At 37.4% G+C, this 288,358-nt stretch overlaps 8 protein-coding genes and 1 long non-coding RNA gene across 13 annotated transcripts in view; 4 read left to right on the top strand and 5 right to left on the bottom strand.

Annotated features, from left to right (window-relative positions):
* Positions 1-27,014: 27,014 nt before the first annotated feature.
* RabX1 (RAS oncogene family member RabX1) lies at positions 27,015-41,729 on the bottom strand. 2 transcript variants are annotated; one of them, XM_073957362.1, is made up of 3 exons: positions 41,035-41,729; positions 28,448-28,575; positions 27,015-28,376 (listed from the first exon to the last, which is right to left on the bottom strand). In XM_073957362.1, the coding sequence occupies exons 1-3, from the start codon at positions 41,075-41,077 to the stop codon at positions 27,777-27,779; spliced, it is 771 nt and encodes a 256-aa protein (XP_073813463.1). In that variant the 5' UTR covers positions 41,078-41,729; the 3' UTR covers positions 27,015-27,776. The 2 variants fall into 2 exon arrangements, with proteins under 2 accessions (XP_073813463.1, XP_073813461.1); XM_073957360.1 differs by lacking the exon at positions 41,035-41,729 and adding an exon at positions 33,633-34,835.
* Positions 41,730-45,597: 3,868 nt separating this feature from the next.
* On the bottom strand, positions 45,598-49,249 carry Spn55B (Serpin 55B). The gene is made up of 2 exons (XM_073957359.1): positions 47,770-49,249; positions 45,598-46,105 (listed from the first exon to the last, which is right to left on the bottom strand). Exons 1-2 carry the CDS (start codon positions 48,625-48,627, stop codon positions 45,830-45,832), a joined length of 1,134 nt encoding a protein of 377 aa, XP_073813460.1. The 5' UTR covers positions 48,628-49,249; the 3' UTR covers positions 45,598-45,829.
* Positions 49,250-62,033: 12,784 nt separating this feature from the next.
* Positions 62,034-89,275, top strand: LOC141406299 (uncharacterized). The gene is made up of 11 exons (XM_073991552.1): positions 62,034-62,301; positions 62,368-63,535; positions 71,074-71,358; positions 74,841-75,101; positions 75,825-76,085; positions 77,260-77,406; positions 78,133-78,375; positions 81,902-82,156; positions 83,232-83,243; positions 85,761-86,633; positions 89,004-89,275. The coding sequence occupies exons 2-11, from the start codon at positions 62,675-62,677 to the stop codon at positions 89,268-89,270; spliced, it is 3,465 nt and encodes a 1,154-aa protein (XP_073847653.1). The 5' UTR covers positions 62,034-62,301; positions 62,368-62,674; the 3' UTR covers positions 89,271-89,275.
* Positions 71,409-74,955, bottom strand: LOC141404889 (uncharacterized). The gene is made up of 2 exons (XR_012413107.1): positions 74,816-74,955; positions 71,409-72,502 (listed from the first exon to the last, which is right to left on the bottom strand). It is a non-coding gene; the product is annotated as an uncharacterized lncRNA (long non-coding RNA).
* Positions 89,276-103,627: 14,352 nt separating the features above from the next.
* Positions 103,628-105,505, top strand: LOC141404887 (serine protease inhibitor 42Dd-like). Its single transcript, XM_073988709.1, has 2 exons — positions 103,628-104,662; positions 105,092-105,505. The coding sequence occupies exons 1-2, from the start codon at positions 103,802-103,804 to the stop codon at positions 105,359-105,361; spliced, it is 1,131 nt and encodes a 376-aa protein (XP_073844810.1). The 5' UTR covers positions 103,628-103,801; the 3' UTR covers positions 105,362-105,505.
* A 6,630-nt stretch (positions 105,506-112,135) lies between these two features.
* Positions 112,136-113,851, top strand: LOC141404888 (retinol dehydrogenase 13-like). The gene is made up of 6 exons (XM_073988710.1): positions 112,136-112,365; positions 112,431-112,596; positions 112,655-112,752; positions 112,812-112,968; positions 113,039-113,207; positions 113,412-113,851. Exons 1-6 carry the CDS (start codon positions 112,277-112,279, stop codon positions 113,717-113,719), a joined length of 987 nt encoding a protein of 328 aa, XP_073844811.1. The 5' UTR covers positions 112,136-112,276; the 3' UTR covers positions 113,720-113,851.
* Positions 113,852-114,768: 917 nt separating this feature from the next.
* Gar1 (Gar1 ribonucleoprotein) lies at positions 114,769-115,908 on the bottom strand. Its single transcript, XM_073988631.1, has one exon. The coding sequence runs from the start codon at positions 115,758-115,760 to the stop codon at positions 115,047-115,049; it is 714 nt and encodes a 237-aa protein (XP_073844732.1). The 5' UTR covers positions 115,761-115,908; the 3' UTR covers positions 114,769-115,046.
* An 11,640-nt stretch (positions 115,909-127,548) lies between these two features.
* egl (Egl_like_exo domain-containing protein) lies at positions 127,549-254,765 on the top strand. Of its 2 annotated transcripts, none has more exons than XM_073954884.1 (10): positions 127,549-128,243; positions 151,392-151,927; positions 231,456-231,701; positions 231,784-233,354; positions 245,481-245,728; positions 245,800-245,997; positions 246,222-246,320; positions 246,399-246,648; positions 246,717-246,796; positions 253,649-254,765. In XM_073954884.1, the coding sequence occupies exons 2-10, from the start codon at positions 151,762-151,764 to the stop codon at positions 253,872-253,874; spliced, it is 3,084 nt and encodes a 1,027-aa protein (XP_073810985.1). In that variant the 5' UTR covers positions 127,549-128,243; positions 151,392-151,761; the 3' UTR covers positions 253,875-254,765. The 2 variants fall into 2 exon arrangements, with proteins under 2 accessions (XP_073810985.1, XP_073810986.1); XM_073954885.1 differs by lacking the exon at positions 127,549-128,243 and adding an exon at positions 141,793-142,152.
* A 14,236-nt stretch (positions 254,766-269,001) lies between these two features.
* Positions 269,002-288,358, bottom strand: part of Sesn (Sestrin) — a 177,846-nt gene continuing 158,489 nt past the window's right edge. For all 3 annotated transcript variants that reach the window (XM_073957441.1, XM_073957443.1, XM_073957440.1), the window contains 6 exons: positions 277,953-278,135; positions 275,307-275,871; positions 270,630-270,930; positions 270,386-270,569; positions 270,215-270,325; positions 269,002-269,177 (listed from right to left, as the gene is read on the bottom strand). In XM_073957441.1, the coding sequence (XP_073813542.1) occupies positions 269,091-269,177; positions 270,215-270,325; positions 270,386-270,569; positions 270,630-270,930; positions 275,307-275,871; positions 277,953-278,135 (1,431 nt within the window). In that variant the 3' untranslated portion in view covers positions 269,002-269,090. The remainder of the gene's footprint in view (positions 269,178-270,214; positions 270,326-270,385; positions 270,570-270,629; positions 270,931-275,306; positions 275,872-277,952; positions 278,136-288,358) is intronic.

Here is a 288,358-nt window from a genome sequence, read left to right as displayed (position 1 = left end):
TTGCGGCGAATGAATGAATGTAACAGAAAAATATAAATAAAAATTCGTCGATGGCTGAAAGAGCCGAAAAAGAGAATGAAGAAAACAAGCGCGAGCATGAAATATTACCAAATAAATAATGAATAACATTTGTGGTACATACAGTGTTGTGCAGATTGAATCACGTTTGTCACGTCGTCGTCGTCATACTGTCGAATACAGATGGGGAGCATTTCTCGGTACACAGTGATTTTGAAAGCTCTGCTGTTAGAGAGGTAATAAACTTATAACAATAGTCACGACAACATTAAACACTACATTAAATTCCAAGACACAGAACTATAGTGGGTTGTTATTTAGATTCATTGCACATGGGACATTAGATTTCCTAGGAAACTGTGAATTAATAGCTTTTCTTTGGAAGACTATTTGAATGCTGCATAAAAGGTAATAAAATACTTCGTGCAAAATGTTGTATTAGTCATAAAATTAGGATGGCCCATATGGTACTGCAAAATCTTAATTTGGAACTATAGCTTGCTTAAAGGGGCCTGCAGGAGACCTTCAATAAACCGAATAGGTCAATTATATACAGAACATATAATTGACCTATGAAATTTCTTCTATAATACAAATCCTCTTTTTAAACTTCCAGTCATTTTATTAGTAGAAGCCTTCGAATGATATTCCGCCTCTAAAAGATAGAATGTAGGTCTTTTAGAGACGGAATATCATTCGAAGGCTTCTACTAACTAAATGACTCCTCCAAAATCTTCTATGTGCAGAACCCTGCAGAAATTCTATCATTCATAGAATATCCGCAGAAGATTTTCTATATACCGAATGCGATCTTTTAGAAATCTTATATAGCCTTTTTTATCTAGAAGGCATTCGAAAGACCTACCGAAAGTCATCTGTAAGAAAACCATCTTTACAGAACTATTCCCATTCTCTTATCAGAAGTCCCGCTATAGGTCTTCTACGGGTCTCTTATAGAGGTAAGACTTTCCAAATGATTTCATAGAATTCGTTTAGGCTTCCTACAGGTCTTCCTAAGAAAGAACAACTCCATATAGCAGGGTTATTACTAGTCTTCAAAAGATAAAATAAGGCCTTCTAAAGACAAAAACCTCGTGCAGTTCTTTTCTAGATGAAATAACATCTAAAGGTCTTATTGTAAAGAAGATCTCCTACAGGATGGAAGACCTTTTACAGGCCTGCTTTAGTTGAACGACCTGAAAGGTCTTCTATAAAAAACAAGCCTCCTACAGCTATCGTCTAGGTGAAGAACGTCCTACAGATCTTTCCTAAATAGAATATCCTACAGATCTTCCATATATGGGAAGGCACCCATAACTCTTCTATAGATTTGAAGTCCTCCTACACAACTTTTATTGATGGAACACCTCCATCTATAGATGGAAGACCTCCTAAAGTTCTTCCATACATGGTAGTCATTGTAAAGGTCCTTGCAACAGAAGGAAAACCTCCGGCAGTTCTTTAGTGGATGGAAGAGCATCTGCAGATCTTCTATAGATGGAAAACCTCCAGCATGTCTTCTATAGATGAAATCCATTTTGCAGGTTTTCTTAGGATGAAAGAATTTCTTTAGATGGTCTATCTATACAAGACCTGTATTCTATATATAGTCTCTCTATATTGAAGACCCCCTAAAGGCTTTCTTATGATAAAATACCTCCTATAGGCATTTTATTGATGACTTATATACACGAAAGACCCTCTACTAGTTTTCTATAGATGGAAGAGTTCTGCAGGTTTTCTTATACAGGACCTCTCTATATTGAAGACCCTCTTAAGGCTTTTAAATGACAAAAGATATCCTATAGGCCTTCTGGTGATGAAAGACCTCTTACAGGACTTCTACTGATCTTCTATAGAAGGAAGACCTCCTACAGGTCTTCTATAAATGGAAGACCCCCTGCAGGTTTTCTCTGCATGAAAGAACTCCTATAGGTTTCCCATAGATGGAAAAGCTTCTACAGGACTTCTATAGATGAAGGACCTCTGCAGATCTTCTATAATTTGGAGACTTCCTATAGATCTTCTATAGAGGGAAGACTTCTTACAGGTCTTATATAGATATTGTAGAAAGATCTCTACAGACCTCCTACAGGGCTTCTATAGATGAACAACCTTCACCAAGTCTTCTGTAGATGGAAGACCTACACAGGTCACCTATAGATAGAAGATCTTCTACAGGTCTTCTATAGAATGAAGACCTTTTGCAGGTCTTCTGAAGATGGTACAACCTCTGCAGGTCTTCTATAGAAGGAAGCCCTTCTGCAGGTCTTCTATAGATTGAGGACTTTCTGAAAGTTTTATATGTTTGGATGACATTCTGCAGGTCTTCTATAGATGGAAGACCTTCTAGAGGTTTTCTATAGAATGAAGACATTATGCAGGTCTTATGTAGATAAAAGAACTTCTGCAGGTATTCTATAGATGGAACATCCACTATATGCCTTTTTTAGATGAGAGACCTCCTGCAGGTCTTCTGTAGGTGGAAGACCTTCAGCAGGATTTTTAGAGATGGAAGACCATCTGCAGGTCTTCTATAGATGGAAGACCTTTTTCAGGTCTTCTATAGATTGAAGCCCTTCTGAAAGTCTTCTATGTTTGGAAGACCTTCTTGACCTTCTAGAGGTTTTCAATAGAATGAAGACCTTCTGCAGGTCTTCTGTAGATGGAAGAACTGCTGCAGGTCTTCCATAGATGGAAGACCTTCTAGAGGTATTCCATAGAATGAAGACCTTCTGCAGGTCTTCTGTAGATGAAAGAACTTCTACTGGTATGTTATAGATGGAACACTCACTATAGTTCTTTTATAGATTGAAGTCCTTCAGCAGGTCTTCTATAGATGGAAGACTTCTAAAGGTTTTCTATAGAACGAAGACCTTATGCAGGTCTTCTGTAGATGGAAAAACTTCCACATGTCTTCTGTGGATGGAAGACCTTCTGCAGGTTTTTTATAGTCGGAAGAACTTCTGCAGGTCTTCTGTAGATGGAAGACCTTCTGCAGGTCTTTTATAGATTGAACACCTTCTGAAAGTATTCTATGTTTGGAAGACCTTCCCCAGGTCTTTTATAGACCTTCTTGAGATTTTCTATAGAATAAAAACTTTCTGCAGGCCTTCTTAAGATGGAAGAACTTCTGCAGGTCTTCTATAGATGGAAGACCCTCTATAGGTCTCTTATAGATGAAAGAATTTCTATAGATGGAAAAGCTTCTACAGGTCTTGTATAGATAGGAGACCTCGTGAAGGTCCTCTCTATATTGAAGATCCCCTAAAGGCGTTCTAATGATAAAATACCTCTTACAGGCTTTTTATTGATGACTTCAATAGATGAAAGAACCCCTACTAGTTTTCTGCATGTCTTCTATAATAGGAAACCCCCTGCAGGTTTTCTCTGTAGATGAAAGAACTTCTGCAGGTCTTCTATAGATGGAAGACCGGCTATAGGTCTTTTACAGATGAGAGGCCTTCTGCAGGTCTTCTATAGATGGAAGACCTTTTTCAGGACTTCTACAGATTTAAGTCCTTCTGAAAGTATTCTATGTTTGGAAGACCTTCTTGACCTTCTAGAGGTTTTCTTTACAATGTAGGCCTTCTGCAGGTCTTCTGTATTTGGAAGACCTTCTGCAGGTCTTCTATAGATGGAAGACCTTCTGCAGGTCTTCCAAAGATTGAAGACCTTCTGAAAGCCTTCTATGTTTGGAAGACCTTCTGCAGGTTCTAGAGGTTTTCTATAGAATGAAGACATTCTGACGATATTCTGTGGATGGAAGACCTTCTGCAGTTTTTTAGAGATGGAAGACCATATGCAAGTCTTCTATAGATGGAAGATTTTTTAAGGTCTTCCATAGATTAAAGTCTTTCTGAAAGTATTCTATGTTTGGAAGTCCTTCTGCAGGTCTTCTATAGATGGAAGACCTTCTAAAGGTTTTCTATAGAACGAAGACCTTCTTCAGGTCTTCTGTAGATGGAGGAACTTCTACATGTCTTCTGTGGATGGAAGACCTTCTGCAGGGTTTTTATAGTCGGAAGAACGTCTGCAGGTCTTCTATAGGTGGAAGACCTTCTGCCGGTCTTTTATATATTGAACACATTCTGAAAGTATTCTATGTTTGGAAGACCTTCCCCAGGTCTTCTATAGACCTTCTAGAGATTTTCTATAGAATAAAAACCTTCTGCAGGCCTTCTATAGATGGAAGACCCTCTACAGGTCTTTTATAGACGAAACAATTTCTATAGATGTAAAAGCTTCTACAGGTCTTGTATAGATAGGAGTCCTCGTAAAGGTCCTCTCTATATTGAAGATCCCCTAAAGGCGTTCTAATGATAAGAGACTTCCTACATGCCTTTCATTAATTACTTCTATAGATGAAAGAACCCCTACTAGTTTTCTGCATGTCTTCTATAAATGGAAAACCCCCTGCAGGTTTTCTCTGTAGATGAAAGAACTTCTGCGGGTCTTCTATAGATGGAAGACCCGCTATAGGTCTTTTACATATGAGAGGCCTTCTGCTAGTCTTCTGTAGATGGAAGATCTTCTGCATGTTTTTTATATATGGCAGACCATCTGCAGGTCTTCTATAGATGGAAGTCCTTTCTCAGGACTTCTTGGCCTTCTAGAGGTTTTCTTTAGAATTTAGGCCTTCTGCAGGTCTTCTATAGATGGAAGACCTTTTTCAGGACTTCTATAGATTTAAGTCCTTCTGAAAGTCTTCTATGTTTGGAAGACCTTCTTGACCTTCTAGAGGTTTTCTTTAGAATGTAGGCCTTCTGCAGGTCTTCTATAGATGGAAGACCTTCTGCTGGTCTTCTATAGATGGAAGAGCTTCTGCAGGACTTCCATAGGTTGAAGACCTTCTGAAAGGCTTCTATGTTTGGAAGACCTTCTGCAGGTCTTCTATAGATGGAAGAACTTCTAGAGGTTTTGTGAAACGTCCTACTGGTCTTCCATAGATAAAAAAAGTCCTTATAGGTCTGTTATAGATGAAAGATCTTCTATAGATGAAAGACCTACTATAGGCCTTCTATGATTGCAAGGCCTTCGACAGGTCTACTTTAAATGGAAGACTTCTTACATGACTTTTATAGATGAAAGCCCTCTGTAGATGGAGGAACGCTACAGGTCTTCTATAGATGGAAGACCTCCACAGTTTTCCATTTTAGATGTTCTGAAAAAGGTATACCTCCTACAGGTCTTTTCTATATGGAAGAAAACCTTTTAAAGGTATACTCTAGGTGTATACCTGCAACAGGTCTTCTATAGATCGAATACTTTATACAGGTCTTCTATAGATGAAAGATCTCCTTAATATCCTCTAATATTGATGGAATTCCCCTTAAAGGTCTTCTTTATATAGTAGTCCTCCTACATGTATTTTATAGATGGAAGAACTCTTACAGGTCTGCTATAGATGAAATACATACTTCTATATTTGAAAGCCCTCTTTCAGGTTTTCTATAGATGGAGGGCCGTACATGAAACAACGCCAACGGGTATTCCATAGATGAAAAACCTCTTGCAAATCTTCTCTAGATGAAAAACCTTCCACAGTCCTTTTACATGTGGAAGACCTCTTTCGTTAGGTTAAAATCCTTCTACAGGCCTTCTGTCAACGAAATACTTCTTTCATGACTTCTATAAACGAAAGACCTCATACAAGCATTTAATTGATGAGACCTACTGGTCTTCTATCTGTTACAGACAATCTATAGTTTGCAAACCTCCGTCACGTGTTCTCTAGATGAAAAAACTCCCAAAGGTCTTCTGTAGGTGATATACCACCTTCCAATTTCTATATTAATGATATTCTATAGAAAGAATACCATCTAAAGATGCTCAATTGTAAAGATTGTCTCCTCCTGATAGCCTTCTGTTCAATGGAGATATCCTAAAAATATTTTATAGAAAAAGTTTCTTAAAGGTCTTTCGCAGTTTGAAGACGTCTTCAAAGGTTTTCACAGAAATGATGCCTCCCGTGGGTCTGCTATAAGGCAGAAGACCTTCAATTATAAGTCCCAATTAGATCAAATATGTAGAAAGCATCTTTAGCTCTTCTAAAAAGACCTCCTAAAAGTCTTCCATAGGAAGAAGATCTACTAAATGCCTTGTTTGAAATAAATAGCTTATAAAGTTTTTCTATGAGAAGAGGTCTTTCGGAAGAAGAACTCTTTCTTTTAAGGAACTTTTTTAGGTTTTAATGATAGAAGACATCATAAATTCTTATTTAGAAAAGGGAGAAGTCCCCTTAAAGTCTACTATTGAAAAAAGGCTTCATAAAGTTTTAAAATAAAACAACGTCCACAGGTTCGTACATAGGTAGAAAAGGTTCTTTAGGTCTTCTAGAGACAAAAGACATCCTTAAGGTATTGATTTGATAAAAAAAATGCCTACAGAGCTACCTTAATGCCTTCCAACATAGGTGGAAGACCTCCGAATGGTAACTTTTAGATAATGAAAATAACTTTTAGCTATAAAAGACCTGTAAAACATCTACTGTTTACTGTCTGTCCACAAAATTTTTGAATTAAATTAGAAAAAGTATATATTCAAAATCTGCTCTTTCTTTTTATTAGCCTAATTAAAGTCGAAGCCATCCTTATATATATATATCAGGAATATTGTCAATTATTTCATATTCCATTTCAGAAAAAAAGGATAATTTTTTTTCGCGCTACATCAACGATTTTTGATATATACGTTAAGAAAAAAATTCCCACAACGAATCTGGTCGCGAGCCAATTTTTGGTTGTTGCGGACAAAAGTTATGGCGCTTTTATTTCGCTTTCTAAGAAAGAAAATATTATAAAAACGCTAATTATTTTAATGAGCACAATTGTTACAAAAAAGCTCTCTCGAAGTGACATCAACGAGTAGATTGCATAATAGCTGCAAAATGTTACACAGAATTCGCGGAATGTACATAAAATTGATAAATTATTGAATATAAGTCAACATTTTTCAAAACGAAGGCCCATTTAGTGGTCATAAAATTACATAAAAAATTTTTGTGGATCAAAACTTCACGGCGAATCAAATGAGACTACAATCATACAGATTGGTGTTATAGTTTCGATGTTACAGCCAAAATAAGCACATATTTTGGTAAAAAAAAATAATTTTTTGTTTAAAAAAATATTTTTTCACATGCATTATGTAGTAGAAAATATTGTAAAAGTCTATAGGAATACTTCCTTCATTTTGCTTGAATCTCCCAATAAAATAGACGGATTTTGCTTTATTGACATTCGTATTAAAGCTTTCCCGTTAGGGAAGGTAATTGGGTTGAAGAGGATATATCTCGAAGCTTCTGAAATGGAAATAGAGGTCAAATAACCCATTTTAATTTATATGGATTTTAAAATACGTGTAAATCGCGTAATTATCAAAATCATTTTGTCCGCATGTGATTTTCATGTACAGCAAGACCATATCTTTTAATCTGTAAATATTTTTCGAAATTTAATTTGGAAGCTAAGATGTAGCATCGGCTGCATCTTAGCACTAAAAAACCTATCAAATATCGCTAATTTGCGCAAAGTGCATACAATTTTTGTCCGCATCCGATTTCAGTGTCCACCATGTAAATATACATCAATATATATCTATTTGAAGGCCATCTATCAAGAACCGTGAATGTAGCATCACACACTATTTTTTGGGATAAAATGAATGTATGTAGCTTCCATATCAGTGAAATTTTCAAATTTCTGTTTCCGCTAAAACGAAGATGCTGCACTAGTTTTTTCATTGCAGTGGAAACGATCCGCAGAAAACGCGATAAAATGCGCGATATTTTCAAAAACAATTTTAGGTGATTTTTCTACTTTGGAATTTCTCGTAACTCGCGTTTTATAAGATGGATTTTCACGGGGAATGATTTATTAGATCCGAAACGCAAAAAACCAAAATGTGCAATGGAGTACGAGGTATTCCAATGACAATTGCAAAAATTAGGCCCGAAAAATATGATTTTTAGAAAAATGTTCGCACAAAATTTCCGCATTTGAATGCAGATTTCTATGAAGATGTGCAGACTACATTCACAATATACGTATCAAATAACTCAGAATCGCAAGTACTACAATCCTATATATGATTTTTTGAAAAACCTGTTTGCGGAATGAAATTAGAAGAAAATTTCAAAAAACACTGTAATTCTGGCTTCAAAATGTCAGCATCATTTAATGGTAGAAGCAGTTCAAATTTTGAAAAGTAATACATTAGTGAGATGAACTTAGCACAGCATATTTTCATTGTTACCATTCGGAGTTTCGTTGCAGCATTGTTGTGAAATGTTTTTTTTAGTTCGCAAGAATCACAGGGTAAACGCAAAGCAATGGTGAAGGACAGTGGTAACTACATTGGTAAGAGGATATATATATATATATATATATATATATATATATATATATATATATATATATATATATATAACGCAAAGCAATGGTGAAGGACAGTGGTAACTACATTGGTAAGAGGATATATATATATATATATATATATATATATATATATATATATATATATCCTCTTACCAATGTAGTTACCACTGTCCTTCACCATTGCTTTGCGTTTACCCTGTGATTCTTGCGAACTAAATAAAACATTTCACAACAATGCTGCAACGAAACTCCGAATGGTAACAATGAAAATATGCTGTGCTAAGTTCCGCCCATTATTTCCTGCAAATAGCCAACCAACCGAAATTTGAAATTTATGTGACCCACATAATAGAAATTTACAGCAAAGATTTTCTGTACCATTTAATAAGAATGTAGTAACAAGGCAAATTTATAGTCATGCAAATCATTGAATATGGACACCAGCATGTTGTTAGTGTGCGGGTGCGTATGATTGTTGTCGTAACGTACGCGACAAGAGGCTTCACCGATGACATCTAGATTTTTCTAGTATGATTCTGTAATCACTTAAAGAAATAATTAAAGTTTTTGTTATGGTAGCAACTTAAATATGTTCGTTCGGATATCTCTTTCAAGTATCCCGTTCCTTTGTGCACAGATTCAAAAATTCTGCAACTTGGACTAGTTGCGTCCATAAAGAATCAGGAGAGAGGTGAGTGGATTAAGCTGGACAGTTAAACAAATGCAGCATGTCGTGCGGTCACAATTCACATGGCAGGCAGACATGTGTGGGATATCATGCTGTCAATTCAGCCCCAATATGAATAGAGGAGGTTGCATCATCCGCATTTTAGCTGAGCTTAAACCGCTCGCATTTGTCTTGGTAGCTGGCGTTTTTCTGCAGTGATGAATGGAGAATGGTCTGCGAGTACGGTATTCACAACGTACCATTGTTCTGCCTGTGCAAGTACATCAATGCGAATGCTATTTACGCCTGCATGATAGATGCGTTGATCTAGAGGTTGACGCTTGTACCTTTATACTTCTTTCTCTAGGTCATAAATAGCTCTCCTGACGTGCCAGGATGCCTATCCTGAATATTGTACTGTGGTACTATATCGACCACATCTTGTTGTGCTCATGCACAGGTAAAATTTTCGCCTACTCATGAAGGTAGTCCACGACAGTCATGAGGAGGTACCCTGCTACGGTTTAAATATTCTTCCACGGAGTAGCGCTAATATCTGTATGCTACACGGGCGCCACAGACCAGCTTATTACTTTATAAGATTTCAACAAGGTTTCTTTTATGCCGACCAACTACTTGAGAACCTTGTGCCTACTTCTGATCTTGTAGCAAATAGCTGTGATTTACACGGAGGACTTAAGCATGATATCGAACACCAATATCTTGGGGTAGATGGTGGTCGGAATCAGGACACCATTGTTCAAGGGGAGCCTCATTTCAACTGTAAATGGGGTGAACAGTGTGACAGTGGATTTAGCGATGTATATTTTTATATACCAAAGATGGAAGAACTGTACTAAGTCCGCTATACATATGTATATAATATGTATTCTATTTCGGGGTGCTTTATTAATTGTCGGTTAAAATAACACGCAAACCTTTTCAGAACTGCCACGGTCAAGCCGTTGAAAGTAACAGCCTTTCTATCATCCTTCTTTCCCGGATTTCGCTCTATCCTCTTTCAATGTAGCATTGCTTCGTCGGCGATGAATCCGACGCCAATATCGTATAGACATCCGCATATATTATGATCTCTTTGCCGTATGGATGGTGTGGAATTTTAGAGAGGTAGGGGATAAATAGTTCCGCATATATTTCTCCGCCTTGGGAAACTCCCTATATTTTTTGACTTATTATTTCTGAATTCCACAAACGATTGGCGTCCTGACTGACGACACAAATTCGTGGTTTCAAACACAACTGCAGTAAAGTATTAGCTGTGTCCTTGAACAGCTTGCATTGAGGATACGTCAACAGCCACCATGATCGACCTGTTCTGGTTCAATCCTCGATTGTTATGTGTTCATATGGCGTGTCTGTCGGTGTGGTGAGGTGCATTTGCCGAAATCCATGCTGACTGTGGGCAACTGGGCGACTGCTTCTCATTATGGGGAGAAGTAAACATAGGGTTAAAATCGATTCAAAATTGTTGTTGTCAACATAAGCGCAGGCATGCTCAATCTTTAATATTTCGACCACAAACGTGCTAACTTTGACAACGGTACGTCGTCAAATTTGGAACCCGTAGGCAATATCTCGTTCAAATTGACAACGGCGTTCTCATTCTTCTCTTCTTCTAGAAGACGGAAGGTCTTCTTGTAGAAGGCCAAAAAGTGTTCTTATAGAAGGCCAAATTGTCTTCTTATAGAAGACCGAAAGGTCTTCTTATAGAAACTGTTCTTATAGAAGAACGAATAGTCTTTTTACAGAAGATCCAAAAGGTCTTCTTAAGAAGGCTGAAAGGTCTTCTTATAGAAACTATTCTTATAAAAGAACGAATAGACTTTTTATACGAGACCAAAAGGTCTTCCTTTAGAAGACCGAAAGGTCTTCTTATAGAAACTCTTTTTATAGAAGAACGAGTAGTCGTTTTACAGAAGACCGAAAGGTCTTCTTATAGAAGGCCGAAAGGTCTTCTTGTAGAAGGCCGGAAAGTCTTCTTATAGAAGGCCGAAAGGTCTTCTTATAGAAGGCCGGAAGGTATTCTTATAGAAGACCGAAAGGTCTTCTTATAGAAGGCCGAAAAGTTTTCTTATAGAAGACCAAACGTGCTTCTTATAGAAGACCGAACAGTCTTCTTACAGAAGACCGAACAATCCTCTTCTTGAAGACGAAAGGACTTCTTATAGAAGGCTGAAAGGTTTTCTTATAGAAGATCAAAGTTCTTGTTATAAAAGACGGAAAGGTCATCTTACAGAAGACCGAACAGACTTCTTACAGAAGACCGAACAATCTTCTTCTTAAAGACGAAAGGTCTTCTTATAGAAGAACGAAAGGTTTTCTTATAGAAGACCAAACGTTCTTCTTATAGAATCCTGAAAGATCTTCTTATAGAAGACAGAGAATCCTTCTTATAGAATACCGAAAGGTCTCCTTATAGAATACCGAAAGGTCTTCTTATAGTAGCCCGAAAGGTCTTCTTACAGAAGACCGAAATGTCTTCTTATAGAAGACCGAAATGTCTTCTTATAGAGGACTGAAAGGTCTTCTTATAGAAGAGCGAAAGGTCTACTTATACAAGAGCAAAAGGTCTTCTTATGAAGAGCGAATGGTCTTCTTATAAAAGAGCGAAATGTCTTCTTATAGAAGACCGAAATGTCTTGTTATAGGAGACTGAAATGTCTTCTTATAGAAGATCAACAGGCCTTCATATAGAAGACCGAAAGGTTTTCTTATACAGGACCAAAAGATCTTCTTATAGAAGCCCGAAAGGTCTTCTTATGGAAGGACGAAAGGTCTTCTTATAGAAGGCCGAAAGGTCTTCTTATAGGAGACCGAAAAGTCTTCTTATAGAAACCCTTCTTATAGAATAACCAATAGTCTTTTTATAGAAGACCAAAAGGTCTTCTTATACAGGAAAGGTTTAGAAGGCCGAAAGGTCTTCCTATAGAAACCCTTCTTATAGAAAAACGAATAGTCTTTTTATAGAAGTCCAAAAGGTCTTCTTATAGAAGAAAGGTCTTCTTATAGAAACCCTTCTTATAGCAGAACGAATAGTCTTATTACAGAAGACAGAACAGTCTTCTTCCTGAAGACGAAAGGCCTCCTTTAAAAGGCCGAAAGGTTTTCTTATTGAAGTCCAAAAGTTCTTCTTATAGAAGACCGAAAGATTCTTCTTATAGAACACCGAAATGTCTTCTTATATAGAAGGACGAAAGGTCTTCTCACAGAAGACAGAAAATCCGAAGGTCTTCTTATAGAAGACCGAAAGGTCTTCTTATAGCAATTCTTCTTATAGAAAACCGAACAGTCTTCTTCTTGAAGACGAAAGGCCTTCTTACAAAAGGCCGAAAGGATTTCTTATAGACGTCCTTTCAAAAGTTCTTCTTATAGAAGACCGAAAGGTCTACTTATAGAAGAACGAACAGTCTTCTTCTTGAAGACAAAAGGCCCTCTTATAAAAGGCCGAAAGGTTTTCTTATAGACGTCCAAAAGTTCTGCTTATAGAAGCCCGAAAGGTCTTCTTATAGAAGGCCGAAAGGTCTTCTTATAGAAGACCGAAAAGTCTTCTTATAGAAGACCGAAAAGTCTTCTTATAGAAGGCCGAAAAGTCTACTTATAGAAGGCCGAACGGTCTTCTTCTAGAATACCGAAATGTCTTTTTACAGAAGGTCGAAAGGTCTTCTTATAGAATACCGAAATGTCTTCTTATAGAAGCCCGAAAGGTCTTCTTATAGAATACCGAAATGTCTTCTTATGGAAGCCCGAAAGGTATTCTTATAGAATACCGAAAGGTCTTCTTATGGAAGACCGGAAGGTCTTCTTATAGAAGGCCGAGATGTCTTCTTATAGAAGGCCGAAAGGTCTTCTTATGGAAGGATGAAAGGTCTTCTTATAGAAATTCTTCTTGTAGAAGACCGAAAGGTCTTCTTATAGAAGACCGAAAGGTCTTCTTATAGAAGACCGAAAAGTCTTCTTATAGAAGACCGAAAGGTCTTCTGATAGAAGACCAAAAGGTCTTCTGATAGAAGACCAAAAGGTCTTCTTATAGAAGAACGAAAGGTCTCCTTATAGAAGGCCGAGCGGTCTTCTTATAGAAGAACGAAAGGTTTTCTTATAGAAGACCGAACAATCTTCTTATACAAGACGAAAGGTCTTCTTATACAAGACCGATAGGTCTTCTCATAGAAGAAAGGTCTTCTTATAGAATAGCGAAAAGTCTTCTTCTGGAAGACCGAAATGTCTTCTTATAGAAAACCGAACAGTCTTCTTATAGAAGACTGAACAGTCTTCTTATAGAACACTGATAGGCCTTTTTATAGATGACCGAAAGGTCTTCTTATAGAAGACCGAAAAGTCTTCTTATAGAAGACCGAAAGGTCTTCTGATAGAAGACCAAAAGGTCTTCTTATAGAAGAACGAAAGGTCTCCTTATAGAAGACCGAGCGGTCTTCTTATAGAAGAACGAAAGGTTTTCTTATAGAAGACCGAACAATCTTCTTATACAAGACGAAAGGTCTTCTTATACAAGACCGATAGGTCTTCTCATAGAAGAAAGGTCTTCTTATAGAATAGCGAAAAGTCTTCTTCTGGAAGACCGAAATGTCTTCTTATAGAAAACCGAACAGTCTTCTTATAGAAGACTGAACAGTCTTCTTATAGAACACTGATAGGCCTTTTTATAGAAGAACGAAAGGTCTTCTTATAGAAGACCGAACAATCTTCTTATTCAAGACGAAATGTCTTCTTATAGAAGACCGATAGGTCTTCTCATAGAAGAAAGGTCTTCTTATAGAAGACCTAAAGGTCTTCTTATAGAATAGCGAAAAGTCTTCTTATAGAAGACCGAAATGTATTCTTGTAGAAAACCGAACGGTCTTCTTATAGAAGACCGAACAATCTTCCTATACAGCACGAAAGGTCTTCTTATAGAACACCGAAAGGTCTTCTTATAGAAGAACGAAAGGTATTTTATAGAAGAGCGAATGATCTTTTTATAGAAGACCAGAAGATATTTTTATAGAAGACCGAAAGGTCTTCTTATAGAGGACTGAAAGGTCTTCTTATAGAAGAGCGAAAGGTTTTCTTATAGAAGAGCGAAAGGTTTTCTTATAGAAGAGCGAAAGGTCTTCTTATAGAAGAGCGAATGGTCTCCTTATAGAGGACCGAAAGATCTTCTTATAGAAGACCGAAAAGTCTTCTTATAGAAGCCCGAAAGGTCTTCTTATAGAAGAAAAAAAGGTCTTCTTATAGAAGAACGAATAGTCTTCTTAAAGAAGACCGAAATGTCTTTTTAAAGATGGCCGAAAAAGTCTTCTTATAGAAAATCGATTAGTCTTCTTATAGAAGACAAAATAGCCTTCTTATAGGAAACTTATAGAAGACCGAATAGTCATCTTATAGAAGGGCGAATAGTCCTCTTATAGAACACCAAAAGGCCTTCTTATAGAAGGACGAATATCCCTCTTATTGAAGACCAATAGGTCTTCTTATGGAAGATCAGAAGTATTTCTTATAGAAGACCAAAAGGTCTTCTTATAGAACACCAAGATGTCTTCTTATGGAAGACCCAGAAGGACATCGGAAAGTCTTACTATAGATGACCAGAAAGTTCAGAAGTAAATCTTCTTACAGAAGTCCGGAAGTCCGAAGACCAGAAAAAGTCTTCTTATAAAACATCAGAATGTATTTTGTAGGCGACCCGGAAGTCTTCTTATAGAAGGCCAAAATGTCTTCTAATAGAAAATCGAATTGTCCTCTTACAGAGCACGATAATTTGTTCATATATGTAGATGACCAAATATTGTCGAAGTATTTAATTTTTCCTCTATCCGTAACTTTTAAACATTATTCAGAGCTTCCGCATTTTTTCCAGGTATGCTTGGTGTTTTATTTTATTCGCATTGTCTAACAAACAACACCCCTTCCCACCCTCCACCTATAACACCGTTACCTATACAATATTTAAGCCATACAATTATGTCGACATTATAAACCAAAATAACAACACAAAGAAACATTTTCACATCACACAAAAGTAAAATTCTTGTCCAGCCGGAAATACAACAGGAAAAAACGAGAACCAAGCCTCTTCCCTACCCACACCAAGCATAGCAAGAAACAAAACAATGATGTGGCATGTTTAAGGATTAGTAACCATAAATCTAATTTATGGCTATTGAATGGAGAGAAGGTTAAACGGCCAAACGTAGTTACTTAGCCAAGTGAGGATACTTTGTGAGCAACCAACACTCCCCACAGTCAGCAGCAGAGTACAAGATAAGCACAACGAAGACATAAGTGGAAAAACTTTGTGTGTGTGTGCGTGTAAGAGTGCTGACATTGTTACATTCCTTTATGAAGGCTGGCTAAACAATGCTGGTTGCGTAAATATTCCAATATTCTCTTCCGGCGGGGTTCAAAGGCCAGAATATTTCCCAATATTTTATTATGCCACCAGCAATAAGCAGACCCTTGTGATATGATAAGCAAACAATGGGGCAACCGAAAAGTGTTGACGAGCATGTGAAACACCCAAAACCATAGACATTTTTTGGGAATATCTTTCCATGCCAACACAATACCGTCCCTCGACATTTGGCCCACAAAAATATTAAACGAAGTATTTTGGTGTTTTTTGTTGTCTAGACTTCCTCCCTGCCACCCTGCAAAGTGGATTTGTTTCACATTTTTCTCTAACGGAAGTGCAATCATTTCTCCTGTCTGTTGGCTTCCTGTTTGGTGGTTTTGTTTCCTGTTTCTTTTTTCGGTTTCTGTTTCTTCATTCGATATCAAGAAATATGGCAATGCTTATCGTCGATAAATCTACAACAGAAGACTGGATAGAAGATACCAAATAACTTACAAATGTTCCGTTTGCTGCTTCTTCTACTTCTACTTCTAGTTTTTTTGTATTCCATGATAAATTATTATTGTTTTTGCTTCAACACTTTAGCTGATATTCAATAAGGAAATAAACAATTGGCAGAGGGTTGCTTGCCTGGATATGGTTATGGATTACCGTATTATGGCTAAATCAATTTTCATTTCAATGGACTGACTGACTATTCATTCGTTTGCCTATTTTGGTCTTTTATTGAAATCAATTTTTCAAAAAGGAGTGCTTCGAGTCTTTTGTTTCCTTCAATTAGAGAGAAGAAAATAAATGCAAAATTTATATCCCATAAATCAGGATGCGTAGATACTCCTTACAAGTGATTTACGGCGAAATTCGAGATAGAAAACAATTAAAAGCCAGTAAAGAAATTAATAAAACTAGAACGAGGATACAGTTAAGCAAAGCCCCTTTTCAACAGGAAAACATGGCGACAAAGACGTTATTTTATAAGAAAACCTTCTGGTCTTCTATTTGAAGACCCACAAACAAGACAAACATGTTTTCTATAAAGGACGTGGTCGTCCGTAAAAAGACCTTCCTGTCTTCTATTGTAAGACATGGTGGTCTTGGTCTCATACAAGAAGACCGTGTGATTCTCTATAAGAGTGAAGACCTTCTGGTCCTCTAGATCGTCTTGTTTTTTATAGGGAGACCTCCTGATTTTATATGGGAAGACCTTCCAGTTTTCTGTGGGAAGAACTTCTAGTCTTATACGGGGAACATTTTTGACTTCTATGAGAAGGCCTTCTATGGTAAGAACTTCTGGTCCTCTATGGAAAGGTCTTCCTGTCTTCTATGGAAAGAGCGTTTTGTCTTTTATGGGGAGACCTTCTGGGATACTTTTAGATCTTCTATGGGAAGACCTTATAGTTGTCTATGAGAAAACCTCTTGGCCTTCTTTGGTAAGACCTTCTGATCTTCTATGCGAAGACCTTCTGGTCTTCTATAAGAAAACTTTCTGGTCTTCTATGGAAAGCTCTTTTGGTTTTCTATGGGAAGATCTTCTTGTCTTCTATGGGAAGACCTTCTACTCTTCTATGGAAGGCCTTTCTGATCCTCAATGTAGAGAATGGTCTCCTATGGAAAAACCTTTTTGTCTTTTATGGAAAGACATCCGGGTCTTCTATGAAAAGATCTTCTTGTCTTCAATGCGGAGACCTTCTGAACTTCTATGGAAAGATCTCCTGGACTTCTATGGTCTTCTATGGAAATACCTCCTGGTCATCTATGGAAAGACCTTCTGGCCTTCTATGGGAAGACATTCTGGTATTATATGGGAAGACTTTCTGGTCTTCTATAAAAAATACTTCATAGTCTTCTATGGGAACATCCCCTGGTATTCTATGTGGAGACTTTCTGGTCTTCTATGAAAATACCTCCTGCTCTTCTACGGGGAGACCATCGGGTCTTCTATGGGGAGAAATTCTGGTCTTCCATAAGAAAACATTCTGGCCTTCTATGGAAAGACCTCCTGGTTTTCTATGGAAAGAAATTCTTATCTTCTATGAGAATAACCTTCTGGTCTTCAATGGGGAGACCTTCTGGTCTTATATTGAAAGACGTACTGGTCTTTTTTGGAAGACCTTTTGCTCTTCTATAGGAAAATGTTCTGGTCTTCTATGAGAAGACATTTTGTTTTCTATGGGAAGACCTTCCGGTCTTCTATGGGAAGATCTTCCGGTCTTCTATGGGAAGACCTTCTGGTCTTCTATAAGAAGATTTTCTGGTCTTCTATAAGAAGATTTTCTGGTCTTTTATGAGAAGACCTTCTGGTCTTTTATGGGAAGACTTTCTGGTATTCTATAAGAAGACCTTCTGGTCTTCTATCGGAAGACCTTCCTGTCTTCTTTGGGAAGACCTTCTGGTCTTCTTTAAGAACACCTTCTGTTCTTCTATGAGAAGACCTTCTGGTCTTCTATGGGAAGACCTTCTGGTCTTCTATGGGAAGATCTTCCGGTCGTCTAGGGGAGGGCCATCCGGTCTTCTATGGAAAGACCTTCTTGTCTTCTATAAGAAGATTTTCTGGTCTTTTATGGGAAGACCTTCTGGTCTTTTATGGGAAGACTTTCTGGTCTTCTATGAGAAGGTCTTCTGGTCTTCTATGGAAGATCATCTGGTCTTTTACGGGAAGACTTTCAGGTCTTCTATAAGAAGACTTTCTGGTCTTCTATGTGAAGGCCTTCTTGTCTTCTATTGGAAGACCTTCCGGACGTCTATGGGAAGACCTTCCGGTCTTCTATAGGAAGACCATCTGGTCTTCTACGGGAAAACCTTCTGGTCTTCTATGGAAGGCCTTCGGGTCATCTATAGGAAGACCTTCCTATACCTTCCTTCCTTTCCGGTCAACTATGGGAAGACCTTCCGATCTTCTATGGGAAGACCTTCCGATCTTCTATGGGAAGAACTTCCGGTCTTCTATGGGAAGAACTTCTGGTCTTCTATGGGAAGACCTCCGGTCCTCTATGGAAAGACCTTCTGGTCTTCTATGGGAAGACCTCCGGTCCTCTACGGAAAGACCTTCCGGTCTTCTATGGGAAGACCTTCTTGTCTTCTATGGGAAGATCATCTGGTCTTTTATGGGAAGAATTTCTGGTCTTCTATGAGAAGACCTTCTGGTATTCTATGGGAAGATCTTCTGGTCTTCTATAGTCTTTTACGGGAAGACTTTCTGGTCTTCTATAAGAAGACTTTCTGGTCTTCTATGAGAAGGCCTTCTTGTCTTCTATTGGAAGACCTTCGGGTCCTCTATAGGAAGACCTTCCGGTCTTCTATAGGAAGACCATCTGGTCTTCTACGGGAAGACCTTCTGGTCTTCTATAGAAAGACCTTCTGGTCTTCTATGGGAGGACCTTCGGGTCATCTATAGGAAGACCTTCCGGTCTTCTATAGGAAGACCTTCCGGTCATCTATGGGAAGACCTTCCCATCTTCTATGGGAAGACCTTCCCATCTTCTATGGGAAGACCTTCCCATCTTCTATGGGAAGACCTTCTGGTCTTCTACGGGAAGACCTCCCGTCCTCTATGGAAAGACCTTCTGGTCTTCTATGGGAAGACCTCCGGTCCTCTATGGAAAGACCTTCCGGTCTTCTATGGAAAGACCTTCTTGTCTTCTATAAGATGATTTTCTGGTCTTTTATGGGAAGACTTTCTGGTCTTCTATGAGAAGATCTTCTGGTCTTCTATGGGAAGACCTTCCGGTACTCTATGGGAAGACCTTCCGGTGTTCTATAGGAAGATAATCTGGACTTTTACGGGAAGACTTTTTGTTCTTCTATACGAAGACTTTCTGGTCTTCTATGAGAAGGCCTTCTTGTCTTCTATTGGAAGACCTTCCGGTCGTCTATGGGAAGACCTCCAGTCCTCTATGGTAAGCCCTTCCGGTCTTCTATGGGAAGACTTTCTTGTCTTCTATAAGAAGATTTTCTGGTCTTTTATGGGAAGACCTTCTGGTCTTTTATGGGAAGACTTTCTGGTCTTCTATGGGAAGATCTTCTGGTCTTCTATAGGAAGATTTTCTGGTCTTTGATGAGAAGACCATCTGGTATTCTATGGGAAGACCTTCCGGTCCTCTATGGGAAGACCTTCCTGTCCTCTATGGGAAGACCTTCTGGTCTTCTATGGGAAGACCTTCCGGTCTTCTATGGGAAGACCTTCTGGTCTTCTATGGGAAGACCTTCGGGTCATCTATAGGAAGACCTTCCGGTCTTCTATAGGAAGACTTTCTGGTCTTCTATGAGAAGGCCTTCTTGTCTTCTATTAGAAGACCTTCCGGTCGTCTATTGGAAGACCTTCCGGTCTTCTATAGGAAGACCATCTGGTCTTCTACGGGAAGACCTTCTGGTCTTCTATAGGAATACCTTCTGGTCTTCTATGGGAAGACCTTCGGGTCATCTATAGGAAGACCTTCCGGTCTTCTATAGGAAGACTTTCCGGTCATCTATGGGAAGACCTTCCGATCTTCTATGGGAAGACCTTCCGGTCTTCTATGGGAAGACTTTCTGGTCTTCTATGGGAAGACCTCCGGTCCTCTATGGAAAGACCTTCCGGTCTTCTATGGGAAGACTTTCTGGTCTTCTATGGGAAGACCTACGGTCCTCTATGGAAAGACCTTCCGGTCTTCTATGGGAAGACCTTCTGGTCTTCTATGGGAAGACCTTCTGGTCTTCTATGAGAAGATCTTCTGGTCTTTTATGGGAAGAATTTCTGGTCTTCTATGGGAAGATCTTCTGGTCTTCTATAGGAAGATTTTCTGGTCTTTGATGAGAAGACCATCTGGTATTCTATGGGAAGACCTTCCGGTCCTCTATGGGAAGACCTTCCGGTCCTCTATGGGAAGACCTTCCTGTCCTCTATGGGAAGACCTTCTGGTCTTCTATGGGAAGACCTTCCGGTCTTCTATGGGAAGACCTTCTGGTCTTCTATGGGAAGACCTTCCGGACTTCTATAGGAAGACCATCTGGTCTTCTATGGGAAGACCTTCCAGTTCTCTATGGGAAGACCTTCCGGACTTCTATAGGAAGACCATCTGGTCTTCTATGGGAAGATTTTCTGGTCTTCTATGAGAAGGCCATCTGGTATTCTATGGGAAGACCTTCTGGTCCTCTATGGGAAGACCTTCTGGTCTTTTATGGGAAAACCTTCTGGTCTTCTTTAAGAAGTCCTTCTGGTCTTTTATGGGAGGACCTTCTGGTCTTTTATGGGAAGATCTTCTTCTATAAGAAGACCATTTGGTCTTTTATGGGAGGACCTTCTGGTCTTTTATGGGAAGACTTTCTGTTCTTCTATGAGAAGACCTTCTGGTCTTCTATGAGAAGGCCATCTGGTATTCTATGGGAAGACCTTCTGGTCCTCTATGGGAAGACCTTCCGGTCTTCAATAGGAAGACCATCTTGTCTTCTACGGGAAGACCTTCTGGTCTTCTATGGGAAGACCTTCCTGTCCTCTATGGGAAGACCTTCCTGTCCTCTATGGGAAGACCTTCCGGACTTCTATAGGAAGACCATCTGGTCTTCTATGGGTAGATTTTCTGGTCTTCTATGAGAAGACCTTCTGGTCTTCTATTAGAAGTCCTTCTGGTCTTCGATGGGAGGACCTTCTGCTCTTTTATGGGAAGATCTTCTTCTATAAGAAGACCATCTGGTCTTCTATGGGAGGACCTTCTGGTCTTTTATGGGAAGACCTTACGGTCTTCTATGGGAAGACATTGCGGTCTTCTGTGGTAAGACCATCTGGTCTTCTATAAAAAGACCTTCCGGTCCTCTGTGGGAAGACCTTCCGGTCGCTATATAGGAAAACCTTCTGGTCTTCTATAAGAAGTCCTTCTGGTCTTTTATGGGAAGAAATTCTTCTACAAAAAGACCTTCTGGTCTTCTAGCGGAAAGCCTTCCGGTCTTCTATGGGAAGACCTTCTGGTCTTCTATTGGAAGACCTTCTGGTCTTCTATGGGAAGACCTTCTGGTTTCTATGGGAAGACCTTCCGGTCTTCTATGGGAAGACCTTCCGGTCCTCTATGGGAAGACCTTCCGGTCCTCTATGGGAAGACCTTACGGTCTTCTATGGGAAGACATTGCGGTCTTCTGTGGGAAGACCATCTGGTCTTCTATAAAAAGACCTTCCTGTCCTCTGTGGGAAGACCTTCCGGTCGCTATATAGGAAAACCTTCTGGTCTTCTATAAGAAGTCCTTCTTCTACAAAAAGACCTTCTGGTCTTCTATGGGAAGACCTTCTGGTCTTCTATTGGAAGACCTTCTGGTCTTCTATGGGAAGGCCTTCTGGTTTCTATGGGAAAACCTTCTGGTCTTCTATGGGAAGACCTTCTTCTATAAGAAGACCTTCTGATCTTTTATGGGAGGACCTTCTGGTCTTTTATGGGAAGATCTTCTGGTCTTTTATGGGAAGACTTTCTAGTCTTCTATGGGATGACCTTCTGGTCTCCTCGAAGAAAACCTTCTGGTCTTCTGTAAGAAGACCTTCTGGTATTCTATGGGAAGACCTTTTGGTCTTCTATGGTAAAACCTTCTGGTCTTCTATAAGAACATTTTCTTGTCGTCTATAGAAAGACCTCCTGATTTTTAATGGGAAGACCATCTGGTCTTCAATGGAAAGATCTATTGGTCTTCTATGGGGAAATTTTCTGGTCGTCTATGGGAAGAACTTCTATTTGTCTATGAGGAGACCTCTTGGTCTTCTTTGGTAGGACCTTCAGTTCTTCGATGGCGAGACCTCCTGGTCATCTGTCGGTATTCTATGGAGAGACTTTCTGGTCTTCTATGGAAAGACCTTCTGGTCTTTTATAAGAAGACTTCTTGGCCTTCAATGGGAGACCCCCTGGTCTTCTATGGAAAGTCCTCCTGGTCTTCTATGGGGAGATCTTCTGCTCTTTTATGGAAAGATCTTCTGCTCTTCTATGGAAGACCTTCCTGTCTTCTATGGAGAGACCTTCTGGTCTTCCGTGGGGAAACGTTCTGGTCATCTATGAAAAGAACTCCTGGTCTTTCTATCGAAAGTCTTTCTTCTATAAGAATATATCTTGGTCTTCTATAGGAAGATTTATTGGTGTTCTGTGTATAGACCGACTGGAAATCTTGCCACGGTCTTTTGACATCACCTCAGCCATGAATGGCTACATTTCAAGGATTTCTCTGGTCTGACCTTCGTGCGGGTTATGTTACTTTGTGCTGCGACAACCTCACCCCCACTGAACCTTCGCCATTGTTTTCCTATTGTGAAACTGTATCGCAATGTATCCAACAGCAGTACTAGCCGTAAACAACAACGTCGAATATTTCTACTCTAGTTCCTGATAATGTGACATTCCTGTTGTTAATCTGTGATGGATTTTATCAGTCGGATAAGGATAATGTTAGCGGCGATTCCGAATACGAACAACGCCAGCTGCTCGCAGACTTGGGATTGATACAACGAACTGCACTTGGAACGTACGAGAAGTAGAGACAGATGATTTGGAATTCAATTACACCAGTCTGTCTATACCTTTTTCAGATTTAATTTAAATTATTTTAATTGTAATTCGAGAATTCCATTTGTATTTAAAATTATTCCATTTGTAATTCGAATTATTCCATTTGTAATTCGCCTTTAATGCCTCGACACATAAGAAGCATGGCATTCTTGCTGAAGTCATATCTGATAAAAGACTAAAGACCAAGTTTGACCTAATAAAAAGATTTCAGAATCACATTTGAATTAAGTCGAACTTGGTCTTTAGTTTTTTATCAGATATGACTGCAGCAAGAATGTCATGCAGGCCTTAAAGGCCTCGACACATAATCGGCAGGCTTTCTAGCGGAAGTAATTTCTGGTAAAAGACTAAAGACCAAGTTCGACCTAATTCAAATGTGGTTCTGACATTTGTTTATTCCTTTCCCAGAAATGACTTAAGCCGTTTATGTGTAGAGGCTTTTAGGCAAACGATGATATGATGAAAATGTTCCTCGTCGAAAATGTTTTAGACCCAAAATTATGTTTGGACCCCAAATTATGTTTGGCAAAATTCGTTTCAGACAATTTTGAATCGATTTGGCATTCTCCGTCCGTTGTTCTTGCTGCAACAGTGTTTACCCCCAGTTTTTGTAAAAATTTTTATTCTTCTCACACGAATTGTCAAATTTTGTAGATCGATTTACTCGCTTTAGCGCAAATGTAGAGCGCTGATTTTTAAATGAGGAATCCTTAATGATATATGGTACGGGTATACGAAAAATTAGATGTGTATGTCATCTGGGGGCTGAGCTATGAATGCCTAAATTATTACGAATATAGACGAACGAACAAAAATAAGTTACAAAAACTGGGGGTTATTATAAATTTATTTATTTTATTTTATTTATTTCATTCATGTAATAAAAGGCCTATAAGACCATATAAAATATTATACAGCTTACAAATCCAATCCTGAGCGTATACAATTTTCTATTACAAATAAAATTTAATTCATTAATACAACAAAAAATACTAAGTACGAATGTATGTTTGTATGTTCATTCTTCTGTTCAATCTGGCTCTGGGTCTATCTCCAGTTCCAGGAAAGTGGGTGCTTCGATGGGATGTAACCACAGATCCACTGGAGTTAGATAAGTAGGTCTGGCGAACCAGTTGAAAAGGTGTTTTGTGTCGTTCGGCGAGGTCGATTTCCGCCCAATAAGAATTTCGGCGACTGCAATACCCCAAGCAAAAACTACTGTGGTTTGTCGTGGCAGCTGACGCTGCTCAGCTGCGATAGATGGGGGATGTACTCCGAGGACTTTACTCACACCATATTTGCTTATGGCCTTAGCAACTGCGTCCATATGAATACTATTTAAACCTGCTTGATATGCCTGTTGATCTAGGGTTTCTCTCATATATTGTTGGACCTTTCTCTCTAGAGTAGGAATATACTTCCTGATATGCCTGAATGTGTCGGTCCTAGCCAGCAGATGGTGATTGGGATGGTTCTCACGGTAACACCCAAGCAAGTACTGCAACGAAAGCATCTCATTGTGTTGCTTTACTGGAAGAATCTTTGCCTCCTCATGTAGATGGTCCACTGAAGACTTGAGGAGGCAACCTGTTGCTGTTCTCAGGGCGACATTCTGACAGGTTTGAATCTTTTTCCAATTCGTGACCAAACTGGCGCCGCATAGCTTACCACAGACCGACCTATCTCGTTATATGTGGTCAACAAGGTTTCTTTATCTGCACCCCAAGTGCTGCCGGCTAGGGACATGAGGACCTTGTTCCGATTTTTCAGTTTGTCGCTGATTGGAGTGGTGTGCGCACACGACTTGAAAGTAGTGTCGAATGTGACCGCTAAAATTTTGGGTCAGTTTGTGGTCGGAATTCTGCTACCGTCGACCACGAAATTCAATTCTCTTCCAAACTGCGCTGAATTCCACACATATAGTTGACTATCCAACGTCTCAAGCTTGGCCGGAGGGTTGTCTGCTCGATGTCATCAAACAGCGTGGAGTGCCTGACTGTATCAAAGGCTTTTGATAAGCCAAACGTCACCATCACTGTTCTATCACACGGCGCTTGAGTCATTGACAAATATATGTGGAGATGGCGCGCAGCGTTGTTGTCGTGCTGTGCTGCTTACGGAATCCATGCTCGTGATCGGCAACTTGATAGCTATTTCTGAAACTGGGGAGGACTAAGGCCCCAAGGGTCTTTGCTACGGGCGACAAAAGCGAAATCGGCCTGTACGATTCACTTTCCTTGCCGGGCTTCCTAGTGGAACCATCCTGTCCATTTTCCAGACTTCGGGAACAATGAGGGTGGATAGCGACAAGTTGAGAACTTTAATGAGATACTCCACTCCCGGGTCATCCAGCTGCTTCAGCATTACCATGGAGATTCCATCGGGGCCCAACGCTTTGGATGATTTAGCGTTCCTGATGGCTTTGGCAACATCATCCATTGTAAACTGTGGTGGTTCCTCCTCTGCAGGAAGAGATCTGATGCGTCGTAATACTCTTCTCTTCGCCCTGTCACTCTCGGGGTGCTCGACAAACTGTCGATTGAAATAACTTGCGCACCTCTTCGGGTCTTTCACCGTAACGTCGCCAAACGTGACTGAGGTCCAATCTTCCCTTCTTCCAGGGTTCGAAAGTGACTTAACCGTTGCCCACAATTCACCTATACCGGCTCCAATGTTGCAACTCTTCAGATGATTTAACCACTTGTTCCGATTATGTTCGCCGACCAGCCTATTAACTTCCAGTGTCAGCTCCCTGACTCTGGGGTCATTGGGGTTGGTTCGACGAAGCTCTTCACGCTAATTTGCTAATACCGTTGTTGTTGTAGCAGCATAAAAACCTACATATAACCGTAGGGTTGATGCTGGGTTGGCAGCCGCTGGCCGAATCACTATGGTTCCGGGTCAATCCTGTACGAAAGAATTCGCTGCCGTGGGATTGTGCCTCTTCTGGCAAGTTTGGTCTTACTAAAAAATAAACTTGTATCCTGTTTCGGTTAGGTCTATTGAAGTCAAGAGGATACACCATATTGCGGTTCGCAGATCAATATTCCGGAAGTATCGTTGCACCTTCAAAGGGTATCGTATTTTAAGTGAAACCTGTAGGCCTATTTTGTAAATTTTAACAACTATCGATATTGTTTAAATTTCTTTTGTTTTTGTAACAACAATAAAACAAACAAATGAAATTGTTGTAAAATAAACAATGTGTAAAGTTGTTAAAAAGTTTTAGAATAGGCCCCCTGTAGGCCTATTCTGTAAATTTTAACAACCATCGATATTGTTCAAATTTCTTTTGTTATTGTAACAAAAACAAAAAACGAAATTGTTGTAAACTAAACAATGAGTAAAGTTGTTAAAAATTTCAGAATAGGCCCTGTTTAGGTGAGGGAGGGGAAATCCATAGGTTTCTTCGATAACTCAGGATTACCGTATGTTGAGCAGTGGAGGGAGAAAAGAATAAGAGAAATAAAAACAACCAGTATCAATTCTTAATATAAATATGATTGCTGTTTATTTGTAGATGATTTCTTTTCTTACAACAAATTAGATTACCTTTTGTAATCGGTGGTAGTGGCGACAGAGGCCTTTTTGTAATAACGCGTAGACGTTATTCTTCAACAAATGACTAATGACAAGTGAACGCAGAGGTTCTGAGTGATCGCAGAGGATCCCATGTCATATACTACTACAATTACAATTATTCCAGTGAGAGCAAAGTGTAACAAGGCGAGCAAACCGACAACAACCGATGCCCAGCGGCGATCCGCACACTACGGTATCCGCAGAGGGAATTGTAGAGGAGATGCCAGTGCGCCAATCAGCATCCGTGATTGATCGAGCAGGGGAAGTTGTGGGACAAAGTATCTAACTTATACAGGCCCCCTGTGTAGGAATTCTGTAACTTTTATCGATTCAAAAGTTGTTAAAATTTCTTTTGTTTTTGTAACAATTACAAAACAAACAAATGAAATTGTTGTAAAAAAAAACAATGAGTAAAGTTGTTAAAAAGTTACAGAATAGGCCTACTGAATTAAAATAAATTTACTTGCCGACAATAAATTCCACAATAATTGGATTTTTAAAAGATTTTATTAAACGAAAATAAAATATCTTCTGTTCTTTCTTTTTTGTATTTTTTTTTTTCTTTTGTAGACACGTGAATATTTTTTTTTAATAAAATAAAATGGCCTTTTTTGAATAATAATTATATAATAATATTGTTAATAAAAAAATAACATAACCTTTGAGATATGGAAATATGAATAGAAAAATGGGGCATATCAAATGATTTCAAATCATTTCATGATTACAAAGTAATGAAACTATGACCTATAAATATTCAGAATTTCCAATAGAAAAAATATAAATGAGAATAATCTAACAACATTGGTTTTGAGTAGATCTAAGTTTTGTACATATCTACTTATTTTATACGAAATTCTGAGTTAAATGACAAATGGGATAGTATTAAAACTAAAAAATTTAATTTTCAGTTCAGTTACGAAATTAAAATACATCATAGCATTTTAAAATAAAATTCGTTGGGTATTTTGTTGTTGTTTTTCTTTTCTTTTTGGTCAAAAGCATCAATGGTTCGTACATAGATACATACATAGGTATGTTTGTATGTGTATTGTAGTAAATAGTAGAGGCATTAACTCTATATCGGAAATTGTAAATACATTTTTGGATACGGATTTGTTGTTGCTTATTAAATAATATCCTTTGTTTTTTTTTTCTTTTTGTAATATTTTTGCTTGGTTTCATTAAATCACAATTTGTTTTCATTATTTAGATGTGTGTCGACACCTTACACCTCTCTTTGTCTTTGTCTAGCAACACCAATTGACTGGTTCCACCTCACCCAATGCTATGTGCTCTATACTCCATGAAGGTGTCTCTAGTCGCCCTTGATCTGTTGTCTTAACATCTTCACCATCGACTGGTATACCCATGGGTATTGATGGCAAGTGGATTATTGAACCATTTGTCAAGGCTTGGGTGGAATAACTAAAGGCGGTATTATTATTGGTATAGGTGGATATTGAATCGGATGAATCGAATTGACGCAATGAACGACATTTGCCTTCACGCGCCAACCGAACCAAACCCAAGGCCGTACTAAGAAATACTTGTTCCAAGCCTTGATCTGTCTCTGCCGATGTTTCAAAATATGTTGCCCCAATTGAATTGGCAAACAGCAATGCCTCCTCGCGTGACACCACCCTTTCAGCCTGTAAATCCAGCTTATTACCAACCAAAGTTAAAATCAATGGATCTTGGATGTTTCGATGTAGTTCATGGATCCATGTTTTGATTTCTTTAAATGTACTATATTGTGAGAGATCGAATACTAATATGGCAGCATTGGCATTGCGATAGTACATTGGAGCAACAGCCTTGAAACGTTCCTGGCCAGCAGTGTCCCAAATCTAAAGAAGAATGAAAAGAGAATAAATGTAAATTATTTGGATTATTTAAAAGGCCACACAGGACTACTTACTTGTAATTTCACTTTAGCATCTTCCAATGAAACCTTGCAGGTAAAAAATGATGCTGCACTTGCATGCTGGATATCTTTGTGTAATGCATTTTTAATGTATTTCGTTACCAAACATGATTTGCCAACACCTGAAATATGAAAATGAGGGGGTTAAAAATTGTATAGAAGAGAAAATTGGGATATGGCCTTTCATAGCCTTCTTAGAAGACAATGTCTTATTTAAAAAATATAAACCGAATTGTTAGAACGGAATTTCAACACAATTGAGGAAGTAAAATAATGTTTATAACAGCTTCTGACATTTGGGAAGCTTCGTATAATCATTCACATGAAATATGAATACGTTGAGAAGTGTAAACATTGTTTGCTTGCTGATGACTTATTTCAAAACCAAACACAAACAACTGACGGTAGCAGACAAGGTATGAATACTGATTAAAATTACGTAAACTGCAATAACAGTAGATAGGAAATGGGAGATGTTTGCGACCTATCAACAAGCAAGCTACATGGGAATAATAGCTTCTATTTGTACACAAAGTTGTCAATAAAAACAATTAGAACAGTTTGAAACAAGTAAAACTAAATAAGTCAGTAAAATCTCTAAAATAGAAACAGCTTTGCCGACAACTAGGTATCCTTAATCTCATGGTTCATCGATCATCATAAATGTTTGTTGGGTGTTCAGCTGTTAAAGTAACTTTTGAATATCTCCCAAAGATGTCTTTTGCAGCTAGAAGGCCTCTCAAAAGGCGCTTCTGATAAGAGAAGATCTGCAAAAGGGAACTAACACAGATATTTTTAGGCATTTTTCGAAAGTGCACTTCTAGATGGAAGACCTCCGGCCTTTTAAAGTTAGGAGTCCTCCTAATAGATAATTTATAAATAGTAGATCTCATAGAGAAGATTTCTACAAATGGTATATCTCCTAAAGGGTCTTCTACTGATAAAAGATCTCCTAAAGGGTCTCCTACATAACGAAAAACTCGTTAAAGAACAACCTACGAAAGGGTATTCTACATACAATACCTCCTAAAGAGCAGTTCCACAGATAGAATACCACTGAACCGGGTTCTTTACACATAGAACTCCTCGGAAAGGGTTCTTCTACATATAGAAAACCTGGGAAAGGGTATTCCCTCCTAAAGGGACTTCCAAAAAAAGCCTCAGAAAGGAGACTACTATGGATACAAGACCTCTTAAAGGGAACTTTAAACTAAAGAACTTCGAAAGGGGTCTTCTACAGACAGAAGACCTCTCAAAACGGGCTTCTGTTAATAAAAGATCTCCAAAGGGGGGCTAACATAGTTAGAAACTTTTTCGAAAATGTACTTCTGGATAGAAGAACTCCTATAAGGGGTCTTCTATAGTTACAAGTCCATAATAGATTATTTATAATTAGAAGACCTCTTAGAAAAGATTTCAACAAATGGTATACCTGCTAAAGGGTATTCTACCGATGAAAGATCTCATAAAGGGTCTCCTACAGAATAAAAACCTTTTTAAAGTCTTCTGTAGAGAAATGTCCTCCGAAAGGGTCGTCTACAGACAGAAGACCTCTCAAAAGGGACCTCTGTTAATAGAAGATCTGAAAATGTGGACTAACGTAGGACACTTTTAGATAGGAGACCTCTCAAAAGGGGCTTTGTTTGTTTGTTTGTTTGTTTATTCATTCCATTCTTTAATACTAAAGCCTCCAAGGCCAAAAAATAGTATTAACAATATATCCTTATACTCAATATCACTAAATAATCCACAATGTTACTTTATATAATTGGCTCCCCAGCCATAACTACCAAGAAGAGAAAAAAAATATTCGATGCAATAAATGGCCATAAGCAACAAGCAGTATAGAATGACAAATATACAGAGTAATATAAGTGACTCCCAGTACGCATTAGCATTGACTGGTACATAGGGCATGTAAACGCATACTAACAAAGGAAAAAAAAAACAGTCACATTTAATTTGCATAGCAAACAAGCCCACAAGTATAAAAAAGGTAGCAAGTGCACTAGGAAAATGAAATTAAAATCATCATATGCAGTAATAGCAGTCTCAAATCCAATATTTAGGGTCGAGATCCAAAATAGGTCAACAGTTTCAAGCGGAACGCATTATTAGACTGTGAGAATACTCTAAGTTCTATTGGTAAATAATTCCACAATCTGGCCACACGTACTAAAAATGAATTCTCAAATGTAGAATTATTTATTAAAGGAATAGATATCTGTATATTCCTCCACAATAAACCAAAACGAAACATGTTTTTCAGTGAAACAGGTACACCATTCCTTATTATTCTATAATAGGCGCACAACAACTTAGTGGACACAAACTGATCTAAAGTAACTCCAAGAAAGCTCTTAACATGGTCAGAAATATTGTCACGAGTCCTTAAGCCGTAGACAAAGCGTACAATACGTTTAACTGCACGCTCTAATACCAATGCATTACGTTCTGACATACCAGAAAAAACTTCCAGACCATAGTTAACATGAGGCATTAATAGTACGTAAGCTAACCTATATTTAACCCATGAAGGAAGGTATATATTAGTGGCATACAATTTCCGAATTATGCCAACAACTTTTCTGTGCACATAGTCAACATGATATTCAAAGGCAAGCTTTTCGTCTACAAAAATGCCCAATATTTTATGGCAAGATACAAAGCTGATCAAATTTCCGCCCAGAGCAATGTTTAAGTCGTACGACTGACTACCAAATCGTATTGCTTTCGTCTTAACTGGGTTGATCACCAACGAGTTCTCTAAAGACCATAGTCTAAAACGATCAAGACTATGATTTATTGCAGTTTCAAAAGCTATTGAAGACATTCCATTTCTAGCAAAAACTAAGAAAACATCATCTGCAAATAAAAGCGGCTTGCAATTTACATCAGAGCACCATACAGCAAGGCTATTAACATAGAGGATAAACAGCAGAGGACCCAAGACAGACCCCTGCGGAACACCATTCGTAAGTAAAAGTGTCCCAGAATACTGACCGTTATAAGAGACAAATTGTGTTCTGCCACATAAGTAAGAAACGATAAGATTGCAAGCAGAAATAGAATAATTGAACTCATTCCTGAGCTTCCCAACCAATACAGAATGTGAAATCGAATCAAATGCCTTAGTAAGATCCAAAGACACAACTACAGTATCACTGTTAACGTTCAAATTTCCCCTAACGAGATCAGTCATATATAGTAACAAGCCGGTCGTACTATGGTTCTTACGGAAGGCAAATTGGCCATCATATATATATCTACTAACATAAGATAACATCTGGTCTCTCATAATATGCTCACACACTTTTGATAATACAGGGAGAATGGAAATTGGTCTAAGATCATCAGCACAATTCACAACATTACCTTTAGGTATTGGAACAACACGAGCGCTCTTCCAAAGTTGCGGAAACACCGAAGATGTGAGAATAGAATTAACCAAATCCAAGATACAATCAGAAATATAAGGAAAAATTATTTTTAAAAAATCCACTGATATTCCATCGACACCAATGGATTTGGACTTGATTTTACTTAATGCAACAGCAACATCCTCAATACCCACACATCGAAAAGAAAATTCGCCATCACGTTCAGCTAAATCCATGAAATTAAAAGCACTAACACGCGAGTCATTATAGACAAATGATGCATTGAGAACATCAACATTAATGTTAGCAACAACATCATCTCCACCAACAAAGCCTGACCCTCTCAAAAAACGCCATAAAGCAGTTGGACCCATTACATTAAATTTCCTACTATAGTATCTCCTACGTTCGCGCCGGATGACAGATTTCGCCTTATTACGGTATCTACAAAATGTTTTCCAATTCTCACTACTCTTATTGAACAGATAAGATCTAAAAGCTAAGTCACGAAGTGAACAAGCTAAAGTAATAGAATTAGCATTAATCCAATTATCATTAGGATAAATTCTTCTACGCACTACAGGAACAGATTCAAACAAACGCATAATAAGAGAGGAGAGAATGGAACACTTAGCATCAACATCAACAGCATACAGAAGGCTAAAATCAAAAGCTGATATATAAGTATAAAAACGATGCCAATTAATATTTCTGTAGTCTCGATATTCGACAAACTCAACTGATGTATCAACACTGATGTTTAGTGACGCAAAGATAAGCGAATGATCAGAAATTGAAGGGCATATCACCTGATCAGAGAAATAAACCATAGATAAGTTACTAAGTAATATAAAATCAATTAATGAAGTAGAACCATGTTGTACATCAAAGTGTGTGGGTTTGGAGTTGTGAGAAATACAAAGATTAAGTCGAAAGCATACAGTACGAACAGACAAGGCTTTATGTATGTCAAACATATTGCAATTGAAATCTCCCATTACCACTACGTTGCTATATCTCAAAAAGAGTTCAGTATGAAGATCTTCAAACATAACAAGATCGCCAGGAGGAGGCAAATATACCACTCCAAATAGAACCTTAGAATCGCCAGAGAAGAACTCAACAAACAGTGACTCACACTTACCCAAAACAGAAGTTTTAAATACTACCTTATACCTGATGCTACTCGAAATGTAAATGCCTACGCCACCACCCCTACAGTACCTGCGATCATTTCGTACAAATTTATACCCAGGTATATCAATAGCACGATTTGATGTATCAGTTTTAAGCCACGTCTCAGAAAGTGCTAGTACATTTATAGAAGAACCAGAAAGAATAGATTTGAGTTCATTAAACTTTGTAGAATGTGTTGATGGCCTGATGCTACGGCAATTTAAATGAGCAATATTTAATTTACTATTACATGAGCTTAAAACAGACTTAATGTACAAATTGTTGCTAATAACTGGCCCCATATTCGCATCAGAAAACATCAAAAGCATTAAACATAGTTATAGAGGGGAACCAAAAATAAGAAAGTAACAAAAAATTAACATCTAACATTTTACAATGTATTAAAATTTATATCAATAACCAACTTTAAAGCAGCTGATCAAAAAAAAGAATGAGATCAAATTTACAAAAATAAAAAATTCAGTCTATATCAAACAATCTCTGGCAGGATTAATATGCAAAGTTAATCTAAGAAAAAAAAAAAAAAATAGCAAACTAACTACGCATACTATACATGACAGACTAATTATTATTTGCTTCAGCATCACGAAGAAGTGACTCACATTGGGCAGCATCAATAGTTTCATATCTGCCATCCGGAAACAGCAACCAGGCCTTTAGATGATCCAAATTCAAAATTTTAAATTTCTTCACTACATTTAAGCGAAGGAGTTTCTTGCAAACAAAATTGAGATGCGATGCAGCCGGCGAATAATGATCATTCAGGTAGACACGGTTATTTAAGCCCTCACCTTGATCACCCAACAAATCCGATACCTTGAGATTTCGGGTTTTGAAGTATTCCTTCATCAAGTTGTCACGTTTGGAAACTTTATTAAATTTAACCAGAATTTGTTTTTTCCGATTGATATAACAAACTTGGTTAATATCAAGACTGGTAATTGGTATATTATAAAAAGAACCCAATGCAATAACTGGCGCCTCTAGATCACTTAAACCAGCAGGCAAACCTCCAACCAGAATATCAGAACGATTTAATCTCTTATGCAAAATATTGTCTTCACTCTCCAAAGAAGCAAATTTAGCTGCACTGGATACTTCAATACGGTTAACTTTATCATTGCACTCCTTAATCTCGGATCTCATCTCAGCCACACATGAGCTCAATTCACCTTTAATTTCATCTAACACTTTCCTCATGGAATCTTGTTGTGTCTGGTAGTTATTAACGAAACTATCTAGTTTCTCATTCAAGCTGTTTATCTTCGCTAAAACACCATCATTATTGCTACCACCCTCGTTGATTATTGGCTCACAACTGGAACAGATGTATGCAAAAGATTTCACTGCTTTCAAAACACTAAGGTGTTTGTCATCAATACCAACACAGGAACCATGTAACCAGAGACAACAAACTTTGCATCGAACACCGCCTTTGGTTTTAGTAAAACCCTCATTGCAGACTTTACATTTCACATTTTTTTCTGCCGGCATATTAAAATGTCAAGAAAACAGCAACAACAGCAAATAAAGATGGAGAAAGGCAACAGCAAATTCAGCAAAAAACAACAACAGCAGCAGCAACAGCACACAAGTACCACTCCGTAATTTATTCCGTCTCGATTTAGTGCAAAAAAAAGTAATTTTAAATGAAATTCATATAATCCAAATGAATTTTATTATCAGCAACTTATAGGCACCAGAGATATTTGTTGAAACAAGCGTAAAAAAGCAAAATAAACAAAGCGATCAGCTGCGATAAAAAATACACGTCTACTCAGACATAGGGTTCTATAGTTCTCTATAGGCTTCTGTTAATAGAAGATCTCAAAAAGTGGACTAACATAGAACACTTTCAGTTAGAAGATCTTCGATAGGGGTCTTCTATAGATAGAAAACTTCCGAAAGGGGTTCTTCCATAGGTAGAAGACATCCGAAAGGGGTATTCTATAGGTAGAAGAAATCCGAAAGTGGTCTTCTATAGATAGAAGACCTCCGAAAGGGGCCTCTAACATTTAAAGTACCTTCTAAATGGACTTCTACAGATAGAAGACCTCCAAAAGGAGTATTCTATAGATAGAATACCTCGGATAAAGGGGTTTTCTATGGATGGAAACCTCCTAAATGGATATATACAGATAGAAGGCCTCCGAAAGAGGATTTCTATAGATAGAAGACTTCCGAAAGGGGTCTTCTATAGGTAGAAGACATCCGAAAGGGGTATTCTATAGGTAGAAGAAATCCGAAAGTGGTCTTCTATAGGTAGAAGCAATCCGAAAGTGGTCTTCTATAGATAGAAGACCTCCGGAAGGGGCCTTTTACATTTAAAGGACCTTCTAAATGGACGTCTACAGATAGAAGACCTCCAAAAGGAGTATTCTATAGATAGAATACCTCGTATAAAGGGGTTTTCTATGGATGGAAACCTCCTAAATGGATATATACAGATAGAAGGCCTCCGAAAGAGGATTTCTATAGATAGAAGACTTCCGAAAGGAGTCTTCTATAGGTGGAAGACATCCGAAAGGGGTATTCTATAGGTACACAGTCTTACATAAGTATACGTACGCCCCATAAATCTCGGGTTTTAGAAAAAGTAATGATATTTATGAAATTCGAAGAACACAGGTTTATTTCGTCTCACTAATAAACAATATTTAATACAACAAAAGTATATTCCATAATATAAATAACGGTAAAATTTACAAAAACCAAAAAATGATACTTACAAAAGTATACATACGCCCCAAGGTAATATGAGTATTATCGTAAAATTTATGGAATTAGCAGTAAAATTAATACATTTTATTGTTTTGGCGAATGTGTCTGGGTGTCCGAGATATATTTTAGAGAAAAAAAATAATTTTTGGGTGTTAAGTGCCGTTATTTAATGCCAATCTTCTTGTATAGCTCGTTAAAGCGGACCCTTGCTGATTTCTTTCCGTTTTAGGCATTTGAGTATACAAAAGCCACAATATTAGTGTCAGATTATAGATTTTGAGATCCTAGAAAGCTTTTTAGTTGACCTTGTGCATAACACACCCTCCTGGGTGTCGATAAATTCACATTTTTCCTAGGATATCTCAGGAAGTTAATAGTTTCCTCGGAATTCTTGGCTCAAATTACAGAAGACCTTGAATTGTGTTTTAATATGGTGTTATATAATCCTTGGACACCAATTGAATCAGAAATGTGAAATATTCTGTTAAAAACCTGCTTCCAAAGCATCAAAATATAATCACTACCAAAAAGCATGAAATTTACACTGTGAACAACGTAGTTTTCGTATTATAACCATTACCGTCAATATAGGGTCGGAAAGTATCGGATAATTGTACATTTCTGATTCAATTGGTGTCCAAGGATTATATAACGCCATGTTAAAACACAATTCAAGGTCTTCTGTATGTAATTTGAGCCAAGAATTCCGAGGAAACTATTAACTTCCTGAGATATCCTAGGAAAAATGTGAATTTATCGACACCCAGGAGGGTGTGTTATGCACAAGGTCAACTAAAAAGCTTTCTAGGATCTCAAAATCTATAATCTGACACTAATATTGTGGCTTTTGTATACTCAAATGCCTAAAACGGAAAGAAATCAGCAAGGGTCCGCTTTAACGAGCTATACAAGAAGATTGGCATTAAATAACGGCACTTAACACCCAAAAATTATTTTTTTTCTCTAAAATATATCTCGGACACCCAGACACATTCGCCAAAACAATAAAATGTATAAATTTTGCTGCTAATTCTATAAATTTTACGATAATACCCATATTTCCTTGGGGCGTATGTATACTTTTGTAAGTATCATTTTTTGGTTTTTGTAAAATTTACCGTTATTTATATTATGGAATATACTTTTTTTGTATTAAATATTGTTTATTAGTGAGGCGAAATAAACCTGTGTACTTGGAATTTCATAAATATCATTACTTTTTCTAAAACCCGAGAATTATGGGGCGTACGTATACTTATGTAAGACTGTGTAGAAGAAATCCGAAAGTGGTCTTCTATAGAGAGAAGGCCTCCGAAAGGGACCTTTTACATTTAAAGGACCTTCTAAATGGGCTTCTACAGATAGAAGACCTCCAAAAGGAGTATTCTATAGATAGAATACCTCGGATAAAGGGGTTTTCTATGGATGGAAACCTCCTAAATGGATATATACAGATAGAAGGCCTCCGAAAGAGGATTTCTATAGATAGAAGACTTCCGAAAGGGGTCTTCTATAGGTAGAAGACATCCGAGAGGGTTATTCTATAAGTAGAAGAAATCCAAAAGTGGTCTTCTATAAATAGAAGACCTCCGGAAGGGATCTTTTATGAGTAGAATACCTCCGAAAGGGTTATTCTATAGATAGACCTCCGAAAGGGGTCTTTTATAGATAGAAGACCTCCGAAAGGGGCCTTTTACATTTAAATGACCTTCTAAATGGACTTCTACAGATAGAAGACCTCCAAAAGGACTATTCTATAGATAGAATAGCTCATATAAAGGGGTTTTCTATGGATGGAAACCTCCTAAATGGATATCTACAGATAGAAGGCCTCCGAGAGAGGATTTCTATAGATAGAAGACTTCCGAAAGGGGTCTTCTATAGGTAGAAGACATCCGAAAGGGGTATTCTATAGGTAGAAGAAATCCGAAAGTGGTCTTCTATAGGTAGAAGCAATCCGAAAGTGGTCTTCTATAGATAGAAGACCTCCGAAAGGGGCCTTTTACATTTAAAGGACCTTCTAAATGGACGTCTACAGATAGAAGACCTCCAAAAGGAGTATTCTATAGATAGAATACCTCGGATAAAGGGGTTTTCTATGGATGGAAACCTCCTAAATGGATATATACAGATAGAAGGCCTCCGAAAGAGGATTTCTATAGATAGAAGACTTCCGAAAGGGGTCTTCTATAGGTGGAAGACATCCGAAAGGGGTATTCTATAGGTAGAAGAAATCCGAAAGTGGTCTTCTATAGATAGAAGACCTCCGAAAGGGGCCTTTTACATTTAAAGGACCTTCTAAATGGACTTCTACAGATAGAAGACCTCCAAAAGGAGTATTCTATAGATAGAATACCTCGGATAAAGGGGTTTTCTATGGATGGAAACCTCCTAAATGGATATATACAGATAGAAGGCCTCCGAAAGAGGATTTCTATAGATAGAAGACTTCCGAAAGGGGTCTTCTATAGGTAGAAGACATCCGAGAGGGTTATTCTATAGGTAGAAGAAATCCGAAAGTGGTCTTCTATAGGTAGAAGCAATCCGAAAGTGGTCTTCTATAGATAGAAGACCTCCGGAAGGGGCCTTTTACATTTAAAGGACCTTCTAAATGGACGTCTACAGATAGAAGACCTCCAAAAGGAGTATTCTATAGATAGAATACCTCGTATAAAGGGGTTTTCTATGGATGGAAACCTCCTAAATGGATATATACAGATAGAAGGCCTCCGAAAGAGGATTCCTATAGATAGAAGACTTCCGAAAGGGGTCTTCTATAGGTGGAAGACATCCGAAAGGGGTATTCTATAGGAAGAAGAAATCCGAAAGTGGTCTTCTATAAATAGAAGACCTCCGGAAGGGATCTTTTATGAGTAAAATACCTCCGAAAGGTTTATTCTATAGATAGAACTCCGAAAGGGGTCTTTTATAGATAGAAGACCTCCGAAAGGGGCCTTTTACATTTAAATGACCTTCTAAATGGACTTCTACAGATAGAAGACCTCCAAAAGGAGTATTCTATAGATAGAATACCTCGGATAAAGGGGTTTTCTATAGACGAAAACCTTCTAAATGGACTTCTACAGATAGAAGGCCTCCGAAAGAGGATTTCTATTGATAAAAAACTCCGAAACGGTCGTCTACGGACAGAAGTCCTCCCAAAAAAGGTCTTCTGTTAATAAAAGATCTCAAAATGTGGACTAACAAAGGACACTTTCAGATAGAAGACCTCTCAAAAAGGGCCTTCTGTTAATAGAAGATCTCAAAAAGTGGTCTAACATAGACCACTTTCAGATAGAAGACCTTCGATAGGGGTCGTCTATAAATAGATCTCCGAAAGGAGTTTTCTTTAAAAAGAAGTCCTACGGAAGGCGTCTTTTATGAGTAGAATACCTCCGAAAGGGTTATTCTATAGATAGACCTCCGAAAGGGGTCTTCCATAGATAGAAGACCTCCGAAGGGGGCCTTTTACATTTAAAGGACCTTCTAAATGGACTTCTACAGATAGAAAAACTGCAAAAGGAGTATTCTATAGTTAGAATACCTCGGATAGAGGGGTTTTCTATAGATAGAAACCTCCTAAATGGACATCTACAGATAGAAGGCCTCCGAAAGAGGATTTCTATGGATAATGAACTCCCAAAGTGTCTACAGACAGAAGACCTCTTAAAAGGGACTTTTCTTAATAAAAAATCTCAAAATGTGGACTAACAAAGGACACTTTCAGATAGAATTTTGAAAGACACTTTCAGATAGACCATCGAAAGTGGTCTATTATAAATAAAAGACCTCCGAAAGGGATCTTCTATAGATAGAAGACCTTCGAAAGGTGTCTTCTATAGGGAGAAGACATTCGAATATGGTCTTAGGCCTCCGAAGGTGAAAGGTGTCCTTTATAGATAGAAAAACTCCAAAAGGGGTCTTTTTACATATAGAATATCTCCGAAAGGTCCTTTTGCATTTAGAAGACCTCCTAAATGGTCTTCTACAGATGGAAGACCTCCAAAAGGAGTATTCTATAGATAGAAGACCTCGGATAAAGGAGTTATCTATAGTTAGAATACCTCCTAAATGGAGTTCTACAGTTAGAAGGCCTCCGAGAGATGATTTCTATGGATGAAGAGCTCCGAAAGGGTCGTCTACAGACAGAAGACCTCTCAAAAGGGACTGTTAAAGGAAGATCTCATAAAGTGGATCAACATAGGGCATTTTTAAATAGAAAACCTCTCAAAAGGGCATGATAACCATCGTAATACATACATACATATCGTCACCATAAATGCCCGAAGACGCAACCCACAAATCCAAAACTTTACAGGAGAAGCAAAAAATCTTATAAAATGAAAACCTGTTTTATAGAATATCAATCTTATAAGGGCGAATAATTGGAGTATTATCAATCCTGTGCGAATAGGAATATGTAGTGAAACCAAAACCGCTTAAGCGCTTGGTTTTGGGATCCTCCATTACAACAAAATCTGCAATGTTATCCCATTTTCCGAAATGCCATTTCTTGAATAGGATTGTTATTTTTGAACGTAGAAACTTGAAATTTTGCCAGAGGATGTATTTTAGCTTTATGTATTGGATGCCATCAAAAAACGAATTTCGATTTTTATGTGGGTTACGTCTTCCGGCATTTGTGGTGACGATATATACATTGAACTTGAATCCTGCCATTTTCATCACTTTTGAAGTAAAAAAATATTTCAATACGATCAATTTCTTACATAGTTGCTAAAGTGTAGTGGATTACAAACTATTTATCAAATATTGTAGTTATTGAATAGTTGTACGACCTTCGTCGAGTCGTGACCATGGAAATTAAAAGCCAAAAGAAATAGCAAAAAATTCTACTTATGACGTTTTCAGCAAACATAAAATATTTGTCTCAAAAAAGAAAAAAACATGGAGTGTTTTTCCCCTTTCCAAAGGAATTAAATCTAGAAGTGTTTTTTTCCAAGGTCGTTATTTTATGTCTACAGTGCATACAGCATATGGCTCGCGCTTTTGTAAAAACATTTCTTTTTAGCAACGACCTTATCGATTTTTTTTCTTCATGTTTATTTCTTGTGTACAATTTGTTTAAAATAAATCAAATCCACGACAACAACAACAACAATGTTATAAAACGAATAAAGATCAACCAATTGCCCATATAATTATTGAATAATAAAATTTGTATGAATGGGAGGGAAATACATCATTAAATTAATATTAATCAAGCAGACTCTCGGTCTGACATCTTAGCCGCCGGTACTGTAATGTTATCTCGTTTCTTACCTCTCGATCCCAAAATCACAACTTTGCCTTCAATTCCTCTCATAATGATGATTTTAGCTGTTATAAAGCAACGTAAGCACCAAGAAGTGCGAGGGTAGCTGCTTTTATCAATGGATGATTAGGAGGAGTTCCTTGAACTATTTGTTGTTGCTGTTCTTGTTCACGTACTAGTTTATCAAAGCAAAGCGATGTCTTTTGTATTAATTGAATAATTCAATAATAGGCCACTCCACTCGACTAAGTTCTTATCTATTTTATTTATTGTTTACAAATTGAATGATTGCAGAAAAAAAGAACGAACTTCTTTGTTATTGTTTTCCTTTCTAAGAATTGTATGGAATTTGAGAATTGCAATTGAATTGAAAATACGATGACAACGTTCATAAACTATTTCACAAATTTCGTTTCGCCTTTTTTCACTAAACAAGTGACTTTGGGGTTTTCTTTCGTCTTCGCAACATTGTGTTTAAATTATTTTATTATTCTAAAATGATTGATTAATTCCAAAGTCTTTCTGCGTGTTTTTGTTTTTTTTTTTTTTTTCTTCTTTTGCAAACCGAACTCGTTTAAAGTCGTTCCAAACGTCAACGTTGTTCAGTTGGTAGGTTCACTGAAGAAAGCCACTGAAACTGAACTGGTTAATTTTGCTGAATCCAATCGGCTGTTGTTTTGAATGGTTCTACCTTCATGACATCATCGTTTTTGCTAAAGGCATTGCCATCATTGTAAAACAGGGTGCTACAAAAATAACATATGAAGATGGCATCTAAAACAAATGTTGCCAGAGTGAAAATATAATAAGTGGAAATGCAATTGAAATCAAAGTAAAAGTAGTGAAAAACGCAAAAGTATGAATGAAAAGTAAGGATAACATTTAGCAACACTGTTGATATCGGTAGGACTTAGCGACAACTTTATTTTGGTTGCTAACTTATAGTACGGTTACATTAGAGTTTTTTTTTGCCGAGTTAACCCACTTCATGAGGATTTTTTGACGTTTGCGCTATTCAATTGACATTTAAAACCCAAATCCGCTGGGTTAATCCGGTTAAGTGTAACCGGGGTATTAACGACGAACTTCGTTAGTTAACGAAATTATAAACTTTTTTATTTTACCTATTTTTGTCGGTAAACAAATGGTCCATGGAACAGACCATGGTAGAAAAAATATAAGGTAAATACAACTCGACAACAACCACAAAGGAATTTGTTATACCCTACACCACTATGTGGGGAGGGTATTATAAGTTGGTTTTGGCAAAAAAGTTTGTAACGCATCGAAATAATGGTCGTAGACCCATACTTATACATATATACCAAAATGAATGTCTCGACGAGCTGAGTCGATCTGGCTATGTATGTCCGTCCGTCAGACCGTCCGTCCGTCTGTCCATCTAAACCTTGTAATCACGCTACAGGTCGCAATTTTGATCGGATCGTCACGAAATTTTGGACGCTGATGGGGGTCCCGGAGGGGAAGAAGCCTATTGATTTTGGTGATGGTCGGATAATATTTAGGGGTCGGAAAGGGCAAAAAACGTAGGTGGATAAAAAGACAACATTTTTTTTCCAAAGCGAATATCTCAGCTTCTGTATTGGGTATACCAAAAGAAAAAACCTGACAATGATAGTAGAAAATATCGCCTTTCTAATGATGTAAAGTGGGTGCTCGTAGGTGATCAAACAACGAAGATATCACAATCGTAGCAAATAAAACCCCAATTTCCATTTTTGCGATTTTAATTATTTTGACGAATATCACAGCTTTGGTTGAAAACTTTCCAAAAGCAGAGCCTGACTATGTAAGTAGAAGATCCCGTCTTTACAATAATGCAAACTAGGTCGGCGTAGGTAACCAAATAACGGAGATATCGCAATAGTCGGAAATACATCCCATTTTTCTATTGTTTTGGAAATCACGCTACAGGTCGCAATTTTGATCGGATCGTCACGAAATTTTGGTGGTTAATGGGAGTCCCACAGAGGAAGAAGCCTACTGATTTTAATAATGGTCGGATAATATTCAGGGTTCGGAATGGGCAAAAACTTATTTGGAGAAAAAGTCTACGTTTTATTTCAAAGCCAATATCTCTGTTTCTTTAAGAGGTATATCAAAAGTAAAACCTGGCAAGGAAAGTAGAAAGTATCACCTTTACAACGTTGTAAAGTAGGTTGTCGTAGGTGGTCAAATAACAGAGATATGGCAATAGTCGATAATGCATCCCATTTTCCGATTTTTTAGTAATCACGCTACAAGTCGCAATTTTGATCGGATCGTCACGAAATTTTGGGAGTTAAAGGGGGTCCCACAGAGGAAGAAGCCTACTGATTTTAATGATGGTCGGATAATATTCAGGGGTCGGAATGGGCAAAAACTTATTTGGAGAAAGGGTCTACGTTTTCTTTCAAAGCCAATATCTCTGTTTCTTTAAGAGGCAAGGAAAGTAGAAAATATCACCTCTACAACGATGTAAAGTAGGTTGTCGTAACTGCTCAAACAACAGAGATATCGCAATACTCGGTAATACATCCCATTTTCCGATTTTTTTGTAATCACGCTACAGATCGCAATTTTGATCGGATCGTCACGAATTTTTGGGAGTTGCCACAGAGGAAGAAGCCTATTTAGTTTGGTGATGGGCAAACCGAGATATTGCAAAATTCAGTAATATGCTGTTTATATTAGAGCTTTTTGCAGGGTTAACCTACTTTATGAGGATTTGTTTGAAATATAAGCAATGGAATTGACATTTAAAACCCAGTCGGTTTGTTAAATCCAGTTATATATAAACGGGGTTTAATATACCCAATTTTTCCATTTTTTATAATCACGCTAGAAGTTGGAATTTTGATCGGATAGTGACGAAATTTTTGGGGATAGATGGTGGCCCCACATAGGGAGAAACCTATTGATTTTTGTGATAGTCTGATAATTTTTAGGGGTCGGAATGGGGAAAATCTCATTTGGAGACAAATTCTAAGTTTTATTCTTTGTGAATATATCGGCTTCTAGTATGGGTATTCCAACGGCAAAGCCTGTCAATGGAAGAAGAAAATATTACCTTTACAGTGGTGTAAAGCAGATTGGCGAAGGTGGTCAAACAAGGGAGATACCACAATAGTCGGTAATGCATCCAATTCTTCCATTTTTTGCAATGAAGCTACAGGTCGTAATTTTGATCGGATGGTTGCTTATGGGGGGTCCCAGAGAGAAAGAGGCATATTATGTTTGGTGGTAGTCGGATTATATTTCCTAAAAGAAATGTTTACCAGTGAAAACTTAAGCACAGGGGTAGTGGTGTAGGGTATCACATGGTCGGCCCCGTCCCGACTATAACCTTTGCTCACTTGTTTTTGTTTGTAACGTTACTGTCACCGGTACATGTAAACAAAATAAGGAAGTGTCTATAAATTATTGGAATTCAAAAAACTAGTAATTTTTCACATTTGATAGAATATTTTGGTAAACATGAATGAAAATTCGTTACATTTTCAATTTGAATGTTTCCATATCATTCCACAAAATGCATAATTTCTCGCAGAAAGTAGAATTCTTGAAAATATGTTTTATTGAAAAAGGAGATGCTGGTTCAATCTTTTGTTTTTGAAATCAAAGAAAATGTTTATTAGGGCTTTATTTTTTTTTCAAAATAAACAAAATACCTCACAAACGTTGTAACGCCTCTATAAACGGTGCTTTATTGTGCGGCACGTCGTTCGGACTCGGAGGAGGTTACATATCGTAGATATGAAGTCTTTCTGGGAAATAGTTTTTTTTCCGGAATAATATATTTTTTCGTCAAAAAATATATATCCCTTATGTGCATCGAAATAAAAATAAATACATATGTATGTATATAAAATGTCGTATGGAATTTGACACTAACGTTACAACCCAGTTCAGTCAGTGTGTCTTGCTGTTACCTTTTATTGTTCTACCCTGGGAACAGACATAAAAAATACGTTAGAGAATCCCACTACTATGTACTTCATATATGCTCTTTTCCAGAACCTACTACTTTTACTACGATAACATATTTTCCTTTATGTTATCGAAAAAATATAAAAAATTAGTAGATTCTTGCTCCTCCTCAGAAGGAAGAGATCTAACACTTCTCTTCGCCCTGTCATTTTGTCAAATTTATCAAATCAGAGTTGTATTTGCAGTTTCTAAACTAGCTTTCAGACATCTTTTGGGTGCTTAACAAATTGTCGATTAAGATAACTTGCTCACCTCTTCGTATCATTCACCAAAGGTGACTTACATAGAGACTTTGCCGGAGATAACTTTAGCTTATGTTCCCGGGTTTAGGTTTTTATGGAAAGAAAAATTGGCCACGCACCCTTTTACGCCCACTTTATCAAAAATGTTATATCTACAAAACTACTGAATCAATTTTTCTGAATTTTACAGGGCATGTACAGGGATGAACCTCGGTGAAAATACAGCAACGCGGACTGCTAGTTAATAATATAATTGCTTTTCGATATCTGTAACAAAAGTTCATCATATGGAGACTTTGAAAACAACCGTTTTCAATAAATTATATTCACACCTTCATATTTTGAGAGACAATGATAAAAGCATTTCTTTTATTTTTTTATATTACTAATAAATTACTAAACAAATACAATATACAAAAAAACAACGGTAATAACTACTAAAGATTAACTACACATAAATATTTACATTAGAAATAAAACAATTTTATAATTGCACAACAAAAGAACAATAATAAAATATCCCTTCGAATATTTTATGTCATGGACGAATGCCTCTAACTTATAAGCTGAATTATTCTTCAGCTGGAGCATTAACAAAGGCACCAGCAAACAAAATATTTTTCTTATTCCAAATCCAATAGAAGAAAGGACGATCGGCAACAAATTGTAATGGCATCATCATCATGCGGGTCATCATAATCATACCAGTGGCGGCGGCAGCTTCTGAGCCTTCTTCATTGACTTCAATGGAAGCCTTGTGGAATACCTTGGAAATACTTAAACCTTCGGGATTTTCCAAAATGTTGCTGAAATCGGCATCATCACTGAAGGCCTTATTAATGCCCATCTGAAAAAAATACAAAATGATGTCATTTTAATATTGGATTGTTATCGGCGGTAAAAAAATTAATATGTTGTTGCTGCCTGTCAATGCTAAAAATTTAAGTCTAAACTTTAAATTGTAGGACTTGATTGTGTTATCTTGTGGTTAACAGAAGATAATGTTATAATCATATCGCTGTGCTACTATATTTTGGTGTTCCAAATTGGCTACCATTTCTTGACTTCACTCTTGTGAAAGTTTTCTTTCAAAGAGAGAGGTGGATTGATAAGATATTGAAACTATTTATAGAGACCTTATGCAAACTGATATCATTTCTTGCAATATGATTTTGCGTTCCTAGACGTTTTGTAGAACCTTCCATGCACAGAGTTATCACATCTCAGAGACACCCATACAACGAAATGTTTGTTCGAACTGTAGCATTTGCCTATTTATTACCTGATGATGATTCAAAAAACTAAGAAGTTAATATTATAGTGCCACTGTGGTGCAATGGTCATAAGATAACCGCACTTTGGTATTTAACTTATCTATCAAATAAGAATAATCTATGTATGTATATCAGAGAGGTCAAAATATGTTGGAGTTATATTCATAGTTACAAAGATTAGTCCAACCTTGTCCAGATTTACATTAGGCTATTTTCCTTGAGACAATTATTAATTTTTAGATGAGAGGTTGTGTTAAGAGATAAAGTGTTCCCATAAGCCTCGTCCCTTTCTCTAACAGTCTGAGAAATTCCACTATTGGCCAATAAGAATTTGGACTATGTTCTAATAAATTCATAGCTAATTTAATCTTAAAGAGAGAGTGAGAAAACTCACGGGGAATTTACGTTCACAATAACCCCATATATGTTTTGTTTTCATTTTTCGTTAGGAAACAGTTCCATAACCTCTTAACAATGTTTCATTACTCTTCTGTCAATTGACCTCAATTGAAAAAAAGCTTAAAAGAAAATTAACAACTCCTCCGGAAACAAAGCATTAACTACCACGCCATAGCAACCTATTCTTTCCATAGCTACACAGTTTTTCCTTATGTTACCATAAATGACCGACCTTAATTATGCCTGACCCATAGCAACATTCAAATGCATAGTACACATTAGGTCTATTCGAAAACTTTGTACAAATTTGTACAAAATGCTTGTTCAGTAAAAGATAACTGAGAAGTGCTTGCAAGAATTTGAAAGAACTTTTAATTGTGAAGTTATGGAACACACCTATTGCCTCACTTAAACACTTAGATAACACACCCGCCGCCATAAAATATAATTGCTCCACAAACATTCCAGGCGGGACATATTTTAATTTTTGGCTTAAGATGAGCTGAAGCATTAAGCTCGGATCGGGACCAAATTTTTTCCACAGGTACGTCTCGTTACCCTGATCACAAATATATATAACATTTATTGCGGCAGTCCATACTTCCCGAGATATGGGCCTCCGAAGTTCCCAAAATTCCCTTGTTAAATGTCGGCCACTTAGGGAAAATTTTTAGTTTAAAAGAAAATGTTGTTCCCGTTCCCTAGATTGGCTCCTGTCCATAGGAGAAAGTCTTAAATCCCCGGCCGAAGGCCGGCTATATAGGAAAAATTATAATTTTATCCGAGCTTAATGCTTCAACTCAACTTGCTCCTATTTTTTCACATTTCAAACACTCACCTCTTTCAATATGTCGGACAATTCAATGGAATAGTCAACCTTGAATTTAGGGAATTTCACCACAACTTCTTCGGTATTCATTTTTTCAGCCAAATCAACGAGATTAACTTCCTTCAGTTTCTCAGCCAAATCCTTAAGACCTTCACGTTCTTGGGGCAACATTACAAACATGCTCAAATCAGAATCCTTATAGGGCATTTCCAAAGCTGTGCAATTGTATTCTTCAAAATAGCCATAACCGAATTTTTCCTTTTGATTCATATAGTTGACCTTGACAGCTTCTTCTTCGGCAATCCAGAAATCATCTTCTTCAGTTTGACTTTCATCGAATTTCTTTTCCCATTCACCCTTGAAATGCATGGCATTCAAAAGTACCAAACGTGTGGTCTCATCCAAACAGTCGGGTGTAATTAAATTTGTGATTTTACCCTCTGTTTTCTCTTCTACCCAGGTGTTGATTTTCTCGGCAGCAGCTTCATTTTCAGCAAAGTTAACCGAATCAGCCTCAGCATGATAGTGTTCCTTGGTGGCAGCAGCATAATCTTCTTTAATTTCTTGTCCTTCTTGAACATAGATTTTATTGGCAATCTTCAACAATTCACTGTCCTTGTATTTTTCCAAAACGAATTGGAAAGTTTCAGCAACCTCGGGAGGGAAATTTGAAACATATTTCATGGCGGTGGCAATTTCATCGGCTGTCTCTTCCTTGGCACCGGCAAAGGCCAAAGCCAAACAGGTCTGCACAGAGAAGGGTGATACAATAATGTTTTCCTTGGTGGTGGCAGCTTGGAGCTTTTCGAAAAGTTCAACAGTGAATTGGGCACCGCCACGAGCGAATTGTAAATTGAAATCGAACATTTTTGTTTAAACGGGTTTTTACTTCTTCCGAATTTGAACTTGAATACAACTTTCCTTGACTAAAGTCAGTTATGGAATGGCCAATAAATATTATTTAACTTATAGCAAAAGTGAGTCTTCAGTTTAACGTCTCTGTGTGATTTGTTGGTGTGAATTCCAAAAACATGATAACAAATGTGTTTTCATATGGTGGTACTTGCGTCATGACTCATTCAAATGGTTTGTTTATCTTTATTTTGGCGGTACAAAAACAACAACTAGACATGGTTTTTAGAATACTCATGAAATGTTGTGCTCCCCACATTCATGTTGGGGAGAATTATTTGGGGAGCTCTCTCTATTAAATATAGGGGCTATTAATATTTTCATGTCGATGAGAATAGGCTCCCTCCTTCTCCTTTTGGTGGAATAATATTTTGGGACTCATTACAATTATTTGTTTATCTTTATTTCTGTTGTACAAAAACAAGTTTGTCCCCCCTTTATGTTGGGAGCTCCAAATTTGTTCATGTCCTCTCTACTCTCTGACATTTGGGGAAAGTACCGGCGTATCTCTTGATGTTTTGTTTTCTCAATACAATTTATTGAGAAAACACATAAAAATACCTACTTCAATTTACTAAAAAGTTGATATCTTATACCCTAGACAGACGGCAGTCTTAATTTGCATTAACAGCCTTAATTCAAATTAATTTGAACATTATCCCCTTTCTTAATGCACAAAATCAAAGGAAATTTAAAATGAATTAAGCAATTTCAATATGGCAATGCTGTTGAAAATCAATTGTCTTTTGTCAAATTTCCATGTTTAAGCAAATAAAAAGGGAAAGCAAATCAGCAATTTTCGCGTTTCTTCAAAATAAGTAGTGGTCTTTCGCGAGTAGAATAGCAACTAATCGTTTTTCACGCCTTTTAACAAATCTCTTTTTCAAATTTTTATTTTCACAAAAAATGCCATTACCCAACATACCAATTCTATCGAAAATTATATCTTCCTCAAATGTTTTTTAAAGTTTTGCAATATTTTTATAATATTAAAAAGACTCAAACATTTCGCGAATAAATTAAATTTTTTTTGCTTCATCGTGGTGAAAAGATCAAAGGTAGAAAGTGTATTTGTTTCGCATATTTTGGCGAACTTTTGTAAAGCTTTATGAAATGGTCTGCTGGGTACAAAGAAACAACACAAACAGCTGTTTCATAAATGCAGATACTATCGTCTGTCAGGGTGAAAAATTAATTCAAATTAGGACATTTTTAATGCAAATTAACTCTGCCGTCTGTCTAGGGTATTATCTGTAGAAAATCTAAATGTAGAAAATAAATTTGAAATTTTAGTTTAAAATTATAATTACTATTAGGTATTACTTGTAAAAAATACAAAATTTTGCTTAAAAAATTCCAACGTATAGTTTTGCTCTCTTTCTGCCCTTTTGCCTTTTGATTTAGAAGCAATAAAAAAAATAGTTCAATTTATCAAAAAATTGACATAATCTTATCTTTAGTAAAGGAATTTGCCATTTCAGATTAAAATGATGACAATCGCCATAATCAATGGTCATTTAAGCATAAAATTAATCATTTACAGTTATGAATAATATTTCAAAATAGATTTGACGCAAAAAAGTACCTTAATACTTATTGCACATGTACCTATATAATATGGGGTTCCAAAGTAGTTTTTTATTGAGGGGTTATCCCTAGTTGTGCAGACCAAAAAACATATTTTTTCATGTTTTTTTTTTTTAAAGAAACTATCAATATTTTTAAGTATTACTTTCTTTCATCTTGAAGAGCACATCTTGTACTACTTTTGGATTTTTCATTGAAAAATAACCCTACGAAACCTTTTGTTATAAAAACGTTTTGCGGTGCCAACGAATGCTCGATTTAACCTAAAGCCGATCTTCGTTTATTTTTGTGGGCGTTTTAAAAACCTAATCATTTTGGCTTTAAAAGAAATATAATTTAAACAAGTAAAAACGGTGTTAAGTTCGGCCGGGCCGAACTTGTTATACCCTCCACTAGTGTTGGGCAATCTCGTTCATTAAGCGGATCGATCTTTTTCATTCCGTTCACCAAAAAGATCCGGGTCGTTCACTTCGTTCGTTGACTCTTTTTCATTCAATGGTGGTGGTTTTCTGAAGGTGGTGGTGGTGATTTTGAATATGGACTAAAGAAGCAAAAAGAACCAGAGAAGCTAAAATAACGAGATGAACGATATGATCTACTGAACGACATGAGGTACTGAACGATATGACCTATTGAACGATATCAGCTAACTGAATCATTGATTGTGTGAGTTTGTTTGTATGCAGAAAAATGGTGTTGGTATTCTGAACGTGGTGGTGGTTTTGAATATGAACGAAAGAAGCTAAAAGAACGAGATAAAAGATATGATTTACTGAACGATATGAGCTAACTGAATCATTGATTGTTATGTGTGTGCAAATTTGTGATGCTTGCGCTAACGCAGCTTGTGTAAGTAGATTTTGTGTGTAAAGGTAATTATGGTGGCTCTGCTGCTAATTTTGTAAGCAGCAATGTCTTGGCCATCAGGGATCTAAATGAACGACATAAACGAATGTGCTGGATATGGATCCGCTCGGTATTTTCACGGAATCGTTCCTTGGAATCGGTTCGTTCAAGAACGACACAACTCTACCCTCCACCACAAGTTGTATTGAAGTAAAATAGAATGAATAGTTTCCTTTCGTGTATGACTTAGTCCATATTTACATTAGGCAATTTTCCTTGCGGCAATTGTTAGTTTGTAGGTGAGAGAGGGTGTTGAGAGGCAAAGGGTTACCATATGCCTTACCCCTCTCCATCAAACTGACAATTGCCGCAAGGAAAATTGCCTAATGTAAATATGGACTTTAAACCAAATTTCGGCAATTTCGGTAAAACAATGTGGAGCACGTCGATCTATACCGACAAATTTCTGACAGAAAGTTTTTAGACTCAAAGAAGACTAAATACCAAATATTTCGGTAAGAGAATGTGGCTAAAACAAAAAAAAAAAATACCGCAAATGAAGAAGAACGCTTCTATGGGGATATAGGAAGACCTGGACCTATACTGATAATACTGTTCTGGAATATTTTATAACCTCTTGGAAGACTAAATAATGAATTTCAGTCATTTCGGTGGGATATTGATCAAACGTGGACCTATACCGACGGATTTTATACGGGAATGGGGGCAATATGAAGGCGTGGACCTGTACAGACATATACCTGGGGAACAGTTTTATATCACCATTTCGGTGGAATATTCAGGCCACAACGTTCAAAATACCGAAAATCGGGAGGTACCGTTCTATGGGGCTATATGAAGGCGTGGACCTATACCGACAAATGTAAAGGGGAAGATTGAGTACTCCCAACGAAGTTTCAATACCAAATTTCAGCTATTTTGGGGTAATATTTAGGCCACAACCTTTAAAATACCTCAAATCGGGAGGTACAGTTCTATGGGGGCTACATGAAGTCGTGGAACTATACCGACAAATTTAGAGGGAGAAGTTTTATAGTCCCAAAAAAAAGGTTATATAACAAATTTCAGCCATTTCGGTGGAATATTGATGCCACAACCTTCAAAATACCGCAAATCGGGAGGTATCGTTCTATGGGGGCTGAATGTAGGCGTGGACCGATACCGACAAAATTCTGGGAGAAAATTGTATACCCACCACGAAGACTAAGTACCAAATTTCAGCTATTTCGGTGTGATAATCAAACTAAAACCTTCAAAATACCGAAAATCAGGAGGTACCGTTCTATGGGTGCTATATGAATGCGTGGACTTATACCAACAAATTTCAGGTGGAAAGTTCTATACACCCAACAATAACTAAATACCAAATTTCAGCCATTTTAGTGGGATAATGAAGCTAAAACCTCCAAAATACCGAATATCGGGAAGTACCGTTCTATGGGGGCTATATAAATGCCTATACTTATACCAACAAATTTCTGGTGGAAAGTTTTATACACCCAACGATAACTAAATACCAAATTTCAGCCATTTTGGATAGGACAATGAAGCTAAAACATTAAAAATACCGAAAATCGGGAGGTCCGTTCTATGGGGGTTATATCAAAACGTGGACCGATATTTCCCATTTTCAATACCAACCATCCTGCAAGTAATAAAAACTTCTCTACCAAATATTTACTCTCTATCTTTAAAATTGCGAGCTGTATCTTGATTTCAACAGACAGACAGACAGACAGACGGAAATGGTTAAATCGACATAGAATTTTATGCTGATCAATAACATATATACTTTATAGGGTCTCCGACGAATATTTCGATGTGTTACCAACGGAATGACAAATTTAATTATACCCTCCATATGGTGGAGGGTATAAAAATCGATTTTTAAAAAATTGTGATCTGTCAAAGTTGAACGTTTTTGTCTAAAAATCGGACAAAAAATTAAAAAGAAAAACCTGTCTCGCTTAAAGGCAAGATTTTTATGTATTTAATACGCTCACCAAAATATATGCAAATCGGTCCATTTGTTTTCGAGCTATGGTTGGCACCGACTTCAAAAATGTAATTTCGAGAAAAACGTGTTTTAAGTTGCACCTCTACACACAAAACACAAAGGGTCCCAGCAAAATGTTCGATGCCAAAGATGACATTCAATCATGGGTGCAAGTGATCTAGCATGTCATCTTTTTAGCATCTTCATCGATGAATTTTATATGAGCGTGGACCCCAAAAGATGACGTTCTTTTCTGGATCCTAAGCATGTCATTTTAACCAATGCGTTGACATGTCATTTCTACCAATGCTTCCCATGCTTTGACATGTCATTTTAACCAATGCTTTGGCATGTCATTTTCACCAACCCCTTGGCATGAAATTTTCATGTCTTGTTTGGAAAATGGAAATGCTGTATTGAAATATGGTTTTCATGAAAAACAAAACTCTTTATTAATTCAAACGAATTCATGAAATAACTACAATTAATTTATCAGTTTAGTTTTTCAAAAGTTTACATCCAAAATTGCAATGTAATCACCACCGCTGCAACGCAAAATATTACTTCCTCCGTTCTCCGCAACTGATATTCTTTCATCTTACAAAAGGTTTTTTCAATTATCTTCCCATCACCAGTTCAGATTTCGACATGGACTCCAAATGCACTCCTTTAAGTATTTTTTATTTCGTAAATTACTTTTATTTTATAATTTTGTTATTTTTTAACAACATTTTGGTAATTTATACTCTTTTGTTTAGTGACGGAAATATGTAGGGATCTACAACCCGGCTTGCTTTAGGGATCTCTAAGAACAAAATGTAACGAACGGAGAGGAGAGACTTTTTATGGAAAATACCATTTATGCCATGATGAAATTATAAGGTGGCGTAAAACGACCAGCTGATTGGTTTCAATCTGTCAATTTTGTTGTTATTGTGAATAATTTGTATGAAAACGTAAACAAACATTTTGACATATTGAAGAATTTTCGGCCAAAATAGAGTTGTTGTTGTGCTACTTACGTGACCTTATAAATAGATCTTGATTTATGCTTAATTAATTTATTTTTAATTGTTTCTTTCCAAAAGTAGTTTCTTCTTTATTTTCAGATTCTTGTTCCTTTTCGTTTCGTTTCAAATTCCAAGAAGCGAGATTTGATTGATTTCATTCTATGTCAGATTTAGAACAGACAAGGGAACTTTTAAAATAGCAATGTGTGCAGTCCGATTCTATTTTTAGCTCGATGGTTGGGACTTCATATAATACCAACTGTTTAGAAGTTTTAGTTGTTTGATATGCAGGAAATTTAAGACAACATCACGACGACAGTTCTAACAACTTTGGTCTGTTCCAGAAACTGCAAGAATATACTTTTTTTTACTACGATAACAATTTTTCCTTTATGTTATCGGAAAAAATAGTAAAAATTAGTAGATTTTTGCAGTACTGGAACATACCAAAATGAAAATAAACAGGTGTGTAATAAAAACACAAACATCATCTCTATTGGAGCGATGGAATGGGTACAAATGCTGATGAAAAGATCGGATCTTTCACGACTTCCTTTGCATTGGTTCAAAACCAATGAAAAGATCGGATCTTTCACGACTTCCTTTGAACCAATGCAAAAGATGACATGAAATCACGTCATCGCAAAGAACCCATTCCGTCAAATTTTGCTGGGGTCGCGTTCACTTTGAACGGTCATATCTCAGCCAATTTTGCTCCGATCGATCTGAAATTTTTGCGGCATACATATACTACCTGTGCTTCCATGGTAGAACAAACTAGATAAAGTAAATACTACAACAAATTCAACTCAACAAAAACCACATTGAAATTTGTTTTTGTTTGTAATGTTAGTGTCATCGGTAAATGTAAACAAAATAAGGAAATGTCTAATCAAATATTTTTCAAAAAACAAAAAATTTTTAGTATATCGAACGAACTTGAATCGTCTTAAGGCCTCGTCATATAAGATGATTTCTGGCTTAATTCATTAAGTTGTATGTTCTTCTGGCTTTATGTCAAAAGTCAAAGCATACGAAAATCGTGTTTCAGCACACATTCAGCCGCGTAGGGTTGCCGCATATCTACGCGGTTGAATGTGTGCTGAAACACGATTTTCGTATGCTTTGGCTTTTGACTTACAGTCAGTTTATGTATGTCGATAATAGTACGTTTATATATAACCGGATTTAACAAACCCACTGGGTTTCAAATGTCAATTCCTTTGTGTATACGTCAAATAAATCCTCATTCAGAAGGTTAACCCTGCAAAAGGCTATAATATAAACATGGCCTAAGAAAATGAATTCGTAAGAAACACTGAAATTTGTTTTTTGTTTTGAAGCAAAAGCAAAGGAAATAATATTTCCAAAACTAAAGTTTGGGTGTGTTTCATGAGCACACATTTTCGTTTCGAAATACATAAACAGGCCATTGAGAACATGCAACTTAATGAATTAAGCCAGAATTCCTCTAATGTGACGAGGCCTTTAGCGAAACAGGCCATTAAAATTAATTTATGCTATGTTTACATTTAAGAAATCCACTTGATTTCAACTGTCAATTCCATTGCTCAAACGTCAAATGAAATCCAATAGATTTCAGATGAGTTTTCATTTGACGTATACACAATGGAATTGACAGATGAAATCGAGTGGATTTCGTAAATGTAAACATAGTATTACTTGGTGTTGGCAGGAGTTTTTAGAGCTTTTGATCATTATCCAGGAAGTATGGACAGTACAATGTTTTGTACATTTCCGTTTTCTGAATGCATCGGATTTCAGGGGTGAATGGCAATAGAAATTCGATCCATAAAAATTAATCAAATGAAGTCCAGCTTATGTGTAAACAAAGTGAATTCCGTTTTGGCTATATACCAAAATATGAAAGTGAGCCTTTGGAAATACTCTATACTCGGCTTTAAGTATATTTGTTTTGTTGCCCACCAAAGGAGCTTTACGACCAGGAGACATACATGTGGCCACGAAATTCATTATATCGATGTAAATAGGATCAAAAGGAGTGTATGTGATAAAATTTTAAAACGATCATCGAACAGGTCTTAAACTGAACATAGTTGATGGCAGGGGTTTTTAGAGCTTTTGGAAGGAAGTGAGTATGGAATTACAAAAAATTCTACCTTGGTAGAAGGAGTCGCGAAGACAACCTGCAGCAAAAAAAAAAAACAAACGATTCGAATCATGTCTTTTTGTGAAAATTGTGGTCCCAGGGAGTGAACCGATATAGTGCATATTCGAAACTAATTTAATATGTTTGCAAGAAATGTTACTATGTTAAAAGTTTAGACCAAAACGGTTACTCCCTTCGTACCATTTCAGCGAATATTTTTGAACTTTTGTGGGGATGGTGAATAAAAATTAGGATCCAGTTGATCTATTCGAGAGTTATAGTGCACAACAATCGTTTATAACTCCATATTATTTGAAAGTGATTTCGTCCAAACACTCTTGGAGTCTATTCTGACGATTATCATTATTTCGATACCCTTGTTAGACTATAGGCTGCCGGGGGTACGAAAATAAAATGCAATTTGCTCACATACTATTCACACATAAACTCTAAAATGTACGATGCAGGAAGAACAACAGTATGCCAACATTTGTTTTGACTTTTTTTTAAATAAACAAAACTAATTTCAGTGCTAACAGGAAAACTTTGTATTCAATTACTAATTAGAGCAATTTTGTATTTTCTTTGGTACAGATTAGCTATTTGTATGGAAGTGTGAAATGACATTTGAAAGTTTTTTGTGAAATGTTTGATTATTAAGAGGCGTAAATCATTGATGGGTATTGCATTTTTAAATTTAACAAATTGACATAAGATAAACAATTGTTTGCAACAAATAAAAACGAATACGTAATGATATATATGCCATTTTAAGGCGTTGGAGAAACTAACTTTTTATACCTTCGACCATAGGATGGGGGTATATTAAGTTTGTCACTCCGTTTGTAACTACTCGAAATAATCATTGTAGACCCCACAAACTATATACAGTTGAAACTCGATTATCCGTGAATCGATTATCCGGGAACCTCCATTATCCGGGATAAATAAGAAATGTTGGTCTTTTTTCCATTTCCTATATTTTTCGTTATAAACTTTATTATCCGGGAATAAAAGCTCAATTTCCAATAAATTTAATTACGCAAACAAAAGATAATCAAAAGAAAACTGGAAATTCTCCCATATTACACAAAAATGGTATTACAAAAACCATGGGACAAAGTAAATTCAGATGAATCTGAAGATGGTATTATGTATCCTTCTAAAATTTTGTAGATTACCTTTAACAAAAATTACTGTCTCTATTATTACACTGTGCAACATTTTTGAGCCAATCGCGTGCAAACAACTTCTGTTCAGAATTTTATGAAAGTAGAGGACCAATAGGCAAAAACCATATTTGGGTTTTGTTTTCTTAGATCGGGTTCGGTTTTTATGGCTTCATCTAAACATGGTTAAAAATCGAATTTTTAAAACAAATCGGGGCTGTATCTCTGAAACCAATACGAATCTTGTTTTGACATCTGCAGCAAACTTGTAGATAAGAGCAAGAAGAGAATATTTGGAGGAATAGTGAACTCGAAAAACTGCATTTATTGCCTCAAATTTTATAATATATCTAAAAATTCTATAATTTGTGTATATTTCGCGTGTATCTCCCAAAATGTTAAATTTTTCTTAATGTTACCTTTTGGGAAAATATTCTTTGGAATGTAATACACAACTCTTCAGAACATTATATTGTTGTAAAATGCCTCTTTCGCCTTGTTTATAGCAAATTTTTCAACAACAATTTGGTAAATATTTCAATTACTCATTGAAATCCCCAACATGAGAATAAACAGCCCGTGTGAACATTGTTTGAAATAAGTTTTGTAAAAGGTATGTTATGAAATACCCCTTAAACAACGTGAAATAACAATTTTAGAGTTTCAGAATATTCTGAAGAATTGATGGTCACATTATTTGAAAAACTTTTACAATGGTTACTTGTTTCAACTTCCAACAGTTCAGTTGTTACTGACCAGAATTTCAGAATTTATGTAAACTTTTCTATATTTTAACGAGTTTGATGAGCTAGATGCAGCTTTTCCTTGTTCATCTGTTTGACACATAAGTTCTACTACTTTAGGGCTACAATATGCTGAAGACTGCAAAGCAAAATTCTTATTAGTTTCGGAGATAAGGATCCGATCACTCTAAAAAAGGCTCAGTTTAGGTCGGTTTATATGAGGCCATAAAATCTAAACCCGATCTAAGAACACAAAACCCAATTAAGGTTTTTGTAGTCTCAATATGTACTTTCAGAAAATGTCCATTAGAAGTTGTTTGCATTTCCAGTGTTGCACAGTGTTATTGTACAATACTATGCCATTATTACTTAAAAATATGTTCAAAAACTGCATAAAAACATTGCCTCCATTATCCGTGAAAATCGATTATCCGTAATGCCTCCGGTCCCGACCATCACGAATAATCGAGGTCCGACTGTATATTCTTGATCAGCGTGCAATTCTACATCGATATAGCCATGTCCGTCCGTCTGTCCGTCTGTGGAAATCAATCTAGCGTCCGAACGGATTGACGTAGGTGGATGAAATTTTGGGAAAATCTATTATTTGTACGTAGGACTTTTGGTATTGAAAGCGGGCTATGTAGGTCCACGCTTTCGTATAGCCCCCATACAAAATGACGCGTGACGCGTCGTCGTTTTAAGGAATTTTTAAGATATTTGTCCCATTTTACCACCGAATTGGCTATAATTTGGTATTTTGTGTCTCCAGAGGCCAAAAAACATTCCTACCAAAGTTGATTTATATAGGTCCACGTTTTGGTATTACCCCCATATAGCGCCCCATATAAAGTACGCGTCATTTTAATATATTTTGAATGTATTAGTCCCATTTGACGACAGAATCGGTTGTAACGTAGTATTTTGTGTTTCCAGAGGCTAAGAAATATTTCTTCCACAAAATGTTTATATAGGTCCACGTTTCGATATAGTCCCCATAGGACGATATCTCCCGATTTTCGGTATTTTGAAGGTTTTGCCCTCATTATCACACCGAGATGGCTGAAATTTGGTATTTAGTCTTCGTTGGGGGTATAGAACTTTCCCCCAGAAATTTGTAGGTATAGGTCCACGCCATCATATAGCCCCGATAGAACGGTACCTTCCGATTTTCGGTATTTTAAAGGTTGTGGCCACATTAATCCACCGAAATGGCTGAAATTTGTGGTGGAGGGTATAAAAAGTTCGGCCCGACCGAACTTAACGCTTATCCTACTTGTTTAGTCTACGGACTTCATGAATTCCTGCATACATAATTATACCCTTCACCATATGGAGGGTATAATTAAATTTGTCATTCCGTTTGTAACACATCGAAATATTCGTCGGAGACCCTATAAAGTATATATATTATTGATCAGCATAAAATTCTATGTCGATTTGACCAGGTCCGTCTGTCCGTCCGTCCGTCTGTCTGTTGAAATCAAGATACAGCTCGCAATTTTAAAGATAGAGAGTCAAAATTTGGTACAGAAGTTTTTATTACTTGCAGAATGGTTGGTATTGAAAATGGGATATATCAGTCCACGTTTTGATATAGCCCCCATAGAACGGTACCTCCCGATTTTCGGTACTTTTAAAGGTTTTAGCTTCATTATCCTACCAAAATGGCTGAAATTTGGTACGTAGTCTTCTTTAGGGATATAAAACTTTCCCTCAGAATTTTGTCGGTATCGGTCCACACCTTCATATAGCCCCCATAGAACAGTACCTCCGGATTTTCGGTATTTTTAAGGTTTTAGCTTCATTATCCTACCAAAAGGACGTAGGTTGGTACGTAGTCTTCTTTAGGGGTATAAAACTTTCCCGCAGAATTTTGTCGGTATCGGTCCACACCTTCATATAGCCCCCATAGAACGGTACCTCCCGATTTTCGGTATTTTGAAGGTTTTAGCTTCATTATCCTACCAAAATGGCTGAAATTTGGTACGTAGTCTTCTTTAGGAGTAAAAAAACTTTCCCCCAGAATTTTGTCGGTATCGGTCCACACCTTTATATAGCCCCCATAGAACGGTACCTCCCGATTTTCGGTGTTTTGAAGGTTTTAGCTTCATTATCACACCTAAATGGTTGAAATTTGGTACTTAGTCTACGTTGGTGGTAGAAAACTTTCCCCCAGAACTTTGTCGGTATCGGTCCATGCCTTCATATAGTTCCCATAGAACGGTACCTCCCGATTTTCGGTATTTTGAACGTTGTGGCCTCAATATTCCACCGAAATGGCTGAAATTTGGTATTTAATCTTCTTTGGGGGTACTCAAACTTCCTCTTTAAAATTGTCGGTATAGGTCCACGCCTTCATATAGCCCCCATGGAAAGGTACCTCCCAATTTTTCGTATTTTGAAGGTTGTGTCTTCAATTTTCCACCAAAATGGCTGAAATTTGGTATTTAGTCTTCAATGTGATATAAAACTGTTCGCCAGAAAAATGTCTGTACAGGTCCATGCTTTCATATTGCCCCATTTCTGACTAAAATTCGTCGGTATAGGACCACGTTTCGATATAGCCCCCATAGAACGATACCTCCCGATTTTCGTAATACTGAAGATTGTGACGACAATATCCAACCGAAATGGCTGAAATTCGTTATTTCGTCTTCCAAGAGTTATAAAATATTCCAGAAGAGTATTATAAGTATAGGTCCACGTCTTCCTATATCCCCATAGAAGCGTACTTCTTGATTTTCGGTATTTTTTAAGTTTTAGCCACATTCTCTTACCGAAATATAGGAAATTTGGTATTTAGTCTTCTTTGAACCTAAAAATTTTCCGTCGGAAATTTGTCGGTATAGATCGACGTTTTGAAAAAGCCCCCATAGAATGGTGCCTCACGGTGCCACGTCTTCCTATATCCCCATAGAAGCGTACTTCTTGATTTTCGGTATTTTTTATGCTTTAGCCACATTCTCTTACCGAAATATAGGAAATTTGGTATTTAGTCTTCTTTGAGCCTAAAAATTTTCCGTCGGAAATTTGTCGGTATAGATCGACGTTTTGAAAAAGCCCCCTATAGAATGGTGCCTCACATTGTTTTACCGAAATTGCAGAAATTTAGTATTAAGTCTTCTTCATACACAAAAGGAATTAATTATTCCATTTTACTTCAATACAACTTGTGGTGGAGGGTATAACAAGTTCGGCACGGCCGAACTTAACGCCGTTCTTACTTGTTTTTTTTTCTAATTTTGTCTAAGGGAAGTGTCATCAATACAAGTCATGGCCCAGATATATAAGGAAGGGATGTGCAATGCTCTGGTTTATTGTATGCACGGAATCTATTATGATCACTTGAATGAGGGATTTGTTACTGTTGGCAATAGGTATGACTATGTGTATTTGATTTCACCTTTTACTCCTTTAAGTAGTGGTACCACACTGTCTATTTCGGGAACAATGAGGGAATCGACATGGAGACTATGTTAGGGTGCAAATCTTTGAATGAATTTGATTAAATGACATGTATATATGTACATATACATATGTACATATATGTTTCCATAAGAAATTATTTTCTAATTCTGTTTTTATTCCATTTCTTAATAAACCCCGGCGTTTTCAATTATTTATGTTCATAAGTATATGTACATACATATGTATATTTATTTTCAAGTATTAGTGCAATTCATAGAAATCGACAATGGTTGCGAGAGCAACAAGTTACCTCTCACAGAAACCAAAATGTCAATTATAAACAATAAAGCCGGCCGAAAAAAACAAAAATTGTTGGCTAACCAACCAATGTCAAAACAACCAACAACAACCAACTGAGCAACTGAGTGTAGGAATGTCGATTGGGACAAGATAATCTGCTACAAAAAAAATATATGTACATAGCTAGTAGCTAGGTATTAGCTACTAAATGTAGCTTGTTTGTGGAACTTCACAGACCCGTATCTCGGGAAGTATGGACTTCCCCCTCCATAAAAATGATGCACTGTCAGGGAGAAAAGAACTACCATTGAAAACAAATTTTAACTCAATCAGAACTTATCGAGTAAACTCAACTTAAATCAAAAATGCCCAAATTCCGAGATGGACATCTCTAAAACTGAGAGTTTTAATTTAGGTGTGTATGTATGTATGTTATGCGATTATAAATGTGTAAAAATACAGATACTTATTTATATTGCAGATTGAATCATCATCAATCCAACGACCACAATAGCTGAAATTCATCATTTGCAATTGTTGTTTCTTAGAAGTGAGGCGAGTATTAAAAACAAACAATTTAGCCATTGTAGTACCAACAGAATTTTGGCTTCAGCATTCCATAAGAGACAGTGTTGGAAGAGCGTACGTTATTTATCCGCGGAACTTTCTTCGAAATTTGTGAATTTTGTTTTCAAGTTTTGCGTGACATCATTTTTTTGCATATTTACCAACTGCAAAAGAACAAAGAAATATTAAAAAATTCAATAAATATCAAAATTTCATCAATAATGTCTGATAACAATTTGAAATTTGCTCGCGGTGGAGCTGAATTAACAGTTGAACTGCTGGATAAACTGCAAGCTGCCACAAATAAGGAAAATGTTTTAATTTCCCCACTATCCATACAAACATGTATGGCCTTGGCATTTACTGGAGCCAAGGGTGAGACGGCCAATGAAATAGCCAAAGTTATGAAATTTGTTTCCACTTCCCCTGAAGAAGTTGCCGAGACATTCCACAATGTTTTGACCAATTACGAAGGTAGTAAATTGGTGAAAATGGCCAATAAAGTATATGTCCAAGAGGGTTGTGGCATTAAACCAGAATATGCTGCCATAACCAAGGAAAAATATTACGCCGCTGCTGAGTCTATTAATTTTGCTGAAAATGTAGCTGCTGCCACAAAAATAAACAATTGGGTGGAGGAAAAAACTGCTGGTAAAATCGGTGATCTAATTCCAGCCGAAGCCTTAGATTCCGATACCCGTTTGATACTACTCAATGCATTGCATTTCAAGGGTGAATGGCAAGAGAAATTCGATCCAGCCGATACCAGTGAAGAGGATTTCTGGCTAAATGAAACTGAATCGACTAAAGTCCAGCTTATGCGTAAATCAGGAGAATTCCGTTTTGGCTATATACCAGACTATGAATGTGAAGCTTTGGAAATACCCTATAAAGATTCGGATTTAAGTATGTTTGTTTTGTTGCCCTTTAAACGTGATGGTCTCCAAGCTATGGCTGACAAATTAAAGGGTGCTAATTTGTTGGATTTGGATCAACAATTGAGAACAGTAAATGATATGATTGTAAAATTTCCCAAATTTAAAATTGAATATTCCGTGGAGTTGTCGAAAGTAATGCAAGAGGTAAGTGTAATGTTTTTCTTTTTTCATTATGGGTGAGGGGTAGAAGATATTAATGTACATAAATATGTATTACTGTTGACTAAAAAACCTACATAACGTCATGTTTTGCATTATCTTATCAATCAGCATTACTCACACCTACTACGGGTATGATTTAATTTTTGGTTTTGGGTATTCATGGTTTTTTTTCCTAATATGTATGTCTCCATGTATTTTTGTTGTATTGTACAATTGTTATTTAAAGCACCTGTTAGGCATATACAAAGTGTGGTTTGTTTGTGAATTGTCTCAAATGTGGGCATTGAGAAAGGTCATTGGAAAAGCCACCATAAAATTATTAATGCTTTTCAGACAAGTGAGTCAATTGATATATGATGGTATTCTATTGACGTTTGCCTGTCTTAGATTGTTTTTATTGATGTCGTGCCACCGGTATTAGTTTTTGTTTTGTTATAATGCCTCACTCAGAGAGTTCTTTGTGCATTTTCTGAAAATATATTCAGGGCATGATAAAAAATATTTGAAAATGCGTGAAAATTAATTTTAACAAGTAAAAAGACGTTAAGTTCGGCAGGGACGAACTTTTTATACCCTCCACCATAAAATAGTTTTAATTATAATGGAAAAATTAGGGTCCTTTCAAAATTTTAGGTGGAAGAAATTTCGACAATGGATAGAATCCTACTGCCTCCCACTATTACTTAAATTACATTGTGAACACAAATGTTGGGGCAGAGATAATTCCTTTTGGAGATGAAAGCCCTTGGTGTGTTTATATTAAAAACCCCGAAGGACAGATGCGCCGTGAGTCGAACTTCCGCGTTATGGCGTGATGAAGTTTTTGCAAGAGACCCTGTTAGCCATCATAAATTAGCATTATATCTTTGTTTGTTGTTTTTGTAGAGCACTTAAGCAACAATGAACAAAGATATAACGCTAATTCCTAATGGCCCACAGGGTCTCTAATAAAAATTTCATCACGCCATAGCGCGCAAGTTCGACCCACGGCGCATCTGTCCTTCGGGGTTTTTAATATACACACACCAAGGGCTTTCTTCCCCAAGAGGAATTTTCCGTGCCCCAGACTTTTACCTCCATTTTGTTGCACAGTGTTATCTAATCGAATCTAAAAAAATGTGTCCAGCTAAGTGAAAGGTACCACTAACGGGGCTATATCAAAGAGTCAACATATATTTAAATTTTTTGGCGGAAAAGTTTTATAGCTGCAGGGAACTTCAAGAGTCAAATTGAGGGTAGTTTCATCAAAACAATGTAGACCCTCAAAAATGGACCAATGTTGACGAATTTTAGTGAAGAAATTTCGTGACCATTGAAAATTCCCGAAAATCGGGAGGTACAGTTATATGGGGGGATATACCAAAACATGAACCTATATTAACGATTATTTTTGAATAGACAAAATTCTAGAAAAAAATCTAAAAATACCGATCATTACAGCTAGTTCGGTTAAAAATTGCAGCTAAAATTCTCAAAATACCGAAAATCGGGAGATACCGTTATAAGGGGGCTATACCAAAAAAATGAACCTATGTGGACGATGTTTCGTTGGAGATGTTTTATGGCCACTGAGAACTTCAAATGTCAAATTACAGCTATTTCGGTAAAAAAACTGTAGCTAAAATTCTCAAAATACCGAAAATCGGGAAATACCGTTATATGGGGGCTATACCAAAACATGGACCTATGTTTAAGAAATTTCGTGGAAATGCTTCGTGACCACTGAGAACCTCAAATGTCAAATTACAGCTAGTTCGGTTAAAAATTGTAACTAAAATGCTCAAAATACCGAAAATCGGGAGGTACGGTTATAAGGGGGCCATACCGAAAAATGGACCTATGTTGACGATGTTTGGTGGAAATGTTTCATGACCACTGAGAACCTCAAATGTCAAATTGCAGATAGTTCGGTTACAAATTGTTGCTAAAATTCTCAAAATACCGAAAATCGGGAGGTACCGTTATATGGGGGCTATACCAAAACATGGACCTATGTTGACGATGTTTGGTGGAGATATTTCATGGCCACTGAGAACCTCAAAAGGCAAATTACAGCTAGTTCGGTTAAAATTTGTAGCTAAAATTCTCAAAATACCAAAAATCGGGAGGTACCGATATATGGGGGCTATACCAAAACATGGCCCTATGTTGACGATGTTTCGTGGAGATGTTTCATGACCACTGAGAACCTCAAATGTCCAATTGCAGATAGTTCGGTAAAAAATTGTAACTAAAATGCTAAAAATACCGAAAATCGGGAGGTACGGTTATAAGGGGGCCATACCACAACATGGACCTATGTTGACGATGTTTGGTGGAGATGTTTCATGACCACTGAGAACCTCAAATGTCAAATTGCAGATAGTTCGGTTACAAATTGTGGCTATAATTCTCAAAATACCGAAAATCGGGAGGTACCGTTATATGGGGGCCATACGAAAACATGGACCTATGTTGACGATGTTTCGTGGAGATGTTTCATGACCACTGAGAACCTTAAACGTCAAATTGCAGATAGTTCGGTTAAAAATTGTGGCTAAAATTCTCAAAATACCGAAAATCGGGAGGTACCGTTATATGGGAATTATACCAAAAAATGGACCTATTCCCATATCCTTTGGGATATAAGTTTGTTGATCACTAGGAACCCTAAGTGCCAAATTATAGCAAATTATAGCTAATGTGGCGAATAACGTCAAAATACCTCAAATCCGGAGGTACCGTTATATGGGGGCTATACCAAAGAGTGAACCGATGTAGCCCATCTTCGAACTTGACCTGCCTATGGAAAAAAGACCCTCAAGTGCAAAATTTCAGCACTCTATCTCAATTATTGCGGACGCTAGAGTGATTACAACAGACGGACAGACGGACAGACGGACAGGGCTAGATCGTTTTAGAATTTTATCCTGATCAAGAATATATATACTTTATAGGGTCGCAAATGATTACTTCGATGTGTTACAAATGGAATGACAAACTTAATAAAAAGGTTGGCAAAAGAATTTTTGAAAGTTTCCGTTGCAATTTTATTGACGTTGGTGGATAGTTATCATAGACAGTAGGCCTAATTATTCCTCTGACAGAACCAATCAGAACGGCATACACGAATCGAATCCAGAATGCTTCGTCCGTGAACACCACTTTATTATCGAGGGAAGAAGGGAGAATACAATTATATAAAAAACTAGACTTAAGTCCCAATTTACATTAGGCAATTGTCAGTTTGTAGGTGAGAGAGGGTGCTGAGAGGCAAAGGGTTACCATATGCATCACCTCTCTCTCCTACAAAATGACAATTGCCGCAAGTAAACTCGCCCAATGTAAATTGGGACTAACTGTTCGAGGGGTTTATAATAGGGTGTCCCTATATATTGGGACATTTTCAGGATACGTATTAAATAGGAAAAATAATACCTTGTACCCAAGATCACATGGATTATCCGCTATTAAAATTAAAGACGATCCCAGATGTGGCCTTAAAATGAAAAAAAAAAAAACAAGTAAAAGTGTCAGTCGGCTTTGCCGACAAATAGATACCCTCAGCCAATGTGAAGCGAAACTTTCACTTCCGGACAGATCGAATGTATTTAAGGTCTCTTTAGAATTTTGTGGCCCTTTTTGGACATTTGAACTTGCCGACAAAAATGTGGATTAGGAACTGCACTAAGACACAAATCTTGAAATTTTGTAGGGCAGGTACCCTTAGGGAGGACCGATATGGGCCATTTTGCCCAAATTGGTTGCCCCATTCAAGTGATATCGTCCTAGCATTTTAGTGACATTTTTTAAATATTGGGGAGAAGTACCGAAAGTTGTGGTATGGCCCATGAAAGTTTGGATATAATATGACGAAGACCAAATGTTGGACCAAATCGGTTGAACAATTCGAGAGTTGTCGTGCTCTCCGATCGCCACATATGGTGACATAGGGGTTTTTTACACCTTTCGGGCTGTCTTCCCAAGAAATATGGACTTGCCCCTGAAAAAACTTTAACCGTCGTAATGGAGGTAGCGAATGCAAATCGCTTCAACAAAAATCAAAGTGATTCGAGAGCAGGTCTTAAAGTGAACTTATCCGAAATTTTGTGTGAGAGGTACCAGAAGGAGTAGACAAATATAGTCCATATTCGAACCTGATCTATATCTGGTAGATATATTAGGATGTGCAAAGTATGGATTTCATCGGTCACTCCCTTCAAGAGTTATCGTCCGCAAAAATTTTCCGAACAAGTTTTGTGGGGGAGGTTCCTGAAGGAGTGGACCGATATAGATCATCGTCGAATTTAAACTATGTTTTGATAAAATATTACGAAGGCCAAATTTTGGACCGAATCGACAGATCCGTTGGAGGGTTATTTTGCGCTCCAACCACTACACAAGCTGTCATAGGGGCTTTTTGCACCTTTCCGGCCATTTTCTCAGGAAGTATGGACTTGCACCTGCTGAAACTTGTACCCTCGTATGGGGGGAAGTGAATACAATTTGTTGCAACAAAAATCAAAGCGATCCGAGAGCAAGTCCTAAACTGAACTTATCCGAAATTTTGTGTGGGAGGTACCCGAAGCAGTGGATCGATTAAGTCCATATTGGAACCTCAACTTGGTCTGGTAGAAATTTCACGATGTGCAAAGTATGGACCAAATCGGTTACTTCCTTCAAGAGTTATCGTGCCCACAAATTTTCCGAACATTTTGGAACTTTTGTGGGGGAGGTACGTGAAGGAGTGGACCTATATGGCCCATCTTCGAACTTAAATCAAATCTGGACAAAATATTTCGATACCCAAAATTTGAACCGAATCGACTGATCCGTTCGAGAGTTATCGTGCGCACCAGCCAGCCAGACCAACAGACAGACAGACGGACGGACATTGCTAGATCTATTAAAAATTGTCTGAAACGGATATCGTACAAACATACTTGGGGTCTAAAACCATTATTTCGATGAGGCACATTTTGCCCATATGAAAGTGTATATACCCTCGTTAGCATAAATGCTGAGGGTATAATGATGTCACTGTAATCAGGACTACAAGGAGTACCTTTGATTAAAATCTTAGAACGATACTGCATTGAAGCGACAAATTTAACTATTTGAAGATATACTCGAAATTTTTAGTCTGATCTAGTGCATCGTTTAACTGAAATGTTACAATGTGCAAAAGTTGTACCGGCCAATTTTAGTTCTTCTTTACGATAGTTATCGTTCCAACCAGCCGTTTTAGTTGATAACATTTGAATTTTTCGAGCTTATGGGCTATTATGTCAGGAAGCATGGAATTGCCCTCCAAAAAATAATACTGGTGTAGTCAATGCCACAAGAGTTACCTTCGGTAAAGATTTCAAACCAATCCACGAAATATCCCGTAACTACGCCTAAGTGAAGTTTTGTGAAGAATGAAGACGATTTTTTTTCCGACATAAACCTTCTTGGAATTACTTTCCAAAATTGATGGGGCTGAATTATTAGAAATTAGTTTAAATTAAAGCCCTGTTCCTTTACGTGCAAGAATCTTCAAGTTTTACCACTTTTTACTCGAAAAGCGTTACTTTACTTCAGACACCATACAATTCATATGGGAGCAGTTGACAACTTTTACTACTTTTGCCGGTTTTACCATTTTTAAAAGTAAAGGAACAGGCCAAAAAGAACATTTCAAAGAATTGGTGAAAATGTCATTGGATTGGACCATTTTCATTGTACTTTGCTAGGTTTTACCGGTATAGAACTTCTTCTCGAACACTTTTCTATGCTGAAATCTAACCAACAACCTTAACAGTTTTGTGTCTAGTTGTGACAATGTTTAAAACATAACACTGTGTGTAATTTTTTGTGTCATGGAAAATTAACCACATACTGACACCACAGCGTAATGGAAGACGGAAAATAAGAAGACACGTGTCTCGGCCTTTTTCCCTGTTACTTCGAATTTCGCGGTTATGGACCCCCAAAAACCTGAGGCCTTGATGTCAAAAAGGACCCTTTTGTCAGGCTCATATCTTCTAAACCGCTAAGAATTTTGGTTTACTCGTGGAGGCAAAGTTGTAGCTCTCATCTTAAAGAATAATAATTGTAAAGACATAAAATCCATTCAACCTTATCTTCATGGTCAAAATCGTTAAGTTCAAGTTTCCGTTATAATTTTTTCTCAGATTTTGGCCTACAGATATCAAACCGATCAAAATTGTATCAAACAACCAACTACAATGTACCTTAGATCTCAATAAACAACTTTCTAGAACATACGAACCCTGTAGAAATGGTTCTTAAAGGTCAAAATAGCAAAACAAATGCAATTTTTATTTTATTTTTTCCGGTTTCTGCTCCATAGAAATTAAACCATTCAAAATTCAAGAAAACATTTAACCACAATAATGTAGCGAATATATCAGTATACAACTTTGTGGAACATCAGAGCCCACTACGAACTGTTCTTAAAGGTCAAAATAGCAAAAAAAACTTTAGAAAATATTCGATTTTTATACTTTTTTCTCCGATTCTGCTCCATAGATACCGAACCGTTCAAAATTCAAGAATACAAGCAACTACAAAAATGTACCTAAGATCTCAGTTAACAACTAGAACATATGAACATTCTAGGAGCGGCCCTTTAAGCTAAAAATTCCATTAGTTTTACCCATTCTTTCCTGGTCAGGTCCGTAAATAACAAACCTTTCAAATTTTCTAGAGTGTTGAACAGTTTGTTGTTTCCAGACCTGAGCATTAACCATAATATAATTGTTAATGAATTTTGAACATGAAGGACCGTTCCTAGAATGTTCATATGTTCTAGGAAGTTGTTAACTGACATCTTAGGTAAATTTTTGTAGTTCTTTTTATTCTTGAATTTTGCACGGTTCGGTATCTATGGACCAGAATCGGAGAAAAAAGTATATAAAAGTAAAGTATAAAGCTCTGATGTCCCACAAAGTTGTATACTGATATATTCGCTACATTATTGTGGTTGAATGTTTTCTTGAATTTTGAATGGTTTAATTTCTATGGAGCAGAAACCGAAAAAAGAAAATAAAAATTGCATTTGTTTTGCTATTTTGACCTTTAAGAACCATTTCTACAGGGTTCGTATGTTCTAGAAAGTTGTTTATTGAGATCTAAGGTACATTTTTGTAGTTGGTTGTTTGATTCAATTTTGATCGGTTTGATATCTGTAGGCCAAAATCTGAGAAAAAATTATAACGGAAACTTTAACTTAACGATTTTGACCTTGAAGATAAGGTTGAATGGATTTTATGTCTTCACAATTATTATTCTTTAAGATGAGAGCTACAACTTTGCCTCCCCGAGTAAACCAAAATTCTTAGCGGTTTAGAAGATATGAGCCTGACAAAATGGTCCTTTTTGACATCAAGGCCTCAGGTCTTTGGGGGCCCATAACCGCGAAATTCGTGTCAGAATGTGGTTAATTTTTTTCGTGTCGCACAGTGTAATCAAAGAAAAACTGAAGTAAAAACTTCAATTGTAAACCTTCTCTTACGTTACGTTTTCACCTCTTCCAGATGGGAATTAAAACTGCATTCGGTGCAGCTGATTTAAGTAATCTCTTAGAATCATCACAGGGTGTTAATGTTTCCGAAATTTTCCATAAAACTTGCATTGAGGTTAATGAAGAAGGATGTGAAGCTGCTGCAGCTACAGGTTTTGTTGGAACATTCTGTTGTTTGCCACCACAGTTTAAGGCCGATCATCCATTTATGTATTTCATATGGAATAAGAAAAATATATTCTTTGCTGGAGCTTTTGTTGAACCACCAAATCAAGCTTTGAATGTTAAGAAAGAAAATAATTAAAATTGATCAAAAAAATATGTATGTATGTATGTAATCGCAAGTATTAGTGATAAAAAAGTATTTATTTATTTATTTCATTACTTTGCAATCGAAGCCATATGGTTAATTCAATGGCCAATTCAGATATACTTACAAAGATTCCACCTTACTTCATAGCTACTCTATAAATAAAATATTAAACATTATGTCTGTTCCAGAACCTGCAAGAAGCTACTATTTTTTACAACGATAACATTTTTTCCTTTATGTTATCGAAAAAAATGGTAAAAATTAGTAGATTCTTGCAGTTCTGGAACAGACCAATTATTGTTCCTACAAACTATACCTAAAAAAGTTAAAAAATAATTGCATTGATTTTAAGTTGCCTCCTTTAATGTTTATAAACAAAATATATAAATGTTTCTAATAAAGAATTACTAGTTTTTTAAAGAAGTTTTGGTCTGTTCGAGTATCACTTTTCCCGTAAAATGTGGTAAAACTTGGAGATTCATCCACGTAAAGGAACAGTGATTTTACTTGTACTCAATGGGCAGAAAAACCAAATAATTTTCATTTAAACTCATTCCAAAGACTGAGTGAAAGCCCAGATTGCTATAATGAACTCATGATAATGCTATTCCAAAGTATTGCTTAGAATTTCATTCCAAAGAATCATTGAAAGTGTGCATCAATGTAGTGTTGAAAGAATGGGTGCTCAACTAAATGAATGGCGTTCCAAGTAACTTTTATCGCTGATTAGAATTCATTTTTTATGATCAACGATTTTGATGGATATAGTAGATTAGACATAGCTTAGCAATGGACCGTTGCCATTATAAGTAGGTCTCATTAGGATAAGGAACGTACCAAGGTGGCTTTCAATTGAAATATCTAATAAGGAAATTTCAAATCTTTAATTGTATCCAATCATGGTTTTTCCATCGTTTTCCAGGCGGAAATTAAAACCGCATTAGGTGTAGCTGATTTGAGCAATCTCTTAGGTCAATGAAGGAGGATGTGAAGCTGCTGCAGCTACAGTTTTAAAGCCAACATGACATCGTATGCCCCCACAGTTTGTGACCGATCGTCCATTCATATATTTTATATGGAATAAGAATATGCTGTTTGCTGGAACTTTTGTTAAACCACCATGTCAAGTCTAGAATGTTAAGAAAGAAAATAATTAAAATTTACAAAAATATGATTAATCTCAGGTATTAGTTATAAAAAAAAGTATTTGACTCGTACTAATTGGTGAAAATGTATTGCATTGGGCCACTTTCATTGTACTTTGCTAGGTTTCAACGGTGATAGAACTTCTTCTCGATCACTTTTCTCTGCTGAAATCTAACCAACAACCTTGACAGTGCTAGTGACCTTAGTTTTGTGTCAAGTTGTGACAATAGCGGTATTCACTCATTGTGGTAGATTTACAACTCTTGTGTGAAGTGTGAATGTCTTTTTTGTGAATATAGTAAAAAAATCAAAGCATCTTAACGTCTTCGTAAAAAATGTTTTTTTCTTGGCCTCCATTCTTTTATTCTTTTTATTTTTCCTATTTTTCTACCAAAAAAAAACAAAACTCCGACATAAATAAAACTCACTACAAAGTGACGACACAACAATCAGCTGTTCTTACCCTTGTTAAAGTACAATGGAATGTTTACAATACAAAGACATAAATACAACAAGATAAGACATTTTTTTGCTATCATTCTTCAGTGAATGGCTTTTGAATTTAACATATGGTCTGTTTCTTTAAGGGTTGTTTACACCATCTATCAATGTCGTATGAGATGTCAAATTTTCTACCTGTGAATGTTGTACACATAGTGTGACCACTATGAAAATTTTCATCTATCAAAATGATTTGGCAACTCATATGTAAATTTTTCATTTAGGGAGCGCTCTATTTGATACGACATTCTCGTATGTAAACATAAATTTATCAGCTGTTTTCTGGCATTCTCAAAAAAATTGAAAAACAATATCTTTTAAAAAAGAAAATGGAAAGTTATGTATATTTAAGTATTTAGAAAAGTAAATAAAGGGTGTTTATAATGTTATTTTCAGATCGATTGGTCGAAAGGAGCAGTGTTGGAAATTATTGCTTTGTGGCAAAACATGAATGCCTCTTTAACCCCAAAAACCTATTCTACCACAACAAACATGCTAGATATTCATTTTCCTTCAACCAAAATTAAAAATTTGCGCAAATTTGTAACTCAACAATAAATGTAAACAATGACAAAAACAGCTGTTTTTATATTTATAGGTTATGTCATGCGAAAATAACACTTGTAGGTATGAACGCACAAATTGAAAGTTGTATGGATGACGTCAATTTTGACAAGCATAGAGAATGTCGAATGGGTGAAAGAAATGACAGCTCATATGACATTGATAGATGGTGTAAACAGCCCTTTACTTTTGAAAGTGGTAAAACCAGCAAAAGTGGCAAAAGTTGTAATCTGCTTCCATATGAATTGTATGGTGTCTGAAGTAAAGGAACGCTTTTCGAGTAAAAAGTTGTAAAACTTGAAGATTCTTGCACGTAAAGGAACAGAACTATAATGTTATATCACGATATGGTGATATACCATTTTTTTCTTTTATACATTTTTACGTATTTAACCGAATTTACCGATCCAATTGACATAGAATTATTCTTGAATAGATCCTTAAATTCATAAATTTCGTTTCTGATACCATTACATGAAATGTTCATCCTTGGTTGCGATTTTGAATTAACTGCAACCTGTTAAGGGTAATGTTTCTATACAAAGTTTCGTAAACATTTTTTTGTTGCATGCATTTTGTCCAGTCCATGGTACAATTAGAAAGGTAGATGCCTCAGCCCAGCTGATCGAATCTAAAACGTCAAAAAACTGGGAATTCGCCATGAAAAATCAAAACAAAAAACCATATGATTCGATAAGAAAGAGATAGCATGTCTACACTTTATAGACAAACACAAGCGATAAAAAGAGACAGCAAGAGACAATTTGGCGAAAATTTTGACAGTTTACATTACAAAAAAAGTTGCTTTGTTGTAGCAATTCGCCGATGCATCTACCTTTCTAATTGTACCATGGTCCAGTATTAGTTGTATTAATAGGGGTGTCTTTTTACTTACTAAATGTTGCTGAAACATTTTTTTCAGCAACTTTTCCTTTATACAACTGTCAAAATCTGCAACATTAGTAATAATAATTACAAATTATCACGTAAAAAGACACAGCTTATGTCTTTGTACAATACTTTTAGGTCGAGTAAATTAACAACCCTGTGGTAAATTAAACTTTCATGTATTTTGTTGTTGTGGTATTGTAAACACTTATAGATCTACAATATTAACAAGATGTACAATATCTACAATGCCACTTTACCAACATGAGTGAATACCGCTAATGTTTAAAACATAATCAAAGAAAAACTCAAGTAAAAACTTCAATTGTAAACCTTCACTTACGTTACATTTTCCCCTCTTTTTCCAGATGGGAATTAAGACCGCATTCGTTGCAGCTGATTTAAGTAACCTCTTAGAATCATCACAGGGTGTTAATGTTTCCGAAATTTTCCATAAAACTTGCATTGAGGTTAATGAAGAAGGATGTAAAGCTGCTGCAGCTACAGGTTTAGTTGCAACATTCCGTTGTATGCCACCACAGTTTGAGGCCGATCATCCATTCATGTATTTCATATGGAATAAGAAGAATATATTCTTTGCTGGAGCTTTTGTTAAACCACCAAATCAAGTCTAGAATGTTAAGAAAGAAAATTATTAAAATTGATAAAAAAATATGTATGTATTTATGTAGTAATCTCAGGTATTAGTGATAAAAAAGTATTTGTTAATTTGTATAAACAAAATATATAAAAGTTTTTAATAAACAATAACTAGATTTTTTTAATGAAGCTGATAACATGTTTGGTCTGTTCAAGGGAACACTTTTCGTGTAATATGAGGTAAAACCTAAAAATTCTTGCACGTAAAGGAACAGAGCTTTTACTTGTACTCAATGGGCAGAAAAACTAAACGAAAATTTCACTCATACCTTGAAATGACTTTGGAAATGCATCTTCATGAGTTCATTTGAACTCATTCCAAAGATTGAATGAAAGCCCCAGATCTTATGCTATAAGGAATACATGAAAATGCTATTCCAAAGAATTGATTACAATTGCATTCCAAAGAATCGTTGAAAGTGTGCATCAGTCTAGTGCTGAAAGAATGGGTGCTCAACTAAATGAATGGTGTTTCAAGTAATATTTATCGATGATTAGAATTCATTTTCTATGATCAACGATGATGATGGCTATAGTAGATTAGACATAGCTTGCCATGGACCATTGCCATTATTAGTAGGGCTCATTAGGACAGGGAACGCATCTTCGTGGCTTCCAACTGAAAAATCTAAGTAAGGAAATTTAAAATCTTTAATTGTATCTCAATCATGGTTTTTTCCCTCTATTTCCAGATGGGAATTAAAACCGCATTCGGGGCAGCTGATTTAAGTAATATCTTAGAATCATCAGAGGGTGTTTATGTTTCCGAAATTTTCCATAAAACTTGCATTGAGGTCAATGAAGAAGGATGTGAAGCTGCTGCAGCTACAGCTTTGAAGCCAACATGCCATCGTATGCCCCCACAGTTTGTGGGCGATCGTCCATTCATATATTTTATATGGAATAAGAAGAATATGCTCTTTGCTGGAGTTTTTGTTAAACCACCATGTCAAGTGTAGAATGTTAAGAAAGAAAATAATTAAAATTTACAAAAATATGATTAATCTCAGGTATCTCAGGTATTAGTGATAAAAAAGCATTTTACTTGTATTAATTTATATAAAGGAAATACATATATGCGCATATGTTTTTTATAAAAACAATTATTTTTTTAATAATAGATGGGTTTAAAACCACATGGAATTTTCTCCAATGTTTTTAGACATATTCACCAAATCTTTAGAACTGAGTTCGTTGCAAATCATTGCAAATATTGTTAAAAATTCCAACGAACTCATGAAAATGTCATTCCAATGAATCGGCGAAAGTATGTATCACGCAACTGTAGAAAGAAAGTGTGCCCAACTAAATGAATGGCGTTCCAAGTAATCTTATTGATGATTGTAATTAATTTTTATGATCAAGAATTAGACATAGTTCAGCCTAGGATCATTAGTTGTGTTTCTTTACTTGACTGAGGTTACCATTTTTAACCCTCAAAACGTTCCTTAACCCCAAAAGTGGTAAAACTAGTAGCAATTTTTAAGAGAAAAAAAAATAAAAATGTCGTTCTCTTTTACCACGGGCTACCTGACAAATTTCTTCGGGTAAAAGTGGTTGAACTGATTTTTCGACATTTGTTTGACGATTATTTGGCAATGATGAAAAAATTAACAAATGGTCTGTTCCTTTACTTTAAAAAATGGTAACAGTGGCAAAAAATGGTAAAAGTGGTGAACTGGTCTCATATAAATTGTATGCTTGTTGAAGTAAACGAACGCTTTGCAGGTTAAAAATTGTAAGAAATTGTGACCTCAGGCAGGTAAAGGAACAGAGCTAAAAACAAAACAAAGAAGCGAACGCTGACAAAACAAAATTAACAAACCGTGGAATAACAAGAAGAACATTGTTTTTTTTTCGTTTCTTTTTGACGTTATTACCAGATCTACCATTTTCCTGTTCCTTTACTTTTGTGGTAAAACTGGTCATGAGAGGGCATTTTTGAGAGTTTTCTCTTTTACCACTTCTACCATTAAAAAAGTAAAGGAACAAAGCTATTGTTATTAGCCAACTAAATACGCTTTATAGGTATTTAGTTGGCTTCCCATTGGAAAAATCTAATTAAAGAAATAGTAGAATCTTCAATTGTAACCCTTCACTCATGTTACGTTTACCCTCTTGTTCCAGATGGGAATTAAAGCCGCATTCGGTGTAGCTGATTTGAGCAACATCTTAGAATTATCGCAGGGTGTTAATGTTTCCGAAATTTTCCACAAAACTTGCATTGAGGTAAATGAAGAAGGATGTGAAGCTGCTGCAGCTACAGGTTTAAAGGCAAGATTCCTTTGTATGCCCCCACAATTTGTGGCCGTTCGTCCATTTATGTATTTTATATGGAATAAGAAGAATATACTCTTTGCTGGAGCCTTTGTAAACCCACCAAGCCAAGCTTAAAATTTTAAAAACAAAAAAAATTGAAAGCTACGAAAATATGGACAATCTCAGGGATTAACAATAAAAAAAAATGTTTCGTTTGTAATAATTGTTATTGTTATTTTGTAATAAAAACTTTGTTTATCAATAAAGCTGAAAACACTTTTTATGGACTTTAAAGGGCGGAAAACCCAAATGAAATTTTCACCGATTTTTTGCAAGACATCTCCATAAATTCTTGGGGACTGCATATTCATGAGTGGATAAGAAATCACTCTAAAGACTGGGTGAATACACCACATCATTTGGCAAATCTTCAAATGAACACATGAAAATCTTATTCTAAAAAATCGGTGAAAGTATGTATGAATCACGCTAGTGTTCAATGAATGGTGTTTCACCTAAATGAACGGCGTTCCATCCAAGTAGCTTCCATCGATGATTGGAATTATTTTTGTATGATCAGTGATTTTCCTGCGTATAGATTATACATAGACAAGGGAAGTATGCCACCTTAATAGGTTCCATGTCCATCTTGATGTTCCATCCGTAAAAACTCTAATTAAAGAAATTGAAAATCTTTATCTGTAACCCCTGACTTACTTTACGTTTTCCCTTTTGTTGCAGATGGGAATTAAAACTGCATTCGGTGCAGCCGATTTAAGTAATCTCTTAGAATCATCACAGGATGTTTATCTCTCCAACATTTTTCACAAAACTAGCATTGAGGTTAATGAAGAAGGATGCGAAGCTGTTGCAGCTACGGGGTTATCGTGGACAGCCCGTTGTGCACCACCACAATTTTTGGCCAAACGTCCATTCATGTATTTCATTTGGAATAAGAAAAATATACTCTTTGCAGGAGCTTTTGTTAAACCACCAAATAAAGCTTAGATTGAAAAGAAAATTGGTGTTATTTAAAGCATTTAAAAATATATGTAAATAATCTCAGGTATTAGTAATATAAATGCTGTATGTAAATGCATTTGAATTTTAAAATACATAGACAAAAAAAATATATTGTTTATATAAATAAATTGTGTGTTTTAATCAACATGAAGCAATTTAGAAATTATAAGTTACTTTAATCAGCATTATTGACATTAATTAGTATGAGTGTCCTGTTCACAACAATAGGCAAGAGAGTTGGGTAGTGTTCTTGAAGAAATGAAACTTAGGTGAGTTTAAACTTTGGCTATATAAACTGAATTTAGAATAGATTTCCAAATGCTCCAAATATCTTATACTGCTTATTCAATTTGAAATGTCATATTCCACTTGATTTTTCAAGAATCTGCCATTCCCGCTCCGCGTTAAAATTAATTTGTCTCGATATCATATACCTTTTTAACGTGAGCTTCATCATTCATCTTTATAACATTACATAGCCAGCGGAATCGTTGGAAATTAATACGTTTAACTACATTATATATCGACTGTAGGTGCATACCCAGCAAACCAAATGTCGGATGTCAGAAAAGTCTGAACAATTTCGGAAACAAAATCGTTCAGATTTCGTTCCGATTTCTAAATAATTTTTCGGAGGAGAAATTGTTCAGATTTTGTACCGATTTCGTTCAGATATCGAAGCGAATGTCGAAATTCAAATTCCCTTCCGAATTTCCACAGAATTTTTTTTAGATTTCGTTCGGAAATCGGACCGAAATCAATCCTATTTCGCTCCGACATTTCGTTCCGAAATAATGTCAACCACTTCATACAACTTTGTTAAGATATCCTTACGATTTCGGACGTAGCGTCCGAATTTTTTCCCGATTTAGTTACGATATCGGTACGATTGGTTTGTTGGGTAGTTAGTGCAGTTCACAATACATATACATTCATTCTCCTTTCATTAATTTTACCTTAAAAAGTTATCGTTGTATTTTATCTCCCCGCGTTTACGTATTTCTTTCCAGATGGGAGTTAATACGGCCTTTAGCCATTCCAGTGATTTGACAAACATTTTAACATCATCGGAATGTCTTAAAATTTCAAAAATCTTTCATAAAACCTCCATTCAAGTGAATGAAGAAGGTACTGAGGCGGATGCTGCTACTGCAATGAAACCCGTGCCGTATTGTGTACCACGACAATTTATTGCCACTCGCCCATTCTATTATTTCATTTGGAATAAAAAGAATATCTTATTTGCCGGAGCATTTGTGAAACCTTCAAGTGATTTAATGAAAACTACATGAAAAACTTTTTACAGTAACAACATTCCCTTTAGAGAGAACGTAAACAATTATGTAAATACATATGTTTCTGCATACATTTTTTAAATTTGTAATAAAAAATATGTTTTTTTAACAGCAAACCATAAATTCTTATTTTGAGGTTATATTTACACGGAAATAAAAACACTAGCAGAAAGTTTGAAGTAAAAAAGATTTTTGGAGATTAATTGATTGCTAGTTAAATGACCACCAATGACACCGGTGCCACCGTTGTGCAATGGTATGCCCACCCGCCTTGCACGCAGAAGGTCGTGGGTTCGATTCCCCGGGCAGGCAACATTAAATTTCCAACGGTGGCAAAATACCCCTCACACGGTGCTCTTGAAATAATTTTAAATGGAAGGTGCTTACACCTGGGAAGTTTTTGCGGATTCTGAAACTACAATGTTCATAGAAGAGAAAAATTAAAAAAAAAACAAGAAAAAAATCGCTGGAGCGCTTTTTAAATAAATCGCGATTTAAGTTGACATTTTTAGGGGTTGTTTAGGTTTTCACGATTTTGCTCAGAAACCGCAAGTCCTATCAAAATGGTTTTAAAGAAAATGTTGTAGCTATGAAATTTCTCTACAAGATCGACCTTAATGGTATTTTCGTAGTTTTTACCATTTTTGAGATATAGAAGTTCAAATTGGGACAATGCACTGACTGTATCGCCCCCTTATAAAACAATGTCATGAAGGGTGCGCTTTAACTAACTTTTGATGAAAACCGCTTCCACAAGGAAAGTTTTTTGAATTCTGAAAGAGAAGATGAGAAAAATTCAAACACAAGAAAAAATCGCGGTCAAAATTCACATTTTTAGGTGTTTTTTAGGTTTACACGATTTTCCTTGGAAACCGCAAGTCCAATCGGAATGGAGCTAAATAAAATGTTGTAGCTGTGAAAATTCTCTAGACGATTGATGTTTATCGTTTGTTCCCAGCCTGTACCATTTTTGAGATAAAGAAGCTCAGTTTACATTTTTAGGTTTTTTTGTTAGGGTTTCGCCATTTTGCTTGAATACGGTAAGTCTTATGGATATGGAACCTGAGAAAATCTTATACTTGTGAAAATTCTCTACAAGACTGGCTTAAATAACTTATCATAAGTTGTAACATTTTTTTTAGATATATAAGTTTAAGTTAGGAATTTGCAGTCATGACATTGTTTTATAAGGGGGCGATACAGAATTTAATTGAATTTGAATTGTCCCAATTTGAACTTCTATATCTCAAAAACGGTAAAACCGACGAGAATTCCATACAGGTCAATCTTGTAGATAATTTTCATATCTACAACATTTTCTTTAGTCCCATTTTGATACTACTTGCGGTTTCTAAGCAAAATCGTGAAAACCTAAACAACCCCTAAAAGTGCCAACTTAAATCGCGATTTTAATAAAAAAGCGCTCGGGCGATTTTTTTTTTGTTTTTTGATTTTTCTCATCTATAAAGATTGTAGTTTCAGAATCCGCAAAAACTTCCGAGGTGTAAGCACCTTCCATTTAAAATTGTTTCAAGAGCACCGTGCTCAGTAATGTTGGAGACATTTCCTGAGTATTTCACCCATGTAAAACTTCTCTACAAGTGGTGTCGTAAGGCACGCCGTTCGGACTCGGCGATAAACAGTAGGTCCCATATCATTGAGCGAATATGATTCGGGGTGCACTCATTTATATGAGAGAAGTCTCCCTTGTCCCGCCTGGGATGTTTGTGGAACAATTATTATTATATTAGTTAAATGACATATCATAAGGAATGCCAGAGTCTAAGGGCCTATTTCGAAATACATAACCCAGGGGTTACTCAAATTCTGTCGTCGTAGTCTTTATAATTTGTAATTTAACAAGGCTGGCATATGAACCATTGTTTATGTCTCGTCCTCCAGAATTACATTAACTAATTTTAATTGAAGTAAAAAGTGTCCATCAAACCCACATCTCCCTTTCGACAAAAAATTGGAACAAGTAAAATTGCCTTATGTAAATTGGGACATACTCTACAGATACAAAAGCATGCTGCAAAGTATCCGTAGTTAGTTTTTTAAATATTTATTTTATTTCCTAATAATATATACAATACAATACACATCCCTTTAACTACACCCTCATTTGTAAAATCACTTTTTTTTTTCAAATTAAAAACCAACTGTATACATAATAACATTTTATCTTTCAGATGGGAATCTCTAAAGCATTTAATGACTCTGCGGACTTGTCCAATATTTTGGATTCAACACAAGCTGTAAAAGTTTCAGAAATATTTCACAAAACCTGTATCGAGGTCAATGAAGAAGGAACGGAAGCAGCTGCCGCCACTGCCATGAAAATTATGCTTTGCTGTATGCCCATGGAATTTTGTGCCAACAGACCCTTCTTTTACTTTATATGGAACAAGACGAATATTTTATTTGCTGGAGCTCTTATAAATCCTGTTTGAATAAATATTTTTTTAGATTAAGTTAAAAAAACGGTTTTTTAGTTTTACTCATAGTATATCTTGCAGGTTCTGGAACACATCTAACAGGGCCAGTATTTGGTTCGAGCCCTCCAGACGCTACATATGGTGCCATAGGGGTTTTTTACCACATTCGGTCTGTTTTCTCAAGAAGTATGGACTTTCCCAGGAAAAAACTTTCTGTCGTAATTGAGGCAGCGAATGCAAGTTACTTCGACAAAAATCAAAGTGGTTCGAGAGCAGAGTGGGAGGTACCCGAAGGAGTGGACAAATATAGTCCATATTCGAACCTGATCTATATCCCGTAGATATTTTAGAGCGTGTAAAGTATGGACCAAATCCCATCAACAGTTATCGTGCGCACTATTTTTCCGAACATGTTTGAACTTTTGTGGGGGAGGTACCCGAAGGAGTGGACCTATTCTATAGAAGCCTCCTACGGAGGTCTTCTATTCTATAGAAGCCTCCTACGGGGGTCTTTTATTCTATAGAAGCCTCCTACGGAGGTCTTCTGTTCTATAGAAGCCTCCTACGGAGGTCTTCTATTCTGAAGAAGCCTCCTACGGAGCTCTTCTATTCTATAGAAGCCTCCTACGGAGGTCTTCTATTCTGAAGAAGCCTCCTACGGAGCTCTTCTATTCTATAGAAGCCTCCTACGGAGGTCTTCTATTCTACAGGAGCCTCCTACGGAGGTCTTCTATTCTATAGAAGCCTCCTACGGAGGTCTTCTATTCTATAGAAGCCTCCTACGGAGGTCTTCTATTCTATAGAAGCCTCCTACGGAGGTCTTCTATTCTATAGAAGCCTCCTACGGAGGTCTTCTATTCTATAGAAGCCTCCTACGGAGGTCTTCTATTCTATAGAAGCCTCTTACGGAGGTCTTCTATTCTATAGAAGCCTCCTACGGAGGTCTTCTATTCTATAGAAGCCTCCTACGGAGGTCTTCTATTCTATAGAAGCCTCCTACGGAGGTCTTCTATTCTATAGAGAAGCCTCCTACGGAGGTTTTCTATTCTATTGAAGCCTCCTACGGAGGTCTTCTATTCTATAGAAGCTTCCTACGGAGGTCTTCTATTCTGAAGAAGCTTCCTACGGAGGTCTTCTATTCTATAGAAGCCTCCTACGGAGGTCTTCTATTCTATGGAAGCCTCCTACGGAACTCTTCTATTCTATGGAAGCCTCCTACGGAGGTCTTCTATTCTATGGAAGCCTCCTACGGAGGTCTTCTATTCTATAGAGAAGCCTCCTACGGAGGTCTTCTATTCTATAGAGAAGCCTCCTACGGAGGTCTTCTATTCTATGGAAGCCTCCTACGGAGGTCTTCTATTCTATAGAGAAGCCTCCTACGGAGGTCTTCTATTCTATGGAAGCCCCCTACGGAACTCTTCTATTCTATAGAAGCCCCCTACGGAACTCTTCTATTCTATAGAAGCCTCCTACGGAGCTCTTCTATGGAAGCCTCCTACGGAGCTCTTCTATTCTATGGAAGCCTCCTACGGAGGTCTTCTATTCTATGGAAGCCTCCTAAGGAGCTCTTCTATTCTATGGAAGCCTCCTAAGGAGCTCTTCTATTCTATGGAAGCCTCGTACGGAGGTCTTCTATTCTATAGAGATGCCTCCTACGGAGGTCTTCTATCCTATAGAGAAGCCTCCTACGGAGGTCTTCTATTCTATAGAGAAGCCTCCTACGGAGGTCTTCTATTCTATAGAGAAGCCTCCTACGGAGGTCTTCTATTCTATAGAAGCCACCTACGGAGGTCTTTTATTCTATAGAAGTCTCCTACGGAGGTCTTTTATTCTATAGAAGCCTCCTACGGAGGTCTTCTATTCTACAGAAGTCTCCTACGGAGGTCTTCTATTCTATAGAAGCCTCCTACGGAGGTCTTCTATTCTATAGAAGTCTCCTACGGAGGTCTTTTATTCTACAGAAGTCTCCTACGGAGGTCTTCTATCCTATAGAATCCTACTATGGAGAGAATTATGAGTATAGGTCCGCGGGCTCCTATATTCCCCATAGAAGCGTACTTCGGAAATTTGGTATTTAGTCTTCGTTGAATCTAAAAACTTTCCGCCAGAAATTTGTAGGTTTTAATATAGCCCCCATGGAACGGTACTTCCCGAATTTCGGTATTTTGAAGGTTAGCCACATTGTTTTACCGAACATGCTGAAATTTGGTATTTAGTATTCTTGATAAACGATAGGAAACTAATTGTTCCATTTTACTTTAATACAACTCGTGGTGGAGGGTATAACAAGTTCGGCCTGGCCGAACTTAACGCCGTTCTTACTGGTTTCCATATTTATGACCAAAGAGGGATTCGATTCGGCGAGAATATTCCATAATTAAGTGATCCTAGCAGTTTTCAACGTTTCAAAATATTGATTTTGAAAGATTTTCAGTTTTTAAAATTATTTTCCGTGCGAAAAATTCCGTTATCAGACAGAATCGCAGGGACTATCTTCGATGAAGATTGCAAAACAATCCTCGAACAGCCAAAAGTGCAATAAAGCAAATATTTTGAACTTTCGTAAGGGCAAATATTTTGAATTTCGTAAACAAAGATGTTGTCCCATATACACTTTCTAGGATCTTGATGTACGTGTGGAAGATATGCAAAGTTTCGACCAAAAGGATACTCAATCGCGCTCATTACAAATTTCAGTTGGTTTCTGCAGGGGTTTTAGAATTTTTGGGTCATTATCACATCATTTGGGACAAAATGATCCTAGACATGTTCTTTAACTGCACTTTTTGCGATAAATTTGAAATGTTGTGGGGAAGATACCTGAAAGGTTTGAGTATTATCGTGCGCACCAGCCAGCTAGAGAGACGGGCGGATAGAGCTTAACCGACTCCAAATTGTTTGAAACTAATTTAATCTAAACAACTGGAGGTCCAAACCATTATTTTTGACATAGTTCCGTTCGAAGGTTATCGTGCGCACCAGCCAACTAGAGAGATGGACGGATAGGGTTAAACTGTGTCCATATTGTTTGAAACTGATTTCATCCTTAGTATTGGGGGACCAAAGCCATTATTTCGTTGAGGCACATTTTTGATTGTATATTAGTGCATATTAGTATGCGCTCCACATTAGTCATAGTTTGAAATCTACAAAAAAAAATTACAAACATTATATAGGTGGATCAATTTGGTTCCACCGTTTTAGACAAATTTAAAAATCGGCATCGGAAACCCTTATAATGAGATATTTTTGTATCTTACATTGCGAGAACATATTTGAACACAAACAACAACAAAATACCCACTGTAGATAGTGCTTTTACAATGTCGTTGCGCATATTAAATCATAAATCCACCAACAATAGCCCGGCTTCAGCATCCCACAATTCTGTCTCATATTGTATCATCAACAGAGTACTGTTTGGGCATTCGAATTTGTACTCTGTTAGGAGAAAGTCACTTATTGTCCTTTGTTGGCCAAAAGTTGTCTGTGTGTTTACCGATAAAAAGTGACATCATTTTGTTAATCTTTGAAAACTTATTAGCTGAGCTGTACATACAAAACAAATATTATTTTTCAATAATTAATAAATTAAATTATTAAATTATTTGAGCTTGAGGTCGTAATGTCTGATAATAATTTGAAATTTGTACGCTTTGGTGCTGAATTAACAATTGAGCTGCTGGATAAACTCCAAGCAGCCACAAATAAGGAAAATGTTTTAATTTCCCCATTATCCATACAAACATGTATGGCCTTGGCATTTACTGGAGCCAAGGGTGAGACGGCCAATGAAATAGCCAAAGTTATGAAATTTGTTTCCACTTCTCCCGAAGAAGTTGCCGAGACATTCCACAATGTTTTAACCAATTACGAAGGTAGTAAATTGGTGAAAATGGCCAATAAAGTCTATGTCCAAGAGGGTTGTGGGATTAAACCGGAATATGCTGCCATAACCAAGGAAAAATATTACGCTGCTGCTGAGTCTGTTAATTTTGGCGAAAATGCTGCAGCTACCAAGCAAATAAACAAATGGGTGGAGGAAAAAACTGCTGGTAAAATCGCTGATCTTATCCCAGACGATGCCTTAGATTCCGATACCCGTTTAATACTCTTAAATGCATTGCATTTCAAGGGTGAATGGCAAGAGAAATTCGATCCAGCCGATACCCCTGAAGATGATTTCTGGTTAAATGAAAATGAATCGACTAAAGTCCAGTTTATGCGTAAGCAAGGTGAATTTCGTTGTGGCTATTTGTCTGACTATAATTGTAAAGCTTTGGAGTTGCGCTACAAAGATTCGGATTTAAGTATGTTTGTTTTGTTGCCCATAAAACGTGATGGTCTCCAAATGTTGACTGATAAATTAAAGGGTGTTAATCTTTTGGATTTGGATCAACAGTTAGGAACTGTGGATAATTTAATTGTCAAATTACCCAAATTAACAATTGAATATTCTATTGAATTGTCGAATACAATGAAAGAGGTAAGTAGTGTCCATGATGAAGGAGAAGAAGAACAAGTAAAAAGTATCAGTCGGCTTTACCGACAGAGATGTACCTTCAGCATGTGGGAATTGAAACGTCCATCTATTGACAATACCGAATCTAAGGTTTACATTTTGTAGCACTTTTTGAAATTTGCCGACAAAAAATTATATTTTGAACCTTTGAACCTCAAATGTGTTGCGGAGGAAGGGACCGACATAGTCCATTTTGAAAGTGGATCTTATTTTGGTATTCATTCCTTTTGATAGATTTTGTGCTCACCAGTCATTTCAGTTGGTCACCGTATAAGTTGGAGGTTTTGGGCCACGATGTCAGGAAGCATGGACTTGCCCACGAAAAACATAAAATCGCTTAAACAGGACCACAAAGAGTATCATCGATATAATTTTCCAAACATGTTGAACTTTTGTGGGGGAGGTACCCTAAGGAGAAGACCGACTTCTGAAGTAAAACTACATTTTGACAAAATATTAATAGATCAAGGGTTTGGACGGTTGCTCCGTTCAGCAGATATAGCGCGTACTATTTTAGTGACATTTTTTAACATTTGGGGTGGGGGAGGAACCGGAAAGTGCGCAACGACAGCACCAATCTTCAAACTTAAACTTATAGTTTGGACTAAATATTACGAAGCCCAAATTTTAGACGGAAACGGCTGATCTGTTCGAGAGTTATCGTACGCACAGTGCCATAGAGATTTTTACAGCATTCGGGCTATTTTCTCAGGAAGTGTGGACTTGCCCTTGAAAAAAACTTACACCGTCGTCATGGGCGCAGCGAATACAAGTTGTTACAACAAAGATAGAAGCGATTCGAAAGCAGGCCTTAAAATGCATTTTTCCGAAATTTTGTGTGGGAGGTACCTGAAGGAGTTGACATTTATAGTCCATATTCAAGCCAGCTCGATGTCTCGTAGAAATATTACGATCTGCACAGTATTTACAAAACCAAATCCGTTACTGCCTTCAAGGGTTATCGTGGGCAAAATTTTCCGAATATTTCCGAACGTTTGTGGGAGAGGTACCTAACGGAATGGCCGGATATGGCTCATCTTCGGACTTAAACTAAGTTTAGACAAAATATCACGATGGCCAAATTTTAGACCGAATCGTCAGATCCGTTCGAGAGTTATCGTGAGATCCAACCACTACACATTGTGTCATAGCGGATTTTTACAACTTTCAGGCTATTTTCGCTAGAAGTATGGACTTGCCCCTGATAAAAATTGTACCTTCGTAATGTGGGCAGCGAATACATGTTGCTACAACAAAAATAAAAACGATCCGAGAGCAGGTCCTGAACTGAACTTTTCCGAAATTTTGTATGGCAGGTACCCGAAGGAGTGGACCGTTTGAGTCCATATTTGAATCTCATCTATGAGTGGTAGAAATTTCACGATGTGCAAAGTATGGACCAAATCGATTACTCCCTTCAAGACTTATCGTGCGCACAAATTTTCCGAAAATTTTCGAACTTTTGTGAGGGAGGTACCTAAAGGAGTGGACCGAAATGACCCATCTTCGAACTTAAACTAAGTTTGGACAAAATATTACGAAACCCAAATTTTGGACCAAATCGGCTCATCCGTCCGAGAGTTATCGTGGCTCCAGCCGGACAGACGGACGGACATGGCTCCAAATTGTCTGAAACACATTTCGTCCAAACATATTTGGGGTCTAAAACCATTATTTCGATGAGGCGCATTTTGCCCGTATGAAAGTGTATATACCCTCGTTAGCATAAATGCTGAGGGTATAAAAAGAGGAACTATACTAATATGACCATCTTCGAACTTGGTCTGCCTATGGAAAATATATACTCGGGTGCTTCCCATAGCAAAAAGAGTATATTGCCATTAAAAATAAAATCAATTTGTCTTCATCGAATGGTTCCAAAAATGTTAAAAGTCCTCGTCAATTGCTATCTTCGATTACTCTATCAGGACAATCATGAATATTTCCCTCGGAATTTTTGCGCCCGCAAATAATAATTAAAACAAAAGGAATTCTTTAAAAATCTACATTTTAAAACGCGAAAAACTTCTAGAATCACCTAATTATGGAATATTTTAGCCTAATCAACAAAAATATTCCCTTTTTGGACATAAATGCGGAAATTTTGAAATTGGGGAAAGGGAACAAATTCCGCACGGAATGATTGCCCTGTATTATTCTTTAAAAATCAATGTTCTTTAAAAACAAAATCCAGATTTATCGTCCCTATTATTTCCTCCTTATAATCTTTAAATCCCATGAATATTTTTCCCATATCCCATGAATATTTTTCCCTTTTCAGCGCAGATATTTCAAATCTCATCCTATTAATTTCTTCATTATATATCTTTTCAGCTTGGTGTCGAGAAGGCCTTCAGTCAATCAGCCGATATAAGTAACATATTAGAAACATCCGAAACTCTGCAAATTTCTGAGATTTTTCATAAAACATCGATTGTTATTAATGAGGAAGGCTCTGAAGCAGCGGCTGCCACAGCAGTCAAAGCTTTAAAATACAGTATGCCACCACAATTTATTGCCGACCATTCGTTCTATTATTTCATTTGGAATAAGAAGAATATTTTATTTGCTGGGACCTGTGTTAATCCTAAATCAAAGTAAATCGAATCGAGTCAATTAACATTCTAAATACCTATACATATGTACGCTGATTGAAATAATGACAATATGTTATAATATATGCTTAGTAGCAGAATCGAAAAGTTTTGCATTTTTTACAATATTTTGAAAAGATGTGTTTTAATAAAGCTTTTTAGAAACTCTTGCAATGAAAATCCCATTTCGGCAAACTTTATTGGACATAATAATTCAGTAATTTCTGGTTACCTGCATCATTCATACCTGCATTTTGGCGTTTCCTGTCAAAAAAAAATCATTTTTTAGCAACTATTCTCTAGATTCCTTTCAATATATTATGTTTAAGTGCACATTCAATAGCTGCATTTTGGGCATAGCTGCATCAACATTTTGGTGCGTTTACGTTAATTTGGATGTAGAATTTGTATATAGCTGCACAAGAACAAAAATTAAAAATTTGTTGCGAACTCAAAACAAGAACATAATTCGACCACTCTGATTTTGTATTGGCAAGAAGTGTGCCAAACAAATGCAGCACAAGAAAAGAGAATGCAAAGTAAAAAATATAACGTTTTCTCTCGCGAACATGAAATGACTCTAACTCAGGGATGGAAAAATTCAGTACAATAGTACTTTTTGCAGTACCATTTCACTATATAAAAGTACCGAAGTACCCCCGCGGCCAATTAAGTACCATTTCACATACTCTAGTCTAGAAAAAGTTTATGTGGAACTAAAAATACAAATTTCACACTTAAACTTGCTTCAGATTATGTACTTATACGATGATTAAGTGCATTATCTCGATTTATTTGACAAATATTGTATGAAAATCATAACTTTAATCCTGCATTTGCTAAACCAAGCATAGTCTAAAAGGGGGATGTATGTACCTTCATATTGGTGATATACCAAAATATGAACCTTCGTGGAGCTCTTCCACCCATTGAGAATCCGTGATATGAAGTTACATTTCAAAGACTTCGCATCGAGCGGTATCGTAGTACCTTCCAATCTGAGAACCAGCAATACCACTTTTATAAGGGCTATATTAGTGCTGGCGAACTATCGATAATCAGACTATCGTTTTTATTACTGACGTAAAACAAAGAATACATTGATCACAAAAACATTTTTTTACTTTCTTTCGTGACCGAGTCCAAAAAAATGTTTTTTTTTAATAATTAGTTTAGAGCATGGTATAAGTAAAGAGGTAGATTTAAATGAAAAAAATCTATAGAACCCTTGTTTTTCTTGAATTCCTAAAACTTCAAAATAAAAGCAACAAGTGGGTTTGTTTACAATGCATTTTTGAGCATTTTATAAAAAAACGCGAAAAATGAATGAAGAGTTAAGTTTTCTCCACATAATCGAGTTGTGAATATGATAAACTGATTGTTTCAATGCAAATCTCACCAATTTCTTCCATACAAATGGTCTAGAAACAATTTTAAAAAATCATTGAATTCGATTGTTTTTAAAATTGTTTGGCATATTATTCAAACGCCACACACACATACACAGTTTGTTTATATTGTTTTGAAGTTTTAGGCATACTCGAATGAAAAAAATTAAATTGACATGAAGCTTTGGCTAACCTTTCTTATTAAACCATGGTTTAGAGTTCAATATAAACAAGGATAGTCGGACTATCGATAGCTTGACAGCTCTAGGTTATATTAAAACGTGCATTTATACCCACAATTCTCTATAGCAATTTTATATCCATATCGAATACAAAATAACTAATTTCACTCATTTCGATGGGATAATGAGGCTAAACTCTTTAAAATACCGAAAATCGTGTGGTACAGTTCTACGGGCGTCTATATCAGAACGTGGACCTGCACTGACAAATCCTTCGAGTAATTGAAGCTTCTGTACCAAAGTCCATATTTACATTAGGCAATTTTCCTTGCGGCAACTGTCAGTTTGATGGAGAGAGGGGTGGGGCATATGGTAACCCTTTGCCTCTCAAAACCCTCTCTCACCTACAAACTGACAATTGCCGCAAAAAAAATTGCCTAATGTAAATATGGACAAATATAAAAGCTCTATCTTAAATATCCCGAGCTTTATCTGTATTTCAACTGACGCACGGATATGGTTAAATACTTTATAGGTTTTCTGACAAATATTTCGGTGTGTTACAAACGAAATGACAAAGTGCAAGTTAATTATACAATAACATATAACTTGATTTAATAAATCCACTGAATTTCAAATGTCAATGCCATTACTCATAAAGAAAGTTAACCCGAAAAAACTCTAATGTAAACATGGCGTAATTCCCGTGTGAGGTTAGCTAGATCGTCTATCGGGACCATCCCATTGGCGAAATAAAATACCTGGGGGTAACCAAAATCTAGCTTAAGCAGTGGCAGCTGGCTCCTTAATATCTTTGGATGGCGGAGGTTGAGTCAACCGGTACGGCAATAATCGAGGTACAATCGGCGCACAGAAAACTAATAAGCGGCGATTGTACAGCGAAAAGCGGATGTCTGTTTTGGATCAAGCGATTCGCTATACAAATGTGTTTACCTTAAAGGCGGGATGGTGTCTTTAGTTGGCAGCCCCAACACCATCAACGATTAACGAAACAACTACAAGAGAAAATGATCATCCCAACCTGATGACGAATATTGGAATACGAACACGGCTACGAATAGGACAATGGAACGTCAGGACGCTACGAGAAACGTCAGCTAGAGGCCCAAATCAAAAAATTTAACATCGACATTCTGGGTATAAGCGAAATGAGATGGTGTGGAAAAAGTGACCTCATATCAGGAAATGGAAATATTGTGCTGTATAGTGGAAAAGACAAAAGAGCGGAAAGCGGAGTGGGATTCATAATTTCAAAACACCTACGGAAGACACTTGCTGAATGGAATGCTGTATCGGACAGAATCATAACAGAGCGGTTCTATACCAGTATCAAAAAATATCTAACTATCATACAATGTTATGCCCCCACAGAGGATATAGAAAAACGATGAGTTATATGAGCAACTATATGCAACCTTACGCAAAACACCAAACCGCGACATAATGATGCTAACAGGGGACTTCAACGTAAAAATTGGCACTGATAACCACAACCTCTCACACATAATGGGTAAACATGGAATGGGTTCAAAAAATAGCAATGGAGATCGTTTCATTGAAACGTGTCAGACTTTTGATTTAGTCATTGATGGATCAATATTTCCACATAAGACAATCCACAAATATACCTGGACATCACCTAACGGGAATACGCTTATATATATATACGCAATAAGGATCAAATTAAAGAAAATATACCAAGCTGGCTCAACAGAAGGCATCAGGCGCCTGGATCTCCAATCACTCAGAGATGATACAAAGAGAAGAATAGTTGATCAAAAGATAAAAGAAATTATTTTAAAAATATAGCCAATGATGCAGGAGCAAACAACATGAGGGAATTGCATAAACTTATCGGGCGACTAAGTAATCAAAATAGATATTGTGATCACATTGTGAAAGATAAAAACGACCAACCCTTCACCCAAGTTGAGGAACAAACGCACCGATGGAAACAACACTATGAGTTTATAAGCAACGTAAACGAAGATAATCTATCGAACCCAGAACCGTTAATGGAGCACCACATAAACATTTTAATATCCACAGAAACACCAAATCCGAACGAATTAAAACAAGCCATTTTAAGACTGAAAAGAAACAAGGCACCAGGTGAAGATGGAATCCCACCAGAACTCCTACAAGCTAATCCAGCAACTTCAGCAGAGATGTTATATCCCCATATTCGAAACGCATGGATAAACGAGCTACCCAACTCGTGGAACAAAGGCCTTATAATTATACTGCCCAAGAAAAATGACCTATCTGAATGTGACAACTAGAGAGGTATCACACTACTCAACACCATTTACAAAATAATGGCAATCATATTAAACGATATCGAAAAAACGCTCAGAGACGAACAAGCCGGATTTCGCCCCCATAGAAGCTGCCTGGACCAAACAAACACTCTACGAATAATTATTGAACAGACGCTAGAATGGAGAACACCTCTTTATTTAGATTTCGTAGACTTATAAGAAGGTCTGAAATATGGAACGCACTAAAAGTGAAAGGCGTGCCTATGAAATTAATAAAAATAATCCAAGGCCTATACAATAATGCAGAAACTTGCGTTCTACACAGAGGCAGAAAACACAGAGGCCAATGCAGGGGTTAAACAAGGATGCCCTCTCTCACCTCTCTTATTTGCAGTAGTTCTCGATGAAATTATGATTAAAATATGCGAAAAGAAACGTGGCATTCAACAATCGCCTTGAAGACCTGGACTTCGCGGACATTGATAAAACAGAGGCAATGCGAATAAACACCACCAGCGACAACGCATTTAATATCAAAAACAAACCTTAAAATATGTAGACAATTTTTGCTACCTCGGGGTTACTATGTCATCAGAAAATGGTGTAGAAAAGGATGTTGACAATAGACTTAAGAAAGCTAGATCCGAATTCGGAAAACTCAGCAAAACTTGGCGATCAAAACAAATATCGTATAAAACAAAACTGTGTTTGTTTAATGCATGTGTGAAATCCACATTGCTTTACGGAAGCGAAACTTGGCCCGTAACAAACGCCATAACACAAAAACTCCAGGTATTCGTCAACAAATGACTCCGGATAATAAGCAAAATATTTTGGCCCAACAAAATCTCAAACCCTGAAGAACCAATCGCTCGGCAGATTGCAAGGAGAAAATGGAAATGGATAGGACATACGTTGCGAAAAGCACACAATAGCATTTCCAGGATGGCTTTAGAATGGAACCCACAAGGAAGGTGACGCCCTGGCCGCCCAAAAATTACATGGAGCAGAACCATACTCAATGAGATGAAGAAAGCAAACACAACTTTAGATGATATCAAAATATTATGTAACGATAGAATACGTTGGAACAATCTTGTAGAAGCCCTATGTTCCCAAGAGGAATAATAAAGGAAAAAAATCCATTGTTTGGGTTAACGAGCAACCCAACAAGCGAGAGGAACAGGAATAAAGAAAGTAGGATAATTTTTCCCGAAGAAACTAGATTTAGGTAAATCTAGTGCATAATTCACTGTCCAAGTTCATAAACGTATGAGCAATGTCATGCAAGCGAAGTATGACATCACTCATACGCATTTTTTCATACAAACGATCCGATCGATTGGAAATAAATAGTAAACTAGATCTTTCAATTGAACTAGATTGCCCCAACTATACACGAAACAAGTAAACAAAGAATCAGTCGACAGTTAAATGCCCTCAGCCTATGGTAAATTTTTAGTCATAGACCTAAAGTTCCGCTGAGAGACCCACCAATTCAACACAGTCTGCATATCATCTTATATTTCAGAAGTACCATTAGCTTGGAACATTCGGGTCATTATCGAGAGAAGTACCGAGAATAAAATTATATAATTGTAACAAAAACCCAAAGACTACTAAAAACTTAAGTGCTAGTTGTGTGTAAACAATTTCAATGTTGTAATCACTACCACAACGACTGCTCGCTATTGAAATTTCAACACGCTCCCGACATATGGCTTTAAATTGGATTAAAATTGTTCGAAGGAGGCACCGGATGGACCGAAGTATTCCTTTTTATACCCTCAGCATTTAAGCTAACAAGGGTATATCACGAATATTGTCAATTATTTCATATTCCATTTCAGAAAAAAGGATAATTTTTTTCCCGCTACATCAACGATTTTTGATATGTAGGTTAAGAAAAAAATTCCCAGTACGAATCTGGTCGCGAGCCAATTCTTGGTTGTTGCGGACTAAAGTTATGGCGCTTTTATTTCACTTTTTAAGAAAAAAATATTATAAAAACGCTAATTGTTTTAATGAGCACCATTGTTACAAAAAAGTTCTGTCGATGTGACTTCAGCGATTAGATTGCATAATACCTGCAAAATATTACACAGAATTCGCGGAATGTACATAAAATTGATAAATTAATGAATATAAGTAAACTTTTTTCAAAATTGAGGCCCACCTAGTGGTCATAAAATTAACTAAAAATTTGCTGTGGATCAAAACTTCACGGCGAATCAAATGAGACTACAATCGTACAGATTGGTGCTATAGTTTTGATGTTACAGCCAAAATAAGCACATATTTTGGTCAAAAAAATAATTTTTTGTTTGAAAAAATATTTTTTCACATGCATTATGTAGTAGAAAATATTGTAAAAATTTATAGCAATTCTTCCTTCATTTTGCTTAAATCTCCCAATAAAATAGACGGATTTTGCTTTATTAACATTCATATTAAAGCTTTCCCATTAGGAAAGGTAATTGGGTTTATGAGGATATATCTCAAAGCTTCTGAAATGGAAATAGAGGTCAAACAACCCATTTTAATTTATATGCATTTTAAAATACGTGTAAATCGCGTAATTGTCAAAATCATTTTTTCCGCATGTGATTTTCATGTACAGCAAGACCATATCTATTAAGTTATATATATTTTTCGAAATATAAGTTGGACTCTTAGATGTATCATCGGCTGCATCTTAGCATTAAAAAGCCTACAAAACATCGCTAATTTGCCCAGAGTGCATACAATTTTTGTCCGCATCCGATTTCAGTGTCCACCATGAAAATCTACATCAATATATATATATGTTTGAAGGCGATCAATCAAGAACCGTGGATGTAGCATCACAAACTATTTTTTGGGATAAAATGAATGTAGGTTCCTTATCAGTGAAGTTTTCAAATCTCTGTTTCCGCTAAAACGAAGATACTGCACTAGTTTTTTCATTGCAGTGGAAACGATCCGCAGAAATCGCGATAAAATACGCGATATTTTCAAAAAAAAATTTAGGTGATTTTTCTACTTTGGAATTTCTCGTAACTCGCGTTTTAGTAGATGGATTTTCACGAGGAATAATTTATTGGATCCGGAACGTAAAAAACTAAAATGTGCATTCAAGTACGAAGAAATCGAATCCCAATTGTAAAAAAAAAATGTTCGCACAAAATTTCCGGATTTGGATGCAGATTTCTATGAAACTGTGCAGACAACATTCACAATATACGTATCAAATAACTCAGAATCGCAAGTACTACAATCCTATATCTGATTTTTTGAAAAACCTGTTTGCGGAATGAAATTAAACAAAAATTTCAAAAAACACTGTAAATCTGGCTTCAAAATGTCAGCATCATTTAATGGTAGAAGCAGTAACAATTTTGAAAAGTAATACATTAGTGAGATAATCCTTATTTAGTTTGCTTCTACTTTTGCTTTGACAGGAAAATCGAGAGAAGTGTGGTTTTCCCACAAATCGAGAGAAAACAAAAAAAGACATGTTGGCTTCAACCCATGGTTTAATAAGAAAGGTTAGCCAAAGCTTCATGTCAATTTAATTTTTTTCATTCGAGTATGCCTAAAACTTCAAAACAATATAAACAAACTGTGTATGTGTGTGTGGCGTTTGAATAATATGCCAAACAATTTTAAAAACAATCGAATTCAATGATTTTTTAAAATTGTTTCTAGACCATTTGTATGGAAGAAATTGGTGAGATTTGCATTGAAACAATCAGTTTATCATATTCACAACTCGATTATGTGGAGAAAACTTAACTCTTCATTCATTTTTCGCGTTTTTTTATAAAATGCTCAAAAATGCATTGTAAACAAACCCACTTGTTGCTTTTATTTTGAAGTTTTAGGAATTCAAGAAAAACAAGGGTTCTATAGATTTTTTTCATTTAAATCTACCTCTTTACTTATACCATGCTTCAACCCATTTTTACCCATTTTTTAACATAAATATATCCACAGCTTCCATGCAAATTATCTTTTAAGGCCAATATTTTTTGCCACGTCCAAAAACATTTCATTTTATCCAAATATATTTACTTTGTATAATATACAATCACAAGTCACGTGTTCTGAAAGGGTAAACCTTGGCTTCAGCTATGTTAAATTTTCAAAAATATTGGTGATATACACTTTCATACGGGCAAAATGTGCCTCATCGAAATAATGGTTTTAGACCCCAAGTATGTTCGGACGAAATCTGTTTCAGACAATTTGGAGTCGATTTAGCAATGTCCGTCCGTCTGTCTGGCTGGTGCCCACGATAACTCTCGAACGGATCAACTGATTCGAACCAAGTTTTGGGTATCGTAATATTTTGCCTAAACCTAGTATAAGTTCGAAGATGGGCCAGATCGGTCCACTCCTTCGAGTACCTCCCTCACAAAAGTTCGAAAATGTTCGGAAGATTTGTGCGCACGATAACATTTGAAGGGAGTAACCGATTTGGTCCATATTTCGAACACCGTGAAATTTCTATCAGACTTAGATGAAGTTCCAAAATGGACTCAATCGGTCAACTCCTTCGACTACCTCCCACACAAAATTTCGGAAAAGTTCAATTTAGGACCAGTACTCGAATCGCTTTGATTTTTGTTGTAACAACTTGTATTCACTGCCCCTATACGACGGTACAAGTTTCATCAGGGGCAAAACCATACTTCCTGACAAAATAGCACCGTGTGTAGTTGTTGGAGCGCAAGATAACCCTCAAACGGATCTGTCGATTTGGCCTTCGTAATATTTTGTCCAAACTTAGTTTAAGTTTGTGGTAACGGGGTAACCGATATTATATTTTCCGTGGACAAGTTCATGCTTCCTGGCATACTGGTCCAAATGTTATTCGATGACCCACTGAAATGACTAGTGGGTGCGATCCACTTTCATAATGGACTATATCGGTCCATTCCTTCAAGTACCTCATCCGCAACACTTTTGAACTTTAATCCTAATCCGCATTTTTGTCTGTAAGTTCAAATGTTCAAAATGGCCATAAAATTCTGAAAAGACCCAAAAAGTTTCAATTACATAGACTGAATTCAAAGGAAATCATTCGAATTACAAATGGAATAATTCGAATTACAAATGGAATAATTCTTATTTCAAATGCAATAATTCAGTTTACAAATGAAATAATTCGAATTAAAAATGAAAAAAATGGAACTATAATCGAAATAATTCAAATTTCAAATGGAATAATTCGAATTACAAAGGAAAAAAATTAACTACAATCGGAATAATTCAAATTTCAAATGGAATAATTCGAATTACAAATGGAATATTTCAAATTACAAATGGAATTCTCGAATTAAAATTAAATAATTCGAATTACATATGAAAAAGGTGCAGTCCATACCGGAACTTGATTTAATTTTGGGAGTGATTCGTTTCGATTGTTGCCGTGCCAACCTGTCAATTTAGTTGGTCGCCGTACGATTTTTATACCCTCCACCATAGTATGGAGGGTATATTAAGTTTGTTTTTCTGTTTGTAACACATCGAACTAATCATTTGCGACCATATAAAGTATACAGTGCTGCTCAAAACATTTGCAACTCAGATGCCTATATCACATTCAGCCTATTTTTAGGGACATTTTGAGTTTTGAAATATGATTGTTTTTGTTACTTGATTTTTTATTGACCATATTTTCAAGATTTAAAAAGGATTATTCAGTTATGAACACTTTTGTTTCAAAAATGTGTGAAATATCGGAGGAACACATGTTTTTGCCTGCTCAAAACATTTGCAACTCCGTGTTACGAATATTTATTAGTTTTTTTACGAGATTTTTTGTATTGATTGGCATCAAATTGTTTTTAATCAGAAGAAGGGGGCAAAAAGCTTTCATGAGGAGTACATTTTATCCCACATATGTTTACTTCTGATAGACAAGCATGCCGAAAACAAGACATGTCTATTTTTTTAAGAAAAACTTAAATTATGACCAGAAATTTTTATCAACGCTTTGCTAAAATGGTCATTTTTGAAAATTGTGGATCCAACGAGGTCCAAAAATAAACATATAAACATCACAATATCTAAAACAGATCTGTATACCGCGTAAAAAGAACTAAAATCGCCATAAGATGGGAAGGAGATGCGAGGACAACAACATCTACTGCAGGGGATGATCAAATAATTATACGAATTATTAAGCAGATCTCTCAGAGGTCATCAACAGATGTTAAAAAAGACTTGACACCGATAAAGCTATACAAACACCTCCGATACATACAAAGGATACCGGTATACCAAAATAGGCAAATTTTGGGAAAACAGTAATTTCCAGGAAAAATGGAATTTTTCATAGAAATTATGCAAAAAATGTGTGGTTATGTTTTTGGGGTAGGTCAACCGAGTACTTCTCTTCGATTTAAATCAATATTTAAGTTATATGACTTGAAAAAATTGATCACCAGAACGAAGGACAATACAATTTGTCCCCGTATACGAACAAGTTGACCCAGAATGTCAAATTGCCCTGGAGGAATTTTTATGAACAGAAATGGTACAGGATGCATGAGGTCGAGATATTTAACAGATCCAAGAACTAACCGGAAAGATAGCATGTCAAAATCGCACCATGTACACTCTAGAAGTGTCGTATAACAGGATGTTTTGACATAATACCGCTTCTAAACGTATATATAACCACGTAAAACTAGTAATTTTTTGCAAATATGCTTAAGTTCTTATCGGACCCGCTCACCTTATGTAATCTAAATTCATATAGGAGGTCCCGGGACTCTAATCTGGACTCTAGACTATTAAATATCGAATAAAACATTGGTATTTAACAATTATCCTTAGAGCACAGGATTCCAAAGGATATATTAATTTATTTAGTTAACTGGTTTACTTTACGATGTCTCCAGATAATAAATAAAATGTTTAATTCACAATATATTATCAAAACAAAAATAATTTCTTCAGATGTTGAATCAAATTTTCTCAGTTGCAAATGTTTTGAGCAGAACCACAAGTGAGTTCGAGCATTGCTTTGTATATTTTTTTTGGAAAATAAGTGCAATTTTTGCAAATTAATTTTTAAATCTTTAAAAAGGATAAAATAAAAATCAATCTACAAAAGTATTTGCATTTCAAATCCGAAAACTACCTCAGAACTACATAAAATATGAACTAGTCATTCCAGTTGCAAATGTTTTGAGCAGCACTGTATATGTATATTCTTGATCAGTATAAAATTCTAAGACGATCTAGCCATGTCCGGCTGTTGTAATCACTCTAGCGTTCGCAATAATTGAGCTAGAGCGCTATATTTTTGCACCCGAGTGTCTTTTTTCCATAGGCAGGTTCGAAGTTGGGCTATATCGGACCACTACCTGTAATTTGAGAGTTAAGGTTCCTAGTAATCACAAAACATCTCCAACTAAAACTGTTAACATAGGTCCATATTTTGGTATTGCCCCCATATAACGGTACCTCCAGATTTTTGGTGTTTTGAGGATTTTAGCTACAATTTTTCACCGAACAACCTGTAATTTGACAGTTGAGGTTCCTAGTGATAACAAAATATCACCTTCAAGAACTGTGAACAGAGGTCTACGTTTTGGAATAGCCCCCATATAACGTTGCCTCCCGAACCAAAAACTGTCAATATATGTCCATGTTTTGGTATAGCCCCCATGGAACGGTACCTCCCGATTTTCGGTATTTTGAAGATTTTAGCTACAAGTTTCGACCGAACTATTTGTAAGTCGAAATTTGAGGTTCCCAGTGGTCACACAACATCTCAACCAAAAACTGTCAGCATAGGTCCATGTTTTTGTATAGCCACCCCCCCCCCCCCCCCCCCCCCTTTTTAAATTGTCAGCGTACGTCCATGTTTTGGTATAGCCCCCATATAACGGTGCCTCCCAATTTTCGGTATTTTTGACCCAACTATCTGTAATTCGAAAAACTGTCCACATAGATACATGTGTTGGTAGAGCCCCCATATAACGGTATTTGCCGATTTTCAGTTTTTTTGGATTTTAGCTACAATTTTTGATCCAAGTATCTGCAATTCGATATTTGAGTTTCCCAGTGGTCACAAAACTTCTCCACCAAAAACATAGCTCCATACTTCGATTTAGCCCCATATAAGGTTCCCGACCGATTGAATACATTTTTTATGATTTTTTTACCTTATTTAGGTATAAGTGGTCACGGAATATCTCATCTTAAAATTGTGGACAGGAAAGAAAATAATTATTCCGTTTTACTTCAGAATATTTTATGGTGGAGGGTATAAACTCGTTTTTATTTGTTTAATTTCCATTTCATGGAATTTCCCACGAAAATGTATCGCTGTAATCAAAATCACAAGTACTACCTTCGATGATTGCAGAACAATTCTAGAAAATCCCTCAAACTGCACTTAAGCGAAAATTTTCAACTTTTGTAAGGGAGGAATCGGCAGGAGGTGTCCGATATAGACTATCTTCGAACTTGATTTAAGTTAGAGACAAATATCTGTAAAGGTCACTCCTTTTGATAGTTATCGTACCCACCAAACAATTTAGTTGGTCAGCGCAGTGCTTTTTAGAGCTTTCGGTTCATTGTATCAGAATAATGGGACTTGTAACCGAACAACATTATATCGTTAAATCAGAATCACAAAGATTTCCTTGAAAATTTCAAACCGATACTCCAACAGCTCGTAAAGTCCACTTAAGCGAAAGTTTTTAACTTTTATGGGGGGAGGTACCCTAAGTATTTGTTTAACATAGTCTATCTTCGAACTTGATAAAAGTATGAGATGTTAGTCCTTTGATAGCTCTCCTGCCCAACAGTCATTTTAGTTGGTCGCCGTATGATTTTTTAGAGCTTTTGGGTCTTTAAACATGGTCTTGCCCCCGAAAAAAACATTATATCGACGAAAATGCTAAAACAATCCTCGAACAGATCTTAAAATGGCACTTCCGTGAAAATTTTGATCCTTGTGAGAGAGGTGCCCGAATGTTTTATCCGATATAGACCATTTCGGAATTTAATGTACGTTTGAAAGAAATTTTACAATGTGCAACCTTTAGGTCAAATCGTGTAAACAATTCGCAATTAATCGTGTTTATCGCTCATATTTAGTTAGTGATTTCACAGCTTTTAGGTCACTATCGTCTCTTGCAAAAAATTTTGAAATTTTATTCGAACATTATAGCCTAGGCAGACGGCATAAAAAAATTAATTCTAATTAAGGAATTGTTAATGCAAATTAAATCTGTCATCAGTCCATGTCTGAAAGAATTAAATCGATGTGTTTTTATCCAATCGGTCAATTCATTCGAAAGTTTAGTATGAGCTATTTTTAACTTTTGTAGGGAAGGTACCCAAAGGATCTAAAGTTGAACAAAATATTACGAGGTGCAAAGTTTAGACCAAATTGGTTGACGAGCGATGGACGGACTCCACCAAATCGACTAGAAATTGTCTGAAACGCGTATCCTAAACCATTATTTCGACAAGGCACATTTTGTCGTATCAAAGTGTATAGTGTACAGGGTGTTTTTTTAAGCCCGATAGAACTTGAAATTGTAAAAATAACACAACATAAACCAGTGACTTCACGTAGCCCCACAGGAAATAATTGAGAGGTGTCAAATCGCACGACCTTGGAGGCCAATTGACAGGTCCACTTCTCGAAATCAACTTATCGCCAAATTTTGATTTCAATAAGTCGATGGTTGCGTTCGCCGTATGGCACGTAGCGCCATCCTGTTGAAACCACATCTCCTCCGGATCAATGTCATCCATATTTTCAAACAAAAAATCATTGATCATGGTGCGGTAACGATCTCCATTGACCGTAACGCGAGCTCCGGCCTCATTTTTGAAGCATCATCGGACCCACCAGCGTGAAAACCGCACCATACGGTGCATTTTTCTGGATGTAATGGAGTCTGTAGGGTCTCTTGTGGATTGGTCTCACTCCATATGCGGCAATTTTGCTTATTAACAAACCCGTTAAGCCAAAAATGCGCTTGTTCAGATGGACGATTATGTACGCCATACAAATGACGAAGTCGTCTATAAGTTGCGCGAATCGACGACTGAATTTCAAAGTAAATTTGGATAATTTCGTAGCGTTGTTCAAGCGTGAGTCTATTCATGATGATTTGTCAGAGTATACTGAAACAAATAAAAAAAGTTTCATCAAAATTTAATTTTTTGTGTTACTTTTTACAATTTAAAGTTCTATCTATCTAGCTTAAAAAACACCCTTTATGTACATATATCAAAGTGGTTATAACAATTCCATAGAGGTTATAACAATTCCCCAAAAGATCCACATCGTCACACCTAAGTTTAGATGAGATATTGTATCTAATATCGCAAAACATAGAAACATGCATACATATACAAATGCTCTGATATATAGATACTTACAAACATACTTATATTGTGCATCCAACGGCCACAGCTGATTCCTAACCTCTCACACTTCTGGGTGACAGAGAGGAGAGCATGGAAGAACTAACTTTGATAATTCTGTGAAAATAACAAAATGTTTGTTTTGGCATTCCAATCTGCGCTGTGTTAGGAGAAAGTTATTTATACATTGTTAGCCGGTTGTTGTTCTTTTTTTCTTATTTTACGTGACATCATTTTTGAATCTTTGAAAACTTAATAGCAATACAAACAATTATTTGTATCGATTCTACTTAAATAATAATGATGGATAATAATTTGAAATTTACCCGCGGTGGTGCTGAATTAACAATTGAACTGCTGGATAAACTCCAAGCTGCCACAAATACAAAGAATGTTTTAATTTCTCCATTATCCATACAAACATGTATGGCCTTGGCATTTACTGGAGCCAATGGTGATACCGCCAATGAAATAGCCAAAGTTATGAAATTTGTTTCCAACTCTCCCGAGGAAGTTGCCGATACATTCCACAATGTTTTAACCGATTACGAAGATAGTAAATTGGTAAAAATTGCCAATAAGATCTATATTCAAGAAGGTCATGCTATTAAACCAAAATATGCTGCCATAACAAAGGAAAAATTTAATGCCGCCGCTGAGAACATTAATTTTGCTGAAAATGTAGTTGCTGCTAAAAATATCAACAATTGGGTGGAGGAAAAAACTGCTGGTAAAATTAGTGATCTAATACCTGAATATGCCTTAGATTCCGATACTCGTTTGGTGCTTTTAAATGCTTTGCATTTCAAGGGTGAATGGGAGGAAAAGTTCGACCCAACTCACACTAATGAAGATGATTTCTGGCTAAATGAAAATGAATCAACTAAAGTTCAACTTATGCGTAAACAAGGAAAATTTCGTTTTGGCTATTTAAGAGACTATGATTGTGAAGCTTTGGAGATGCTGTACCAAGATTCGGATCTAAGTATGTTCGTTTTGTTGCCAAATAAACGTAATGGTCTTAGCGCTGTTGCAGATAAATTGAAAGGTGTTAATCTCTTGGATTTGGATCAACAATTAAGAACTGTGGAAAATTTAATTGTTAAATTTCCCAAATTTAAAATTGAATATTCCGCTGAATTGTCGAACGTCATGAAAGAGGTAAGTTTTAGTAATGATGAAGTAAAGATGCTGCAACTGTAAAGATGTTGGGCTGACCTTTTCACATGAGCGCATTGCATCGAAGATTAGAACTTAAACGTCTGTGTACACCGATAAATGCATTTTGTATAGTTATATCTTTAAAATTGATGCACATTTAGTCATTCTTACAATACGACCTATCCATCTGAACTATGTCGGGCCAGTCCTACGATAATCTCTCCAAAAAGTCCCTATATGCAGTTTAAGAGCTGCTTTCCATTGACAAACTGTCAAAACTACCGACAAAACATGACACCCAAAACTGGAGAAGTAAAGTAAAAGATCTGCGCGTTTGGAAATATATTCTTTGTTCGGTTTATACAGACATTAAACTGCTCCTTTAAGTCCTGTAAAAAATATTTAATATTATTTTACATATTCTTTCAGATGGGAATAATAGCAGCTTTTGGTGATGCTGATTTAAGTAATTTGTTAGAACCATCAAAAGGTATCTCTGTCTCCAAAATTTTCCACAAAACATTTATTGAAGTTAATGAAGAAGGATGTGAAGCAGCTGCAGCCACGGGATTTGTATGCCGTAAACGATGCATGCCTCCACAATTCACAGCTAATTCGCCTTTCTTTTATTTCATTTGGAATAAGAAGAATATTCTTTTCGCAGGTGCTTTTGTAACACCACCAAAAGTAGCCGGTTAATTAAGGGGTTGATAATTTCATACCTATAATAGAAATGTGATTAATCTCAGGTATTAACTATATGTTTTGTACATGTATATAATGTATGTATGTAAATCAATTTGTTATTATTAAATGTTCTGTAATAAATGAAGTGAAATTATATACATATCATGTTTATTTGTAATTGAAGGGGTGTATGTAAGGCTTACTAGACGAGGGTCCTAAAATATAATAGTGATCAATCCTAATATGATCGTCCACATCATTGCAGGCTGTTATTTTATAACCTCACCCTTAGGCTTCATATCTACGAGCAAAATGTACCTGTGTTTGGACGAAATCTGTTTTAAACAATTTGGAGTCGATTTAGTCATGCCCGTCGATAACTCTCGAACGGATCAACCGATTCGCTTCGTAATATTTTGTCCAAACCTAGTTTAGTACGAAAATGGGCCATATCGGTCCACTCTTCCGATACTTCCACCACAAAAGTTCAAAACTTTTCAATAAAATGGTGTCCACTAAAACTCTCCATACTTTGTACATCGTAATATTTCTACCAGGCATAGGTAAGGTTCGAATATGGGCGACGGAAACGTTTTTTTCTGGAGCAAGTCCCTACTTCCTGAGAAAATGGCGCGAAAACTTTAAAAAAACACTATGGCTATCTTATGTAGTGGCTGGTGCCCATGACAGATTTTGAGACGAGTAATCGGTTGTTCCAAACTATGCATATCGTAATATTTCTGCAAATCTTAGACATAATTCGAAGATGGTACTCATCGAACACTGGAGGCAGCTACCCACCAAAGTAGAAATATATTCGTTCAAATGGTAAATCTCCCAATATTTTGTCCGAACTTAGTTTTAGTTCGAAGATGGATGGGTCATATCCGTTACTCCTCATCTTTTTAAGTTTGTGTGTTAAAGTGCAGCTTAGGGACTGTTCGAGAATCCTTTGAACATTTTTACCTTATGGTCCTGTTTACAGCGATATTATGTTTTTCGTGAGTAAGTCTACGCTATCGCGGTTACAACCCATCGAAGCACCCACATTCCTACAACTGGACCAAGAGCCAGTTTAAGTAGAAGAATGGGAGCAAGTTGAGTTTAAGCATTAAGTTCGGATAAAATTATAATTTTTTCTATATAGACGGCCTTCGGCCGGGGATTTAAGACTTTCTGCTATGGACAGATGCAAATCTATGGCACGGGAACAAAACATCTTTTAAATTGAAAACTTTTCTCTAAGTAGCCGACATTTAACAAGGGAATTTTCGGAACTTCGTAGGCCCATATCTGGGGAAGTATGGACTTCCGCAATAAATTTTATATACAGTTAGGCAAGAAATGTATTGCAAAAACCAAAATTGTAGAAAATTTCATATTAATTGTTCTTTTATGGCAACAAATTATGTAAAAACTATACGGCTTTTTGTGCAAATCTCTTGCTATAGGTCCTTACAACAATAATCCGTCAAAATATGCAAAGGTTATTTGCGATTTATAACAAATACGGTCAAAAATAAGAATTAACTACTATTTGGGGGTGACAATAAAAGTATTGCAAAAATTGCAAGATCGATGGTTTCTTCGAGAATTACCAAAGGTGTGTTCCTTAATGAGTTGTCTATCCCATTTGGACATTCATTGGAGCATTAATGAGCTTAGTTAAACCAAAAATTAAGGCTCGGTATGTTCCACTCTAAGGATACTGGTTCCCCAATTTTTAGTAAATCTTGATCCTTCGTTGGAGGATGTTTTTGGAGTTTTTTGTTAAATTGGACCCAAACATTTTATGAGGGTTGATATCAGGATGTTGGCCCGATGTACTTAAGAGTTTTGTGTTGTTATATTACATCGGAAATTTACACAAATAAGATTAACATGTCATGATCTGGTCTTTGGAATGGTGGTAGTTGACTTTGTATGAGCTTTCGGGATCGATTTTTCTGACTTTCAGACTAATGACTATTAAATATTTCTTAATGATATCAGTGGGGATGTCTTCCTAATCATTATTATATCCGTGAACCCAATTTGGCATACTATTTTCCATGTAAAGAATATAGTACCCAAATATTCGATATTCCAGCTTCTCCAGTAGCGGTTTAATTTCCATATTTGATGGGTTTTATTGGATTTGGCGCAAATTTTTGCATTTATTATGATAGCAGAGGATAATATCTATCTACTTAGTAAAAATTAAATCATATCAATACCATTGAGAGACGAAATAGTGCTCTGTCGTAGGTCGTTTCAAAATACTACACTAGTGTCAATTTTTTCCATATACTTTCCAGAGGTATTTCGATGTTCTCAAAGCCAAAATCGGACTGTTTTGCATTCTTCCATTATCCTACAATACATATTGAGTCAAATATTCATTCTTGGCATACTTGCCTGTGGCCGATTCGTCATTGTTTATTGTTAATATGGTCCCATGCATTTTTTACCTGTCTGAATACCCTCCATGACCGCATTTTTTATCACTGAACTTTATTGCATTCAATACTGTTAGTCTATTTTTAGCCACAAAAGTCATAAAAATGCATAATGACCGCAAAAAATTGCAAAAATTTTATAGTTTTATAGTACTGATTTTCCCGTTGCAATACTTTTATTGTCACCCCCAAGTAGTAGTTAATTCTTATTTTTGACCGTATTTGTTATAAATCGCAAATAACCTTTGCATATTTTGACGGATGATTGTTGTAAGGACCTATAGCAAGAGATTTGCACAAAAAACCGTATAGTTTTCACATAATTTGTTGCCATAAACGAACAATTGATATGAAATTTTCTACAATTTTGGTTTTTGCAATACATTTCTTGCCTAACTGTATATTTGTGATCAGGGTAACGAGATCTACCTGTGGAAAAAGTTTGGTCCCGATCCGAACTTAATGCTTAAACTCATTTTAAGCCGAATAATGATCTTACAAAATATCATATGCTGTTACAATAACAACATCCAGTGTCTTAGAACCAATTAACTTTTACAATATCTAGAAATTTCGCTTGTAAGGCGTTACCGGCCTGTTACAACTTATATGAGTACCTGAAATCAAGCTCCTTTGCAAATAATTCGGCACAGTGTCATCTTATCCATCTGCATTTGTTCCTTTTCCAAGTATTGCGCAAGTAGTCTTCCTATGAGAGGTAATCACTCCCTGTACCTGTACAAAACAAAACGCGACTCGTCCTACGTTTTCACTACCATGTATTCTTTCAATTAGGATATTCAATGGTTTAATATTGATTTGTCTGTTTCGAATATTTCGTTGATCACTTTGGTTTTGGATCTTCACACAATACACTCTTGTCTCTTCATAGTTGGCCACATACCTTGTTTGTATAAAATTCCTGAACTTAATTTATTAATTTAACACAAACGAAACTTTTCTCCTTCTGAAAAGGTTTTTTTCGTAAAATTCGTAAAATTAAACCGCGTAAAACAAAGAACACCCATTGATTAAAACAATTGAACGAATCACCCTGTTTAGTCATGCTACTTTATGCGAGACTCACCCTGTTCTTTGTTCCGAAAACACTAGCTTTGTTCCTTTGTCCCGGTCATGGCACAATAATACAGGTACAGCGGCAAAAACAGCTGGTTATCACACTAGTTGTCAAAATTCATTATTGTCAATAAAAACACATACAAAATGTAAACAAGCAATTCACGATAATACATTATTGTGACCAAATTTGACGTTTGGTATGATTTGATGTAACACCTTCTTATTCCACCATGGTCCCGGTCCACACTAACGTGAATTTCATTAAAAAGTTTCATGAAATTAGGTGTTCTTAAATCGAATTCCCCACTACACCAATTTTATGATTTTACTCTACTATGGAGGTCGATCTAGAGACACGTAATTTCATGCAATTTTTTCAATGAAATCACTCTAGTGTGGACCGGGACTTACGTTAAAGTTTCTTCAAGTTTTACCATTTTTAACTCGGAAAGCGTTCCTTAACCCCAAAAAGTAGTAAAACAGGAAGCAATTTTTAAGAGAGTGAGAGACGACAGAGAGCCAAAATGGCTTTCTCTTTTACCTCTTTCTGCTCGACAAATTTCGTTGTGTAAAAATTGGAAAATCTGTCAAACTGCAGCTTTGACATTTATTTGACAATTAAGGCAAAAGGAAAAAAGAAGACTATGCGATTTGTCAAAGCAAAATACCTAAAAAGAAATAAAATAAAATACCTAAAAAGAAAAAAATGTAAACCAGTGAAATAAAAAACAGTGAAATTTATTTTGTTTGTTATTTTTTTCACGCAGCCATGTTCGTTTTTTGACATTGCTGCCAATTCTACTATTTTTCCGTTTCTTTACTTTTGTGCAAAACTTGTTACGTGAGAACAATTTTCACAGTTTTCTGAGAGAAGAGAGAACTTCTCCCTTTTGCTACTTTTACTACCCAGCAAAAAAAGTTTGGACGTAGTGCAATGCAGAGTTATGATTTCAATACATCTTCCGATGCAGTCCACACGGAGTTATGAAAATGCACTCCGCTCGATACATTTTGGAAGCACTCGCTTAGAGATCCCCAGCCAAGCCAGTCAATTTTTTGATCCCTACAGTCGCAGTCTTTTTTCTGAACACAAGAAAGAGTGTTAAAGTTCTAAGAATTTTTTTATAAAAAATAAAGAAATACAAACTAAATTTGTGAACATTGCTGTAATTCACGAGACGCAAATTATTTTTGAAGTGGAGTTGGAGTTTTTTGGAAATCTGAATTGAAGTAGGAGGAAAAATGAAAAACCATTTAGATGATGAAGCATATCAATTTCAATGTCATTAAAAGCAGAGTAGAGGAAGTAAACTTATACTTAGTTTACATTTGCAACTTTTTCGTGATTTCGCTGGCTTTTCGCGATTTCGCGCGAAATCCAGCAAAATTTTTCATGATTTGGCATACAAAAATGAAATCATCTCAATTCGTGATTTCAACGAAATCAACATCGAAATCACAGTACACATGATATACAACCTTGCTTTTGTCTAGAAAAGTACCAAAAGTTGCAACACATTTTACGTATCACAATAAACAAGGTAGATGTGCGAATTGCTGCAACAAAAAATGTTAGTATCAAAATTTGTAAACAAAGTGAAAAAATACTAAATTACTTTGTTACAATGCTATTTTTCATTGTGTTCCCGTACTTTTTTAATGATAATATTAGAAAAAAGAGCGAATTGTCAAAAATTGCTTCCCCATACAAATTGCTTAAAAATACGGGAACGGAAAAATAACGGAAATTGCAAAAACTCCAGCAGAAATGTCAAAATCAATGTATCAGCTATAATATTAGATACCAATGAACATATGAACATGCTTGCTGCTAGTTTCTACTAGGCCAAAATTTTATGGCAGAAAACATGAGAAGAGGGTGTTATCCGCGCTATTTTTGTTTAAAGAGAAGTGCAAGTCTTGCTAGATTTCGGAGTACGTGAACGCATTTTAAGCACTAAACGGGAAAACTACTGCAAGTACTAATATTTTGCAGGTTCTGAGCACAATTTTTATCTATCAAACGGCCTGTTCCCGTACTTTATAAAGTGGTAAAAGTTGTAAAAGTCGTAAACGATTTTCATATAAATTTTGTGTAAGGGAACAAAAATGTGTAAAAGTGGTAAAAATTGTAAAAACTTTTTAGTTCTGGAACAGAGCTAAAATTTATTATAACGAAGTCTCAACGATAAAATCATTTTTTGATATTTACATTTGTTAGTACTATATACAATTAATACGATATATAGATCATTTTACGATAATTTTCCAAATAAAGTTTTAAAGTTCTATATTGTCGTATATTGTTGATGCTTAATTCAATTTACAACAACTTGTTTTGAAAATTCATGTTCGATCAGCTGCGCATATGCATCTACCTTGATCATTGTGATATGTTTGAAATCAACAAAAAAATAAGTGTAAACACCGGGGTGTATTTCAGGATTTCGTGAAATCCAGTGGATTTTGGAGCGCAAGTATAAACTTGGCATTAGTTACGATCAAATTTAATGGAGAGTTTTTATAATTTGTGTTAATTTAATAAAGTTAATTTTCTTGTTTTACACGAATAAGCAATGTATTTTATTTATTTTGGAATATTTGCAATGGCTTGCATTTTATAACATCTTTAGACATCAAAGGCTGTGATTTGGATCGAAAATGGAGTGCATCCTAGCTGTGTGCCGTGGAAGCAAAATGGAATGCATCCTAGCTGCGCACTCTCTTGTAAAATTCGTAGGTGAATCCGCGGATGCAGTTAAATCACTAGAACAATTGCTGCTGGAGTACAGCAATTGTTCTAGTGATTTAACTGCATCCGCGGATGCAAACTTTTTGCTGGGTATTAAAAAAGTTAAGGAACAAAGCTACTTTGTATCAAAATACTTTGCATTAGGTCTGTACGATAACTCAAAAGTTTGTACAAACTTTTACAAAATGCTGTTCGATAACAAACTTGTTCTCAATTTCAATTAGTTAATTTTTTTTTGTTCCTAAATAAATTTGCTATTAATTTTAATATCTTTGTGTGTTCCACTTAAAAGGAAAATATTTATCTATCTTATATCTTTCCGGAAAGACGACACATATTCCCAAGATTCTTAACAATATAATAAAGTCCTAAGAACTTTTTTATATATATTAAATAATTTGTAATTTTGGATGGACTGTATGTAGTATCTCTTATAGGGAAATTGAGAGTTCTGTCATCCCTTCTTAATCACACACTCCACTACTATCAGCTGTTACAGGGTGACACACATAAACAACTATTTAATAAACTTTTCATTTGTCATCACCTGTTATCAACATAATCATTAATTTAGTTAAAATATTGTAAATTAAAACATTGTAAGTTAAAAAACACAAAGGCTACATTTGTATATATTACATTTGTGTTCCTGTAGTCATGGAAGGTTTATTTAAATTCCTAAAAAGCCGTCCTGTATTTTGGACTAGTGTTGCCGGAACCACCATAGGAGTAGCATGTTTTGTTAAGTAAGAAGTTAGTTTTGTGATAATACTGAATTACTTAATTAAATTACTTATTTGCCTGTCCTCAGAGATTTAATGCAAGGTGGAAAATATACAAAACCCACAAAGGCGGATGGAAAAGTTGTTATTGTCACCGGTTCCAATACAGGTATTGGTAAAGAGACAGTGCGTGAACTGGCCAAGAGGGGTGCAACAGTTTATATGGCCTGCAGAGATATGAAGAAATGTGAAGAGGTGCGTTATTGTTGTTTAAAAAGTTGCTTTAAATTATTTTTTTATTTTGTTCTTAAAGGCTCGAGAGGAAATTGTATTAGAAACCCGCAACAAATATGTTTACTGTCGTGAATGTGATTTGGCTTCCTTGGAATCAATTAGGAAATTTGCTGAAACGTAAGTAATTTCAAGTAATTAGGAGAATTTTTTTAAATTGCAATTAATGTTCTTTGTAGTTTCAAAGCCGAACAAAAACGCTTAGATATTTTAATTAATAATGCCGGTGTAATGCGTTGTCCCCGCTCTCTAACGAAGGAAGGCTTTGAGCTGCAATTGGGTGTCAATCATATGGGCCACTTTCTGTTAACGAATTTGTTATTAGATGAGCTTAAGGTGTGGGAATTAATGAACTTAAAATTAATTGAAATAGGCGTGCAATTATTTGTGATTTGTTTGTTTTCAGAAAGCAGCTCCCAGCCGTATTGTTGTACTTTCCAGTGTGGCTCACACTAGAGGTGAAATTAATGTTGGCGATTTAAATAGTGAAAAATCATATGATGAAGGCAAAGCATACAATCAAAGTAAATTGGCAAATGTTTTGTTTACACGAGAATTGGGAAGGAGGCTTGAAGGTATGTAGGGTGTAATACTTTCTCAAAAGCAAGCAACTATTTTTTTTAGTATTTTTTCATAAGGGAAGTCCTTAAATTCTTGCCGGAAAGTGATTGGTTTTAATACTTCCATAACCCAGACCCTAAATTAAACTTGTTCCTACAACATTTAAGAAAATAACAGGACTTTTTTAAACATACTCACTTATCTTTTTTGTCCTTTAGGTACCGGTGTCACGGTTAATGCCCTCCATCCCGGCGTTGTTGACACAGAACTCTTCCGTCACATGGGCTTCTTTAATTCATTCTTTGCCAGTTTGATATTCAAACCGTTGTCATGGCCTTTCCTTAAGTCGCCGAAAAATGGTGCCCAAACAACATTGTATGCTGCACTTGATGAAGATTTAGCCACGGTAAGTGGTAAATACTTTAGCGATTGTGCCATCAAAGATGTGGCACCACAAGCTAAAGATGATGCTTTAGCCAAATGGCTATGGGCTGTTAGCGAAAAATGGACAAGATTGACAAAATAAAGTGTTGACACAATTTTATTGTTAAAATTGTTTTAAATTTTCCCTGAAAATGCTTAGCATTTAACAGAAAAGAAATTGCTATTTATTTTTTTAAATTTAAATAAAAAAGACTACTTAAATTAAATTAAAAAACCAACATGTAGTTTCAGTTGTGAAAGGGAGAGAGAGAGAAGAAAAAAGTAAGAACAAGTGTTATTAAGGGTTTCCTTGTAAAGTCCGTACTTTCCGAGATATGGGTATTGAAAGTTTTTCCGTAAATAACCTCCTGTGAACAGGTGATATTCAAGACTAATATCGTGGGAAGCATGAACTTTCCAATGCAAAATATATGTATATCATTGTGATCAGCGTACCAGGTATACCTATGACCAATGAAGCATTAGAATCATGTTCGACGGCTTTAGACCTAAAAAACACCATTGTGGAATAATAGTAAACGCTCGTGCAGAGTTTCGTCGTACCAGCCCCAGCGACTGCAGAATGAAAAACTGAACAATGGAATTCAACAAGTTGGACGTTGAGAATATGAGAAAAAAGTGATTTTATTGTAACCGGAACTAATAAATTCTGGCGATGGGTTAAGTCACTGTCGAACCCTGGAAGGATGATGACTGGTGACGTTTGGCGACGTCTCTTTGACGTTTAAATTTCGACAATTTGTCGAGCAGGCCTTAGTGAAATATTTTTTTTTTCGCCCGAGATGAAACGAGGACAGTTTACGAGGCAGGACACTTACGGAATTGTGGAATGAAACAAAAATGAACCTTACTAAAGAATTCTAAAGGGCAGAGTGGTCCCGCTACTGGAACCAGCAAAGGTGAATCATAAAAACCAGTTGAGACCTTCCTGCTCATAATTCGCAGAACAGTAAAACAATACCACTACACGCCCTTTCCTTATATACATACAAGTCGAGGACTTGACCCATCTTAATTTGGGATAATTTCGACAATTTATCTGTATGCATGCAAACTGCATCTCAATTGTTTAATCAATTTGAAATTTTCTGTTTAGCCCCCCCTTCCCATTACTGAAACAGAACACAAGTATTTTTTGTTTTGTAAAAAACATGGAAGTCAACCAGGTTTTATTAACACTTTTTGTAATGTTGTAATTAAGTTTAGCATTTTATGATAAATCCATTTAAAAAAAGTAACTTCTCATTGTAAAAATACAAATTTTACAATTTACTTATGTTTAAAAAACGGTATTGAATATGTTAAAAATGCTCTCGCTCTAACATAATCTTAAAACTAAAGTTTGTGTTTTTTCTCTAACAACTACCACAATATGTAGTCACTTAAAATTAAATTAGTCTCTCTCTGGTTTACCAGCGTCCACGGCCGCCACCACCGCCTCCTCGGCCTCCGCCTCCTCTACCACCACCGCCTCGATTGAAGCCACCGCCGCCTCCTCGGCCGCCACCACCACGACCTCCAAAACCACCACCGCCTCCACGGCCGCCACCACCACCACGTCCACCGAAACCTCCGCGACCACCACCTCTACCTCCACCAACACCACCGGCAGGTCCCTTCTTCTTAGCACCTTTAGGCTGTGGGGGTTTGGGCAAAAATCTCGCAATAGGCAACAGTTTTGAAGGATCAATAAACAACTTTTGGTTTGGCTTAAAACTGCTGGCATTCATGTTTTCCGATAACTTTACCGAAACGGAATAGTCCTTAACGGTACCGAAAATTTCATCAATTTTACCAATTTGTTCCTTGTTTTCCAAAAAGATGGGGGCATTGAAATAAGGCACATCATCAATTTCTACTTTGCACACCAAATCATCTTCACACTTGTAGGCAAAGTGGCCAAGGGGAATAACACGATCTGGCGGTCCTTGATTGAAGTTGTTGCGATCGCGGCCACCAAAACCTCCGCCACGTCCACCACCGCCACCTCCACGACCAAATCCACCGCCTCCTCCACGTCCACCGCCACCACCACCACGGCCAAATCCACCGCCTCCTCCACCACCACGACCAAAACCACCGCCTCCTCCACGACCACGTCCACCGCCGCCACCAAAGCCCATTTTTTAAAGTAGTTTTTTGTAGAAAATGGAGTTAATTTCACAAAATATCACAATTTTTATTGATATTTTGAAAGTGCACGTTTTTGTTTACAAGAACTCCTCAAAAAGAAAAACCACGAGGTTTTACGTCAGTTGGACGGAGCCAAACTAAAAAAATTTACGGCGGGGCTGTCAACAAGTCGTTCGCTTCGCCTGTTTGGTTTTTTGTACGCCGTATATTGTATGTCAGAGTTTCTCAAACGGGTGAAGGAATGTATTTCGTAGCACAGAAACTTTAACGCTGAGAAACAATCAACGTTTGTGTTTTACGTCATTTCTAGTAAATGAATAAAAAATAAAGAACAAATCAAACTTGGCTGAACTTTGTATTTTATTCTTCTACGAGAAATTATGCTACACTTTACTCAAACGTTGAAATCCATGTAAACCTTGTAAGTAAACAGGTAGATCTAGATGAAAACAATTTATAGAACCCTAGTTTTTTCCTGAATTCACAAAACTTCCATGGCCCAATTACAGGTCCTCCAGCAAGCGGATTAAAACAAAAATTTTAAATGTCAAGATTCATAAACAGAGGCGAACAAATGTTTTGAGCCGAATTTGGCATAAATTGAATACTCTACCAGCTGAAAAATCTGAAATGTTTACCACAGGTAGATCTTTACGTCCTGATTACAAAAATATAAAGTTTGTTGGGGGAGTACTTCCCGAGATATGGGTCCCTGAAAATCCGAAAATTCCCTTGTTAGGGTAAGAAAAAATTTAAATTAAAAAATGTTGTTTTCGTGCCCTAAATTGGCCCCGGTCCATACGAGAAAGTCTTAAATTCCCGTCCGAAGGCAGGATAATTAGAAAAAACTTACAATTTAAAACAAATTTTGAGATTTTTTCGTCTGCTGGTAGAAAACTCAATTTGTTCCCCGATTTTTTTTTCTGTCAATTCAGGTAGATACATACAAAACATTTTCCGAGAACACATTCTGTCGCAGCGGAAACAAAATTTTCGCCTTTGTTTATGAATTTTGACATTTCAAGTCTGTTTTTTTGTTTGAATTCGCTTGAGAGTAGACTTTTATAATTGGGCCATGATTTGAATTTTTCGGCATCATGCCGAACAGTGTAAAAACGGCCTAAACGACATAAAACTTTACCCAAACGTTGGATGTGTTTTCAGCTTCAGTTAGGTAGATGCCTCAGCCCAGCTGATCGAATCTAAACGTCAAAAAACTAGGAATTTCCATGAAAAACCAAAACAAAAACCATATGATTTGGTACTTAAGAGAAAGCATGTGTTCACTTTATAGACAAACACAAGCCATAAAAAGAGACAGGAAAAAACCATTTGACGAAAATGTTGACATTTTACATTACAACAGAGTAGCTTTGTTGTAGGAATACGTCGATGCAGCTACATAAAACTGAAAATGCATCCAACGTTTGGGTAAAGTTTTGTGGCATTTTGGCCGAAATTGAAATTAATTTGAAATATATGCTGGCAAACATATCAACCCTGGACTGTTGTTTTTTGTAGTTTTTTCCAACACAAAACTTTACCTAAGCATTGGATGTGTTTTCAGCTTAAGTAATTGTACCATGAACAACAGGGATGCCAACTGTTCGGAGGTAAACATCGCTACAGATAATGGGTGTATTTTACATATGTGCTGTCACTTTGCATTTTGTATATAAAAATTGACAACTCATATGTAAAATACATACCGTGTAAAGTACCCACAAGTTGTTTTTAAGGCCTGCGTACATAAGCTGCCTTGCCTGCTTACCTTGCTTACTTCTGATAAAAGAATAAAAAAGAAAAGGGCAACCCAGTTCGAAATTTCCTCGGCCTTCTTTATTCTTTTATTTTTATTATGTCAAAAATGAAGCAGGAAAGCAAGGCAATCAGGCAGAGCAGCTTATGTACGCAGGCCTTTAGATATTAATTGCTTTACTTCATGGTATAAGTAAAGAGGTACATTTAAATGAAAAAAATCTATAAAACCCTTGTTTTTCCTGAATTCCTAAAACATCAAAGTTGGTAAACACAAAGAAACAAGTGGGTTTGTTTACAATGCCAATTTTGAGCATTTTATAAAAAACACGAAAAATGAATGAAGGGCCAAGCTTTCTCCACATAATCGAGTTTCGGATATGATAAAATGTTTGTTTCAATGATAAGCTGACAAATTTCTTCCATACAAATGTTCTAAAAACTATTTTAAAAACCATTGAATTCGATTGCTTTTAAAATTGTTTGGCATATTATTCAAAGTCCCTGTTTATACAGGGAAAGTTGATGGGAAAGAAAATTGAGTTTATGGGCGAGGGAGCAGAGAGGAATAAGAGGGGGTACACACACCTCTGTACTGGCAAATTCTGTTTTGTTTCGTTTTTCTTCGTATACAACCTGAAGTTGGCTGCAGATTTGGTTTTGCATTTTCTTTCATTTTATTTTCTCTGTCGAGAAACAAACAACAGCGGGGACAGTTGGAAAAAACATTTGGAGGAAAAACTATTTTTTTAAGCAAAAACAAATCGAAATAATTGGAAATATCAAAATTAAAATGCAATTCAAGGGTTCCTTTAAAAATTAATTGTTTATCACACACGTCCATTTTTACTTTTCATTACAATTTTGCCTTGGCTTTGTTTTTGAACGGCGCAATGAGAAAATGAGTGTGAAGAAGAATAAGAAAAATTATAAAATTGACACAAACATGATTTCCGTGTCTAAACAACAAGGAAATTTTAAAAGAAATTGAGAAGAAAAATTTTCTTTCCAGTTTGATTGTCTAAACACGGTCTTATTAAACCATGCTTTACTTGCTTTTAGCTTACTAAATAGAAAGGTGTTAACGCACAGCAAAAGAAAAATGAACGAAACGTAAGAAACAACCAACAAGAGAAAGAAATTTGAGACGTGTTTAAATACGGGTTTTGTTGGCGTTTGATATATATTTTTTGTATTTATTTTTCTATCAAATTAGAATTGCAATTTCTTTGATAACAAATAATTTTAGACGCTTTTTATTTCGTTTAATATTTGTAAAATTAATTCCAAAATAAGAAAAAGCCACGAAACGAACCTTTCAATAGGAAACGTCGCGCAACAACTGATTTCTGCGGCGAATTCCAGTTAGAAACGCCGTCTTTGTTATTTTTTCATAACGGCGTTGAAAGAAAATTCCTCCTCAGCAATCACAACTGAGATGTACGGCGAATTGAAATGCCACTCTGCGTTCATGGCAAAATCAACAACAGCATGATACAATTAAGCTGAAAACACATCCAACGTTTGAGTAAAGTTTTGTGTTGGGTGTTGAGAAAAAAAAAACAACAACAACAAAGGGGCGACGGCGACACCAAAGTCCAGCGTTGATATAATTGCCGGCATATATTTCAAATGAATTTGAATCATGGCCCAATTATAAAGTTTCTCTCTCAAAAACATCTGATTTCGATTTGAACTGTAAAAATTCATATTTGTCATTTTAATACGCCTTGAATCATGTAACAGATAGAGAAATGTCAAACTGTAGAGAGACAGGTAGATGCATCGCGAAAAAAACAAAAAACTCTATTATTGTACACTTAAAATTTCAACATTTTTTGTGTTTTTAATTTACAAAAACTTATTCTGGCAGTTCAAGATCGATCAGCTTGAATTATACAACTCTGTTTTTTGCAACATGTTGCTAGAAAATACAAAAAGTTGCAAACTGGCACAAGAAACAAGGTAGATGCATCGGTGAATTGATACAGCAAAATTTAAAAATGTCAACATTTTAAACAAGCCGAAAAACTAAATTTGCTTTGATATACAAAGTTGATTCATGGCCCAATTATAAATGTCCTCTCTCAAAAACAAATGATTTTGATTTGAGCTGTCAAAATTCATATTTGTCATTTGAATTCGCTGTGAGGTAGAGAAATGTCAAACTGTAGAGGAACAGGTAGATGTATATCGAAAAAAGAAAACAAATCCACTTTATGTTGTACACGTAAAATGCCAACATTTTTTGTGTTTTGTATTAGAATTTAATTTACAATAACTTATTTTGGCAGTTAAAGATCGATCAGCTGGTATTTTCTGTTACGCCAAACAAAAATAACTGCGTCAACAACTTTTTCTCGGAAAATGTTATATATGCATCTACCTTAATTGACAATAAAGAAATTCGCCTCAAACATATTCCGTGTCGGCGAAAACAAATTTTTCGCCTTTGTTTATGAATTTTGACATTTCAAATCGTTGTTATTGTTTGAATTCGCTTGAGAGAGGACCTGTATAATTGGGCCATGAGTTGATTTTAATCTACCAGGACTAAAGCTGAAAACACATACAACGTTTGGGTAAAGTTTTGTGTCGTTTTGGCCGTTTTTACACTGTTGGGCATGATGCCGATAAACCAAGGCACATAGACATGGTAGAACAAATACAAGGTAAAGTTAATACTACAACAAATACAACTCGAACAACAACCACAAAGGAATTTGTTTTTGTTTGTAACGTTACTGCCAGTTGTATTTGTAAACAAAACAAGGAAATGTCTATAAATTATTGGAATTTAAAAAACTAATAATTTTTCACATTTGGTTGAATATTTTGGAAAACATGAATGAAAATTCGTTACATTTTCAATTTTTATGGTTCCACATCATTCCACTAAATGCATAAATTCTCGCAGAATGTAGAATTCTTGCAGAAAAGTTTGGGGTCGCTGGAAATTCATAGAAAAAGGAGAAGCTGTTTCAATGTTTTGTTTTAGAAATCAAAGAAGCACATGTTTATTAGGGCTTTATTTTTTTTAAATTTTAATAAAATACCTCACATATTAACAAACGTTGTATCGCCTCTACAAGCGGTGATTTACTGCGCGGCTTATCGTTCGAACTTGGAGGAGGTTACATATCATTGATATGAAGAAGTCTTACTGGGAAATGGTTTTTTCCGAATGATATATTTGTTTTTTCTCAAAAAATATATGTCCCTAATGTACATCGAAATAGAAATGAATGTATAAAATGTCATATGAAATTTGACACTAATGCTAAGTTTACATTTACGAAATCCACTCGATTTCAACTGTCAATTCCATAGCTCAAACGTCAAATGAAATCTCATCTGGATTTCATTTGACGTTTAACCTATTGATTTGACAGTAGAAATCGAGTGGATTTCGTAAATGTAAACCAAGCATAACACTACAACCCAGTTCAGTCAGCTGGGTATTGCTGCTACCTTTTCTTGTTCTACCATGGCACATAGAGAAGGTAGCCGATTCGGCGAATTGCTGCCACAAAGCAGCTTTTGCCGTAACATAAGGTGTGTTCGTTTACTCAACAATTTGTACAAGTTCAGTAACTTCTTGTAATCGGCTAAGGTCTTTTTCATCGAACTGTAGAGTAAACGAATAACATCCAGTAACAATTTGTACAAATTTTGAGTAAACGAACACACATATAATATGTCAACATTTGTAAAGAAAATCAATTCGCCTTGGCTCTTAAATTTGCAGCGAATTTGCTTCGACCAATCAAAACAAGATGTTTGTTTACATATCAAAATTACTACAATTTGTTTTGACATTTCATGTTCAATCAGCTGGCGTGAGTCGGCTACCTTATACCCTAGACAGACAACAGCGTTAATTTGCATTAACTGCCTTAATTCAAATTAATTCGTGCATTATCCACATTCTTAATGCACAAAATCAAAGGAAATTTAAACTGAATTTAGCAATTTCAATATGGCAATGCTGTTGAAAATCAATTGTCTTTTGACAAATTTCCATGTTTAAGAAAATAAAAACGGAAAGCAAATCAGGAATTTACGGGTTTTTCAAAATAAGTAGTGGTCTTTCGCGAGTAGAATAACAGCTAATCGTTTTCCACGCCTTCTAACAAATCTCTTTTTAAAATTGTTATTTTCACAAAAAATGTCATTACCAACCATACCAATTCTATCGAAAGTTATATCTTCTTCAAACATTTTTTTTAAGTTTTGCAATATTTTTATAATATTAAAAAGACTCAAAAATATCGCGAATAAATTGAATTTATTTTTGCTTCATCGTGGTGAAAAGGTCAATGGTAGAAAGTGTATTTGTTTCGCATATTTCGGCGAACTTTTGTAAAGCTTTATGAAATGGTCTGCTGGGTACAAACAAACAACACAAACAGCTGTTTCATAAATGCAGAAACTATCGTCTGTCAGGGTGAAAAATTAATTCAAATTAGGACATTTTTAATGCAAATTAACTCTGCCGTCTGTCTAGGGTACTATCCAATGTGCTTGCAGATAAACGCTGGAATTTGGTATCTGCGTCGCCCTGTTGTTGTTGTTTTTTTTTTTCGATGCCCAACACAAAACTTTACTCAATCCTTGTATGTGTTTTCAGCTTTAAATTTACTATGTCTAATAAAATAATTCTTTATTTACTAATTTGTTAGCACTAGTAGGGCTAATGTATTTACCCAAATACGTTGAGTCCAAAATCAAATTTAAAACACAAAATCTGCGACCGAAACTTACTTAAATGTTTTCATTCGTAAAACAAATAATTTCCCTTTGCAGTGAATTGTATTTCATGTGTTATTGGGGTTTTGTTTTTTAAAATACAAAACACACACACATACAAATAATAACGTTCCATCAAAGTTAAATTTTTTCAACTTACAAAAAGTATATGCTCGACGTATTTCGGTAGTTCTCATAAGAATACATGTGTTCTTTTTTCACCACACACGCCCTGGGTTTACGGACGGAAAAAATATATATATCTAAGTATATATATTTAAATATATATATTTAAGTAAATTAAATTGAATTTATTATTTTTAACTCAGGTTTTTTGTCTTGAGATACGTTTATTTGGCCATTGAGGCTTTGTATCATGTATGAATTTTGAAATAAATAAATAAATAGGTATGGGCCTGAGAGTTTAATTTACCTTATGCTTGTTTTACATTCGGCGTCTTTTCGTGATTTCGAAGGCGTTTCGTGATTTCGCGCGGAATCAAGCAAAAATTATCATGATTTCGCATACAAAAATGATATCATCTCATTTCGTGATTTCAGCGAAATCAACATCGAAATCACAGTACACATGATATACAACCCTGTTTGTGACTGAAAAAGTACCAAAAGTTGCAACACTTTTCACGTATCACAATAAACAAGGTAGATGGTCAATTGCTGCAACAAAAAATTTTAGAATCAAAATTTTTAAACAATGCGAAAAAAATATTAGATTACTTTGTTACAGTGCTATTTTTCATTGCGTTCTCGTACTTTTTTAATGGTAATGTTAGAAAAAAGAGCGAAATGTCTAAAATTGCTTCCCCATACAAATTTCTTAAAAAATACGGGAACGAAAAAATGACGGAAATTGCAAAAACTGCAGCAAATCAACGTATCAGCTATCGTATTTAGATGATAATGAACATGTTGCTAGTTTCTACTATGCCAAAATTGTATCTCAGAAAACAGGAGAGTAGGGTGTTATTCGGCGCTATTTTTGCTTAAAGAGAAGTGTAAGTCTTGCTAGACTTCGGAGTACGGGAACGGGTTCTATACACAATTAATACGATATATAGATAGTTTTACGATAATTTTCGAAATAAAGTTGTAAAGTTCTATATTGTATATTTTTGATGACTAATTCAATTTGCAACAACTTGTTTTGAAAATTCATGTTCGATCAGCTGCGCGTATGCATCTAACTTGATCATTGTGATATGTATGAAATCAACAAAAAAATAAGTGTAAACACCGGGATGTATTTCAGGATTTCGTGAAATCCAGTGGATTTTAGAGCGCAAGTGTAAACTTGGCATTAACTTATTTTAGCAGTTATAGTTCGATCAGCTGACATTTTCTGTTATGTAAAACAAAAATAACTACGTTAACCACTTTTCCTCGGAAAAAGTTTTGTATGTATCTACCTGAATTGGCAGTAAAGAAATTCCCCTCAAAAACATTCCGTCTCAGCGAAAACAATATTTTTGCCTCTGTTCTTTGTTTTCTTCGGATTCGCTTGGTAGAGGACCTGTAATTGGGCCATGAACCCGATATTTTATTTTCTGTGTAAAAGCTCATTTAGACCATGTTTATATTATAGCCCTTATGCAGGGTTAACCTCCACAATGAGGATTTATTTGACGTATACGCAAAGGAATTGTCATTTGAAACCCAGTGGGTTTGTTAAATCCGGTTGTATATAAACGTACTATTAGACTAGCCGTAAATTCTCAACTGGATTTAATAAATCCAGTACAAATCTCATTGAATTTAGATATACATTTGGAGGATTTAAATGGCAGTCAGCTGATTTTTTTCGTAGCACAATTACCAAGGTAAATGCATTAGCCCAACTGATCGAATTTGAAACGTCAAAAGAAATTGTTGTAAATTGAATTCTTCTCATAAACATACGGCAAATTACAAATTTATTGTTTAATACTTAATTATGCTACTAGTGTTAACTAATGAGCAAATAAAGAATTATTTTATTAGACATAGTAAATTTAAAGCTGAAAACACATACAAGGTTTGAGTAAAGTTTTGTGTTGGGCATCGAAAAAAAAAACAACAACAACAGGGCGACGCCGATACCAAATTCCAGCGTTTATCTGCAAGCACATTGGATAGTACCCTAGACAGACGGCAGAGTTAATTTGCATTAAAAATGTCCTAATTTGAATTAATTTTTCACCCTGACAGACGATAGTTTCTGCATTTATGAAACAGCTGTTTGTGTTGTTTGTTTGTACCCAGCAGACCATTTCATAAAGCTTTACAAAAGTTCGCCGAAATATGCGAAACAAATACACTTTCTACCATTGACCTTTTCACCACGATGAAGCAAAAATAAATTCAATTTATTCGCGATATTTTTGAGTCTTTTTAATATTATAAAAATATTGCAAAACTTAAAAAAAATGTTTGAAGAAGATATAACTTTCGATAGAATTGGTATGGTTGGTAATGACATTTTTTGTGAAAATAACAATTTTAAAAAGAGATTTGTTAGAAGGCGTGGAAAACGATTAGCTGTTATTCTACTCGCGAAAGACCACTACTTATTTTGAAAAACCCGTAAATTCCTGATTTGCTTTCCGTTTTTATTTTCTTAAACATGGAAATTTGTCAAAAGACAATTGATTTTCAACAGCATTGCCATATTGAAATTGCTAAATTCAGTTTAAATTTCCTTTGATTTTGTGCATTAAGAATGTGGATAATGCACGAATTAATTTGAATTAAGGCAGTTAATGCAAATTAACGCTGTTGTCTGTCTAGGGTATAAGGTAGCCGACTCACGCCAGCTGATTGAACATGAAATGTCAAAACAAATTGTAGTAATTTTGATATGTAAACAAACATCTTGTTTTGATTGGTCGAAGCAAATTCGCTGCAAATTTAAGAGCCAAGGCGAATTGATTTTCTTTACAAATGTTGACATATTATATGTGTGTTCGTTTACTCAAAATTTGTACAAATTGTTACTGGATGTTATTCGTTTACTCTACAGTTCGATGAAAAAGACCTTAGCCGATTACAAGAAGTTACTGAACTTGTACAAATTGTTGAGTAAACGAACACACCTTATGTTACGGCAAAAGCTGCTTTGTGGCAGCAATTCGCCGAATCGGCTACCTTCTCTATGTGCCATGGTAGAACAAGAAAAGGTAGCAGCAATACCCAGCTGACTGAACTGGGTTGTAGTGTTATGCTTGGTTTACATTTACGAAATCCACTCGATTTCTACTGTCAAATCAATAGGTTAAACGTCAAATGAAATCCAGATGAGATTTCATTTGACGTTTGAGCTATGGAATTGACAGTTGAAATCGAGTGGATTTCGTAAATGTAAACTTAGCATTAGTGTCAAATTTCATATGACATTTTATACATTCATTTCTATTTCGATGTACATTAGGGACATATATTTTTTGAGAAAAAACAAATATATCATTCGGAAAAAACCATTTCCCAGTAAGACTTCTTCATATCAATGATATGTAACCTCCTCCAAGTTCGAACGATAAGCCGCGCAGTAAATCACCGCTTGTAGAGGCGATACAACGTTTGTTAATATGTGAGGTATTTTATTAAAATTTAAAAAAAATAAAGCCCTAATAAACATGTGCTTCTTTGATTTCTAAAACAAAACATTGAAACAGCTTCTCCTTTTTCTATGAATTTCCAGCGACCCCAAACTTTTCTGCAAGAATTCTACATTCTGCGAGAATTTATGCATTTAGTGGAATGATGTGGAACCATAAAAATTGAAAATGTAACGAATTTTCATTCATGTTTTCCAAAATATTCAACCAAATGTGAAAAATTATTAGTTTTTTAAATTCCAATAATTTATAGACATTTCCTTGTTTTGTTTACAAATACAACTGGCAGTAACGTTACAAACAAAAACAAATTCCTTTGTGGTTGTTGTTCGAGTTGTATTTGTTGTAGTATTAACTTTACCTTGTATTTGTTCTACCATGTCTATGTGCCTTGGTTTATCGGCATCATGCCCAACAGTGTAAAAACGGCCAAAACGACACAAAACTTTACCCAAACGTTGTATGTGTTTTCAGCTTTAGTCCTGGTAGATTAAAATCAACTCATGGCCCAATTATACAGGTCCTCTCTCAAGCGAATTCAAACAATAACAACGATTTGAAATGTCAAAATTCATAAACAAAGGCGAAAAATTTGTTTTCGCCGACACGGAATATGTTTGAGGCGAATTTCTTTATTGTCAATTAAGGTAGATGCATATATAACATTTTCCGAGAAAAAGTTGTTGACGCAGTTATTTTTGTTTGGCGTAACAGAAAATACCAGCTGATCGATCTTTAACTGCCAAAATAAGTTATTGTAAATTAAATTCTAATACAAAACACAAAAAATGTTGGCATTTTACGTGTACAACATAAAGTGGATTTGTTTTCTTTTTTCGATATACATCTACCTGTTCCTCTACAGTTTGACATTTCTCTACCTCACAGCGAATTCAAATGACAAATATGAATTTTGACAGCTCAAATCAAAATCATTTGTTTTTGAGAGAGGACATTTATAATTGGGCCATGAATCAACTTTGTATATCAAAGCAAATTTAGTTTTTCGGCTTGTTTAAAATGTTGACATTTTTAAATTTTGCTGTATCAATTCACCGATGCATCTACCTTGTTTCTTGTGCCAGTTTGCAACTTTTTGTATTTTCTAGCAACATGTTGCAAAAAACAGAGTTGTATAATTCAAGCTGATCGATCTTGAACTGCCAGAATAAGTTTTTGTAAATTAAAAACACAAAAAATGTTGAAATTTTAAGTGTACAATAATAGAGTTTTTTGTTTTTTTCGCGATGCATCTACCTGTCTCTCTACAGTTTGACATTTCTCTATCTGTTACATGATTCAAGGCGTATTAAAATGACAAATATGAATTTTTACAGTTCAAATCGAAATCAGATGTTTTTGAGAGAGAAACTTTATAATTGGGCCATGATTCAAATTCATTTGAAATATATGCCGGCAATTATATCAACGCTGGACTTTGGTGTCGCCGTCGCCCCTTTGTTGTTGTTGTTTTTTTTTTCTCAACACCCAACACAAAACTTTACTCAAACGTTGGATGTGTTTTCAGCTTAATTGTATCATGCTGTTGTTGATTTTGCCATGAACGCAGAGTGGCATTTCAATTCGCCGTACATCTCAGTTGTGATTGCTGAGGAGGAATTTTCTTTCAACGCCGTTATGAAAAAATAACAAAGACGGCGTTTCTAACTGGAATTCGCCGCAGAAATCAGTTGTTGCGCGACGTTTCCTATTGAAAGGTTCGTTTCGTGGCTTTTTCTTATTTTGGAATTAATTTTACAAATATTAAACGAAATAAAAAGCGTCTAAAATTATTTGTTATCAAAGAAATTGCAATTCTAATTTGATAGAAAAATAAATACAAAAAATATATATCAAACGCCAACAAAACCCGTATTTAAACACGTCTCAAATTTCTTTCTCTTGTTGGTTGTTTCTTACGTTTCGTTCATTTTTCTTTTGCTGTGCGTTAACACCTTTCTATTTAGTAAGCTAAAAGCAAGTAAAGCAATTAATATCTAAAACGACGTAGTAGTTGTTGTTTTTCAAGTGATTTGCATTGTAAATTAAAACGATCTTCATAATCATATGTGGCCTTATAAATTGTTTGCATACCGATTTTCAATGATTTTGAAATACAAATATAAGAAACAGTGTTAAGTGTTTTACATACTTTTTTGCAAATGATCATCGTAAAGTGATAATAAAAGTGCGCTTTTTTCGTCTTGCAATCCCTTTCACGAGGATCTGTATCGTGTTGTTGTATATGTTCCCTCCTGCGAATAAACGAAAGAAAAGTTTTTGAAAAACCTTTGACAAATTATCATCACCACAAGTGCCTTTTTCTCTGTGGATTACATAAAAAACAAAAACAAGGTAGGTAAATAAAAGCAAAACAATAACAACAAAGAAAATAAGTGTCAGCCTCTACTGGCTAATTCATATGCTCCACATCATTAAGATTGTTGGTCGGCGCTTTAAGCTATACGTAAAAAAATGTTAACGAACGACCAACCAACCAATATGACTAAAACCGAACGTTGGAACAGAATGAAATGTCTAAAAGTGAGTTTCATATTCTTAGCCCCACAGGTGAGAAGAGAGTTAGTAAAAGAAGCAGCAAAAAGCAAACTGAACAAGCCAAACAGTACAAAGAAGAAGAACGCGTAATGCCACTCAGTATTTGCTTAGTAATTGGGCTGTGTTTTAATTATCGTAACCTATATTGTTTGCTAGCATTTATCATCTACTTATCTGTAGTTTTTTTGTTGTGTTTATGTATTTTTTAGTTTCATTATTTTTCTCTTAGTTTATTTTTTGCACAAAAGAACAGAAAAAACATGATATTATTTATTTTCTCATTTGTTTGTTATTTCTGTTGTATTCTTTCTCATTCTTCTTGGCCCCAAGTTTGATGGCTTGTATGGGTGTGTGTTTGCATTGCATTGGTGAGTTTTGTTTTTGTTTTCACTTTGGATGACTCTCGTTGTAGGCAAAACAGTGATGCCAATTTTGTGATTTATTGATGTAGTGACAAAAAGTGAGTATTTTTGCGTTTTAAATTAGATATTGTTGATTTCTATAACGATATCGAGATATGAATTTAACGTTCGTGAGAAGTCCATATCCCTAAGCATGTGTTTTGAATTCGTTTAGGGTCACCTCTCGGATCAATTTGCGACTTTTATCATAGGTAGTCCGGTGGAAGTTCACACCTCCCGGGTAGGCAAAATCGAATACTGGAAATAAAAAATACGTGTGGGATAGGCCAAAAACGCATGTTACGTTTTAGTCAGGAGTATATTCGAAAAATAATATAGAAATAAAATTTCGAGAAGAATTTGTAAGTAAAAACCAAAAGTTAAGTAATAATGTTGACTTACGCCCTGGCGTCAATGTAAAATGTAAGAAGTTAATAATAACGTATAGCGATCAATGTGGTGGCCAAAACCGTAAAATAAGAATGAACACTATTTGCACATACATGGTCAATAATTCGATCTTCTCAGTGGAACAGATAGACTACAAATTTTTAGTGTCTGGCCATTCATTCCTATCATGCGATCAAGATTTTGATCTCATTGAAAAAGAAAACATTTTTACGTCTGATGATTGGATCGTGTAATCCTCACGGCAAAAGTGAACCATTTCACTTGGTAAAGATGACGACAGATGAAATAAAAAGCATATCCTCAATTGAGAAACTAGTATCAAACAGAAAAATCTCCAAAGACAAGACTTCAAAAGTTGAATGGCTTAAGATTCAGTGTCTTCGATTCCAAAATGCGAAGCCATTTATAATTTAATACAAATATTCAAATTACATAAATGTTTTATTTCAAGAAGTTGATATTTCAAAAAGGAACTCCAGCAAATACGTAAATTTTGAATTGGAACCGCTTCATCCGGGAGGAAGATTCACTGAAGCTACAGAGTTTAAGTATTTACAGGAACTCGAAGAGTTCATACCTTCTATAAATCATGTATTATATAATAATTTAAAAACAAATTCGAAGAATCCAGGAAGAAGACCAATAATTATTATTATGTATCAATTAAAACGCTCACAGTTATTTTTAGGCAAAGGCAAAAGTCAACGGGAAATTGCAAAAACCATTGGCAGATCGCAAAATTTTCTTTTCAACGCATTAAAAGAAACAAGTGGGAAAAGCGTTATGTTCGGTCGGGCCGAACTTTTTATAGCCTCCACCACAAATTTAAGCCATTTCGGTGGATTAATGTGGCCACAACCTTCAAAATACCCAAAATCGGAAGTTACCGTTCTATGGGGGCTATATGATGGCGCGGACCTATACCTACAAATTTCTGGGGGGAATTTTTTTCCCCCAACGAAGACTAAAAACCAAATTTCAGCCATCTCGGTGTGATAAGGAGGCCAAAAGCTTCAAAATACCGAAAATCGGGAGATATCGTCCTATGGGGGCTACATCAAAACGTGGACCTATATAAACATTTTATGGTAGAAATGTTTCTTAGCCTCTGGAAACACAAAATACAATGTTGCAACCGATTTTGTTGTCGAATGGGACTAATACATTCAAAATATATTAAAATGACGCGTACTTTATATGGGGCGTTATATGGGGGCTACACCAAAAGGTGGACCTATATAAACCAACTTTGGTAGGAATGTTTTTTGGCCTCTGGAGACACAAAATACCAAATTACAACCAATTCGGTGGTAAAATGGGACAAATATCTTAAAAATTCCTTAAACCGAAGACGCGTCACGCGTTATTTTGTATGGGGGCTATACGAAAGCGTTGACCTACATAGCCCGCTTTCAATACCAAAAGTCCTACGTACAAATAATAGATTTTCCCAAAATTTCATCCACCTACGTCAATCCGTTCGGACGCTAGAGTGATTTCCACAGACGGACAGACGGACGGACATTGCTATATCGATGTAGAATTGCACGCTGATCAAGAATATATATAGTTTGTGGAGTCTACAATGATTATTTCGAGTAGTTACAAACGTAGTGACGAAACTTAATATACCCCATCCTATGGTGGAGGGTATAAAAAGTAATAATTTCTCGCGAGGAAGAACGCGAAAAACTACAGCTACAGATGATAACCACATCAAGTTATTGTCAACTCGGGACCCATTTCAATCTGCCGCAAAAATTAGTAGAGAGCTAAGGCTTGAAATTTCAGCGAGGACGGTTAGACGACGGCTGGTGGAAAAACATTTGTTGGGAAGATCGTCCAGGAAAGTCCCATTATTAACCAAGAGACATCGGAAAAATCGTATTGATTTCGCCAAATCTCACAAAAGTTGGCAAGGACCAATATCTGGGAAAAATGGCGAAATATCTTATGGTCAGATGAATCCAAAATTAATTTGATTGGTAGTGACGGTAAATAATGGGTTAGACGTCCACAAAACAAAGAATTTGTTCCCGCTACCCCACAAAAACTGTCAAGCATGGTGGAGAAAATATTATGGTATGGGCATGTTTTTCATGGCATGGTGTTGGACCAATATATTGCATAAAGGAAAATATGGTCAAAAGTGTGTACTGCCATATCCTAAATAATGTAATGCTGTCTTACGCCAAATGGGAAATGCCGATGAAATGGGTTTTTCAACAAGACAATAACCCGAAACATACTTCGGGCATTGTCAAAAATGGTTTAAAGACAACGGCATTGATATAATGACATGACCAGAACAATCGCCGGATTTAAATCCGATTGAAGTCTTGTGGAGAATAGTCAAAGAGAAAATTGGACCCCAAAAACCACGAAATAAAAATGAATTGTGGGAAAAAGTTCAAGATGCTTATATCAAAGGACACCTGCAGGGCATTAATGGAGTCAATGCCAAGGAGATGCAACTTATGCAACAATACTTACGCAATATAATGTAAATACTTCAAATAATTGGAGTTATTTTCAGTATTAAATTTTTTTAATATGACCTTGTTTTTGTCCGCTCGAATTTAAAGGACTTCACATATATTGCGCTTTTTGTGTTATGGTAAGCAAATAACGATAATTTTTTCTTAAAAAAATACTACCCAGTATTAAAGAATAATTTTTTTTTTTGTATTTTGTTTGAAATAGAGGGAGCTGACCCAATTTTTTTGTCCGTAACTGTATGCGTGGACGAAATCCATTTCAGATAATGTGGTGCCGATTTGGCCGAGGCCGTCAGTCGGTCAGTCTGACTGGTGTTGCCTTATAACTCACGGACGAATCAACCGAATTGATTAAAGCTTTAACACTCGTAATATTAATTCTATTTTTCCACGAAAAAATGCAATATAAGAACGTGTATTCGGAATTAGATCTCTTCCTATCGAAGATGGACCACCACCACAATTTACAATAGATGATCTTGCGAATGCCGAGTAGCTATGAAATAAATAAAATATATATTGCTTATTAACATTATTCAAAAATTGTTACAAATAATACTTTTTTCTATGAGTAGGCAATATATCCGAGTAGCTATGAAATATAGTAATTTATAATTTTGTCTTTTCAAAATAGTCTGGCTTAATCCCATTGTTGTTGTTTTAATATTTTAAAACAGGTAATTTATTAGTGGAATTTTATTATTAATTTATAAGTTTGAATTAATTTTTTAAAATCATTTATATTACTTATTAAAATTATTAAAATAGACGTAATTACATAATTATATTTTCGAGTAGCTCAGGTGGGTTCTTTGTAATTATCTTTTAATTGGCCATAGAACTTACTCATTTACTCAAAAGCCCTCGGCACATACGGTCCGTTTAGTGACACGTTGGGACACGCGTTGTCCCAAAACAGTTAAATTATGTTTAACATTAATGCGTCAGCCATGTTGTTGTTTTTCAAAAAAACTTGGCATCACTTACACTTTTTTCATGTGGTTGTTGTAACGCAACGCACAACGCACCGTATGTGCCGATCGCTAAAGAGTGACACATCACCAAAAATCAAGTTTCGAGGAAAAACGCGTATTAAGTTGGCGATTGAAATTCGACTTTCCAACTTGAAAATATTATAACACAAAAAATAAAATAACTACTTGCACCATATTTTGCAAACATCTAGCTACGCCTCAGTGCTAAATCTCTGTACAAGATCAAACATGATTTAAAGTGTTTTAGTGCTTCATAAACTCAAAAAAACTTTTTTGTTGACTTATGCCACACTTGTAGTAAATCAGCTGTAACTCGTTGAGTTTTAGAGATATAGGCGTGAAAATTTAATACAAGATGAAGAAATCGTAGAAAAAATAGAATAGAATAAAAACACTGTCACAACAACAAATTGCTTTTTCCATATTATATTATTTTTCTTCTGAAAATACGTTTTTTTTTTTCAACTCTTCAAGGAAGTAACCGATTTGGTCCATAGCACATCGTGAAATTTGTACCAGACTTAGATGAGGTTTCAATATGGACCCAATCGGTCCACTACTTCGCGTACCTCCCACACAATTTCGGAGAAGCTCAGTTTAGGACCTCCTCTCGAATCGCTTTGATTTTTGTTGTAGCAGCTTCTATTCACTGCGCCCCCCCCCCATACAATGGTATAAGTTTCATCAGGGGCAAGTCCATACTTCCTGAGAAAATAGCCTGAAACGTACAAAAAAACTCCTATGACACCGTGTGTAGTGGTTGGAACGCAAGATAACTTTCGAACGTATCTGCCGATGCCGTCCAAAAGGTGGGCTTCGTAATATTTTGTGCAAACTTAATTTAAGTTTGAAGATAAGCCATATCGATCCACTCCTTCAGGTACCTTCCCCACAAAAGTTCAAAAATGTTGGGAGAAATTGTGCGCACGATAACTCTTGAGGGGTAGTGACCGATTTGGTCCATACTTTACACATCCTAATATATCTACCAGATGTAGATCTGGTTCGAATATGGACTATATTTGTCCACACCTTCGGGTACCTCCCACAGAAAATATTGGATAAATTCACTTAAAGACCTGCTCTCGAATCACTTTGATTTTTGCTGAAGCAACTTGCATTCGGTGCCTCAATTATGACAGTAAAAGTTTTTTCAGGGGCAAGTACATACTTCTTGAGAAAACAGCCGGAAAGTTGTAAAAAAACCTCTATGGTACCATATGCAGTGGCTGGAGAGCTCGAACCGAATACTGTGTTCGTTCACACTTTGGATATTGTAATATTTCTTCGAATATTAGATGAAATTCGAAGGTGGTGCTTATAGGTCCACTCCTTCCGGTACCTCCCCCACATAAGTTCGAAAATATTCGCTAAAATGGTACGCGCGATTTTTCATAGACGTAGCAACCGATTTGGTCCAAACTTTGGATCATTAAAAATTGTCGAAACTTCAGTTGTGTTCAAATTTGGGCCCTATCTGTTCAATCCTTGTGGTGCCACGCACACAAATGTTCAACATTTGTGGCCACGCACACAAATGTTCAACATTTTTGTGTGGTAAAAGGTCTGTTCGAGGATCCTTTGAACATTTTTACCGAAGGGTTTCCTAGCGGCCCTGTTTACAGCGATATTGTGTTTTTCGTAGGCTATTGTGATAAAAATAGCCCTACCTATCGATATCCCCGCAAATTTTTGAGCTTTAATCCTATCCATACTTTTGTCGGTCGCCCAACATTTTGAAAACCACCCTAAATCCATAATTTTTTGGGAAAAAGTATTTCAGTCCACATAGGCTGAGGGTATATCTCTGTCGGCAAAGCCGACTGATACTTTTTTTACTTGTTTCTACTGAAAATACGTTATTTCACTCTATTTTTCCACGCGCAATAGTTATCACCAATGTCCAGTTGAAGACTTTAAAATAATAGCGATTTTTTATATTTGTAGTGTTGGCCACACTCTCGCCAAACAAGTCATCGTTTGCAAGTCAACGTTCACCCCCACCCCCTCGCAATATAACATAACATCATAAGGAGCAAAATAATAAATAAATTATTGTCGTCACTGCTGCTCTCTCCGAATAGATTAGGAGACTAATGAATGTTTGTTGTTTGCTCCTTCGCATATTTTTGTGACATTTGTTTACGTTTGGTTGGTGGTAAAGAAAGTTTAACAAATTGACACTGTCAAAAAACGAGTCATTGTCTTCCAATGACAGCAGAGCTAGACATCAACTGTTTTCGTGGCAACAAAATACACGGATTATCGTCCGTTTTAAAATTTAAATACAAGTCTTTCTTTGCAATATTAAAACACATATTTTTTGGGCATAACTGGTCTAGGATGTGTTTACTTGTTGTGCCGCACCATGTCTATTTCACTACCATGTCCTATCTCATATAACAAAATTACATCGTGTAAATCAAACCCGTTCGTTGGGGTTGATATGGTTACGAAGTTTTTCGGCAAATCACACACACGCGACCCGAACGCAAAGTAAGAGAGCAAATGTTTTGATTTTTTTACTTCAGTCTTGTACTGAATGTCATGCAAGCAGGTTGATGCCGCTTTATTTGTTTTTTTTTTTGGGTACACTGAAAAGATTTTGCAGTTGTACAGCAAATATGTGGAGGGAAGAATTTGAAAATAATTTTTTGTTTTGTATTAATATTTTTAATGACGCAGAATGCCTCGTCTGCAATGCATCAATAAAAAATGTATGTATGCTTAGAAAGTCTTAAAAAATCATTTTTATATACAATTTGTTTTTTCTCTCAAAAAAATTAACATATGAAGAAAAATACTTTTCAAATTATGAAGTTATTTATATTATTTTTAATTTAAGTCATACAAAGCGAACGCGCCAACAATATATTTTTCATTTCACACTCAATATGAAAATCATCACCCTGTTCTGTCAGTGTAATTTTACCCACACATAAACAATTTAAGCGCTCGCTCTTCTTGGTCGGCTATGGTGTAAATGGAGAACAACAAATTTATTGTCGTCGTCGGTTCTCTCATATGTTATTGACGAGCTAAGGTATGTTCACATTTGTTTACATTTTACTTCGTGTTTGGTAGACAAAAGTGAAGCCACCGATCGTAATTTTAACAATGACTGAAGTAGAAAATTCTTTTTATTTCTCCCCCCTCCTTGTGAGTAGACAATTTTTAATAAATTAATTCTATTTTAGGAACAGCAAAGACATTTTCCACAAAACGAAATGAATAAATATCCTTTTATGATGTTTGTTTGTGGTAGTGTGGTGCTGATGGGTGGGAGTCTTTTTTATGTTTGATGAAGATTTGACACGCAATTTGATGTGTGGCTAAATGTTTTTATTTCGTTTTCATGTGTAGGGAGCGGAGGAGAGTCGACTTAGGTATTAAATCAGAATATGAAATCTGATGAGAAGAATTAAAAGATAATTTTTGTGGAAATTAAACAACAGGATTTACATGTACGACATTATCAGGGTTATTGTGATCTATTTGATAGATTGATGTACCTATATTTAATGTAAAATGAACACTGATAATTTATGTGATATATGAGTGTTATAGTACGTTTAGACTATGGTGGATTTAGCAAATCCAGTCGATTTAATTTTGGCATTCTCATACAATATATGCCAAATAAATCGAGATAATGTACTTAAACATGTTATAAGTGTATAGTCTAACAGGCGTTTTAATGTAAACTTAGATTATAACAAGTTTACATCACGATATGTTTACACTAGAGCGTGTTACCGTTTTAACCTCCTTTATGAGAATTTATTGGACGTTTTTCAATGATCAAATTTATTAAACGGAGACTAGGTTCTCAAGTCAAATTATTAAAAAAATCCATACTACAGGTGATGTACCTACACTACACCTAAATTATACAATATTTACATATTGTTTGCCTCATTTTGTACTTCATAATTTAAACCTAACAACAAGAATGGTGCCATATTGATATAAGTATAAAGGCGGTAACCAAGCATACCAACTGCAAAGGGAGGAGGAATTACGCCAGCTTTTGACCAATGCCATTTAAATTGTTGTTGTGTTCGTTTTCATATTCATCGTATTCACTTGAATTCTAAACGTTCTCAACGCGACCACACTGCCTCGACGATATGTGTGTCACATTTTTACCTGTCCAAGAACTCTGATTCATGCATGTCTTATTCGCCACACATTTCCCCCTTACAGTCCCCCCAAAAGCATTCTTCTATAGACATTAGCCGGTTGCTTGGATGACTGGCTGGCTATTAGTTAGACAATCTGCCTGCTGCTTGTCTTTTATTTTGTAGTGGCCGCAATTTTTCACACGCAAAACACTGAAAAAAACACAAACAAATCAAAACATTAAACACAGAGAATGAAAAAAAGACAGGCAATAGATATGAACCACATGCCAACGAAACACAAACGAAGAAGAGGAATTTCAGAAAAAACATTTTGCAACAGAAGAAAATCCCATGTTAATGCCTCAAATCCCCATTTCTTATCTATGAGGTTTATTAAATTATCTGTTTTACGTTTTCTGTTCTTCTTGTTTCTTTTGCAAATTGTTTTACAAAATATTTTCTGCAAGCAAGTGCTGCTGTTGGTTACCTCTGCTGATGTTGGTTGCCATAAACTGTAAACTATGAAAACTTTCACATTTGTTGTATTGACAGACAGCGAGCGCAACAAAGCGTATGGGGTAATTGAAAGAATTGAAGAAGAAAAAAAAAAATACTACGACGGCGACGGCATAAAGTGACTAAATGTTAGACTATGCAGGCTAGGCTAGTCTGTCTACCTTGTGCTATTTTTGGCGCCCTTTGACGGTGCCGGCAAGTGGCAATATCAGGTGCTTAGCAGGCCCAGCCTTTTAGACACGCACACACAAACACACACGAGCTCACTAAGCCGGTCGGTAACGGGTGGGAATATTTATGGACTGTGCAGAAAAATATTTTAGCAAAAGGGTGTTTCAAATGGACTTACAATGAATATGGACTTAAGGATGATATTTTTATATTCTAGAAATTCGAGACCTTTCGATGATCCACGGAAAGAAAGAAAGAAAGGGTGCTTTTATAGACCCTTTCGGAAGGAAAGGATGCTTCTATATAGGATGCTTCGGAAAGAAAGAATGCTCTTCGCAAAGAAAGGGTCCGTCTATAGACCCTATCGCAAAGAAAACGTTCTTCTATATAACCTTTCGCAAAGAAAGGGTGCTTCTAAAGACCCTTGCGCAAAGAAAGAGTGCTTCTATAGACCCTTTCAGAACGAAAGAGTGCTTCTATAGATCCTTTCGGAAAGAAAGGGTGCTTCTATAGAACCTTTCGAAAAGAAAGGGTGCTTCTATAAACCCTTTTCCGAAAGAAAGGTGCTTCTATAGACCCCTTTCCGAAAGAAAAGGGGGTTCTATATACCCTTTTGGAAAGAAAGGTTGCTTCTATAGACACTATTGAAAAGAAAGGGTGCTTCTATTGACCCTTTTGGAAAGAATGGGTGCTTCTATAGACCCTTTTGGAAAGAAAGGGTGCTTCTATAGACCCTTTTGGAAAGAAAAGATGCTTCTATAGACCCTTTTGGAAATAAAGGGTGCTTCTATAGACCCTTTTGAAAATAAAGGGTGCTTCTATAGACCCTTTTGGAAAGAAATTGTGCTTCTATATAGACCCTTTCGGAAAGAAATTGTGCTTCTATAGACCCTTTCGGAAAGAAATTGTGCTTCTATAGACCCTTTCGGAAAGAAATTGTGCTTCTATAGGCCCTTTCGGAAAGAAATTGTGCTTCTATAGACCCTTTCGGAAAGAAATTGTTCTTCTATAGACCCTTTCGGAAAGAAATTGTGCTTCTATAGACCCTTTCGGAAAGAAATTGTGCTTCTATAGACCCTTTCGGAAAGAAATTGTGCTTCTATAGACCCTTTCGGAAAGAAATGCTGGTTTTATAGACCCCTTCGGAGGGAAAGGGTGCCTCTGTTGACCCTTTCGGGAAGAAAGGTTGGTTCTGTAGAGCCTTTCGGGAAGAAAGGTTGGTGCTGTAGAGCCTTTCGGAAAGAAAGGGTGCATTTTTAGACACTATCGAAGAGAATGTCTGCTTCTATATAACCTTTCGGAAAGAAAGGGTGCTTCTATAGACCTTTTTGAAAGAAAGGTGCTTCTATAAACCCTTTTGGAAAGAAAGGGTGCTTCTATAGACCCTTTTGGAAAGAAAGGGTGCTTCTATCGACCCTTTCGGAAAGAAAGGGTGCTTCTATAGACCCTTTTGGAAAGAAAGGGTGCTTCTATAGACCCATTTGGAAAGAAAGGGTGCTTCTATAGACCCTTTTGGAAAGAAGGGGTGCTTCTATAGACCCTTTTGGAAAGAAAGGGTGCTTCTATAGACCCTTTTGGAAAGGAAGGGTGTTTCTATAGACCCTTTTGGAAAGACAGGGTGCTTCTATAGACCCTTTCCGAAAGAAAGGGTGCTTTTATAGACCCTTTCCGAAAGAAAGGGTGCTTTTATAGACCCTTTCCGAAAGAAAGGTTGCTTTTATAGACCCTTTCCGAAAGAAAGGGTGCTTTTATAAAGCCTTTCCGAAAGAAAGGGTGCTTTTATAAACCCTTTCCGAAAGAAAGGGTGCTTTTATAGACCCTTTCCGAAAGAAAGGGTGCTTTTATAGACCCTTTCCGAAAGAAAGGGTGCTTTTATAGACCCTTTCGGAAAGAAATGACGCTTCTATAGACACTTTCGGAAAGAAAGGGGTTTCTATAGACCCTTTCGGACAGAAAGGGTGCTTCTATAGACCCTTTTGCAAAGAAAAGGGTGCTTCTATTGACCATTTCGGAAAGAAAGTGCGCTTCTATAGATCCTTTCGGAAAGAAAGGGTGCTTCTATAGACCCTTTTGGAAAGAAAGGGTGCTTCTATAGACCCTTTTGGAAAGAAAGGGTGCTTCTATAGACCCTTTTGGAAAGAAAGGGTGCTTTTATAGACCCTTTTGGAAAGAAAGGGTGCTTCTATAGACCCTTTTGGAAAGAAAGGGTGCTTCTATAGACCCTTTTGGAAAGAAAGGGTGCTTCTATAGACCCTTTTGGAAAGAAAGGGTGCTTCTATAGACCCTTTTGGAAAGAAAGGGTGCTTCTATAGACCCTTTTGGAAAGAAAGGGTGCATCTATAGACCCTTTTGGAAAGAAAGGGTGCTTCTATAGACCCTTTTGGAAAGAAAGGGTGCTTCTATAGACCCTTTTGGAAAGAAAGGGTGCTTCTATAGACCCTTTTGGAAAGAAAGGGTGCTTCTATAGACCCTTTTGGAAAGAAAGGGTGCTTCTATAGACCCTTTTGGAAAGAAAGGGTGCTTCTATAGACCCTTTTGGAAAGAAAGGGTGCTTCTATAGACCCTTTTGGAAAGAAAGGGTGCTTCTATAGACCCTTTTGGAAAGAAAGGGTGCTTCTATAGACCCTTTTGGAAAGAAAGGGTGCTTCTATAGACCCTTTTGGAAAGAAAGGGTGCTTCTATAGACCCTTTTGGAAAGAAAGGGTGCTTCTATAGACAATTTTGGAAAGAAAGGGTGCTTCTATAGACCCTTTCGGAAAGAAAGGGTGCTTCTATAGACCCTTTTGGAAAGAAAGGGTGCTTCTATAGACAATTTTGGAAAGAAAGGGTGCTTCTATAGAAACTATTGGAAAGAAAGGGTGCTTCTATAGACCCTTTTGGAAAGATAGGTTGTTTCTATAGACCCTTTCGGAAAGAGAGGGTGCTTCTATAGACCCTTTCGGAAAGAAAGGGTGATTCTATAGACCCTTTTGGAAAGAGAGGGTGATTCTATAGACCCTTTTGGAAAGAGAGGGTGCTTCTATAGACCCTTTCGGAAAGAAAGGGTGATTCTATAGACTCTTTTGGAAAGAAAGGGTGCTTCTATAGACCCTTTTGGAAAGATAGGTTGTTTCTATAGACCCTTTCGGAAAGAGAGGGTGCTTCTATAGACCCCTTCGGAAAGAAAGGGTGATTCTATAGACCCTTTTGGAAAGATAGGGTGCTCCTAAAGACCCTTTTGGAAAGAAAGGGTGCTTCTAAAGACCCTTTCTGAAAGAAATGTTGCTTCTATAGACCCTTTCGGAAAGAAAGGGTGCTTAGACCCTTTCGGAATGAAAGGGTGCTTCTAGAGACCCTTTTCCGAAGGAAAAAGTGCTTCTTTAGATCCTGTCGGAAAGAAAGGGTGCTTCTTTAGACCATTTCGGAAAGAAAGGGTGCTTCTATAGACCCTTTCGGAATGAAAGGGTACTTCTATAAAGCTTTTCGGAAAGAAAGGGTGTTCTATAAACCCTTTCAGAAAGAAATGGTGCTTCTATAGACCCTTTTCCGAAAGAAAAATGCTTCTATAGACCATTTTCCGAAAGAAAAATGCTTCTATAGACCCTTTCGGAAAGAATGGGGGCTCCCATAGACCCTTTTGGAAAGAAAGTATGCTTCTACTTTTCCACGGTATTCTATAGTAAGAAAAGCTTTCCATGGTATTCTGTATTTAGAAAATCTTCCCACGGTCTTCTATCTTTAGAAGACTTTCTCACCGTCTTCTATAATTAGAAGACCTGCTCGCGGTCTTCTATAATTAGAAGATTTTCCCACGGTCTTTCATTCATAGAAGACCTTCCCACGGTCTTCTATTTTAGAAGACGTTCCCGCGGTCTTCTATAATTAGAAGACCTTCCCATGGAGTTCTATAACTAAAAGATGGTCTATTACAGTTAGAATACAATCTCACGGTTTTTTACAATAAGAAGAGCTTCCGACGCTCTGCTAATCAGCTGGTGCATACTTCCAATCAGCTTGTTACCCAATGCTCTGCTGGCCCATCAACTTCTGTTACCATAAAAAGACACAAACGCCGGCAAAATAATCAATGAGACGTTACACCGCTTCAGTTGTATGCGGCGAATTGACTAAAGAGAGATGGTGCTTGATGGGGTGATGGGGGATGGGTGCAAGAGGCCAAAGTAAACAACTGTCAGATAACAGCTGATAACTCAAGCGCAGAATCACAACATTCCAACACTGCTATTGTTGCTTTCTAAACAAAAAAATGTGAAGCAAAGGAATGTTTGTTGTTGCCAGCAAACAGTTCAGTACAATTTCGACTTTCGTATCCTTAACAAGGATAAATAAAAAGCGGTAAAGACGCGTAACAAATATCAAAAACGCAATCATTTACATGCGTGTTAACTTGGTTTCAACGTAACTCACTCTAAATAACGGTCATATCACGTTTGAATTGTTTATTAAAACGAACGAAGAAAAAAAAACAAAATAAATACAAATAAGTGGACAAAACAACGAATCGGGATGTTCGTTCTACTCTACTCTGCTAATGACGAAGTTTATTCAAGTTGAAGTTGTGTTTTCTTCTGTCTTTAGTTTTCATTACGGTAAAAGTTTTGTTAAATTATTTACGATAAGTAGAAACGAAGAAACAGAAGAAATGCTAAAAGAAGTAAAAAAATGTAACAAACGTGCCTAGAAATCATAGACCGACGTCTACCTCCTGCTTGGTCTTTGGCTGAGCGGTGCTAAGTCGATGATCCGTTGTCATGTGTTTTTGTTGTTTTCTTTTTCTTGTTTTTATTATTATTGTTGTGGCTAATTCATGAGACAGTGCAATAAAAGATGACCACCATCAACGCCACCTTTACCCCCTAAAAATATACAAAACTAAATTTGAATACGGAACTAACAGACGGACAGGACAGTTGGTCTTATTTAGAATCCGTGTTTACATGACTAATGCCAGAAAAAATAAACAATGGTATTTTAATAATTTACACGGGCTATGACATGTTGTTTGACAAAAACAATTTTTTTTTTGTTTTTGCTTAATTTTGGAAATAGTTTGTGATTTTTCCTATTCTATGTAAGATAGTTCTATGGCTTTCTTCGGTAATGTGCACGATTGAAAGACTTCTATGAGAAATCAGATGTCGTACCAGAGTTTTGTCAGACTTTCGTAGTGGCTTCTGAACATTGAAAAGTTAATAAAATATTTTTATGTGAGTCTTATAAGACTTTCATACTGATTTCGGAACGTTAAGTGACATAGGAGCGACATTTCAAACCTAGAAAAATTTTTTCTAGTTGAAAATGTTGCTTTTTTAGGCGAAGATCATTTCGCCGGCTTTCCTTTTTTAGATGCATTATTGATCATTAAGCTCGATTTCCAACGAGAAATTAATTAAATTTTTTTTTCTATTTTTCAATGAGAATTTTCTGCCATCTCAAACACTGCTGTATGCCCATCTATGAGAAACATTTCTATAGAAAAATTATCGCCTGACTTTCATACAGCAAATTCGGATGGCAAATGTGGGTGAATCCGTTAAAAATCAGAGAATCGGGGGTGCCTATAATAAGGAATATATCAAAACCGGGGCTTCTGTTGAAAATTTTTTGCATAGAGGTATTTTATTCATTCAGAGCAAAGTTATAGTTATATCGTTTACCAATTAAGAACGAAGTTAAATTCGGCCCGGCCGAACTTTTTATTCCCTCCACTACGAATTGTATTGAAGTAAAACTGAACAATTCGTTTCCTTTCGTTTATGTGGGAGGTACCGGATGGAGTGGACAAATATAGTCCATATTTAAACCTGATCTATATCTGGTAGATATATTAGGATGTGTAAAGTATGGACCAAATCCTTCACTTCCATCAAGAGTTATCGTGCGCACAATTTTTCCGAACATTTCTAAACTTTTGTGGGGGAGGTACCTGAAGGAATGGGCCGATATGACTTATCTTCGAATCTTAACTATGTTTGGACAAAATATTACGAATGCCAAATTTTGAAATGAATCGGCAGATCCGTTCGAGAGTTATCTTGCGCTCCAACCACCTCACACGGTGTCATAGGGGTTTTTTTTGCAACTTTCAGGCTATTTTCTCAGGAAGTGTGGACTTGCCCCTGATGAAACTTGTACCGTCATATGGAGGGCAGTGAATACAAGTTGCTAAAATAAAAATCAAAGCGATTCGATAGATGGCCCTAAACTGAACTTTTCCAAAATTTTGTGTGGGAGGTACCCGAAGGGGTGAACCGATTGAGTCCATATTGAAACCTTATCTTAGTACACATTTCACGATGGGCAGTGTATGGACCAAATCGGTAACTCATTTCAAGAGTTATCGTGCGCACAAATTTTCCGAACATTTTCTAACTTTTGTGGGGGAGGTACTGGAAGGAGTGGACCGATATAGCCCATCTTCGAACTTAAACTAAGTTTGGGCAAAATATTACGAAAGCCAAAATTTGAACCGAATCGATTGATCCGTTCGAGAGTTATCGTGCGCTCCAGCCAGCCAGACAGACGGACGGACATTGCTCAATCGACTCCAAATTGACTGAAACGAATTTCGTCCAAACATACATGGGGTCTAAAACCATTATTTCGATGAGGCACATTTTGCCCTCGTTAGCATAAATGCTGAGGGTATAAAAATTGGCTAACTTTCAAAATACCGAAAACTTGGAGGTACAGTTCTTTGGGAGCAATATGAAGGCATAAACCTCTACCTACAAATTTCAGGTGGAAACTTTTGCACCCCCCAACGAAGACCTGTACCCACACATTTGGGGGGGAAGTTTTATACCACCAACGAAGACTAAGTACCAAATTTCACCCATTTCGGTGGAAAATTGAAGCCGCAACTTTCAAAATACCGAAAATCGGGAGGTACAGTTCTGTGCGTGCTATAGGAAGGCGTGGGCCTATACCGACAAATTTCTGGGGAAAAGTTTTGTACCCCCAACGAAGACTAAGTACCAAATTTCAGCCATTTCGGTGTGATAATGAAGCTAAAACAACCTTCAAAATACCGAAAATCGGGAGGTACAGTTTAATGGGGCCAATATGAAGGCGTAAACCTATACCTACAAATTTCAGGTGGAAAGTTTTGCACCCCAAACGAAGACTAAATACCAAGTTTCAGCCATTTCAATGGATTATTGTGGCCATAACCTTCAAAATACCGAAAATCGGGAGGTACAGTTTTATGGGGCCAATATGAAGACGTGGACTACATCGACAAATATTAAGGGGGAAAATTTAATACCCCTAATGAAGAATAAATACTAAATTTCAGCCAGTTCGGTGGAATATTGAAGACACAACATTCAAAATACCGAAAATCAGAAGGTGCACTTCTATGGGGTCATTCTATATGCAGAAGACGCGTTAATGGCCTTCTATAGACAGAATATTTTTTAAAGGTTTTCCAACGGGTTTCTATAGACAGAGAAGCTTCCAACGGTTTTCAATAGACGGAAGACCTTCCGAGGGCCATCTATAGGAAGAAGACCTACCAACGGCCTTTTTCGGATCTTCCATCGATAGAAACCTTCCAAACGCCTTCTTCGGACATGGGACCTTCCAACGGTTTTCAATAGACAGAAGACCTTGCAACTCTCTTCTGTAGACTTCTGTTCCTCCAAAAATCTTCTATTAATAGAAATGTGCGTGAAGATAAAATCGATTTTAACTAGCGGAGACAAAAACCATAAATACCACCACCACATTTAGCCAAGACACATTCTCTCACGTATAACAGATTTAGAACAGTTTTAAAACAGTTCTAAAAACGATTTTGACAAAATATAAAATCGATTTTGACAAAATCGTTTTTTAAGAATATGTGTTTTAGACCTTTTCAGGATCTAAAAAGATATGAGCACACGGAAAATTGACAAAATTGAAAAAAAAAAACGGAAAGTTAACAAAAGATTCTGTAGGACTTTTTATTGAAAACCTTCATACATGTGGGTGGACCTATTGAGGGCCCTCCTAGGCGAAATTTATGCCGCGTACCTACAGATGGCGAGTACAGCTAATTAGGCCATTGGGTCGACTATAAGAAAATACAAATTTGATTACAGGTTGATTGTATAAATTTTGAAATATCGACATTTTATGAAAAACCTTCATATATTTGGGTGGACCTATAAAGGGCCCCCCTAGGCGAAATTTATGCCGCGTACCTACAGACTGCGAGTGCAGCTAATTAGGCCATTGGGTCGACTATAAGAAAATACAAATTTGATTACAAGTTGATTGTATAAATTTTGAAATATCGACATTTTATGAAAAACCTTCATACATGTGGGTGGACCTATTGAGGGCCCTCCTAGGCGAAATTTATGCCGCGTACCTACAGACTGCGAGTGCAGCTAATTAGGCCATTGGGTCGACTATAAGAAAATACAAATTTGATTACAAGTTGATTGTATAAATTTTGAAATATCGACATTTTATGAAAAACCTTCATACATGTGGGTGGACCTATAAAGGGCCCCCTAGGCGAAATTTATGCCGCGTACCTACAGACTGCGAGTGCAGCTAATTAGGCCATTGGGTCGACTATAAGAAAATACAAATTTGATTACAGGTTGATTGTATAAATTTTGAAATATCGACATTTTATGAAAAACCTTCATATATTTGGGTGGACCTATAAAGGGCCCCCCTAGGCGAAATTTATGCCGCGTACCTACAGACTGCGAGTGCAGCTAATTAAAAAAAGGTAAACTAAAAAAGTTCGTTTTTAGCTAAAGTAATTGCATTTTGTGCGGAAGGTTTTTTTACAATTTCGAAAAAGTAAAAAACGCAATTCTTATTATTTTTGCCTGCCCTACATGCTATTTCCACAGATTTTTGATATTCGAAAAAAAAATGAAAAAATGACTAACCCTAGTGTATACTACCCCTGAACGAAGACAAAAACAAAGAAACAACGAAACATGCTAATACTCGTAGTACGCGTTTAATTCGCAATTACTATGAACTTGTTGTGGCTGAGTGGGCTGGGGGCTTCGCATTACAATCCAGGGGCCTGGGGTTCAAATCTCGGTGAAGTTATGTTTCGTATTTTTTCAGTTAGTTATTTTTTATTTTATGTTTTTATGAAAAAACATCAGTAAAATATATTTTTTAAAAATGTCAGTTTTTCTCAAATCGTTTGCAAAGAAATGCATTGTGTCAGGATTCTAACGGTACCTTCTGTATACGCGTATCATTTTTTGATCCTGGACTATAGCCCACAACATCCTTGAAAATAAATTTTTTCTCAAAAAAATAAATTTTTCTCAAATTTTCTACAATGAAATGCTTAGGCCATTCGCAATCTGTAGGTACGCGGCATAAATTTCGCCTAGGGGGCCCTTTATAGGTCCACCCACATATATGAAGGTTTTTCATAAAATGTCGATATTTCAAAATTTATACAATCAACCTGTAATCAAATTTGTATTTTCTTATAGTCGACCCAATGGCCTAATTAGCTGCACTCGCAGTCTGTAGGTACGCGGCATAAATTTCGCCTAGGGGGGGCCCTTTATAGGTCCACCCAAATATATGAAGGTTTTTCATAAAATGTCGATATTTCAAAATTTATACAATCAACCTGTAATCAAATTTGTATTTTCTTATAGTCGACCCAATGGCCTAATTAGCTGTACTCGCCATCTGTAGGTACGCGGCATAAATTTCGCCTAGGAGGGCCCTCAATAGGTCCACCCACATGTATGAAGGTTTTCAATAAAAAGTCCTACAGAATCTTTTTTTAACTTTCCGTTTTTTTTTTCAATTTTGTCAATTTTCCGTGTGCTCATATCTTTTTAGATCCTGAAAAGGTCTAAAACACATATTCTTAAAAAACGATTTTGTCAAAATCGATTTTATATTTTGTCAAAATCGTTTTTAGAACTGTTTTAAAACTGTTCTAAATCTGTTATACGTGAGAGAATGTGTCTTGGCTAAATGTGGTGGTGGTATTTATGGTTTTTGTCTCCGCTAGTTAAAATCGATTTTATCTTCACGCACATTTAATAGAAGACCCTCCAGTTACAGTCTTCTGCCAATAGGAGACCATGCAATGGTATGATATTGTTCGAAGCCTTTCAAAGGGTCTTCTGCAGAAGACTTTTTAAGGGTCTTATATGCGCGGAAGCTTGTTGCCAAGCGGCTAGCTTGCAGCCGTCTCAAAGTGTGTCCAGGTTATTGATTGTCTGGATGAGGGATCCTTTGATTTCCCCATCATGAAAATTTATATCCTTGACGTCGTTGGTAGATTGATGCCCTTCCAAAGCCGGTCTTGTTGTCCGTCACATCGTCAAAGGTTTTTCATCTTTCACTAGCCAATGATCCTTACAGATCCTACCTTCATAAACAGACTTATCAATGACAGACACTAGAAAGAAATTTAATGCAATCATCCGCGTAGGTTTAATTGACTTCCGTGCCTTCTTAGGTGAAAGAGATTTTGTCCCTGACTACCTTTGCCGGTCATCATAAGTTGAGGTCCCTGCTCTGTTTTGGAAAAAGTCACCTTCGAAAAGGAATTCGAGTAATCGACTGACGGATGGATCAACGTCCTTTTTGCAACTGACTGTGTATCCTTAGAAGATCGCATCCTGTTCACATTCCCTTGTAGTGAATTGGTTACGAACGACTTCCATGTTCATGGTCTATCATTGGCTACTTGTTTCTTTCGCCAACTCCATCTTTTCCAGAAGGGCTGGACTTGTTAGCTGCCTGCGGCCATGCAGTGACCTTGGTAGGTACAGGCAGTACAGCTATCGTCATTTCCGATTGGTTCATATTGCCCGACCCTACCAAAGACACCACTAGTGTTCGCAAAAGATTCAAGAAACTTGAAGTTACTGGGTTTTTGTATACTTCTGGAACCGGTGTGGTCAGCTCAGTCTTTGGGCTGGTGTCCACAACCGCATCACAGGATGGAATCCATGAGGTTATTAGGAAATATTTCTCAACTTGAGGATATTTCCTTTTAAAACTCTCTGTGAATCGAAGTTTTGGTCAAATCTCAAGGAATTCCGCCTCCCAAACATTATCAAATTTGTTGCAGTAATGCACTGCTCTTCTATAGGCATGTTTATTTATCCTTCCATTCCCTGGCAGTGCTACTTTTAGTGGGTGTGGGAATCGAAGTGGGTGGGAATCGAAGTTTTAGTCAAATCTCAAGGAATTCCGCCTCCCAAACATTATCAGGTGTCCAGTCAACAAATTTGTTGCAGTAATGCACTGCTCTTCTATAGGCGTACTTATCCTTCCATTCCCTGGCAGTGCTACTTTTAGTGGGTGGGGGTTAGGGAAATTGGTTCAGCCCCGCTTCGACAACCTCATCCACTAGAGTATGGGCCCATTGCTACGACAAATGCTTTATACCCTAAGTAAGTTGCACGCTGGCTGCCTAGGTTGGTACTCCCTGGAGCAATTAAGGATGACAGGATACGTCCTTGTTCGATTCATATGGAGTAAACGTGGTGTCCACCTCTTCGGCATATAGGAGAATTTTTTTGTCAGGTCTTTTCCGCAGGTCTCTTATGCTCTTCTATTGACATTCCACATTACCTTCTACAGATCTTTTATAGACTGTATACCTTCTATAGGTATGTGGACTGACAAGTCTGCTATGGACTGAAAACCTTCTAGATGCCTTCTTAGGACTGACAGGACAAGTATTTTATGGACTGAAGACATTCCACACGTCTTCTGTGGAATGAAGAATTTCTTAAGTTTTTCTATTGATTGAGAACCTTCTACAGGTCTTCTATGGATTGAATACCTCTACGGATTGAAGACCATTTATAGGTCTTCTAATGACAAAAAACCTTCTACAGGTCTTCTAAGGACTAAAAGACTTTTAGAGACCTTCTATGGTCTAAATACCTTCTACTTGTCTTCTATGGCCTAAATACCTTCTACAGGTCTTCTATGGATAGAATACCTTTTACATATATTCTAAGACATTTCACAGGCCTTCTATTGACTGAAGACCTTGCAGATCTTTTATGAATATAAGGCCTTTGACAGGTATTCTGTGGATTGACAAGTCTTCAATGGACTGCAACCCTTTACAAGTATTCTAAGGATTAAAAACCTTTTACAGATCTTCTATGGACTGAAGACTTCTGTGGACTGATAAGTCTTCTGTGGACTAAAAACCCTCCATACAGGTCTTCTAAGGACTGAAACCCTTTACAAGTATTCTAAGGATTAAAAGCCTTTTACAGATCTTCTATGGTCGGAATACCTTCTACAGATCTTCTGTGGACTGATAACTCTACTATGGACTAAAAACTCTCTATACAGGTCTTCTAAGAACTGTAGAACTTTTACAGGTATTTTATGGACTGAAGACATTCCACAAGTCTTCTATGTAATGAAGACCTTCTAATGTTCTTCTATTGACAGGTTTTCTATGGATTGAAGACATTTTACGAGGTTTCTGAAGACTACTGACCTTCTACAGATCATCTAATGACTTAAAGGCTTCTACAGGTCTTCTAATCACTAAGAATCTTTTACAGATCTTCTATGGTCTGAATACTTTTTACAGGTCTTCTATGTATAGAAGATCTTTTAGCGGTCTTCTATGAACTGAGCCGTCTCTGGTCTTCTATGGATATAAGACCTTTTATAGGTCAAGTCCTCTAGGGCTGCAAAGCTTCTACAACCCTTCTAAGGACTAAAGGTCTTTTAAAGGTCTTATATGATCGGGATACCTTCTAGATTTCTTCTATATATAGAAGATCTTTTACATATCTGAATACCTGGTATTCTATGGATAGAAGACCTTTTACGGAGCTTCTATGGATGGAATACCTTCTACAGGTCTTCTAAGGACTGAAGATATTCCACAAGTCTTTCTATGGATTAAATGCCTTCTAAAGTTCTTGTATCGAATGCGAACTTTTTACAGATTGAAGTCTTTTTACAGGTCTTCTCAGGACAACTGACCTCCTAGAGGTCTTTTAATAACTAAAAGCCTTCTAGATATGGATAGAAGGCTTACTTCGGGTTTTTTTATGGATGGAAGACCACGTTCATTGTCCGAGTGAAATTGTTCCCCCCCCAGAAATTGTGTCCGTTTTTGCAACGAGAGCTACATTTTCCGAGGTCATAGTTATAGTCGTCATCCGTACTACTTTTTCTTGTTTTTGTTTTTATTTTCATTTAGTATCTTATCATCGATGAACTGGAACTGCGGACAGTCATTTTATAGCTCTGCACTGCCATGACAGGAACTTAGCAAGGATGTTTTCTTATAATACTGTTGATATCCTACTATGGGTTCGTAGTAGTATATCAACAGTATTAGCCGAACGGCACGTGTTCGCTCAACACCCCGTCATTAGGGGATCTCTAATTGGTTGCAGATTACTATCTCGAAAACATTTGGTTTAGCCACAAGGAATGAAGAGAAATGTGACCGCATCGTGTTAAGATAGTCCTACCTAGCAGAGGCATAACTAAGGCTTCATACAGATCATAACTAAGGCCATGTTTACATTATAGCCTTTTGCAGGGTTCACCTTCTGAATGAGGATTCGTTTGATGTATAAGCAAAGGAATTGACATTTGAAACCCAGTGGGTTTGTTAAATCCGGTTATATATAAACGTACTATAAAACTTAGATAAAATACTTGATGTCCTCTCTTGGTGATATCAAATATCAGTCGTTTAATGGCTTTTGTTATTGTTTTCGAATACGTCACATAATATTGCATAATTTTCGAAACAAAATATTATTTAAAAAATATTTATTTCACTTAATTAATTTGATAATTTGTTGTTATTTTTCACATATATTTCCAGATAAAATAGCTTATTAAAACGTCAGAGTTTCCCCCGCAACTGCCTTAAAAGAAATCAAATCAAAAAGACACTACCACCGCCAACAACAAAATTATCAAAAATATAAAATAATAAAACGCGAGCTTCCTATATTTTTTATCAACCACTTGTAAATTTAACAAAAAATTCAACAAAAAACACCAACAACAACAATTTCGACAAATCACAATTACAATAATATTTTCAAGGGTTGTGCTAAATAACTACTAAATTACACAAATAAATTACAATAATAATAGCAACAACAAAAACTACAAACGAAATTAAAAAAACAGAATTTTGAAAAGGAAACCGCAACAGCAGTAGTCGCAACAACAACAACAGGAACAATATGGAGTCCATGGAATATGAAATGGCACGCAACATGACGTTGCTGTTCTTTTTGGAACGTTTATTGGATAAGGGAGAGCCACGCACCGTTCATGATTTGTCATGTCAATTTGGCAACAAGGAATTCACGAAGGAGATGCGTCAAATTGCCGGTGGATCACAATCAGGTGAGTGGGAATTGAAAACAATCTAAACATATGAAAGAAAAATCATATTGGAATACATAATATTAAGATACTTTTTCAATCACTGATTTTAAATATAAGTCGAAACATAAGGCCACGGTTTAAAAAATATATTGTAAAACTTTGAAAAAAAAATATTTTTCTGTAAAAGTACTTAGACGTGAGTTCTCCAATTTGGAATACCACGTCTAAAAATTATATCTTGCCATCGCACATTTGCCCTTTCCCTTGTATATATAGCAGAAATATATTCTTATATGGTTGCGTTAACCATACTATTTTTGTAAGGATCATTTGGAGTGATACCCATTGTATGTATATATAAACTTTTTCCATTCACATCATTTGTTGCAAGCAGACTATGGCAACAATGGTTGATATGTATTTCTTTATTTCCTGAATTCCCGGAATTTCCATTTGAAAAAAAAACTTCCAGCCATGCAACCCAAACAACCACCCGCCTCTACCACATAGGTGAACGATCTATGATGACAGATGTAATGTGAAGATCAAGACATCACGCTGTATTGTTGACATAACAGCTAAAACAATAACATTTTTTACCAGCATCACCTTGCATTTTCCTACTAAAGCATTCCCGTCACCCACTATCACCCTCCAACACCCAAGAGAACAGCACTTCCTTCAAATTTCATCTCAATTTCATGACATGCATGAAATTGTAAACCACATTTTTAGTTGCCACAACTACGGCAACAGTCACAACAAAAACATTGTTGCTGCTTTTCTGTCACTTTACTAACTGGCTGAGTTATTGCCACCAGACCGTGTACATGTATTAGGGTGGACGGGAAACCAAAACATCTGCAGGTTTTCTATGGCCTTCTAAGGATATACAAGTTTTTACAAATCTTCTATGAAAAGGGCCTTAGGAAGCACCCTTTCGTTTGGAAAGGGCCTTACGAAGCACCCTTTCGTTTGGAAAGGGCCTTACGAAGCACCCTTTCGTTTGGAAAGGTTTTTACGAAGTACCCTTTCGTTTGGAAAGAGTCTTAGGAAGCACCTTTCCTTTGGAAAGTGTCGTACGAAGCAAACTTTCATTTGGAAAAGGTCTTAAGAAGCAACCTTTCCTTTGGGAAGGGTCTTACGAAGCAACCTTTCCTTTGGGAAGGGTCTTACGAAGCAGGCTTTCCTTTGGAAAGGGTCTTACGAAGAAGCCTTTGCTTTGCAAAGGGTCTTACGAAGAAGCATTTGCTTTGCAAAGGGTCTTACGAAGACGCCTTTTCTTTGCAAATGGTCTTACGAAGAAGTCTTTGCATTGCAAAGGGTCTTACGAAGCACCCTTTCCTTTAGAAAGTGTCTTACGAAGCAAACTTTCATTTGGAAAGGGTCTTACGAAGCAACCATTCCTTTCGGAAGGGTCTTAGGAAGCAACCATTCCTTTCGGAAGGGTATTAGGAAGCAACCATTCCTTTCGGAAGGGTCTTAGGAAGCAACCATTCCTTTGGAAAGGGTCTTAGGAAGCACCCTTTCCTTTGGAAAAGGTCTTAGGAAGCACCCTTTCCTTTGGAAAGGGTCTTACGAAGCACACTTTCCTTGGAATAGGTCATGTGAAGCACCCTTTGCTTTGGAAAGGGTCTTACGAAGCACCCTTTCCTTTGGAAAGGGTCTTACGAAGCACCCTTTCCTTTGGAAAGGGTCTTACGAAGCACCCTTTCCTTTGGAAAGGGTCTTACGAAGCACCCTTTTGTTTGGAAAGGGTTTTACGAAGCACCCTTTTGTTTGGAAAGGGTCTTACGAAGCACCCTTTCGTTTGGAAAGGGTCTTACGAAGCACCCTTTTGTTTGGAAAGGGTCTTACGAAGCACCCTTTTGTTTGGAAAGGGTCTTACGAAGCACCCTTTCGTTTGGAAAGGGTCTTACGAAGCACCTTTTTGTTTGGAAAGGGTCTTACGAAGCACCCTTTTGTTTGGAAAGGGTCTTACGAAGCACCCTTTCGTTTGGAAAGGGTCTTACGAAGCACCCTTTCGTTTGGAAAGGGTCTTAGGTAGCACCCTTTCCTTTGGAAAGGGTCATAGGAAGCACCCTTTCCTTTGGAAAAGGTCTTACGAAGCACACTTTCCTTGGAATAGGTCACGTGAAGCACCCTTTGCTTTGGAAAGGGTCTTACGAAGCACCCTTTCCTTTGGAAAGGGTCTTAGGAAGCACCCTTTGGAAATGGTCTTAGGAAGCGCCCTTTGGAAAGAGTCTTAAGAAGCAACCTTTCCTTTGGAAAGAGTCTTAAGAAGCAACCTTTCCTTTGGAAAGGGTCTTAGGAAACACCCTTTCCTTTGGAAAGAGTCTTACGAAGCATCCTTTCCTTTGGAAAGGGTCTTACGAAGCACCCTTTTGTTTGGAAAGGGTCTTACGAAGCACCCTTTTGTTTGGAAAGGGTCTTACGAAGCACCCTTTCGTTTGGAAAGGGTCTTACGAAGCACCCTTTTGTTTGGAAAGGGTCTTACGAAGCACCCTTTCGTTTGGAAAGGGTCTTACGAAGCACCCTTTCGTTTGGAAAGGGTCTTACGAAGCACCCTTTCGTTTGGAAAGGGTCTTAGGTAGCACCCTTTCCTTTGGAAAGGGTCTTAGGAAGCACCCTTTTGTTTGGAAAGGGTCTTACGAAGCACCCTTTCGTTTGGAAAGGGTCTTAGGAAGCACCCTTTCCTTTGGAAAGGGTCTTAGGAAGCATCCTTTCCTTTGGAAAGGGTCTTACGAAGCACCCTTTTGTTTGGAAAGGGTCTTACGAAGCACCCTTTTGTTTGGAAAGGGTCTTACGAAGCACCCTTTCGTTTGGAAAGGGTCTTACGAAGCACCCTTTTGTTTGGAAAGGGTCTTAGGAAGCATCCTTTCCTTTGGAAAGGGTCTTAGGAAGCATCCTTTCCTTTGGAAAGGGTCTTAGGAAGCACCCTCTCCTTTGGAAAGGGTCTTAGGAAGCATCATTTCCTTTGGAAAGGGTCTTAGGAAGCAACCTTTCCTTTGGAAAGAGTCTTAAGAAGCAACCTTTCCTTTGGAAAGGGTCTTAGGAAACACCCTTTCCTTTGGAAAGAGTCTTACGAAGCATCCTTTCCTTTGGAAAGGGTCTTACGAAGCACCCTTTTGTTTGGAAAGGGTCTTACGAAGCACCCTTTCGTTTGGAAAGGGTCTTACGAAGCACCCTTTTGTTTGGAAAGGGTCTTACGAAGCACCCTTTCGTTTGGAAAGGGTCTTACGAAGCACCCTTTCGTTTGGAAAGGGTCTTACGAAGCACCCTTTCCTTTGGAAAGGGTCTTAGGAAGCATCCTTTCCTTTGGAAAGGGTCTTAGGAAGCATCCTTTCCTTTGGAAAGGGTCTTAGGAAGCACCCTTTCCTTTGGAAAGGGTCTTAGGAAGCATCCTTTCCTTTGGAAAGGGTCTTACGAAGCACCCTTTCGTTTGGAAAGGGTCTTACGAAGCACCCTTTTGTTTGGAAAGGGTCTTACGAAGCACCCTTTCGTTTGGAAAGGGTCTTACGAAGCACCCTTTCGTTTGGAAAGGGTTTTACGAAGCACCCTTTTGTTTGGAAAGGGTCTTAGGAAGCACCCTTTCCTTTGGAAAGGGTCTTAGGAAGCACCCTTTCCTTTGGAAAGGGTTTTAGGAAGCATCCTTTCCTTTGGAAAGGGTCTTAGGAAGCATCCTTTCCTTTGGAAAGGGTCTTAGGAAGCACCCTTTCCTTTGGAAAGGGTCTTAGGAAGCATCATTTCCTTTGGAAAGGGTCTTAGGAAGCGCCCTTTCCTTTGGAAAGGGTCTTAGGAAGCACCCTTTCCTTTGGAAAAGGTCTTAGGAAGCACCCTTTCCTTTGGAAAGGCTCTTACGAAGCACCATTTCCTTTGGAAAGGGTCTTACAAAGCCCCCTTTTGTTTGGAAAGGGTCTTACGAAGCACCCTTTTGTTTGGAAAGGGTCTTACGAAGCACCCTTTTGTTTGGAAAGGGTCTTACGAAGCACCCTTTTGTTTGGAAAGGGTCTTACGAAGCACCCTTTCGTTTGGAAAGGGTCTTACGAAGCACCCTTTCGTTTGGAAAGGGTCTTAGGTAGCACCCTTTCCTTTGGAAAGTGTCTTACGAAGCACCCTTTCGTTTGGAAAGGGTCTTAGGAAGCATCCTTTCCTTAAGAAAGGGTCTTACGAAGCACCCTTTTCTTTGGAAAGGGTCTTACGAAGCACCATTTCCAAAGGAAAGGGTCTTAGGAAGCGCCCTTTGGAAAGAGTCTTAAGAAGCAACCTTTCCTTTGGAAAGGGTCTTAGGAAACACCCTTTCCTTTGGAAAGAGTCTTAGGAAGCATCCTTTCCTTAGGAAAGAGTCTTAGGAAGCATCCTTTCCTTAGGAAAGGGTCTTACGAAGCACCCTTTCCTTTAGAAAGGGTCTTATCAAGCTCCCTTTTCTTTGGAAAGGGTCTTACGAAGCACCCTTTCCTTTAGAAAGGGTCTTAGGAAGCACCCTTTCCTTTGGAAAGGGTCTTAGGAAGCACCCTTTCCTTTGGGAAGGTTCTAAGAAGCAACCTTTTCTTTGGAAAGGGTCTTATGAAGTATTCTTTCTATTGGAAAGGGTCTTAGGTAGGGAGCCCCTTCCTTTTGAAAGGGTCTTGCGATGAACCCTTCTTTTGTCTTACCAAGCACCCTTTCCTTTGTAAGGGGTCTTACGAAGCAACCTTTCCTTAGAAGGGGTCTTATGAAGCACCCTTTCTATTGGAAAGGGTCTTACCAAGAACCCTTCTATTGGAAACTGTCTTACGAAGCACCCATTCATTTGGAAAGGCTTTCCTTTGAAAATTGTCATACGATGCACCCTTTAGTTTGAAAGGGTCTTAGTACCCCTTCCTTTGGAAATGGTAGCACCTTTTCCTTTGGAAAGTGTCTTAAGAAGCACCCTTTCCGTTGGAAAGGGTTTTACGGATATTAGATTTTCTTTAATTCGGCTATAGATAGAATACATTCTACGGGTATTCTATAGATAGATGACCCTTCTACTAGTCGTTTATGGATACAGGTCTTCTATGGGTAGAAGACCTTCGACGCAAAACTTTGTTCAAGCCTGCTATGAGTTGAGAACCTTCTACAGGTCCTCCTATGGATAGAAAGCCTTTTACAAGTCTTCTTTGGAAAGGAGACCTTATTTTGGTCTTCTATGAACTGAAAAACTTTTGCAGGTTTTCCAGGGACGGAAGGTTTTCATGTCTTCCTTCTACAGATCATCTGCATATAATAGCCCTTCCAAAGTATTTTGATCATGCTCTTGCGTAAAACCCTAATATCCTCCATGTCCATGTAGTCACATAACATTCACTCACTCGTTGCTTGACTCTGCATTTTTTTTTGATTTCTATTGAAATGTTTGTCATTGTGCAGGTGTGATATGTCATTGCCTTTCATTTTGTACGACATTGTGTTTGGTTGTTGTTGCTACCACTTGGAGATTATGTACAAACTATGCTATTTACGGGACGTGAGGCAAAGAAGGCATCCAACTCTAATGCAACATTTAATGTAGCACTCGACAAAGGTCGCCAGTTGTCAAGTGGCGGCAGCAGCATGTTGCACACATGTACACACATATACATCGTAATCATTAACATTGCTCTCAGGGCTTGTGGACAGACATACTCCGAATAAAACAAACTATTTTATTCTTATTTTGATGGTAGCAACAACAACTAATAATGTTGATGTCGTCGTTGTTGTTTACAATTGATTTGTTTCCACGAATTCCCAAACAAACCAGAAACCAATACATGGTGTGCCACCAAACAAGTCATTCATCCAAACATTCATCCATCTAGCCAGCCAGCCACCCAGCCACCCAGCCATCGAAGTCTTAATTTATTCATCCCAGTTGCTGTTGATGTCGTTGTTAGTTGTTACTTCTCTTGGGTATTGCTTTGTTTACTACATCCGAGTCGGTGTGTTAACTCCCAGCAGCAAAACAATTCCACATGTTGCATGCCATAAAATGGGAAGACACATAAATCCGCCGCAGTCTTCTGTTGGTATTTCCTGTATTTGCTGATACCCAATCTACATAAATGACGATTTTTTCTATAGATCTGTTCAGTGCATTGTGTCTGTCCATGTGTATTGTGTAGCCATGACATCGTCACCGTCATCAATACTTTGAATGCTTTAGGTTTTTCTTTTTTTTTGATTCTTCATGGAAATTGTTAAAGAGACGTCTCCGATTTTTGCACGCAGCCAATATCAAAAATGCCAATAATTTTCTTCTTGTTTTTTTTTGCAATTCAAAGTAAAAGTAGGTGACAGATTCCGGGCAGATTTTGTTTTTGTTTTGTCTATATGTCTCCGTTACAAATGTTGGATTTTTATTATTAAGAATTGGGTTGATGGATATTTATAGGCATGAAGGAAATTAAGATAGATCTCTGTTAAGTATATTCTTTTGAGCTTATGGGTGGGTAAGAAGGGAGGAAGGGAGCTTCTTTACTTCCGCTCTCTCCTAAAAGCTAAAAAAATGTCATATGCTATTTTCAATGTCTGGCACAAGAATATAAAATGTGATATGTTAAACTGAAAACATCTCAAGTGTCTATAACAAAATATGATCCGGGCATTATGTCCAGAGATATGTTTCGTAGACATGATAACTTTCCATAGCATATCAAGGGATAAAGCAATTCGGGTTTCGACCTGACAACAGACGCGATTTATATTCTGCGCTTTGGAACGACCACAAAACAGGATTACACATACCACATAGTCGTTGGTTAGAACACCGCCTTTGTCAGCCCTTTGATGATACAACGGCGTACAATGGCATGACTAAAAAATATATATATAAAGGAGGCCACAACAACTAAAAGGGAATATTTTTACTCGACCGGATGGGAGTCCTTATAAACAACCAGAAGGGATACTTTATAGACCACCTTACCTGGGGTAGTCTTTATAAATTACCAGAAGAGATTATTTATAGCAACGTAGGGGAGACTTTATAGGCGACCCAAAAAAAGTCTTTATAGAAGGAAGACTTTATAGACGACCTGGAGGGGGACTTTATATGCGACCAGAAGGGAGTCTATCAAATTGGGGAAGTCTTCCTAGATGATTAGTAGAAAATCGTTATATACGACCAGAAGGGGGACTTTATAGGCAACCAGAATGAAGTCTTTATAGACGACCAGAAGGAAGTCTTTATATGCGACCAGAAGGGAGACTTTATAGGCCAACACAAGGAAGTATTTATAGACGGGCTTGAGGGAGTCTTTATAGACCAATAGAATGGAGACGATATAGACGGCCGGAAGGAAGTCCATACCGACGACTAAGATACCAGAAAAGAGACTTCATAGGCAACCAGAAGAAAATCATCTTAAGACCTTTCGAAAGGAAATAATACTTCTTCTTAAGACCCTTTCCAAAGGAAATGGTGTTTCTTCTTATGACCCTTTCCAAGGAAAGGGTGCTTCTTAAGACCCTTTCCAAAGGAAACGGTGTCTCTTCTTACGACCCTTTCCAAGGAAAGACCCTTAAGACCCTTTCCAAGGAAAGGGTGCTTCTTAAGACGCTTTTCAAAGGAAACGGTGTCTCTTCTTACGACCCTTTCCAAGGAAAGACCCTTAAGACCCTTTCCAAGGAAAGGGTGCTTCTTTAGACCCTTTCCAAAGAAAGGGTGCTTCCTAAGGCCCTTTCCAAAGGAAACGGTGTCTCTTCTTACGACCCTTTCCAAGGAAAGACCCTTAAGACCCTTTCCAAGGAAATGGTGCTTCTTTAGACCCTTTCCAAAGAAAGGGTGCTTCTTAAGGCCCTTTCAAAGGAAAGGGTGCTTCTTAAGACTCTTTCCAAGGAAAGGGTGCTTTGTAAGACCCATTACCAAGGAAAGGGTGCTTTGTAAGACCCATTACCAAGGAAGGGGTGCTTTGTAAGACCCATTACCAAGGAAAGGGTGCTTTGTAAGACCCATTACCAAGGAAAGGGTGCTTTGTAAGACCCATTACCAAGGAAAGGGTGCTTTGTAAGACCCATTACCAAGGAAAGGGTGCTTTGTAAGACCCATTACCAAGGAAAGGGTGCTTTGTAAGACCCATTACCAAGGTAAGGGTGCTTTGTAAGACCCATTACCAAGGAAAGGGTGCTTGCTAAGACTCATTACCAAGGAAAGGGTGCTTTCTAAGACCCATTACCAAGGAAAGGGTGCTTTCTAAGACCCATTACCAAGGAAGGGGTGCTTTGTAAGACCCATTACCAAGGAAAGGGTGCTTTCTAAGACCCATTACCAAGGAAGGGGTGCTTTGTAAGACCCATTACCAAGGAAAGGGTGCTTTCTAAGACCCATTACCAAGGAAAGGGTGCTTTCTAAGACCCATTACCAAGGAAAGGGTGCTTTGTAAGTCCCTTTCCAAGGAAAGGGTGCTTAGTAAGACCCTTTTCAAGGAAAGGATGCTTAGTAAGACCCTTTCCAAGGAAAGGGTGCTTAGTAAGACCCTTTCCAAGGAAAGGGTGCTTTGTAAGACCCTTTCCAATTAAAGGGTGCTTAGTAAGACCCTTTCCAATTAAAGGGTGCTTAGTAAGACCCTTTCCAAGGAAAGGGTGCTTAGTAAGACCCTTTCCAAGGAAAGGGTGCTTTGTAAGACCCATTACCAAGGAAAGGGTGCTTTGTAAGACCCTTTCCAAGGAAAGGGTGCTTAGTAAGACCCTTTCCAAGGAAAGGATGCTTAGTAAGACCCTTTCCAAGGAAAGGATGTTTAGTAAGACCCTTTCCAAGGAAAGGGTGCTTAGTAAGACCCTTTCCAAGGAAAGGATGCTTAGTAAGACCCTTTCCAAGGAAAGGATGTTTAGTAAGACCCTTTCCAAGGAAAGGGTGCTTAGTAAGACCCTTTCCAAGGAAAGGGTGCTTTGTAAGACCCTTTCCAATTAAAGGGTGCTTAGTAAGACCCTTTCCAAGGAAAGGGTGCTTAGTAAGACCCTTTCCAAGGAAAGGGTGCTTCGTAAGACCCATTACCAAGGAAAGAGTGCTTTCTAAGACCCATTTCCAAGGAAAGGGTGCTTTGTAAGACCCATTACCAAGGAAAGGGTGCTTTCTAAGACCCATTACCAAGGAAAGGGTGCTTTCTAAGACCCATTACCAAGGAAAAGGTGCTTTGTAAGACCCTTTTCCTAGGAAAGGGTGCTTCGTAAGACCCTTTTCCTAGGAAAGGGTGCTTCGTAAGACCCTTTTCCTAGGAAAGGGTACTTCGTAAGACCCTTTTCCTGGGAAAGGGTGCTTCGTAAGACCCTTTTCCTAGGAAAGGGTGCTTCGTAAGACCCTTTTCCTAGGAAAAGGTGCTTCGTAAGACCCTTTTCCTAGGAAAAGGTGCTTCGTAAGACCCTTTTCCTAGGAAAGGGTGCTTCGTAAGAACCTTTTCCTAGGAAAGGGTGCTTCGTAAGACCCTTTTCCTAGGAAAGGGTGCTTCGTAAGACCCTTTTCCTAGGAAAGGTTGCTTCGTAAGACCATTTTCCTAGGAAAGGGTGCTTCGTAAGACCCTTTTCCTAGGAAAGGATGCTTCGTAAGACCCTTTTCCTAGGAAAGGATGCTTCGTAAGACCCTTTTCCTAGGTAAGGGTGCTTCGTAAGACCCTTTTCCTAGGAAAGAATGCTTCGTAAGACCCTTTTCCTAGGAAAGGATGCTTCGTAAGACCCTTTTCCTAGGTAAGGGTGCTTCGTAAGACCCTTTTCCTAGGAAAGGGTGCTTCGTAAGACCCTTTTCCTAGGAAAGGGTGCTTCGTAAGACCCTTTTCCTAGGAAAGGGTGCTTCGTAAGACCCTTTTCCTAGGAAAGGGTGCTTCGTAAGACCCTTTTCCTAGGAAAGGGTGCTGCGTAAGACCCTTTTCCTAGGAAAGGGTGCTTCGTAAGACCCTTTTCCTGGGAAAGGGTGCTTCGTAAGACCCTTTTCCTAGGAAAGGGTGCTTCGTCAGACCCTTTTCCTAGGAAAGGGTGCATCGTAAGACCCTTTTCCTAGGAAAGGGTGCTTCGTAAGACCCTTTTCCTAGGAAAGGGTGCTTCGTAAGACCCTTTTCCTAGGAAAGGGTGCTTCGTAAGACCCTTTTCCTAGGAAAGGGTGCTTCGTAAGACCCTTTTCCTAGGAAAGGGTGCTTCGTAAGACCCTTTTCCTAGGAAAGGGTGCTTCGTAAGACCCTTTTCCTAGGAAAGGGTGCTTCGCAAGACCCTTTTCCTAGGAAAGGGTGCTTCTTAAGACCCTATTCCTAGGAATGGGTGCTTCGTAAGACCCTTTTCCTAGGAATGGGTGCTTCGTAAGACCCTTTTCCTAGGAAAGGGTGCTTCGTAAGACCCTATTCCTAGGAATGGGTGCTTCGTAAGACCCTTTTCCTAGGAAAGGGTGCTTCGTAAGACCCTTTTCCTAGGAAAGGGTGCTTCGTAAGACACTTTTCCTAGGAAAGGGTGCTTCGTAAGACCCTTTTCCTAGGAAAGGGTGCTTCGTAAGACCCTTTTCCTAGGAAAGGGTGCTTCGTAAGACCCTTTTCCTAGGAAAGGGTGCTTCGTAAGACCCTTTTCCTAGGAAAGGGTGCTTCGTAAGACCCTTTTCCTAGGAAAGGGTGCTTCGTAAGACCCTTTTCCTAGGAAAGGGTGCTTCGTAAGACCCTTTTCCTAGGAAAGGGTGCTTCTTAAGACCCTTTTTCTAGGAAAGGGTGCTTCGTAAGACCCTTTTTCTAGGAAAGGGTGCTTCGTAAGACCCTTTTTCTAGGAAAGGGTGCTTCGTAAGACCCTTTTTCTAGGAAAGGGTGCTTCGTAAGACCCTTTTTCTAGGAAAGGGTGCTTTGTAAAACCTAATAGACGACTAGAAGGGGACTTTACAGGCGACCAGAAGGAAGCTTTTGTAGACAGTCTGGGGAGAGTCCTTATATTGTGTGCACCAGCCAGCAAGACAGACGGGTGGGCAGAGCTAAATCGACCCCAAATTGTCTGAAATGGGTTTCGTCAAACATACTTGGGATCTAAAACCATTATTTTTGTGAGAAACATTTGTAATGTTATCAAAGTGTATAAGACCTCGTTATACTAAATGCTAAGGGTCTGAAAACACTGGTATTGACGGGTAGCATCGTTTTAAAAACCATTGTGCCTCGTAAGTGGAATTTGGTGAAAATTGTTACATCATTTGTGTAATTCTGCTAAAATCTTATTCTGGTATAGGAACTGCAAAAATGCCATCAATTCAAAAATATGTTTATTATTTATGTTTCTAAAAATGGATAATTGAATTAAATGGCCTTTGTCAATGCCATATTTATAACCTCCCCTCTGTGGCTGCCTGGTTGGGGGGTTTATTATGGTGGTGTAAATTTACACACCGTATTTTTTATTCAAATGCCATTAAATAGAAATAAGTTTGCTAACAACGACAACACATTGACATGTCCCAGTTGTAACATTTATAGTGCTGCTAGTTACTCTCTCTATCTCTCTATCCCTCTACCCTTTTGCCCACTGTAAAAAAGTTATGAACCTCGTTATTATAAACTTTAATGCCATTTAACACTTTTTGTGTGTCAATGTCCAAAATGGGACACGAACCAATGAAAGAAACCATGAAAGCGTGAATGAAGAAAAGACGTGAATGTCAGCCGCAATGTTGACAACGACGAAGTGTCAACACAATTTTCGTGTAAATGATGTGAAAAATGGAAAGAGTGGGTTCTCGCCAAAAGCCCAGAAATGAGGGGTTGAACATGTTTTAGTTCTTTCTGTTGAGAAATGCAGAATAATGACATTAACATCTAGTCCAATATATCAAAAACCCATTACAATAATAAAAGAACACGACACGATATTTTCTCCACTTTTTGGAATCAATGGAACAACAAATGTTTGCATTAGAAATATGGAGGGGAGAGGGGGAGGGGGGAGGTAATGCTGTTGCATGTTTTACATTTCTATGATTGGAAACATAATCTACATAAGTGGGGACATTGGCAAGCACTTTTAAAGAAAAAAAGAAATGGGGGAAGGAGGGAAGGAGGGAAAAGCGAAGTGAAGTAGAGGCGACAAGTTATTACAACTTGGAGACTATAAATGTCATGTATTAATTTATATATTATTGCAATATTTGGAAGGGGGTCCTTTGTGGCTCGTGCAACAGTCATCGTTGTTGTTGTTGACCCACCGGTGCGTCTACTGTAGAGTAGATGGCGCATTGGGGTGTTTACTGTGCAGTAGATGACCCACTGGTGCGTCTATTGTAGAATAGATGACCCACTGGTGCGTCTACCGTAGAGAACATGCCTATCTGGGACGTCTACTGTAGAGTAGATGGCCCACTGGGGCGTATACTGTAGAGTAGATGGCCCATTGGGGCGTCTACTGTAGAGTAGATGGCCCATTGGGGCGTATACTGTAGAGTAGATGGCCCATTGGGGCGTCTACTGTAGAGTAGATGGCCCATTGTGGCGTCTACTGTAGAGTAGATGGCCCATTGGGGCGTCTACTGTAGAGTAGATGGCCCATTGTGGCGTCTACTGTAGAGTAGATGGCCCATTGGGGCGTCTACTGTAGAGTAGATGGCCCATTGGGGCGTCTACTGTAGAGTAGATGGCCCATTGGGGCGTCTACTGTAGAGTAGATGGCCCATTGGTGCGTCTACTGTAGAGTAGGTGGCCCATTGGAGCATCTACTGTAGAGTAGATGGCCCATTGGGGCGTCTACTGTAGAGTAGATGGCCCATTGGGGCGTCTACTGTAGAGTAGATGGCCCATGGGGGCGTCTACTGTAGAGTAGATGGCCCATTGGGGCGTCTACAGTAGAGTAGATGTCCCATTGGGGCGTCTACTGTAGAGTAGATGGCCCATTGGGGCGTCTACAGTAGAGTAGATGTCCCATTGGGGCGTCTACTGTAGAGTAGATGACCCATTGGGGCGTCTACTGTAGAGTAGATGACCCACTGGGGCGTCTACTGTGGAGTAGATGGTCCATTGGGGCGTCTACTGTGGAGTTGATGGCCCACTGGGGCGTCTACTGAAGAGTAGATGACCCACTGGGGCGTCTACTGTTAAGTAGATGGCCCATTAAGGCGTCTACTGTAGAGTAGATGGCCCATTGGAGCGTCTACTGTAGAGTAGATGGCCCATTGGGGCGTCTACTGTAGAGTAGATGGCCCATTGGGGCGTCTACTGTTAAGTAGATGGCCCATTGGGGCGTCTACTGTTAAGTAAGAGTAGGCGTCTACTGTAGAGTAGATGGCCCATTGGGGCGTCTACTGTTAAGTAGATGGCCCATTGGGGCGTCTACTGTTAAGTAGATGGCCCATTGGGGCGTCTACTGTAGAGTAGATGGGCCATTGGGGCGTCTACTGTTAATTAGATGGAAAATTGGGGCGTCTACTGTTAAGTAGATGACCCATTGGGGCGTCTACTGTTAAGTAGATGGACCATTGGGGCGTCTGCTGTTAAGTAAATGGCCCATTGGGGCGTCTACTGTTAAGTAGATGGCCCATTGGGGCGTCTACTGTTAAGTAGATGGCCCATTGGGGCGTCTACTGTTAAGTAGATGGCCCATTGGGGCGTCTACTGTTAAGTAGATGGACCATTGGGGCGTCTACTGTAGAGTAGATGGCCCATTGGGGCGTCTACTGTAGAGTAGGTGACCCATTGTGGCGCCTACTGTAGAGTAGATGACCCATTGTGGCGCCTACTGTAGAGTAGATGACCCACTGGGGCGTCTATTGTAGAGTAGATGACCCATTGGGGCGTCTATTGTAGAGTAGATTACCCATTGGGGCGTCTACTGTAGAGTAGATGACCCATTGGGGCGTCTACTGTAGAGTAGATGACCCATTGGGGCGTCTACTGTAGAGTTGATGACCCATTGGGGCGTCTACTGTAGAGTAGATGACCCATTGGGGCGTCTACTGTAGAGTTGATGACCCATTGGGGCGTCTACTGTAGAGTAGATGACCCATTGGGGCGTCTACTGTAGAGTAGATGACCCACTGGGGCGTCTACTGTGGAGTAGATGACCCACTGGGGCGTCTACTGTAGAGTAGATGGCCCATTAGGGCGTCTACTGTAGAGTAGATGGCCCATTGGGGCGTCTACTGTAGAGTAGATGGGCCATTGGGGCGTCTACTGTTAATTAGATGGCCCATTGGGGCGTCTACTGTTAAGTAGATGGCCCATTGGGGCGTCTACTGTTAAGTAGATGGCCCATTGGGGCGTCTACTGTTAAGTAGATGGACCATTGGGGCGTCTGCTGTAGAGTAGATGGCCCATTGGGGCGTCTACTGTAGAGTAGGTGACCCATTGTGGCGCCTACTGTAGAGTAGATGACCCATTGTGGCGCCTACTGTAGAGTAGATGACCCACTGGGGCGTCTATTGTAGAGTAGATGACCCATTGGGGCGTCTATTGTAGAGTAGATGACCCATTGGGGCGTCTACTGTAGAGTAGATGACCCATTGGGGCGTCTACTGTAGAGTAGATGACCCATTGGGGCGTCTACTGTAGAGTTGATGACCCATTGGGGCGTCTACTGTAGAGTAGATGACCCATTGGGGCGTCTACTGTAGAGTTGATGACCCATTGGGGCGTCTACTGTAGAGTAGATGACCCATTGGGGCGTCTACTGTAGAGTTGATGACCCATTGGGGCGTCTACTGTAGAGTAGATGACCCATTGGGGCGTCTACTGTAGAGTAGATGACCCATTGGGGCGTCTACTGTAGAGTAGATGACCCACTGGGGCGTCTACTGTGGAGTAGATGACCCACTGGGGCGTCTACTGTAGAGTAGATGGCCCATTAGGGCGTCTACTGTAGAGTAGATGGCCCATTGGGGCGTCTACTGTAGAGTAGATGGGCCATTGGGGCGTCTACTGTTAATTAGATGGCCCATTGGGGCGTCTACTGTTAAGTAGATGGCCCATTGGGGCGTCTACTGTTAAGTAGATGGCCCATTGGGGCGTCTACTGTAGAGTAGATGGCCCATTGGGGCGTCTACTGTAGAGTAGGTGGCCCATTGTGGCGCCTACTGTAGAGTAGATGACCCATTGTGGCGCCTACTGTAGAGTAGATGACCCACTGGGGCGTCTATTGTAGAGTAGATGACCCATTGGGGCGTCTATTGTAGAGTAGATTACCCATTGGGGCGTCTACTGTAGAGTAGATGACCCATTGGGGCGTCTACTGTAGAGTAGATGACCCATTGGGGCGTCTACTGTAGAGTTGATGACCCATTGGGGCGTCTACTGTAGAGTAGATGACCCATTGGGGCGTCTACTGTAGAGTTGATGACCCATTGGGGCGTCTACTGTAGAGTAGATGACCCATTGGGGCGTCTACTGTAGAGTTGATGACCCATTGGGGCGTCTACTGTAGAGTAGATGACCCATTGGGGCGTCTACTGTAGAGTAGATGACCCATTGGGGCGTCTACTGTAGAGTAGATGACCCATTGGGGTGTCTACTGTAGAGTAGATGACCCACTGGGGCGTCTACTGTGGAGTAGATGACCCACTGGGGCGTCTACTGTAGAGTAGATGGCCCATTGGGGCGTCTACTGTAGAGTAGATGGCCCATTGGGACGTCTACTGTAGAGTAGATGGCCCATTGGGGCGTCTACTGTAGAGTAGATGGGCCATTGGGGCGTCTACTGTTAAGTAGATGGCCCATTGGGGCGTCTACTGTTAAGTAGATGGCCCATTGGGGCGTCTACTGTAGAGTAGATGGCCCATTGGGGCGTCTACTGTAGAGTAGATGGCCCATTGGGGCGTCTACTGTAGAGTAGGTGACCCATTGTGGCGCCTACTGTAGAGTAGATGACCCATTGTGGCGCCTACTGTAGAGTAGATGACCCATTGGGGCGTCTATTGTAGAGTAGATGACCCACTGGGGCGTCTACTGTAGAGTGGATGACCCATTGGGTCGTCTTCTGTAGAGTAGATGACCCACTGGGGCGTCTACTGTAGAGTAGATGACCCACTGGGGCGTCTACTGTAGAGTAGATGACCCACTGGGGCGTCTACTGTAGAGTAGATGACCCACTGGGGCGTCTACTGTAGAGTAGATGACCCACTGGGGCGTCTACTGTAGAGTAGATGACCCACTGGGGCGTCTACTGAAGAGTAGATGACCCACTGGGGCGTCTACTGAAGAGTAGATGACCCACTGGGACGTCTGCTGTAGTGTAGATGACCCACTAGGGCGTCTACTGTAGTGTAGATGACCCACTAGGGCGTCTACTGTAGTGTAGATGACCCACTAGGGCGTCTACTGTAGTGTAGATGACCCACTAGGGCGTCTACTGTAGTGTAGATGACCCACTGGGGCGTCTACTGTAGAGTGGATGACCCACTGGGGCGTCTACTGTAGAGTAGATGGCCCATTGGGGTGTCTACTGTTAAGTAGATGGCCCATTGGGGCGTCTACTGTTAAGTAGATGGCCCATTGGGGCGTCTACTGTTAAGTAGATGGCCCATTGGGGCGTCTACTGTTAAGTAGATGGCCCATTGGGGCGTCTACTGTTAAGTAGATGGCCCATTGGGGCGTCTACTGTTAAGTAGATGGCCCTTTGGGGCATCTACTGCAGAGTAGATGGTCCATTGGGGCTTATACTGTAGAGTAGATGACCCACTGCATTTATTTACATTTTCATATGTTTCTAACTTTAACCACTAGCACAACCTCTATCTACACCCTTTAATGGGCAAAAGTGTTAATAGTATATCCTTTATCCTATTATATCCTTTTTTTGCAATTGTCGTAAATATGTTTTTGCAATTTAACTTTTTTGTCTCTTATAGAATGACCTTTAACGACTTAAGAAGGGGGGATGATACCAGTAATATTATTTTAATGCTAAAATGTGTAAACCACAAAGGTTAACTACAAAAAAAAGCAACAACAAGAATCAAATCCCACCCAAACAAATTCTTAAAGCCTTGTTATTTGTGGAGGGATAACTATTACGATCCTCTACTGCCATAATAGGGACGATGACAACGAAATGACTTTCTTAAAACAAGCTATGCCATCCTGACATACTAATATGGTTTGATATGTTTATGATATCCTTGATAATACCTCTTGAGACACACGCACACAACTCACACACACCATCACACATCCCCAAAAGGATAATAAAGTCTTAAGTTACCGCAAAACAAGTAAAAAATTCATATAAACAAACACATGGACAAAGTCACATACACACACACTCACACATCTTCAATTACCAAATAACTGTTTTCGTTTGCTTTTCGATTTCTTGTTAAGAAAGTTGACCCCCCGCTCCCTTTCTCCTCGCCTGCTTATTTTTCCATTAGATATGAATGACGAAAAATAAGAAGAAGTAGTAGCAGCAGAAATGAAAGGGGGAAGCGTGTGTAAGACCCAAATAGAAATAGACGATTACGTGACCAAACTAGTCAATTGAAAATGAAATTATAATATTCGATAACCACCGAAGAATATTCAATGTTTTGGGGAAATGCAAATGTTATGTAGTTGAAGTTGTTTACAAAGCGGGGGTGAGGGAGGGGTAGGAGGTTATTGTGTACAAAGTTTAATGGATTTGTCAATTTCCCCCCTCAATCTTCAAATGTCCATATTTATTTGGTACTAACACACATACTTTAAGCCATAGAAAAATAAGTGGGGAGATGTGTGGAGGTTATAATTTCTTAGCTGATGGCTTGTTAAATGGCGGCGCAAAGAAATTACCATATAACTAAAAGTCGTTTTTTTGGGGGAAATTATATCCGTCCGGTTTTGTTATCAACTAATATCAGTATGTGTTTCCGAACACCTATCACCATGGCATTTTAATTTGTTCTCACAAATTTAGGAACAAGAATATGTGGCCAGAATTTTCCTCTGTATTGGTGGCTATTTCTTCGTAGACAAATAAAAGTTTCTTTAAGTGCGAGATGAGAATAGAGACAGTCCTTCGATTACATACGGCAAGACATTTCAGTTTATGTATCGATTGATGAAAAAATTAAAAAATTTTCTTGTAATGTAGGTATCCGAACAATATCAAAAACAGGTATGAAATCTTGGATGAATATGCTAATTTAAAAATTTTTGGTGGATTATTTCAACTTTTTAGCAATTTCAGGCCTTATTTTCATTATTTCAGTTCGTTTCAAATCGTTTTTATATCCTCAGCCTTTGGGCTAGCGAGGCTTTATATACTTTTATACGAACAAAATATGTCTCAAGTATGTTTAGAGGACATCCGTTTCAGACAAGTTGGAATTGAGGCCTTTCCGTCCGCCTATCTTTCTGACTGGCTGAAGCACAATAACTTTCGAACGGAACAAATTTAGGTCTCGTAATATTTTTTTTCAAATTTAGATCGAAGTTCGAAAGCATAATACCACAAAAGTTGAAAATTTGTTTGCTATATTGGTGAGGCCAATTCTATCGAAATGAGTAGACGATTTGATCGAAAATTGTCACCTCGTAAAACATACTTCTTCCAGTTATAGATCAGGTTCGACTATATTGCTCTACTCCTTCGAGTGCCTACACACAAAATATCACAATTTATCTCAAAAGTGCTGTTGACGGATATTTTTCGGATCGTTTTGAAAATTGTTGGTGTTGCTTGTCCTCCTGGAACAATGTTTTCCGGGGCCAAGTTTATACTTCCTGAGATAACTGCCCAAAAGCTCTAAAAGACTCTGGCGGCACCAACTAAAATGACAATGCCTTACAAATTGAGTATAAGTTTTGACCGAAATTGGCACATCGTAAAATTCCTTCCAAACGCACATTAAGTTCCAGGAAGGTGGATATCGGTCAAACTTCGGGTACATCCATCACAAAAGTTTCAAATGTTCACTTAAGTGCAATTTAAGGGATGTTCGAGGATTGTTTTGAAAATTGTATCGAAGGTAGTCCTTGTGGGGGGCAAGTCCATGCTTACTGACGTAGTGACTCATAAGTAGACAGCGGAATTTTATGCAACCCCTATTTTTGGATCGATTTATGTCAAATTTTGAGACTGGGCATATTTTTGGCTTCTGATTACATTGCAATCGAAACATATGATATATGCAAAATTATTTTGAAGGTTGTGGCTGAGGTTATACATTTCTCTATTTTATTGACTTGTCTGAAGATAATTTTAAACAGAAAAATTGTACAGACATTTTTGTACCTATTATTGAAATATTTGTTGCATACGAAAATATGAAAAATGCATAAATTTTGCATATGCAAAAATTTTGCAAAAATTTCGCTATATCGTCAACAGCTACAATTAAACATCACAAACATAGCACCGCATGGTAACGTTGATTCGAAGTGGAATGCTATAAAAGATGCTTTTATCGATGCAGGATCAAAAGTACTCGGTCACCAACGCAAAACCAAAAAAGACTGGATAAGTACAACTACCTGGGAGGTTATCGATGAACGCCGCAGAAAAAAGGCAGCTGTCAATTCAGCAAGAACTCGTGCTTCCAAGGAAGCTGCAAACCGTCAATACGAGACTTTAAACAAATCTGTAAAGCGAATGTGTAGACACGATAAGCGGATGTAGACACGATTGCAGCTGCAAGTGGGAACACTAAAATGGTTTATGAATGCACAAAACGATTGTCAGGTAGACCAATAAATGGAAATGTCCCAACAAAAGCTAAAGATGGCACAATTGTTACCTCAGAAGTGGAACAGCTCTCACGATGGTATGAGCATTTCACCAATCTCTTTCAGGTTCCATCTGAAAATGATGACAACCTGGCGGAATTCGTACCTTATTACGCAATCCAGCATATCAACCGCGTCGGGTCCCAATGCCCCAGCATTACAGAAATTGAATCGGCAATTAGGAGTATGAAAAGTGGGAAGGCGGCCGGTATCGACTATGTCCATGTAGAACTCTTTAAAGCGGATTATGAACTATCTGCTCTGGCTTTGTCAGAAACGTTTCCAAACGATTGGCTACAAGGGATAGTGGTAAAAATACCGAAAAAGGGGCACTAAGCGACTGCAACAATTGGAGAGGAATCATGATCCTGTGCAGCTGTCTAAAAATATTCTGCAAAATCATTCTAAACCGTATTGAGAAGAAAATTGACGATACGCTTAGGCGCCAACAAGCCGGATTCCACAGTCGCAAATCTTGTGTCGACCATATTGCCACTATACACATAATAATGGAACAAATAAACGAAATGCAAGACTCGCTCCACCTTGTCTTCATTGACTTCAAAAAAGCGTTCGTCTTAATTAAGCACCAGAGTATTTAGGAAGCTATGAGCAGAAAAGGTGTCCCCGACAGGATTTGTAACCTAATCAAAGCACAATACCACCGTTTTGAATGCAGAGTAAGACATGGCGATAAACTCTCCACCGCTATATCCGTAAAATCCGGGGTAAGACAAGGATGTGTGCTGTCACCGCTGCTATTTCTTATTGTTATTGATAAAATACTTGTCAGGACAATCGACAACAATCCGCGCCGAGGAATAATGTGGCACCAATTAAAGATGGAACACCTCAACGACCTTGTATATGCTGATGACATTGTTTTAATATCTAAGCGGTTATCAGATGTACAAAGCAAAATATCCTACATAGCATTAACTTCAAGTGCATATGGCTTAAAGATTAACGTGGACAAGACCAAATCACTTCACTTAAACTCCTCTCTCTGTATGGACAAGACATCGAACAGGTGGCGAACTTTACGTACCTAGGCAGTCAAATTACGAAAGATGGAGGTACACGTGATGATATATCAACCCGCATCCGAAAGGCTAAGGTCGCTTTTGCGGGTTTGTATAAAATATGGAGGTCCAATCAACTAAGTACCAAAACAAAGATACGCATATTTAAAAGTAATGTTCTGTCAGTTCTGCTTTATGGATGCGAAACCTGGCTTGTGTCCAACGAGCTCACGAATAAGCTGCAATCTTTTGTTAATAGATCCCTGCGATTTATTCTCCGCATATGGTGGCCAAACAACTGGATATCAAACTTGGATCTTTATCAGAGGAGTGATATTAAGCCGATTGCCACAGTAATCCGTGAAAGGAAATGGAGGTGGATAGGCCACGTTCTTCGTAAACCAGCGGATGATATATGTCGAGAAACTTTTGATTGGAATCCACAAGGAATGCGAAGAAGAGGCAGACCAAGGGGTAGCTGGAGAAGAAGCACTGAAGAAGAAATAACCTTACATCCAGGAAATCTATCTTGGAATAATGTTAAAACTTTAAGTTCAAATAGAAATGATTGGAATAATTTTGTATTGGCACTATGCGCCCACGATTTGGCGTAAAAGCAATAAATAATAATAATAATTGAGGGCACAACCTTCAAAATACCAGAAATCTGGGGGTACCATGCTATGGGGGCTATATGAAGACGTGGAGCTATACCGACAAATTTCAGGTGGAAAGTTTTATACCCTCAAATTTAAGTCATTTCGGTGGGATATTTGGGCCACAACCTTTAAAATACCGAAAATCGGGAGGTACCATTCTATGGGGTCTATATGAAGACGTGGACCTATACCGATAAATTTCAGGTGGAAAGTTTTATACCCCCAACGAAGACTTAATACCAAATTTCAGCGCTTTCGGAGGGATATTGAGGGCACAACCTTCAAAATACCAGAAATCCGGAGGTACCGTTCTATCGGGGCTATGTGAAGGCGTGGACCTATGCGGACAGATTTCAGTTGTAAAGTTGCGAAGACTTAATACCAAATTTCAGCCATTTCGGTGGGATATTTAGACCATAAATCCTTGAATATATTTTTGCATATTCTCATTTTATGCAGATATGTACAAATGTGTCAAAATATGCAACATATGCAAAAATTTCTGGGCCTAATTCGTTTTATTTTGTAATAAAACGAGTTTCTGTCCAATCAGATTTTCTCTACGTCCATCCTAACCATATATGCATTTGCATAGGATTCCGCTGTCTACTCATAAGTTCTAAAAGTCCTACGGCGACGAGCTAAAGTGGGTGGTGGACACGAAAGTACAGTTCCCAAAACTTAAATCAACTTCAACGTTCGGCTATTGCTGCAGGCACCTCTTCCACAAAGGTTATGTTTTAGGATGAGTAGCTGCCATTATTGTAGATAACTCCTCTAATCGGCGACCAGCGGCCCATACGGAAAAGAGAAGAGAGGAATAAGAGAAGCGGGAAGGGATAAGGGGGGAAGTGGATAGCACAGGCAATGAAAGATGGAGCAGACATTAAGCGATCAAAAGACCCACCAATAGCCATTTACGGCTCCTGCAGTACCGCGGTTTCCATTGAAAAAATTAATAAAGTGATGCAATCCCATTGACTGTGTCTTTTGTCAGACTAGAAAATAGACAGAGAAGTTATTTGATCATTTTAGTCTCTTTGCAATCTTCGCAGAATCTGCGATACTCAATGTTGTTGCTCTTCCACCTGCTCGTCATAGATCAATTCAGCAGTGACCAGTAATTCTAATCTCTGACTTGATAAGTGCGAGTAGGGATGCTGTTCTACCAACTGCGATCACCGACCAGATTGATTTCGATACCTTGGATCCAGGTCTGTTCTGACAGAACCTTAATGTTTTCTCAAGACTAAGAACCCCTTCTTGCTACTTCGTCAAGTATCTCATTTCCCTCGACATAGTAGTGCTCTGCTACCCAACAAAATTTAACAAACATTCCACAAGTATTTAAAATAGATTGCAGAACAGTTTAAGATTTAATGGCGAAAACCCTTAATGTCTTTAAAGCAGCAACCTGGATATACTTACATACCGAGACCACTCCATTTGCAAAACCTACCTACCAGGCCCACTAATAACTCTAAAGCTTTCAACACTTCAAAAACTTTGGCCTGAAACACCCTGCAGTTGTCTTTAAGTTTTGATGAGTGTCTGATGTAACGAACACACTTCCCGTTCCTTTTTCTATCTTTGGTCCATCGATGAAAATGGTTAGGCTATCCGGGATTAACCACCGATTCATGATAAGATCTGCTGTTTCAAAATCCAGATTTTTATTAAATGTAATCGGTTTCACCACTTCGGTCACTTAGTCCAACCTGACTACCTATCCGTTGCAAAATCTTTACATGCCCAACTCGTTTGCGACATCATATATTTGGGTCTCTGACCCTCAATGTACCTTTGGATTCCTGCTATTGAAGCTGGAAATCCAGGCACTGACTGTTCAGTACAACAGAACATCCATATGTTATGATGGGGCAGATCAATGTTCTATACAATCAGTGTACGATGTATTCGAATTTATAAACCTGTTTTCCAATTCCTTAGGATATAGGTCCTTCCATATTAAGAAAGAGGCCAATACATCTTCATATGGAAAACCGAATTGTCTTCTTATGGAAGAGCAAAACACATTTTTAAGGAGGACAAGGAGCGTTCTTATAGAAGACCAAAAATTCATTTTATACAAGACCAACAGGTCTTCATTGCGAGTTCTCCTTCCGGAATGACAGAAAGCAAAACTAATTTGTATTGAATACCAATATACCATATATAATAAGAACCATGAGGTCGTCTTATAGAAGATCAAAAGGTCGTCTTATTGATGACCAATGAGTCTTTTTATAGAAGTTCAAAAGTTCTTCTTATAGAATACAAAAGTTCTTCTCATAGAAGACCAAAACGTCTTATCAGGGAAGACCAATGGACCTTCTAATAGTAGACCAAAAAGTCGTCTCATAGAATAAAAACATATTTTCTTCTAGAAGTCTAAAACGTCTTCTCATCGGAGACCAATGGTCCTTCTAATAGTAGACCAAAACGTTTTCTTAGAGAAGGCCAAAAGATCTTATTGAAGACCAAAAGGTCTTCTCGTAGAAGACCAACAGATCTTATATCAAACCAAAACGTATTTTTATTGTGGACAAATAAGTATTCCAATAGGTCTTCCAATACTAGCCCAAAAGATCTGCTTATATTCGACTAATAGGCCTTCTAATAGCAGACGAAAAGATCTTCTTATAGAAGACCAAAAGGTTATAGAAGAACAATAGACCTTCTATTCCAAAAAGTCGTCTCATAGAAGAGTAAAAGATATTCTTATAGCCGACCAAACGAACGTCTTATAGAAGTCTTCATAGGGAAGACCAAAAATATCCTATTTCGAACTTTTCTAATGTTTTCTGTAGACAAGATGATCATAGTTTAGTAGTATATGAGTATAGTATAGTCTTTCGGCAATGAGTGACTTAGCGACAGTTATCGCCTACAAATTTCCTTAATAATGATAAATAGAGATGCTGCGCTTTAAAGCATCGGTGGAGTGACACCAGAATATATAGGGTTGGAAAGTATTGATCGCTCTTCAAGTTTTTGGATTACTCGTTAACCTATCAACAAAAACACTTCGCCAATAGATCTATGAGTGAAAAGAGTAACAACCAAATGATGTTTTTTCTTTGTTTTTGTTCACGCATAGTGTACGTGAGGGAGAAAAACAAATGCAAAGACAACTCAGTGTGATCGCTGAGTATACTGTCTGGTCGGCCCTGGTCTAGAGTCTCAAGAACAAAGTTCGTCCACGTGCCATCACTTCGCTTGCTTAATGCTTATAATAGTTTGGATCTTTTATTAACATTTAATCAGATCTTACTGCTGCGTTAATGCTCTCTCTTTCCCTATTGCTCCACACAAGCTTATCCAATAATTCCTTTTAGCTTTCCTGACCTGACTTTATTGAAACTTTCAATGAACATATTGTTACGGAATTAGGTTTAACTTAATCCCGTATAGACTTTGTTTTATTCCCCGATACGGTTTTTACCAAATAAAACAGCAAAAAATCTAGTGTAACCGTACTATAATCCTAGTAAGCACACTGCTTTCCTTTACTTATTTCTTTAACTGTCCAGTTCGCGAGTAGAATTTACATCTTCTCGTTGCCGACTTGTCCAGAATATCGGGTAACATCTCGAAACCAACTGCGCAACGAAAGGTTAGGTTTAACTTAATCCTGTATAGACTTTGTTTTATTCCCCGATACGATTTTTACCAAATAAAACAGCCCTCCTATTCAGTAACTTTTTAACAACGTTACTCATTGTTTATTTTACAACAATTTCATTTGTTTGTTTTGTACTTCTTACAAAAACAAAAGAAATTTTTACAAATTTTCAATCGATAAAAGTTACAGAATAGGCCTACAGGATTCGCATAGATTATGCTTTATTTACTTTATTACACTTATTCACAACATATTTTAATTAGTAAGCACACAGCTTAATACCTCGGTTATACTTAACCGGGTTAACCCAGTGGGCATAGATTTAAAATGTCAATTCCATATCGCAAACGTCAAATAAATCCTCTCGAAGTGGGTTAACCCGTGTGTAACCGTACTATAATCCTAGTAAGCACACAGCTTTCCTTTACTTATTTCTTTAACTGTCCAGTTTGCGAGTAGAATTTACATCTTCTCGTTGCCGACTTGTCCAGAATATCTGGTAACATCTCGAAACCAACTGCGCAGCGAACACACAAACGAACGCACTAGGCGAACAGCACAACACACACACACATATACGGCCAGAGGGCGACAAAAACATGATATTCGAAATACAGTAATGACGTCACTGACGAAACAAACAAATGTGGAACATAGTACAACAAACAGTAGCAAATGAAATACATATAAACAATTGTACATCAAAATAAACATGAAAAGAAATAACTTGAAGGAATAAGAAATTTCTATATACAATAATTGTTGTTGTAAAACTAATTTAAATAATGTAACTTTTTTTTTTCTAGACGCAGAGAAAAAAATATGATTGATCCAACAATATTCGAAGAGCAAAATATGTATTGTAAAGATATTGTTAAATTCCAAATGTAGTATTGTGATTCCAACAATTAGGTTTTGTTAAATCCAAAAATAGTTTTTGTCAACTGGACAATAGTTCTCTCTTTTCTTCGAGAATTTTTTCTCTTCTCTCGCTATTCGATGCCGTGATGAAAAAACAATTATGGTGACTTTTGTTTCAATGACATGATGCCTCTATTTTTGTTTTTGTGTGTATGTATACCAACAATGAGACTCTTGTTTTTATTTGTTTCATTCTTCTATCTTCATTGTGCTTTGAGGTTTGGTGTTATACCGGAGTTTGTTATGGTGTTTAATTATTCCTTATGTTGTGGTGGGTGCTTTGTGGCTTTTTGTTTGTCTTTGTTGTCAGCCAATGCAGCAAACCATGTATGGTGTTCATCAATGATTTCAATATTATACCCGACATTTATATCCAAGTTATGTGAAAAGTGTATATGAGAAGTATATACACTCAAATCAAAAATTTCTGGGCCAGTTTTCCGGGTTGACAATACTTTTTGTAAACAAAATTAGATTATGATAGTTCCTACAATCGGTATTGTTAACGATTTTTACAATATTGCGAAAATTCGAAAGTTGTTTTTGTTTTCTATGTTTGGAACAAAAGATAATATTTTTGGATTTGGATTACAATGTTTGAACAAAACAAATACATTTTTGGATCCAAAACAGATATTTTTGTTCCAACAAAAGCGAAAAATATTTTTTCTCTGCGTGTAGGTAATCTTCTTTAAACCATATGTGTTTGATTTAGAGAAAAATGTTTCCGAAAAAAATGTTTCATAATGACTACCCCTAAACTATTTCCTATTGGAAAAATGATATATTTTTAATTTCAAAATTGTCCGACGTAATTCCTTAATGGGAATACATTTCATCGCTTAGCAATCGGTGGAGAAAATATCAATCTGTGGCAGCAGACATATTAACCAATTATACACCAATATAAAAAAAACACCCACAATCCACTAAACCATTTAATCATTTCAAAATTGTTCAACAAATAAAGTTAATTTCTCGACAAATTATCCATCAAAACATTTTCATTTCCCGCCATTACAAACTAAAACTATGTTATTATCACCTTTAAAACTGATCAAATCTAAGGTAAGGAAAAACTAAAACAAAAAGCAACAATACTAAAAACAACAACAATCACGGCAATTTTGTTAAAATCAGCCAAGAAAAAACAAAAGTTCCATAAATTAACCAACAACAAAAAGTTAAGTTGTTTAACCAACTTTACGCTGTACCGGGCCCTATTGCTGTAAATAATGCTACTCTCTGCTCATTATTATTGTGGTAATCATTTTCATGATTGTTGTTGATGATAATATGCAGTTACCGTAACTACTGCGCCCCACCACATGAATTCCATTCGGAAGAGAATAGCCAAGCAGCCAGCCAGCTATTCAGTCATACATGGAGGGAGTCTTCAAAATCTCTGTATGTGTTTAGACTTTTAATCGCGTGACTCGCAAGTGCGTGAGTGCATAAAATGAAAGTAATTCGCAAATATTTTAATTCACGACCGAGGGAAGGGAGAGGGAGGAGCAGGAAAGAGAAGGTACCTAAAGAAATGTATGATATTCATTTGCTAAGCTTAGCACAATTAAAACTTTTGTAGGCGTTTGGATTTTTTTACTTGGCATTTGTTTTTCTTTTTTCATTGCTCCGAAAACCGCTGGCTGGCGAGCACACACACCTTCTACCACCAACTGGGCGTTTTGCTGCTTTGTTGGTGGGTCACCTATTCTCTACAATGATGACTCTATAATAACATAGCTCAGCACGCTTGAAGGAAATCGAAATTACAGCTAATCACATACCCACATAAAAAATATGTCTGTGGAATAATCCAATGGATATGAAGTTGTTTTTTTGCTATACGAAAGAAGTAACAAAGACTCTTGTTAACCCTCCCGACTAAAATCGAACAATAAACTGAGGAAATTAAAACTTAATTAAGCAACTAATTGGCACATATTTGTTAAACCTATTAAAATGCAGTAAATTGTGTTAAATTCACATATGTGAGGGAGTGAAATAAAAACAATAATTCACACTAAGTACTTATTTGGGGAGAAGGTGGTGAGGAGGGGGAGTATTGATTGGAGGATATGTAAAATCCTATTAACACCAAGGTAACCAAAAAAATGGGTCAAATTATTCGTATAGTACATAAGGGCTTCGTATAAAATACCACAAGGTCCTATGGATAGAAAAAGGAGTTCTTCATATAGAGGATCAAAAAGATTTCCTTTAAAAGGCCAAATAGACTTTCTATAGCAAACATGTTTTCTTATGAAGGACCAACACACTTTCGTATGGAAGTCCGAAAGGACTTTTTATAGAAGATAAGAAGTAAAAAAGTATCAGTCAGCTGATACTTGCCCCTGATTAAACTTGTACCGTCGTATGGGGGACAGTGAATACAAGTTGCTACAACAAAAATCAGGTCAGGTCCTAAACTGAACTTATCCCAAATTTTGTGTGGGAGGTACCCTAAGGAGTGGACCGATTTAGCCCATATTGGAACCTCGTCTGAGTCTGGTAGACATTTCACGATTTGCAAAGTATGGACCAAATCGGTTACTCCCTTCAAGAGTTATCGTACGTACAAATTTTCCGAACATTTTCGAACTTTTGTGGGGAAGGTACCGGAAGTAGTGGACCGATATAACCCATCTTCGAACTTATACTAAGTTTGGACAAAATATTACGAAAGCCAAATTTTGATTGATCCGTTCGAGAGTTATCGTGTGGTGCGCCAGTCTGTCTGAAACACATTTCGTCCAAAGATACTTGGGGTCTAAAACCATTATTTCGATGAGACACATTTTTCCCATATGAAAGTGTATATACCCTCGTTAGCATAAATGCTGAAGGTATAAAATGTGTTCTTATAGAAGACCAAATGTCTTCTCATAAAAGACCAACAGATCTTCTTCAAGAAGACCAAAGATCTATAAAAGCATCCTTTCTTTAAGAAAGCGCCTATAGAAGCACCCTTTCTTTTATAAAGGGTCTATAGAAGCACCCTTTCTTTTAGAAAGAGTCTATAGGAGCACCCTTTCATTTAGAAAGAACCACCCTTTCTTTTAGAAAGGGTCTATAGGAGCACCCTTTCATTTAGAAAGAACCACCCTTTCTTTTAGAAAGGGTCTATAGGAGCACCCTTTCATTTAGAAAGAACCACCCTTTCTTTTAGAAAGGGTCTATAGGAGCACCCTTTCATTTAGAAAGAACCACCCTTTCTTTTAGAAAGGGTTTATAGAAGCACCCTTTCTTTCAGAAAGGGTTTATAGAAGCACCCTTTCTTTCAGAAAGGGTTTATAGAAGCACCCTTTCTTTCAGAAAGGTTTTATAGAAGCACCCTTTCTTTCAGAAAGGGTTTATAGAAGCACCCTTTCTTTCAGAAAGGGTTTATAGAAGCACTCTTTCTTTCAGAAAGGGTTTATAGAAGCACCCTTTCTTTCAGAAAGGGTTTATAGAAGCACCCTTTCTTTCAGAAAGGGTTTATAGAATCACCCTTTCTTTCAGAAAGGGTCTATAGGAGCACCCTTTCTTTCAGAAAGGGTCTATAGGAGCACCCTTTCATTTAGAAAGAACCACCCTTTCTTTTAGAAAGGGTCTATAGGAGCACCCTTTCATTTAGAAAGAACCACCCTTTCTTTTAGAAAGGGTCTATAGGAGCACCCTTTCATTTAGAAAGAACCACCCTTTCTTTTAGAAAGGGTTTATAGAAGCACCCTTTCTTTCAGAAAGGGTTTATAGAAGCACCCTTTCTTTCAGAAAGGGTTTATAGAAGCACCCTTTCTTTCAGAAAGGTTTTATAGAAGCACCCTTTCTTTCAGAAAGGGTTTATAGAAGCACCCTTTCTTTCAGAAAGGGTTTATAGAAGCACTCTTTCTTTCAGAAAGGGTTTATAGAAGCACCCTTTCTTTCAGAAAGGGTTTATAGAAGCACCCTTTCTTTCAGAAAGGGTTTATAGAAGCACCCTTTCTTTCAGAGAGGGTCTATAGAATCACCCTTTCTTTCAGAAAGGGTCTATAGGAGCACCCTTTCATTTAGAAAGAACCACCCTTTCTTTTAGAAAGGGTCTATAGGAGCACCCTTTCATTTAGAAAGAACCACCCTTTCTTTTAGAAAGGGTCTATAGGAGCACCCTTTCATTTAGAAAGAACCACCCTTTCTTTTAGAAAGGGTCTATAGGAGCACCCTTTCATTTAGAAAGAACCACCCTTTCTTTTAGAAAGGGTCTATAGGAGCACCCTTTCATTTAGAAAGAACCACCCTTTCTTTTAGAAAGGGTTTATAGAAGCACCCTTTCTTTCAGAAAGGGTTTATAGAAGCACCCTTTCTTTCAGAAAGGGTTTATAGAAGCACCCTTTCTTTCAGAAAGGGTTTATAGAAGCACCCTTTCTTTCAGAAAGGGTTTATAGAAGCACCCTTTCTTTCAGAAAGGGTTTATAGAAGCACCCTTTCTTTCAGAAAGGGTTTATAGAAGCACCCTTTCTTTCAGAAAGGGTTTATAGAAGCACCCTTTCTTTCAGAAAGGGTTTATAGAAGCACCCTTTCTTTCAGAAAGGGTTTATAGAAGCACCCTTTCTTTCAGAAAGGGTTTATAGAAGCACCCTTTCTTTCAGAAAGGGTTTATAGAAGCACCCTTTCTTTCAGAAAGGGTTTAAAGAAGCACCCTTTCTTTCAGAAAGGGTTTATAGAAGCACCCTTTCTTGCAGAAAGGGTTTATAGAAGCACCCTTTCTTTCAGAAAGGGTTTATAGAAGCACCCTTTCTTTCAGAAAGGGTCTATAGGAGCACCCTTTCATTTAGAAAGAACCACCCTTTCTTTTAGAAAGGGTCTATAGGAGCACCCTTTCATTTAGAAAGAACCACCCTTTCTTTTAGAAAGGGTCTATAGGAGCACCCTTTCATTTAGAAAGAACCACCCTTTCTTTTAGAAAGGGTCTATAGGAGCACCCTTTCATTTAGAAAGAACCACCCTTTCTTTTAGAAAGGGTTTATAGAAGCACCCTTTCTTTCAGAAAGGGTTTATAGAAGCACCCTTTCTTTCAGAAAGGGTTTATAGAAGCACCCTTTCTTTCAGAAAGGGTTTATAGAAGCACCCTTTCTTTCAGAAAGGGTTTATAGAAGCACCCTTTCTTTCAGAAAGGGTTTATAGAAGCACCCTTTCTTTCAGAAAGGGTTTATAGAAGCACTCTTTCTTTCAGAAAGGGTTTATAGAAGCACCCTTTCTTTCAGAAAGGGTTTATAGAAGCACCCTTTCTTTCAGAAAGGGTTTATAGAATCACCCTTTCTTTCAGAAAGGGTCTATAGGAGCACCCTTTCTTTCAGAAAGGGTCTATAGGAGCACCCTTTCATTTAGAAAGAACCACCCTTTCTTTTAGAAAGGGTCTATAGGAGCACCCTTTCATTTAGAAAGAACCACCCTTTCTTTTAGAAAGGGTCTATAGGAGCACCCTTTCATTTAGAAAGAACCACCCTTTCTTTTAGAAAGGGTTTATAGAAGCACCCTTTCTTTCAGAAAGGGTTTATAGAAGCACCCTTTCTTTCAGAAAGGGTTTATAGAAGCACCCTTTCTTTCAGAAAGGTTTTATAGAAGCACCCTTTCTTTCAGAAAGGGTTTATAGAAGCACCCTTTCTTTCAGAAAGGGTTTATAGAAGCACTCTTTCTTTCAGAAAGGGTTTATAGAAGCACCCTTTCTTTCAGAAAGGGTTTATAGAAGCACCCTTTCTTTCAGAAAGGGTTTATAGAAGCACCCTTTCTTTCAGAGAGGGTCTATAGAATCACCCTTTCTTTCAGAAAGGGTCTATAGGAGCACCCTTTCATTTAGAAAGAACCACCCTTTCTTTTAGAAAGGGTCTATAGGAGCACCCTTTCATTTAGAAAGAACCACCCTTTCTTTTAGAAAGGGTCTATAGGAGCACCCTTTCATTTAGAAAGAACCACCCTTTCTTTTAGAAAGGGTCTATAGGAGCACCCTTTCATTTAGAAAGAACCACCCTTTCTTTTAGAAAGGGTCTATAGGAGCACCCTTTCATTTAGAAAGAACCACCCTTTCTTTTAGAAAGGGTTTATAGAAGCACCCTTTCTTTCAGAAAGGGTTTATAGAAGCACCCTTTCTTTCAGAAAGGGTTTATAGAAGCACCCTTTCTTTCAGAAAGGGTTTATAGAAGCACCCTTTCTTTCAGAAAGGGTTTATAGAAGCACCCTTTCTTTCAGAAAGGGTTTATAGAAGCACCCTTTCTTTCAGAAAGGGTTTATAGAAGCACCCTTTCTTTCAGAAAGGGTTTATAGAAGCACCCTTTCTTTCAGAAAGGGTTTATAGAAGCACCCTTTCTTTCAGAAAGGGTTTATAGAAGCACCCTTTCTTTCAGAAAGGGTTTATAGAAGCACCCTTTCTTTCAGAAAGGGTTTATAGAAGCACCCTTTCTTTCAGAAAGGGTTTAAAGAAGCACCCTTTCTTTCAGAAAGGGTTTATAGAAGCACCCTTTCTTGCAGAAAGGGTTTATAGAAGCACCCTTTCTTTCAGAAAGGGTTTATAGAAGCACCCTTTCTTTCAGAAAGGGTCTATAGGAGCACCCTTTCATTTAGAAAGAACCACCCTTTCTTTTAGAAAGGGTCTATAGGAGCACCCTTTCATTTAGAAAGAACCACCCTTTCTTTTAGAAAGGGTCTATAGGAGCACCCTTTCATTTAGAAAGAACCACCCTTTCTTTTAGAAAGGGTCTATAGGAGCACCCTTTCATTTAGAAAGAACCACCCTTTCTTTTAGAAAGGGTTTATAGAAGCACCCTTTCTTTCAGAAAGGGTTTATAGAAGCACCCTTTCTTTCAGAAAGGGTTTATAGAAGCACCCTTTCTTTCAGAAAGGGTTTATAGAAGCACCCTTTCTTTCAGAAAGGGTTTATAGAAGCACCCTTTCTTTCAGAAAGGGTTTATAGAAGCACCCTTTCTTTCAGAAAGGGTTTATAGAAGCACCCTTTCTTTCAGAAAGGGTTTATAGAAGCACCCTTTCTTTCAGAAAGGGTTTATAGATGCACCCTTTCTTGCAGAAAGGGTTTATAGAAGCACCCTTTCTTTCAGAAAGGGTTTATAGAAGCACCCTTTCTTTCAGAAAGGGTTTATAGAAGCACCCTTTCTTTCAGAGAGGGTCTATAGAATCACCCTTGCTTTCAGAAAGGGTCTATAGAATCACCCTTGCTTTCAGAAAGGGTTTATAGAAGCACCCTTTCTTTCAGAAAGGGTTTATAGAAGCACCCTTTCCTTCAGAAAGGAACTATAGAAGTAACCTTTCTTTCAGAAAGGGTTTATAGAATCACCCTTTCTATCAGAAAGGATCTATGAAAGCACCCATTTTTCAGAAAGGGTCTATAGAAGCACCCTTTCATTCAGAGAAGGTGTATATAAGCAGCCTTTTTTTCATAGAGGGTCTATAGAAGCACCCTTTCTTTCAGAGAGGGTCTACAGAATCACCCTTGCTTTCAGAAAGGGTCTATAGAATCACCCTTGCTTTCAGAAAGGGTCTATAGAATCACCCTTGCTTTCAGAAAGGATCTATAGAAGCACCCTTGCTATCAGAAATGGTCTATAGAAGCATCCTTTCTTTCAGAAATTGTCTGTAGAATCACCCTTGCTTTCAAAATGGGTCTATAGAAGCACCCTTGCTTTCAAAAAGGGTATATAGAAGCACCCTTGCTTTCAGAAAGGGTCTACTGAAGAACCTTTTTTTCAAAAATGGTCTATAGAAGCACCCTTTCATTCAGAAAAGGTCTATAAAAGCACCCTTTCTTTCAGAAAGATTCTATAGAAGCGCCCTTTCTTTCAGAAAGGGTCTATAGAAGCACCCATTCTTTAAGAAAGGATCTACGAAAGCACCCATTTTTCAGAAAGGGTCTATAGAAGCACCCTTTCTTTCAGAGAAGGTGTATAGAATCAGCCTTTTTTCATAGGGGGTCTATAGAAGCACCCTTTTTTCATAGAGGGTCTATAGAAGCACCCTTTCTTTCAGAGAAGGTGTATAAAATCAGCCTTTCTTTCAGAGAGGGTCTATAGAAGCACCCTTTCTTTCAGAGAGGGTCTATAGAAGCACCCTTTCTTTCAGAGAGGGTCTATAGAATCACCCTTGCTTTCAGAAAGGGTTTATAGAATCACCCTTGCTTTCAGAAAGGGTCTATAGAATCACCCTTGCTTTCAGAAAGGGTCTATAGAATCACCCTTGCTTTCAGAAAGGGTTTATAGAAGCAGCCTTTCTATCAGAAAGGGTTTATAGAAGCACCCTTTCTTTCAGAAAGGATCTATAGAAGTAACCTTTCTTTCAGAAAGGGTTTATAGCATCACCCTTTCTTTCAGAAAGAGCCTATAGAAGCACCCTTTCTATCAGAAAGGATCTATGAAAGCACCCTTTTTTCAGAAAGGGTCTATGAATCACCCTTTCTTTCAGAGAAGGTGTAAAGAAGCAGCCTTTTTTCATAGAGGGTCTATAGAAGCACCCTTTCTTTCAGAGAGGGTCTACAGAATCACCCTTGCTTTCAGAAAGGGTCTATAGAATCACCCTTGCTTTCAGAAAGGGTCTATAGAATCACCCTTGCTTTTAGAAAGGATCTATAGAAGCACCCTTGCTATCAGAAATGGTCTATAGAAGCATCCTTTCTTTCAGAAATTGTCTATAGAATCTCCCTTGCTTTCAAAATGGGTCTATAGAAGCACCCTTGCTTTCAAAAAGGGTATATAGAAGCACCCTTGCTTTCAGAAAGGGTCTACTGAAGACCCCTTTTTTTCTAAATGGTCTATAGAAGCACCCTTTCATTCAGAAAAGGTCTATAAAAGAGCCCTTTCTTTCAGAAAGAGCCTATAGAAGCGCCCTTTCTTTCAGAAAGGGTCTATAGAAGCACCCTTGCTATCAGAAAGGGTCTGTAGAAGCATCCTTTCTTTCAGAAATTGTCTATAGAAGCATCCTTTCTTTCAGAAAGGGTCTATAGAAGCACCCTTGCTTTCAGAAAGGGTCTATAGAAGCACCGTTTCTTTTAGAGAGGGTCTATAGAAGCACCGTTTCTTTTAGAGAGGGTCTATAGAATCACTTTTGCTTTCAGAAAGGATCTATAGAATCACGCTTGCTTTCAGAAAGGGTCTATAGAAGCACCCTTTTATTGAGAAAGGATCTATAGAAGCACCCATTCATTCAGAGAGGATCTATAGAAGCACCCTTTCATTGAGAAAGGACCTATAGAAGCACACTTTCATTCAGAATGGATCTATAGAAGCACCCTTTCTTTCAGAAAGGATCTATAGAAGCACCCTTTCATTGAGAAATTGTTGCAATCTCAAAATTGGAAACCTTTATAAAAGTGGCGCCCAACGTGGGTCAACTTTATAGAGTTGTATATATTAAGCAATATTTCATTCTGTTTCTAACCTAAAATCTTTTTTAATATTTTCAGGTATGTCTTCGATTAAAAACAACACAACTACTAAATGTCGTAAGTAAAACATATAGAAATCTACTCCCACTAGTAATTTGTATCTTTAGCTTTGGATGTACACACGTTCAATTGTTGTCTATAATCATATAAATCCACCCATCAATCATGCCAATTATGAGACGACCCATCTTATCAAATCCATAATTGTCTGTACAACAAGTGCCATAAATTCAAAAAAAAAAAAAAAAAAAAGAAAAATGAAAACAGAATTTTACAGAAAATTCAAAATAAATCCTCTCCCAATAATTTAGTTGCATCATCTGTATTATTATATCCATTACAATATTTATTTGTTATAAGAAAAAACAGAAAGGACAACAATTTGTCATTTTTAGCCATCAAGGCCTAAGGCAGACAGACACCGCACCCACTCACTCACTATCCATTTTAATGAACACATTGTGTTAGCGGTTTCTTTAGCGCCACCGCCATTATTTATCATACATATGTTCAGTGAAAAGAAAAAAACCTCAAAAGGAAATGGATATATTTTACAAGAAGAGAACATTCCATGATTTAAATCAAAATCCATGCTCAACAACATTCAATGGCAAAAAAAGCAACAACTTCAAACACATTGCAAGGTTTCCTTAAAACCACCCCCTCCCTTAAAGAAAACAAAGACAAGGATAAATTTATGAAAGCTGTAAGAAATGTTTTTTTATATATCGCTTTTATGCCTAAGAGCAGGCACTACTCGACTGCACCTTGTTGTCCGTTTTATTTATGGTCTTTCCGCTATTTTAAACACAGTGGTGGATTAAAAGGAGTATTTTTATTTATTGTTTTTGAGTTTAAAATGCAATTTATCAAATGTTTTTTTTTGGTGCCACTAGTTGCTTCTATTTTTAATGTTAATCTAAAAACTGGCGCCCAACGTAAGGTCTTAAACAATACATACATATGTATGTTGCTGCTTGAAAAATATTGTTTAAAAATCCGCGCCTAGGGGTCTCTTTATAAATCGCTAGTGTGTACCCATGAACGTATGGACAAGGAACTGCTGGTCTGCTTAACTTTAGTTATATTTGTGGCTTAGACTTTTGATATTTGTTTACATTTCTTTATTCCTTTTTCCGCTCTTATTCAAGTTATGATGGTCGCCGCAGACTACTATTTCTTACATTTAGCTTAAAAGCAGCGCTAATGCCTCGGAAGAAGTTCTTTACAAAAAGGATTGAAAGGAAAGAGGCGGGCACACACATAAGTAGTTTACAAGGTATGAACAACAAATGTGCCATCGTCTAAAGTGGGGTACACACGATCAGTTTTGACTGTCAGTTTTGCTCAAATAATCCGTTGCTTGCCCGTGTGAACGTTCATTTTTGTCAGTCATCAGGCAACCACAAAATATTTTGTGGTTGCTGGACAGTTTGACAGTAATCGATATTTCCGTAAAATCGACAGCCAAAACTGATCGTGTGTACCCCGCTTAAGTGTTTACCACCCCCATCCACTTTTAGGAGGTGGTATATGTTCCTCTGTGTGTGTGTTTGTGTGACAAGGATATGTTTTAACTTAACAACCGGTGTAAAGCTAACATTTTATTGCAACAATAAATTTCTTGGCATGAAGGCCATATTTTTTCAATATTTGCTGTTTCTTTGTTTCTTTTTTGGTTTACCTTCATTTATGGTCTACTCACATGTTGCCTGGTTCCGTTGCTGCTTCTTAAGGTGTTATTCACATAAAAAAGAAGGCTACCAAGGACGGACTATATTAAATTTTAGTATTTTCAATATTTTAGTATCAAGACAACCTTTTATGGATAATAAATATTGAAATATTGATAAAAACAACCAACAAAATATACATTTCAATAATAACATGGGACGGACGGACGGACGAACGGATTGGTGATTTGTTTTATAATCCCCCATATGTCCATGGCCTCCGAATGGTGGAGATTATGAAAAGTAATTTTGTAAGTGCTTTCAAGAATTCCAAATACTTCTTCATTTGAGGTAGTCTTTATGGAGAAAGGGGAAAGTTGTGGGTAATGGCAGAAATAGGGAAATACTATGAGGCGATATAGGCTATAGGTTATGACTTGACTGGGCGGGATATTGTCGAGAGAAGTGTGGAAAATACAATTGTTTCGTTGTAACAAGGAACATGAAGGCTAATAAAACTTTAAGGCGGCAGACCTAGACTCTTTCAAAAAGAAAGGGTGCTTTTTTAGATCCTTTCTGCAAGAGAGGGTGCTTTTATAGATACTTTCTGTAAGATAGTGTGCTTTTATAGATCCTTTCTGCAAGAGAGGGTGCTTCTTTAGACCCTTTTTGAAAGAAAGGGTGCTTCTATTGACACTTTTTTAAAAAGGGTGTTTCTATAGACCCTTTTTTAAAAAGGGTGCTTCTATAGACCCTTTTTTAAAAAGGGTGCTTCTATAGACCTTTTTTAAAAAGGGTGCTTCTATAGACCCTTTTTTAAAAAGGGTGCTTTTATAGACCCTTTTTTAAAAAGGGTGCTTTTATAGACCCTTTTTTAAAAAGGGTGCTTCTATAGACCCTTGTAAAAGAAAGAGTGCTTCTATAGACCTTTTTTTGAAAGAAAGGGTGCTTCTATACCTTTTCTGAAAGAAAGGGTGCTTCTATAGACCTTTTCTGAAAGAAAGGGTGCTTCTATAGACCTTTTCTATACCTTTTCTGAAAGAAAGGGTGCTTCTATAGACCTTTTCTATACCTTTTCTGAAAGAAAGGGTGCTTCTATAGACCTTTTCTGAAATAAAGGGTGCTTCTATAGACCTTTTCTGAAATAAAGGGTGCTTCTATAGACCTTTTCTGAAAGAAAGGGTGCTTCTATAGACCCCTTTTTGAAAGAAAGGGTGCTTCTGTAGACCCTTTTTTAAAAAGGGTGGTTCTATAGACCCTTTCTGAAAAAGGGTGGTTCTATAGACCCTTTCCGAAATGAAGGGTGCTTCTATAGACCATCTCTGAAAGAAAGGGTGGTTCTATAGACCCTTTCCGAAATGAAGGGTGCTTCTATAGACCATCTCTGAAAGAAAGGTTGCTTCTATAGACCCTTTCTGAAAGAAAGGTTGCTTCTATAGACCCTTTCTGAAAGAAAGGTTCCTTCTATAGACCCTCTCTGAAAGAAAGGTTGCTTCTATAGACCCTTTCTGAAAGAAAGGTTCCTTCTATAGACCCTCTCTGAAAGAAAGGTTGCTTCTATAGACCCTTTCTGAAAGAAAGGTTGCTTCTATAGACCCTTTCTGAAAGAAAGAGTTCTTCTATAGACCCTTTCTGAAAGAAAGGATACTTCCTTAGAGCCTTTCTGAAAGAAAGGGTGCTTCCTTAGAGCCTTTCTGAAAGAAAGGGTGCTTCCTTAGAGCCCTTCTGAAAGAAAGGGTGCTTCCTTAGAGCCTTTCTGAAAGAAAGGGTGTTTCCTTAGAGCCTTTCTGAAAGAAATGGTGCTTCCTTAGAGCCTTTCTGAAAGAAAGGATGCTTCCTTAGAGCCTTTCTGAAAGAAAGGGTGATTCCTTAGAGCCCTTCTCAAAAAAGGGTGCTTCCGTAGAACCTTTCTCATAAAAGGATGCTTCCGTAGAACCTTTTTCAAAAAGGGGTGCTTCCGTAGAACCTAGAGCCTTTATGAAAGAAAGAGTGCTTTCTTAGAGCCTTTATCAAAGAAAGAGTGCATCCTTAAAGCCTTTCTGAAAGAATGGTGTATCCTTAGAGCCTTTCTGAAAGAAAGGGTGATTCCTTAGAGCCCTTCTCAAAAATGGGTGCTGCCGTAGAACCTTTCTCATAAAAGGATGCTTCCGTAGAACCTTTTTGAAAAAAGTGTGCTTCCTTAGAGCCTTTCTGAAAGAAAGGGTGCTTCCTTATGGTGCTTCCTTAGAGCCTTTCTGAAAGAAAATGTGATTCCTTAGAGCCTTTCTGAAAGAAAGGGTGCTTCCTTAGAGCTTTCTGAAAGAAAGGGTGCTTCCTTAGAGCCTTTCTGAAAGAAAGGGTGCTTCCTTATAGCCTTTCTGAAAGAAAGGGTGCTTCCTTATAGCCTTTCTGAAAGAAAGGGTGCTTCCTTAGAGCCTTTCTGAAAGAAAGGGTGCTTCCTTAGAGCCTTTCTGAAAGAAAGGGTGCTTCTATAGACCCTTCTGAAAGAAAGGGTGCTTCTATAGACCCTTCTGAAAGAAAGGGTGCTTCTATAGACCCTTCTGAAAGAAAGGGTGCTTCTATAGACCCTTCTGAAAGAAAGGGTGCTTCTATAGACCCTTCTGAAAGAAAGGGTGCTTCTATAGACCCTTCTGAAAGAAAGGGTGCTTCTATAGACCCTTCTGAAAGAAAGGGTGCTTCTATAGACCCTTCTGAAAGAAAGGGTGCTTCTATAGACCCTTCTGAAAGAAAGGGTGCTTCTATAGACCCTTCTGAAAGAAAGGGTGCTTCTATAGACCCTTCTGAAAGAAAGGGTGCTTCTATAGACCCTTCTGAAAGAAAGGGTGCTTCTATAGACCCTTCTGAAAGAAAGGGTGCTTCTATAGACCCTTCTGAAAGAAAGGGTGCTTCTATAGACCCTTCTGAAAGAAAGGGTGCTTCTATAGACCCTTCTGAAAGAAAGGGTGCTTCTATAGACCCTTCTGAAAGAAAGGGTGCTTCTATAGACCCTTCTGAAAGAAAGGGTGCTTCTATAGACCCTTCTGAAAGAAAGGGTGCTTCTATAGACCCTTCTGAAAGAAAGGGTGCTTCTATAGACCCTTCTGAAAGAAAGGGTGCTTCTATAGACCCTTCTGAAAGAAAGGGTGCTTCTATAGACCCTTCTGAAAGAAAGGGTGCTTCTATAGACCCTTCTGAAAGAAAGGGTGCTTCTATAGACCCTTCTGAAAGAAAGGGTGCTTCTATAGACCCTTCTGAAAGAAAGGGTGCTTCTATAGACCCTTCTGAAAGAAAGGGTGCTTCTATAGACCCTTCTGAAAGAAAGGGTGCTTCTATAGACCCTTCTGAAAGAAAGGGTGCTTCTATAGACCCTTCTGAAAGAAAGGGTGCTTCTATAGACCCTTCTGAAAGAAAGGGTGCTTCTATAGGCCCTTCTGAAAGAAAGGGTGCTTCTATAGACCCTTTCTGAAAGAAAGGGTGCTTCTATAGAGCCTTCTGAAAGAAAGGGTGCTTCTATAGACCCTTCTGAAAGAAAGGGTGTTTCTATAGACCCTTTCTGAAAAGAAGGGTGCTTCTATAGACCCTTCTGAAAGAAAGGGTGCTTCCTTAGAGCCTTTCTGAAAGAAAGGGTGCTTCCTTAGAGCCTTTCTGAAAGAAAGGGTGCTTCCTTAGAGCCTTTCTGAAAGAAAGGGTGCTTCCTTAGAGCCTTTCTGAAAGAAAGGGTGCTTCCTTAGAGCCTTTCTGAAAGAAAGGGTGCTTCCTTAGAGCCTTTCTGAAAGAAAGGGTGCTTCCTTAGAGCCTTTCTGAAAGAAAGGGTGCTTCCTTAGAGCCTTTCTGAAAGAAAGGGTGCTTCCTTAGAGCCTTTCTGAAAGAAAGGGTGCTTCCTTAGAGCCTTTCTGAAAGAAAGGGTGCTTCCTTAGAGCCTTTCTGAAAGAAAGGGTGCTTCCTTAGAGCCTTTCTGAAAGAAAGGGTGCTTCCTTAGAGCCTTTCTGAAAGAAAGGGTGCTTCCTTAGAGCCTTTCTGAAAGAAAGGGTGCTTCCTTAGAGCCTTTCTGAAAGAAAGGGTGCTTCCTTAGAGCCTTTCTGAAAGAAAGGGTGCTTCCTTAGAGCCTTTCTGAAAGAAAGGGTGCTTCCTTAGAGCCTTTCTGAAAGAAAGGGTGCTTCCTTAGAGCCTTTCTGAAAGAAAGGGTGCAGAAAGGGTGCTTCCTTAGAGCCTTTCTGAAAGAAAGAGTGCTTCCTTAGAGCCTTTCTGAAAGAAAGGGTGCTTCCTTAGAGCCTTTCTGAAAGAAAGGGTGCTTCCTTAGAGCCTTTCTGAAAGAAAGGGTGCTTCCTTAGAGCCTTTCTGAAAGAAAGGGTGCTTCCTTAGAGCCTTTCTGAAAGAAAGGGTGCTTCCTTAGAGCTTTTCTGAAAGAAAGGGTGCTTCCTTAGAGCCTTTCTGAAAGAAAGGGTGCTTCCTTAGAGCCTTTCTGAAAGAAAGGGTGCTTCCTTAGAGCCTTTCTGAAAGAAAGGGTGCTTCCTTAGAGCTTTTCTGAAAGAAAGGGTGCTTCCTTAGAGCCTTTCTGAAAGAAAGGGTGCTTCCTTAGAGCCTTTCTGAAAGAAAGGGTGCTTCCTTAGAGCCTTTCTGAAAGAAAGGGTGCTTCCTTAGAGCCTTTCTGAAAGAAAGGGTGCTTCCTTAGAGCCTTTCTGAAAGAAAGGGTGCTTCCTTAGAGCCTTTCTGAAAGAAATGTTTGTTCTATAGACACCTTCTGAAAGAATGGTTTGTTCTATAGACACCTTCTGAAAGAATGGTTTGTTCTATAGACACCTTCTGAAAGAATGGTTTGTTCTATAGACACCTTCTGAAAGAATGGTTTGTTCTATAGACACCTTCTGAAAGAATGGTTTGTTCTATAGAAAGGTTGGTGCTATAGACCTTTTTGAATGAAAGAGTGCTTCTATAGACTCTTTCTGAAATACAGATTGCTTCTATAGACCCTTTCTGAATGAAATTGTGCTTCTTAGACCGTATCTGAAAGAAAGGTTGGTGCTATAGACCCTTTCTAAAAGAAAGGGTTCTTCTATAGACCCTTTCTTGGAGGAAAGGGTGCTTCTATAGACCCTTTTGGAGGAAAGGGTGCCTGTATAGACCCTTTCCGCCTTCGTGCTAAAGTTTAAGCATTCCTGCAACAAGCTTGTGCAGGCTATCCCCACCCATGCACGTCTGGAGAAATCTCATGATCGAGCGATTTTCTGAAGTCAAACGAATTGGCATCATGTTTTGAGGTACTATCCTCCAATTCAATAGAAGTTTTTTGGCCATCTTACTATTTTTATACGTTAAATTTGCGTCTTAAAATGTTTACATTTTCTCATCTCTCTCCCTTTCTTTTAATTTTCTATTCTCTGCACTGATGTTTCTATTAGTAATTTCTAAAACATCAGCTCCGCTTAGCTTTGTAACATGGCATGACGGAATTTCTACTTTTGATTCTTTACAGCTATTGTAGTTGCTTTCTTCTGCTGCTTCTTTTGCTTGGCATGCCGTAGAAAATGTTTGCCTCATCGGTCGGTGAATGTTCACTCAAACAAACGGTTTCTTCTCCGCTGTTAGATGGGTGCGTGCGTGTCATGAAGTCATTTCCTATTCCATTAAAGCAACATTTGTAACATTTGATTGCTGCTACAGTAACAAAAACAATCAGTTAACTAGTTAAAATAGACAAATTACTGTCAGACAGACAGACAGATAGGCGAAAGCAGACATCCATAGAAACATATGTAGAAATGTCGGTTTTGCTGGGATGATACCGTTTTATTGGCAGACGGGGGGAAAACTAGGGTAGAAAGGTCATTGTCGCTGAATTCAGTCAAGGTTATATATTTAAAATACTAATACAAGGGCTCCATATAAATGTCAAATTACATACATATGTTTGTAAATTGCCTCTGTAAATTGCCTCTGTATGTAGCCATTGTTGTAAACACATGTAATAAGTTCTGTTTTGAGAGCTTAGATTTGTTGTAACCGATAACGATTTATTGCCGCGATAAAAGTTCATTGAAATTAACCACTTTAAATGGCATTGAATGGACGAAATATGAACCTACTTCAAGTGGAATTTTGTTGTAGCAACTAGAAGATGTGCCGTAATTATTGTGACCTGTGATAGGACAGAATATTTTTACACCCACCCACCATCAGACCAATAAACGTGGATTTTGTAAAGAATATTTTTCCGCGCACCATCAGACCAATAAACGCGGATTTTTGAAAGAATATTTTTTCACCCACCATCACAACAATAAACGTGGATTTTTTAAAGAATATTTTTTCACCCTCCATCAGACCAATAAACGGGGATTTTTTAAGGAATATTTTTTCACCCACCATCACAACAATAAACGTGGATTTTTTAAAGAATATTTTTTCACCCACCATCAGACCAATAAACGTGGATTTTTTAAAGAATATTTTTTCACCCACCATCAGACCAATAAACGTGGATTTTTTAAAGAATATTTTTTCACCCACCATCAGACCAATAAACGTGGATTTTTTAAAGAATATTTTTTCACCCACCATCAGACCAATAAACGTGGATTTTTTAAAGAATATTTTTTCACCCACCATCAGACCAATAAACGTGGATTTTTTAAAGAATATTTTTTCACCCACCATCAGACCAATAAACGTGGATTTTTTAAAGAATATTTTTTCACCCACCATCAGACCAATAAACGTGGATTTTTTAAAGAATATTTTTTCACCCACCATCAGACCAATAAACGTGGATTTTTTAAAGAATATTTTTTCACCCACCATCAGACCAATAAACGTGGATTTTTTAAAGAATATTTTTTCACCCACCATCAGACCAATAAACGTGGATTTTTTAAAGAATATTTTTTCACCCACCATCAGACCAATAAACGTGGATTTTTTAAAGAATATTTTTTCACCCACCATCAGACCAATAAACGTGGATTTTTTAAAGAATATTTTTTCACCCACCATCAGACCAATAAACGTGGATTTTTTAAAGAATATTTTTTCACCCACCATCAGACCAATAAACGTGGATTTTTTAAAGAATATTTTTTCACCCACCATCAGACCAATAAACGTGGATTTTTTAAAGAATATTTTTTCACCCACCATCAGACCAATAAACGTGGATTTTTTAAAGAATATTTTTTCACCCACCATCAGACCAATAAACGTGGATTTTTTAAAGAATATTTTTTCACCCACCATCAGACCAATAAACGTGGATATTTTAAAGAATATTTTTTCACCCACCATCAGACCAATAAACGTGGATTTTTTAAAGAATATTTTTTCACCCACCATCAGACCAATAAACGTGGATTTTTTAAAGAATATTTTTTCATCCACCATCAGACCAATAAACGGGGATTTTTTAAAGAATATTTGTTCATCCACCATCAGACCAATAAACGGGGATTTTTTAAAGAATATTTTTTCACCCACCATCAGACCAATAAACGTGGATTTTTTAAAGAATATTTGTTCACTCACCATCACAACAATAAACGTGGATTTTTTAAAGAATATTTGTTCACTCACCATCACAACAATAAACGTGGATTTTTTAAAGAATATTTTTTCACCCACCATCACAACAATAAACGTGGATTTTTTAAAGAATATTTTTTCACCCACCATCACAACAATAAACGTGGATTTTTTAAAGAATATTTTTTCACCCACCATCACAACAATAAACGTGGATTTTTTAAAGAATATTTTTTCACCCACCATCACAACAATAAACGTGGATTTTTTAAAGAATATTTTTTCACCCACCATCACAACAATAAACGTGGATTTTTTAAAGAATATTTTTTCACCCACCATCACAACAATAAACGTGGATTTTTTAAAGAATATTTTTTCACCCACCATCACAACAATAAACGTGGATTTTTTAAAGAATATTTTTCACCCACCATCACAACAATAAACGTGGATTTTTTAAAGAATATTATTTCACCCACCATCACAAAAATAAACGTGGATTTTTTAAAGAATATTTTTTCACCCACCATCACAACAATAAACGTGGATTTTTTAAAGAATACTGTTTCAACAACCTTCAGACCAATAAACGTGGATTTTTTAAAGAATATTTTTTCACCCACCATCAGACCAATAAACGTGGATTTTTTAAAGAATACTTTTTCAACCACCATCAGACCAATTAACGTGGATTTTTTAAAGAATATTTTTTCACCCACCATCAGACCAATTAACGTGGATTTTTTAAAGAATATTTTTTCACCCACCATCACAACAATAAACGTGGATTTTTTAAAGAATATTTTTTCACCCACCATCACAACAATAAACGTGGATTTTTTAAAGAATATTTTTTCACCCACCATCACAACAATAAACGTGGATTTTTTAAAGAATACTGTTTCAACAACCTTCAGACCAATAAACGTGGTTTTTTTAAAGAATATTTTTTCACCCACCATCAGACCAATAAACGTGGATTTTTTAAAGAATATTTTTTCACCCACCATCACAACAATAAACGTGGATTTTTTAAAGAATATTTTTTCACCCACCATCACAACAATAAACGTGGATTTTTTAAAGAATATTTTTTCACCCACCATCACAACAATAAACGTGGATTTTTTAAAGAATATTTTTTCACCCACCATCACAACAATAAACGTGGATTTTTTAAAGAATATTTTTTCACCCACCATCACAACAATAAACGTGGATTTTTTAAAGAATATTTTTTCACCCACCATCACAACAATAAACGTGGATTTTTTAAAGAATATTTTTTCACCCACCATCACAACAATAAACGTGGATTTTTTTAAAGAATATTTTTTCACCCACCATCACAACAATAAACGTGGATTTTTTAAAGAATATTTTTTCACCCACCATCAGACCAATAAACGTGGATTTTTTAAAGATTATTTTTTCACCCACCATCAGACCAATAAACGTGGATTTTTTAAAGAATATTTTTTCACCCACCATCAGACCAATAAACGTGGATTTTTTATAGAATATTTTTTCACCCACCTTCAGACCAATAAACGTGGATTTTTTAAAGAATATTTTTTCACCCACCTTCAGACCAATAAACGTGGATATTTTAAAGAATATTTTTCACCCACCATCAGACCAATAAACGTGGATTTTTTAAAGAATATTTTTTCACCCACCATCAGACCAATAAACGTGGACTTTTTAAAGAATATTTTTTCACCCACCATCAGACCAATAAACGTGGATTTTTTAAAGATTATTTTTTCACCCACCATCAGACCAATAAACGTGGATTTTTTAAAGAATATTTTTTCACCCACCATCAGACCAATAAACGTGGATTTTTTAAAGATTATTTTTTCACCCACCATCAGACCAATAAACGTGGATTTTTTAAAGAATATTTTTTCACCCACCTTCAGACCAATGAACGTGGATTTTTTAAAGAATATTTTTTCACCCACCTTCAGACCAATAAACGTGGATTTTTTAAAGAATATTTTTTCACCCACCATCAGACCAATAAACGTGGATTTTTTAAAGAATATTTTTTCACCCACTATCAGACCAAAAAAACGTGGATTTTTTAAAGAATATTTTTTCACCCACTATCAGACCAAAAAAACGTGGATTTTTTAAAAAATATTTTTTCACCCACCATCAGACCAATAAACGTGGATTTTTTAAAAAATATTTTTTCACCCACCTTCAGACCAATAAACGTGGATTTTTTAAAGAATATTTTTTCACCCACCATCAGACCAATAAACGTGGATTTTTTAAAAAATATTTTTTCACCCACCATCAGACCAATAAACGTGGATTTTTTAAAGATTATTTTTTCACCCACCATCAGACCAATAAACGTAGATTTTTTAAAGATTATTTTTTCACCCACCATCAGACCAATAAACGTGGATTTTTTAAAGAATATTTTTTCACCCACTATCAGACCAAAAAAACGTGGATTTTTTAAAAAATATTTTTTCACCCACCTTCAGACCAATAAACGTGGATTTTTTAAAAAATATTTTTTCACCCACCTTCAGACCAATAAACGTGGATTTTTTAAAGAATATTTTTTCACCCACCATCAGACCAATAAACGTGGATTTTTTAAAGAATATTTTTTCACCCACTATCAGACCAAAAAAACGTGGATTTTTTAAAAAATATTTTTTCACCCACCTTCAGACCAATAAACGTGGATTTTTTAAAAAATATTTTTTCACCCACCTTCAGACCAATAAACCTGGATTTTTTAAAGAATATTTTTTCACCCACCATCAGACCAATAAACGTGGATTTTTTATAGAATATTTTTTCACCCACCATCAGACCAATAAACGTGGATTTTTTAAAGAATATTTTTTCACCCACCAACATACCATTAAACGTGGATTTTTTAAAGAATATTTTTTCACCCACCATCAGACCAATAAACGTGGATTTTTAAAGAATATTTTAGAACCCACCATCAAAAAGGAAGGTGAATAATTTTTGTACGTCGTGTATTAGGCATGTCTGTCATATTTCTGAATTTCGATTTGTTTATATTTTGCCCAACATTGTGAATTTATTGTAACATACAATTTGTGTTTAGCTTATTTTACTCCACTCCTAACAAGGTTTCTGTTTTATGTGTTGACTGAATTACAAAGCAACGAATGTTTACTTCTCCTGCTCCCTCTAGGCCTTTTTGAACGTCAGTTGGTTTTGACATGTCATGAAATCGAAGAAGAAGGCTGTTCCTTTCAACAACTCCAATTTCATTCGCCTATTTATGATTATTATTTGAGAACTTTTTCAACAATCAAATTTATAGTTAACTTCTTGTTTTTTGAAAAAAAAAATCACGATAACGACACTAAGAAGTTTAAAACAACAAGCAAACGTGTCTACAAAAACTCCACAAAATTATGACACCCAGAGAAGAAAACAATGAAAAGAAAAGTGAAAAACTTGAAGTTGCCATGAAAAGGCAACAAAATTTCATTGATATAATTGGAGGGCAAAGTTTGGCGGTTTCAGTTGTACGATTTAACCAAGTGGCCTACTCAGTTTTAAGAAAATTAAAGCCACATTAAAATTTAAGGATTTAGGAAATCATTGTAAGAAATGTCAAAGAGGGTGATGGGTGACGTTCGCTAGTCGTAGTCGTCTTTGGCATTATGCATATTAATGTTTTTTTTAATAATGAAAAATAGTTTTTGAATAGAATGTTGATTGTTTTTGGATTACTGCTAACAATCTGCCGCCTGCCAACCCTTTACCTCACACACCCACCCATCTTTTCATCTTTCAACTCTTTACTTTATCATTACAAATTCATTTGACATAATGAAAAGCTGTTATTATTGTTGTTGTTATTCCATAGATTGTTGATTTGTAACCCAATTCTTGTGTTTCATACATTCAATTTCTTCTATTGTTGTTGGAGATAATGAATGCTCTCTGGAGTTTGTTGATAGTGTTATTATTTGTTGTTGTTGTTTGCTTGTCATTGTTGTTATTACAAAATAACAGACAACAATTCAAATGAGATGTCAAAAGAACGAAAGTAATCTAAATTATGAAACTACATACAGATAGAAGATGTATGTATTTATGGTACAATTTCAATTCAATTTCGATTTAATTATTTCTAGTGGCAGGGAATAACAATTTTTTATGGGAAACACATTAAATATGGAATATGGACATGGGTAGGATTCTCGTAGGTTTGCCGAGAGATATACCCCAAAACCTATATGAATTAAAACATTCATCTATTGACAATATCGAATTGAATACCGGCTATGCAACCAAAATCCACAATAATTCTATATTAGAGGATTTCCAGATTTGTTGGCCCTTTTTGGACGTATCAACATGTGGATAAAAATATATATGGGGATTTCTGAGTGAAATCGGACACTTTTTCAAATTGAGGTTTTTGGTTTCCTTGGATTGCTTGAGTTGGAGTATTCCCCCAATGGCTCAACTTCATTTATTACCCTCTATTACAGAGAGTAATGTTTTTCAAAACGAACTGACAAAAAAAAAAAAAACATTGTTCCACAACATCCCATACGGGACAAGGGAGACTTCTCTCATATCAATGAGTGCACCCCGATTCATGTTTAGCTCAATGATATGGGACCTACTGTTTATCGCCGAGTCCGAACGGCGTGTCTTAAGACACCACTTGTGGAGAAGTTTTTCAAGGCTGAAATACTCAGGAAATGTCGCCAACATTACTGAGGGGTATTTTGCCACCGTTGAAAAATGTTTGATGTTGCCTGGCCGGGGAATCGAACCACCGACCTTCTGCGTGCAAGGCGGGCGTGCATACCATTGCACCACGGTGCCCTAAAACTGGATTTAATGGCAAAATTGTTGAACTATTTGTATGGATGGACCTTGATCGAAGATTGATAGTCAAGCCTTTCGATGGTTATAGAATTTTTTTGAGATTATATACCATTTTTTCAGGAAGCATAAACTTGCTCTCGAAAAACATGAACTAAACTCTTTTCAAAATGTGTGAACTTTTGTTCGAGAGGTAAGCGAAGAAGTTATCCGATGTAAGTTTGAGCGAAGTACATAATTCGATAACAAGTAAAAATGTGTCAGTCGGCTTAGCCAGCAGATATATACCCTCAGTAGGCCGGGGCGATTTGTATGGAAGGAAAAAAACCTTAATGGGCCCTTCACGTTTCTGATTCCTAGGATTGAACTGAGCAAAAAGTCCACTAGAGCATAGGTCTACGGTGAAAATCGAGCCTCCCGATTTTGACTTGAAGTTTTTTATTCACCTTTTTTAGACATTTTGGCATATAACAGCCAAACCATTGATATTTTCGATCCAACACAAAGACAAAAATTGTAGCCAAGACAGTAATTAGGAACTCCCTAATACATCGCAAAAGCATTGGAACGCTCCTCCAGGCAGTTTTGGCCCTGAGAAGGTGCAAACTTTTTGAAAAATGTCGATAAATGGCACTGTGCTACAAAAGTTGACCAGAAAAATATTCAAGCGTTCTGATGCAAAATTGTATCGTGTTGGGATCCATGGACAACGACAATGCCTTTAGTTCGTTTGTGTCACTTCGTTTTATTTTTTTATAACGGTAAAAGTAGTGAAAATCTGGGTTTCTTAAATGTTCAAATTTAAACGGACATATCTTCTTTTTTCACAACGGATTTCTTTTGATCCATCTTCCTTTTAAAGGTGTGAATAATATCTTTCGAACAAGTTATTATTTTTTTAAATCGGTTAACAAATGGCTAATTTATAGTGGTTTAAGTCTGAAAACCCCCATAAAAAAACTATAACTGAATTTCTCATAATTTTCAAAATAAATATTGAACAAAACAAAAAAAAAAAACATTATATATTTGAAAATTATGAGAAATTCGATTATAGTAGAGAGAATATAGAGAGTTCTTTATTACTGTCTTGGCCACAAGTTTTGTCCTTGTGTTGGATCGAAAATCGCGATGCTTTGGCTGTTATATGCGAAAATGTCTAAAAAACGTGGATAAAAAACATAAAGTCAAAATCGGGAGGCTCGATTTTCACCGTAGACCTATGGTCTAGTGGACTTTTTTGTTCAGTTCAATCCCAGGAATAAGAAAAGCGAAGTGCCCATTAAGGTTTTCAAATCGCCCCGGCCTAACCCTCAGCCAATGTGAGGTGAAATTTTCACCTACGGACATATCGAATGTATTTAAGGTCTCTTTAGAATTTTGTGGCCCTTTTTGGACATTTGAACTTGCCGACAAAATTGTGGATTAGGTATTAACTACACTAAGACACCAATATTGAACTTTTGTGGGGGTTGTACCCTTAGGGAGGACGGATATGGGCCATTTTAGAAATTAAACGAAATTTTAAGAAAATACTGGGAGATCCAAAATTTGGTCCAAATTGGTTGCCCCTTTCAAGTGATATCGTCCTAGCATTTTAAAGACATTTTTTAAATATTAGGGGAAGTACCGGAAGTTGTGGATTAAAGGCCAAATGTTGGACCAAATCGGTTGAACGGTTCGAGAGTTATCGTACTCTCCGACAGCCACATATGGTGACATAGAGATTTTTTACACCTTTCGGGCTGTTTTCCTAAGAAATATGGACTTGCCCCTGAAAAAAAAACATTTACCGTCGTAATGGAGGTAGCGATTGCAAATCGCTTCAACAAAAATCAAAGTGATTCGAGAGCAGGTCTTAAAGTGAACTTATCCGAAATTTTGTGTGCGATGTACCACAAGGAGTAGACAAAAATGCTCTATGTCTGGTAGATATATTAATATTAGGATGTGCAAAGTATGGATTACATCGGTCACTCCCTTCAAGAGTTATCGTCCGCACAATTTTTCCGAACATTTTAGAACTTTTGTGGGCGAGGTACCTGAAGGAGTGGACCGATATGGCTTATCTTCAAACATAAACTATGTTTGGGCAAGATGTTACTAAAGCCAAATTTTGGACCGAATCGGCAGATCCGTTTGAGAGTTATCTTGCGCTCCAACCACCTCACTCGGTGTCATAGGGGTTTTTTGCAACTTTCAGGCTATTTTCTCAGGAAGTATGGAAATGTCCCTGATGAAACTTGTACCGTCGTATGAAGGGCAGTGAATCAAAAATGAAAACGATTCGAGATCAGGTCCTAAACTGAACTTTTCCGAAATTTTGTGTAGGAGGTACCCGAAGGAGTGGACCGATTGAGTCCATATTAAAACTTATCTAAGTCTGGAACACATTTTACGATGGACAAAGTATGGACCAAATCGGTTACACCATTCAAGAGTTATGGTGAGCACAATTTTTCCGAACATTTTAAAACTTTTGTGGGGGTGGTACCTGAAGGACTGGACCGATATGGCTCATCTTCGAACTTAAACTAAGTTTGGACAAAATATTGCGAAGTGCAAAATTTGGACCAAATCGGTTCATTCCCTTCAAGGTTTATCGTGCGCTCCAGCCAGCCAGACGGATATTTCTAAATCGACTCAAAGTAGTCTGAAACGGATTTCGTCCAAACATACTTGGGGTCTAAAACCATTATTTCGGTGGGGTCTAAAACCATTATTTTGCCCGTATAAAAGTGTATGTACCCTCGTTAGCATAAATGCTGAGAGTATAAACATTAGGAATTTGAATAGGAGTTGTTAAGGTGGTGTTTATGATACCTAATTGTCATAATTATTCAACGGATACATCCAATGCACACAGTATACACGAATAAAATCCATAATCTTCCCTATATTACATATTTTTTAACTTCCGGACCATTATCGAAGGAATTATTGACAGCAATATTTTAGTAAAAACCAAGACTTGGCTGCATTTCTGTGTGATAGGTGTACGAAGGAGTGGCCCTACATATTGGAACTCTTTTGAACCCACATCTCGAAAAATATTGGCTTCCGCTGGAAAGAAATATTCTTTTTGTAGCCACAAGGACTACTCGATATTAAAATTTCAACACGATCGGAGAAATGGCCTAAAACTGTACTTTAACGCAGAAGGGTTAAACTTTTGTTGGGTGAATGTGCCGACTTAGACCACCCTTTTCCTTTTGATGGTTATCGTACCGGCCAGTCATTTTACTTGGTCACTATAGGATTTTTTAGAGATTATGGACCATTCTGTCTGGAAGCGTGGACTTGCTCATGAAGTTATACGATTAGTTCATCTTTGAACTTTATATACGTTTAAGGGAAATATTTCGATAAACAAAGGTTGCAATAATGCATCATTCCATTAGAAGTGCCCAACCAGCCAATTTACCGTAGGATTGTTTAGAGGTATTGGGACGAGGGATATTTAATTCGTAAGTTATCGTGATCATCAGTCATATTAGTTGGCCACCGTAAGTTTTTTAGAGCTTTCGGGTCATTATGTCAGGAAGCATGAACTTGACAATCCAAGCAATTATATCACTGGATTAAGGATTGCCTTCAGTGAAATCTTCATAACGATCCTGTAAAAGAATTTAAGCGAAAATTAGGCATTTTTGTGAGGGAGTTACCCGAAGAAGTTCTCCAAAATAGTCCATATTCGAAATTGTTTAACATTTGAGAGAAACATTACGATGTGCATAGGTTGGACCGATGTCAGTCACTCCTTTCAATAATTATCGTACCATCCCGGCATTTTAGTTTGTGCCGGCAGGGTTTTTAAACCTTTCGGGATATTATATCAGAAAGTATGGAGTTGCCCACGAAAAACATTATATTGGTGTAAACCAAAAGGACCTACCGTGAAAATTTAAAAACGATCCTAGAATATCCTTTAAAATGAACAATTTTAACTTGTGGAGGAGATATTTGAAGGAGTTGTCCAACATAGATCATCTTCGGTTTGATTTTAGTTTGAAAGAAATATCACCAGTAGTAAAAGAAGGATAGATGTTGAGGGAGATAACCCCCACCTCAACTTCCACTCTTCCCCTATCGGTCCACAGAAACATCGAAACATTCCGAACATGTCCACTCCCACTCTTACTTTTAAAGCAGGGGCACAGTTTTCTACGTTATTTATCGTCGAAGAGGCATTCTTCCATGCCGATTTTCGAGCATTTGTGATACATGTGGTCAACTGAGGTGGAGTTATGAGCATTATAATACTCAAATATATGCTGCAAGTTTAGTTAAATAATGAAACTTAAGCCAAAATACCAAATATTTTCAGGGACCTTTGTACTTTATCGACCCTAATATTATGGATAACACTTGGTATTTGTTGTCAGACAAGTTCAGAAGCGCAGAAGGGGTCCTTCGAAATCAAACAGCCATTTAAAGCAGGATTATAAAAAGTCTTTGTTGGAATATTTCTTGATTTTATATGAAAGTTCTTGGTAACTTTTCCAGGTTGAGATTTGAACCCACGTACCAAATACGGCGGGTCAAACTTTTTGCAGAATTTACCGGAATGTTCCATTTTACTAAATTGAAGCAAAAAAAAACTGGGGAAAATTTGATTCAAACCTATTCAGATGAGCCAACAAATAGAGCACATGTTTGGTACATTTTTATTATAATAATATAATTGTTCCACAAACATCCCAGATGGGACAAGGGAGACTTCTCTCATATCAATGAGTGCACTCCGATTCATATTAGCTCAATGATATGGGATTTACAGTTTATCGCCGAGTCCGAACGGCGTGTCTAAGACACAATTTTTGTAGAGAAATTTTACATGGATGAAATACTCAAGAAATGTCGCCATCATTACTGAGGGGTATTTTGCCACCGTTGAAAATTGTTTGATGTTGTTTTGCAGGGGAATCGAACCCACGACCTTCAGCGTGCTAGGCGGGTGTGGATACCATTACACCACCATTTTTATTATAACAGTGATATTTTCGGAAAATGATTTATTTTGTGAATGTTGGCATTGTATAGGACTCTCAAAAAATATATAGTATGGAATTGTAATTCAAACACATCTGAAGAGACCTTAACATATACAAAGAACCATTTTCAAACGTATTCAGTTGAGCGAGAGTGTACGTTTAAAAGAAATAATACGATTTCCAAAGTTACGGTCAGTATCACAAGGATAAACTTTGTTAAAAAATCCAAAACTACAACGAACAGCCCTTAAACTGGACTTCATTAATTTTTAGGATTAAGATCATTTTTAATATTAATTTTAATTGATTTATCGTTGGAGTCAAGCTTAGTGACTGATGGCTTTTTGCAAATGAAATAAGAAAGTCGAACATTCGAACCCACACAACCACCATCATTTGACCTGCTTCGGCGTTGGTAACGGCTCATCAGACATATCGGCTGTGGAGTGGGTTCCCTGTCATCAAAAACAAATTGCATTTGAATGAAAAACAGTTCGATGACAGAGAAGCCACTACTCCACAGCCGATATGTTTGATAAGCTGCTGCCAACGGCAAAACCGGTCACATAATGGTGGTTGTGTGGTTTCGAATCTTCGGCTTTCCTTTTTCACTTGCAAAAAGTCATCACTCGACTCCAACAAGAAATTCATTAATTTTTGTTGAACCTTTGTGAGAGAGGTCCGTTTGGAAGAAAAGTTGCGATATACAAAATTTGAATCAAATGGGTTACGCTCTTTGGGTGTTAAATTTGGATCAAATCGGTTACTCTCTTTGAGAGTCATCGGTTAACACGATGCCGGCCAAAAGACAGACAGACGGACAAACGGACGGACTTGGTTAGATGCACTTCATTGTCTTAAGCAGGCGTGGTCTTAACATATGTGAGGTATAAAACCATTATTTCAATGAGGAGGCACAATTCTGATGGTGAGAAAGTGTATAGACTCTCTGTAGGAGGCACAATTATTTTCCTTAAGACAATTATATATCTTCCCTAACAAAAATTGGAACTATGTGGGTAAATATTGTTTTTCTTTCCTTTCCTTACAGGTATGTCTTCAAAAGTCACATTCCCAGAAAATATAATTGTAAGTACGGATTACGAAGTTTTAATATAGTCTCAATGGTTGGGCGCCGTGGATGCTTATATAAGCCTAAGAATTTAGGTAAGGTCTTAACTTGCTTGCCGGATGAGGGTTGAAAACAACTAACTCAGAAAAGTTAGGATATTGAATCCGATTCAAACAATCTTATTCGACTCAATGGACACATTTTCATCGCAGCTATTGTCAATGGAGTTCATTCCATATGGTTTCGTATTTTTAGGCTAACGGTATAATTGTTGTACAAGGACTTGATGTTTATGCAAAACATAGAAGTTTGTTTGTAATTCAACGTGACAACACGCAAATGTGAATGAAAATTCCTCTCTAGGGACACGCAATATGTGAAACAAAAATTCAATCCTTCTTCCTAGCTATCAACCAAAGTTACGAACAACCAAAAAATAAAGGTCATATTAAATGAAGTTTTGAAGTTAATGTGTGTACCTACCTACATAATGTTTTATGGCATACTTATCCGAGCTATTAACTTAAAATATCCCTGGTGTAATAAAATTAAGGAAAAGGGTTAGGTTTACTTGCATACAAAGCGTATTCATTCTGTATTTGTTAGGAACAATTGTTCCCTAGCCTACCATATTAGCCAATCCTCGATTATGTAGCATGCTTTTATTTGTTTGCAAACCGAATTGTGCTTCTCGCATTCAATTTTGACAAATTTGACCACAATTGGACTCGACCCAAAAATATGTGGTCAAAATCTTGTTTTAAGCCTCCAAGTCCATTTGTCGAATATATTCGACATTTGGCAATGTTTTTACATGGGCAGATGTTAATTTTGACACTGAAAGGATTAATGTAGTACATACCAATTTTCTAAATACAAGGTAGGCCTTCTTTTGGGAAATGGATTTGTGAAAAACACCAGATGTCAACCTTCCACTTAAGAGGGCGTACTGAGATATTCCATTGCTCCCACTATTACCATTAACCATTAACACATAATTGTTCACCTCCGTAGCCTAAAAAGGTTTTTCAAGTACATATGACACCTCAGCAATTAATCCCATCAAAATTGCCATCCATTAAGCCTCCTTCCTCATCATAGCCCACAACTTTCCCGCAAATAATAAATATTTTGATAATTTTTTTTTTTTTGCTAAAAGTAATTCCATGTCATTAACTTCTTCAGAAGACGGATAAATTTATTATATTTATTAAACGATGATAACGACGCTCAACGAAGATTAATTATTTCAGTGGACAATATGACAGCCAGTCCCCCCGGTTCGGTGTTAGTTAACACACACAAAAGTGCAATGTCACAAAACGTGACAAACCAACGAATAACAACAACGATCGGCGGTGGTGGACAGGTTTTTATTTGATTTGATAAATCAGTTCAACTTCAGCGCTTTCTGCAGCACACAATTGCAATTAATACGTTAACCAATGTTTGTGACTACCATTTATACTTTTAATATTATTGTTTTTGTTTTTCTTTTTTTTTCTATCTATGATTTCTAATAACAATTCATTAACTTGAACAACAGCATTCCATTAGGCAATACGACGTTTGTTCGTTCGTTCATTTTGATTTGTTTTTTTTTCTTGTATCTTACTGACTGTCTGTCTGTCCCTTTGTCCGGGTGTCTATCTACACCTCCTCACTCATTCGTTTACTCGTTCATTTCATTCAAACAACATTAACGCTTTGCTTTATTGATGTGAATAAAGTTGGCGCAAAATAGATGTGATTGTGCGAAATGTTGTTGTTGTTGCTGCTGCTCAGTCAATTGGCAAACCTGAAACTATTTCCCATCACAACCACCTGCTTGCCATTGATGGCCATGTGAAGAAACTAGTTTGTGACGTTTTTGGTTGGTTGGCTGGCTGGGTATGCGATGGTTGGTATTAAGTGGCTTTGTGCGAAAATAACCTAACTCGATTGCAAAATCCAAACCCCCAACCAATACCCAATTCATATTTATACACATAACCAAAAGATATAATGTCATCATCAGGGATGGGAATGTGCATGAGCTTCAAATAGGAAAAAATTCGATTGCAAGGAATTTGCTACCTCTTCTTAAAGCTCAGAAAAGTCTAAGGTGGCGCTGGATTAGTTCCACTTCCAAGAAGAACTAAGTCGGTCCATTCCTTCTCAACACTTACGAGATTTTTTGGGAATTTTTACCGAAGTTAATCCTTGTAGGCCTGATTGCAATTATATATTTTTTTCATGGGCAAGTCCATACTTCCTGAGAAAATGGCCCTGAGACAAGCTCTAAACCCCTGACAGCACTAGCTACATAAAACGACTGAGCGCACTAACTTACAAATTGAGTATTCCATTTGGCGTAGATTTGCAAATGTACATACATCAAGTTGAAGACTGATAAAGGAAAACTCCTTCGGGTACCAACCTCCATCACACAAGTTCAGATTTTTTTCTTAGGTGCTGTTTATACCCTCAGCCCTTAGCCTAAAGAGGACTAAACACACAAAAAATGTGCCTCATCGAAATAATGGTTTTAGGCCACAAGTATGTTTGGGCAAAATTCATTTCAGATAATTTGGAGTCGATTTAGCCATGTCCATGTCCGTCTGTCTGGCTGGTGCGCACGATAACTCTCAACCGATTAGAACCAAATTATGCACTTTGTAATATTTTGGCCAAACTTAGTTTAAGTTCGAAGATGGACCATATCGGTCCACACCTTCGGGTACCTCCCACACATACTTCGGAACAAGTGAAGTTTAATCCACTTATCGCCGAGACTTTTTTTGAGAGAAAACTTAAAAAACTTCTCAAAAATATCTTTAAAAAAACACAACTTTGAAAAATTTTCAAATTTGAAAAATTCTAAAAAAAAAATCTTTAAAAAATCCAAGTCTTTAAAAAATTCATATTTTTTTCAAAAATCCACGACTTTGAAAAGTTCTAACAAAATTTCTTTAAAAACTTCTCAAAAAATCTACGGCTTTGAAAATTTTCTTTAAAAATCTTCGACTTTGAACAATTCTCATTTTTTTTAATCCACGACATTAAAATATTCTCAAAAAATTCTTTAAGAAATCCACTACTTTGAAAAATTCTAAAAAAGGGTTAAAAAATCCACGGCTTTGATTTTTTTTTTTTTCAAAAATGTCTTTAAAAATTCCACGACTTTTAACGTTTTTCCAAAAACAAAATTGTTTAAACGGCTTAGATTTTTTTTCAAAAATATCTTTAGAAAATCAACGGCTTTGATTTTTTTTCAAAAATTATTTTTAGAAAGATCCACGAATTTAAAACTTTTAAAAAAACTTTTTAAAAACCAAAAATTAACATTTTTCAATGAATTTTTTGATTTTTTTTTTCAAAAAATATTCATTGAAAATTTTTTGAACATTTTTTTAAAATAATCCACGATCTAAAAAAATCCATGACTTTGAAAAATCTACAGCTTTGAAAAATTCTCAAACAAATTCTCAAAATGTGTGAAAATTTCCTTAAAATAGCCACGCCCTAGAAAAATTCTTAAAAATTTCTTTAAAAAATCCACTCCTATTAAAAAAATCTACGGCTTAGAAAAATTCTCAAAAAATTTCTTTAAAAACCACAACGATTTTTTCAAAAATTATTTAAAAAAGATCTACGAGTTTAAAACTTTTCAAAAAAATCTTTAAAAATCCAAGACTTAACATTTTTCAAAAAAAAAAAAAATATGTTTAAAAATCAACGTCTTTTCAAAATTTTTTCAAAAAGATATTTTTTAAAATCCTCTTCATTGAACAATTCTCAAAAAATTCTTTAAAAAATCCACGACTTTTAAAAATTCTTCAAAATATTCTTTAAAAAATCCATGGTATTGAAATTTTTTTTTTAAATCCACGACCTAGAAAAATTCTTAAACAATTTTTGTTTAAAAAATCCATGACTTTGAAAAATTCTCAAAAAAATACTTCTAAAAATCACGGCGAATCTTCATAAAAATTTCTTTAAAAAATCTTCTAGAAATGTTCTTTAAAAATCTAAAATTTTGAAAAATCTTCAAAAAAAATTCATTCAAAAATTTTCTATTTTTTAAATTTACGATTTTGAAAAATCTTCAGAATTTTTTTTTTTTCAAAATTCTTCTAAAAAATTTGTTTAAAAATCCACGACTTTGAAATATCTTTAGAAAAATTTCTTTCAAAAATCTTCTAAAAATGTTTTTTTTTTTTTTAAATCCACGATTTTGAAAATTCTTCAAAAATCTTGAAAAATCTTAAAACAATTTTTTAAGTACCGACGATTTTGAAAAATCTTTAAACAATTTTCTTTAAAAAATCCACGATTTTGAATAATCTTCAACAATGTTTTTTTTTAAATGCTCGACTTTGATAATTTCAAAAATTTTTCTTTAAAAAAATCTACGAATTTAAAACTTTCCATTTTTTTTTAAATTAAAGTCCACGACTTTAAAACATTATTTAAAAAAATCTACGACCTTAAAAAAAATTCAAAAAATTTCTTTAAAAATTCAACGACCTTGAGAATCCTCCAAAAAATGTTCTTTAAAAAATCAACGACCTTAAAAATCCTCCAAAAATGTTCTTTAAAAAATCCACGACTTTGAATAATTCTAAAAAAAAAATCTAAAAAAGTCTTAAAAAATCCACGGCATTGATTTTTTTTTAAATATCTTTAAAAAATCCACGACTTTAAACATTTTCAAAAAAACAAAATGTCTAAAATATCCAAGACTTTTACAATCTTTCAGAAAACAAAATTGTTTAAAAAATCCATGGCTTTGATTATTTTTTCAAAAATATGTTTAAAAAATCTAAAAATCCACAAATTTAAAACTTTTTAAAACAATTTAAATGGGGGAATACTCCACTCAAACAATCGACAATGAGATTGAACTTCAACAATAAACAAAACAAACAAAAAACAGCCTAGGCACGGGCGAATTGGAGCTTTGTTAAAAACAAAAAAACAAAATTCCAATAAACAACCTCACAGGCAACTGTGTTGGTGTTCTTTTCAACTCACAGAATTCGAAGAATTCTTAGTTGATACGTGCTGACATGTTGCAAAATATTTTGATTTTGGTGTTTCTTTGGAAAAGCCGAAAAGTGAGTGTGATTCTCATTCATATGAGAATACTAGACACTTAAAGAGTTCGGTTTTTCGCTAAAAAGGCATCATTTCAAAAACTGAGAAGCCAATTGATAATTCCCTTCGCCGGGATGAAATCATGATATTGGTAGCGATCAGAAAAATTTTTGCAACACTGTCAGTTCGTTTTGAAAAACATTACTCTCTGTAATAGAGGGTAATAAATGAAGTTGAGCCAATGGGGGAATACTCCACTCAAACAATCGACAATGAGATTGAACTTCAACAATAAACAAAACAAACAAAAAACAGCCTAGGCACGGGCGAATTGGAGCTTTGTTAAAAACAAAAAAACAAAATTCCAATAAACAACCTCACAGGCAACTGTGTTGGTGTTCTTTTCAACTCACAGAATTCGAAGAATTCTTAGTTGATACGTGCTGACATGTTGCAAAATATTTTGATTTTGGTGTTTCTTTGGAAAAGCCGAAAAGTGAGTGTGATTCTCATTCATATGAGAATACTAGACACTTAAAGAGTTCGGTTTTTCGCTAAAAAGGCATCATTTCAAAAACTGAGAAGCCAATTGATAATTCCCTTCGCCGGGATGAAATCATGATATTGGTAGCGATCAGAAAAATTTTTGCAACACTGTCAGTTCGTTTTGAAAAACATTACTCTCTGTAATAGAGGGTAATAAATGAAGTTGAGCCAATGGGGGAATACTCCACTCAAACAATCGACAATTTAAATAATAATAATAATGATAAATAATATAATAATGTTTAAAAATCCACGACTTTGAATTTTTTCAAAAAATATTTTTAAAAATACTCGACAAAAAAAATCCACGACTTTTAAAAATTCTTGAAAATTTTCTTTAAAAAATACACGTCTTTGAAAAATTCTTGAAAATCTACGGCATTGAAAAATTATCAAAAAATTTCTTTAAAAAATTTTCTATTTTTTTTATCTACGATTTTGAAAAAAAAATTTTAAAATTTTAAAATTTAAAAAATTTTTCTTTAAAAATCCACGATTCTGATAAATCTTCAAAAATGTTTCTTTAGATATCCACGATTTTGAAAAATCTTCAAAAATTTTTCTTTAGATATCCACGATTTTGAAATATCTTCAAAAATCTTAAAAAATCTTAAAACAATTTTCTTTAAATACCCACGATTTTTAAAAATCTTTAAACAAATTTCTTTAAAAAATCCACGAATATGAAAAATCTTCAAAATTTTTTTTTTTTAAATCCTCGACATTTGAAATTTCAAACATTTTTCTTTAAAAAAACTACAAATTTAAAACATTCCATTCTTTTTTTAAATTGACGACTTTAGAACTTTCAAAAATTTTCTTTAAAAAATCCACGATTTTAAAACTTTTTTTAAAAAATCTACGACCTTAAAAAATGTTCAAAATATTTCTTTAAAAAAATCCACGACGTTGAGATTCCTCCTAAAATGTTATTTAAAAAATTCAGCACTTTGAATAATTCTCAAAAAAAAAAAAATCTAAAAAATCCACGGCATTAAATTTTTCAAAAAAAAATCGACTTAAAAAAATCACGACTTTTATTTTTTTTTTTTTATAAAATTACTTTAAATTATCAACAACTTTTAAAAATCTTAAAAAAATCCACGAATTAAAAAAAAACTTTCCAAAAGTCTTTAAAAAAATACAAAAAATCTTTAAAAATACACGACTTCAACTAAACCTCGAAGATTTTTTAAATCCATTACTTTATTGTTGTAAAATAATGCAGCTTAATCTCGGGTTTTGTTGTTTTTAATTTTTAAAAAACAACAAGTTTTATTTAAAGTGGGATGTAGTTGAAATTGATTTAATTTCGGGAAAGGCAAAGAATACTAGTTTCGTCCAACGCCACTTGGACTCATCAGTTCTCTTAGTTCTTTGTATTGAAATCCATTACTTTAAATAAAAATCATCAAAAATCCCTAAAAATTTCACTAAATAAATCTACGTCTCTAAAAAAAAATTTTATATGTCAAAATCTATATCATTTTAGACTTGATTCTCTAAATTACCAAATCCGATTACAACCTGCGACTATTTATCTTTCCAGTACTCTGTATGTAGAAATCTTTTTTCAATTCTCAAAAATATTTTGCAAATATTCCAACTTATACGTCTATTCATGTCGTTAACACATCGCTTGCTACTTGACCAACGAACTTCGAGTTAAGCGTAATTAATAAGTTTATCCACCTCTTAACGAATACATAGAATACAATCACACACTTTACCTATGAACGGAAAACATTGTCAGACTCTTCTTAAAAAATAATAACAATCGAACAACAACCGAGAGCTTTGTTTGAATTGCTTAACCAAGCCAAATTCCGTTCGGATTTTCTAGTACATATTTCAAAAGTTAATGGTATTTCGAATGAAGTGCTAGGTAACAGTGGAGCTTAAAATTAAATTGAAAAAACAAAAACATTGGAATTAAGTTCATTTTGAGAAATTTCAATATTTTTTCGGACGGATACTTCCTTGTAACAGTATTTGATAAGTTTGTATCTCCAGTTCTAGGAATATGCCTACTTCGATGGGGAGTGCTCGACCAACTGACAATTGAAATAACTTGTGCACCTCTTCGGATAAGTAACGAGTAACACGCCAAACGTGAATAAAGTTGTATCTTTCTTCTTTGCATGAAGCAAAGCTTTGCCATGATTGATGAAACTTCGTTTCCGAGGACCGAATGCCACAACTCATGATGTGCATTAAAGTCCTTCAAGGCCAGACGGTTATGACCTCCCCCTGATATGTCTACTCTGCGTGTGAGTTTCATATATCCCTCCTCATCAATGAAAATGTTTGAATGAAATGAAAAGTGATAATTTTCATTTTTTTCATATTTCCCAATATGTCTATAATGCCATTGCAAAAAGAAGGTCCCTTTCGATTTCATTTGGAAGCAACAACTTTTGGTCTTAAGAAGGTCACTTATCAATGGTTGTTTGAATTTTATTTTCACACATCGGTTGGCAATTTCATATAAAGGTAATTTATTGAAATACACCACGATGTTTTGCAAATTCGCAACGATTGTCACGTCTATGCAATAATTGGACAATTGCAAATGCATATTTGTCAATTTGACTTATTTGGTAACTACAGTTAGACCTCAAACAACGTGGGCCAAATGTGACTATCTTCTTTTAAATATTAATCTGGTGCAATATCAATATTGCTATTCCTCTAAATATATCATTCACAAAGGTTTGAACAGGCACGCAATGTAGTGATGACTTGGTATTAAACACTTTAGTTGTTTTTGTTTAGTGTCACGATTGTGACACGCATCCATTTCTAGTTCATACATAGCTCTTGGTCGTGCCTACTTCTGGTCTAAGCGCCCCAATCTAACTAAAGTTCAGTCTGAACTAAAATTCAGTCTTCAAACAATTACTTCCCGATATGGGAAATCATTACCATTGTTTTAATTTATTTCCACTTCCTTTTAAAGATATACCATTATTTTAACAAATTGCATTTTCTATTGAGAAACAAGCAAACGGAGCATGTCACCACAAATTTGTTTACAGCTTGTCATCAAAATTGCTCATAATTTGACATGGCATCACCGTTGTCTATTCATAGCAAACACCTCAACCCTATCTATGCCCCCCAAAGACCACCCAACCCTATGATGGTATGGTTTAAAATTATGTTATTCATGTTGTTGTTGTAATCGCATACATAATTGAATTAATTTCCAACAAAATGTTTTTTGTCTTTTGTTATAACATTCATTGAACGTCATAATCATTCATTCATAGATATATCCGATGAAAGGGTGAGGTGGATGATAGGTAGGGACGTACACAAGGCAAACAAACAAACAGAAAACGGGGCAAACATGCAATATTCGTTGTCAGCAGTATTTACATCAAATTATGTCAACGCTTGACGCTGTTGTCTCTGTTCGTCTTCGTTTGTTTGTTTATATCTTCACTAATGATTTTAAATAATGCCCATGTGTGTGTTTATACACACATGATCGAAATAATAAGTACAAACGTTAGTATGTATACTTTTCGTTCAATTCAAGAAATATCTTAAGAATCATAGGATCGTAGGAAGCGTCTTTGGAAAGGGTCTTAAAAAGCACCCTTTCCTTTGAAAAAGGTTTTAGGATGCAGCCTTTCCTTTGGAAAAAGTCTTAGGAAGCACACTTTCCTTTGGAAAGGGTCTTAAGGAGCAGCCTTTCCTTTGGAAAGGGTATTAAGGAGCAGCCTTTCCTTTGAAAAAGGTTTTAGGATGCAGCCTTTCCTTTGGAAAAAGTCTTAGGAAGCACACTTTCCTTTGGAAAGGGTCTTAAGGAGCAGCCTTTCCTTGGGAAAGGGTCTTAGGGAGCAGCCTTTCCCTTGGAAAGGGTCTTAAGGAGCAGCCTTTCCTTTGGAAAGGGTCTTAAGAAGCAGCCTTTCCCTTAGAAAGGGTCTTAAGAAGCACCCTTTCGTATGGAAAAAGTCTTAGGAAGCACCCTTTCCTTTGGAAAAAGTATTAGCAAGCACCCTTTGTTTTGGAAAGGGTCTTAAGAAGCAACTTTCCTTAGGAAGGGTCTTATGAAGCAGCCATTCCTTTGGAAAGGGTCTTAAGAAGCAGCCTTTCCTTCGGAAAGGGGTCTTACGAAGCAATCTTTCCTTTGGAAAGGGTCCTTAAGAAGCAGCCTTTCCCTTAGAAAGGGTCTTTAGAAGCACCCTTTCATTTGGAAAAAGTCTAAGGAAGCACCTTTTCCTATGGAAAAAGTCTTAGGAAGCACTCTTTCCTTTGGAAAAAGTCTTAGAAACCACCCCTTTGGAAAGGATATTAAGAAGCAGCCTTTCCTTTGGAAAGGGTATTAAGGAGCAGCCTTTCCTTTGGAAAGGATCTGAAGAAGCAGCCTTTCCCTTAGAAAGGGTCTTAAGAAGCACCCTTTCCCTTAGAAAGGGTCTTAAGAAGCACTCTTTCGTTTGGAAAGGGTCTTAGGAAGCACCCTTTCCTATGGAAAAAGTCTTAGGAAGCACCCTTTCCTATGGAAAAAGTCTTAGGAAGCACCCTTTCCTTTGGAAAAAGTCTTAGGGTCTTAAGAAGCACCCTTTCCCTTAGGAAGGGTCTTAAGAAGCACCCTTTCCCTTAGGAAGGGTCTTAAGAAGCACCCTTTCCCTTAGGAAGGGTCTTAAGAAGCACCCTTTCCCTTAGGAAGGGTCTTAAGAAGCACCCTTTCCCTTAGGAAGGGTCTTAAGAAGCAGCCTTTCCTTTGGAAAGGGTATTTAGAAGCACCTTTTCCTTTGGAAAGGGTCTTAAGAAACACCCGTTCCTTTGGAAAAAGCCTTAGGAAGCACCCTTTCCTTTGGAAAGGGGTATTAAGAAGCAGACTTTCCTTTGGAAAGGGCCTTAAGAAGCAGACTTTCCTGTGGAAAAGGCCTTAAGGAGCAGCTTTCCCTTAGGAAGGGTCTTAAGAAGCAGTCTTTCCTTTGGATAGGGTCTTAAGAAGCACTCTTTCCCTTAGGAAGGGTCTTAAGAAGCAGCCTTTCCTTTGGAAAGGGTATTTAGAACCACATTTTCTTTTAGAAAGGGTCTTAAGAAGCACCCTTTCCCTTAGGAAGGGTCTTAAGAAGCAGCCTTTCCTTTGTAAAGGGTATTTAGAAGCACCTTTTCCTATGGAAAAAGTCTTAGGAAGCACCCTTTCCTTTGGAAAAAGCCTTAGGAAGCACCCTTTCCTTTGGAAAAGGTCTTAAGGAGGAGCCTTTCCCTTAGGAAGGGTCTTAAAAAGCAGCATTTCCCTTAGAAAGGGTCTTAAGAAGCACTCTTTCCCTTAGGAAGGGTCTTAAGGGGCAGACTTTCCTTTGGAAAGTGGCCTTAAGAAACAGAATTTCCTTTGGTAATGTTCTTAAGGAGCAGCCTTTTCCTTAGGAACGGTCTTAAAAAGCAGCATTTCCCTTAGAAAGGGTCTTAAGAAGCACCCTTTCCTTTGAAAAAAGTCTTAGGAAGCATGCTTTCCTTTGGAAAGGGTCTTAAGGAGCAGCCTTTCCCTTAGGAAGGGTCTTAAGAAGCAACCTTTCTTTTGGCAAGGGTCTTAAGAAGCAACCATTCTTTTGGAAAGGGTCTTAAGAAGCAACCTTTCTTTTGGAAAGTGTCTTAAGAAGCAGCCTTTGCTTTGGAAAGGGTCTTAAGAAGCAGCCTTTCCTTAGAAAGGGTCTTAAGAGGCAGTATTTGCTTTTGAAGGAAAGGTCTTAAGAAGAACCCTTTCCTTTGAAAAAAGTCTTAGGAAGCAAGATTTCCTTTGGAAAGGGTCTTATGAAGCTCCTTTTCCCTTAAAAAGGGTCTTAAGAAGCACCCTTTCCTTTGCAAAAAGTCTTAGGAAGCACCCTTTCTTTTGGAAAGGGTCTTAAGGAGCAGCATTTTTCTTAAGAAGGGCCTTAAGAAGCGGCCTTTCCTTTGGAAAGTGTCTTAAGAAGCAGCCTTTCCTTTGGAAAGGATCTTAAGAAGCAGCCTTGCCTTTGGAAAGCGTCTTAAGAAGCAGCCTTATCTTTGGAAAGGCTCTTAAGAAGCAGCCTTTCCTTTGGAAAGGGTCTTAAGGAGCAGCCTTCCCTTAGGAAAGGTCTTAAGAAACGGCCTTTCCTTTGGAAAGTGTTTTAAGGAGCAGCCTTTCCTTTGGAAAAAGTCTTAGGAAGCAGCCATTCCTTTGGAAAGGGTTTTAAAGAGCACACTTTCCTTTGGAATGGGTCTTAAGAAGCAGCATTTCCATTGGAAAGGGTCTTAAGAAGCAGCCTTTCCTTTGGAAAGGGTCTTATGAAGCAGCCATTCCTTTGGAAAGGGTCTTAAGGAGCAGCCTTTCCTTAGAAAGGGTCTTAAGAGGCAGTATTTCCTTTTGAAGGAAAGGTCTTAAGAAGAACCCTTTTCTTTGAAAAAAGTCTTAGGAAGCAAGATTTCCTTTGGAAAGGGTCTTAAGAAGCTCCTTTTCCCTTAAAAAGGGTCTTAAGAAGCACCCTTTCCTTTGCAAAAAGTCTTAGGAAGCACTCTTTCTTTTGGAAAGGGTCTTAAGGAGCAGCATTTTTCTTAAGAAGGGCCTTAAGAAGCGGCCTTTCCTTTGGAAAGTGTCTTAAGAAGCAGCCTTTCCTTTGGAAAGGATCTTAAGAAGCAGCCTTGCCTTTGGAAAGGGTCTTAAGAAGCAGCCTTATCTTTGGAAAGGCTCTTAAGAAGCAGCCTTTCCTTTGGAAAGGGTCTTAAGGAGCAGCCTTCCCTTAGGAAAGGTCTTAAGAAACGGCCTTTCCTTTGGAAAGTGTTTTAAGGAGCAGCCTTTCCTTTGGAAAAAGTCTTAGGAAGCAGCCATTCCTTTGGAAAGGGTTTTAAAGAGCACACTTTCCTTTGGAATGGGTCTTAAGAAGCAGCATTTCCATTGGAAAGGGTCTTAAGAAGCAGCATTTCCATTGGAAAGGGTCTTAAGAAGCAGCATTTCCATTGGAAAGGGTCTTAAGAAGCAGCCTTTGCTTTGGAAAGGGTCTTAAGAAGCAGCCTTTCCTTTGGAAAGGGTCATAAGAAGCACCCTTTCCTTTGGAAAGCATGTTAGGAAGCACCCTTTTCTTTGGAAAGGATGTTAGGAAGCACCCTTTCCTTTGAAAAGGATATTATGAAGCAGCAATTCCCTTAGAAAGTGTCTTTCCTTTCCTTTGGAAAGGGTTTTAAGGAGCACACTTTTTTGGAAAGGGTCTTAAGGAGCAGCCGTTCTCTAAGGAAGGGTATTAAGAAGCAATCTTTCCATTGGAAATGGTCTGAAGAAGCACCCTTTCCATTGGAAAGGGTCTTAAGAAGCATTCTTTCCATTGGAAGCTCTAAAAGAAGCAGTCATTCCTTTGGAAAGGGTCGTAAGAAGCACCCTTTCCTTTGAAAAAGGGTCTTATGTAGTACCCTTTCCTTTGGAAAGTAGTCTTAAGAGCACCCTTTCCATTGGAAAGGGTCTTAAGCAGCACCCTTTCCATTGGAAAGGCTCTTAAAAATACCCTTTTCATTGGAAACGGTTTTAAAAATCATCCTTCTCTTTGGAAAGGGTCTTAAAAAATTTCCTTTCCTTGGGAAACGGTCTTAAGAAGCACCCTTTTCTTTGGAAAGGGGTCTTAAGAACCCCCACTGGGAAGAAGCTTCGGGTCTACGAGTCAAAATATGGGAGGGGTGGATTTCCAATTCGGAAGAAGTTCAGTAATTGTAAAAGCAATATCTGTCCATTATAAAAGTCCTGGAAGAGAACATCTAAAGAGGCTTGAAAAACATCACATCCACAAAGATATCCGATTAATGCTGTCGCTGGAAATCTGAATAAAGAAGCTGAGATACGTCAAATAGGTCTCGTAGACAATAATCGGACCTAAACCTCCTTTTTTATACCCTCCACCAAAATATGGTAGAGCTTTGTAATTTGGTATAGAAGTTTCTACTACTCCTGTGTGATGTTTGGTATTATAAATGGACTATACCTATCCACGTTGTGATATAGAATGGTACCACCCGATTTTTGGTATTTTGAAGATTTTAGCCGAAATTTCTGAAATTTGGTACTTATTCTTCTTTGGGGGTATACAACTTTCTCCCATAAATTTGTCGGTATAGGTCAACGCCTTCATATAGCCCTCATAGAACGGTAACTCCCGATTTCGGTATTTTGAAGGTTGTGGCCACAGCAACCCACCGAAATGGCTGAAATTTGGTATTTAGTCTTTGTTGGAGGTAAATGTCTTTTTGACTGAAATTCTGAAGGTTGTAACGTCAATATCCCAGTGATAGACTGAAATTTGTTATTTAGTCTTCCATGGGCTTATAAAATATTCCAGAAGAGAATTATAAGTATTGGTCCGCGGGCTCCTATATCCTCCATAGAAGCGTACCTCTTGATTTTCGGTATTTTGAAGGTTTTACCGAAATATCGGAAATTTGGTATTGAGTCTAAAAACATTCCGCCAAAGGTGTATATATAGAAGACTTCTGAGTAGGAGTTCTATAGATAGATAACCTACTAAAAGTCCTCTATAGATAATAGTCCCCCTAAAAGTCTTCTATATATCGATGGAAGTCCTTTTATATGGATCTTTTAAAAATAGTAGCCCTGTTATATCGGTCTTAGGAGCTAAACCTTTATGGTTGCATTTTGCATTATTTTACATGACTGACAGTAAACCCTGTCAACACACCTACATAACCGCCGAGTGTCTTCGTAACTACTTATTAAATAAGTTATAATAATGTCACAACTCATTATCCCTTGCAACTTTTCATCACAGCGGATCAACATAATTTCCATAGTCAGCGACATGATGTTGCATTCCACACGCACTCTTCCGTTCTATGTTACCAACTTTCCGGTCTAAAGCAGCCAGCCGCCTGCCTTTGACATTACCATACAAACATATTTTTTCAAAATAATAAGGGGAACTGACAAGGATTCTTGTGTTGCTTATACTATTGTATTTCTTGCTGTTGTTGTTTCAGATATCGTTGGATTTTTAATAAACCTTAATCCGCTCTCATGGCTTTGCTAAATGTTATACAAATCACAAGCTAAGCATTGTTGCTGTTGTTGTTACTAATGAAAGAATTAATTTGTCGTTTTGCATTTGTTTATATTGTGTCAAACTCGTGGGCATGAGAAATGGAAGGAAGGAATGTGGAACGTGCGGAATATCTGGGGTTGGCTCGCGATAACAATGATGACGATGTTTACATTGCAATAATCAGTTGCGGCAGTTTTTTTCGCGGCTGATGTTGCAATTTTTATGGAGGAATTTTTTCCGTATTTGTGTTTATTTACTAAGCGACAGAGAGAAAAGATGTAGCAGAAACGTAGCCGCAATGTGGGGTATTTCAATAGTTGAAAGAGTTTGTCAGTAAAGCACTTAAAAATTTACAAATTACGCCACTGTTGCGTAGGCTTACCTTATTTGGTAGGGTTCTTATGGAATTCCATTCACTTTTTTTCTATAAAAATGATGACAATGATGATGTCATTCTCAATGATATTCAGAGAATAGATATCATTGAACATTATTTTGAATATACAGTGCATAAAATACAGAAAGTAGAGTATTAAAAAATTGAGTTAAAATCCGAATGTAAGTGTAGTTTGGATGATGTATGTAGCCAAAATTGTCTGAAACGGGAAATCTGTCTGAAGTTTCTTTTAGAGTGACCCTCAATAAGAATCCCGCCCAATAATGATGCTCTTAGACATGCAAAATTATGTGTTGCTGAATACCTGTTGGGGTATTGTCCGCCGACATCCCCTAATCATCAAATCAATCCCACGCAGACCTGTTCTTAGCAACCGATTGACCCGGAAGAATTCTCGACGAGGACCCGTCACTTCAACAATTATGTATTTGTGTTCGTATATTTTTTTACAGTGGAAACGGCAATTGATCTTTTCCGTTTCTTAAATCCGCCTCCATCACATGTCAGTGAGATGTAATGGATATTGGAAATGGGTCAGTATCTGGCTGCTCTGGTCTTAGCCGTCCCTAGGACTCCTGCCAAAAATGTTATGTTGCTGCTTGTTGCGCCATAAATCTCCCAGCGTGTCTCCAACTCCGTCTTCGACTTCCTTGTCGTCATCGGAATACGCAACTCTCCAGCAGTCTCCCCAACAACAACAGACAGGTGCATCGTTCCTGCAATTCAATTGCAATGGTCTCTAAAACAAAGTCAGCGAAATTGTAGACTTTATGTGTCGAAGAAACATCTATATTGCGGGAGCTTGACTCCAGTGACTCATATATGTAATATTATATGGGGGGTAGCAAAACAGTGTGGGACTGCCGAGGTAGTATTTCCTAATGCATACATACCGCTGTTCCCTGGGTTGTGTGCCTAATATTATCTTCAATGTTCATCAAGAGATTTGGTATACCGTCCTAGGCTATTGGAAAAGTCATCTCCGGTGAACTTTTGTATGGGAAAAGTCATCATCGGTGAACTTTTGTAGAGATGACTTTCCCAATACAAAAGTTCACCGGAGATAACTTTTCCAATACAAAAGTTCACCGGAGATGACTTTTTTATACAAAAGTTTACCGGAGATGAGCTTTCCCATACAAAAGTTAACCGGATATGACTTTTCCTATTCAAAAGTTCACCGGAGATGACTTTTCCAATACAAAAGTTCACCGGAGATGACTTTTCCAATACAAAAGTTCACCGGAGATGACTTTTCCAATACAAAAGTTCACCTGAGATGACTTTTCCAATACAAAAGTTCACCGGAGATGACTTTTCCAATACAAAAGTTCACCTGAGATGACTTTTCCAATACAAAAGTTCACCGGAGATGACTTTTCCAATACAAAAGTTCACCGAAGATGACTTTTCCTATACAAAAGTTCACCGGAGATGACTTTTCCAATACAAAAGTTCACCGGAGATGACTTTACCAATACAAAAGTTTACCGGAGATGACTTTTCCAATACAAAAGTTCACCGGAGATGACTTTTCCAATACAAAAGTTCACCGGGGATGACTTTACCAATACAAAGGTTCACCGGAGATGACTTTTCCAATACAAAAGTTCACCGGAGATGAATTTTCCAATACAAAGGTTCACCGGAGATGACTTTTCTATACAAAAGTTTACCGGAGATGACTTTTCCAATACAAAAGTTCACCGGAGATGATTTTTCCAATACAAAAGTTCACCGGAGATGACTTTTCCAATACAAAAGTTCAGCGGAGATGAATTTTCCAATACAAAGTTCACCGGAGATGACTTTTCTATACAAAAGTTTACCGGAGATGACTTTTCCAACACAAAAGTTCACCGGAGATGAATTTTCCAATACAAAGTTCACCGGAGATGACTTTTCTATACAAAAGTTTACCGGAGATGACTTTTCCAACACAAAAGTTCACGGGAGATGACTTTTCCAATACAAAAGTTCACCGAAGATGACTTTTCCAATACAAAAGTTCACCGGAGATGACTTTTCCAATACAAAAGTTCACCGGAGATGATTTTTCCAATACAAAAGTTCACCGGAGATGACTTTTACAATACAAAAGTTCACCGGAGATGACTTTTCCAATACAAAAGTTTACCGGAGATGACTTTTCCAATACAAAAGTTCACCGGAGATGACTTTTCCAATACAAAAGTTCACCGGAGATGACCTTTCCAATACAAAAGTTCACCGGAGATGATTTTCCAATACAAAAGTTCACCGGAGATGACTTTTCCTATACAAAAGTTCACCGGAGATGACTTTACCAATACAAAAGTGCACCGGAGATGACTTTCCCAATACAAAAGTTCACCGGAGATGACTTTTCCTATACAAAAGTTCACCGGAGATGACTTTTCCCATACAAAAGTTCACCAGAGATGATTTTTCTATACAAAAGTTCACCGGAGATGACTTTTCCAATATAAAAGTTCACCGGAGATGACTTTTCCAATACAAAAGTTCACCGGAGATGACTTTCCCAACACAAAAGTTCACCGGAGATGACTTTTCCAATACAAAAGTTCACCGGAGATGACTTTTCCAATACAAAAGTTCACTGGAGATGACTTTTCAAATACAAAAGTTCACCGGAGATGACTTTTCCAATACAAAAGTTCACCGGAGATGACTTTTCTATACAAAAGTTTACCGGAGATGACTTTTCCCATACAAAAGTTCACCGGAGATGACTTTTCCTTTACAAAAGTTCACCGGAGATGACTTTTCCCATACAAAAGTTCACCGGAGATGAATTTTCCAATACAAAAGCTCTGGCCGTGCAAATTGATAGCCCCACATTTTGCACGGTGAACGAATACGTTCCTACGAGGATAGAAGACTGCCACAGCACGCAGACATCGTCATTGGCTCAGACCATCTTGCAGTCATCGTCTCAGTTAAAATACCACCCGTCTTCATAACCTCTGATCTCCGTTATAAAAAAAACTGATTGGCAAGCGTTCAGAGAATTTACCAATCACCGCTGCCCATTGCCTCGGGAAACTGAGAGAATTTTCCGCGACATCATCACAGCTGCAGCCGCTCGCAACATACCTGCTGGTCGAATATTCAAAATTAGACCAAATTTTCCAGCAGAGGTGACGGGGCTAGCAAATGATCATGACGAACTTCCGTCGTACGAACTCTGAAGACCCAAGAGTTAGGGAACTTACTCTTGAAGTCAACAGGCTAGTAAACGAACATAAGCCGAAGACGTGGCTAGACCGCCTGAAGCATTGGTACAGGGTTGAGTAAATTGTGGATTAAATCACTCTCGTATCTGGGAAGGAAGGATGATAGAACGGCTTGCGCCAGTGACAAATCCGAAGAGGTATGCGTGTTATATTTACCGGCAGTTTATAGAGCAACGCCGTATAAGAGTCCTCTCAGGCGAGGAAGTACCACCACAATGTACAGTGATCGATGTTGCACATGTCATCCAAAACGCGAAATCATCCAAAGCAGTGGATCCACACGGTATCTCAATTGTAATACTTAAGCAAGTTGATAATCCCGTAGTTGAGTATTTCACCAGCGTCCGCAATTTGTCGTTAGTCACTCCTTTTGTACTAGAATTTTGGAAAGTTGGCGGGATGGTTCCGCTGCTAAAGCCTGGCAAGGATGCTAGCAAAACAGTACCCTCCTATAGCCAATAACGAAGATTCTCAATGCCTTTCTCCTCCCCATGACGATAAGCACATTCCTAGTTGCCCAACATCAAGATGCATAGTACCAAAACAGCATTACACGCCACATCCCCACATATCAGTCGTAGTCCCACGGCAGCGGGTTCTTTGTACCGGATTGAGCCGAAACCATAGGCCAGCGGCTGGCAACCCAGCATCAAACCTATGCTTCTACGTAGGGTTTTATGCTGCTACAACAACAACATATCGGTCGTTAACCGTGTTTGAAACGTTGTGTGTGGGCCAGTCGTTTGTGGAATTCAGAAATATGAAGTCAAATTGAAACACGAAGTTTCCCAAGGCGGGGTGATATCTATCGAAAATCTTTATCCTCAACCTTTCTAAAATTGCACACCCTCCAGACGGCATAAATATCGTTATGTACGCTCATGACTTCGGGTTCTGTCATCCGTCGATGATATATGTGATAGGTTAAATATCGTCATAGCTCTTCTAGTACAATTCTTCCACCCGAGGAATATGAAAATATGCGCCGTTAAATATACTGCCAAACTGTTCACCGCATTGGCGGTTGATATGAGGCTCCCACTGCTTTGGCGAAATTGTGGTATCCAAATGTTAGTAAAATACCTAAACTGAATGGAGCCCTGAGAACTCCAACAGGGTGCCTCCTTATGACACCATAAACCTCATGAAGAGCCGAAAATTTCTGATCAGCACAAAAAGGTGTTGTCGATTTAATATCTGATTGGGTGTTACCGTCGTGAGTATCCCTGCCATAATCTTGGGGACATGCTTGCTCCCACTCAGGAGGTCCTACATCTCATGAACTTCTAGATCAACAAGCCAATCAGGAAGGACTAAAAAGCATTCACACCGATCCAATTGCATTGGCAGTACAAAGGTACAGAATGAATACCGTAAGCGGATACTGCCTCCCATCCATTACAGCAGAAGAACGCAGCTCACAAGGCAAACTCCAGCCCAGTTAAGATCCGGGCAATTCAGTCGCCTCAATTCGAATTAGGTCTGAATTGATAGCCCGATACCCAACACACGTCCTACATGTGGATTGGGACCGTAAGACACGCTGCATTTGTTTAACTGACCAGTTAACTCCACGCACATGTCCCCTGATTATGTTTTGGGCAGCAAGTCCAAGTATCTTACTTACTTAGCTGGCCCATTAAAGAACATTTGTTCTATAGGCCGAACTAAGACAAGATCTCCATTCCTCTCTATTTGTTGCTTCGCACTCTGGAATACCGCGCCTTTTCATCTCGTCATCCACTTGTTTGCGCCATCTATTCCTTGGCCTGCCAATTCTGCGTGCACCGCCAAGCGGTCCTTATTTATACGCCTTTTTAGCGGGTTCATCATCGCTCATTCTTATGATATGGCCTAGCCAACGCAATCGCTGCATCTCGAAACGTTTAACAATATTGATGTCGTTGTATAGCAGATACAACTCATGGTTCATGCGACGTCGATATTCACCGTCAAAGCAGATTGGTCGGTAGATCTTTCGAAGAATTTTTCTCTCAAACACACCAAGCACTGCCATGTTTGCTTGCGTAAGTACCCAGGCTTCGGATCCATACATCAGCACGGGTAGTATCAGTGTTTTGTAGAGCGTTATTTTTGTTTGACGAGATGTGGCTTTGTTTTTAAACTGCTTACTTAAAGCAAAGTAGCATCTGTTGGCCAATACAATTCTTCTTTTTATTTCACAACTGATGTCGTTTGTTGTGTTTACGGAGGTAGACGAAGTCTTTTACTACCTCAATATTATAGAAATCAACTTCCACAGTAGGTCCAAGCTCAATGGACGCATTGCGCGTCGAAACCATCAACTTGGTATTCTCACCGTTTACCGCCAGACCCACTTTAGCAGATTCTCCTTCGACCTTCATAAAGGTATCTGTTACTTCTTTTACTGATCGTCCCATGATGTCTATATCATCAGCATAAGCAAGTAACATGTGACTATTGGTGTAGATTGTGCCACTTCTTTTGACGTTTGCCTCTCGTATAACCTTTCCAGCAGGATGTTGAAGAGATCACACGAAAGGCTGTCTCCTTGTCTGAAACCTCTTTTGGTACCAAACTCTTCGGAGAGGTTCTTTCCTATTTTAACTGAGGACCTCGTGTCAGTTAAAGTCATTTTACAAAGCCGGATGAGCTTTGCGGGAATACCAAATTCAGACATGGCTTGGAATACCTTTGAGCGCAGCGGACTGTCGAAGGCTGCTTTATAATCGACAAAAAGGTGGTAGGTGTCGATCTGCATCTCTTGGGTCTTCTCCAGGATTTGCCGCAGGGTGAATATCTGGTCAATGGTGGACTTGTCAGGTCTAAAGCCGCATTGGTATGGTCCAATTATCTCGTTGACCATAGGCTTTAGTCGTTCGCACAATATCCCTGATACGATCTTGTAGGCAATAGGGAGTAGACTTATGCCGTTGGGTACACGTTCTTCCTGCCAGATGGTACTAACTAGCTGATAAATACACCTTATCAGCGTGTCGTCTCCGGTTTTGAACAGCTCGGCTGGTAAGCCATCGGCCCCACCTGCCTTATTATTCTTCAGCCGATTTATTGCTGTCCTTACCTCATATTGGCTGGGCGGTATACATTCAATACCATCTTCTGGGATTGGGACTGTGGTATCTTCGTCGTCTTCGCTGCTATTGGATACCAACAAATTTGAAAAATGTTCTTTCCACATCCTGAGTACACGATCTGTATCAGTTACCAAATTACCTTGCTGGTCTCTACAGGAGGATGTGCCTGTACCCAAGCCATCAGTTTGATGCTTGACTCTTTGGTAGAATTTTCGGACTTCATTCTGGCTCCTGTACATCTCGATTTTTCCACACTTCCGCTTTGCCATCTCTCTCTTTTTCCTGTGGAAAAGACGTTTCTCCTCTCTCCTTTTCTCCCTGTATCTCTCTCGTGCGCTACGCGTTGCTACGGATTGTAAAGTAGCCCTATATGCCGCATTTTTCTCTTCGTTGGCAGAACGACACTCCTGATCATACCATGGATTCCTTGGTGGAGGTCTCTGGTATCCAAGTATGGATTTTGCGGCTGTTTGCATGGAGTGGGCAATGCTTTGCCATTGCGCTGATATGTTATCGGGATGAGGAGTGCTTTGATTAAGCAATTGGGCTAGTTGAGTGGAATATGCTGTGGCTATCTGTTGTGATTGCAGCTTACCGATGTCTAACTTTCGGGTTGTGTCTGTTCGTACTTTGTTTGCTACGTTTAAGCGGGTGCGTACGTTTGCTGCAACAAGGTAGTGGTCCGAATCAATGTTTGCGCCTCGGAACGATCGTACATCCAACACGCTCGATGAATGTCTTCCATCTATCACAACATGATCAATTTGATTACTTGTTCTTTGATCTGGAGACAGCCAGGTGCCCTTATGAATATCGAGATGATTAAATCTGGTACTGCTAACTACCATGTTTCTTGCAGCTGCAAAGTCTATCAGCCTCATACCATTGTCAGATGTTTCGCTGTGGAGACTGAATTTCCCGACTGTTGGGCCAAAGATATTCTCCTTTCCAATTTTGGCATTTAAATCGCCTAGAATGATTTTAATGTCATGGGCAGGACAACGGTCATATGTTTCTTCTAAGCGCTCGTAGAATATATCTTTGGTCTGTTCGTCCTTGTCTTCGGTTGGAGAATGAGCGCAGATAAAGCTGATGTTGAAGAATTTTGCTGTTAATCGAATTGTAGCAAGTCTTTCATTCACTGGGGTGAAGCTGGAGGCCAGATGTTTTAACCTCTGACCAACTACAAAACCGCAACCAAACTCATGCTTTGTGTCATGGTAGCTATAATACAGTGCGTCACCTTTAGGTGTTGTTGTGACATCTTTCCCAGTCCATCGTATTTCCTGTATGGCAGTAATGTCGGCCTTGTACTTTTCAAGTACATTTGCCAGCGCGTAAACTGCACCTTCTCTATAAAGAGTGCGAACATTCCAGGTGCAGATTCGCAGATCATGGTCCTTAAAACGTTTGCGGGGGTCGTCAACGTTCTTATGGGTGAACGCGCGGCACATGTTAGCTCACTACCTTTAATGGGTGTTAAAGGCAGATTCCCAGGTGACACCACGGGGAGGTCAGCGTCCACTTGAGATGAGAGAGGGACCAAGATAAATCCTGGACTTTACCATGTTAAAGCCGGTCAGGACCGTTTCTTGGTATCTTTCATCTCCTACGTCACCCACGTATCAAGTAACAAGTCCAAGTATCACAAGCTGAGATCAGATGGGACAAGACTGAAATATGACAAATGTCAAAAACCACATGGCCATGTTATAACGGCGAACGCACAAAGTTCCCGGATAAGCATCTCATCTGTCCCTGCCCTGCAAAAATACAACGAAGATTTGAAGCTCTAGCACGCCCGTTCCTTCATTATTTCGTTGAGGCAACCAAACTATATCTGGGAGCCCTTGTGAGATTTCTCAATTCGTCAGGCTGGATATAATTGCCAATAGATTATAACGGAATATGCATCCTTACCCGTGTGGTGTGGTTGAATAGGCTAATTGAGCCTTTGAAGATTTTAGACACCACATAAATCAACCAACAATGCTAATCCTCAACCCCACGCCAACGGCTTCTATCGTACCGGATTGACCAGAAACATAGTGTTTCGGCCAGTGGCTAACATTGCCAACACACATTGCTTTATAAAAATGTTGGCTATTTTTCATTCTTGGGGGTGTGTATCTGGTAGCAATCATCGACTTTTTGCAAAAATATCGCGATTAGGTTTCAGATTTTGAGGTATGTTAGGAAATGTTTAACAAAAACCTTTACCTCGACGATTGGGCTTGTTTAACGTATGTTTGGCATGGTAACTGAACGAAGGCCTTGGTCACTAATTTTATATTAATTTTCCAATAATGGTCAATCAAAAATATTGCCCACCACAACATTCACGTCCAATACCCCGTATCATTCAATTTGCTAATAAAGTCCAAATAGGGATATAAAACCCAAAACGTGACATCAATTTCAATTTCTTATGCCACAACATGTTGTTGTTTTCATTTCCATTGCATTATATCATCGTTGCACTTTTAGGTTAATAAATAAATGAACAGGCGAGAGAGATGAAGATGCCCACAACACCATAGCTTCCATCTGTTTTGGCAATATCATATTTCTTAATACTTTTACATCGTTGGAGCAGCAGGAGTGCAGTTGGTGGGAGCCCACATTCAACTTCAATTTTTATATTTTAGCTCTTAACAAAATTGAATAAATTTTGTATATACTCCAACTAAGCCATACCCCTTATCTTGGGTGTTGGGGTTGCACTTGCATTTTCACATTGCCAAACGATACACATTTGTTGCACTCTTGCTGGCTGGGCGTTATTTGGTGTGTGTGTTTTAGTTCTTTTTATAACCTTTCTTTTTTATATTCTATTCCAGGTCTAAAGAAGTTCTTGGCTCAGTATCCTTCCATCTTTTTGGTTGATGGTGATTATGTTCAAGTGAATTGCTACCAACATTCCAATGCTGATGATGGCGGTTATGGTGGCCGTCGTGATTATATACAGGAGGCAAAAGACTATTTCAAAAATAAATTGCTGCAATATGGCATTGGTGTGGAGGTGCCAGTGCGCAGCTTATTGGGCCATAGATCACAGGCATCGCCACAAGTCAGACATATATCAGGTAAGGTTTTTGGTGGTGACATCTCATTCCAATTGGCAATAATTTACATTCTTATTTTTCATCACTCATCCGTTTTGTTTAGGCCAACACATTAAAGAGTTTACGGAATTTCTCTGCAAGCATCCGGACACATTTCGTGTGGTAGACGATCATGTTGTGCTGGTCGGATGTGAAGATATGGCCGATTTACCGGCCCGTGATCGTTTGCATTTGCCCCAAACCAACATCGATACCAGAGCCACTCAACAAATGTTGGATTTCTTTGCCCAATGCATTGAAATGAAGGGACCCATAATGGTCGATCAGCTATTCCACTTGGTAACCACCAATTTCCCCCAGGAACAATGGTTGCGAATGTTTAAAACACCCAGCGATTTGATGACTTTCCTACGCCTCTTTTCGGATTGTTTTCACATTCAAGCAAATCTAGTCACTCTTCTACAAAAACCTAAGCTAAGCGATTCTCATATACAACAGTCACAGGCCAAGTCACGGGAGCAATACAATGCTATGAACAATAATCGCAATAACCAACAACAATCGCAGCAGCAGCAGCAATCCTCACAAACGTCTCAACCAGCCATTAGTGCAGTACAACAACGTTTGTTGTCGCCACGTTTAAATCACAGCAACAACAACAGCAGCATCAGCAATCAAAGCAATTCATCGTTGCAAAACAGCAGCAGCAACAACAACAATAATAGCATCAATAACAACAACAATAACAGCATTGCATCACCCAACTTTAAATTAAATGCTCCCGTAACTTCTCACAATTCATCTGGTTCCAATGGTGATTTGTCACAAACTCGTTCCGAACCCAATTCCGGGTTCGATAGTTATATTCCCATTTCGGAAATGAAATTGGAAAATCTTTGTGAACGCAACTATCCCTCACCCAACAATTGTTCGTCTTATGGTGCCAGCGCCAATCAGCAACAGTCGACTCCAGGAGGACAATTAAACAATCACAACACACCACCTGCCATATCATTGCCACCACAGGCACCACTACCAGCAGCCGAGCGTCTTAACAGTGCCAATCAAACATTGAAACAGCGTATCAATAATCTGGTCATACGGACCCTGGCCGAAAACTATGAAAAAGACAAACAATCAATGGCCAATCAACAGGCTGGCTCTGTTGGTTACAATCCCCAGAATTCACCACACCACAGTCCCAATCATGGCAATGTCAATAACTCCACAACATCCGCCACGGGCCATAATTCATCATTACAAAACACCTCATCATCCTATAATTCTCCTAGTCAAAATTATTTCGTTGGTGATACGTGGAAAATTAAGGTTCTACAGAACACCAGTGTCATAGCCAATATTAAGCAATCGCTCTTTGTCACCGAGGCAATGCTTAAATTTGCCCAACAAAATCAATCGATTGTGGTATCGCTCGATTGTGAGGGCATCAATTTGGGCATTAAGGGTGAAATCACGCTCATCGAAATTGGTACCACACGTGGTGAGGCATTCATATTTGATGTGCGCACTTGTCCCGAAATGATTAATGATGGTGGCCTGAAGGCACTGCTGGAACATGAAAATGTCATTAAGGTGGTCCACGATTGTCGTAATGATGCTGTTAATTTATATCTGCAATTTGGTATATTGCTGAGAAATGTTTTCGATACACAGGTAAGTGAGGGAGGAAGAAGAAGAAGAGGGGATGTTTGGGAGTTAATTACTTATATAATTTGGCAAGTTATTTCCACTAATTGTTTTAAAAGTATGACTTTATATTACTGGGATGTGATTCTGCAACTAACTAACGACAGAATTAACGGCAAACGTCGGTAAACGAGAATTTCGAGGTGTTGTTCTTGTAGCAATGCAAATATTTTTTCAGTTATCTGGTCCTGGTTCCTCTGTGTCCAGATTCAAACAATCTGCAACCTGGTCTGGCTGCGTGCATAAAAAATCTTGAGACAGGTGATTGGGTTTAGCTGGACAGTTAATCACGTATTGGGTATCGTGCTGTCAATCTCATCTTCTTTTCCGCTTTACTCCTTCAGGACCATAGGGCCTCAAAAAGGTTTCTGAAACACTGTCTGAACATGAAGTGCTCCGTCCCAGACACGTGGAGCTTGCCGCAGTTGCGGGAGGATTTGGCATATGCCTCTGACCTCCTGGGAGAATTAAATTTCTTTTGGTTCTTTTATTCATGCTTTTGGTGACAAAATTCGTCAGGAATTCTTCTTTGCTTGTGAGCAAAAGAAAGAACGTGAACTTCTTGGAAGCCTGTGGGCGCCACCGTTGACCTATATGGTTTCATCCGTTGCCATCCCTACTGTCTTGTGCGCCATAACAACGCAGATATCTGTAGACCCTATTCCTCAAGTAGTTCGAGTTGGCTCTTACCGATATTTTGGTATTGATGCAGGTATTTCTTCCGTGCAACGAGTTAGGGTTATACCGCCCATGATCCAGAGCCTCGTTTGCGTAAACAGAGGACACCAAGTCGCAGGTAGACAGTGGGTGAGGTTGACGTTTGGCTATGTGAACAAATATAATTATTCGTATTCGCATCACTCTTCCGATTGTCAATTTAGATCCAATATTAATTGAGGCCGCTGCATCGTCCAAATCTTAATTGTTGGTCTACAACAATTCGTTTTACCTTGGAGTTCTTCCGCTGCGATGGTTGTTGTTGTAACAGTGTTTTTGTTATGTTTATTTGTTCGTTCCTCTGTTCAATCTGGCTCTGGGTCTGTCTCCAGTTCCAGAAAAGTGGCCACAGATCACTGGAGTTAGATGGGTAGGTTTTGCGGGGCAGTTAAAAAGGTGTTGTGTGTCGTGCGGGCCCATGCCGCATACTGGACATATGTCTTGCACGGCGCGATCGATTTCTGCCCAATACGAATTTAGGCGACTGCAATATCCCGAGCGTAGTAGTTGTCGTGGCAGCTGACGCTCCTCAGCTGCGATAGATGGAGGATGTACTCCGAGTACTTTATTCACACTATAATTGCTTAAGGCCTTGGCAACTGCGTCCGTGTGAATGCTATTCAATCCTGCTTGATATGCTTGTTGATCTAGGGGTTCTCTCCTGTATCGTTGGACCTCTCCCTCTAGAGCATGGATATCCTTCCTGATCTCCCTGAATGGGCCGGGCGTACCCACAAGATGGTGATTGGGATGGCTCACACGATAACATCCAAGCAGGTACTGCAACGAAAGCATCTCATTGTCCTGCTTTACAGGAAGAATTTTTGCCTCCTCATGTAGATGGTCCACTGAAGATTTGAGGAGGCACCCTGTCGCTGTTCTCAGGGCGGCATTCTGGCAAGTTTGAATCTTTTTCCAGTTCGAATCACACAATCTCGGGGACCAGACTGGAGCCGCATAGCTTACCACAGACCGACCTATCGCGTTATACGTGGCCAACAAGGTTTCTTTATCTGCACCCCAAGTACTGCCGGCCAGGGACTTGAGGACCTTGTTCCTACTTTTCAACTTGTCGCAGATAGCTGTGGCGTGTGCGCACGTGAATGTAGTGTCGAATGTGACCCCTAAAATGTTAGGGCCTTTTGTGGTCGGAATTCTGCTACCGTCGACCACGACATTCAACTCACGTCCAAACTGCGCTGTCCATGTGGTGAACAGAGTGGCTGTAGATTTTGTGGGGGAAATCTGCATATTCCTCGAATGGATGGTGGAAGTGGTCTCCGTGTACGGCATTCACACTATACCTTTGAAGTAACTGTGCAACTGCATAAGTGTGAATGCTATCCAAGCCTTTATGATAGGCTACTTGGTCTAGAGGTTCTCGATTGTATCTTTTGACCCTTTCTCTCTTGATCATGAAGATCTCTCCTGACGTGTGTAGACGGGGAAAGCCTGCCCACTATATCCACTGGTATATAGTGGGCAGTGGGCACACCCTGTTGCCATATTCAGGTCGGAATTTTGAGTATTATTCCACTGCTAACATTTGCGTAACACAATGGCGCTGCATAGCTTACCACAGACCGGCCTATTGCTTTGTAAGAAGTTTCTTTGTCAGCACTCCAAGTGCTGGCGGCGGTCAGGTACTTGAGGAACATGTTTCTGCTGTGACTTACACGATGATCACAATGGACCGGAAGGTCTCCGAGTGACGCAGTCACAAGTTAGTGGCTGCACATCCCCTAACCTAACCTAACATACACGAACGACTTAAATATGCTTTCGAACGTTACACCCAATATTGGGGTAGTTAGTGGTCGGAATTAGGACACCATCGACCAATATGTTCAGGAGGAGCCTCATTTCAGCCAGGTGGTAAAAAGTGTGGCAATGGATTTAGCGGCTGACTTTTTTATATTCCTCAGATGGAAAACTGCGCTAAGTCAGCTATATCAGATATTTAATCTATCATATATGTCATTGACTATGGGGACCCGATGCCAAGATTGTACAATCATCTGCATACATCACGATCTCCATGCCATCTGGAGAGTGTGGAATTTCAGAAAGGTAAAGGTTAAACTGCGCTAGGTCAGCTGTATCAGATACCAGATATTTAATCTATCACATACATATGTCATTGACTACAGGGACCCGATGCCAAGATTGTACAAACATCTGCATACATCACGATCTCCATGCCATCTGCAGAGTGTGGAATTTTAGAAAGGTAAAGCTTAAACAGTATCACCCCGCCTTGGGGAACTCCCTGTTTCATCCGACGGGTCTTCGACTTCTTATTTCTGAGTTCCATAAACGGCTGTTGTCCACAAATATAATTGATTGTCCAACATTTCAAAAGTGGTTGGAGGAAAGTCTTCCCTATTTCCTCGAACAGCTTGACATGGTCGACGGTATCGAAGACTTTCGATAGGTCAAGAACAGACTGTACGTTTGCTCGGTCTGTTCTTGTTCAGTCCCCGAATGATATGTGTGGATACGACCTGTAATCTGTTGTGATACTGTGGTGTATTTCAATATATATTAATATTTGATGGCAACCCTGTACTGTTAATATTTTCTACTCAATGCAAATGTATCTTTTGTACTAAATCGTTAATCGTTACTTTCAAGTAACAGCTTTTTGCTTTCTAGTTATTGTTAGCATAACTCACTGCCATTCTAACTATCAACCAGTACAAACCGTTCAACCTCCATTTTTGATTAATATTAAGATTTGTTGTGTTAAGTATTTAATAAAGAATTATTGAATTAAATCTTATTCATCGCGTGCTTCTTTTTATTTCAAAATACACAACAAAGATTGGCGACGAGTGTAAAGTCAATTTCAATAAACTTTGAATAAGAATCTGTGCATAAATTCAATAAATTTCTTCAACGTTTGCAACGCAAAATGGAGTCAGCTCAATTGGCGCAACTTCTAGAAGCCATTAATACAATGGCAACAGCTATGAAGAACCAACAAGCGTCGTCCGCAACGTCTACCAGTGTCAACATTATTACAAACTTCGATCAATTTGAACCTACAAAAGAAAGCTTCAAAACGTATAAAGAGCGTTTAGAATTGCATCTGCAGTTAAAAGGTGTATTCGACGATAAAATAACTAGTGCTAAATTGTTGTTGCAATACATTGGGTCATCAACATATTCAACGCTAGCAACATTAGCAGCCCCAAGAAACATAAGTGATTTAAGTTATGATGACATAATTCAACTTCTAAGTACACATTTTTGTCCGAAAAAGAATGTTTTGGTTGAACAACATAGATTCCTTTGTGAAGTTCAAAATGAGAACCAAAACATATCTGAATTTGTAGCAGTTCTACAACAACGTTCAAATTCATGTAAGTTTGAGTGTGAATGCAAAAAATCTGTGGCGGAGATATTTTTGCGCTCTCAATTTATAAGAGGCTTGCGAGATACACATATACGTGAGCAGCTACTACAAACGCCGAATGCATCGTTTAAAGAAATAGTAGAGAAAGCAACAACAATGGAAGCGGCAAAACTCGACAGCCAGGCTATTTCGCATAATACCCCATCATCAACAGAAATTAATCAACTTCATCAAAGCCGACAAAAGAAAAATCGAAGTCGCAGTCAACACCGTTCAAAATCAGCAACGAGAATAAACTACGGCGAATTAGGCTTGGAAGGGATGTGTCTGCGTTGCGGTCGTTCAAATCATATTGCAAATGAATGCAAAGTAAAAAAATCAATGTTAAAGTGTCGTGAATGTGGGAAAAGTGGTCACGTACGACAAGTATGTATACAAATGAAGATGAGGCAAAAGAAATCAACAACTGGTAAACACACACACACAGTCGATCAGTGCAATCAGCTGTTTGACTCTCAAGGCAGTTCAAGTGGATCTCACGGAACATACCCCATAAACGATTATTTTGGCATAAACAAAATTATCGATATTTATCAAAACAATCAACAAATGTCAAAAAGGGATACACAAAAATTTTATGCAAAAATACAAATAGAAGGAAAAGTGCAAAAGTTCGAAATTGATTCTGGTGCAGGATTTACGTTAATCCCTCAAAACGAATACGATAAATTGCAATTAAAAAACCCTGTGAGAAAAGCAGATATGGCATTTCGGTCATATACCGGAGATGTTTTTGTTCCAGTTGGTGTCGTTGATGTGGAAGTCAAATATAAAAACAAAACATCAACAGAAGAGATGTACATAGTAAATTCAAAACATTCTGCGCTGCTGGGTAGAGTGTGGATACGTCATTTACATATAAATCTAACGGATGTCGATTTAGAATGTGAAAAAGGTGAGCATGGTGCAATTTTCGAGGTGCGACCAGTGGAAGAAATTCTTAAAAATTATCCAGAAATTTTCAAGCAACAAGTTGGCTGTATACCTGATGCTATGTGCTGTTTGAAGTTGCAGAAAGGGGCAAAGCCAATGTTTGTGCGTGAGAGGCAAGTTCCTTTTGCTCTGCGAGAAAAGGTGGAGCGTGAATTGGACAGCTTAGAGCGAGATGGAATAATTTCAAAAATAAATACCAGCAATTGGGGATCGCCGTTTGTCGTCATTCCGAAGTCAGATGGTAATGTGCGTTTGTGTGTAGATTACAAAATTGGTGTAAATCCACAATTGGAACCTGCACACTACCCAATCAAAAGAATTGATGAAATTTTCAATACACTTAAAAATTCAACGTATTTTTGCAAGCTCGACCTATACAAAGCGTACTTACATGTGAGAGTGGATGAAGAGAGCAGGGATATACAAACAATTTCGACACATAGAGGTGTATATCGAATGAATAGATTGTCTTTTGGTATAAAAACTGCACCAAGTGAATTCAATCGGATTTTGGATCAAATTTTACAAGGCCTTGACGGCACAATATCGTATTTCGACGACATTATTATACATGGTGGTACAATATACGAATGCGAGACGCGATTAATCAAATGTTTGGAAGTTTTAAAAGCAAATCAACAACACGTCAACAAAAATAAGTGCGAATTTTTCAAAACCGAGCTGCAGTATTTAGGATATATTGTCAGCCACAACAAAATATCAAAGTGCCCAAGTAAAATCGAAGCCATAATAAATTTGCCAAGACCACAGAACGTTAATGAGGTGCGAACATTTCTTGGCATGATTACATATTATTCAAGGTTCATTCCGAATGCATCAACTTTAACACATCCGTTGCGACAATTGTTAGAAGAGGGGAAAAAGTTTGTGTGGACATCAAATTGTGAAAACGCTTTCAAAAATCTCAAAAAAGAAATTGTTGCTGATAGGGTACTTACACCCTACAACGAAACCTTACCTGTGACCTTGGCTTGTGACGCAAGTCCCACAGGTATTGGTGCTGTTTTATCTCATATTATAAACGGAGTAGAGCGCCCCGTAGCATTTGCATCCAGAGCCTTAACAAAGGCAGAACAAAATTACAGTCAATTGGACCGTGAGGCGTTGGCTATTGTGTATGCTGTTGACAAGTTTTTTACGTATTTAATGGGAAGAGAATTCACCCTTATTACGGACAACCGTCCACTTTCAAGAATTTTTCACCAAAGTGCAAAGACACCAGCGATGACGTCAGCAAGATTACTCAGGTATGCGTCTTTTCTACAAAATTTTAATTACAAAGTTGTCCATCGTAGAGGCATCGACAATTCAAATGCAGATTGTTTGTCCAGAGCTCCAATGGAGGCTAATATCAAATTTCAACATTTTTTGGACGAAGAAGTCAAAAACATTCAAGATCAAATCATCAATCAAATATCGTCATCAACGGTTACCGCTGCAACAATAGCAAAGGAGACGGAAAGGGATCCCGAATTAGCAACTTTGAAAATAGACCTTCTGAGCGGGAAAAACTTGGATCCAAGCTATTCTTTGCAAGATGGAGTTATATTTCGTGGCGATCGGGTGGTCATCCCTCTAAACCTACGTCCGTATATTCTCAATGAACTACATCATACACACAGCGGCGTTGTCAAAATGAAGCAGTTAGCACGAAGATTTTGTTACTGGAAAAACATAGATTCCGACATTGAACATTTGGTAAGAGCCTGCCAAAATTGCGCACAGGTGAGGAAAAATCCTACGAAAGTAATAACACACCAATGGGAAGAACCAAGTGGAAATTTTCAAAGGGTCCATATCGACTACGCAGGACCATTTCAAAATCATTATTTTTTCGTGTTGGTGGACGCAAAATCAAAATGGCCAGAAGTTCGAGTGATTCGAGAGGCCCCAACCACTGAAAAAACTATACTTCTACTTCAAAACATTTTTTCGACTCATGGTCTTCCTCAAATCTTGGTTTCCGACAACGCCACAATTTTTCAAAGCAGCCATTTTAAACGTTTTTGTATGGAAAATGGAATAATTCAAAAGTTTATCGCCCCAGGTCATCCAGCCACAAATGGGTTAGCCGAAAGGTACATTCAAACATTAAAGTGCAAGCTCAAGGCAATGGAAGGTGAAAAAGGTAACGTTTGTGAAAAAGTTCAAGATATTGTTTTACGTTACAGAGCAACGCCATTAGCAAACGGGAAGAGCCCCGCAGAAATGTATCTTGGTCGTGTTTTAAGAATTAAATTGGATGCAATTCGCCCAACGAAGCAGCGTTCAGATTCTCCAACTCGGTTTAAAGTACGCCAGTTAAGCCTGGGAGAGAGGGTACAGGTCCGTTGGTACGACAGAAATAAGCCTACGTGGAAGTTTGGAGTTGTCATACGTAAATTTGGAAATTTACATTATCAAATTAAGCTTGATAATGGATACGAGCTGAAACGTCATATTAATCAACTTTACAAATCCGAGGTGCCAAAGCCACAAAAATCTGTTACATTCGCTGAGGATGTGCAACCGAAAAAGAAAACTGCCTTTGATGAAATCAGAATTGAACAGACAATTGCAAATCCAGTCACCAATCCAGTCGTTACTCAGCCGCAAGTGTCTACACCAGAAACACCAACAGCGTTAAGGCGTTCGAATCGGATAAGAAGACCTCCTGCTCATTTGTCAGACCATGTCCAATTTTAGCCTGGGAGATTGTGGTGTATTTCAATATATATTAATATTTGATGGCAACCCTGTACTGTTAATATTTTCTACTCAATGCAAATGTATCTTTTGTACTAAATCGTTAATCGTTACTTTCAAGTAACAGCTTTTTGCTTTCTAGTTATTGTTAGCATAACTCACTGCCATTCTAACTATCAACCAGTACAAACCGTTCAACCTCCATTTTTGATTAATATTAAGATTTGTTGTGTTAAGTATTTAATAAAGAATTATTGAATTAAATCTTATTCATCGCGTGCTTCTTTTTATTTCAAAATACACAACAGATACTGTGCATTTTCCGGAATTCATGCTGATGCTGGGCAACGGGAAACATATTTTCATCATGGACAGGAATGTCTCTAGAATCTTCGTGACAGAAGGGAAATCGATTCGCCTCTACTGGCATCCTTACCTGGCTTTTGTAGCGTGATCACCCTGCCAAATTTCCAGGCTTCTGGTACATTATGGTCAGCTAACAACAAATTGAGGAAACTTGTCAAATACTCAGGCTTCTGGTCAACCAGATGTTTAAGCAGCATTACCATTGAGATTCCGTGAGGGTCCAACGCTTTGGATAATTACGCGTTTCGGATGATATGTGCAACATTGCTGATAGTAAATTTTTGCGGTACCTCCTCGACTGAGAGTGCTCTTATACGGCGCAGCACACTTCTTTTCGCCCTACAATTCTCAAAGTTCTCTATAAATTCCCGATAAAAATAACACGCACACCTTCTCGGATCTGATAATGTCACGTTGTTCAAAGTTATAGCCGTTCTATCATCCTTCTTTCGCATAATCGAAAGTGGTGCATTGCCTTAAGTGGTCTAGCCAATTTTTTTTTTCTGCTTATGATCATCTACTAGCCTGTTGACTTCAAGAGTGTGTTGGGAGTTCAGGGTTCGTACTACGAAGTTCATCCCGCTCATTTGCTAGTCGGGTATTCTACCGGCAGATATGTAGCAAGCGCCTGCAGCAGTGATGACGTCCCGGAAAATTCTCTCAGCTACCCGAATTGAAGGAATGGACTGCTTTCAGAAGCGGTAATTAGTAAATTCTCTGAACCTCTGCCAATCAGCTTTTCCATGATTCAGAAAGTCTCTGATAAAGTCTATGAAGTCGGGTGGTCTGTTAACGGAGACTATGATCGGAAAATGTTTTGAGCCAAGGGAAATGACGTGCTGCCAGGAGACGTCATTTATCAGACCGGGTGACACAACGGTAATCTCTGGTGATCAGTGGCAATCTCCTCTTATCATAGTTGTTGTAACAGTGTTTGTTATTATGTTTGTATGTTCATTCTTCTGTTCAATCTGGCTCTGGGTCTATCTCCAGTTCCAGGAAAGTGGCTGCTTCGATGGGATGTTACTACAGATCCACTGGAGTTAGATGAGTAGGTTTGGCTGGGCAGTTGAAAAGGTGTTTTGTGTCGTGCGGGCCCATGCCACATACTGGGCTGATGTCTTGCACGGCGCGGTCCATTTCCGCCCAATAAGAATAGCGTAGTTGAGCCAAAACTACTCTAGTTTGACGTGGCAGCTGACGCTCCTCAGCTGCAAAAGATGGGGGATGTATTTCGAGGACTTTATTCACACTATAATTGCTTAAGGCATTGGCAACTGCATCCGTGTGAATACTATTTAAACCTGCTTGATACGCTTGTTAATCTAGGGGTTCTCTCCTGTGTCGTTGGACCTCTCCCTCTAGAGCATGTCCACTGAAGATTTGAGGAGGCACACTGTTGCTGTTCTCAGGGCGGCATTTTGGCAAGTTTGAAGTCTTTTTCCAATTCGTATCACATAATCTCGGGGACCAGACTGGCGCCGCATAGCTTACCACAGACCGACCTATCGCGTTATATGTGGTCAACAAGGTTTCTTTATCTGCACCCCAAGTGCTGCCGGCTAGAGATTTGAGGACCTTGTTCCTACTTTTCAGTTTGTCGCATATAGCTGTGGCGTGCACGACGTGAAAGTAGTGTCGAATGTGACCCCTAAATTTTGGAGCAGTTTGTGGTCGGAATTCTGCTACCGTCGACCACGACATTCAATTCTTTTCCAAACTGCGCTGTCCATGTGGTGAACAGAGTGGCTGTTGATTTTGTGGCGGAAATCTGCATATTCCTCGAATGGAAAAAGGTGGTAAGATCGGTTAAATAGTTGTTCAGTCTCTCAGAGATTTCATCAGGATAGGTACCCGACGCCAGGATCGTGCAATCATCCGTATACGTTACGATCTCGATGCCGTCTGGAGGGGGCGGAATACAGCAGAGGTAGAGGTTAAACAGTTCCGGAGATATCACCCCACCTTGGGGAACTCCCTGTTTCACTCTACGGGGTTTGGACTTCTTGTTCCTGAATTTCACGTACGACTGGCGTCCACACATATAATTGACTATCCAACGTTTCAAGCTTAGCCTAGTAGGAGCGTCTTCATTCACCGTGCAAAATCTGGAGCCATCAATTTGTTCAACCAGCGTTGTACCCCTCTGGTAATTGCCTACGACAGATTGCCAAAGCTCATTATGAGCATTGAAGTCCCCTAGCACCATTCGATATTCCCCTCCAAAAACGAACTTATATCAGACATATAACGCAGGGCACAACTATTCATCGGCGGCATTTGCACATTAAGCAACTCTACCTCGGCAGTCGCACACTTCACTGCTACCCCATTACATTCCATGTAAGGGTCACTCATCCTCATCATTCATTTTAGTTGGTAGCGGCACGTGGTTTTTGGAAATTTTAAGGGATTATTTCAGGAGGTATGGACTTGCTCTGAAAAATAGGTAAGGACAACCTGCTGCAAATACAAATTTAAAAACGATCCGGATCATATATCAGATATAATTCATATCTGAATATGATATATATCTGGAAAAATATTAGGATGTGCAAAGGTCTTACCAAATCCGTTACTCCCTTCGAGAGTTATTGTGCGCAAAATTTTACCGAAAAACCTTGAACTTTTGCAGAGTGAAAAAGTGGCCTTCTAAGATACAGAAAAACCGCTCTAGTGACCTACGAGACAGAAGACCTCTTCAGTGTCCTTCTACATATGTAGCAGGAGGCCACTTCTGTGGTGTTCTATGAAACAGAAGTACACTTCATTGCCTTTCTTAGAAGCAGAAGAACACTTCATTGTCCTTCGACGAGGCAGAAAAACAACTCAGAGTCATTATATGAGGCAGAAAACCACTTGACTGACCTCCTGAAAGACAGAAGACCACTTCATTAGTTGTTTTAAAAGCAGAAGAACACGTCAGTGTTTTCTATGGGGTAAAATACCACTGCAATAGACTTCTATGTGTCAGAAGGCCACTTCAGTGGTCATCTATGAGATGAAAGATCACTTCGGCCAAAAAAAAAAAACACTTCAGTGTCCTCTAAGAGACAAAAGACCACTTCAGTGGGTTTCTAAGTGACAGAAGACCAATTCAGTTGCCTTCTACGAGGCAGACGACTACTTCTGTGGTATTTTTTGAGGCTGAAGACCACTTTGCTGACCTTCTACGAGACCTTCTAAGGGACAGAAGACCACTTCGGTGGCCTTCTATGGGACAGAATACCACTTCAGTGGCCTTCTACGAGGCAGAAGACTACTTCGGTGGCCTTCTATGAGGCAGAAGACCAATACTATGCTCTTCTTTCAGACTTCAGTGGCTTTCAAGGAAGCAAAAGAAGGCTTAGAGTGCTTTTATGAAGGCGTAAAGCAACTTCTGTGGTCTTCTATGAAGTATAAGCCCACTTCAATGACCTTCAGTGGCCTACTTTGGGGCAGAGGACTATTTAAATGACTTTTAATGAAGCAAAAAACACTTTGGTGGCCTTATATGAGGGATAGCAGATAACACTTCAGTGGCGTTGATCCGTTTGAGATTTATCGTGCGCACTATCCAGACAGACGGACGACCCTGGCTAAATAAATGGACTCCAAATTTTGCTTTTATCCAATTTTCTGATAGTTTTTATTACACTCACATGAATCTGAAGACGACGTGTTTTTGCCAACTGTTAACCCATTTTCCTTTCCAGCATTTTTAAGTTTTTCTTGTCTTGTACAACGCCTTTTAGATTTAATGTAATATATTGCCTGCCTTAGGGTTTAAATCTTTTTATTCCAAATTTTGCTTTTTTTTTTTGATTTCCTAGAGGATAAAATCCTCCACTTTCATAGTGGTGGATATCATTTATTTATTGCCTCTATAATCTTTTCTTGTATTAGTTTTGTAGGATTAATCTGTATGTATATATAATATATGTAATATATAATATTTTGTTCATCCTTTCTAGGCTGCCCATGCTATTGTCCAATATCAAGAGAGCGGCAAGCAGGTGTACAAAGCCAAATACATATCCCTAAATTCACTGTGTGAACAATATAATGCTCCCATAAATCCGATTAAAGAGCAACTAAAACAAATCTATAGGCGAGATCAGAAATATTGGGCCAAACGGCCATTGTCCAGAGAAATGTTGCTCTACGCTGCCGGAGATGTTTTAGTTTTAATCAATGATCAACTCTATGGTAATTTAACAAGGTAAGTGGAAAACAGTATTAATATGTTTTAATCATAATTAATCCCTGTCTCTTCCCCCCTCTCGTTCACAGACAAATAAAGCCAGAAAATTTACAATTATTTTCTGAACTTTGTACGGAACAAATTCTCATGCATATCAAACCAAACGAAGTGAAAATACGCAAAAAACAACGAAAAATTTCCACAGAAGTATCTGATCTCAAGCAGAAATTAGCTCAAACCAAAACAAAGAGTATTGTGCTGTCCAATCGGGAAATACGTTTGTTGAGGTAAGGATACAAAAGGCAACAAGTTCAAATTCAACCACTACAATTCTCTGGTATAAAAGTCTAAGTTAAGGTTACAATTCGCTTAAAATTTAAATTAATGTAGCTTTAACTGTTTGTTTGTGTTGTTGAAAACATTCCGAAAGTCCAACCAGTACCTAAACCGAATTTGTATTATAGTCCAAACACTAGAAAAATAATATATATTTATTTTTTTCTCTTCTTAGATATATGGACTTGACGGAAGATGAAAAGGAACGTGTTAAGGGTTACTATAAAGTTGCCAAGAAGTTGGAAAAAATGGAATCATCTGGACAACAGAATAAGTAAGCCATCAGCGCGGTCTTTATTTTTGATTTATAATATTTATTTATATTTCTTCTTTTTTGTATTTTCCTGTATAGAGATCAAAGTGACTCTGAAGATGAACAAGAGACCAATGAAAATGAGAATTTCCCCAGTTTGGATTCTGTGCCATCGGATAATTCATTGACCGGTACATTTTCACCACGTTTCAGTTCGGAACCACCTAGCTTAACCGAATCCATGCAAATGATGGATGAGATTTTGGCCAATCAATCTATGGACCGAGTAGCCAAAATTGATAAACTTGAGGCAATATTATCGGCTGTGACTCTATTGCCAAGTGATCAGGTGAGTTGTTGTAATTGTAAATTGGTAATGAAATGGCTTGAATGACTGTTGTTTTTTTTTAATTTCAGATTATAACTTCCAATGACCAATTGGGTACCACCATAGCGACTACTGATAATTTACAGATTGTCAGAGAAAAAACAAAAAAGTAAGTCTAATGGAGAGCAGAAAGAAAAGTTTGGAGATTTAAAGCGAACAAGTAAAAAAGTGTCAGTCGGGTTTGCCGACAGATATATACAATGTGAAGCGAAACTTCCATCTCCGGACAGATCGAATGTATTGAAGGTCTCTTCAGAATTTTGTGGCCCCTTGTGGACATTTGAACTTGCCGACAAAAATGTGGATTAGGAATTAACTGCACTAAGACACAAATGTTGAATTTTTGTAGGGCATGTACCCTTAGGGAGGACCGATATGGGCCATTTTTAGAAGTTAAACTAAATTTTGATAAAATATTATCCAAAGTTTGGAGCGAATTAGTTGCCCCATTCAAGTGATATCGTCCTAGCATCTTAGTGACATTTTTTAAATATAGGGGAGAAGTACTGAAAGTTGTGGACCGGTATTGCCCATGAAACTAAGTTTGACGAAGACCAAAATGTTGGACCAAATCGGTTGAATAGTTCGAGAGTTATCGTGCTCTCCGAACGCCAAGAGATATGGACTTGCCCCTGACAAAACTTTTACCGTCGTAATGGAGGTAGCGAATGCAAATCGCTTCAACAAAAATCAAAGTGATTCGAGAGCAGGTCTTAAAGTGAACTTATCCGAAATTTTGTGTGAGAGGTACCAGAGGGAGTAGACAAATATAGTCCATTTCGAACGTGATCTATATCTGGTAGATATATTAGGATGTGCAAAGTATAGATTACATCGGTCACTCCCTTCAAGAATTATCATCACTCCCTTCAAGAATTTTTTCCGAACATTTTTGAAGTTTTGTGGGGGAGATACCTGAAGGAGTGGACCGATAAAGTCCATCTTCGAATTTAAACTATGTTTTGATAAAATTTTACGAAGGCCAAATTTTGGACCGAATCGACAGATTCGTTCGAGAGTTATCGTGCGCTCCAACCACTACACAAGGTGCCATAGGGGCTTTTTGCACCTTTCCGGCCATTTGCTCAGAAAGTATTGACTTGCCCCTGATGGAACTTGTACCGCCGTATGGGGGGGAGTGAACACAAGTTGTTGCAACAAAAGTCAAAGCGATTCGAGAGCAGGTCCTAAACTGAACTTATCCGAAATTTTGTGTGGGAGGTACTCGAAGGAGTGAGTTCATATTGGAACCTCATCTAAGTCTGATAGAAAGTTCACGATTTGCAAAGTATGGACCAAATCGGTTACTCCCTTCAAGAGTTATCATGCCCACAAATTTTCCGAACATTTTGGAACTTTTGTGGGGGAGGTACCGAAAGGAGTGGACCGATATAGCTCATCTTCGAACTTAAACTAAGTTTGGACAAAATATTACGAAAGCCAAAATTTGAACCGAATCGGTTCATTCGTTCGAGAGTTATCGAAGCACCATCCAGCCAGACAGACAGACGGACGGACATTGCTAAATCAACTCCAAATTGTCTGAGACACATTTCGTCCAAACATACTTGGAGTCTAAAACCATTATTTCGATGAGCACATTTTGCCCGTATGAAAGTGTATATACCCTTTCTAGCCTAAAGGCTGAGGGTATAAAAAGGAATTTGTATAGCAATAGATTTTCTATACCCTCGGTCTTTGGGCTAACGAAGGTAGAAGGCCACCGAAGTGGCGTTCTGTCTCAGAAGGCCGCCTAAGTGGTCTTCTGCTTCATTGATGGCCACTGAAGGGGTCTTCTGCCCCATAGACTGCCGCTAAAGTGGTCGTCTGCCTCGTAGAAGGTCACTGAAGTGGTTTCCTGTCTCGTAAAAGCACACTGAAGTGGTCTTCTGCCTCTGAGAAAACTAATGTAGTGGTCTTCTGCCTCTTAGATGATCTTCTGTCTCATAGAAGGCCACCGAAGTGATCTTTTGTCTCAAAGATGGCCAATGAAGTGGTCTCCCGACACATAGAAGGTCATTGTAGTGGTCCTTTTCCCCATAGAACGTACTGATTTTGTCTCCTGCCCCTTCGAAAGCACTTAACTGGTTTACATCTTCTAAAAAAACTACTGAAGTGGTCTTCTGTCTTACAAGAGGCCAGTCAAATTGTTTTCTGCCTCATAGACGGACACTGAGCGGATTTTCTGCCTCTTCGAAGCCACTAAAGTGGTCTTCTGCCACTAGAGTGTTTTGTGTCTCCACTGATTCAAACTTTGGACGTCCTAGTATTTTGTCCAAACGTAGATCAAGTTCAAAGATGGGTCATATTGGTTCACTCCACGAAAGCTCTTGAAGTGGGTAACTCCTTTGGTCCTACCTTTACAATTCGTAATATTTTTTCCAGACATAGATCAGATTAAAATATGGATCGGTCCACTTTTTTTGGTAACAGTTCAAGGACATGTCTCGGATCGTTTTGAAATTGCAGAGGCTTGTCCTTCCGCCAAAAACTCTTAAACCCCTACTACGGCGGCCTGTTGATTCGGAGGAATCTTCTCGACCATAGACAATCACCTCACAAATTATGTGTTTGTGTCATTTTTTACAATGGGAGCGGCAATATTTCTTGGAATGTCTGCTCCGACCTATTTTAATCTGTGTCGGAATAAAAAAAAAGAACCACGTTCCGTTTGCCAGATTCGCATCCCCTAATGTAATGAATGTACGAAATGGGTCCACTTTCGAGGCTGTTCTGGTCTTAATCGAATCCAGGACTACTGCGGTAGAAGTTATATTGCTGCTTGCTGTGCCAGATCACCACCCAGCGTGTCTTAAACTTCGCTGTTAGATTCATCGTCGTCGTCGGAATACGAGACACTCCCAACAACAACAACAAATGAAGCATCTAACCCTACAGGTTGTTGTACAAATACAAACATATGTACATGCTGAAGCAGCTGGATGAGCCGGGAGTGGAGTATCTCACTAAAGTTCTCAACTTGTCGCTATCCACCCTCAATGTTCCGTAGCAAAGACCCTTGAGGCCTTAGTCCTCCCCAGTATCTGAAACAGCTATCAAGTTGCCAATCATCAGCATGGATTCCGTAAGCAGCACAGCACGACAACTGCGCTGCACGCCATTACCACACATATTTGTCAAGGACTCAACCAGAGACGGCCGTGCGATAGAACAGTGTTGGTGGCGCTTGACAAATCAAAAGCCTTTGATACAGTCAGGCACTCCACGCTGTTTGAGGACATTGTACGTGGAATTCAGGAACAAGAAGTCCAAACCGAGTAGAGTGAAACAGGGAGTTCTCCAAGGTGGGGTGATATCTCCGGAACTGTTTAACCTCTACCTCTCCTGTATTCCGCCCCCTCCAGACGACATCGAGATCGTAACGTATGCGAATGATTGCACGATCCTGGTGTCGGGTACCTATCCTGATGACATCTGTGAGAGACTGAACAACTATTTAACCGATCTTACCACCTTTTTCCATTCGAGGAATATGCAGATTTCCGCCACAAAATCAACACCCACTCTGTTCACCACATGGACAGCGCAGTTTGGACGTGAGTTGAATGTCGTGGTCGAGGGTAGCAGAATTCCGACCACAAACTGCCTTAAAATTTTAGGGGTCACATTCGACACTACATTCACGTCGTGCGCACACGCCACAGCTATCTGCGACAAGTTGAAAAGTAGGAACAAGGTCCTCAAGTCCCATGCCGGCAGCACTTGGGGTGCAGATAAAGAAACCTTGTTGGCCACGTATAACGCGATAGGTCGGTCTGTGGTAAGCTATGCGGCTCCAGTCTGGTCCCCGAGATTGTGTGATACGAACTGGAAAAAGATTCAAATTTGCCATAATGCCCCCCTGAGACAGGGTGCCTCCTCAAATCTTCAGTGGATCATCTACATGAGGAGGCAAAAATTCTTCCTGTAAAGCGACACAATGAGATGCTTTCGTCGCAGTACCTGCTTGGATGTTATCGTGTGAGCCATCCCAGTCACCATCTTGTGGGTAGGCCCGGCCCAATCAGGGAGATCAGGAAGGATATCCATGCTCTAGAGGGAGAGGTCCAACGATACAGGAGAGAAGCCCTAGATCAACAAGCATATCATTCAGGATTGAATAGCATTCACACGGACGCAGTTACCAAGGCCTTAAGCAATTATAGTGTGAATAAAGTCCTCGAAAAACATCCCCCATCTATTACAGCTGAGGAGCGTCAGTTGCCACGACAAACCCGAGTAGTTTTGGCTCAATTACGCTCGGGATATTACAGTCGCCTAAATTCCTATTGGGCAGGAATTGATCACACCGTGCAAGACATCTGCCCAGTATGCGGCATGGGCCCGCACGGTACTAAGCACCTATTCAACTGCCCCGCCAAACCTACTCATCAAACTTCAGTGGATCTGTGGTTACATTCCATCGAAGTAGCCACTTTCCTGGAACTGGAGATAGACCCAGAGCCAGATTGAACAGGAGAATGAACATACAAACATGATAATAAAACACTGTTACAATAACAACAACCAGCAAATGAGCCTGAAGAGCATCGTGGTCTGAACCTTTAAAATCCAAGAATACCTGAAATTATACTAAATTTCCTGACAGAGCCGAAGCGGGACAAGCAAATGAGCGTGACGAGCTTCTTCGTACGAACCCTGACTTTTGACTGTAGTAGGTGAGCATAAGCGGAAAAGTAGTTGAAGCAGGATCGAGTAAATTGTGGGCAATGGTTGAATCACTCACGAACCTGGGAAAGAAGGATGATAGAACAGTTCTTATGTTCAACTGTTCAACGTTACAGTAAAGGCCGATGTCTCTCCTGTCTCCATGACGACAACATCTCAAGTCTTCCCTCCAGCCGCGTTCGAACTATATACTATGCTCTCAATGCCATGCTCTCGCTGCAGTACTTGTTCGGGTGTTACCATGGGAGTAAAAAAAAATATCTGCCCAGCATGCGGCACAGGCCCACCCGACACATTGCAACTTTTCAACAGACCTGTAAAACCTTCTCCCCACAGCAACCACATTCCTAGAACTGGAGATAGACTCAGAGACAGATTGAGCAGAAAAACAAGTAAAAAAGTGTCAGTCGGCTTTGCCGACAGATATATACCCTCAGCCAATGTGAAGCGAAACTTTTACCTCCGGACAGATCGAATGTATTTCAGATCTCTTCAGAATTTGGCCCTTTTTGGACATTTGAACTTGCCGACAACAATGTGAAATAGGAATTAACTGCACTAAGAGACAAATGTTGAACTTTTGTAGGGCAGGTACTCTTAGGGAGGACCGATATGGCCATTTTAGAAGTTAAACTCAGTGATATTTGTTTATTATCCAAAGTGATATTTTTTTAAATATTGGGGACAAGAACCGAAAGTTGTGGACCCGGTGTTGCCCATGTGACTAAGTTTGGGTATAATATGACGAAGACCAAATGTTGACCAAATCGGTTGAACAGTTCGAGAGTTATCGTGTTCTCCGACAGCCACATATTGTGACATAGGGGTTTTGTACACCTTTCGGGCTGTTTTCGCAAGAAACATGGACTTGCCCCTGAAAAAACTTTTACCGTCGTAATGGAGGTAGCGAATGCAAATCGCTTCAACAAAAATCAAAGTGATTCGAGAGCAGGTCTTAAAGTGAACTTATCCGAAATTTTGTGTGAGAGGTACCAGAAGGAGTAGACAAATTTAGTCCATATTCGAACCTGATCTATATCTGGTAGATATATTAGGATGTGCAAAGTATCGATTACATCGTTCACAAAGTATGGATTACATCGTTCACTCCCTTCAAGAGTTATCGTGCGCAAAATTTTTCCGAACATTTCTGAAGTTTAGTGGGGGAGGTACCTAAAGGAGTGGACCGATATAACCCATCTTCGAATTTAGACTATGTTTTGGTAAAATATTACGAAGGCCAAATTTTGAACCGAATCGACAGATCCGTTCGAGAGTTATCTTGTGCTTCTACCACTACACAAGGTGTCATAGGGGCTTTTTGCATCTTTCCGGCCATTTTCTCAGGAAGTATGGACTTGTCCCTAATGAAACTTGTACCGTCGTATGGGGGAAGTGAATACAAGTTATTGCAACAAAAATCAAAGCGATTCGAGAGCAAGTCCTAAACTGAACTTATCCGAAATTTTGTGTGGGAGGTACCCGAAGGAGTGAGCCGATTGAGTCCATATTGGAACCTCATCTAAGTCTGGTAGAAATTTCACGATGTGCAAAGTATGGACCAAATCGGTTACTCCATTCAAGAGTTATCGTGCCCACAAATTTTCCGAACATTTTGGAACTTTTGTGGGGGAGGTACCGGAAGGAGTGGACCGATATAGCTCATCTTCGAACTTAGACTAAGTTTGGACAAAATATTACGAAAGCCAAAATTTGAACCGGATCGGTTCATCCGTTCGAGAGTTATAGTGCGCACCAGCCAGCCAGACAGACAGACGGACGGACATTGCTAAATCAACTCCAAATTGTCTGAAACACATTTCGTCCAAACATACTTGGGGTCTAAAACCATTATTTCGATGAGGCACATTTTGCCCGTATGAAAGTGTATATACCCTTTCTAGCCTAAAGGCTGAGGGTATAATTAACTTACAAACATATAATATTCTGTTAAAACAACAACAACAACAAAAGCACAATATCTGCACATCGAAATACTTCAATCAAAAATAAATTAAATACCAAGATAGAACAACTCTTTCCGGTACCTCCCTCACAAAAGTCCAAAAATTTCGTTTATGTACGGTTTAAGGGCTGTTCGAGGATTGTTTTGATTGTTTATAATTTGCCTTGGAACCTTCAAAACTGTTATTTGTGACCCACGAAAATGCTATTAACTTTTAAAATTAGGGATCTGTTCATAGTACATTTAAGTCAACCAGCCCAAATAAATAGGACAATATTAACCAATTAATTCTTTCTTCCATTTCAGTATGAAAAATTGCAATTGTGTTGGTGAACGCAGCACAACACCCACCAGCAACAATTCCCAAATGATACGCAACACTGTGGACAAAGGCCAAGTAAAAATGATTGACGCAGCATCACAAACATTGAGTACTGGCGACATTGTCATAACCAAAATTATCTTCGAAGACGAACATGAAAAGGCCAAAGAAAAAGTCTTGACTTCATCGCCTAAACGAAATAATTCATAAATCACGGATCACAATGAAAAACAAGAAAAAAAGAAACTAAAAAAACAACAGAGAAAACGAAGAGGAAAAGTTCGATGAGATTTAAAAAAAAACTTAAAAAACAATACACACATAAATGATTCCTAATTATTAATTAATTAAAAAGTAAAAGAAAAGATCTTTAAAGAAAACCTTAAATAATTTGATTATAATTATAGCTCTAATTATATACATAAATATATTTTTTTGTTAATTATTATTTTTTCTTCCATTTAAGTATAACATTTATTTATCATGTATTCCGTTTCTTTTTGGTTTCCCTGGGGAATTAAAAGAAGTTATAGGAAGAGAGAAAGCGTTATATTGTATTATTGAAAAACAACAACAACAGCAACACAAACAAAATAAAAAAACCAAGCAATATTGTAGTATGTGCCTAAATGTTGAACATTTATTATTGCTAAAAAAATTAAACGAAAACAAATTTGTAATTTAATTGTAAAATTTCACTTTTCCCCGCATCAAGATGGGAAAAGCAGAATTTGTAAAAGTGCGAGATTTATCAACAATTCCTTTATTTTATGTTAAATGTTAAAAATTTCTACAAAAAACCACAACAACAATGTATTGATATATATTTTTTGCTTTATTTTTTCCTTTTTTTTGATTTTTTAATAATTGTTTTATTTTCTTTTTTATATACCCCATTTTGAAACATTCAACAACAACAACATTATCGTAATTGTAAAGTCAATAAGAAACGAAGATTTAAAGATAAAAGTTTCGTAAATTTATATAGTACTCGTATTGTATTGTAATTATATATCATCAATTATTGCAAATCCTAAAAAGAAACCCCCCCTTCCCCCCTATATACGATTACTAATAAAAATGATAACAACAAAAAAAAAACTATAATACAGTTGTTTAAATTATTTACTTACATACATATGTGCATGTATAGCTGGAGCACGCCACCCCTGCTTAAAACGTAATAAAGTCTGCATGTATGGTGTCATATTTTACGTCTTTATACAGCTCCCGATCAAACACATTGCAGAAAAAGAATCCACTACTGATTATTACCAGAATGCGTATAACAAAACAAATATCGGAAAGAATCTGTCGGCAAAAGACCGGTCTGTAGTAAGCTTTGCGGCGCCATTGTGTCATACAAATGGAAGAATATTCAAACCTGCAGGAATGTCGTCATGAGGAATGAGTTAACGAGCCTATCATGCAGGTTTGGATAGCATTCACACAGATGCAGTTGGGCAGGCAGGTACAGTGTGAGTTCTGTACTCAGGCCATTGCCCATTCATCGCAGCAGAAGAAGCCAGCTGCCAAGGCAAACACGGTGGTTTTAGCCCAGTTAAGATCCGGGCGATGCAGTCGCCTCTATTCATATTTAACACGAATTTTTGGAAATTGGAACCGTTCATAGGACATTTAGGTCAATCACTATGGTTTTTTTGCATTGTCCATTTGTCGTTGACAAAGCCAACAGATTCTTTGTGGCAGTAGATTTAACAGCCGGTGGATAGTTTCATATTATTCAAATGGAAGAACTGGGGCCTAATTATGTGAGTCGATTCGATCGAGAAATTACTCGTGAATTTGTTTTCGACACGACAAAGAAACGGCATTATAAGTCTCGATCGAAAACGTTTAAGCATTGTTATCGATTTTTTCGATAGTAACCGGTAATCGAACTGTGAAAACCGGTAATCGAACTGTGAAAGCCTAAATTTTCTTTAAGGAACATAATTATAGGTAGATGCCGAAAAAGTATTTATTTTAAAACAAAAACGAAAAAAGCATTATTATGAATGAAAAAATGTAAATTTTTTGAAAAATACTTTGAATAATAATTTCGGAATAAAGTTGTGGTAAGAAAATAAGAACATTATTAATGTTTGGAAATCCTTTTTTAAATTGTTGTGACATATTGATAATGCATCTACCTTAATAAACGTACGGTTGTTTTGGCAGAATTATTAGAAACATTCTTGATTGGCGCAATTTTTATAAGAAATGAACATAAAATAATAAAATGGATCCATCTGTGTTATTCTTGTTATCTTCTTCTGACGAAGAAGATGACAACATTAATTTAATTCGTAAACAAATTCGTTCACACAGTGAACCTTTATCTTTACCGGAAGCTGCGTATGTGTTTTAAAGTATAAATCATAAATTGATCAATTTAAAATGAATATTATAATTCTTCGCAGATTTCTACAGAGATTCAGGCTGACAAAAGAGGCTTTCCGTTATGTACTTTCTTGTTTGGAATTTTCGTGCCAAAGTTCAAAATCTGTTCCCCCAATTTTGCAGTTGGCAGCAACGTTGTCCCTTTTGGGAAGTGGCGGTTTCCAATATACTATAGGGAATGATTTAATTTTAGGTCTGTGTCAGAGTGTTACATCAAAAATTGTTAAACATGTTGTAAATGAAATGGAGCGAAAACTATGCCCACAACATATACGATTTTCTCCAGAGCAATCTACTATATGTAAGGAATCATTTTATACCAAATATGGAATTCCTGGAGGTTCGTATATAATATTTAATATATCATGCAATAATTAACAAAATTATATTAGTAATTGGATGTGTTGGCGGAACCCATTTTGGGCTACAAAAACCAACGGAAAATGAGCATATGTTCTTTAACAAAAAAGGCTATCACAACCTTAACTCTATGATAGTAAGTTTTGTTTATAGAAAATGTTATTTTCATCAAATTTTATTTACATGACTATAGATTTGCGATCATGAATATACAATTTTGGCTATATGTTCCAAATATGGCGGTGCGGCGCACGACTTATTATTATTCTTACTTTGTTCAGAAATCTTCACATTTATTAACTAATTTATCTGTATTTTGCATAAACGAAAGCAAGATTCAATTTGCACATTACTTTTCTTGCATTTTCTTTCCTTTTGCTTGTTTACGATTGGTAATGTAGCAACGAGAAATGTCTCGCAGAAAATTGATCGATAACTCGATAATTTTACTCGATACCGAATGTTATCATACCAACTTTTGGTACTCGGTTCGAAAAAACTCGATATCGACTCACATAATTAGGCCCCTGTACTAAGTCAGCTATGTGGACATAAAACATATTGCATATTTCATCGACGATAGAACCCAATGCCAATATCGCACAATCATCCGGATACATTAAGATCTGTGCCGTCTGGAGGATGTGGAATTTCAGAAAGGTAGAGGTTAAACAGTTCCGGAAATGCTATCCCGCCTTGGGGAACTCCCTTTTTCACTCTACGGGTTTTGCTGTTCTTATTTCTAAAATGAACAAACGACTGACGTCCACAAATATAGTTGTAGTTGTTGTTACAGGTTTTATTATTATGTTTGTATGTTCATTCGCCTGTTCAATCTGGCTCTGGGTCTATCTCCAGTTCCAGGAAAGTGGCTACTTCGATGGGATGTAACCACAGATCCACTGGAGTTAGATGAGTAGGTTTGGCGGGGTAGTGGAATATGTGCTTAGTATCGTGCGTGCCCATGCCGCATACTGGGCAGATGTCTTGCACTGTGCGATCAATTCCCGCCCAATAGGAATTTAGGCGACTGTTATATCCCGAGCTTAATTGAGCCAAAACTAATCTGGGTTGTCGTGGCAGCTGACGCTCTTCAGCTGCGATAGATGGGGGATGTACTCCGATGACAGCATTCACACAATACTTATGGCCTTGGCAACAGTGTCCGTGTGAATGCTGTTCAAACCTGCCTGATATGCCTGTTGATCTAGAGGTTCTCTAGACCTCCGTCTCTAGAGCATGAATATTATTCCTGATATGTCTGGGTGTATCGGTGGCCAGCAGATGGTGATTGGAATGGCTCTCACGGTAACACCCGAGCAAGTACTGCAACTATAGCATCTCATTATGTTGTTGTACTGGAAGAATCTTTGCCTTCTCATATAGAAGGTCCACTGAAGACTTGAGGAGGAACCCTGTTGCTGTTCTCAGGGCGGCATTCTGACAGGTTTGAATCTTTTCCAATTCGTAACACATAATCTCGATCCTGACGCCAGGATCGTTCAATAATCCGAATACGTTACGATCTCAATGCCCTCTGGTGGGGGCGGAATACAGGAAAGGTAGATATAAAACAGTTCCGGAGATATCACCCCTCCTTGGGGAACTCCCTGTTTCACTCTACGGGGCTTGGATTTCTTGTTCCTGAATTCCACATACGACTGGCGACCACACATATAGTTGATTATCCAACGTTTCAGACTTGGCCGCAGGGTTGTCTGCTCAATGTCCTCAAACAGCGTGGAGTGCTTGACTGTATCAAAGGCTTTTGATAAGTCAAGAGCCACCATCACTGTTCTATCGCACGGCCGTCTCTGGTTGAGTCCTTTACAGATATATGTGGTAATAGCGTGCATCGCTGTTGTCGTGCTGTGCTGCTTACGGAATCCATGTTGATGATCGGCAACTTGATAGCTATTTCTGATACTGGGGAGGATCAAGGCCTCAAGTGTCTTTGCTACGGGCGACAAAAGCGAAATCGGTCTGTACGATTCACTTTTGCTGGCATCCTTGCCTGGCTTCTGTAGTGGGACCACCCTGCCCATTTTCCAGACTTCGGGAACAACGAGGGTGGCTAGCGACAAGTTGAAGACTTTGGTTCCCGGCTCATCCAGCTGCTTCAGCATTACCATGGAGATTCCATCAGGGCCCAACGCTTTGGATGATTTAGCTTTCCTGATGGCATTGGCAACATCATCCATTGTAAACTGTGGTGGTTCCTCCTCGGCAGAAAGAGATCTGATGCGACGTAATACTCTTCTCTTCGCCCTGTCACTCTCGGGGTGCTCGACAAACTGTCGATGGAAATAATTTGCGCACCTCTTCGGGTCAGTCAACGTAACGTCGCCAAACGTGACTGAGGTCCTATATTCCCTTTTTCCGGGGTTCGAGAGTGACTTAACCGTTGCCCACAATTCACCTATACCGGCTCCAACGTTGCAACTCTTCAGATGATTTAACCACTTGTTCCGCTTGTGCTCGCCGACCAGCCTGTTAACTTCCAGTGTCAGCTCCCTGACTCTGGGGTCATTGGGGTTGTTTCGGCGAAGATCATCACGCTTATTTGCTAATCCCGTCGCCTCTGCTGGGAAGTTTGGTCTTACTTCGGGTATGGGGAGATGGTCTGATCCAAGGGAAATGACGGGTTGCCAGGTAACGTCATTTGTCAGACCAGGTGACAAGATGGTTATGTCTGGCGAGCTGTGACACTCTCCTCTAATTCTGGTAGGGGCGTCCTCATTGACCGAGCAAAACGTAGAGCTGTCAATCTGCTCAGCCAGCGTTGTACCTCTCTGGTCGTTTCCGATGGCCGAATGCCACATCTCATGATGCGCATTAAAGTCCACCAGGACCAGGCGATTATGACCTTCCAAAAGCGGACTAATGTTAGGCACGTAATCTGAGATACAGCTATTTCTCGGCGGGATGTATACGTTCAGCAACTCTATCTGGGCAGTTCCACACCTGACTGCTACCCCCATACATTCCATGTACGGGTCATTAGAGACAGGCTCAAGCGAGATAGGTCTGTATTGAACAGACTGGTGCAATAGGAAAGCTAATCCCCCACCTCCACTTCTGGTGCGATCTTTCCTTAGCACATTGTAACCATCACAATGTTGTAAGCTACAGTTGTTCTTGAGCTTGGTTTCTTGATGCAGCGACCTTGATGTTCTTCCGACTCATGAAATCTACTATTTCCTCGATCTTATCTCGGAGTCCATTGCAATTAAATTGCAAAAAGGATGTATTCTCTGGGATTGGGACAACAACGGCTGGTGTTAAAGGCTGCGCGTGCGGTTGTTGTCGAGGGAACTGCGGGGGAGTTTCGTAGTCAGACGACGAGGGAGTTTCGTAATCCGACGACGACTCACTGGGGACTATGTTCACGCAGCATTGAGCAACATAGTCCCTGTCGTAGTCCCTCACGTGGACAAGTCCAGAGCAACCCCTTAGATGCACCCACTCCTGACATCTATTGCATCTCACCGAAAGTTGGATGTGGGTGAAGATGCGGATGTGACAAACAGAGCACAGATATATTGGTCCTGGGTTTTCCTCCGTCCCGGCACGGACCAAAAAATTCGGAGCAGGCATTCCGGGATATGCTGCTCCCAACACAGAAAAACGAAACAAATACAAACATATGTACACTGAGGTGGTAGCCGCTGGCCGGAACGATGATTTTGTGTTGTTCCGGGTCAATCCGGTACGAAAGAACCCGCTGCCGTGGGATTGTATATTTGTCCACTCCTTCGGGTACATCCCACACAAAATTTTGGATAAATTCACTTTAAGACCTGCTCTCGGATCACTTTGATTTTTGTTGAAGCAACTTGCATTCGCTGCCTCAATTACGACAGTAAAAGTTTTTTCAAGCGCAAGTCCATACTTCTTGAGAAAACAGCCCGAAAGTTGTAAAAAATCCTTATAGCACCATAAAAACCCCTATGACACCTATGGCTGAAGAGCTCGAACCTAATACTGCGTTCTTCCTCACTTTGGATATTATAATATTTCTTCGATTATTGGATGAAATTCGAAGGTGGTGCTTATAGGTCCACTCTTTCCAGTAGCTCCTCCACAAAAGTTCAAAATATTCGCTAAAATGGTACGCTCGATTTCTTATAGACGTAGCAACCGATTTGGTCCAAACTTTGGATCTCTAAATATTGTCGAAACTTAGTTTATGTTCAAATTTGGGCCTATCTGTCCAATGATTGTGGTACCACCCACACAAATGTTCAACATTTTTGTGTCGTTAAGGATCTGTTCGAGGATTCTTTAGACATTTTTACCGAAGGTTTTCCTGGTGGTCCTGTTTACAGCAATATTATGTTTTTCGCAGGCTAGTGTGATAAAAAGCCCTATCTATCGTTATCCGCGCAAATTTTTGAGCGTTAATCCTATCCATAATTTTGTCGGTTCATACGCCCAAAATGTTGAAAACCCCCCTAAATACATACGTTTCTTTTTGGGAGGAAAAGTATTTCAATCCACCCAGGCTGAGGGTATATCTCTGTCGGCAAAGCCGACTGATACTTTTTTACTTGTTTATTTTAAATTAAATCTTCCTTGAAGATGAATTACTTTCAGTGTGACACTCACTGTATGATTTTAATGTATGTATGCGCCTGAAAGTATGCACTGACTTTTGGTAGTTAGTAAATACAACATTGCCAGGCACAATTTGTTTCACTTATTGTTTTTATTAATGTTTGTGTGTTCTCCTTTGTCCCAGTCCACACTAGAGTGATTTGAATGAAAAATTTCATGAAATTATGCATCTTTAGATCGAGTTCCATAGTCCCGGTGCACACTAAAGTGATTTCATTGAAAAAATGCATGAAATTATGCGTCTCTAGATCGATCTCCATAGTAGAGTAAAATCATAAAATTGCTGTAGTGGTGAATTCGATTTAAGATTTACGCTAGTGTGGACCGGGACATAGTAAAGTAATATCATGAAATTGATGAAGTGGGCAACTCGATCATTGGACGCCTAATTTTATGAAAATTTTAAATGAAATCAATCCAGTGTGGACCGGGATTGTATTTGTATTTCATTTTGTTGGTTTTCGACCCCGATTTTCCCTCTTTTGATGGAATAAAAAACACATTTCATTAATATTTTGCATAAATTGTTTATTTATTTCTCTTTGATAATAATATTTAAACAAATAATAATAATGGTAATAATCATAATAATAATTTTTTGGCCAATGTTTAACATTGAATCGAGGAGGAAGCACAATTATAATTTTTGTATAAAAACGAAACTTTGTAAAAAAACCTAAAAAAAAATATACAAATATTTACAAAATTTTAACAAATGGAAAAACACACAAATATTTTTTGTAATAATAACAAAAATAAAAAAAAAACAAATTTCTCTTCAAATATATATGTATGTACCTAGCTACAAAAAATCATTCAATTTGTTATAAATAAAATAGTAATGAAGTTAGTTTTAATTATTAGAAAAACAAAGTTTTTTAGGTTAGATAGATTACCACTTGGGATTCATAGAAAATTCTGGGGGATTATTAAGGCAAATGGTTTTAAATTGAAGAGCCCAAATAAACAAAACAACAAATATGACAATGTCCATGTTATTTATTCATTTAATTACGGCAATTATCATTTTGTTGTCGCAAGGAAAATTGCTTTACGTAAATTTGGACAAAGAATATCAAGTATTCCAGTGAAATGGAAGATTTCTCAATTCATTTAAAGGGCTTAAGGCCTGGGTACATAAGCTGCCTCGCCTGCTTACCTTGCTCGCTTCTGATAAAAGAATAAAAAAGAAAAGGGCAACCCAGTCCGAAATTTGCTCGGCCTTCTTTATTCCTTTATTTTTATTATGTCAGAAATGAAGTAGGAAAGCAAGGCAACCAGGCGAGGCAGTTTATGTACCGAGGCGTTAATAGTTTTTTGTTGGCCTTTCCTCTGAAATACATTTTAACATTTAATCAAAGGTAACATGAAAGCTATTGAGATACTACAAAAAAATATTATTAATAGCCTTTTTATTGTCACACGTAACGTTGTGGCGCCCAACGTATAAAGGACTTTTTGTATAATTAAATGTTGCATTTCATGACGAGGAACCACTTTTTATGTATTTCTATAAATTATTGCCCGCCAATAATTGAAAGTCTTGTGTGTGTGCCTCAATATCCCAGCATTATGGATTAAATCATGGCACAATTAACAAGGTAGTGGTATCACACCAGCTGTTCGAAGATGAAAAGTCAAATCCCTCTATAAAAAAAATTATTTTTGTTTGTAATTTCCCTAACAACATAAAGAAAATTTTGACATAACATATTCAAAATTATATGCTATCACTACCTTGGTAGTTATGTTATGGATTAAATGTTTCAAATTAAAAAAAAATCTATCTAAAGTAATTATAAAAAATTATAACAAGTATTAAAAATGTTGTTTGGGCTCTCAAAATACCTATAAATATTGAAAATCATTTGTATGCATATATTTTTTTAGTTTAAAGAACACATATTTCAGACAAAAATTATCATTTTGTTTAAAACAAATGTATGTATATGTGTGTGTTAAGGCAGAAGAAGGTGTAACAAAGTTAACTATTTTGGTGGGTAAAGGTTAGAGGGGATATTTTATTTGTGTTGATGACATATAGGATATAAAGTTGGGTTTTTAGTTGTATTTCAAAAGTATATACGTAGTGTATAATATGTATAGGTAAAAGTTATAGTTAAAATGATTTTCCTTATTTTTACCTCTATATATAACAAGAAAAATTTTAATTGAGTGTTCAATTCGCAATCCGATAAGTGTTAAAACTGAAATAAATATACTAGGGGGGTTTATCCGTATTGCGATAGACTCGCGTTTGGTATTTTGTTAGAGAATTAGAGAGTACCAATTATTTAATTTTCCTTACGCATCGCAATACGAGTAGAGAGTAACCCTGCCGCTCTTTCGGTGTGTTAGTGTTCATTTTTCCACTAATTGTGATTCTATTAAATGAATTTGTATAGTATAACAACTATGTTCTAGTTAAAAAATATACACTCCAGTCTCCAGGAAAAGTTATTGTTTTCACTTGTTCCTCTCCAATTTTTTTTATCACTTTGCATTTTAGTTAACATAAGAATTTGGTTTCAGGTTGAATATTGGTTTTTTGCATCCCATTTGCATTATGTAAAGAAATTTGGCGCCCAACTGCATTTTCCAGTGTAGTTTGACAAGCTCCAAGAAAGATATAGAGAGTTTTTAATCAAATGTTTTTCTGATAAGGCATTCTTTTATAATATTTAAGAGGGAACTTGAAGGTGAAGTTCGAAGAGAATTCCAAAGCAAATTGCATACCAGTTGCACTATGTAAAGAAATTTGGCGTCTAATTGCATTTTCCAGAGTAGTTTGACAAACTCCAAGAGAGATATATGTACGTCCTACATAAATCTTACTTACATATGTTCTCACAGACATCCCCGAAGGGACAAGTGAGACTTCTCCAATATCAATTAGTCTATCTCCGATTTTTAGCCGAGTCGGTGTGTTATAAGATATCACTTGTAGACATGTTTAGCATGACTGAAATGCTCAGATAAGGTCGCCCACATTACGCTGTAGGGTGTTTTTGCCACCGTTGAAAATGTGATGTTGACCGGCTTGGGAATCAAACAAAACCCGGGCACTAAAATGTGATATTTACATAAATATATATATTATGGCGCCCAACGTGGCCAAATATGTAGTAACAATCCCACGGCTGCCGATTGATTGAATCTTCGATAAGGGGCTTTCACCTCAAAAATTATGTGTTTGTTTTCGTGTATTTTTCACCTTGGAAGCGGCAATATATCCCGGAATCACAAAGCTCTTGTAGGATGCACAAAGCTCTTGTGTAGGGAGCCGCAATATAAAAGAATCCCGGGCCATGAATCTGTTCCGTTAGGCAGATTCGCATCCACCACATGTCAACATCGATTAGATGTAATGGATGTAGGGAATTGGTGTACTTCCGAAGTTGCTCTGGTCCTAAGTGTTGTTGATGTAGCAGCTTCTACATGTGTATATCTTCATTTCATTGATTCGGCCCTTGCTCCAACTCCAAGTTCAGATAGGATGCCACCTGGATAGGATTAGTTCAAAGTGAAAGTGTGCTTTCAATCTTGGCCCAGTAAGAATTGAGGCGCCTACACCAACACGACCAACACGACTATCGTTTGCCTTGTTGATCTAGGGTTGTTGATCTGGTCTTAGCCGCCTCCAGTACTACTGTGATAGGAGGTATGTTGTTGCTTGCTGCGCCAGAACGTCTATAAGAGTGGCCCAAACTTCGTCGTTGGATTTATCGTCGTCGAAACAGTCCCTCAGTTTCCCCATCGACTACAAACGTAGCATCTTACATCCCACATTCTTGTTCAGCGCCCTGAATCATTCCGGCAATTCAATTGCAACGGTCTCCCCAACAAAGTCAGCAAAATTGTGAACTTTATGACTCAAAGTAACATCAAGGTCTCCGCGACCCAGAAAACAAACCTCGAAAGGATCGTACAAGGAGCAGAGAAGGATGACTTTTTATGTCCTATATAGACCTAACTCGCTTCAGCTTAATTTAGTGACCCATACATGGTATGTGTGTATGGTTCCAGCAGTAAAGTGTGATACTGACGAGTTAGAGTTGTTTAAGGTGTGGAAACCGCCAATGAATAGTTGTACCATGCATTGTATGCCTGATATTAGTTCGCTTCTGGAACGAAGACGCTCCTAGGAAGACAAGAGGAGATTGCTACAGTTTGCCAGACATCATTATTGTGGCATACCAATTCCAAGGCGGCGGGTTCTTCAATAACGGAACCATACTGCATCAGCGATCTGGCCAGCGTATGTCACCTCAATGCCATTCTTTGGTATTGTTGAAGTTACGAAGTTTTTCGGCAATTCACACACACACGGCACGAACGCAACGAAAGAGCACACACAAGAGAGCAAATGTTTTGATTTGTTTTTGTTTTGCAGCATGAGTGCGTACAACCTTACTAACACACTCTCGAATGTTGCCAATATTCAGAATTTTGTGTGCCCTCTTCTTGGTCGGCAGTGCCTCAGAGTACAATTGTTTGAGTTTGTATCGTTTTTCTGTGTTGGAAGCAGCATATATCCCGGAATGCCTGTTCGGGATTCTCTTGGTCTGTGCTGGGACGAAGGAAACCCCAAGACCAATTTAGTTGAGCTCGGATTGTCACATCCCTATCCACCACACTCAAACTTCCTTGAGATGCAATAGATGCTGGGAGTGGGTGCATTAAAGGGATTGATCTGGACACGAGAACACAACCTCCAGAGTCATTATAATCAGACTACAAGGTTCTCCCGCAGTCGCACCAACAGCAACCCCACACGCAGCACTTAACACCAGTCGTTGCAGTTCCAATCCCCGAAAATCCATAATTTTTGTCATTTAATTTCAATGGACTGTGAAGTAAGATCGAGGAAGTAGTGGATATTATAGTTCGGAAGTATATCATGGTCGCGGTGGTGCAGGAAACTAAAATAAAACAAGTACACACTAAGCCTATAAGATATACCCTCAGCCTATGTGAATTGAAACTTTCATCTACGGACAGTTCGAATGTATTTAGGGTCAAACCCTAACCTTTTCAAAAACCCTGTATTGGTATTAAAGGTCAAAAGTGTTGAGGAGGAGATACTTAATGGAATGGACCGGCATAGTCTATTATGAAAGAGAATCGAAGGCCAAATTTTGGACCAAATCGGTGAATTAGTTCGAGAGTTATCGTGCCGTATGGTCCATAGGGTTTTTTTACACTTTTCGGGCTGTTTTCTCAAGAAGTATGGACTTGCCCCTGAAAAAGAATTTATCCGAAGGAGTGGACATATATACTCCATATTTTAAACTGATTTTTATCTGGCAGATATATAAGGATGTGTAAGGTATGAATCAATTCGGTCACTTCCTTCAGGAGGTATCGTGCGCAAAATTTTTCGAACATTTTTGAACTTTTGTGGGGGAGGTACCTGAAGGAGTGGACCGATATGGCTTATCTTCGAACTTAAAATAAGTTTGGAAAAAATATTACGTTCTACAGTTATCTTGCACTCCAATCACTACACATAGGGTTTTTTTGGCACCATTCAGGCAATTTACTCAGGAAGTATAGACTAGATGAAACTTGTACCGACGTATGGAGGGCAGTGAATAGAAGTTGTTACAACAAAGATCAAAGCGAATCGAGTGCTGGTCCTAAACTGAACTTATCAAGTCTTATAAAGTCCCTGTTGGAACCTCATCTAAGTCTGGTAGGAATTTTACTATGTGAAAAGTATGGACCAAATCGGTTACTTCCTTCAAGAGTTATCGTTCGCACAAATTTCCGAACATTTTCGAACTTTTGTGGGGGAGGTACCTGAAGAAGTGGACCGATATCGCCCATCTTCGAACTTAAACTAAGTTTGTGTAAAATATTAGGAAAGCCAAATTTTCACCAAATCGGTTCATCCGTTCGACGACAGACGAACGGACATTGCTAAATCGACACTAAATTGTCTGAAACAGATTTCGTCCAAACATACTTGGGGTCTACAACCATTATTTCTATGAGGCACATTTTGTCCGTATGAAAGTATATACACCCTCGTTAACATAAATGCTGAGTGTATAAAAACTGCAGTTTACAGTGTTGTGATGGTTACAACGTACTGAGGAAGCATCACACCAGAAGTGGTGGTGTGGGGTAACTAGATTTTTGGTCTTGTAGGACTTTAATGCTCATCATGAGTTGTAGCTTTCGGCCTTACGTAATAACCAGAGGGTTATAGCACAGGCTAAGCAGATTGATAGCTCTAGGTTCAATGTGGACGCTCCTAACAGAATTACGGGATAGAATTACCATCGTGTAACCTGGTTTGACACAAGACGTCATCAGGCATTTTCTCATCGTTTCTCTTGGGTCCCGCCGCTAATTGGCCTAAATTTAAAGAGTTCACCAATCACCTCTTTATATGTTCGCGTAGCATCATCACAACTGCAGCCGCTTGCTATATACCTGCTGGCCGAATAGTCGAAGTGAGACCACATTTATCAGCAGAGGCAGCGGGATTAGCAAAGGAGCTGCGTCGCGACAACCCTAGTGACCCCAGGGTTATGGTGCTGACACTGTAAGTTAACAGGTTGGTCGGTAAGCACAAGCGAAACAAGTGGCTAGATCATCTTAACAGTTGCAACATTGGAGCCTGAATTAGAAAGAAGGGAGATAGGACCTCAGTCACGTTTGGCGACGCTACGATGACTGATCCGAAGAGGTGCGCAAGTTGTTTTACACGACAATTTGTCCCCTCCCGGATTAGAGGAACCACCACAATTAACAATGGATTATGTTGCAAATTCCATTAGGAACGCATAATTATCCCATGTGTCGGACCTTGACGGTATATCGATGGCAATACAGAAACAGCTGGAGGAGGCGGGAGTAGAGTATAAGACAAAATTTCTCAACCTGCCGCTAGTTACCCACATTGTGATCAAGGTCTGGAAAATGGGCAGGTTGGTACCGTTACTGAAACTGGACAAGGATATCAGCGTAGGTAAAGGCTTTACTCCTCTCATCAGCGTCAGAAAAAGCTATCCAATTGCTGATCATCTTGGCGTCAGGTACCTTCCCTATGTCATTTGTGAAAAGCTGAATGTAAAAATATCCGCCAGTAAGTCTACGGCACAGAGTTGAGTGTCGTGGTCAATGGCAAAAGAATTCCGCCCACTATCTTTTATGACTGTAGCCTTTTGCGGACCTGTTAAAAAATGGTTATGAAGCGAGTTATTTTAGATCTTCTTTACCCCTATTTCACATGGACACAAAGAACCACTGGTCACCGGGTGAAGTAGCTGCCTACAACAGCAGCAGCTGCGTATCCTACAACCTAGCCTAGTTTTGATATCCATCCATAACTTAGAAATCCGTAAATTCTGAATCACTGTACAACGTTGGAAACGCCGTGTAAAATATGGTGAAGTTGAATAAAACATTGGCTCGTTTGGAAATCTTTTCTAACGTCGGGCTCTGTTTCGGACTCACCTAACATCTTCTGTGACGATGTTTTCGCAATGGTTACCCAATGTTAGGGTATAAATAGAAAAAAATATTGGAAAACATTTCAAATGTTTTGTCTGAAAAACTACACCAGATAAATGAATTTGTGGAGCTGCTTAAAAGATTTTGTTCCATTTGAATTATGTCTGTCCTAATTTTTGAATTAAAAAATAAAATTAATTATTTTATTATTTGGTTTATGCAGTTTGAATGCATGTTATATGTAAATGTAAATATGTGTGTGTTTATAGAATATGAATGTGTGTATGTATATTAATATATATGCATGTGTTTTAGTATTTAGTAGGTATATATTTAGTATATAAGTGTTGTTTTTGTTTTATTTTTAGTGTATGTTTTTTATTTATTTAACAAAAAATATATATTTTTATAAACTTTTTTTTGGATCATTTTGTTGTTATATAGATTAGTTAACAATTATTTATATGTATATAAAAAAATAATTTTTCATGTGTTTGTTTTTTGTTGTTGTATATAACTTTTAATATGTATTTATATATTCATTTGTTTTTTGATTTTGTTGCATTTTTTTTTGTTATGAGATCATGTCCTGTAGCGCATAATTTCGCGTAAAGCATAGAGAAGCTCGGCCTGGTTGCGAGCTTCCATTACCATTAAATTAACGTGGACCTGGAAAAAGAGAAGAAACAAAACGCATACATAAGAAATGAGAATAAAAATTAAAATAAAAAATCGTAATAGAAATGTTTACGTTGGGCGCCATTTTTTTAATTTGTTAACAAAATCATGGAAATTTTTGGAAATAAATATTTTAAAAAATTATGATAAATAAAGTTTACTCGAGCTTGAGGTCTATAAATTTTTTTTTTTTTTTGTTTTTATTGCAATAAAAACATTCGACGGTTGTAGTCACACTACACTAGTTTTTAAGTTTGATTATTATTATTATTTACATATCTAAAATACTCCCTGAAGATGAAATTCATAGAATTTCGAAATATTGGAGACAATAAATAAATAAACCAAATTTATAGACCTCAAGCTCGAGTAAACTTTATTTATCAACAAATAAAAAGGTCGAAGAAAACACAAAAATAATTAAAAAATTATGTTTTCCAAATCAATGAAATCTTAATAGCAATTTCCACGTTGGGCGCCATTTTTAATCTTTGAAGAAAGTGAGAGAAAAATTTTTTGAAAATTAATATTTGAAACAGGGTAAGATTTTCAGGGCAATCATGAATATTTCCCTCGGAATTTTCTGCACGGAAAATAATTTAGAAAGTGGAATTCTTTAAGAACTAATAGAAATATAATTAGAAATAATAGAATGCCTAATGTAAACATGGACGTAATTTCAATCTTAGGCGCCATTTTGAATTTTTGAAGAAAGTGCGGGAATTTTTACTATTTTTTTTTTTTGACAATTAATATTAGAAACAGAAACGTTTTTCTAGATTAGGGAAATGTTAAACGTAATTTCCACGTTGGGCGCCATTTTTAATTTTTGAAATATTTTTGTTTATTTGAAAGAGGATTAGTTTTTAATGGTCAGGGTCCAATAAACTGCTCATATCAATTTTCTTTTCAATTAAGCTACGTTCACATCAACGGAATTTATTATTTTTTTATTTGAATATTTAGCTTCCAAACCGTTCCATTTCATTCATTTAAACGTAGTTTAAGATCATTTCTTTATATCTTACCTTTTCACTGTCCTGCAGTTCAACCAAAATGCTATCGTAATCCTTTGTTGTTATTCTCTCCGGAAAACAGCAAGCGGTTTTGATAAACATTTTCAAGGGACGATCCAAAAGCTGGAAAGAAAACAAAACAATTTAATTATTGACTTTTTGGACACAAAACGTCTCACTTACCTGGTTAACTTCACCATAATCGTAGTCATCATGGCGTATACCATAAATACATTGGATATAATTCCAAATGGCACGACGAAATTTCGATGTATCAACATTTTTAACACCGCCCATTGTGAAATAGGTTAAATTATAGGCACAACGGAAACGTTGATCCAATAATGTTCCCACATCCTCATAGAGACTAAAAAATAAATTCAAAATTAGTTCCGAAGAGTGTTATAAAGTGTCCTTCGTAACTTACTCATTAACCAGCGAATAACCATGATCATCCCATGAATAATCCTGTATACGAAATGTATTGGGTATATTTTCAGCACCACGCCGGGCAAAGTCTTGATATTGAAAGTTAGGATCTTCAATATAATGTGAGATAACAGGTGGTATTTCAGCGGGTGTTACGTTTGCAGCCGCAGGCAGTTCGGCAGTTTGCATTTCAACATTTTTAAAACGATTACTCAGTTCTGCTTCGCTACATTCATCCTGTTTCTGGGATAGCACTTTCATGCGTTCCATTAAAACTTCCACTGTGGCACTGGGTTGAGCTGAAAGGAGACAGAAAAAAAAAACAGTAAATCAGCAGATACTTAGGAAGATTTTTTATTTCAATTCCGATTTTTTGGAACATACTAATAAACGCCGATTTTTTTTTTAAATATTTTTTGGACCATCCTAATAAACGTGGATTTTTTTTAAGTATTTTTGGACCATCCTAATAAACGAGGATTTTTTAAAATATTTTTGGACTATCATAATAAACGTGTTTTTTAATATTTTTTGGACCATCCTAATAAACCTGGACTTTTTTTAAAAAATATTTGTTGGACCATCCTAATAAACGTGGATTTTTTTAAAATATTTTTTTGACCATCCTAATAGACGTGAATTTTTTTAAAATATTTTTTGGACCATCCTAATAGACGTGAATTTTTTTAAAATATTTTTTGGATCATTCTAACAGCCGTGCATTTTTTAAAATATTTTTTGGAACATCCTAATAAACGTGAATTTTTTTAAAATATTATTGGACCACCCTAATATACGTGGATTTTTTAAAATATTTTTTTGGAGCATTCTAATAAACGTGGATTTTTTAAAATATTTTTTGGGCCATCCACAATAAACGTGGATTTTTTAAAATATTTTTTGGACCATCCACAATAAACGTGGATTTTTTAAAATATTTTTTGGACCATCCACAATAAAGGTGGATTTTTTAAAATATTTTTTGGACCATCCACAATAAACGTGGATTTTTTAAAATATTTTTTGTACCATCCACAATAAACGTGGATTTTTTAAAATATTTTTTGGACCATCCACAATAAAGGTGGATTTTTTAAAATATTTTTTGGACCATCCACAATAAACGTGGATTTTTTAAAATATTTTTTGGACCATCCACAATAAACGTGGATTTTTTAAAATATTTTTTGGACCATCCACAATAAACGTGGATTTTTTAAAATATTTTTTTGGACCATCCACAATAAACGTGGATTTTTCAAAATATTTTTTGGACCATCCACAATAAACGTGGATTTTTTAAAATATTTTTTGGACCATCCACAATAAACGTGGATTTTTTAAAATATTTTTTGGACCATCCACAATAAACGTGGATTTTTTAAAATATTTTTTTGGACCATCCACAATAAACGTGGATTTTTTAAAATATTTTTTGGACCATCCACAATAAACGTGGATTTTTTAAAATATTTTTTTGGACCATCCACAATAAACGTGGATTTTTTAAAATATTTTTTGGACCATCCACAATAAACGTGGATTTTTTAAAATATTTTTTGGACCATCCACAATAAACGTGGATTTTTTAAAATATTTTTTGGACCATCCACAATAAACGTGGATTTTTTAAAATATTTTTTTGGACCATCCACAATAAACGTGGATTTTTTTAAAATATTTTTTTGACCATCCTAATAGACGTGAATTTTTTTAAAATATTTTTTGGACCATCCTAATAGACGTGAATTTTTTTAAAATATTTTTTGGAACATCCTAATAAACGTGAATTTTTTTAAAATATTATTGGACCACCCTAATATACGTGGATTTTTTAAAATATTTTTTTGGAGCATTCTAATAAACGTGGATTTTTTAAAATATTTTTTTGGAGCATCCACAATAAACGTGGATTTTTTAAAATATTTTTTGGACCATCCACAATAAACGTGGATTTTTTAAAATATTTTTTGGACCATCCACAATAAACGTGGATTTTTTAAAATATTTTTTGGACCATCCACAATAAACGTGGATTTTTTAAAATATTTTTTGGACCATCCACAATAAAGGTGGATTTTTTAAAATATTTTTTGGACCATACACAATGAACGTGGATTTTTTTAAATATTTTTTAGGCCATCCTAATAAACGTGGATTTTTTAAAATATTTTTTAGGCCATCCTAATAAACGTGGATTTTTTAAAATATTTTTTAGGCCATCCTCATAAACGTGGATCTTTAAAAAAATTTTTTAGGCCATCCTCATAAACGTGGATCTTTAAAAAAATTTTTTAGGCCATCCTAATAAACGTGGATTTTTTAAAACATTTTTTAGGCCATCCTAATAAACGTGGATTTTTTAAAACATTTTTTAGGCCATCCTAATAAACGTGGATTTTTTAAAACATTTTTTAGGCCATCCTAATAAACGTGGATTTTTTAAAATATTTTTTGGACCATCCAAAATAAACGTGGATTTTTTAAAATATTTTCTGGACCATCCAAAATAAACGTGGATTTTTTAAAATATTTTCTGGACCATCCACAATAAACGTGGATTTTTTTAAAATAATTTTTGGACCATCCACAATAAACGTGGATTTTTTAAAATATTTTTTGGACCATCCACAATAAACGTGGATTTTTTAAAATATTTTTTGGACCATCCACAATAAACGTGGATTTTTTAAAATATTTTTTGGACCATCCACTATAAACGTGGATTTTTTAAAATATTTTTTGGACCATCCACAATAAACGTGGATTTTTTAAAATATTTTTTGGACCATCCACAATAAACGTGGATTTTTTTAAAATATTTTTTGGACCATCCACAATAAACGTGGATTTTTTAAAATATTTTTTGGACCATCCACAATAAACGTGGATTTTTTAAAATATTTTTTGGACCATCCACAATAAACGTGGATTTTTTAAAATATTTTTTGGACCATCCACTATAAACGTGGATTTTTTAAAATATTTTTTGGACCATCCACAATAAACGTGGATTTTTTAAAATATTTTTTGGACCATCCACTATAAACGTGGATTTTTTAAAATATTTTTTGGACCATCCACAATAAACGTGGATTTTTTAAAATATTTTTTGGACCATCCACAATAAACGTGGATTTTTTTAAAATATTTTTTGGACCATCCACAATAAACGTGGATTTTTTAAAATATTTTTTGGACCATCCACAATAAACGTGGATTTTTTAAAATATTTTTTGGACCATCCACAATAAACGTGGATTTTTTAAAATATTTTTTGGACCATCCACAATAAACGTGGATTTTTTTAAAATATATTTTTTAGACCATCCTAATAAACGTGGATTTTTTTAAAATATTTTTTTGGACCATCCTAATAAACGTGGATGTTTTAAAATATTTTTTGGACCATCCTAATAAACGTGGATTTTTTAAAATATGTTTGGACCATCCACAATAAACGTGGATTTTTTAAAATATTTTTTGGACCATCCACAATAAACGTGGATTTTTTAAAATATTTTTTGGACCATCCACAATAAACGTGGATTTTTTAAAATATTTTTTGGACCATCCACAATAAACGTGGATTTTTTAAAATATTTTTTGGACCATCCACAATAAACGTGGATTTTTTAAAATATTTTTTGGACCATCCACAATAAACGTGGATTTTTTAAAATATTTTTTGGACCATCCACAATAAACGTGGATTTTTTAAAATATTTTTTGGACCATCCACAATAAACGTGGATTTTTTAAAATATTTTTTGGACCATCCACAATAAACGTGGATTTTTTAAAATATTTTTTGGACCATCCACAATAAACGTGGATTTTTTAAAATATTTTTTGGACCATCCACAATAAACGTGGATTTTTTAAAATATTTTTTGGACCATCCACAATAAACGTGGATTTTTTAAAATATTTTTTGGACCATCTTAATAAACGTGGATTTTTTAAAATATTTTTTTGGAACATCCTAATGAATGTGGATTTTTTTAAAATATTTTTGGACCATCCTAATAAACGTGGATTGTTTTAAAATAATTTTTGGACCATCCTAATGAACGTGGATTGTTTTAAAATAACTTTTGGACCATCCTAATGAACGTGGATTTTTTAAAATAATTTTTGGACCATCCCAATAAAAGTGGAATTTTTTTTAAATATTTTTGGACCATGCTAATAAACGTGGATTTTTTTAAATATTTTTTGGACCATCCTAATAAACGTGGATTTTTTAAAATATTTTTTGGACCATCCTAATAAACGTGGATTTTTTAAAATATTTTTTGGACAATCCTAATAACATGGATTTTTTTAAACATTGCCAGCATTTAGAATTTTGGAATTGGGACGAAGCGAATCCGTAATGTTCCGCCTATACTTTCCTCTTTTAATTCGTATCCCCTTCCCCCATTCTTCAAAGGCCTATCATTCCTAAAAATGCATTTAAATGTTTAAAAACAAATAAAACATTTTACACACCTATAAAAATCAAATTCCGCAATCAAAATGAAAATTTGTCGCACCACATTGCAAGCAGGGGACCTTATAAAGATGACCCATAAAAATTAGCTGAATGTGGTGACACACACCAATCGTTTACAGATGTGGACAAAACACCCTCTCCAAAAGTGATAAACAGAGATCTGTTTTAACAACTTACCATTAATTTTGTTTAGACCTGCCGCAGCAGCATTGGCAGATGAGGCAAAGGCGGCTGCTGTTGCCACAACACCTCCACCTGCTACAGCAGCAGCGGCTGCACCAGTTACGACAGCAGCGGCTGTCATATTTCCCACAATGCTATGGGCTGCATTGTTGTTGCAATATAGCTGATGATTATGATGATCGATGCTGTGGTTGTTGTTGTTGGTATTATTGTTGTTGTTCAATGTGATTTCACTTAAAACAGTCTTTTGCGGTTGATACTGTGGTAAAGATCCCGCACCACCGGCAGATGAATGCATCAATGGATTTCCTCCATCGATCGTACTGCCGACACCACCACCACCACCACCACTGCTAATCGCAACAGCCACAGTGTTGTTGTGTATGCTGTGGACATTGGCGGTGGGTGGTGTTTTCAGTTTAGGACTAGATAAACCATCAAGTTTTTGTGTCAGACCGCAGGAGAACACAAACGACGACAACGAATGAAAATGCGATAACAGCACCATGGCATGGACAACTTCCGATAGAGACCAACTGTTTTTGCCTCGAGTTAAACTCTAAAAATAGAGATGGAAAAATATGGAAAGAAAATATAAAAAAATCTTTAAATTACAAAAAAAATATTTTTAAGAAATTATTTTCTAGTATTTTTTATAAAAAAAATATTTTCGAGCATTGTCAATAAACGTGAATTTTTTAAAAATAATTTTCGAATATTGCCTATAAACAAGGATTTTTAAAAATTTTTTTTCGAGCATTGCCAATAAACGTGGATTTTTTAAAAAATTATTTTCGAGCATTGCCAATAAACGTGCATTTTTTTAAAAAATTATTTTCGAGAATTGCCAATAAACGTGGATTTTTTAAAAAATTATTTTCGAGCATTGCCAATAAACGTGGATTTTTTAAAAAATTATTTTCAAGCATTGCCAATAAACGTGGATTTTTTAAAAAATAATTTTCGAGCTTTTGCAATAAACGTGGATTTTTTAAAAAATTATTTTCGAGCTTTTGCAATAAACGTGGATTTTTTAAAAAATTATTTTTTAGCATTGTATATACTCGAGGATTTTTAAAAAAATTATTTTCGAGCATTGCCAATAAACGTGGATTTTTTAAAAAATTATTTTCGAGCTTTTGCAATAAACGTGGTTTTTTTAAAAAATTATTTTCGAGCATTGCCATTAAAACGTGGATTTTTTAAAAAATTATTTTTGAGCATTGCCATTAAAACGTGGATTTTTAAAAAAATTATTTTTGAGCATTGCCATTAAAACGTGGATTTTTTAAAAAATTATTTTCGAGCATTGCCATTAAAACGTGGATTTTTTAAAAAATTATTTTTGAGCATTGCCATTAAAACGTGGATTTTTAAAAAAATTATTTTTGAGCATTGCCATTAAAACGTGGATTTTTTAAAAAATTATTTTCGAGCATTGCCATTAAAACGTGGATTTTTTAAAAAATTATTTTCGAGCATTGCCATTAAAACGTGGATTTTTTAAAAAATTATTTTCGAGTATTGCCATTAAAACGTGGATTTTTTAAAAAATTATTTTCGAGCATTGCCATTAAAAGGTGGATTTTTTAAAAAAATATTTTCGAGCATTGCCATTAAAACGTGGATTTTTAAAAAATATATTTTTTTTAATTTGTTAGAAAATAAACGTGGATTTTTTTAAAAATTATTTTCGAGCATTGCCAATAAACGTGGATTTTTTAAAAAATTATTTTCGAGCATTGCCAATAACCGTGGATTTTTTAAAAAATTATTTTCGAGCATTGCCAATAAACGTGGATTTTTTAAAAAATTATTTTCGAGCATTGCCAATAAACGTGGATTTTTTAAAAAATTATTTTCGAGCATTGCCAATAAACGTGGTTTTGTTAAAAAATTATTTTCGAGCATTGCCAATTAACGTGGATTTTTTAAAAAATTATTTTCGAGATTTTGCAATAAACGTGGATTTTTTAAAAAATTATTTTCGAGCATTGCCAATAAACGTGGATTTTTTAAAAAATTATTTTCGAGATTTTGCAATAAACGTGGATTTTTCTAAAAAATTATTTTCGAGCATTGCCAATAAACGTGGATTTTTTAAAAAAATTATTTTCGAGCATTGCCAATAAACGTGGATTTTTTAAAAAATTATTTTCGAGCATTGCCAATAAACGTGGATTTTTTAAAAAATTATTTTCGAGCATTGCCAATAAAAGTGGATTTAAAAAAAAAAATTTCGAGCATTGCCAATAAACGTGGATTTTTAAAAAAAATATTTTCGAGCATTGCCAATAAACGTGGATTTTTAAAAAAATATTTTCGAGCATTGCCAATAAACGTGGATTTTTTAAAAAATTATTTTCGAGATTTTGCAATAAACGTGGATTTTTGAAAAAATTATTTTCGAGCATTGCCAATAAACGTGGATTTTTTAAAAAATTATTTTCGAGCATTGCCATTAATCGAGGATTTTTTAAAAAAATATTTTCGAACATTGCCAATAATCGAGTATTTTTTAAAAAAATATTTTCGAACATTGCCAATAATCGAGAATTTTTTAAAAAATTATTTAAAGGCATTGCCATATCTTTTTACTCGTTATGATTCTGGAAAAGAATTTGAATTTTCTTTACCCACCTCTATGTGCTCCTTGCGCAACAACCACGGCCGGTGTGCTAGAATTTTATTTATCTCATATATGGCACGTAATTTTGGCGGTATAAAATCCAAGCCGTTTAACCATTCCGGATTACCACCCTGATTGATAAATTCCTTTTCGTACATTTTCACCAGGTACGGGCATTGATGACGAGCGGCGGCCTAAAAAGAAACAGAAAAAAAACAAATCAAATAAAAGAGATGACAAGACAAACATAATTAGACACTAATTACAACAGTCAGTTAGTCGCCTCTGAAAAAATCTAGACAACACGACAATAGAATAATTAAATTTTGCATAAAAATTATTGCCAGCAATAAATGCGACTATTTATTTGCCAAAGAGGAACCTTCACAGATGTAATCTGCTCATTATAGTCATAGGCGTGCATACTTATTGCTGCTGCCATCGCTGCCACAGCCTATTATCATCACCAGTGTGGAATGCAAATGACCTAAAGATAATGAGCAAATGTGCGAAGCAAACACGCACTGCATTGTAAATAACAGCAGCTATGGATGCCAAGTATTTTTATTTGTTTTTTTTTTTTTTGTTAAATATTTAATTTTATTAAGTATGTACAAATACATACCTCTGCATATAGAGGTTATACATTATTTTATTATATACAATGCAATGGACAATTGATTCCAGTTTCAAGATTTTATTATAAGAATGAAGATCCAAGATCACGCAGATTGAGCCAACCCTCTGAAACCCCTACATTCAAACTTTTCTATAGCGTAGCTCTTGGGGACGTAAAATTAATACGTTATAGAAAAACCTCGGTATAAAGTGATTCTAATAATAATAATTGTTCCACAAACACCCCAGACGGGACAAGGGAGACTTCTCTCATATCAATGAGTGCACCCCGATTTATATTAGCTCAATGATATGGAACCTACTTTTTATCGCCGAGTTCGAACGGCTTGTCTTAAGACACCAGTTGTAGAGAAGTTTTAAAGTGATTATAAGCTGTGAAAATTCATATTTTTGGTCACAATCCGTTATATAGAATTATTTGTACGTTAAGAATGTGCATTATAGGGAAGTTCGAACAACAACAAGTAAAAAAGTATCAGTCGGCTTTGCCGACAGAGATATACCCTCAGCCTGTGTAAATTGAAACAATTTTTTCCCAAAAAACGCATTTATTTAGGGAGTTTTTAAAATGTTGGGCGCTTGAACTGACAAAAATGTTGATTAGGATTAAAGATCAAAAGTTTTGCGGAGGAGATACTAAAAAGAATGGATCTGCAGCCACTACATATGGTACCATAGGGGTTTTTTACAACTTCAGGGATGTTTGCTCAAGAAGTATGGACTTGCCCAAATATAGTCCATATTTGAACCTGATCTATATCTGGTAGATATATTTGGATGTGTAAAGTATGGACCAATTCGGCCACTCCCTTCAAGAGTTACCGTATGAACAAAATTTCCGAACATTTTTGAACTTTTGTGGGGAGGTACCTGAAGGAGTGGACCGATATGGCTTATCTTCGAACTTAAACTATGTTTGGACAAAATATTACTAAGGCCAAACTTTGGACCGAATCGGCAGACCTGTTCGAGAGTTATTTTGCGCTCCAACCTTCTCACACGGTGTCATAGGGTTTTTTTTGCAACTTTCAGGCTATTTTCTCAGGAAGTATGGACTTGCCCCTGATGAAACTTATACCGTCGTATGAAGGGCAGTGAATACAAGTTGCTAAAGCAAAAATCGAAGCGATTCGAGAGATGGTTCTAAACTGAACTTTTCCAAATTTTTATGTGGGAGGTACCCGACGGAGTGGACCGATTGAGTCCATATTAAAGCCTGATCTAAGTCTGGTACACGCTCCACGATGGGCAAAGTGTGGACTAAATCGGTTACTCCCTTCAAGAGTTATCGTGCGCACAAATTTTCCGAACATTTTCGAACTTTTGTGGGGGAGGTACCGGAAGGAGTGGACCGATGTAGCTCATCTTCGAACTTAAACTAAGTTTGGGCAAAATATTACGAAAGCCAAAATTTGAACCGAATCGGTTCATCCGTTCGAGAGTTATCGTGCGCTCCAGCCAGACAGGCAGACAGACAGACAGACAGACAGACAGACAGACGGACGGACATTGCTCAATCGACTCCAAATTGTCTGAAACACATTTCGTCCAAACATACTTGGGGTCTAAATCCATTATTTCGATGAGGCACATTTTGCCCGTATGAAAGTGTATATACCCTCGTTAGCATAAATGCTGAGGGTATAACAAGAACAAGAAGGCACAACGCACAGTGCGAAATATGGGAAGTTTAGTGGAACTTTAAGGAATTTTGAAGTACATAAAATTGATTAAATTTTAATTGAATTCGTTAGCTAAATACTCCACTGCAAATGATCCATACTCAGTTTTGCGATTTACTCCGCGAAACGACTTAAAAATGCACTTAAAGTTGCACTTTTGTTTCATAATTGTTTTTCTAAGAAATATATGTAATTTGGATTCATTAAAAAAATAGCGTGGCGCGGACATATGGTAACTCAGTATACCATGATTAATTTTTCTTAATATTTTACAAAACAATTATGATATTTTACACTTAAAAAGAATGCAAAAAACCCTTATTGTTTTCGTGCAATTTTAGTCGGAAAGAAGTGATTTTTTGAAGTTTTCAAAATTGTAATTTTTTATTTTCCGTAGTCATTTCAAAAGTGAATTACGTACATTCACGTGTTAAGATATATATAATCTGAAAGATTGGATTCTCCTCTGTTCGCAAAGCTATAAAACTGGTGCGGTATCGCGCGGTCTTTGGAAATATTCAAGACTTTCTAAAAAGACTTCGGGAATTTTATTCTGTTGCATTTTCCAAAAATGGAAGGTAAACGCGGCAATGAACGCCATTGTTGATTGTGTTTTGAAGAAATGGACTCACTAATTCTAACAGTGATAATTTCTGTAAAATTAAGAAACCTCTCGCAATTTTTGATAGTTTTGACCTCTAAATGTTGGTGATTTACATATAGTGCAACATTTTTAGATGCTGCGGTACAAATACCAAAATACGTTAAAATTGTAATGCAGTGCAGACCTGAACTTGATCTGAAAGACATTATTAACAAAATTAATGGTACAGACCTGCTGAATGGACCAATAAACATTATAGATACAAATGAAAACCAAAAAATTGACATTTTACTGCTTAATAGGTGTGTAGGGTTGTGGGGCTTCACCCAGAAGTGGACCAATGTTGACAGATTTTATGTGAGGGGGATGTTTATTCGCTAATATCTTAAAATGCACATTTGCATCAAAATCGGTTGCAATTTTTGTCTTCAACATTTAAAATACCTAACATGAAGGAACCCGCCATATGGGGGCTATACCAAAAACGCGTATCTACGATGCTAATATTTCGCACAGTGGTTTTCTATCTACGAAGAACATAAAATGTTAAAATACAACCAAATACATTGGAAAATGTGTCTGTAACATTTAAAATAGGTCCCATCTACCGGTACCGTTCAATGGGGGCTATACCTAAACGCGAACCTATATTGATAATATTTTGTACATAAGCTTTCTATCCGCTGAAAACTGAATATACCAATTTGCAGCAAAATCGATTGAAAAATGAATGTAAAACGTAAAAACGGCAGCAGGAGTTATATGAACGCTACGGGAAACCGCGGGCCTATGTGGTCCAATTTGAGCCAATCACTATCCACTAATATAAGAGACATTTTTGCAAAATTTTAGGAATATACGCCCTTTCCTTTAAAAGTTATTAGCAAAGTTCCGCTAAAGTGCTCATATTTCGCACTGTGCAACGTCTTGATTTCATATCAAAGAGTGCCAACCGATTCTACTTTAGCTCAATCAGAATGTAGACGTTTTAATCTGGACCACAAGGACTAGCTTCGGTAACAAATTCAAAAGAACAGTCCTTAAACTTCATTTATCCGAAAAGGTTTTAATTTTTGTTGTTGTTGTAACAGCATATGATAGGTTTAAGTGTTCGTTTTCCAATTTCATCTGTCTCTATCTCTAGGGCAAGGGATGTGGTGAAGTCAATGGGTTATAACCACAAAGTTACTGGAGTTAACTTCATGAAGACCTCCTCTGCCCTAGTCACTAAGATGACACTCATTGTAACACTCGAGCAAGTGGTGCAAAGAGAGCGTGTGATTTTGTTGCCGTACTGGAAGAATCTGCGTTTTCTCATGCTAGTGGTCCACATGAGGAAACACCCAGTGACAGTTCCCAGGCCGGTATTCTAATAGGTTTAAATATTATTCCAAAGTGATGCACTTATATTCGCGAATCACACTGATGCCGCATAGCTTACCACAGGTTGACCTATCGCGTTACATGTGGTCAATAAGGGTTGTCAGCCTTTGGTTGTCTGCATATCAAGCGCAGCGGCTAGGGACTTGAAGACCTTGTTCCTATATGTCAGCTTGTCGCATATAGCTGTGACATGTGCGAACGAATGAGGATACTGTGGAATGTGACCACCAGAATTTTGAAGTAGTTAGGGGTCGGAACTCCCTTACTATCGACATAAGAGCTTCAACAAACTTGAACTTAGAATTTCTATGGACGACAAAAGTCAGCGTTTGGTTTTCTTCGTACCAAGTGCAGCGGCTAGGGACTTAAGGAACTTGTTCCTACATGTCAACTTGTCGGACGACGTAAAGATACTGTTGAATGTGACCTCTAGAATCTTGGAGTAGTTAGGGAACGGAATTCCCTTACCATCGACATTAGACCTTCAACGAACTTAAACTAAGAACCTCTATGGACAAAATAAGTCTTTCGAAGGTGTCCTATGGACAATAAAAGTCCTTCGAAGATCTTCTATGCAGACAAAAACCTTCACAGTTCTTCAATGGACAACATATGTAAGTCCTTCGAAAGTGCCATATGGACAATATAAGTCCTTCGAAGATCTTCTATGGAGACGAAAAACCTTCACAGGTCTTCTATTGACTACAAAAGTCCTTCGAATGCCTTCTATAGACGACAAAACCTCGTGAAAAGACTTCTATGGAAAGACTTCTCGTGAAAAGACTTCTATGGACGTAAAAAGACTTCTATGGACAACAAAAGTCCTTCGATGGTCTTATATGGAAACGCAAAACCTTCAAATGTCTTCTATGGACGATAGAAGTCCTTAAAAGACTTCTCTTAACGAGAGCCCTTCGAATGACTTTTACAGACTACGAAACCTCGTAAAAAGACTTCCATGGACAACAGAATTCCTTCGAAGGTCTTCTATGGAGACATAAAACCGTCAAGGGGGTTCTATGGACAACATAAGGCCTTCTATGGACGATAGAAGTTTTTCAAAAGTCTTCTCTTGACGAGAGCACTTCGAATGACTTCTATGGACGACAAAACCGCGTAAAAAGACGTCTATGGACAACAGAAGTCTTTTGAAGGTCTTATATGGAGACGAAAAGCCTTCAGAGGCCTTCTGTGGACAATAGAAGGGCTTTGAAGGACTAAAGGTCTTCTCGTGACGACAGGAGATCCTTTATGGACGACAGAATTCCTTAGAAGGCTTTCTCTGGACAACAAAAAGTCTTCTGTAGGCGACAAAAGACATTTTCGGCATGACATTAGGGCTTCTGTAGATAACAGAAGTTCTTCTAGAGCCGATATAAGTCCATTCAAGGATTTCTATGGACAACGGGCAAAACCCTTCAAAGCTCTTCGAAGACTTTCCAAAGGAAAGAAGGATCTAAAGACCCTTTCCAAAGAAAAGGGGCGCTTCTTTAGACTCTTTCCAAAGGAAAGGGTGCTTCTTTAGACTCTTTCCAAAGGAAAGGGTGCTTCTTTAGACCCTTTCCAAAGGAAAGGGTGCTTCTTTAGACCCTTTCCAAAGGAAAGAGTGCTTCTTTTGACCCTTTCTAAAGGAAAGGGTGCTTCCTTAGACCCTTTCCAAAGGAAAGGGTGCTTCCTTAGACCCTTTCCAAAGGAAAGGGTGCTTCCTTAGACCCTTTCCAAAGGAAAGGGTGCTTCCTTAGACCCTTTCCAAAGGAAAGGGTGCTTCCTTAGACCCTTTCCAAAGGAAAGGGTGCTTCCTTAGACCCTTTCCAAAGGAAAGGGTGCTTCCTTAGACCCTTTCCAAAGGAAAGGGTGCTTCCTTAGACCCTTTCCAAAGGAAAGGGTGCTTCCTTAGACCCTTTCCAAAGGAAAGGGTGCTTCCTTAGACCCTTTCCAAAGGAAAGGTTGCTTCCTTAGACCCTTTCCAAAGGAAAGGGTGCTTCCTTAGACCCTTTCCAAAGGAAAGGGTGCTTCCTTAGACCCTTTCCAAAGGAAAGGGTGCTTCCTTAGACCCTTTCCAAAGGAAAGGTTGCTTCCTTAGACCCTTTCCAAAGGAAAGGGTGCTTCCTTAGACCCTTTCCAAAGGAAAGGGTGCTTCCTTAGACCCTTTCCAAAGGAAAGGGTGCTTCCTTAGACCCTTTCCAAAGGAAAGGGTGCTTCCTTAGACCCTTTCCAAAGGAAAGGGTGCTTCCTTAGACCCTTTCCAAAGGAAAGGGTGCTTCCTTAGACCCTTTCCAAAGGAAAGGGTGCTTCCTTAGACCCTTTCCAAAGGAAAGGGTGCTTCCTTAGACCCTTTCCAAAGGAAAGGGTGCTTCCTTAGACCCTTTCCAAAGGAAAGGGTGCTTCCTTAGACCCTTTCCAAAGGAAAGGGTGCTTCCTTAGACCCTTTCCAAAGGAAAGGGTGCTTCCTTAGACCCTTTCCAAAGGAAAGGGTGCTTCCTTAGACCCTTTCCAAAGGAAAGGGTGCTTCCTTAGACCCTTTCCAAAGGAAAGGGTGCTTCCTTAGACCCTTTCCAAAGGAAAGGGTGCTTCCTTAGACCCTTTCCAAAGGAAAGGGTGCTTCCTTAGACCCTTTCCAAAGGAAAGGGTGCTTCCTTAGACCCTTTCCAAAGGAAAGGGTGCTTCCTTAGACCCTTTCCAAAGGAAAGGGTGCTTCCTTAGACCCTTTCCAAAGGAAAGGGTGCTTCCTTAGACCCTTTCCAAAGGAAAGGGTGCTTCCTTAGACCCTTTCCAAAGGAAAGGGTGCTTCCTTAGACCCTTTCCAAAGGAAAGGGTGCTTCTTTGGACCCTTTTCAAAGGAAAGGGTGCTTCCTTAGACCCTTTTCAAAGGAAAGGGTGCTTCCTTAGACCCTTTCCAAAGGAAAGGGTGCTTCCTTAGACCCTTTCCTTTGAAAAGGGCCTAAGGAAAGGGCGCTTCCTTAGACCCTTTTCAAAGGAAAGTGTGCTTCTTGAGACTCTTTCCAAAGGAAAGGGTGCTTCTTTGGACCCTTTTCAAAGGAAAGGGTGCTTCTTTAGACCCTTTCCAAAGGAAAGGGTGCTTCTTTAGACGCTTTCCTAAGGAAAGGGTGCTTCTTTAGACGCTTTCCAAAGGAAAGGGTGCTTCTTTAGACGCTTTCCTAAGGAAAGGGTGCTTCTTTAGACGCTTTCCTAAGGAAAGGGTGCTTCTTTAGACGCTTTCCAAAGGAAAGGGTGCTTCTTTTTAAACCCTTTCCAAAGGAAAGGGTGCTTCTTTTTAAACCCTTTCCAAAGGAAAGGGTGCTTCTTTTTAAACCCTTTCCAAAGGAAAGGGTGCTTCTTTTTAAACCCTTTCCAAAGGAAAGGGTGCTTCTTTTTAAACCCTTTCCAAAGGAAAGGGTGCTTCTTTTTAAACCCTTTCCAAACGAAAGAGTGCTTCTTTATTTATTAAATTTTATGACCAAAAATATTTCGGAATTTTTAGAATTCAATCTTAAAGTAGATAATAAAACTAATAAAATAATAATAAAAAGTTTAACGAGCCAAGGAGGGGACTCGTGGGGTACTTCACCCACATTTTTTTCGGCTGCGGACATAATGGACTGTGTGAAAAACGAAACACATAATTTGTTAATGAATTGAAGATATTTTCGTATAAATTAGGCCCACAATTAAATTTACATAATTTATGGCGATTTCTCATTTGTTTCGCCCCCATTTATTAGCGATGAATAATAGAGTCATTAAAAAACTCAAAATACTTTTTACAATTTGTGGTGTGCGTTTATTATGCTTTGAAATCGTATCCACTTAAGAAGGGCAGCAGACACATAATTTTGGTTTTTATGCACAAAAATATGAAAATTTTTATTAACACAAAATATTGTTGGTGCGGCGGCGGTGTTTTTTATTTCACTATTTTGTGGCGGACAAAATACTTAGAAAACAGCATAATTTTTTCATAAAATGTTTTTTTTTTTTTGGTTTCTGATTTTTATGAGCAGCATAAAGCAGTGCAAGAAACAAATGCCATGCATTCATTAGAATACGAACAAACAGACGACCAAACTGAGCGACCCCGCATAATTTGCTTTGTTAACGCCTTATTTACATCGACTTGTTAACAACATCTGAAAACAAAAAAATAAATCTGAAGGCTGTGTGTAAATTGATGATGTTCTAACAAGAAGAGTTCGTCAGTCGGTTCGTTTCGTTTTGTGCCAATTTTCTGTTTTGTACAAAATATTGTTTTTTTGAAATTCAAATTTTGCATTTGAGGTTTATGGCTGTGCGTTGAGTATCAAATTAACCCAAAATTCAAATTGAGTAGAACATAAATCAATTAGTTGTTTTTTTTTAGGTATTGAAAACACATACGAATTTATTTGCACTGGGATCGTATGAGGTATAAATTATTGGAAATAAATAATACGCCCTGATGGAACTTAAAAAATCGATGTTTTGCCTTTAGCTCTCAACATATCAAGTAAAGTTTTTGTTGTTTACCTCATTAGGCTGAAGGTCATATTTTGTAATAATTCTTATTAAATTTGTTATCGAGCTATATTTTGTTAGAGAATTTTTTAAAATTTTTTTTTATTTTTTCAGATAGCCTTTGTGATCTTTACAAAACTATATTTTTATTATCCAACTTTCCCTCAATAATGTGCCTAAAGTTCCCCCTACCTCCTCGGTAAACTTCAAAAAATTCTATTATAATCTACAAGGTATTATGTGGTAAGGGTTATTATGTCTTTGTGCATTTGTATGTAACATACAAAAGGAAACGAGATAGACCCATAGTTCCTTCTAGGCATATACATAAAATCACTTTCTGAGTCGATTTATGCATGTCCGTCCGTCCGTTCGCAACGTACAGGTCGCAGTTATTGTCCGATTCAGCTGAAAATTGAGGAATATAATGTTTTAAACATAGGAAGAACGCTGTTCGGGTGACGTAGGGGATGGAAGATACCAAGCAACGGTACTGACATCGCTAAGCTGCAATCACAACAGATAGCCACAGCATATTCCACTCAACTAGCCCAATTGCTTAATCAAAGCACTCCTCATCCCGATAACATATCAGCGCAATGGCAAAGCATTGCCCACTCCATGCAAACAGCCGCAAAATCCATACTTGGATACCAGAGACCTCCATGGTGTGATGAGGAGTGTCGTGCTGCCACCGAAGAGAAAAATGCGGCATATAGGGCTACTTTACAATCCGCAGCAACGCGTAGCGCACGAGAGATATACAGGGAGAAAAGGAGAGAGGAGAAACGTCTTTTCCGCAGGAAAAAGAGAGAGATGGCAAAGCGGGAGTGTGAAAAAATCGAGATGTACAGGAGCCAGAATGAAGTCCGAAAATTCTACCAAAGAGTCAAGCATCAAACTGATGGCTTTGGTACAGGCACATCCTCCTGTAGAGACCAGCAAGGTAATCTGGTAACAGATACAGATAACGTGCTCAGGATATGGAAGGAACATTTCTCCAATCTGCTGGTATCCAATAGTAGCGAAGACGATGATACCATAGATCCAATCCCAGCAATCAACCGACTGAAGAATAATAAAGCAGCAGGAGCCGATGGCTTACCAGCCGAGCTGTTTAAAACCGTAGGCGACGCGCTGATAAGGTGTATGCATCAGCTAGTTAGCACCATCTGGCAGGAAGAACGCGTACCCGACGATTGGAACCTGAGCATCCTATGCCCCGTCCACAAGAAAGGAGATAAGACTGTATGCTCCAACTATAGGGGCATAAGTCTTCTCCCTATTGCCTATAAGATAGTGTCAGGGATATTGTGCGAACGACTAAAGCCAATGGTCAACGAAATAATTGGACCATACCAAAGTGGCTTTAGACCTGGCAAGTCCACCATTGACCAGATATTTACCCTGCGGCAAATCCTGGAGAAGACCCAAGAGATGCAGATCGACACCTACCACCTTTTTGTCGATTATAAAGCAGCCTTCGACAGCCCTCTGCGTTCAAAGGTATTCCAAGCCATGTCTGAATTTGGTATCCCCGCAAAGCTCATCCGGCTTTGTAAAATGTCTTTAACTGACACGAGGGCCTCAGTTAAAATGGAAAGAACCTCTCCGAAGA

This window comes from Musca autumnalis, unplaced genomic scaffold (genome assembly GCF_047663935.1).
Source record: "Musca autumnalis isolate F117 unplaced genomic scaffold, ASM4766393v1 scaffold_5, whole genome shotgun sequence".
In the NCBI taxonomy this organism is placed as follows: Eukaryota; Metazoa; Arthropoda; class Insecta; order Diptera; family Muscidae; genus Musca; species Musca autumnalis.
Note: the sequence above shows the minus strand (reverse complement) of the source record. Positions and strands in the feature narration are given on the sequence as shown.

What these genes read in the sequence shown, in the direction of transcription:
- Gar1 (XM_073988631.1), bottom strand. Translation starts at nt 115,760, where the DNA reads ATGGGCTTTGGTGGCGGCGGTGGACGTGGTCGTGGAGGAGGCGGTGGT.
- egl (XM_073954884.1), top strand. Translation starts at nt 151,762, where the DNA reads ATGGAGTCCATGGAATATGAAATGGCACGCAACATGACGTTGCTGTTC. An exon ending in ACAAGTCAGACATATATCAG is followed by an intron (nt 231,702 to 231,783) that starts GTAAGGTTTTTG and finishes CGTTTTGTTTAG; the next exon opens with GCCAACACATTAAAGAGTTT. An exon ending in CTCTATGGTAATTTAACAAG is followed by an intron (nt 245,729 to 245,799) that starts GTAAGTGGAAAA and finishes TCTCGTTCACAG; the next exon opens with ACAAATAAAGCCAGAAAATT.
- LOC141404888 (XM_073988710.1), top strand. Translation starts at nt 112,277, where the DNA reads ATGGAAGGTTTATTTAAATTCCTAAAAAGCCGTCCTGTATTTTGGACT. An exon ending in TGTTATTAGATGAGCTTAAG is followed by an intron (nt 112,969 to 113,038) that starts GTGTGGGAATTA and finishes GTTTGTTTTCAG; the next exon opens with AAAGCAGCTCCCAGCCGTAT. An exon ending in ATTGGGAAGGAGGCTTGAAG is followed by an intron (nt 113,208 to 113,411) that starts GTATGTAGGGTG and finishes TTTGTCCTTTAG; the next exon opens with GTACCGGTGTCACGGTTAAT.
- Spn55B (XM_073957359.1), bottom strand. Translation starts at nt 48,627, where the DNA reads ATGTTCGATTTCAATTTACAATTCGCTCGTGGCGGTGCCCAATTCACT. An exon ending in TGTCCGACATATTGAAAGAG is followed by an intron (nt 46,106 to 47,769) that starts GTGAGTGTTTGA and finishes TATTTTTTTCAG; the next exon opens with ATGGGCATTAATAAGGCCTT.
- RabX1 (XM_073957360.1), bottom strand. Translation starts at nt 34,524, where the DNA reads ATGCCGGCAGAAAAAAATGTGAAATGTAAAGTCTGCAATGAGGGTTTT. An exon ending in AACTATTGATGCTGCCCAAT is followed by an intron (nt 28,576 to 33,632) that starts GTGAGTCACTTC and finishes TTCATATTTCAG; the next exon opens with GTGTTGGCAAATCATGTTTG. An exon ending in ATGCTAAAGTGAAATTACAA is followed by an intron (nt 28,377 to 28,447) that starts GTAAGTAGTCCT and finishes ATTCTTCTTTAG; the next exon opens with ATTTGGGACACTGCTGGCCA.
- LOC141404887 (XM_073988709.1), top strand. Translation starts at nt 103,802, where the DNA reads ATGATGGATAATAATTTGAAATTTACCCGCGGTGGTGCTGAATTAACA. An exon ending in TGTCGAACGTCATGAAAGAG is followed by an intron (nt 104,663 to 105,091) that starts GTAAGTTTTAGT and finishes ATATTCTTTCAG; the next exon opens with ATGGGAATAATAGCAGCTTT.
- LOC141406299 (XM_073991552.1), top strand. Translation starts at nt 62,675, where the DNA reads ATGTCTGATAACAATTTGAAATTTGCTCGCGGTGGAGCTGAATTAACA. An exon ending in TTGTTAAACCACCAAATCAA is followed by an intron (nt 75,102 to 75,824) that starts GTCTAGAATGTT and finishes CTCTATTTCCAG; the next exon opens with ATGGGAATTAAAACCGCATT. An exon ending in TTGTTAAACCACCATGTCAA is followed by an intron (nt 76,086 to 77,259) that starts GTGTAGAATGTT and finishes CTCTTGTTCCAG; the next exon opens with ATGGGAATTAAAGCCGCATT.